Genomic DNA, 228,776 nt, shown 5'->3' with positions numbered 1-228,776 from the left:
CAATTATTATTTTATATATTTTTTGTTTTGAGTCAATCATTGACCATTTTTTTCCCACGTTTTCTAATTTCTCCCGACCATTTTTTCTTGTTTTTATGCAACATAGAAATGTACCCACATACCCATATATATATTTATTATATATATAAGTACTAATATGTATTTATATATATACTGATATATATTTATATACTTACACACGCGCAATACTGATGAATGCATACAACACAGAAGGGAGATATTTATTAATAATTTATGAAAAAGTATTCAAAATAATATATATAAAGCATTTAAAAGATAACAAAAATGAGAACGTTAAGGTACCTTCACTGTTTGTTTTTCGGGAGAGTGGAAAATGTTCAGAGAAGTTGATAAATAAAGATAAAATTCGAAAGAAAAGTAAAAAGTTTGGTAGTACAATAAATGAACTAATTATTGATAACATTATTGGTACGATTGAAATTAAAAATGAACTGTTCTTATTTGTTGTAGAGAAATGGAGATTATTATGTAAATTCTTTTATTTAAATAAGTATAGAAGTATATATAAAATTGAGAAAGTACATTACATACCATATAATATTAATATCACCTCGATGAACACTACAGTAAACAATTCATTAAACATTGATGACAATTCAACAAATTTTTTTATTAATAATTTAAAAAATAATGAAGATATAAATAAAAATTTTGAAATTATTAATAACAATAATATGAAGTTTATATATAAGAGTGATGATGTTTTGCAAATACAGGAGGGGGATGGGAATGATGATGATGACGATGAAATTAGGGTTAGCAAAATTGAAAATAATACACATAACAATAATTCCAAGAAGATGTGTTGTGATATGTATAGCTCGTACAATGAATTGGATAAACCCTACAAAATAGATGAGGACGATTTTTACAATAAACATTTTTCTACCAAATTTAGCAAAAGAGAAAATGATAATAGTACTAATAGAAAAAATAAAGGTTTAAACCATTTCAACATAAGTGGTGATGTAATAGAGCTTAGCACGTATAATAGGAATAGTAATAATTATAGTAATAAGTACAATAATAAGTACAATAATAAGTACAATAATAAGTACAGTAATAATTACACTAATCAAAAAGAGGAAAAGAATAATAAGAAAATTCTAAATTTTAATACAGCCAAAAAATGGCTAACAAATCAATTTACCCATAAAAATATATTAAACATAATTTCAGACATAACGAATTATGATAACAAATATGATAATGAGAATGGAAGAACTACTACTAAAATACACAATGATAATAATTTCCATATTAATAATAGCAAAACAACTTATAATAGTAAGCAAAGGAAAGATCAAGAACAAAATACGAACTCGTCAACTTTGGACGATAATGAACTAATAGCTAATATTCTTAATGATAAGGATGATTGTGAAATGAGTTATAATAACAATACCAGTGGGTGTAATAAAACTGGTTATAATGAAGGAAGCAATAAAAATAGAAGCAACTACAAGGGAAGTAGTATCGACACGAATAGCATTGGAAGTGCCTTCGACAGCATCCCTAGGGGCTGCAGTGGCCAGACGAAAGTCAGCAATAATATTGGCAATGATAAAAGTAGGAATAATAATGAAAATAACAATGGAAATAACAGTGGCAGTAACAATGGGATTAGTAATAGAAATAATAATTATGATGGTAGCACAAAAATAAATGGCGGGAGGAACGAGCAGCAGATGGTAGAGAGTGCAATGTATGGGAAGTGCATGAACAAGTTAGGAGAAAGTAAACAACCCGAGCAGTCAGCAAAAATAAATGTTAATTTAATTGATAAATTATTTTTTAATAAGGAGAACAGGATTGAAGTTATACCAAATGACAAACATGAACAAGAGAAGAAGGAGGAGGAACTGAATAACATATGTTATGATAATAAAATGGAGCAGTACCAAAAGGGGAAGGGCACAAATAACAAGTACATTCAAGGGGATAACAGTAATTTAAATAAAGGTACCACTGATCAACTTAAAAATTGTTACAATGAAAAAGGAGATGCTTATGTGAATGTAAGTAATGATAATAGTTACTACAAGAATATACTGTTAAATTATAATGAAGAAATGAAAATGGTAATTACACCGAACAGAGATAATTGTAATAGTAAAATTTCTCATGAAAATTTGCCGGTGAGTATTAATGGGGGTGCTGCAAAGGGATGTACTGTCAGTGCATGGAATAGCCATTCCAATAGAAATGGTAATAGTAACGGTAACTGCGATGTGATTGGAGCTGCGAATGGTAATGGGTGTGAAGATGCCAACTGCAACAGCAGCAGTAATAACATAAAGGATCTTATTACCAATTCTTACTTCAATGTAAAAAGCAATGTGAAGATTTATGATAAAACAGAACAAAACGAAAAGAGAAATTCATATCCCGTTTCTTTTAAAAGTGGAAATGATGATAATGTTAAAGCTGATGGAAAAAAAATGAACTTGAAAATGGACATACATAAAATATTAAAAATGATTCAGAAAATATTATCAGTTCATATGTATTACTCGTATGACTATGATTTAACACAGGGGATTCAAAAAAAGTGTAGAAAGAATATTGATGAAGTAGAAGGAGAGCCACTATATTCATCATCATCTTCCACTACGTTAAATAAAAAGAAATCATTTTTAAAAGTTAGTGAAAGAAATTTTATGTGGAATTATCAGATGATAAAAAAAATTAAGAATAAGTGTAAAATTGATGATAACTGGTTTTGTTCAATAATACAAGGATATATAGCTTATACATCTATAGAAATAAATAAAAAATGTTTAGAATTACTTCTAATAAGTCGACGTTCCTCTGTATTGGGTGGGACTAGGTTTAATAAAAGGGGTATAAATGATGATGGTTACGTAGCTAACTATGTAGAGACTGAGCAAATTATAAGAATTAATAATAGAAATATGACGTTAATGAATAGATTTGATAATGCAAATATGACTGTTTCGAATGTGAAGGAAGAAATAGACAAATTCAACACAAGAAATAATAATGTACCTAATTCAAATTATGAAAAGAATCAGGTGTTCTACTGTGATGCAACTCCTCTGCCGAGTATTCAAATTGATAAGGGAGAAATTAAATTGGAAAATTCAAGCGATCAAACAAATTTATGTTACGAGATGGATGTATATAACATAAAAAGTAGTGGCACAGGTAGCGACAATGGTAGAGGTAGTGCTATAAATAGCGACAGAAATTTCGAGAACAGGATTATTTCCCTAGTTCAGATAAGGGGGTCCATCCCCCTTTTTTGGAAGCAACATTCGATGTCTTCTCATGTTAATATAGAGAGGTCTTCCTTGTTAAGTATTAAAGCGTTCAAAGAACATAACAAGAAATTAATTAGTAACTATGGTAATAATATATATTATATAAATTTGCTTAGTCAAAATAAAGGGAATGAGAAAAAGTTGACTAAAAAAATGATTGAAATGATAAATTATATAAAAAAGGATAAGCATTATAAGGAGAAGGATTTTATTAATTATATAGAATATGATTTTCACATTTCTGTGAAAAATAAAAGTTTTGAAGATGCTATGAATGATTTTATTAATAAAGTATTACTTAATGAGATTAAAAATGTTTCCTTTTTTATGGAATCGTGTAAGAATACGAATAATAATAAGAAGAATAATAGTAATTATAATAATGTTAGCAGTACAGGAAATGGATATTCAGACGATTCTTGTGTTTATCAGAATGGCGTTTTTAGGACTAATTGCCTTGATTGTTTAGATAGAACGAATGTATTTCAGTATTATTACACATTATTTTTTATTTTCTACGTTTTGCACGTGTCAAAAAATGATATGTTTCTTAAGGCAGTGAAGAAATCGCAATTATGTTTTTATAAAAATGTAAATAGTATGTTCAGTAATAGGAGTGTTACTATTGTGAGTACTTTACAAATGGAAAATTATTTACTCGAGTTGTCGGACAGATATCCGGTAAATAAAAATTGCGAGTACGCTAAGATTAGTAGTACTACGAATGTTGGAAATATTGGCAATGACAGAAATATTAGTAGGATTAATAACAATGTTAGTAATATAAGAAATAATAGTGGTAATAATTACATAAGTAGTAATAATAATGCTAGCAGGAACAATACTAGAAGTAACAACAACTGTAATAACATGTCAGGCGGAGGGTCCAATGTACTCGAGGATTTTTATTATGTTAATAGTAAGACGAAGACGAACGAGAGGAAGAAAGAAGACCATAGTGATATTCCTAATATATTAGAAGAACAAGATAGGAAACATAGAATAAGATATAATTATGAAAAAGAAGATGAAGAAAAAAAAAAATTTAGAAATGAACAACTGGATGAATATATCTATATATTAAAACATCTATTTAAAAAAATGTGGGTGGAAAATGGGGATATTATTAGTACACATTATACTGGGACTGGTAGTGTTTTTTCTTCACAAATTAATGTAGGAAGGTCATCGTTAAGTACAAATATTGATCATGCAATTAAATCCATTGAAAGATTTTATCAAAATAATTTTGAGGATAATTTTAGACAAGAGTGCATTGATATAATTTTGTGCACCGGGAAATATAGTAAAAATAAGAGAAGGCATTTTATCGGAGCGGATTTGAATTATTTTTTAAATTATAGTAATTTTATTACAAAGGATTCTTTTCTTAATTTGAGAAATAAAAATGTTGATTCGCCTATGAATTATGTGCAATCTAGTGGCAATATGGATATAGGTAAACAGCAGAGAAAAGATGGTAAAGAATATTCGAATTATAAACAAGAAGAAACTTTAGGAAAAAACATCAAAATGGAAAAATTATTAAAAAATGGGAATCGATTACTTGAATATAGTACCAATAGCAATGATTCGAATAGTAACGATTTTGCTGATAGCAGCAGTGGCATGAACGAACACACACAAAGGGAGGGATCCAACAGAAACATAGAGAAGAATAGGGGAGAAAAAAAAAGAACCAAAGAGAAACATTTGAGTAAGGTTAAAAAAACAGACAAGGATAAAATTCCAAGCGAGGAAGATGAAGCTGATGAATATGACAAGGAGGAAGAAGAAGAATATGACGAAAATGAGGAGCAGGAGGAGGAAGAGGAAGAAGGGGAAAAGGATAAAGGTAATGATAGAGGTAAACATAAAGATAAACATAATAGCAGAGATATGCATAAAGATAAAGAGAAACTGAAGGAGGGGGAGAAAACTGCGTACAGTGATAATGAAATAAAATGTGTTAAGAAACAAATGAACAGAGATAAGACAGTCTGTAGCAATAAAAACGTGAGTGATCATATTATTGGACGAACAAGTAATAATGACAATATCGTAAATAATACCGTCGAAAGTAGTAGCAGTAGCTTAGATAATGTACAGAAAAAAAAAAAAAAAAAAAAAAAAAAAAAAAATATTAATAAAAAAGGGAAAGATAAAAAAAACAAAGGTGATTTGGTATATATGAAAAGTTTATATAAAAAGAAAAGCTACATTTACAGTATAAGAAATAGAAATAAATATACTGATTACCTAAGTCATGATTTAATTAATCATTATTACATGGATTATGAAGATTCTAAAGTAATACAGAATTACAAAAAAAAGAGAATGACGAATACAGATTATGAAGAGAAAATTGTGAAATTATGGGTAGGTACATGGAATTTATGCGGTAGTGATTTATATGAACTGAATGATATATCCTCGTGGTTAAATGAAATTAATGAATACATTGATATGTATGTATTTTGTTTTCAAGAAGTTGTTGAATTGACCGGATTTAGGATTTTAATGAACATGAAAGATAAATTTAAAGAAAAAAAAATAGAGCAAAAAATTATTCAATCCTTGGCAGAAATCTCGCAGAAGCAGAAAGAAATGTACATTAAAAGTAAGGGACGTAGTAACATATTTTTTAGAAAAAATAACGAAGATAATGGTGCACATAATTATGTCGATAACAATGCCTCATTGAAAAGTAAAAATATTGGAGGAGTAACAAACACCTGTTTTTCATCAGCTCGAATTAATATGCATAAAAATGAGGAAGTTAATGAAAGAATGAATAAGGATGACTACTATGAAAAATACCTGAAATGTTTTAATGAATCATACATGAGTGAGAATGTAGCACATTCCGTAAGGTGTGAAAAGGAAAAAGAAATAGTTAAGGAACGACGAAGAAGTACAGATAATAGTGTATCACTGGATATTTCGAAAAACTGTTTTTTAAATAATTATTTCAATAATTTAAATGAAGGTAACAACTCCTTTTATGATATTCAAAATAATGAAAGAAAATCGTTTAACTTGAATATTTTGAGTAACAACAATTTGAGTAATCAAAAAAAAGATAATGATAATAACGATTTACTTTTTTTAAATGAAAAGTCCGAACAACATAATATTGAGATGGAAAATAACTTTTATTGTAATAATACATATGAGCATATTGGTGAAGGTAATAACAACAACAGCATGTTAAAAGTGCTAAAGGATAAGGAGAATAATTTTTTCAGTGACCATCATATAAAAAGCAATGATACTAATATAAGTTCAAATATAAATGAAATTTTTGAAAATAATAATTCAAGTAATTCAAATAAAAAGGTAAGTGATTCATTAAAAAATAAAAACATTTATAGCTCACATGGAAATATAAGAAACTGGAATGATAGTGCCAATGTGAATATTTCAGATAGCCAAAATGTGCATAATATAGTGAATAATGAGGCGGAGAAGCATAAGGGGGGAGATCTATATTGCAGTGAGAAGGTTAGTAGTAACAATAATGGTGCCAATAATATCGGTAATAAGGATGTTAGTAGAAGCCTGGGCAATTTTAACGTTACCAGTGTACAAAACGTTTTTGATGAAGACGGGGTTGGGATGAGGAAAAGATCCACGAAGAACCTAATTCACTTAAACAATGACGATGATGTTTTCCATAATAATAGGAGCTTCAATAAAGATATAAAAAGAGGATGCAGTATGAATGAAAATGCGTTGGGTTCACATTCACAGGAGGAAGGAAAAAGTACACATAAACGTATTTACGATAGTAATAAAAATAATTTCTTCTTTGATGATGAAAAAAGGCATTTAAAAGATAAGGATGTATTTTTAAAGAATGCATCAAACAAATATTTTTTGAATTTCAAAAAGTTTAAATATGTGAAGTTAAAATCAGTTTCTATGATCGGATTATTTATAATCATTTTTATTGATGAGGGAATGGTTGATCATATAAGAGAAATTGAAGTGTGTAAAGTAAAGGTAGGTTTAAAAGGTAATACTGGTAATAAAGGAAGTGTGTCTATAAAGTTTAGACTAGGTTTTAACTCTTTCTGTTTTAACAACATACATTTGGCATCAGGTCAAACAAACATCTTTGAAAGGAACAGTCAGATGCAAAGTATTTTGAATAATAGTTTCCAAAACCAAGAATTAAATAATTTATTTAATTTTGACTACTTTTTTGCTTGTGGGGATTTTAATTTTAGAATTAATAAAACTCATGAAGAAGTATTTAAATCCATTGCAAATAAGAATGCTCATCAGTTATTAAATTATGACCAATTTATCTATAATAAATTGTATAATATTTTACCCTTTTGTCTTTTTTACGAGCATCCTATTATGTTTAACCCGACATATAAATACAAAAAAAATTCGAACTTGTACGACGTAAGAAGGACCCCCGCATGGTATAACTAAAAAAAAATATTTTACCGTATATAAACAGACATCCACATACACGAGAATGTGAAAATGTTTTACGTTTCAGGGATATTCAGCGTGTGTACACGTATGTGCGTACATATATATATATATATGTATATGTGTGTTTATATGTGCATGTATACACAGTTGGGTGCATTTACGTATACACTGGTTTATTTTACTTCATTACGCAGGTGTGACAGAGTACTGGTGAGCGGAAAATTAATACATTTGTCGGAATTAGAGAAAAAAAGAAAAGAGTTTATTGCACAAGAAATTAAAGAACAGGCGGATGATGTAAAAAATGCGGATAGGAATAGTAGTAGTAATAATAATAATAGTAATAGTAATAGTAATAGTAGTAATAATAATAATAATAATAATAATAATAATAATAGTAATAGTAATAGTAATAATAATAATATAATAATAATAATAATAATAATATTAATAATAATAATAATAATAATAATAATAATAATAATAATAATAATAATAATAATAATAATAATAATAATAATAATAATAATAATAATAATAATAATAATAATAATAATAATAATAATATTAATAATAATAATAATAATAGTAATAGTAATAGTAGTAATAATAATAATAATAGTAATAGTAGTAATAATAATAATAATAATAGTAATAGTAGTAATAATAATAGTAATAATAAGGATGGTATAGAGAATAGCAGAAAGTATGAACGTATCAGAAAAAACATTGACAATGAGGAAATGCATGATTTTTATCATAATGAAAAAATATATTTTAAATATTTAAATTATAAAACTCACAACAATTTTTTTTCAAGTGATCATAAGCCGGTTAGTGCAATTATTGAATTAAAAGTATTTTTTGATAAAAAAGACATTGAGTATAAATTAATTAATTCATATAGTATGAGAACAAATGATGAATTTAATAATATTGCAAAAAATTCAAGTAATACGAGTAATAGTAGTAATAATAAAAACAACAATTTGCTTGATTATTTCCTTCCGAATAATTATGGGATAAGCAAATACACTGCTTATCCAATCTCACAAATTTTAAATTATTCAAACAATTATAACGGGAAACTTAAAAATAACATGAATGAATATTCATTTTATGAAGATTCAATAAAAAACATAGATAAGATAGATGATTATTCGTATTCAAAATGAGAATTACTCCGTTTTGAGAAAAAAAATTATAAGAAGAATTTTTTTTTGAAAATTTTGTTATAGTTAGCTAAAAAAAAAAAAAAATAAAATAAGAGAATATTGAGTGTAAATGAGATCTGGAACGTAAAAAATGGAAGAAGAGCATGTATGTGTCTGTGCGCATACATATATATATATATATATATATATATATATATATATGTTTACATATGTGCATTAAATTAGGGACAAAGACAACAACATTAACAATAGAAGTAATTTCGTTTTCCATATATTTTTCTGTATATATAAGTATATGTATTCACGTATATATGTATATTTATTCATACATATTAACATTTTTTATTATTTTTTTATGTGTATCCTTATTTGTAAAAATCTTATATCTTTTTTTTTTTTTTCTCATTTTTATGAATTTTGTATCTTATATGAAGTTTAACTGTATTACTACAATTACACATGTATTATAAAAAGAATGTTAAATTCAAGTTTAATTTTACATCTTACATGTATTAGTTTTTTATTTTCTGTACTATTTATTGTGTCCATATTTAATTTTATAAAACATATATTTACCGAATTGCTTTTATTTCACCGTTGCCATATATATATATATATGTACGCAGGTGATCTATTTTTTTTTTTTTTTTTTTTTTTTGTTACTTTTGTTTACATGTGGAATAGGAAAAAAAAAAAAAAAAAAAAAAGAAGCAACATATTAATAAATAATTAAAATTTTTGAAGATTCTATATTCGGTTCGTTGTTCTTGCATTTAAATTTTTAATTTATAAGCGTATTTTCAATATTTATAATATTTCTGTTTATTATTTTTTTTTTTTTTTTCCTCACTTTTTATATATTTTTATTTATATTATTTTTTTTTGTTGTTGTTATTCTTGTAAACTTGTATTTTAAAAAAGTTTCAAAAAGAAAATAATAAAAAAAAATTGGCCTTATTTGGATTATTTTGCATGTACAAAATAATTATGGTCTTTTATGAAAAGACAATACTAAAGATTTGAATAAGTGTACTTTTTTATTTCTATTCATTAAAAGAAAAATATTAACATACGCATATCAACATGTGTCAAAATGTGGAATAAATATAGGTATGCTTCAAGTTGACTTAAAATTGATTAAAATATTTTTGGTAGAGAACAGCACGTTGGAATGAGATGAAAAGAATTAAATATAAAGTGCTTCACTTGTTAAGAAAATTAGAATATGTGTAATTAATTATATTTGTAGAAGGATTCATCTCCCTAGTTTTATGTACATATACATGCATACGATATATTAACAATTTTAAGTAATTTCTAAAACATTTTTCCTATTTTCTAAAGATATAGTTTTTTATACCTTTGTAGTAATATTTTTACGTTTGTATATGAAAATTTACGTATGACACATTTAGTTTATCTTAAATTTAATTTTTATATCGTTCAGGAAGAATATGTTGAAGTGAAGAACATAAAAAAACTAAAAGTTCTGAATATTAAAAAATAATTTTAGGGCAACTATGGATTATGAAAACTCTAACATTTTTGTAAAACATACAAATTTATATAAAAAAAGAAAAAGAAATGTAAATGTTTTATCAAAAAATGATCCACATTTTTTAATAGGCATATTCTCCATTTTTGTATAATACTTTTTTTTCATTTTTAATTCTCACATATATGTGCATATATGCATATAATATGGTAACTATTGGGGATGGAAATTTTTTTCATTCTTTGAAATTGCATTAATAATTTTATTTGAGAAAAACCATTTTTATTTTTATTTTTAATTTATAATTTTATATTTTTAATATATAATTTTATATTTTTAATTTATAATTTTATATTTTTAATTTATAATTTTATATTTTTAATTTATAACTTTTTTTTTTTTTTTTTAATCTTTATGTCTATTTTTATGTAAAAATATAATAAACAATAGTATTTTTTCTTTTTATTACTTTTTCGTTTACATGACCTTTTTCAAATAAAAGTTTTTCTTGTTAGGGAATTGTGTTCATATTTTTAAAAACTATTTTCTTTTTATTTAATAATATTGTAATATGGGTTTTGCTTTCTTTTTTTTTATTTTTTGAAATTTATCAAATATCTCGAAAATTTAAAAAAAACAATGCGCTCATGTTTTCCTTGTATATTTGGTTTAAAAGTGTTAATTTAAAACAAGTTTTAAAATGCCCATATGATGTGTATATATTTAAGATGCTCATTTGAAATATATATTTAACGTATTTTTTTTTTTTTTTTTTTTTAAATCTTACTATGAGAATAATAAATTCCTTTAAAATGGAATTAGCAAAAAAATAAGACTATTTAAAATAAGTTTATTAAGTATACATATATCTTTTTCTTTTTCTTTTTTTTATTAATTTTCATTTTTTCCCCTTTTTCTAAGTTTCGAAGTTTAAAAAACTCATTTGGCATTTTATTCCGTGTACGTGTATTATAAACCCATCGCATGAACATGAACTGGGTTAAACTTTATTGGCGGTTTTTGCAAATATAACTGTTCGTATTTTGCGTATTCCAAATTTTTGTCTCGTTCAACATATAAGCAGCATTACATACGTAGTCATAAACATACACGTGTATACACATACATGAAATCAGATTTTCGTTTAACCCCTTTACGATAATTTTAAAAAACCAAGATATAAGTAAAATGGAAATACGAACATACGTGGATGACAATCACACCAAATATTTGGAGGCCGTAAAAAATTACAATTCCCATATAGACGAACTAACAACCTTTTTTGATACTTTTGAAGATCCTTCAATAAATCATGTTAACTGGGGTAAACTTAAATATAAGGGTTACTTACAAAAAATATATAACCACGATACGGAAATACTGCCATTATATTTAGATGATCTGAGAGAACATTTCTGCAAAGAGAATAAAGATGCGGATCATTCGGTTTATAATGGTATAATGACGAACACGCATAGATATATGGAATTACTATATTCAGCTGCTGATAAATGCTTATCTGATGAAAATTTTAAAAGATTTGTAAAAGGTTATGGAGAAGAGGATGAAAATGAGAAAACGAGGAAATGGAATTTAAGAAGAATAAATAATGAAGATCTTAGTGGTTATTCAACAGATGAAAGTGAAAAGGAAGCCTTTAATAATTTATTTCGAGATATGATTAAACCAATTGAACAAATTAGACAAGAACGAATGAAAGAATATAAGTTACCAGCTTATTTAAGAGTCAATTTCGAAATAATTTTAATACCTAGTTCAAGGGATTTGGTAAGAAAAATGAGAATAGTAAATGCAGATTGTATAGGTTCTTTAAGTACATTTGAATGCGAAGTAATAAGAGCAACACAATTAAAACCACGTATTAGAGTAGCTACCTATGAATGTGATAGATGTCATGTTTTTGCTTATAAAGCTGTTGATGGTCCTTTCTTTATGCCTCTCTTTGATTGCCCTGGTTGTACAAATGTACATGGTATTAGAGGATCTTTAAAGTTTCAAGCAAAATTAAGTAAATTTGTGAAATATCAAGAAATTAAAGTACAAGAATTACCAAGTCAATTACCAGAAGGAGATATTCCTCGAAGTATGAATTGTATAATACATGGAGAATGTACAACATCTGTTCAACCTGGAATGTCAGTTACCTTAACAGGGGTCCTAATGCCAGTAACGAAAAGTGGGTTTCAAGCATTAAAAGGAGGTTTGATTGCAGAAAAGGTATTTCATATTTATTATGTACAGAATAATAAAGAAAATTTTAATGAACATATAGATAATTATGATAAAATAATGGAGGAAGTTCAAAATTTAAAAAATAGTCCAAATTTATATGAAAGATTAGCTTATAATATTGGACCGGAAATATATGGACATGATGATGTGAAAAAAGCATTATTATTACAATTAATTGGTGGATGCACAAAAAAAAAAAAAGATGGTGGTATGATAAGAGGAGATATACATATATTACTAATGGGTGATCCTGGGGTTGCTAAAAGTCAGTTGATGAAAAAAGTATGTTTAATAGCATCAAGATCTATTTATACAACTGGAAAAGGAAGTAGTTCCGTAGGTTTGACTGCTGCTGTTTTAAAAGATCCAAATACAGGGGAGACAACATTAGAAGGGGGTGCATTAGTATTAGCTGATAAAGGAATATGTTGTATTGATGAATTTGACAAGATGGATGAATTTGATCGATCAGCCATTTACGAAGTTATGGAACAACAAACAGTGTCAATTGCTAAAGCTGGACATTGTAGTAATATGCCTGCTCGGTCATCTGTGTTAGCAGCTGCCAATCCTATTAATGGTAGGTATGACTGTAAAAAATCAGTCATGCTAAATATGAATTTACCTGCAGCTCTTTTAACAAGGTTTGATTTACAGTTCCTTCTACTTGATATATCTGACAGAGATAAGGACAAAAAACTAGCTGAGCATGTGCTAAATATTTTAAAATGTATAGATTCTAGTGATGATAAAAAGAAAAGATCAGAATTAAGTGAGGATGGGTATGAAGAAATTGATAAAACTGTTTTGAGGGCTTTTATACAACTAGCCAAAAAAAAACAGCCAACCATTTCTCCTGATTTAATACCCAAAATTACGCAATGGTATGTCTCAACTAGGCAGTTAGAATCACAGCAGGAAAGATATAATGACACTCGTATAAATTATACAACGCCAAGAGCACTTCTTGCAATTTTACGTATATCACAAGCATTGGCTAGATTGAGAGACAGTGATGTAATAGAAACAGCTGATTTTGAAGAAGCCATCAGACTAACAGAGCAGTCAAAGGCAAGTGTATCACAACAAACAGAGAAGAGACGAAGAAAGGACTCATCCACAGAAATTATGAATATTATTAAAAGCATTAAAGACAAAATTATGGAGAAGAAAAAAAAATGGAATGGCTGGATACCTATTGAAGAGATTGAAACACAGTCAATAACAAAAGGGTTTACCAAAGCGCACGTTTTTAACACTATTGATAAGTATGTAGAGCTCACTGTATTTACAATTAATGAGAATAACACTGCCATTGCCTTTCCTAACGATGTTTACGATGCAGATGAGGAGGAAGAGGAAGTAGGCGAGGAAGACGCCCTTTGAGCGACTACATGGGGGAAGAGAAGTATAAATAAATATATGAAGTACAAAACATATTACTAGACCTTGTTTTTGCTTTTTTTTTTTTTTTTTTTTCTCTCCCCATTTACCGGCTATTATATATGCAGCACTTTTACTATAACTAGAGAAAAAAATTTTACATTCATGTTTACCTTTTTTTCCTTATTAACAATTGAAGTATATACGGCGTAACTCTTATTTTTAAGGTGTATTTTTAATCTCATAGATATATATGATAGTAATGTACATACATATACAAGTATATGCATTCATAAATTTTTTTTTTTTTTCCCCCATAATTTATGGCATCTCCATCATTCATGATAAACATATTTGTTGGTTCTTTTTAAAAAAAAATATTTACTATCATTGTTTTGACACTAGGAAATCAAGTTATGTAGTAAAATAAGGGCTGAAAAAAGGTTTAAATAAAAGAGCACGAACTAGGAAAATGTGTGCGTATTTTCGCTAAGTGCACGAAAAAATAAGCAGACAAAAGCAGGGTCACACATGCACATAAACAAACGTAAACAAAAACAGATAAATGCATAAATACGTAAGTTCATAAACATAATGATGCATACACTTTTGCTATTTTTCTATTGTTTTTTCCCCATCTGAGCATTCGTCCCTACAGCTGCTCCACTATCCTTTTGAGCTCCCCCTTGTCCGCATTTATTTTGAGGAAGGTGTTTCCCTCTTTAAGCCTTGTCTCAGTTATAACATTATGAGATACGAACTCGACCAGTAAGGAATTTATCCTTATACTGGATGTCCCTACAGTAAACAAGCGCTTGTCTTGTAACAAGGATTCTTTTTCTACACCATATATACCTTTTTCCAAATTTTCTAATTGTATGGAAGCAATAATCTTAAATAACCTTTTATGGTTAATACTTAAAGCATTTAGTATAGTTTCAATGTTATTCTTTACATCTATCTCTTCACACTTTTTATTGAATACCCATTCAGGTAAGAACTTATTCCATTGTCTTAAAATTTCATGTCTATAATCTAACCAAGTGTGACATTTCATATAGTGAAAATTAATGGTACTTATATTTTTAAAATTCATGTTTAGCTCAAAAGAAACATCGTCAATGGAACATATAAAATAAATGTTATCATATTGACTTAAGAAAGAGAAATATTCGTAATACGGGTATAATTTCATATTATCTAAGTTGTGTATAATAAAATAAAGGGGTATATTCGATTCATTAACCTTTTGTACTAATTCATATAATAAATCAAAAGACTTTAAATTTTTTGAGCTTTTATGATTATAATGATATTCTAATATACGCATTAGAATTTCTTCAAAATTAACCTCTTCCTCAAACCCTAATATTATACATTTATTCCCATCATTTAAACAAATATTTGTAAAAAGATTTAATAAATGAAATTTCGAACCTATTCCATATAAACATATATTTATATTATTTAATAAATATACTTTCCATTTAATAAATTGCTTCACATTATAGTGATATAATGATCTTTTTTCTTTTATATGTGTATGAGGTAAATTTTTTATCAAATATTGTAACTTTTGCACATGATCCAATTTATCTAAATTTTCTTCAATTGGTATAAATGATGATAAAGATTTTATTTTATAATTAGGTTTCACTATTTCTTTTATATTTAAACTAGAATAATAATCATATGATATTAATTTCTGTGTAGCTGAATCTACAATATCTTCTATTTTTTCATCATTTCCAAACTGTTCTTCATCAACATTTTTTTTTTTTTTTTTAGTTTTGAAATTATTTGTCACTCCTTGATCTTTTCCTGCTTCTTCCTCCTGTGAATTATCCAATTCACTTTTAAGTCCTTCCGAATAATCACTACTTCCTTCTATTCCATACAATGTTGGATCATTATAAATGTTTATATCCATTTCTTCTTTACCAAGTTCATCAATATACAAATCGTAATTATCATTTTCACTCTCATGCATCTTTTTGTTTTTCCTTTTCTCCTTAACGAGTTTTGAGCCTTGTTCGTTCTTTCGTTTGTTGCTCTTCTGGTGTTCTTTGTCCCACGCCTCATCGCATTCGTCGCTGCATTCGACATCGCCTTTTTCATCTGAACTTGCTACTTCAGCACCATCTTCCCCTTCCCCTGATTCCGCATCTTCCTTCAGTTTATCCCTTTTCAAAATGCTGCCCCGTTCTATGTTATTCCTACTTAATGATTTACTTTTTTTATTGTCTAATTTTAAACTGGACAAGGCTGTTCCTTTGTGCATTTTTTTTTTTTTTTTTTTTTTTTCATTTTCCACCTTATTACTCATCATTTTTTTTTGTTTCTCTAGCGTTAATTTTCTTTTTGCCTCTAATTGTTGTTTCATTTTTTCCCTCTTTTTTTTTTGTTCTATATCAAACATGCTAGTTAGGAAGTACGGGATAATATTTTTTTCATTTAACTTATCATAATCAATATTAATTATATCATTAATTTTCATTTCATCCGAATAATGATACTTTCCACCTCTTTGTAAAAAATGCTCTAATTCGTTCTTTGTGTGTTCTCTTAAAAAGGCAACACTTTCGTTGCTTATACTCGTTTCGTATTTTTCTACATAATTATTTCTAAATGTTTTAATAAGATTTTCATTCATTTCGTCTTCATCCTCCTCATCATCGTCCTCTTCTTCGTCATAGTTTGCATCTAGTGCATTTTCCTTTTGATGTTCTCCTTGACCTTTTAGTTTTTTCTTACTGTAAATGTTGCTATTGTTTGAATCAGATTGATATGTGGCATCTAACTTTATGTCAACACTTGCGTACGTGTTTTCATATGTGTTTGTGGGCGATTTTTCCATTTTAAAGGAACTTAATTTTTTACTTTTTTCATTATTATTCGTTAATTTTATATTTTCATTAAAATCAATTTTGACTTCTTCCTTACTTAAGAATTTATTTACATTATTTGGTATTCTTACGATAAGACTAGGCATATTCTTATTATTTTCTGTAAGATTTGTTATTAAATACTCTTCCTTTTCGTTCTCTTCATCCTTCGCCCCCACTACCATTTTTACCTTCTTCTTAGGGGAGTTCACCTCGATGTTTTTCATCATTTTAGATATGTGCGATTAGGACGGAAAAATGTGAAAGGTGCATTAGATAGAACTGCAACAGGGGTTTAAACAAGAACAAAGCAAAAAAAAAAAAAAAAAAAAAAAAAAAAAACTGACACTCAAAGGAATATTAAATATTTTAAAACGAATTCAATGTTCAAAATGGTTATTGAGAATTAAGCAAAAAGTGAATGTATATTTTTTGGGAAGGCCCCTTCAAAAATATTAAATGAAGAATATTCCCATAATTAAAAGTGAATAAACACTCTAACGCATATATTGTGTGGGTAAATACGTTTCGGAATATTTACTATATTGTTGTGTATTTTCCCTCATGCAAGAAAAGTCAATGATCCGAACAAAATATTCTTACGTGAAATGGCACAAGTACGTACGTATATAAATATATATATGTGTTTATGTACATATATATATATGTGCACATGTGCATACATATGTGTGTACACCTATTCAATTTTGCATTTGCACGAAATTAATTTAAATTCTTCCAAAAGCATCTTATTTAGCAAATTTATTATTTGCACTGTTTAAAATAAAATACAAGTGTAAGCATTTTTAAACTGTAAATTCACGTACCACCTTTTTTAATTTTCTTTTAAAATGTGAAGAGAATATATTTAAGGATTATATTAGTCTTTAAAAATATGAATTATTCTAATTATTTATATTTTTTTTTTATTTGAACAATTTTTTATTGTTTTTTTTAAGCGTATTATTTGCTTTTCTTTTCAGCTCATATTTTATTATAATGCTATATGAAATACACTTACGAATTTTGTCCTTAAACGTATTCTCCTTCAGTTAAAACAAAGTGCTGAAAAAGTATTAAAAGTGCAAAAAAGAGAAGAAAAGTGATGATGAGCTATAACATGCGGTGAAATTATTTACAAAATGATGTATATTTAAGAGTTATTATCCATTTATAGCTTAAAATTAAGTATTTTAAAAAAAATGCTATTTTATTTATTGCGCATACTTTTTCTTTTTGCTTTTGATTTTGTTTCACTTCTGCTTTCCTCTTCGCCCCATTTTTTTTCCCCTTACATGATTAATATATCTTATTCGCAACTTTTCCACTTCCTATTATTTTGCTAACATGGATAAGCTGCTACTATATTTTAACATGGTCAATTTTTTTTAACTTTTATTTTCGTATTTTCTTATATAATATAAGTATTTTCGTTTTTCGCGTAATGTAATAAAACGAAAATATTTGTATTTTCCTATTTTTTTGTACTCTCAGTATTGTTTGCGCCCCTTATTATTATTATTTTTTTTTTCCTCCGCATAATTTTCGTCTATTTTTTTTTAGTGCGAATACAAAACATTTTAAGGAAAAAAAAAAAAAAAAAAAATTAAAGCTATACAAATGTAGTGAACATTTAAAACAAAAAAATTAAATAAATTAAAGGAAGTATAAACGTAAAGAAAGTGTAAACGTAAAGAAAGTGTAAACGTAAAGAAAGTGTAAACGTAAAGAAAGTATTAACGTAAAGAAAGCATTAACGTAAAGAAAGTATTAACGTAAAGAATGTATTAAAGTAAAAATATAACATTGTTACAAAATAAAAAACGTACCAAGGTAAAAAGTATAACAAAACATGGAAATTTAATAGTGTGATAATGTAAATTAAAAAGCTGTATATGCCACAAAGAATAAAGCGCAATAAATGTATTATTATTACTACGTATGTTCTTGTGCAGAGGACATTAAGATTTGGTTTAGCAGCAAAAATAGAACGAATAGCATTATATACTCCTTAAAATTATACAGTTTTTTTCGTATTTTGCCTTTTCATAAGAATAATATCGTAGTTATAATTTTTTAAAAAACATTTCATAACATCAAATAGAACTGTAAATGTGTCTATATTTTCAAAAGCATCAAATAATACTTGGACAGCCACACTTGTATCTTTTGTTTTTATAAGCATAGGTATAATATAATTAAAAAAAGGGACATTTATATATATGTTTTCAATTTCGTTATTACGTAAATCTTGGATAATATGTCCATTGTATATTAAATCATAATTCACTCCTTCATTGTTATAAATATTTATATTGTTCCTTTTTAAATAATTATAAAAAGCATTATTTTTTAATTTTTTCTCCACGCACAAACGATTGAAATATCTGATCACGTCGACATACTCGTTAAAATTTATTACTTCCCTGTAATTGCCTCGGTTGGCAATGCTGCTACTGCTGCTACTGCTGCTACTGCTGCTACTGCTGCTACTGCTACTACTGCTGCTACTGCTACTACTGCTACTACTGCTACTACTGCTACTACTGCTACTACTGCTACTGTTACTGCTACTGTTACTGCTACTGTTACTGCTACTGTTACTGCTACTTTTACTACTGCTACTGCTATCACTACTTCTGTTATTACTACTACTATCAGTTTCACAATCCAACGTAGTGTTCATTTTTATGCAGTTCCTTTTGTTTATATTATATATCACAGAAAATACTAATTTGCGATATATAAATGAATATTTATAATTGTAATAGGAACTTTTAAATTTCTTAACAAATAAATGTTGCAGCATTATGCTCTCTATAAAATTTTTATCTTTAATAATGATACTCAAATCATGATTAAAAATAAATAAAAAATAATTTATTAATAAAACAAAGTTTTTCCTACTCATTATGTTATGTTTATTGTCTATTTGTTCATTTTCCCTCTCAGGGGGGTGGAAATGGGAGGAGCTTTTTTTTTTTGGAATATTTTTTTCTTCCCATTTTTCATGTTTATTATTCTGTTCAAATGATATGTAATCTGTTGACGATGCATAATAATTATTATCATGAAGGGATTGTCTATCATCTGTTAGGCATATGTTTAATATATCTGCGAAATTATTTTTAAGGTGTAATATAATCTTATTAAAATTGCTTAATACATTTCTACAAGTTTTTCCTTCCATTGCATGATAATATTTGAAGTTATCATGAAATAAATTAGAATGAATACCAATATTAATGAAAACAAATCTAAGTATCAGAAATTCATACGAATCATCTTGGTTCATTTTTGTAAAAGAAAAGTAACTGCTATATTTTTTGTTCTCTTCTGGAAGCACTTCATCCATCTCGGTGCTTATTACGTTATAAAGGTTATCACTACTATCTTCATACGACTCATTCTTTTTGTCATTATTTTTATCCTTGTCTTCCCCATGCTCATAACGAATATCACCTTCCTGTAAATATAGTTTCATAAAATGGTAATTTTTATCTTCTTTTAACTCATCTTCATCTAATAAAGACAATAGACCTTTGTTTATATTTTGCTGCGAAATGATATACTTTTTCTTGATATAAATGAGAACAAGGGTTGTAATTATATTTATGTTTAAAGATGTGTTGTTCCCCCTCAAAAGATAATATTGTAACAATAGGAGTATGGAGCTTACGTTCACATGATTTATATTTGCTAGTATCTTTTTTTCAAATATTGCTAGATCAATTACTTTACATAAATTTAATTCTGCAACGGATAGTAATATACTACACAAGGAATCAAAAAGGTAACGTTCTTCATCCAGAAAATGATTATTATTATACATAATATTCTTTTTTACTTTTTCTAATAGATCTAAAATATTTAGAGAAATATCCTCTTTTCTCAGGTTTAACAGACTATATGTAAAAAGTATTTTATCTAGGTCGAATATATGTATGTTGTACTTAAATATATTGTTATGAAATAGGTTTAATAAATATATGTAAAAGTTCCTATCAGAACTATTATTTTTCAGTGATATTAGTAAGTCCAGAACATTCATGTAATAACTCTTATTTTTTTTGACATCTACTTGTTTATTTATACCTTCTGCGTTTAGTGTTATTTCGAGGGCATTTGCTAGTATGTTGCTATGGCTAGAAGTTTCGTCCTCCTGTGTATGCGGTTCTATTTCTGCTACTACGTCTGCTTCTGCTGCCACTTCTGCACCACATGGATAAATCATATTAGCACTTGTATAAGTTGTGTCATTATATGGACGAAATTGATTTGAACTGATGCCCGAATTCTTCGTACCTGCACACTTATTTATCGATTCTATAATTTTAACTGTTTTACTTTTACTCTTTCCTAACAAACAGTATTGCCTGTTTTTTGTATCTTCATAAGAATAAATGCTTTTTAAATTTTCACAAATATAATGAGACAACTGAATGCAGTTGAATAAAATATATCTCCGAGTGTCAATACCACTGTTGTTATTGCGTATGTACACGGATGTGCTTCCTTCAGTATATAGAGGATCTCTCTTATAGTACAACTCGTTTTTAAAATTGCAAAAATATAAAAAATTTAGCAAGATTATATAATCACTACTGTTTGAAGGGGGTATGTAATTATTTATAAGATAAAAAAGAAATAAATAAAATTGTGTATTAAGGTAAAGATTGTTCCGAATAAGGGATAAAGCTAAGGAAAAGGAAGTTAAAAAATGTATATTCAAAATTTCTTCATTCATTTTTCTATTTTCTAAAAATATTTTCATATTCTTCATTAAGTAGGAATACATATTATATATTACTTGTACATATTTCTCATATGTATCATTTGAATACCTTTTTGAATAGTCATAATGTAACAATAACAGGGATAGCAAGCCTATATTTTGTATAATCTCTGAATTAACTCCATAACTAGTAATGCACTTATCAACTAAAATATGGTGAAGCGAGGGTATGTCAAGTATTATGTTATTTTTGATTTGATAAAAGAGTAAGTAGTTTACATCTTTTAATGTTATTTGTCTTTTCATTTCTTTTGTTTTGTTGATAAGTAAAAAAAAAAAATTATCATATTTATTTATTTCAAAATTATTTACATGTAATAATAAACAAATATTCTTACATGATAAACTAAACAAACCATTTTTTAATACGGAAAATAAGTAGTCATACAGCACATTAAAAAAATAACATTTTAAATTCTTCTTTTGTATCACTAGTAAATGTAGAAGCATGTCCAATCCTGCAGAATTCCTTATCTCACATTTGTTAGTATTTTCATGTATGTTGTCAATTTCTCTTTTTAAAAATGAACACAAATATAGAGATATAAAATTAGTACTATCATTCATTTTATAATAACTTAGGCAATACGATAATTTGTAAAAGTCCCATAGCAAGAGATTCGTGTTACTTCTGCTTCTCTTCAACGTGTTCATTAGCCTGATCAGCAACTTACGCACGTAGTCCACTTCCCTTTGCTTAATATGTGTATAGTTGTGCACGTGTGAACATCTCCTAGTGCTCAGCTCCTCTTCCGCTGTTTCTGTTATTTCTGATTCCATCCCTTCTTCATCGTCCATTTCCTGTGCTTCTATTCCTTCTTCCGCCGCTTTCTCTTTGTATTCACCATAATTGGTGTAGTTCATAACGGTATGGTCCTTATTTGTAACACCAGAAAAGCTATTTCTCGATACAGTTTCACTGCAATTTGTATCGTCCTTATGCACACACTTAGTAGTGAATAATGAGGGTGCCCCTTTTTTCAAGTTGCTGTCATTGTAATATTTAAAACCTTTTTCTTCCGCCATGTAATTTACATTTTCTTCCTTTAATTCATTCGTGTAAATTCCAATGTGATCCGAGATATCTTCATAGTTGTCATTATTTAAATTCTTATTTGCTATACTGTTACTTGTATTAAATAAATGATTGTCTTCATCTTTTCTTTTCTGTTCGTTCAATTTATGATATATTTTATTTTTTACAGCCAAGTACAAAATGCTAATAACTTCAGCTATGGACAGGTAATCAATATTTTTATAAAGTATAAAAAAAGACTTGTTCAAAGTTGTTTTTTCATAAATTTTTAATTTCTTAAATATTATTGATAACACTTTTCTTGTTTTTTTTAATTTATTTTTATCCAAACTTTTTTCAAAATATTCGTTTCTTTTTATTTGTTTTGCTTCTATATGTGGCGAAGACTCTACATTAGTCTCTTTTAATTTTTTTAAATTTTCGACATTTTCAAAATTAAAAATAAAGTATTCACTATGCAATTTGCTAGATGTTTTTATGCCTTTCGCTTTAATTAACCTGTTAATTACACACAACCTTTTCGTAACATCCTTAAAAAACATTATTCGAATGATAAGAGTGAATAACACAGATTAAAAGAAAATGCATACATCAACGGAAAAGAGAAAAAAGAGATAGGGGCGAAAAAATAGAAAAAAGGGAAAAAACAGTTAAAATATCTCAAAATGATGAAATCAACAAACAATCGAAGCGAAGAGGGACGAGGTAAAAGAATTGGAGCATATATGCCTACATACGCACGTACATTATCTCTATGTAGGTGTAATTATGAACCTGATATATAAGTAGGCTAACGAAATGGATATCTAACCCTCACATATGACAGCTATGAAAAAACTCTCCAAAAACATTATACTTATCACGAATTGGTCATAATGAAATGAATTCTAAAATATGAAGTTAAAAAAAAGTTATAATAATACAAATTAAAGAAAAGGAGCTTCTTAAAAAAAGGAAAAGGTTAGTTGTTTTTATTATTTCCTGAAATAAAATCGTGGGCAAATGTAAACTAAGTATGTTTAGGCAAGAGAGAAATATTTAATTACTCCCAATTAAGTCTTAACAGGCGGGCTTGTATGTATGTATGCAACAAATAACAAGTGCATGAAAATTTATTCTACATAAAATGAATGTTCATTAAGCAAGTCGCTATTTAAACATTTGAGATTGTTCAAAAAAAAAAAAAAAAAAAAAAAAAATGTTTCTCATATTTTTTAGTATATTAACAGGGAAAAAATAAATAAAATGCATATTTTTACTTTTACTAAAATCACTGCATGAATCGTTGTTCGAACATTATTCTGAGGGCAACAGTTTAGTTGGGGTAATACTAATAAGAAAAGGAAGACTGGAAATTAGGATTTATAAAATGAATCTTAGAATATATACAATCATACGAGTATATAAATATGTACATATTACGAATGTTTGTATGTAAATAATACGAAAGAGAGCAAGCGAAACTGTCAATATAATTGCTTTAAGGGGGGTTGCGGCAAGAAATGTGTACCTTACATAAGCTTATATATCTTTTATATACTTTCGAAGCTGTTTTTTTTTTTTTTTAATTTTAGGAAATTATTTTCAATAATAATTATTAAAATAACCACAGAACTAAGAAATGGTATCAATGCTGTTTTAGAGCAAACACGTTGGCGTATGCGAATGCGCGGGTGTATGAATATACATATACATATATATATATATATATATATACATACGTATATAATAAATACTCAAGAGCGTAACATTTTTTTTTTTTTGCCGAATTTTACGAAAAAAAACAAAAAGTTTTTGTTGATCGGTGAAAATGCAATGCATGAAAAATCACAAAAAAAAAAAAAAGGATAAAATAATAAAATAAAGAAGCAAATTAGTACTCATCAAATAAGCAATAAGTAAATAAGCACGAATCAAATAAGCTATAAGCATATAAGCACATATCATATAAGCAGTAAGCAAATAAATACATAAATAAGTAATTAAATATATAAAAAATAAGACAACAATTTTTTGTTAAAACAAATGTTCACAGATCATTCATGGATGTGATACATGTATGGGAGGATAACAAAATAATGATCCTGCAAAAGAGACTATTTCTCTTTTTTTTTTCTTTTTTTTTTTTTTTTGATAAATTATTTTGGCATATTTATTGCCCGATTAAAAATATTTTTTTGGTCCCGACAATTTGTGCTTCCACTTATTTTCGTAGTATTGTAAAGCAGAAGATATGTTTTTATTGATATAGTTAAAAACTTGATGTTGTTCACTACCTTTTTTTTTTATTTTTTTTTTTGGTGAGTTATTATAGTCGGAAAATGCTGATGATGAAACCTCATCATTACTACTAATATAAGAATTTAAATGTCTACATTGATATAAATGTATGGGTGTTATATCCCTAAGAAGATCTTTCCCATCAGATATTTTTGTTTGCCCATTTTTGCTTTTCTTTTTTACAGAATTACCATTTTTCTTTTTGACTACATTTATCAACTTTTCCTGTGATCCGTTTAAAGATTTAATATGCATCTCTTCTAAATATGCTCCAGATGATGTCTTATTTTGTTGCATATATGCATACAATGCTTTTTTTATGTTACAAATGATATCATCATATGAAGAGAAAATATCCTTTTCATGACAGCTTACATTTTTGTCTTTCAAAACACACTTAATGTAGAGGGAAGTAGTGTTCACACAATTTTCCAAAATCTTGATAATATCACTTTTTATGCTATAATATTGTTCTTGCTTTTGTTGCACTTCTTTCTGTTTGTCATCTTTTGCTTGATCTTCATCTATTTCATTGTTATTGATTTTTTTCAAGCAACTTTGTTTGTTATTCTTTTCAACGACAGTATCTTTTTTTATGAACACATCTTTTGCATATCCATTTTTTAGTTCCTCTATAAAATATTCATTTTTTTTTATTACCTTTTTTTTTAGATGATTAAGAATAAATTGTATCTCCTCTATAAAACTGTCCATATCTTTATTGAGTATACATTTCAGTTTTTGGCATAGCAATAAATCAAAAGGGTTTTCTATATGAGAAGTATACCGTGTGTTGTTCTTCATCTCCTCATCAGCGTCTTCTTCATCCGTGTCTTTCCCATATACATCTCCTTCTTCCTCATCCACGTCCGCGTCTTCCCCATCTGCACCCGCTACTTCCTCATCTGCACCCGTTACTTCCCCATTTACACCCGTTACTTCCCCATTTACACCAGCTACTTCCCCATCTGCACCCATTACTTCCCCATTTACACCCGCTACTTCCTCATTTACACCCGCTACTTCCCCATCTGCACCCGCTACTTCCCCATTTACACCCGCTTCCTCCTCATCCACATACTCATCTTCATCTTTCTTCGTATGTTCCCCATTATTCTCACCTCTGTAGACTTCCCTATTAGTGACAATAGTATCTTTCATTTCGCATATGTCCGAAGGAATTGCATTTTTACTACACGTGTTGCAGGTGATACTAGTATGGTTATCCATCGTCTTATTGCCCATTTCGTTCCTATTTCTTGGGATTATTTTACTACCGTTACTGTTGTTACTACTATTATTGTTTCCGCTGTTATTACTATTATTGTTTCCGCTGTTATTACTATTATTGTTTCCGTTGTTATTACTATTATTGTTTCCGTTGTTATTACTATTATTGTTTCCGTTGTTATTACTATTATCGTTATTGATGTTACTCCTGTTACTTCCGCTGTTACTTCCGCTGTTACTTCCGCTGTTACTTCCGCTGTTACTTCCACAGCTATTTCCACAGATATTTGCACTGTTATTTCTATCGTTATTGCCACTGTTTTGATTACTTTCAAAACGTCTGGGGGAATGCTGCTCTGACAAATTTTCCAAGTCAATGGTTGGAAAGTCATGTACTTTTAAATGGGATAAGAAGTGCATATTATCTTTATTTTTTAAACTATCATATTTAGTTGAAATGTTATATTTTTCTATGTGAATGCTGTCTCTATTCTTCTCGTTTGAATACTTTTCAGAATAACTCTTTCTAATGATATCCTCTCTTCTGTTGTCGTTATGAGTTACAGTTCTCATACGTTGTTCACTCATGGAGACGGTAGCTTTTTTTATATCCCCCAAATGAATTAATGAACTTTTCTCTTTGAAATAGTTTTGATAGATTTGTTTACTTTCGCAATTTTCACTAATCGCGAGTAGTTCATTTCGTTCGTTATCGTGTTTTGTGTCTTCATCCTCTACTCCTTGCCTCATTTCACTCTTTTGATCCCTTCCTTCATCTTTCCCACTTATCCAATCTTCACTCCTAATTTTATATTCGTTTATCACCCTAACTGCATTATTTACCCTACCTTCACTTATTACCCTACCTTCACTTATTACCCTACCTTCACTTATTACCCTACCTTCACTTATTACCCTACCTTCACTTATTACCCTACCTTCACTTATTACCCTACTTCACTTATTACTACCTTCATTTCTTATCCCATCTTCATTTCTTATCCCATCTTCATTTCTTATCCCATCTTCATTTCTTATCCCATCTTCATTTCTTATCCCATCTTCATTTCTTATCCCATCTTCATTTCTTATCCCATCTTCATTTTTTCCTCTATATTCGCTTTTCCCTATATGTCCACTTCTCCCCATGTGTGCAATTTCGTCATCATGATGCTCCCTATTGGACTTCCTCAAACTAAAGGTGCCCGGACAACTCTGCGTGACGCCGAAATGTTTTAGTAAGGCTCTGTTTTGGAATAGCTTGGACTTATTACCCACATTGCTATCACATAATTGCAATAAATTTTTTTCAATTTTTTTACAAATATAAAAAATCTGATGATCATAACAGTTCCTATTAGAAACAAAATAAGACTTCTTTATATATTCATAAGAAATCCTATTATCACATATAGTCCATTTTATTTGGTTTGCTAAAATTAATATAAAATAACCAAAAACATATTTATTATTATTTTTATCATAACATAACATATAACTTTTTTTTCTATAAAAATTTTCAGTAAAGTCAAAAAAATTTAATTCTACGAATCCGAAGGATAATATTTTATACTTATGATCTTTAAAATATTTTATATAAATTTTAATAATTTTCTTCTCATCTTCAATAAAAGGTTCAGTAATTAAAAAACATAAATATAAATTATTTATTTCTGCATTTCGAATTTCTATATTTTTGCTTGTACATGTACTTTCTTTATATTTTAAATATATAACTATATTCTTATTTTTTAATTTTTCAAACAATCTTTTATTTAATTTTAATTTTTTAAAGTATAACACATTGACGTATGAGTTCTGAAAATTACCGTTTCTTTTGGCTACATCACTTCCGTTTATTAAGTTGTTACAACTAAATGAAGGGGATCGAACATTCATTTTAATATGGTTGTAACTTTCGCATTCATCATTACTACCCCTTTTTCTTTCATACTCATTCTTTAAGCAAATATCATCTTTGTCTTCACTGGTTTTATATGTGTTCCACTGTTTTCTCTGCTTACAATTCCATATATTCAAGTTGTAATTATGTATTCCCTTACTTCTATGTAGCTCAACTGTGTCACTACAACTCATTTTATTTTTCTGAACATACCTTTTTAAGCGATTCAACTGAATTTTGATATACCATTTATGTACGTTTCAGTTGTAAGATCACTTGGATATCATTCATTAAGAATATAGAGGGTTACTGATAAGCGGTGTGCTACTATTAGTCGGTGAGTTACTGTTGCGTGGTGGTTACCATTACATATCGTGTTACTACTACGTGGTCTACTATTATACTATAAATTTGGTTAAATGCAAAATTTGCGTAGTAACAATTATTATACGTTTATGTAATATTATAAAGATATTACAAATTGCTATTTACTAGGTTATGCTAATGTATGCTTCAGTGTATGTACGAGGCTTACATTATTGGTGCTTACTTATAGTCGAACAAGAAAAATAAAAACTTAGGAGTTTTATAAAAAAAAAAAAAAAAATAAAAAAAATACGAAAAATATAATTTCCTTTAACTTTATATCCTTTTTATTAATTTACAACTAATTTTGAATTAAACACTATGTAAAAGACAAGAATAAAATAAAAAACAAAATGTATGCATAAATAAGCAATAAAATAAACCAGAAAATATGCTACAAAATACATCAAAAAATATACTATAAAACAAACCAAAAAATATGTACACATGAAAAAAAAAAAAAAAAAAATTTTTAGAAATATATACAAATCAAATTAGTTTTTTCAGAATGTTCCAATGTAATATTTACAACTAATTTTAAAATATTTTTTTTCAAATTCCATTTAAAATAATAAAAATTAAAAAAAAACATTTTTATACAATTATGCTATTTTTTTGTTATTTCTAATTGTTTAGCAGCATTTTAATAACTTAGCGTTTTGGAAATATTAGCTTAATTTAATTTACTACTAATTAGTTCCTTCCTCTCTCTTTTTTATTAATAAAATAAATAATGTTTTCACAATATTTTTTGAACAGAGGGAGTTAACGGTTTAGCTTGAACTGTTCTAATTTCTCGTACATATATACATGTAAATATATATATGTTCTTAAGAGTGCATGCGTTAATAAAATTATATATGTGCTTTTATTTTGGCAAAAAATGAGGAAAAAGAAAATTTCCTTTTCCAAAAAGAAATAACTATTTGATTACACTTCATTTACAGTTTCAATAATTCCATTTTTTTTTTTTTTTTTTTTTAAATTCTACGATGATTATTCGTGGAATATATAAATACATGTAAACACCTAATTAAGCTGCTTATACGTTCTTTTCTCTACAAATATATATAAATATATACCATAACGCATTATTTTAAAAAGTTTAAGAACGGCTTTAGTTCTTCATATTGCCGAGAAACAATATATAAATTGAAGTAATAAGTATTAGTATTTTATTCCCCTTACATATTTTTTACATATTTAAAAACGTTAAAATGTTATGTTTGCGAGAAAATACATGAAGGGTAAAATGTGTTCTGTGCGTTAGGTAAGTTTACATTTATAATGTACTAATATAAATATTGTATGCATATAAATAGGTATAATTAATAATGTACCTTATATTTATTTTTATGCACATGAAAAAATGTTTAGAGCATCGTTATGTGCATTAATTTTTCTCTTGTTTTTTTTTAAAATACAGATATGTCTCACTTGAAGAAATTTCTTTTTTTCTTTTTTTTCTGTTTTTTTTTTTTTTTTTATTTGTAAGAACGATTTTTCTAATTTTTTAATTTTTTTTTTCTTTTCTGAATTTATTAAAATAAAAAGAATTCTATATAACTAGAAGTTAAACTTTTTTGAGAAGAATAGAATGAATTGGAATTAACTGCACGATGTATTTTTTTTCCATAGAAGAATTACAAGGCGGAAAAAAAAAAAAAAAAAAAAAGATAAAGAGCACAAGGAGTGTAAAAAATAATTATACATAAATATTTCTTTTTTGAAAAAATAACTGCTTAAAAAAAAAGACTTATGTATGTATGAATGCATGTATATGTATAACGTGTAAATATTATGAACATATTTAAGCATAATTATATGTATGTAAATATATGTACATAAATAAGTAAATAAATAGATAAATAGATAAATAGATAAATAGATAGATAAATAAATAAATAAATAAATAAATAAATAAATATATATATATATATATATATATATATATATATATATATATATATATATATACATATCCAAATTCATGTACGTGTACTTGTAAAGGTTGACGAATTACTGATGAAGATGTGAAGTTGTGAATAAAGAAAGCTAACAGCGTAAATAAATATGAACCCTGAGAATTGTAAGGAAGAGAAAGAATTATTTTATACAGAAAAATGTGGAAATGAATATAACAGCAGTTTAAATAAAAATAACGATAGTGAGAATATGATGATACTAAATGAGAATAATTTTAATGATATAAGGCATGATGAAAATATAGAGGAGGGTAAAAAAGATAGAGAAATATATAAAGGTCAAAATAATGCGGAAGACGGTGAAGAAGATACAGATTCAATTTTCGGTTTATCATCTCCTCCTCGAATAAAGAAAAAGAAAAATAAAGAAGATGACAACATGTTTATAAAAAAGCAAAAAGATGACAGATATGAAAAACCAGAAAAGAACGATATAGTGCAAAATTATGAGAAGCATGATCGCGAACACAAACACAGACACAGACACAAACACAATCATAATTACAAAGAAGAAGATGAAAGTAAAGATGAAGATGAAGAGAAAAAGATAATCATCGATAAGAACCACCTATTTCACGAAATAAATTCGTTAATAAAAAAAAAATTAAATATAAACGATGTTATTAAAATTGACATTTTTTATAAGGACAACTGCACACAGATAAAACCCTATACCTTATTTGATGATTATAAACATGTAAATATTGAAAATAAAGTAAATATTGAAATAATAAATTTTTTAAAGAACAGTTTAAAGAATAATAGAAAATTTATTAATATACATAGTAGTGTAGTGGAACTCCGAGGGACTTTTAATGACGAACTAATAAATTTACCCATCATTAATCAAATAATATTACAAAAGATAAGTAACAACAATTATAAGTATAAGTTTAATATAGATAACGAGGTGCTCAATTATATTTATGTTGATCTTTTTAAGATTCATAAGAGCAAGTATAAGTTTAAAATACTTGAGAAGAAATTCGAAATAGAGGAGTGGTATTACTACGATACAAAGAAGAAGAAGCGGAAAGGAGACGCAGCATGGGAGAAGCAAAACAAGGGTGTAAATAAGGGAGCGACGGATGAAGAGGTGAATGAAGGGACGAATAAAGGGGCTCATGAAGAGCCATATGAAGCCTCGAATTATGAAAAGGACAAAGAATGTAAGTATAACTTTATGGAAGAGGATGAAGAACACGAGAGTGTGGCATCAAGAGAATGTAACGAAAGTGATGTCCTTCTAAATTTATATAATGAGGAAAAAAAAAAAGAGGAGAAAAATTTAACAAAAACGAAAAAGAAAAAAAAAAAAAAAAAAAAAAATGTTGATAAGGACAAGTTGTATATTGAAAAATTAAAAAAACTTTTAGAAGAAAACAGTGAAAATGAATCAAACATTTCTTCAAATGAGAAAAGTTCTGATGATTCAGATGACACATCGAATGTTAAAAATCAGGTTTTATATAAAAGGAAAATAATATATTCAAAACATAATGACAACACAATAATAAATGTTTTTAAGGAAGTTGAAAATGATACAGTATGTATCTATTACCCCAACAGTTTTTATAATCAATGTTTAAATTTAGTTTCACTGGAGCCCATATCAAACAATGATAAGACCAGGGCGGCATATGCCAGTCGAGCAAATTCGTGTACGTATGACATGTACTTACACAAAAATAAAGTTTGTAATTTACATAACGATGCAGAAGACCATGCATATTTGAATATTCTTAATGAAGAAAATATTAAGATAAAAAAAAGATATGTAAGGGACATATCTATATACAATTTTTGTTGCGATGAGAAATACAAAGGATGCAGTTTGTTTTTACACATAGCAAAAAATAAAAAATTGAAGAATTTGAAAATTGATTATAATATTAATTATTCTGACTTTGTTAATAATTATGATATAATTAAAATGTATGAAATTAAAAAGGAAGACAACTCGAATTACAAATGTGCAGAAGGTAAGAAGATAAATGTGGGGAAATTGTTTGAGCTTGAAAAGGACTGGAAAGTCAACGTAGATATGCACATCGACATTGATAAGCTTGTAAGGGAATTTCAGAAAAAGTATGACATAGGGGATGGGGATAATGCGTGTAAAGCGGATAATGTGTGTAAAGCGGATAATGCGGGATATGCTCAGTTACGCAAAGATTGTGACAAGGGCGGAAAGAAAGATAGCGAAATTGATAGAAGGAAAAGGACGAATAAGCTGGACTACATAATATACAACTTTTACAAAAATTTCGAATGTTTAATTAATTTTATAAATAAATTAAAAAATAGCTGCACGAAGTTTGAATATTTTTACCCCAAAATGATTGGAGATGTAAATGAAGAAATTAGAAAACATTATGACAAGAAAAAAGTTATTCTATTAAAAAAGTCAAATATCAAATATATTCGTATATTTAATAATGAAGTAAAGAGAATAATGATTTTATTTTTTGTATCATATGATTCGAAAATATTAGATCTTGCTTGTGGACATGGGCAAGATATGCTTAAATATAATACAGTAAGAAATAAGGTATATGTAGGTTTAGACATTTCAAAAAAAGAGATAGAACTAGCTAAAGAGCGACTAAATGGAAATGATATGAAGGGATTATGTAATAATGATAATTTTCTTTTCTTGCAAGGGGATATTTTAAATAATAAATTTTATAGAAAATGGAAAAATAAAAACATCACCTTTGATATAATTTCTATCAATTTAGCATTACATTATGTAATATATAATGAAAAATCATCTAAAAAATTTTTTAAAATTATTGAAAATTTTTTAGAAAGTGAGGGAATTTTATTAGCTACGACCATTTCGACTATAACTCTGGCCGATTTTTTAATGAAACGACCTAACATTGAAATAGTTAATGGTTAGTGTGAAATAAAAAGATATACATACCTTTTTTTTTTTTTTTTTTTTTTTCTTGTGAATATAATTGTGTTAATTTGAAGCTTGCACTCGTTAGCCGTACGGCCTTGCATATATATATATACATACATGCATATTCCTGCATACTACCATGTACGCACAGGTACGTACTCACATATATACATGTATGAATTAACACACACACTTCTTTATTTGCCCTTCGACGCAGACACTATTTCGCTCACCTTAGAAAATGACTTGTTTACCATAAAATTTGACCAAGAAAATTTGCTCAAAATTTTCAAAAATAAATTATGTCTTGAAGAATTTATAGAATTTATTAATTCCAACAGTTCAAATTCAAGAATGAAATATGATTACTTTTACAATTTAATAAAAGATTCTCTGGATAATACTATGGGTATTAAATATTACTTTTATCTATATGATACTATAGATGCTAACGAATTTGTTATACCTCAAAAATATTTAAAGAAGAAATTACAAGAATTAAACATGGTTGAATTATTTAATAATACAGCCATTATGTTTCTTCATTATATAACAAATAATTTAGAAACTTATGAAAAATATCAAAATATAAAATATTTTAATTTAATTAATAAAACAATTGATAAACATATCTTTGAAGATATTAAATTAAGAATCAACAAAATTCATGGATATGATAGGGATTCGAAAATATATTATGATATATGTTCTTTGTACCATGTATATGTGTATAAGAAAAATTTTGATGGATCCATCCTTGGAATAATCTAGCCGAACAACGTTGGACCATTATATACGTGCTTTAAAATGGCGCGTTTTTTTGAAAAATTTTTTTGGCGAAATAAAACACTTTTAAATGATTTATTTTTTACGTAGACATCTTTTAATTCTGTTTATAAAAATAGCCGTTAAAATTACTTTTTTTTTTTTTTTTTTTTTTTTCTGCAAGATATAAGGAATTATATTTTTGCATAGCCCTTCATTTTTGCTTTCTTATGGATATTCGAAACGATTTTCCTGTATTTATTTTTAAAGCATACCTTTTTTTTTTTTTTTGAAAAAAATGGAAACTGTATTTCACGTTTATATCGGATGCCATATAAAATTTTTGTTCCTTTTTAGTACACTGTGTTTTTTATTTTATTTAACGCACTATGTTTTTTACACTTATGTTTTTTCTGCTTATGCTTTTGAATTCTTTTGAAACTGCCTTCAACTTTTGTAAGAAATTTTAAATTCTAAATATCGCAGAGAAATAAAAAGAAAAAATGGCTATAAGTTCGAATGGAACATTTTGAGGCACGTACTAATTACTATATAGTGTTCGTTAAAAAAAAAAAATACATATATATATAGCAAGTTGAAAATAAAAGCGAAAGCGCGAAGGTTTACATTGTGTTATATTTTTGCGTTGTATAACACTGTATTTTATTATTTTGTATTATATTATATTGTATAATACTATATTGTATAATACTATATTGTATAATACTATATTGTATAATACTATATTGTATTATAATGTGCTGTATTGCATAATGATGTGCTATACTGTATTATATTATTTTTTTTCTTAATTATTGCCAAGGAACTCACGTTTGACATGTTAATAAAGTGTATGTATAAAATTTTACTATCTATATTTGACAGAAATCTATTTAGCTGCTGAAAAAAACATATTACATTGTATACAACATATATATCTTACATATTATCGTATATTATGGTGTAATTAATTATTTTTGAAAAAACAAACTAAACGGAAAATTTTATGGAAAAGAATAGTGTAAGTCAATCTTCGGTGAAGCTAATCCCTCTTCTAATGTAAAGGGGTAAAAAAAGAACGTTTAAAGAATCGTGGGCAGACTAAGTATAAGGTAAAGGATGAGTGTACATATTAATTGTAATTTATTTAAAGAAGCATGAAAAGGCTATAAGAACCTTTTTAACGAAAATTTGCATTTGTACCAGTCCACTTTTGGAAGGTAAACTTGGGCAAATTAAAATTAGATATGCCCTTTTTCAGTAGAAATAGCATATGTATTATAATGTACGTATGTTTGTAGTTATGTATGCATTCATATAAGTAACAACTTATGTACGTATGTGTGCGAGTACATACGTATGCGCCCATTTATACATCAATTAAACAAGGTGTGTCTTAAAAATTGAACACAAATTTTAAAAATGGTAATATTATGAATTTTATTAAAAATTTGATAATATATATTTTTTTTTTAACTATATCTATTAATTGTAAGAATATAAACATGTTAAGAAATTACTTTTTTTTATGCAAGAGTACAAAAAAAATAAATAAGAAATGTTTAAGTTCATATATAAAAAAGGATGTTGAAAACTATTCCAAGTATTTTAAAAATTCGTGTTCGCTGATTTTATCATCAGGGACAGGTGGAACAGAGGCCTGTGATTTCTGCAGTATGTTATATAATATGTATATAAAATATTTATCAAAAATTAAGAACAAAAAAAATGTAAAATATGAAATCGTTGATTTAAGTAAAAATGAAGTAGGTATTAAAAAAGTAGAAATAAAAATAGATGGAGAATACAGTTTTTATAATTTCGTATCAGAAAAAGGAATACATAGATTAGTAAGGAACTCTCCATTTAATGCTCAGAATAAGAAAATGACATCCTTTGTAAAAGTAGATGTAATACCAACTTTAAGTTTTAATGATGCAAATGTTATGAATTTTTTAAATATTACTGAAAATAATTCTAATACCTTGAAAAAAGGGAATAACAACCAAAATATTAATATGAATGATATTTCTATAAATAAGAGTGATCTGGTTATTCAAACTATGAGGTCGGGTGGAAAGGGGGGTCAAAATGTTAATAAGGTCGAAACTGCAGTTCGAATTTTACATAAACCAACAAATATTTCTGTAAAAGTATCAAGTGAAAGATCTCAAATTTTAAATAAACGAATTGCTTTAAAAACAATATATGAAAAATTATTATATTTACAACTAGAAGCATTAAAAAGTAAACATTATGAATTAGCTAACAAAAGTTTAACACATTTTGGTGAACAAATTAGAAATTATATTTTGTATGGAAATAAAATGATAAAAGATACTAGAACAAGTGTTTTTTCAACTGATGTCGATAAGGTTTTGTCACAAGGTGAAATTGACTTATTTGTAGATGCCTATCAGAAGTATCTCTAAAAGGAGGGACCTTTTTTGGGGGGAAAATGGTGTATATGTCCATGCGCTCGTGATTGTAAGTAGCGTTTATATTCGGTTGTAGGTAGGGTATATACACGTTTGTAGATAACATTTGTATTTACTTATAATTATGCACCACTGTTCAGTTTTTCACATGGGATTTATTTAAAAGCGGAAATTACCTTCTCTCACATGAGCTTTTGGATGTTACTTTTTTTAGTTTTCTTTATTTTCTTTTTTGATTTTTGCCTTGTTTTATTTTATCCCTTTTTTTTTTTTTTTTTTTTCTTTTTTTTTGGTTACTTAAGCGTTATAAAATATATTACATTTACACCTTTGCAATAACACATTAATTAATATGTGTATGCATATACGACGAATGGCTAAATTATAGAGTCCTGTACTGTACGTCTATATATTATATAATTTTTATTTTAAAATAAAAAAAAACAGTTTTTTTTTTTTTTTTCATATGGAATGCAAAAGACATCCTTTTAATTTAAAGATGGAAATGATAAAAGGCATTAAAAAAAATTACAGGTAAAAAAAAAAAAAAAAAAAAAAAAAGATGAAAAATTCCGAAAAGATTATTTATATAATGAACATTTAACGTTATATGTTCTTAAGAGTAAATGTGTGCGTATGAAAATTTACCTGCATGGTGCCATAAAGATGACTATGTAATGGAAACGGTTCCATCTATTCATCGTTTGCGGTGTGTATGTATAGGCATATGTTCAAATATATGCATAACAGCAGATAGTTGTAAATATTAACATGCCCCTCTTAAGTGTATTTTTTTTTTTTTTTTTTTTAACCCTTTTCAACTTTTTTTATATTTTTTGAATGAAGAGTTATAATTATATGGAATTTTATAGTATACTACAAAATAAAGGGAAAAAATGCTCTTTATTTTTCGTGGAGCAACTCATTTTAATTATACTACTTCGCCGAATGCGCACGGCGCATATTATACATACGATTATATTCCCCTTTAGTGCTTTTACTTGACTTCGATGACTAATAATGTTGTTCATTTTTTTTCTTTCGTGTGAACATTTACATTTAGTTTTGAAAAAAGAAAAAAAATCATATTTTAACTGACATAATTTGGGGAAGTTATATACACATATACCAAAGTAGTAATATACCTTTTCTCAAGTTGATAAATAATTTTATACATTTTTATATTTTTTTTTTTTTTTTTTTTTTTAATGAAAGAAGAGCTTGAATTAGTTATTAACGCAAAAAAGGACAAAATGGCTGAAAAAATCGAACAGTAAGATTTCCAAATTGTCAATAAACTTGTACGCCTTTTTTTTTTTTTTTAACACATACGATTTTATTGCCTATATTTTTTAAAAATAAGGAAATTTAAAAATATTAATTACGAAGATGAAAATTTTGAAAGGAAGATAAAAAAAAAAAAAAAAAAAAATATATATCCTTCACTCCTGCATTAATTTCCTCCTTTACCATTCGTCATGATTCTATCTGTTTTTTCCATTAATTTTAATGCGTCGTTAGTGCTAAGAAAATTGCATTATCGTTTTCCTGTCAATTTTTCTTCATTTTTTCGTTTCTTCATTTCATAATTGCTTTATTTCTTTCTTTCTTTCTTTCTAATTTTTTTTTTTGGAAAATAAGAATAATATAATTTAATTTGTTAAAATAAATAGTTAAAACAAAAAGAATGAAAAAAAAAAAAAAAACGAAATGTATAAAAGTACCAATTAAAGTGTTATACACATCCTTGCGGAAAATTTAAACTTGTTAATATTACAATACTGCACATTTTTCAAAAAAAAAAAAAATTAGTGTTTGGTAAAGGACGTTAGTAGATATTTTTTCCAAAGTTTACAGAAAAATCAGTGAAATTTTACTCTTATAGTAGCAATATAGTACAATACGTATATGTGTATATGTATTATGTATAAATATTTATATTATTTGTATGTGTGTACATATTTAAGCGCACATATACGTACTAGTTGAACAGTTTGTTTTTACCCGTCGGAAAACTCTTCAGAAGCGTTACAGCACAAAGGGAAACCTAAGCAAACTTCAGAATCAATTCCTTCTTCAGAGCCTCTTTAGGTAGATTGCCGTTTCTGCGTAATGTTGTCATGTTAACCTATTTTGCACATGGCATAAAAAGGTTCTATAGAGGCTTATTTATTTTATTATATTTTTTGTGTATGAGGTTTTTAATTTTTAATATTTAATTAAAAAGTTTCTTTTGCTTATATATACATACGATAGGATGAAAATACAAAAATGCAACAACTTTTAAATAAATGCTTAAATGTGAATAACTCAGAAAATGTAATAGATGAAGAGGAGAGTCTTTTTCAAACATGTAAATTAATAGTAGGTTTAAGTGATAATATAGGTGAGGTGAATTGTTTAAATAATGATAGTATGGATAACGATTTTTTATGCGGTTTTGATGATTATGCTAAAAAGAATTGCAGAGAGGAAATAAAAATGAGTGTAATGAATGGAATGAAGGAAAGGAAATTAGAACAGGTGAACTTGAATGCATATTGTGAAAATGATTTTAATAGAATATTTAATATAGAATATGTAGACTTACCAGTGAAATTTTACGAAACGATATTTTTAAATTTTTTCAGTTCTTTTATTCAGCTTGAAAAGATGGAAAAAATATTTTGGGAAGACTACATATATGTGATGAAAAAAATATATGACACAATGAAGAATCAAAAATATGTCCTATTGCACAAATTTAATTCCGTTCCGCATCAGCAAAAAAAAAATAATGTAAATTATAAAAACGGTGATGCATTAATATGTAGTGACAATATTATAGCTGTAGCAGATGGAGTATCTTCAATAAAAAATAGTGGTATTAATGTAAGTAATTTTTCAAATGAACTTTTAAAAAAATGTCTAAATTTATATTTATATAGATGTGTTAATAATGAATTATTTGAAGAACAAAATCAGGTTATATTTAAACATTATAATTTGAAGTATAAAATGGATGAAGTATTAAAACCAATTATATGTAGAGGCGCATGCTCCTCTAATTTTTTAGGTGCATCCACCCTTTTATTTTCTTCCATAGAAAAAGAAAAGTTACATATATGTACTATAGGAGATTGTCAAATGTTAATTGTTAGGTTGAAGGAGAATTATTTAAGAGACAAAATTTTCGAAAAAGTGAAAATAAAAATTCAAGCATCTGATGAAGCGTCAAATTTTACGAAACGTGAGAGCAATATTACCACTATCGTGGATTGTGATACGGGTTACGATCTAGTAAAAGACGAAGTCAAGGGGGAAGGGGGGAAAATTGCTCAGAGCAGTGCAAAATTAAATGGTCATTTAAATGATGATTTAAGTGTAAAATTAGACGATAATATAAGTGTAAAATTAGACGATAATATAAGTGTAAAATTAGACGATAATTTAAGTGTAAAATTAAACGATAATTTAAGTGTAAAATTAGATGATAATTTAAGTGTAAAATTAAACGATAATTTAAGTGTAAAATTAAACGATAATTTAAATGTAAAATTAGACGATAATTTAAATGTAAAATTAGACGATAATTTAAATGTTAGTTTTAACAAATGGGAGGACGAATTCAGTAGTAATATGTCTAAATGTCAAGGAGTATATAAAAACGGTGAGAATGATAACAGGCTTCTAAATAATAAGTTTGCATTAAAAGACTTATATTTAAAAAGGAAGGAATTATATCGAGATGATATTAATAGTAGTATAAATAATATAGATGATGTTGGGAAAAAAAATGCAAACATAGTATTATACGTTGAAGAGGTATTAGGGGAAGAGATCTGTGATGATTTTGAAAAGTATGTATCTAGTCAGAATTATAAAATTGGAAATCTGTCATTCACAATAAAAGATGGAGATTTATATCAATACCCCAATATTAGATCAGATACAATCATTTCTCGAAATATTTCCTGTGCAACAGAAAATGACTTTTACGAAAATGAAAAAAACAATCTTTATCTAAAAAGTACTATAGATGAAACCGGGTTTAGGAAGTTGTTAAATTTTTTTAATATTGAAAGAAAAGATATCCTAGTGGATTCGAAGAATTATGTAAGGATGGAAAATACAAATGAGATATTATCACGTGAATGGACGGGGGGTGGGTCTTCAGTTGGAGTACATAAAAAAGAAGGGGATGTAAAAAAGGGAAGTGAAATTGAAAGTAGAATTAACAGGGAAAAAGAAAAGAATAGGAAAAGTCAGAATTATATGAACGTTAATAATTATAGATTTAGATGCTATAAAGAGGAACTAAGCCATTTTTATATAATTTACAAATCAAAAATTCAGCAGCATTATTTTAATTGCCCATATCAGATAACTTTTATGCCTACAAATTTGAGTACCAATATAGGTAAGGATAAATCAAACATTACTTTAAAAAATAATATTAAAATGAACAAATATAATGATATTATTTCAAAATGTTTAAGATATTGTGAATATTCCAGTATTGACATTAGGACAAATGACATTATAGTAAGTGGAAGTGATGGTCTTTTTGATAATATTTATGACGATGACATAATGGAAATTCTATATAATAATTTTTATATCATAAAGGATAACGATTTTATAAATTTAAAGCACTTTGTGAATTTTGTTGATGAATACAAGCGAATATTAAAATACATTGAGCATATGATATGGAACAGTTCATTGAAAGGGAAGAGGACTAAATACATATGTTCAGGTAGTTTGAGGAACTCCTCAGATGGAACTGAAAAGCGTAGTGAAAGAGAAGAGCTTAACACAAAAGGGGGAAGTAATAAAAAGAATGGAATATCAGTTATGAGCTACATATCTAGTGATGATATCTCGGGAAACTTGAACAATAGAAATAAGAACAGAAGTGGTGTTAGAAATGATAATAAAAATGATCATATAAGCGATCATAGAAAAAATCATAGAAACGATCATAGAAACGATCATAGAAACAATCATAGAAGCGATCATAGAAATAGTAGTAACAGTAATAAGAATAGCAGACTTGGGAATTATCAGGATAAGAAGAGAAAGAGTGAAAAATGCACTACAAAAGCGGCAAATGACACAACAGATGAAGAAGGAGAAAACCTCAAGTCATTTACCCTAAAAGGGAATTCCATTAGCTATCTAGGCAAAAAAATCAAAGACAAAAAATTTGGTACTAATAATAACTGTGATGTTAAAAAAAATAGTGATGTTATAAAAAATAGTGATGTTGTAAAAAATAAAGGAAAGGATCAAAATAATTCTCTTGATAAAAAGTACAAGAACGGCTTAAGCTTTGCGATGAACAAACTGCATTTTCCATCTAAAATAAAGGGAATGTTTTCCATTAAATCAAAGAATAAAAATACATATATAGCAAAAAAAAAAGAACGTGTTATGGATAAGGAGAGAACTGAAAATATCCTTTCGAAGGATAAGAAAAATGGTAAAGTGAAAGAAAATGATAAAATAGTATCAAACGAAAATAGTTATAGAAGTAATAATAATTCATATAACAGTTTTATGAAGAATAAGACGTTTGATTATGATGATGATGATGATAACAGGAAATATTCTGCAAATTCTGAACACATAAAAAGTGGAAAACAGGAGAATGTTCAGGAAAATTTAGAAAATGATGGTAGCTCAGCAAGTTATATGGTAAGTGATGCTTTCACAGAGGGTTCCAACTTTGACAAATTCAATAAATCCAATAATGATTATGATGGAGTATGGGTAAAAAATATGCACCCAAATCAACTCCAGAAAGGGGGAAAACAAAATACTGAAATTATTGTAGATGATTATGTAAAGTATCTAAGGAGAAAAGAAACTAATTACACAGAGAAATGGATGACTGAACAAAAAACATTGACAGAATTTTCAAATGTGTGTGATATGAAATATAATATAATGGGAAATTCAGAACGGAATAATTATGACATAAAAGATATGAGAAATATCAGAAGAAAAAAAAAAGTAATTATTGAGAAGAAAATTGATTGTTCTATATTTTTATATGAACCATCTGATTTTATTTTATTTGATAAGAATAATAATATTTATTTAAATGCTAAAAAGGCTTGTGATGAAATTATAGAGCTGGCAACAATTCTAGCTAGCCAACCAGTAAATAATACTTTGTTAAAAAAAAGAAGAAAGGAATACAATGAGGAACAGAAAAATATGAACGGCAATAAAAATAAAAAAAGCATAAAAAAAACAAAAACACATGAACTAGTGAAAAAAAATATACAAATAAATAATAAATGTATTAGCGGAAATTTGGTTTCAAATATTAATGAAAAGGAAACATATTTATTTGATCAGGTTAATTATGATGATATACAATCAAATAAATCAAATGATAAAATTATTTTAACACCTATATCCGAATTTATTTTTGACAAATACGAAAAATATTTTAATATGGGTAAGCCTGACGATACAACTGTTATACTTTCTGTTGTAAAGGAAAATAAATACAATTCTTAAAGAAAAAGACGTAATTCTTTTTATTTAATTATTTTTTTGTTTAAAATTTTATGCCAAATTTTGTTATATTTTCCATAATTTGTCCTATTTTCCATAATTTGTCCTATTTTCCATAATTTGTCCTATTTTCCATAATTTGTCATATTTTCCATATTTCGTCGTATTTTCCATAATTTGTTATATATGCTATATTTTGTCATATATACTATATTTTGTCATATATACTATATTTTTCCATATATGCTATATTTTGCCATATGTGCAATATTTTTTTCTGAATTGCACCTTTTTTTTTGTTGCATTATAATTTGTAATATACTTTTATATTTCTTCCTACAAATAATAAATTTTTTTCTGTACGCTGTACATAACATACAAGTTTTTAATAGAAATATATATAACAAAATTTAGCAAATAGGGAGAAATATACATACATGAATAATATAATCATATACATATAAGAATATACCCGCCAGCCCGTACATACACATGTGTGTAAATGTGCGTCTTAAAAAACAGTAGTAATATTTGTTGTGCATATTCGCCTCTAATATCTACAATTTTCAAAAAAAATTTGTTTTCATAAATTTGTGGATTGTGAAAAGAGACGTAATGAAACAAAACAATGTTAAAAAGACTTAAAAAAAAAAAAAAAAAAAAAAAAAAAAAGTTTAAAATTTTAAGAAACAGATAACCATAAAGGGTGTACATGAAATTTTCTTATAATATGGCATTTTTTAAAAAATCAAAATGAATCTAGGTGCAAGTAATTAAGGGAAGCGAAATAGGGATAATAATAATTTTCATATGTTAAAATATTTTGAAAAATTATGTTGTAAAAGGATAATACATTTAAATCTTTCGCATCCTTGGGACAAGCAATACTTGCCAATTTTATATAAAAAGGGGTATGTGTAAAGTTAGTAGTACTTTTTTTAAGATCATATTTTCTTTCAAAATCGATATTATAATTATTTAAAGGAGATAAATTCATAATTAAGTATCTATGAATTATGGAATATTTTTTTTGATAATGAAGATATGGATCAAAAGGACTGAAATTTTTTTTTTGCTTTAATTCCCATTTTTGTTTAATATAGCTATTTATTATCATTTCCATATGTTTTTCAAAGCTTACCAAAAATAAATACAAAAAGTCCTCTACTTTTGCTTTACGAACAGGTTTATTTTTATTATATTCTCTATTCTTCGAGTAAATTAAAAAGTAAAAGGAAAAAAAAGAAATAAAATATTTGTCTAGAAATTTATAAATTAATATTTTTCTAAAAAAGAATATTTCGTTATTATTATTTATATTTATTCTAATTAATGACATGAATCTTTCGTTGTAACAGTAGTTAGAGCACGTCCTTCCCCTTACATAACTCTGGATATCATTTATACTTACTTTGTTTTTACAATTAAGATTATCTTCTCCCTTCCGAATTTTAATTTCATAGAGGTTATTTATAATCAGCTTTTCCTTTATTTCTGAATGCACAATAAAAGGGCACTGCTCAATATCCTTTCTATTTTGTGTTTCATATTTAAGTTGTTTACATTGTCCGTCGTTAAATACCCTCTTTCCATCATTAATATAATCAACATCACCCGCATGATTAGAAGCAGCCATATTACTATTATCGCTTAATCTCTTTGAACATGTGTTCAAGCAGGTTATTTTATTATTTTTTTTTCCAGGAACATAGTAATTATGACTAAAATTAGAACACCTATTTTTGAATCTGCTCATTAGCGCATAATTGCATAGAGTGTGCGGTGTAACAATATAACTATGCTTGTATAACCCTTTATCTTTGGAATAATTAGAAAAATACAAAGAAAAATTAAATTTTTTTAAAAAAGAATCATAATTTGAATTGTTGTATTCATTTTCTTCTTCTATCTTACTGTTCCCTGTTTTAAGTATTTTTTTTTGAAAGTTGCAAAAATGATCTTTTCTTGCATTAGGTGCAGGGTTGTTTACATTGCCCTGCAAGGTACACTCATTAATTGATTTTGTTTCGCTAGAATTTCTTTGAGATTGTTTTGACATATCTTTTGACTGGTCATATGAATGACCTTGTTCAACTTGTTTCCCTTTGTTACGTCGTACATGCCACTTAAGTTTTCGTTCTTGTTTACATCGTCTATCCGCGTTTTCTTTAGGTAAATTTTTTAAATGAAAAACTTTGCAGAGTATTGATATGGATAATATCACAAGGACAAAAATGAAAACCTGGTTTAGTATTTCCTGCAGGATAGTATCTCCTACATTGTGCATATAAATTCTCAACATATTTTCATCATGTATGTCAAACATATTTATTTTTTTTTCTACGTTTTGGTTAACATTCATTACAATATTTTTATTTACAAATTCCTCCTTTCTTTTGATTATTAACAAGATCATATTATTATAAAAAAAAAAAGAAAGAGTAATGGAAATTTTCATAAAAAGTTGTATTTTATTTTGCGACTGTTGTTCATCAGCAAAATGATTAACAAAAAAGGACAACAAAACAAATAAATGCCTGAAGAAATCATTAATAATATAACTACATTCCTCCTGGCTATTTTTGTTGAATTTATTTTTTTCCTTATGTATTTTTTTTTTACAAAAATAATTTCTAACTTTGTATATATAAAGCTTTTTAAAAGGAGTTCTTACATTTTTATGCATAAAGATATCTGTATACATTTGTATAAGAAAATATTCGATATTGAAAAATAAGCATGCATCAATGAAGTAACTTAAGAATTTTGCAAATTTCCTTCTTTTTAAAAAAGAATTTTGTTTTCTAATTATAGTAGAACTGAACTTTTCACCATCACATAAATCGATTGTATCAAAAATGTTCAAGCAAGTTCTTGCCTTTTCAGCATAGTTTTTTTTATCACTATTGACGCTGTCACATGGTGTGTTTCTATTATTATTACTATTATTATTATTATTACTATTATTATTATTATTATTACTATTATTACTATTATTATTATTATTATTATCCTTCATTTGATTAATCTCATTGCTTGTTGTTTTATCACCATCTGTTTTAACCTTTTTAAATAATAACTTCCTTCTATTTACCACACTATACCCGTTTGCTTCGGACTCCTTTGACATTGTTAAGCAATACAAATCCTTAATATCAACTGCAAAGGAAAAGGGGTCGTGTATTCTTTTAAAAACAATGATTTTTTTTTGCTCCCTTCTATTACTTTTTTTTTTAGAATTTAAATGGAAATTCAAATACTTGGAAATTTTTCTTTTCATTTCATCTGCAATTAAAAGTTGTGTTTTCTTTCTGCAAAATTTGCCTTGATATATTTTGTCTATTTTTGATTTTAACAAGAAAAGATATTTTTTTTTTAGATTGTTATATGTAGGAATAGTGTAATTCTTTTCCTTTTCTTTCTTGTTCTTCCCATTCCTTTTCTTTTTCTTCTTCTTCTTGTTAAAATAATACAAGTTTACAAATTTTTGGTATTTACTTTTGTTGTATTCCATTGATGTTTGAGTCTTTTGGCTTGTTATAATTTCATACAAAATTTTATGAGAATTTTTGATTTTGATAAAAGGCATTATATGTTCAAAGTTATGAAAAAAAAAATGTATGTGATACACATTTTTAATTAAAAATAGGATGTCGGATATATGAAAAATTCTTAATTTTAGATCATCAATTTCTTCAGAATATTTTTTGTTGTATATGTTTTTGTTATTATATAAACCGATGTAGAAAAATTTCTTTGTTAAAAAAATGGAATAAAATAACAATAGCATATGACCAAAGTGTATTTTGTCAAACGTACCTGCAAATAATCCTATGTCACTTTTATGTAAATTTTTGCTTATTGTTCTTTTTATTTTATATTTTTCGACTTTGATACCTTTAAGATTTCTTTCTCTATTTATATAAAAATTAGATTCCTTTTTGTTTATTTCTTTTATCAAACTTATCTTTTGTTTAGGACTCGTGATGTTCTCTGCTTCTGTTTTATTGTTATCCTCTGCGTTTTGTGCATTATCCGGTTTTGCTAAGATATCAGAATTTGGAGTATTTGAAGCATTTGGAGCATTATGAATCATTTCACCCTTTTCTGGGATTTCAATTTTTTGCTTCTTTTTCTTAACATCATTTTCGCAATTCATACCATTTGTGGAATTCATTTTTATTAGACCTAAGCCATAAATTTTCTCATAAGATTGCGTCAAGTTTTTTTTCTTATTATTAAGGATGATAAAAGAGCAATAGTACCTTCTGAGTTGACCTCGACCATACTTTGACAAAACATCCTTATAATAATTCGTAAAGGAAAAATTCTCGTAATATATATACGAGTATAACTTGTGTAAATCAGCTATGGGTAAAACCACACGCACTATCTTATCTAGTTTTCTTTCATAAATTTTCTCAATTATAAACTTTAAATAATAAAATGTAGACATTTTTAATATACATTTTGAACTAATAAATTTGATAAATAAATAAATGTTTCTAACTTTATTTCTTAGCCTTATTATGTATTTAATTAACTGTTTCACATTTTTCTGTACCTTTTTGAAAAGCTTATTTTCCATATATAGTCTTAAGCTTAAGTTATTATTTACTACGCTAAAATTATAGTTCTGACATATTTTACAGAAGTACGGGTTAACATTGTAGTTATTTAAATTTTTGCTTTTTCCATGCCAGCAGATTTTTTTTCCATTCGTTCTTGTGTAAATAACATAGTTGTAATCCTCAAAAACTAAGACCCCCTTTTCACACGATACATTTTTCCTCATTTTGGCAAGGTGCATATTATATACACACACATATATATATATATACATACATATGTACACTCGTATATAAGTATGTATTTTTCAGTTAATTTAAAAATGTATTAATAAATAAAAATAAAATTAAACAGCGACATTTTTATATTGCTCGTTGTTACATGCAACACATATAAACGTAACAAGTTATATGGGGAAGAGTTTTACTTTCGAAAATTCTGAATATCCCTTTTCACAATTTATAAGATTTTCTTTTCCGCTATAATCTCCATTTACTTTGTTTTGGTCATTTGTTTCATTTATTTCGTTCATTAACCTCATTTATTCGTTCTTTAACTTCATTTATTTCATTCGTTAGCTTCAAATATTTCGTGCGTTAGTTTCATTTATTTCGCTCATTTGTTTAACTTATTTATTTGTATGTTTTACTTATTCATTTGTTTCACTGATTTATTCATTTGTTTCAGTTATTTATTCATTTATGTTACCTATATATTAATTTAATTCGCTTAATTTTTTATATATTTATTTATTTCACTAATTTATTTTCATTTTAATACATCCAGAACAAAGCAAAATAAAAAAAAAAAACAAAAAAAAAAGTGTTATATCATGCCTTTAACCAACTGTATAATAAAAGATTTAACAGGACATACACATTCTACAAAAGGTTTTTCAGATATTATACGAAAGTGTAGTGAATTTTTTTGTTATAAGAATATACAGTCGCACAAATGTATTCATATGTATATATACACATGTGCACGCAATCTATTCGTCGCTAACTTGAGATGTTTTTTGCTACTTATCGACATTATCCTTGAGCATAATTCTACAAAAAATAAAAAAAATAAATGTTCGTTAAAATAAAGAGGTAAACTTATATAAAATGAAATGTAAAAGAAAAAAAAAAAAAATTAATTTAGACAAATTTCAAATAAAATAAATGTATCAAAGATGAATTAAATAAAATATGTTTTAAAAGTCTCTTTGATATACATTTACTCATGTAACATACGCTCAGAGATATTCCAAGAGATATGTTTATAAACTTTCATAGAAAAATTTAGAAGAAAACATTTTTTTTTTTTTAATTTTACGTATAAAAATTCTTTTCAAGATAATGATACATAATTTATACAATCCTTTTATTTTATTTTATTTTATTTTTATTTTAATTAGTGCTGAAACCGAATTAAGGTGTGCACGAAATTATACTTTTTAATTATGAAGAGTAAGAACAATTATGTATTTGTACAAACATACATTAAAATATTTGCAAAGCTATTAAGATGTTCGTGATTTTAATTAAATAAATATATTTTCTATGTTTTTTTTTTTTTTTTTTTTTTTTTTTTTTTTGTGTAAATATATAAAACATTCTAATGAACATTCTATTTAGTTAACTAAAAATATGGAAAAAAATATAAAAAACAAGCAGTTTGATTAATGTAACATTGTTAATTTTCCAAATATATTTCTTAAAAAAAAAAAAAACAGTATTACTTATAAGCATTACTGTTAAATGAAAACAAATTTTTAATGAAGTTGGTCATAACATGTGTGTAACGCTGAATGAATTAAAGAGTGCAAGGTTATACGCACTTTTTAGTATAATATATGTATATATGTATACAGGTATATGTGTGTAAATTATGCATATATGTGTATATTATGTATGCGTACGTATATGTGTCCCGTATGTGCCTGTTAATATGCACAGTATTCATTTGCTAGCGCAGCTATGAAACTCAGCTATTTTATATGCTGTTCATAATTACTTGTGAAATGCATAATACAATTGTTCAAATTGAATGTGAAACAATTTGGTAAATTCGAAAAAGGTAATTTTGTCTTTTTGTATTTGCGTTTTGTTATTCGTACATTCCTTTTAATTTTTTTTTTTTTTTTGCATATAAAAGGTCTGTGTAAATGAAATTTGTCCTTATATATATATATATATATATACATATGATGCAAACATTTTGTACGATGTTCGAGTTTTTAAAATTCTCTATTACAAAAGATATACTATTAATATTTCATAAAAATTAACTGCGGAATTTATATATTTTTCATTTGCTGTATTATTGTGTGTATATTCATATATTCAATGCGGTTGCTCTCTCTAAGAGTTTCCTTTGTGAATATAGTAGTTGTGATTCGGGGACTGTCCTGTTTTTTTGTTTTAATGTAACTATCTGTATCCTTAACAACTGTAGACTTCTTAATATACCAGGTTTTTAATATTTCTTACGTAGCTATATATATATATACGTGTATGTGTGCGTTAAAATGTTTTTTCTAAACTAGGCAAGAAAAAATGGTTTAACATTTTTGCTGTGTACATGAGAGGATTATTTTACAATGTTTTTCAAAAATATTAAATAGTCATAGCTCGGTATAAGGAAAACAAAATTGGCATACCTCTCCACATAAACCTTAAAAAAATATTATATAAGAATTATTCTAAAAAAGGGTAGTTAAAACGTTGTTACTAATAACGAAACGTTAACTTAGTTGCAGTTGCTTTCGTAACACCATGCGCACATAAATGTATACGTTACATGTAGATAAATAACATATGCTTTATACTTCGCGTGCATTTCTGTTATATTTAAGGGTGATATATATATAAATATGTATATATAAGATATCATAATAAAAATAACAGTATTATTGAGGAATTAATTTATATTTGAATAAAAAAGCTCAATGAAGGAACTGTATAACTTGTTTTATAATCTAATATTAAATAAAAAAAAAAAAAAAAAAAAGCGGATGTCCCAAAAAAATAGGAAAATTTTTTATAAAAATATGGAATGTTTTGTTATGTATGAAAGAAAATTAAGTATTGATCAAAAACGTTCGCACACTAAGTGTTGCTTTATTTTGTGAGAATTTAATTCGCTTTTTATTGTAAGATGTATACGCATATAAATACCTAAAATATATTTGTTATATGTACATATATATATTTATTCGTATGGGACCCTTGTAAATTTCTTCATGTATATTTCTTATATTATTGAATTATTTTAGAATTATTTTTTCTCTTTTATAACAAAAATTGTTGTCCTTATAGCTAAAGGGGTTTAAAAGTTTTACTTAGGTCAAGCTTAATATATATGTACATAAAACATTCAAATATATGAGCGAATATATTATACGGATACATTTATACCATACATACACGCATATTTACACGGATTATTTTATGCATTTTTATTGCAAATGTATGAATTTATTTATTGTATATTATATATGTTTTTTTTTTTTTTTTCCATACTAATTTTTTTAAACTTCATACGAAGTGCCCGTTAAAGTTTTTGTACACCACAAAACATGCCAAAAAATAATAATCAGAAAAAAAAAAAAAAAAAAAAAAGCACTGTGAAGTTGATATTTATTTTGTATATATAATTTTTTTTTCTGCGTGAAAGAAAAGTAATAATAATAATTGTTTAATTTTACTACTTGAAAAAAAAAAAAAAGATGACATAATAAATATAATATTAACTCTTTTCTTTTATGAAGCTATTATTTTTTATAATAAAAGAAATACGTACAGCAGCAACAGTTATACTTTCATTTTATTTTATATTTTAAAATATTTTACTGTATTATATAATTTCTGCTGCTTTTTTTTTTTTTTTTTTTTTATTTACAGAATTTATTTTACTTTTCCTATTTTACTAAATTCTATTTTATTTTTTTTTCATTTTTGGAATGAATGAAACATACTTATTTTAGCTCTTTTAAAAACAATCCCATACGTACATATATTATATATATATATAATATACACGTATTTATGTATGTATATATGCATACATATACACATGTCCCCAGCAAATATACATAAATATAAATACATTCGCCATATACGAATTTACTTTTATATTTGCACATATTATATATAATGCATTTTCAGATTATATTTGATTACTTTTTTTAAAATAAAAAAGATATTAAGAATATATATATATATGTATATAATTTATTAGCGCTATATCAAGGCATAGGCATATACAGTATATTATATATATACATGTATATATTTTTTTTTTTTCATTATTTTATAATTATTCATTTTATACGAATTACGTATAGTATTATATATACCTTTTTAATTCTTTTTCTACATTAGATATAAGTATGCAATATTGTGATTTAATTAATTATAATGAAAAAATACTTGGTTTTTGAAAATTCTCAGTATTCGTATATCATAAATAGTATAAAAAATGGGGATGAGTCGGAAAAGGTAAAATTTGTATTTTGTTTTGATAAATTGGTGTTTATTTTTGTAAAATCGTGTTGACATTTTGTGTATATACATTTATGTTCGTATGTACTTTCTTTTATGTAATGATCTTCACACCTTTTGCAAAATTTCTTCGCAATTTTTTGCGTTACATCATATTTCTGGGTGTATATATGAATATGCATACTAACACACATACTAAGATACACACTTGTGTATTTGTGCATATACAGTATATCTGTATGTATATCAGAATGTGGGCATATGTACAATGTTATATTATGCAGCTAGTTTCTTGTATCATTAAATAGGACATTGTAACGTTTTATTGATGCCTAGTCTTTTTAGCCCCCCTGTGTTTGCATTTTTAATAATTTCTCCTACTAGATTCATCCATTTTGTTATTCTGTTTATATCTTATATGTTATGTTACATATGTTATTATATGCGTGTATGCGTATGTATACATTATGAATGTATATTCTTTGTGTTATTTTTACAGTTAGCTGCGTTGAACGATTTTTATGAACAACTGAATTTATCAGCAGACGGTGGATTAAGCAATTCGCACCTGGAAGAATATATAAATGTGCTGATTCATGTAATTAATAATCCACACATAAGTTATAATAGTGTATATGAAAGGAATGATAATAATAACAATAGTAGTAGTAACAAGAATACGTCAAAAAGTTGGGGTAATGAGAAAAAATTAAATTCAGATAAAATAAATGACTTAGTTGGTAGTGGTTTAAATAGTTTTTTCAAGATAATACAAGAGCATATTGGAGTTTATACGTCAGATTATGAGGATATTGATAGTGAATTAGACTATAGTGAGAGTAAGGAGGAAAAGAAGAAGAAGAAAAAAAAAAAAAATATAGATAAGAGCAGTAATAGCAATAATGATAAAGATAAGAAAAAGTCAGTCGAAATTTTGGATGTGAAGAATGAGGACGAAGAAGTAGTCAAAGTAGAACAGGAAGATAAGGAGGAAAAGGACGAAAAGGTAGAAAAGAAAGAACTGAAGGAGCTGAAAGATATTAAAGAAGCTAAAGAAACTAAAGAAGCGAAAGAAACTAAAGAAGCGAAAGAGCTGAGTGAGATGAAGGAACCGAAAGAACTGTATAGTGTTAGTAAAAAGGAAATTGTAATAAATTCTGAGGATGATGAAAGCAGCGATTATTTTTCCTACTCAGAAAACTCAAGTAACTCATCGAGTATTACAAGCGAATGTAGTATAGAATCAGAAAATGAAAAAATATTTCTTAACGATGCATGTGCCATAGATGTAAAATATATTAACATTATATATACGGCGACATGTTGTATATATACCATTTTAGATATATACCCCAACTCAATAAAATATGTAATTAATAATAAAGACGGTGTGAATATATTAAATAAAAAACTAAATGATATAGAATATATAGATGTTGCTGAAGTAATCTTAAAAATATTTGAAAAATTAGTAGAAAAGGATCCTATGCTTATATTAAAAAAAAAAAGTATTAAGTATATGTTAATGCATATAGATTTTTACAATGTTAATATTCAAAAAAAAATATTTTTTTGCATCATTCAGATGATTAATAATATAAAGAAATATAAACATATTACAAAGTATATTACACCATATTGTAACATATTTGTTAATTTTTTTCATTTTCATTATATACATATATTAAATATTATATGTACCTTGTGGAGATCCTTACTTGATAAAATGATTTCCTTACGACTGGAAGATGAAAATAATTTACGAAGAAAAGAACAGCGTGAAACATCTGAATCAAATGTTGATGCAAGATGTATATTCAAAAAGAATCACAAAGAAACATCCTATTTAAGCAAGTTAATGGAAAAGGGGAAAAAGAAGAAAAAAAAAAATGATAATAATGGTAATAGTAATCTTAGCACTTATGAGGAGAAGGAAAGAGTGGACATGCTGTCCTCCTTTTATGTATTAAAGGATGAAAAAGAAAAGAACGTAGAAGTAGATCAAGGTGAGGATGAGGAGATTATAGAAATAACAGATGAAGAGCATGGTTGCGATTTTATGAATAAGGAGAATGTGTCATACACTAATATTAAGGATCGTAGTAAAAACGCTAACAAGGAATCAAAGAAAAAAAGGGATACATCGAGTAATAAGAAGATTAAGAAGAAGCCAAAAAGGGGCACCAAAAAAGAAGAGGTGAAAGGAGAGGAAGAGGAGAAGGAGAAAGAGGAAGAAGCAGAACTTGAAGAACAAGAAGAAGCACAAGAATTAGAACAGAAAGAAAAACAGGAAGAAGAACAAGGAGAAAAACAAGAAGAATTAGAAGAAGAATTGGATGAAGAACAAGAAGAAGAACAAAACAGAACGAAAAAGAAAAAAAAAGGAAATAATGATAAAGAAAAAATGGTTGTAACTAAAGACGTGAACACGTCTGATAGTTGTAATTACGAAAAGACGAACAGAAGCAACAGAAAGGAGAACAGCAACTTAAAAGAAAATAAGAGCAATAATAGTGTTATCAAAAAAGGTAGTAAAAAGGGAGTGAAAAAAGAAGAAGACGTATATATTTTAGATGACGAATACTCTGGTTGTGGCACACGTAAAAATATCAATTCGAATAAAAATATTAGTTTTCTTAGCTCCTTTTTGAAAAATATTATGGATGATAGTAAGGTGAAAGAGAATATATCTTCCTCAATCGGTGAAGATTCACTTTGTAAAGAAAAAAATAAAAAAGTTAATACAAAACATGGGAACGTAAATAATATTATTAATAGTAATAATAATAATAATAATAATAGTAATAGTAATAGTAATAGTAATAATGATACCAATTCGGCAAAATTTAGGAACAGCTTAAGAGATGCAAATAAGGATGAAGGAGCGCTTAAAGATGAAATGAAAATAAATAATAATGCGAACCATTCGAATAAGTTGTTACAAAATATGATTCATTTAAACAGTAATGAAAGCACGTATTTAAAGTTAAGTGCAGAAATAGAAAGTATTTACAATATCAACATTCGAAACAATATAATAAAGCTATTAATTGAATGTCAAATAGAGGATAATTTATATGCTTTTATGGAAACGTTTTATATAATATCCATATTAGTGCATTACAGTAATAATATACTAGAAAATTTTTGTAATAGTGACTTTTTAAATAAGTTCAATGAATTTCTGCAAAATAAAAAATTTCAAAATAATAATTTTTTAATAATTTATATTTTGTTTACCTTATATTCTTTTCTTCCTATGTGTACCTTTGATGGTTTACTAATTTACGAATTTGAAAAGAAAAAAAACATAAATGATAAAATGTTTTTTGAAAATATAGAAAATGAGAGGAGTGAAAATGATAGTGTAAATAAAGAAGAACAGGAGGAAAAATCTACCTATTTTGATAAGGAAAAAAAAGGTGGTGAAAATTTTTTTAATTACGACATGTGTAGATATATATTGTATAAATTTCCTGTAGATGTTAAGAAACATAAGTTAATATTTTATAAAAATAATTTTCACTATTTACTAACTTTGATTAGAATAATTATACCAAATATATATTCAATCTATGAAGAAACGTTATATTACGATATTAAGTATTTGTGCATAGTTATTGCTTTATCAGTCTTTATATCAATGTATAAAATTTCGTTTACATATTACAATAATGCACAATTTGTAGAGTGCTTAGAATATATCTTTTCTTTTTATAAAGAAATATATTCTTTTATTAGAAGTATTATTTTAAATAATTTATCCGAATCCTCAGTTATTAGTGGAATTGTTATATGTAGAATAGTTGAGCATTTTATATTTTTAATTTCGAACAATCCAGCTTACTCATTATTGAGAGAAACAATGAATAGGGGAACAAGCGACGTGAACAAAAATATTATGGACAATGTTAGTATCTTACATGGCAGTTATAAACCGAAAACTATTAATCGTAGCACATGTAACAAAGTGGATGATATTTCGAACAATACATACATGCTAAACAGTAGCAGAAGTTGTTTCTACTTAGCTGTTTTAAAAAATATTATAAATAAAATTTTACTAAAGAAAAAGGAGGAAATAGATATGCTGGGAAAAAGTAATTTCATTTGCAGTAATAAAAATATATATAACATTATTTTTTCATATTTTTATGACTTGTATTATAACGGCTCAGATGGTGGTCCAAACAACAACAGTAGTAATTGTGGCAGTAATATTATAAGTGAGAGGAACTTGCTATTTTTTAATAGAGATAGAGAATTGAAAAATGTTGCATTAGAATTTATGACTATATTTTTAAATTATGAAAATATGAAAAGATGTAAAAATGATAACGTTTCACCGCTGGTTATAAGTGAACTAATTGTAGATGAGGTTACGTGCTATAACCAAATGGTTTTGTGTTATTTCTATTTAATTAATTTGTTTTATAATTTATCAAAAATGAATGAAGATGCATCTATATACTTCTATCAATATAACATTGCAAAGCGTTTATATTTTTTTTTATTTCAAAAATTGTTTTACTGTGATGAGCTGAAAAATGTAGAGAAGGAAAACAAACGAGGGAAATTGTTAGTGCAGGATGATGTACTGTTTAGAGAAAAGAACAAAAAGAATGTTTTGAATTTATTAAAAAGTATTGATAGAAATATTAGATTATATATATTTTTATTTGCATTATTGTTTGTTAATAATAAGAAAAAGGAAGAAGTAGTGCATGGTTTATTTTTAAATAGTGTAAAAATGCTGTATTCTATGGTTTATGATTTAGTACAAAGGAATATAGAAGATATTGATGAAAATAAATATAACACAATGAAATTACTAGTAACAAATATTTTTGATTCATATCATTATTATCTGATTATGAATAATCTTTCCTTTACGAGTTGTTCAATACTTATAAATCTAACAAAGGAATGTTTAAACATGTATGATAATTTGCCCATATACTTTTTTAGAGAAAATGCTTATAAGAAGGAATGTGAGGAAGGAGGAGTAGCAGCAAAAGCAGGAGTATTGAGAGAAGGAGAAGGACAAGAAGAGGATTTGGAGAAGAAGCAAAGTAAAAAAGGGGGTAGTGTAATATCATGGAAAGGAAATTACGATGATTTCCCATCCCTAAAAATTGATAACAGTAACTTCACCAATTTAAATTCAAGAAATAGAAGGAGTAATAATGAAACTCTAGTGAAAAGCACAAAACAGAAAAAGAAAAAATGTAAGGATGATCCAAGTAATAATAAAGATTGTTTTATAGAAAATATTGTAGAGAATAAGGTAGATTCATGTGTGCATAATGAAGAAACTGAACTTTTAAAAAATAGAACTTTGAAAAAGGGAAATGAAATAGAAAAACAGAAGGGAAGAAACAAAAATGAACTAAGGAAAGTAAAAGGTGCCGATTTGGATATGAATCATGAGAAAATACAAATAATAAAGAACATACAGAAGGAGATGAAAATGAAGAAGGAGGATAAGGAACAAGAGCGGGAGAAAGAAAAGGATAAGGAGAAGAAGAAGGGCGAACCCAAAGGAACACCTGTTTTAGATTTCATAAAAGAATTAGATAAAGAAGTAGAAATAATAAGAGAAAAGGTAAAAGACAAAGATGTTGACATAGTAACAGATAACTCTATGTTTAACGCACAAATGAGTAGAGAAAAAATAAAAGGAAATAAATTTACTGATAACAAAAAAGAATATAATTTATATGATTATTTTAGTACAAATAATTATAAATATTTGGACTATATACCGAAGGATTCTTTTTACGAATACATATTTAACGATAATAATAATAACCTAACAGTTGATAGGAAAAAAAATAAAAGCATGTATAATAACTATAACTGTCATTTTCCTATGCATTTAAGAAGAAACGGATTATATATTGATAATATTTCTATCTTTAATTCGTTGAACAAAGGAATACCTATTTCTATGCATTTAGAAAAATTGAAAACTGATATGAATGAAGAGGGAGAAGAAAGAGTTAAGGCACAAAGTAGAAGAGAAGGAAATTTTTTAAAAAATGACAGAACTAGCAATTACGTGGAGGAATTCTCCATGAGTTCTAAAACGAACAATGCAGGTTATAAAAAATCGTTAACCGATAATGTTTCAAGTGGAGGTAGGAATATTAGTATTAGCGGAGGAAGTAATGTTAACATTAACATTAATAGCAGCAGTAATAGATTGCAGAGAAGTCAGAAAAATCTTCAATTGGATCGAAATTTATATACCAAGGATATCACACATCGTTTGCTGTACTATGGAAGAAATGCGTTAGAGAAAACAAAAAATATGCAGGGATCATTTAACATATTCGAATCTTTTAATAAGATAGAAAACTATATAAGGAAAAATATTAATAAGAGTAATAAGAACTTTTACCCAAAGTACTACTCAAAAGAGGATGATTTAGTTATCATATCAATTAATGGTGTTGATGTACATAAGGATTCATGCCTCTCTGAGTACTTAATAAAATTAAGTGATTTGTATTACATGAACAGAAATTCTGCTTGTATTAATGAAGAAAATATTTTTTATAATATAGAGAATTTTTATGTTTATAATGATGTTATAGAAAGTTTACCAACAAATTATTACAACGTTAGAAATAAAATAAAATATTTATGGAACAATAATTCTAGTAGTATTAATAGTACTGGTGGAAGCATAGGTAATAGTGCAAATTCTCATAGAATAAATTACAAAATTATTAAGAAAAGAAAAAACAATGAACGATATGAAGAGTTGTTAAATGATGAACTAATTAGTAGTAAAAGTAGCTTGATTGGCACTTCAAAAAAAAAAAGGACTAGTAGTAGTAATAACAATACTGTTGTTGATTTTTATACTGAGGAGAAGAGGAAATTATATGAAAGTCAAGATAAGGAAGATGATATATGTTCCTATGTTGATTCGGTTACTTATAAAAAAATAAAGACAAGCATAGATACACCGTTGTGTTGTAAAATTATTAACGAGAAATATAATTATTACAACATATCTTTCGATTTAGTAAAGCATTTGTATAATTCTAATGAGCTATCTGATATAAATAGGAACTCGGACGAAGTAGAAGAAAGAAACAAAAAAAGGAATTTTTTTGATATGTTGAAAAATGGAATTAAGAGCAATTTTCAGAAAGGAGAAAACAATTATAACGAAATGGAGGAAAGAGTTTGTAGCAGCACTGTACTATACTCAAGTAAAGATAATCATTATGATCATTATAATCATTATGGTGAAGAGGATAATGGAGATGATGATGTTATTATGTGGTGTGACAAGAAATATAATTCCGAGGAGGGAGATGAGAATTCATCTTATTTAATAGATTATATAAAAGATAAATATAAAAACAAAGAAATGAATTTCTTCCTTTCTGAAAGAAAACATGTAGAAAGTGATTCTATGTATTTATCAACCTATTTAAAAATGGAAATGATGAAAGTAACAGAACTTATTTTCCTTGAAGATCATTATATTAACAAGGATGTTATGCTCAGTACCCATTTGCATAACGCAAGTTTTCTAATGAACAAGGAATTTGGAGGTAGAAACAAATATAGTTGTAGAAGTGATATGGAAAATATTGAGAGGCATCGAAATAGGGAAAAAATGCTATTTAAAAAGTATAAGAATAGTAGTAGTTATTCCGAGGTAGGGGCGAATGATGCAGATAGAACTGTGGATAGTACTTCGGAAGAACTGGGCGATTCGTCGAAATGGCATAGTAGCAGTATTTACCATAATGAGAAAGAATTTTATTTGCTATATAATTACATGCCAATGTATAGTGAAATGATTAGAACAAATCATATAAAAAACGATGTAGAAAATGATACGTCAGGAGAAGCAGCATTGGACGAATTTTTCCAAAATCAAGAATCAATAAAACAGAAAGTAGATTCTCGTAGTAGAAACATGCATTACTATATGGGGAAGAGAAATAATGATGATAAAGATATTTTTATAGAGAATATGTACAATTTTTTATTTTATAAATTTTTATTTCTACTGTGTAAACATTTCAAAATGTGTAACATTCCGTCGCTCCTTAGTTTTTACATGAATAACAAACACGAAGAAATGATAATGTGTAGAGAAAGTAATGAGTCAAGCAATATGCTTAATGAAGAAACTATGAACGAAATAAACAATATGAAATATTTATTTTTTGAGAACATCAATGAGAGTGAAGAAAGCATGCCTTCAGTTGGAATAGAAGACATAAAAAAGAAGCACTTCGTTCTGAACAGTTTAAATAACAAGGTAATGTACTATTTAAACAATCCTTTATTTATATTTAGTGAAAAGTTACCATCATGGGTGTATAAAGTGTTTTATCTGTTCAATTTTGTTATCGATATTGATATTAGATTGCTCTTTTTTGAAATAATATATTTTGGGAATTATAGAGGTTTATATAATTATAAACAGAAAATAAAAGAATTAGTAGAAAAGTTTAATGAAAAAGTAAATTTTGGTAATAGAATTTTAACAGAAGAACATTTATTATCTGTATGTGCAAATTATACATATAATTGTGATAAAAAAAAGTTATTTAATTTTTTGTCTGATAATACAACTTTAGCTTTACCGAGAACAAAAATTAAGTTACATCGAAATAAAATGATTGACTCATCTTTTCGCATCTTTAACCATTTACATTTTATTAATTCGAATTATATTACTCCGTCTTATTTAGATATCGAATTTTTTAATGAGGAGGGAACAGGTCTTGGTCCATCTTTAGAATTTTATAATGAAGTAATAGAGGAATTAAAAAAAGAAAAGCTTAAATTATTTAAAATTGAAGATAATTATTTATTTCCCCTCTCCTACAAAATTGATTTGAATAATTTCGATTTCAATTTATTAAAGAAACCCAAAAATTCGGAATTAATGGGTTTGAATAATAATAATAGCAATAATAAATCGTATAATTCGTTAATTTCGCACAATTTGCACAATTCGCACAATTCGTATAATTCATATAATTCCAGTTCATATCAATCCTCATCAGTAAACAAGAGAGTGAATGTGATTAGTGAAGGGACAAATGCAAGCAGTTACAATTCTGTTAATAATTTAATTAATCATTTCCTTTATTCTATGAATTCAAATATATTTCAAAAGGACAGTAAAAGTTTTAATAAGAATTTGAGCAAGTACGATGATATGTCTGAAGTTGAATTCTTAGATACTAAAATCGGAAGTAAAAAGAGTAAGAAGCATATTGAGAATGTTAGGAAAAACAGCAAAAAGGGCGATAATAACACAATCAATGTTGGAAGTAACAACAATGGGAATAACAGCAGTGGTGGTAAAAACAGTGGAGGTAAAAACAATGGAGGTAGCAATAGTAAGAAAAAAAGTACGATGAACGCAGATGCCAGTGAACATATCAACAGTAACAGTAACAGGAAAAAAAAGAAAAAAGGGAAGGATCAAGAAAAAGCTATAGAGAAGAAAAATAATAAAAAAGAGGAATTATCACCCAAGGTAGGAATAAAAAAGACAAAACAAAAAAAGAAAGATAATAACAATAGCAATGATGATTATTATAAAGATAATAGCTATGAGGATGATAATGATGATGACAGCTATGATGAACATTATATGGATGATAACGACGATACACATACACAGAAATCTTCGAATGTAGCTACTAATACGTTGTCATACAAAAAAAGCGGCACTTTTGACATAAAGGAAGAGAAGGTAAATTTGGGTGAAGAGGAATACGTAAATTCAGAAAAAAATAAAAAAAAAAGAATCAGAAGCTATGCAGGACAGGATGAAACATGCGCAGAAGAAAATAAAAAAAAGAGTACATCAACTGATAGAAAAAGTAGTACCAAGGAAAGAGCAACGAGAAAGGAGAGCAAGGAGGGGGAGATGAATGTAGAAGAAGAGGAAGAAGAAGAGGAAGAAGAAAACGAAGAAGAAAACGAAGAAGAAGAAAATGATGGTGGTGAATATGACGAGGAGAGTAATATAGATAGTGATGAAGATGATGATGACTATGAGGAGTGTGAAGAAGACGACGAGGATTACGAGGAAGGGGAAGACTTTGATGCAGATTATGCAGACGAAGGTGAAGAAGAAAATCAATTGGAATCGATGGAAGGAACAGAGAATGAACAAAAAAAGAAAAACACAGTGAAAAAAAAGAAAAATGAAAAAGTAGCAGGAGGTAATAATAATAAAAATACGTCATCAAAATTTAGCGAAATTAAAGATTTTTCAATACATAATTCTTCAAATAACGCATCAGTAGAAAAGTCTACTGAAGCCATTGTTGATACATCGAACAAGGCAAAAAATAAAAATAACACAATTGTGAAAGATGAGATAAATGGAAAACAATGTTGCAAATTATTAGATAAGAATACAAGTAGTACCAAAGGAAAAAATGTGGATGTAGTGAAGAAAACTAAAATCGAGAAATCGAAAAAAGACAAAGGTCAAAAAATAATAAAAAATGAAGGGGAAAAAATTACGCATAATAAAGGTGAGGAAATAGAGGAAGAAAATGAACTGAATGTTGATATAGCAGATGATTACGAGAAAAAAGAAACATATGATAAAGAAAATAAAGTTGTACAAATGAAACAATATAAATTATTTACAAAAGATTTTGAGGATCATTTTTTGAAGGAGGATAACAATATGCAGATAAAAAAAAAAAGTGAACAGCAAAAAAAAATGAATACTGTAAATAATCAGGTAAAGTTAACCCAAACAGTAACACAAAATATAATTAATTCTCTTTTTAATGAAATAGAAAATAAAACACCTGTACAAGAAATACGAGATAAGCCAGAAAATGAAAGTATTGAAAAAATTGAAAGTACAACGACTAACAAAAAAATGAACGAATGTGTTAATAAAAAAAAGGCCAATGAAAGTATAAGTAAAAAATTAAATGAAAAGAATAAAAAAAAAACAGGAAATAATATAGAACAGGATACGTTAGAAAATAGATTATTTAAATATTTCAAGTTGTTGGGTCAACTATGTGCCAAAATTTTAACAGATAACAGAAATGTCAACATTAATTTACATCCCTTATTTTGGTATCTCGCAATGAATAATTCCGAGTATGTGAACATGTCCAAATTACATCACTATCAAGCGGTAATGCAATGAACAGGAAAAAAGACAAAAATATATAACAATAAAATAAAGCAATATAAACAAATGCGTGTTAAGAGGATGTGTATTTGTAAAATATTGACGTGTACATACGTAAATATGCACATATATATATATATATATATATATATATAAATGCATGACAGATTAAAGCAATAGTATTTTAGCTTCTTAATTCGGAAGCATTGTTTGCCATATGTATTTTTATATTTATCTATATTTATTTTTTTGTGAGACCACGTAAGCATATATAGATCTGCACAGTTATGTTTGTATTTTATTTATTTTATTTTTTTTTGTTTTGTATGTATTCCTTTTGCAGGTTGACAAAGTAAATATGAACAGTATAAATAAGTTATTAGAGTATAGAAGAGAAAACAGAAATGTCGAGGATTTATACCTTGATTTTACCTTATTAGGTAATTAAATTTTTTTTTTTTTTTTGCATTTAAATGTTTTAGTTTTATGTTTGTAAGATAGATCAAGTGGGAGTTACATGAATATTTAAGCAAACAGGAATGCAGTCATGTGAAGATATGTACACACTTCTGTAGATACATTTATGTATGTCATTTTTTTACATGGAAAATTTTATTTCAATTTTTATTTTTTTTTCTCCACATAAATTGATAGGAAGCTATCCGCCTATTGAGCTGATTTCGAATGGGTCAAACACTCCAGTGAATAATGAAAATTTAGATTTGTTCATAAATAAAACTATTGAATATTCATTATATGAAGGAATAAAATTTCAGGTAAATAATTTATCACATGCATAAATTTAGCACACTTATGTGTACCTGTTGCATATGTTTATGATATATATATATATATATGTTTAAACAAACGAATGTATACGAAAAATTTACAAGATTCACCTTAACACGAATAAATAAATATACTAATATTAATGTATTTTTCATCGAAGATATGGGCTTTTAGGTTTGGTTTTAGTACTATTGCACCACTAATTTGTACCAATATTTTTGATGAAGACGAAATTTGCGAATTTTTATTTGGAAGTAATATTGAAAATGATGAACACTGGACACAGTTGCATTTATCAACTTACATAAAACCAGATCATGGGTAAAAATAAGAACAAAGATCTTCAAATTAAGGGCAAATATGCTCAAAAATTAGCGTATTTAATGTGTATAATTGTGTATACGTGCATTATGAATTTGTACACGTGTAAATTTGTTATGTATTGGTAAATTTGCATTATATACATTTATGCGTACGTATGTTAATATACATATATATGTATATGCTTATATTTGTACGTATTAATACATATTCACCCCATACGTAGGTACACGAACGATTCTGTAACATTTATTACCTTAATCGAAATATTATCCGAATTTAACAAAGAGGAGAGGAAATTATTTGTAAAATTTTGCACCGGAACGTCAGCTTTACCAAATAATGGATTTGCGGCGTTAAAGTAAATAATAAAACATACCCGTAAAATATTTATTTTATATTTTTAAACTAAAACGAATGAGCATTTTTTTTTTTTTTTTTTTTTTTTTTTGTATTAACGAAATATATTTTATTTTATTTAGTTAATAAATATTCCTTATTTTGATGTTTTATATTGTATATTATGTTAATAATTAAACTAAATGTAGGCCCTTAATGAAAGTTGTCAAAAAGGAAGATAATAACGATTTGCCGAGTGTTATGACTTGTACGAATTACTTGAAAATACCAGATTATAAAAATAAAGAAAAGTTGAGAAACAGATTACTGTATGCTATTAATGAAGGTAAAGGAATATATTACTTTTTTTACGGGTGCATTAAGTTTATATATATATAATATATACACATAAAATATCTTACTATCGTTACATACTTGTATGTACATACGTGTGTGTATTATACAAATGCTTGATGGTAGTAGTTTCAAGTAACGCTTATCTTCTCCAAATCGTTATTATTCATACTGCATACGTGTACATATATATATATATATATATGTATATACATATATGCGCATATATGGAAAATTACCCCATATTTAGCAATATATGTACTTATTTTTGCGTATTTTTTATTTTCTTAGGTCAAAAAAATTTTTCCCTGTCATAGTTGCATACAACCGGGACATTTTTTTTTAAAATATGCGTATTACATAAATCAATGTAACTTCAACATATTACCAAATAGCTTTTTTTTTTTTTATTCTTTTTCTGTTTAGTACTTTCTTTTTTTATGATGTTTTATGAATTGTTGTTTAATGGTAAAAAATGACTACTTTTTTGCAGTATTGTAAAATTTTAAGGGAATATTTAGCACATTTATTTTTGCGTGTACATATGAAAAAATCCTGTGTGTATTTTTTTTTTTTTATTATTATTGCGTGCATAATGATTGTGTAATATATAAAGAAATATATACGTGTATACACCTTCATTTTAGCATTGTTCGTTAAAAAAGAATTATATATATATATATATATATATATATATATATATATACGTATTCGTGAAAATACGTATGTGTGAAGTATTTATCTGTTAACGGCACAAATTTGTTTAAAAAACTATTAAATAAGATTGTATAAAAAAAAATATGGAAATTAGTAAAATGTGTAATATATTTTTTTATTAGCACAAATTTTCTTGATTTGACCTAGGTGCATAATTCTAATTTTCAGATAAGTTGGAGAGTATTATTACGAAGTAATTCATTTAATTAAAATAAATGTGTGTAATAATGAATTGGTATATAAAAAATTTAATATATAAGTATATAATTAATTTTTTTTTTCTTTATATTTATTGTATTTTTATATTTTTATGGTTGTAAATACGATAGACAACTTTTTTTTTTAAACTGTATTTCATAAATGAAATAGGAAATTTACACTTCAGAACATAAAAAAAAAAAAAAAAAAATTAATTGTAAGTAGGAATAAAATTAGAAAAATTCAAAAATTTTAAAGTTGTAAAAAAAAAAAAAAAGGATAAAAAGTATACAACATGGTAACAAAAAAAAAAAAAAAAAAAAAGAAAATAGAACAAAATAAAGAAAAAAGTAAAAAAAAGAAAAGAAAAAATTTTCAGTGACAACTCAATTGAATTTTTTGTTAATTAAGTGTTATCATAAAAAAAAAATTATATATATATAATATATATATATTTATATATATAAGCTAACGTAGGACATTTAATACACATTTTATAATAAAGAATACTAAGTTATTATTATGGTAAAATTCTAAGGAACACTTTTTCCAATTTAAAAAATATCGTATTCCTAATTTAGTTTGCTTTGTAAATGAATGCTACATTTTATTATACCTAACAACTATGTATACCTATGTACACAAATGTAAGAAGAGTCATAAGCCTTTATATATGTATATACAGATATATGCTTATATCATACATACATCACATAGCGCATAACAGATGCCGCATTTTATATAACCTAGACTACAATGAAGAAATACTGAAGAATAGTAAATTTCGTTAATAATATTATCAAGAGTAAATATTAATATTTATTTTTTGTCTTGGTTATGTTTTTATATTCCATTTTTCTTTTGTAACTCTGCTACTATTTATTTCCCTTAACTAAAATAAGGGAGCTTTATTTGTTCTTTTATTTATTGTAGTATTATGAAAAAAAAAAGCTTTTATATCTTAGCTTTTGTCGTTTGAATTATGTATGTCTCCAAAGAAAAGAAAAAAAAAGTATATAACATGAAAATACATAAATGTTTTTTGTGTAACTATTTACTCAAAATACTCAGAAGGAAAAGGAAAAAAAAGAAATGTAAATTGAATATTAAGACTCATATAGAAACGGCAAGAGACAAATATATTATTGAAAAAGAGGACAATTTAAATAGTACAAAAAATGAAAAGTGTTTGAGTGATATAAATTATGGTTTATATGTAACAGATAATACAAATAATGTGCAAAGCAATGAGAAAGGGAGGATGGTTAGAGACACTTCCACTGCTATAGTTTGTATTGATATTGAGAATATTTATTATGCCAATGCTGGTAGTAATAGTAGTAGTAATAACAATAGTAACAGCAATTGTAACAGCAATTGTAACAGCAATTGTAACAGCAACTGTAACAGCAATTGTAACAGCAATTGTAACAGCAATTGTAACAGCAATTGTAACAGCAATTGTAACAGCAATTGTAACAGCAATTGTAACAGCAATTGTAACAGCAATTGTAACAGCAATTGTAACAGCAATTGTAACAGCAATTGTAACAGCAATTGTAACAGCAATTGTAACAGCAATTGTAACAGCAATTGTAACAGCAATAGTAATAATAATAATAGCACCGCGACAACCATAACATCAAACCGAGATAACAATAATGGTAGAAATGCGAGCGTTACGGGGGTTGGTAATTTTTTCTATAGCAATAATCAAATGGAGAGGGGTGATAATCAGTACTCATGTATGCTACTGCAAGTGCGTGATAAAAATGAAAATTCAGCATATTCTGGAAAAAAGTCATTAATAAGAAATATGAACTTAAAGATGAATTATTCTTTGGACAGGTATTATTTTGAACTTATAACATATTACAGAATTCAAAAAGTAAAAAAATATATTGTAAGATTGTTATATGTTATTCATTCATATTTGTCGTTAAAAAAGTACACCACTGCTATTAACTTATTACAATATATCAATAATTTGGAAGATGAGAATGTGATTCATGAAAATTGTAGATTAAAAAGAAAAAAGAAGAAAAAGAAAAAAAAGAAAAAGAAAAAGGAAAAAGGAAAAAAAAAAAAAAATGTATGCTCCTTTTTAAATGTATCTTGTAATTTTACATCTATATGGAATAAATTATATATTTTATTTTTTCTCAAAATATATAAGAAAGAAATTGAAAAAAAATATTTTTACAACAATCCCATTCTTGAAATTCGGAAAAATAGATCTATTTATTTATATAAAGAATTAGTGAGGAAGTGCATAAGAGTTATAAACTTTCTGGAAATCAAGCGAATTAAACATAATAGACTGGAAAAAGAAACAAAAACATTTGGATTGCAGAACTATGGTGATATTACCAAATTTATGAAAAGGAGAATTTTAAAAATAAAGTATTTAAAGAGTGTAATTTCCTTGTACAATAAATTTTTAAAATATATTGATAATACCTTATTTTGTAATATATACAAAATAATTAGATGTTATAATTTTGGAAAATACAGCATAGATACTAATAAAATTAAATATAAGCATTATCATAAGAATAAGAACCCTTGTATTACTTATATATCGGATAAACTATCAAATAAGGCTACAGCTAGAAATATAAAAGACGGGATCCGTATCAATGCAAAATATATGAGGAACATTATGCTTTTTAATAAAAGTAATAAAAAATATATTAATGATGGCAAAATTCAAATGTACGTTAGGGGAAAAAATAGTTTGAACACGAAAGTGTATAAGAATTATAACTTAGGTCATTCTTGTTTATCAGTAGAAAATGGTGCGAGTGCATCTACTATTAGAAATAGTGAAATAGAGAATAAAGGGGATATTACTAATAATGTGTTAAGTTTAAATAATGATAATAGTAATAGGAGCGCTGAATGTTTGTCTATAAAGGTCAAAAAGGAAATTAAAACTATTGAGACTAAAAAAATAAAAGTGCAAGGAAGGACGATGAACCAAAGAAAACATTCAAGCAGTAGAAGTGAGTATTATTACTTAATAAAAGGGAAAAACGATATGACCCAACGTAAGGTAAAACGAATGGAATGTGGAATAAGAAGAGTTACAGGAAGAAGCAATATGCATGTTAAAAAGCGTTATGACAAATATAACAATCATATAAAGGAGAGAAAAAAAAGGAAAAATATATATAAAAATAAATCTTTCAAGAAAATCGACAAAAAGTATATTATTACAAAAATTAAGGTGCACACCGAACGAATAAGAAACGGGTGCGCTGTATATAATGCATCAGTTGTTAACAAGGTACACAATGAATGTTTTGAGAAGAAACTATATGAACATAGTAATGTGGAAAAGGAAATAATTGTTAATACACTAAAGGAAGGTGAAGAACATTCAGCTTTGTGCATTCATTTTGAAAATGCAGTTGCCATTTTAGAAGATAAAGAAAAAATAAATGGGAAAGCAGATAATGCAGAAATTTATGAAAAGGACGAAAAAGATAATATCAGCAGTACAAATAACGAAAAATACAATAACTCTAGTGAAAACAACGAAAATTTTTATATCTTGAACGAAAATGAAGAACACACTGATCAATTTAATGTTAATAATTCAAAGCAATACGAGTGCGATAATTTGTGTCATAACGAGTTAGTTGGAAGTGGAAATGAGAAAAGATTTGTAGAATGCTTAAAAAATTGTGAACATATAAAAAATAATTTTAAAATGGTGAATTTGTTAAAAGACAATTGCTCAAATTTTGTTTATAAATGTTATGATTTAAATAATAAAAGAAATGTTGCTATTAAGAGTGTAAATAAGGAAAAGCAGTTATCAATAATGAGTTATAATACGTACATAAATATATATAAAATTGTACAAAAGATAAACAATGAGAATGTAATAAAAATATATGATGTATTAGAAAATCAATCTCATTTTTTTATTGTAATGGAACTATGTGAAGGTACAGATTTAGTAGAATATGTATCGAAGGAAAATATATCTTTTGAGAAAGCAAAAAATATTATCTGTCAGTTGTTAAATGGGATTAATGCACTACATGCACACTCAATTATTCATCGAGATGTTAAATTAGACAATTTAATGTTTAAAGATAAAAAATTTGAGAAACTTGTTATAATTGATTTTGACATGAGTATTTATATTTATGGTAATGATGAGATTCCCATGTGGAGGGATACTTTCTCTTATGCAGGGGTAACAAAAGACGATTTTTACAAAAATAATATTGAGGTTAAAAGGGTTCCGGTCAATAAATTAGAGGAAAATACCGTTCACACAGATGAAATTTATACGGATGGTGTTAGGGGAAAAGACGTTCAAGCGAGATACGATCAAGAGAGAGATGCTCAAGCGATAGACGTTCAAATGAAAGACGGAAAAACGGGTGTGCTTCATATGAATGATGTTATGGCAAAAGAGATGGGCAGGAGCGAGTATAAGACAAATCATTACAACGCGAAAGTGCCCGGAAATATTCTGTATAAGAATCCGTTTCCAACAAATAATTTCGACTTGAATAATGCATACACAAGTAAAATTCTAGGGAATACTGAAGAAAGAAATAATATCATGATGTACCCCCCTTATTCAGAGAATTACAAAAAGATAAATAAAAACAATAATAAAACTACTTCTCTTAATTACAATAGTATAAATGAAATGGAAAATGGGTTATTATCTTCATGTACAGGAAATACTGAAAAAACATTTATTAATGAAGGAGAGAAGGTTATTTACAATGATTTAATTATAGGAACAAAAGAATATATGTCTCCTTACTGCTTAAAAGGTATATATAGTATAAAAACAGATATATATAGTATAGGTGTAACTATCTTCTTAATTATTTTTAAAAATTTCCCATATATATTTGAAGATAAGGCTACAAATAAATGGCAAAAGGAAGTAATTAATAAAAATAAAGAAATCGTCATACCATTTTCTTTTTTATTTCATAATATTACGTGTTCATATTATATAAAATTAATGGATTTACATTTAATTAATAATAATATATATTTCTGCAAAAATAGTTACCTACTAGACAACAATTTAAAAGAAATTGAAAAAATACAAAATATAAAAATTGACTTTAATCAAATCAAAATAAATCCTAGAAATATTTATTTAATAGAAATTTTGAAAAAAGCATTATCACTAGATATAGAAGATCAATATAGTTGTGTTTCAGAGATTCTGGAAAACAAGTTTTTTAGTTGAACAAGCTTTTTCATGTGTTGTTCATATATAAAACGTTCTTAGCTATCCCTATTTTCTAGTAAATTAGCAGGTGAGTGAAAACGTGCATAAGGGTGTACGTGCATAGGTGTAAACAGGGGTTTAAGTTTGTATGCGCGCATACACATGTGTGCATGTATATACACGATCATATATATAAATAAATAAATGTGTATATATATATATATATATATATATATGTACATATATGTACATATATGTATCCATTTTTTCGCATGTTTACACATAGTTATTCCCAATTTTTTAAGAATGTTTCTTGTTTTTTTAAGTGTTTAAATTCAAAAGTTTTATCCATTTTTCCTTTTCCTTTTTCCTGTTTATTCAACAAATGCAAATTAATGGTTTAAGCACGTTCGATTTTTTTTTGTTAATACTTATTAAGCTCCTTTTTTTTTTTTTTAGTATCTTATGTTTTTGTAATTTTCTTTCATTAAAATTAATTTTACAAAACTTTTGTAAACATATTTAATTTAAAAGAACTGTTTTATTTTATCTGTAAATATTTGCTAATTAAGGTTCCTATGTTTAAAAAAAAAAAAAACTTCACGTGAAGTTCCCATTTCGCGTGCGCACATATATATATATATATATATATATAATGTGTACGTATAAATATATATATATAATAAGCATGAATATACCTGATACTACAATGTAAGACTTTTTTTCATCTTTTTACTCACTTTTTAAATTACTTTATTGTGCGTTGCGATAAAAATAGAGATAATGAAAGATTTCCGTTATTACGCGATAAACAACACATAAATGTTTTCACAAAAAAAAAAAAAAAAAATTGACTATAAAAAAGGTGAGCTAAAAAAATAATAAAATAAAATAATAAAATAAAATAATAATAAAAAATAATTATAAAAAATAAATATAAAAAATAAATATAAAAAAAAATATGGAAATAAAACATACAAAAAAAAAAAAAAGTTATCTAAAAGCTGAAATTAAATCATCGTCTTCATCACTAACATAAACAATATTGTTTTTTGCATTACCAGAGTGATCCTTTTCATTCACATCATTTATGTCATTCATATTATTTATGTCATTCATATTATTTATGTCATTCACATCATATAATTCATTCATATTATTTTTGCCATTCACATGATTTATATCACTAAAATTATTGATGTCATTCATATTATTCATATCACTGATATGATTTACATCATTCATATCGTTAATTTGAAAAGAATTAACCTTATCGACGCGCGAACTGTTGTGCACCTCGTGGGGTGTGGAGTAGTTATTGTTAATCTCATGTGAATCAGTTCCATAAGACATATATGCATTAAGATCCTTTTCATATATGTAGTTTTTATGAATATTGTTACTACAATTATTTATATACACGTTGTTAGATCTATCTTGCGTATAATTCGGTTCATAGCCTTGATTTACATTTTCGGTCGATATATTATTATCCTTCATATTTTTATCTGATATACTTTCACAAAAAATATTTCGGCTGGAATCATAACCGCAATATGGGATATCAGGAGAATTCATCCTTTTATCAAAATCGAGATCTACACTGTACTCATAATTACTAGCTTGTCTTTTCTCATTTTTATTCGAAATAACACAAACGTCTAAATTACTCGTATGTGAGGAAAATTCATGAGGTTCATTCGTTATTACACTTTTATCATAAAAAATATTACTCCTTGAAGATTTGGTACTGGTTACAATTGTTGACTCATTGTAATTAAGAAAATTTTTTTTATATTTCGTGGTATCACAAAATTTATAATTATGTTTTTTATTGGATTCTTCTAATAAATTATCTATGGACATGGATTCACTTTGTACACTACCTTTGCATTCCTGATCGCTGTTGTCACTTTCGTTAAAATTGAAAGTATTTCCATCTGCCATATTATAACTACATTCCCCATCTTTCTTTTTCCCATTCTTCACTTTATAATTATTTTTAATTTTCCATATTTTAAAACTGTCTAAATCATTTTTCCATATCTTTAAATTTCCTCCATTTCCACCTGACAGTAAAAAACCTGAACTGTTCAGAAATTTTAAATAGTGAACTCCATTTGTATGACCATGAAAGGATGAGATAATTAAACCATTTATTATTGACCAAATAACAATAGCATCTTCGTATCCTGCATATAGAATTTTTTTATCCTTATCAACACTCATAGACAACACTGCATTGTCGTAAAATAACGGGGGAACATATTGTGCTGACATATTATTGTCAATAATTAATTTTATTACATTCTCTTGGTTTTCTTTATTCAAGCTTCTTGAGGAAGGCGTATCAGTTCGATCGGTCAACTTGTTAAACATGTTTCGCTTTACTTTATTGTTGTACGTGTCCAATGGATATTCATCTGAATGATCATAAATTGGATAATTATTAAAATTACTACTACTATTTTTGTTATCACATCTGTTCAATGAAACGTTACTTATGTTGGTGGACATAGAATTTTGTATATTATTATTCTTTGCGCTTTTTGCATCATTACTGTAACGATAATTATAGCATGCAATAATATTGTCATATCCAATGAATAAATATTTATCTGTATTAGTAAAGCAACTAATTATTTCCCCATTTTTTAGTTCCTTAGTATCTAAATAAATAGGAGGGTTAGTAGTCATGTTATACACAAAAAATAAGGAACAACTTGTACCAATAACAATATTGTTATATTCTAATAAATGACAAGTAGTAATTTTATCATTATCTAATCTTTTGTTACATCTTCCTCCACTTAAAATTTTATAATCCTCTAAATTTATTAACCTAAATGCATTATCATATCCGCATGTACAAAAAACTTTATCATTTATTAACATCATCTTTAGTATAGTATCATTATGACAGAAGATATATTTTATATAAGTTAATGTTAATAAATGTGTATCTATTTTGTATATATGTATTTTCCCATCATCTCCTGAAATAATAGCTTCATTTTTATTTTCTGAGCATATAATGTTCCTCGCTTTGTAAACTGTTTGTTCTCTATATGTTTCAATAAAAGTAGAGGTAAGATCATTATTATAAGAAAATATTTTAATCTCTCCAACCATATCAGGTTCAATTATAGACCATAATTTTCCTAATTTACTTAGATTACTTTTGTCTTCATACACGCAAATCATAAAATTATGTTCTTCATTAATATATAAATCACTTAACGAAAATCTTTGTGAACCTATACTATTTAACAATTTCGTTCTTACTATTTCCACTGATAAATTAATCTTGTCATAAAACAAAATAAAATTCAAAAATAGTGCACAACATCTAATGTCCGGTCTAACAAATAAATTCTGTATATAAGAATGCAAAACTCTTTTTCTATAGTTTATATACTCGTCATTTTTATAAGACATCAATTTTCTTTTTGGTAAATTTGGTAATGCTGAAAATCCAAAATGTAATAATTCGCAATGTAATTCTTCAAATTCGCTATACCTTCTACTTATTTCATATTTCAGGTCTTTGTATTCAACTAAAATAATGTAATATACTTTTTCATCTTTCACTTCTACTCTTTGTATGCCAATATTAAATTGTTCTAAGTCCATTATGTGGGCACAGGGAATATTGTACAATTTGCTGCTGCGTTGTGGCCGCTGTGTTGTTGCTATTGTATTGCTGCTACTGCGCTTTTACTAATTTATTTTGATTTCCACTTTCAGCGCTTCGTAATAATTAAAACAAAAATAATGACGTTAATGATCTGAAAATTCTTTTTATGGTAACCTTTTAAAAAATAAATTGTACATTAGGCTTGTTTACAAATCCAAAAAAAAAAAAAAAAAAAAAAAAATGGGAATAACTGTAGCTCAAAATGCTTTACAAGGAACATAAGGAAGAAGTAAAAGATATGTAACAAAAGGAAGAAAACAGGATATATATATATATAAATATATATATAATTACGAAAGAAGAGATTATATATAACTAATGGGAGAAAAAGAAGATATTCAACAATACATAGAAAAATTACAATAATTATCAGCTTTACAAATGAAAAACAATTACAGAAAAAAAAAGTGTAACTCTTATTAAAAGTATATTGCAGCAGGAATAATACATTGTCAAATAATTTAGTTCATTTTCAGAGCTTGAATTAAAAATTATATACACATTTTAACGTGTTAGATTAAAAGAAATAAAAATGTACATATATATTTAACATATGTAACGACTAAGTTTTACTGTATCACACAAAAAAAAAGATGATAAAAAAAATTAAATTTCAATGAAGTAGGAAATTTTTTTTTTGTTTTTTATTGCTTTTATTTAACAATACATAATTATTTAAACCTCTTAAGTTATTATAACAAATAAACAAGCAAAAAAAAAAATATAATATAAAAAAAAAAAAATATATATATTACCTCAGTAGGTTTACATAGTATATATGGTCGGGCATATAATTTAAATTTGATCAGTATGCCAATTCAGAATATTACGCAAAAAAACAAAAAAAATAAAAAAGGAATGCGGACAAAATATATTAATAAGAATTGGTTAAAACTATTTGTATAAATATGAAAATGTTTTATTATTTTTCTTTTTCTTTTTTTTTTAAAATAATATATATACAGGTTTAATATATGTACACCGAACATGTAGAAATTTGTATACTTCGTTGATAAAAGATAAATGTTATTGTGTGCAAACATTTTTATGAAATTGATATTTTTTTTCTCTTAGAAATATATTAAACGTGTACCCAAAACAGGCACATTTCATGTGCATATTTGTGTATTACCTATTTTATAAGTACATAAATTTAAAACTAACTGAAAAGAAGAATCGCAGTTTTTTTTGTTCTTTTTTTATTTTTTAGTACCAAATAATGTTATATTTTTTATGCTGATACTGAGGCTTAACAAATAACATACAAAAAAGAGGGCTGTTGATGAACATCAAATTTATTGTAATATTTTTTAATAGACAAATAAAATATTGTTTATAAGTTTTAATTTTATTTCCCTATAATATGTAATACTTTATTACGGAATGAAAATAAAGTATTAGTTACTCATGTAAAGTATGAGGGAAAATAAAAAAAAATAAAATATTTTTATATTAATATACACAACGCAAGCAAAAGTTTCATTGATATGACAAAAAGTGTAGCAAGGAAAATTTTGTGTACAATGAAACATTTTTCTATATTTAAAAAAAAAAATAGGTAAAATTATATAACTATTTCAATGTTACACGTTAAAAGGATAAAATTAAACTCAAGATTAATCCTTTAATCATTCACTCATATATTATTGTTATAAAAATGTATAAAAGGGGTGCATATATATACATATATAATTTTACCAGTATGGTTAAACTTTCGAAGTCGTCTTCACGCATTGTTCGATTTTTATTTTTTAATTTCTATCAATATGCTCTACCACTATTCTTATTACACTATTATGTTTTATATAATGATATTCCATATCATGTAATGCATTACTACTAACATTTTTTTTTTTTTTTTCTCACCTCTTAATTTTTGCTCATCATTTATGCAATCTTTTTTACATATTTATATACACCTATCCTCCCTCATTTTTTTTTATTTCTTTTTTTGTTATTTTTCTTATTTTTGGTTTTTTCATTGTTGAACGTAAATGTATTTTGTTTTTGAAGCTTTTTGATTTTTCCCTCTTTCAAGGAATTTGCTTCGTTAATATTTCCTTCGATATTTATTTCTCTGTCTATTTCGGTGTCTATAAGATCTATCGTATTTTCCTGCATTATGCGACTATTTTCTTCATTATTTGAGGATTCATTTAATAAGGTTAAATTATCAAGGGAAATTTTAGGCATCGGAATATTATTTTGGGTTTGTTTGTTATTTAATGTTGTTGCTTTTCTACATCCACCCATATTTGTATATCTTAATAATGATATTTTTGGGTCATCTAACTTTTCATTATTTTTACTCAATTCACTAGGACCTTCATCACCCTGGAATGTTTTTTTTTCTTCTAAATATTCACTTCCTTTATCTATAGGATATATAGAAAAACTTGATAAATCAGCTCTACTGTTATCAGTTACACTATGAAACTCTTCTTCATCTGTTCCTTTGTTAGAATAAATTTCATTATTTAAATTATTCATTCTACTTATTACATCTTCTGAAAAAACGTCTTCTTTAAAATGATTATTTATTATATTTGTTTTAACCACTTCCGTACTATTAATACCTACATCCGATAAATGTTCATCACTACTGTTAATATTATAAATTTCTTTATTTTTCTCAGTTACGAGGTGGGATGCTTTTCCCATGTGGTCTTTGAAAACGCTATTATGTTCTTCCTTATTTTTATTATCACACTTGTTAGCACTTTCTTCATTTGCTATCTTTTCAGTTTTATCTATTTTTTCCTTATGCTTTTCATTTGTTTCTAACGCTCCTTTTTCCTTGTCAGCAAGATCTACGGTTTCCTCCTTATTTGTTTTTCCCTCGTCTTTGCTTTCTTGTGATAGCTTGATAACCTGTTTTATTTTGTGTTTGTCACCATGTGCTTCCTCACTTCCTTTTAATTCCCTTTTTTTTACCTCTTCACTACCTTTTACTTCCTCACTACCTTTTACTTCCTCACTACCTTTTACTTCCTCACTACCTTTTACTTCCTCACTACCTTTTATTTCCTCACTACCTTTTATTTCCTCACTACCTTTTATTTCCTCACTACCTTTTATTTCCTCACTACCTTTTACTTCCTCACTACCTTTTATTTCCTCACTACCTTTTACTTCCTCACTACCTTTTATTTCCTCACTACCTTTTACTTCCTCACTACCTTTTACTTCCTCACTACCTTTTATTCCTCACTACCTTTACCTCACTACCTTTTACTTCCTCACTACCTTTTACTTCCTCACTACCTTTATTTCCTCACTACCTTTTATTTCCTCACTACCTTTTATTTCCTCACTACCTTTTACTTCCTCACTACCTTTTATTTCCTCACTACCTTTTACTTCCTCACTACCTTTTATTTCCTCACTACCTTTTATTTCCTCACTACCTTTTATTTCCTCACTACCTTTTACTTCCTCACTACTTTTTCTTTGTTCACTTTTTTTTTTCCTTTCACCTTCTACTTCCTTGCTATCTTTTACTTCACTTTTTTTAGTCTGTTCAATTTTTTTTACTTCCTCAGTAGGAACCTGTACTTCCTCCTCCTCTTTCCCCATGGAACTAATTACATTTTTGTCATCATTTTGTATGCCACCACTCTTTCCTTTTACACTTTTTTTTTGTTGACTATTTTTAAATTTTATAAAGTTGACTAAGTCGGTAAAAGGGTTTTTTTCATTATGATAATGCAGATTACTGGAGGGGGCAGGTAAAAACTCGACATCTTTACTAGGGGCGTGCTCACTTACTAAGTCCTTTTTGCTTATATCTTTGAATTTATTACTAGACATTATATTTTCACTCATATTTTTAATATCATTAGAATTAATATCAGAGATAGGATTGTTTGTGGATATAGTTTTTTTTTTAACTTCTGTAAAAGATTTTTTTTTTTCTCTATAATTTTTAATATTATTACTGTCTAATAATATATCCAAGTTATTTTCTTTAACATGTATTGCTTTACCATAATTGTTGTCATTTTGCACTCGATCAGCAACAAAACTATTTACACTATGACTCAAATGGAAATATAAATTATTGTATGTATCATTGTTAATGGAATTTGTTGTAATATCGTTCTCCATTTGAGTAGTTATTTTTGAACTAATCTCAATATCTTTTTTTTGGTTAAAATTTGAGTTATCAGTTAAATGGTTAAGTGTACCTCTTTTCAAGGTTAAACCATCAAAATTTTTTTTTTTGTCAGAGTCGTAGGGTTCATTAGGTTTTACACTGTCCTTAACCATTTCACTAGATGATATATCACCGCGTTCAAATATAACAAAATATTCTGTTGCTTTTTTTTTATTTTCTACGTTCTTATTTTCCTCAACGATTTTTAATTTCTCATTTTCATTAATATTAGTATCACAAAGGTTTGTTGCTGATAAACTGTTCGACAAAAGAAGTTTTTCATTTTTTTCTGGACTTGTTGTTTTGCTATTTTCTTTTGTACTACTTTTCATTTTATCATTTATAATATAATAATTATCCTTTAAATTATGTACTTTTTGTAATTTTGAAAAATTTTCTACCATATATTCAAAATCCTTTTTACTATTAACATCACCATTTAAATAAGATTTATCATTTTTTTTATCAGGTGATGGTAAATTCTCTTTTTTTTGCAGGTTCATAGAAGAATTAAAATTTAATCTTTCATTCACAATTTTGTTGTTTTTTTTTTTTAAAATTTCTTGTTCATTAGTATGTTCCATTTTTACAGAATTGCTATTAAGAGATTTGTCTCTTTTTAGATTTTCAAAAAAGGACTTTCTTTGTTGGAATATGGAATTTGAGTTAGATTCTGGGAATCCTTCGGAGTTATTCCCCCCACCATTGCTACTGTCATTGTTGTTATCAAATTTACTGTTGTTACTATCATTGTTATTACTATCAATAATAACATCCATATTTGTATCATTCATGGTACTGTTTAAACTGCCGACAACATTCATATAATCCATTGGACTTGAAGATTCGTTTATGACATTTGTACCTTTTATGTTTGCACGAGAACTACTTAATAGATTGGTGCCATCATTTATCACATCACCTATTTTAACTGTTATTCCTCCTGTATTATTATTACAGTTGTTGCTATAAACGGCATTAGTGTTATCACTTGTACTAACTAAACTTCTAGGACCTATTGCATCATTGTGATTTATATCCTTGTCTAAACGACCATTATATAAAAGCTCTCCATCAGTTTTGGATTCCATTTTTAAATTATTTTCATAATTTCTATATCCTTCCTTTTCAGTATTTTTTACATCTAAGAGCATGATATTGTTATAGTTGCTTATATTTTTCAAGAAACTGCTTAAGCCTTTTTCATTAGGTTTTTCTGCTTTACTATTTTTACTTTCCTCATTTTCATAACTCTTCGTGTGAATAAAATCCATGATCCCTTGGTAATTTTTCGCTTCATCTTGCACGATATTTTGGTTAAGTTCTTCTATTTTTTTTATCTTTATATTATCCCTATAAGTGTACTTGTCAAATTGATTTATTTTAGAATTGTCATCAATATCACATATTTTAACAGTGTCTAAATTGGGGGGAATACTACTTTTAACACTATTTACGTCAGATGTATCATTTATTTCTAAATTCGTTATTTTTATTTTTTTCTCCATAATTTTTGCATTAGTTGTTTTGTCTTCTTCTTTCCTCTCTTTTGTATCTTCCTTTTGATCTTGTTCTATATTTATATAAGAAGGATTACCATTATTAGAATTAATGGAGTATGAAAATAAATTTTGCTTTATTTCTTTTTCTTTTTTATATTTTATATAATAATCATCAATTGGTATATGTTCAATACTGTTTATATTAACAGACTGCTTCAATATTTCTATATCCTTTTTTTCTAATTTTACCCATTCCTTTTGATACGTTGATGAATCGTTTCTTTTAATTAAATCTTTACTTTCCTTTGTATTAATTACAGTATCACTTCCGTTAAACCTTTGATTAGATTCGCATATCTTAGCTTCCCCTTTTGCATCAATATTGCAGCTTTTTTTGTTTTTATCATCATATTTTTTTTCATCCTTATTATTTTTTGAGCCGAGAATTTGGGGTTCCAAGGAACCTTCGGCTTTTTTGTATTGCTCATTGTTTTGTTCATTCATCGTTTCCTTATTCCGTTCATTCATCGTTTCCTTATTCCGTTCATTCATCGTTTCTTTATTCTGTTCATTTATCGTTTCCTTATTCCGTTCATTCATCATTTCTTTATTCTGTTCATTCATCGTTTCCTTATTCTGTTCATTCATCGTTTCCTTATTCTGTTCATTCATCGTTTCCTTATTCCGTTCATTCATCGTTTCCTTATTCTGTTCATTCATCGTTTCTTTATTCTGTTCATTTATCGTTTCCTTATTCTGTTCATTCATCGTTTCCTTATTCCGTTCATTCATCGTTTCCTTATTCTGTTCATTCATTGCTTCCTTGTGTTGTTCATTTTTCATTTCCGTTTGATGTTCAATCTTCATCATGTTCTGTTCATTCTTCGTCTCTTTTTTTTGTTTATTATTTATGTCCTTTTGCAATTCATTTTTCATTTCCTTGTTCTGTTCGTTCTTCGTCTGCTTATGCTGTTCAATATTCATGTCCTTGTTCTGTTCAGAGTTCACCTCCTTTTTCTGTTCATTCTTTGTGTCCTTCTGTACAATCTTCATGTCCTCATTCTGTTCATTTTTCATATCCTCTTGCTGTACAATCTTCATCTCCTTGTTCTGTTCATACTTTGTCTCTTTCTGTTCATTTTTCATATCCTCTTGCTGTTCATACTTTGTCTCTTTCTGTTCATTTTTCATATCCTCTTGCTGTTCATACTTCATCTCCTTGTTCTGTTCATACTTTGTCTCTTTCTGTTCATTTTTCATATCCTCTTGCTGTACAATCTTCATCTCCTTGTTCTGTTCATACTTTGTCTCTTTCTGTTCATTTTTCATATCCTCTTGCTGTACAATCTTCATCTCCTTCTGTTCAACTTTGTCTCTTTCTGTTCATTTTCATATCCTCTTGCTGTCATCTCCTTGTTCTGTTCATACTTTGTCTCTTTCTGTTCATTTTTCATATCCTCTTGCTGTACAATCTTCATCTCCTTGTTCTGTTCATACTTTGTCTCTTTCTGTTCATTTTTTATATCCTCTTGCTGTACAATCTTCATCTCCTTGTTCTGTTCAAATCTTATCTCCTTCTGCTGCTCTTTTTTCTTTTCCTTGTAATAATCAATTTTCATCACATCCTGTTGTTCATTTTGCATTTCCTTTTGCTCTTTATTTTCCATCTTATTTTTTTCATTCTTCCTATCCTTGTGATATTCATTTTTCATTTCCTTTTGTTGTTCATTCTTCGTCTCCTTCTGTTCATGCTTCATCTCCTTATTCTGATCATTCTTGATCTCTCTGTACTGCTTACTCATTGTTTCCTTGTTCTGTTCATTCTGTCTCTCCTTCTGTTGCTGATTCTTCATCCCCTTGCATTGTACCTTGCTTTCTTTTGTTCCATAATAAAGTACACTTTCGGGCACTTTTATATCCTCAAAACCACTTACATTTTTTGGATCATTACCAGCTCCTTTTGCTCCTTTTGCTCCTTCTCTATCTTCTTTTCTTGGAATGTTGATTGTAGGTGTCTGCTGATTTACAAAATTTATTTCTTTCACTACGTGGGGGATTTCAAAATGTTTATATTCTCTAACTGTTGATCTTTTCTGGTCCATTCTAAGTGTCACATTTTTTCTGTATTCCTTCTTATCAACTAAATTATCACAAATTAAGTTATTACTACCGATATGACCAATATTTTTAAGTATTTCCAGAGAATTGTTTTCATCATATTCTTTACATCCTTCAGAGTTAATCCTTGTTTTGGACTCCTTTTTTTCATACTTCTCTTCCATGAAATTATTAGTAAGGTTAACACTGTATTGATTATCTATGCCTATAATTCGTTCATTACCTTTTTCTTTATTTGAATTTTGCGAATAGCTTACAGTTTTTTTTTTGTTTTTATCTAAAATAAAATTATTTATTTGTTCTTCCACCTTTAATGGGTAAGAAGTAATACAGTTTTTTAGTTTTGAAATCTTTTCATTGTCTTTTTGTTTAAATTCTTCATTTATTTTGGTACTGTTATTCGACAGTAGAAGTATGGTGTTCAATTTTTTTATTTCTCCACCCTCTCTTTGTACGATATTTCTATTCGTATAACTTGATTTTTTCTTAGTTTCATACTGGTTCTTCATCTGTTTTGTAATATTATGTTTATAATAATCATCACTTAGAGTATTTTTATTCTCTTTCAGCAGTTGTTGCTTTGTGGGTTCCTGGATTTCCAAATTGGGTTCTATATTTTGTTTTATTTCTTTTTTGTTTCTTCTTCCTATAAAATTTTCAATAATGCGATTTTCTTCCTCATTAGTTACTACAAGGATTGTGTCTTTTTTCTTTAAATGTGGAGTAACATCATTTTGTGTGTCTTCACTTACTTGAGATACCATTTTCGTTACAGATATATTTGAATTTGCACATAACGAACTGTTCGAATGTTCCTGAGTATGTAAAGAGTATTTACTTGGTGTTAAATAATTCTTGTTATTATTTACATCTGACGAAAGTGTGTCACTTTTGTGTCCTTTTTCATTTTTTGCCAAATAATTGGAAGAATAAATATCAGCGCTTTTATTATTATCGACATTTTCGTACTTATCATCGTTTTCGTACTTATCATCGTTTTCGTATTTATCATCGTTTTCGTACTTATCATCGTTTTCGTACTTATCATCGTTTTCGTACTTATCAACATTTTTGTTCTTATCCATGTTTTTATTCTTATCAATACTTTTTTCTCGTTTGTTGGATTCCTTTTTTCTATTTGCACATTCTGAGTTATTTCTGCTTCCATCACTGGTTTGTACATTTATCCTATTTTGATTGTTTATATTTTCATTCTTCTTACTTTCCTTTTGTATAATGTTACTTGTTGATGAATTACTGTTGCATGGTTGATATTCTTCTTTTTTCTTATTTTTATTACTTTTATCTTTTACTTTACTAAGTTCATTTTTTTTTGTATATTTTTTAATTCCTGCATGAACAAAGCTTAAATCTTCGCTTAATCCATTATAAGATATACAATTGCTTTGTGAGAAGTCTCTGTATTGATTTTTCCCCACATAAATTGTTTTATTTTTTTCAATATCCCTATCTTTAAAATATAAGGAGAAATCGTTCTTCTCATAATAACTATTATTATGATCATTGTTATTATGATGATTATTTTTATGATTACTGCTATTACGAAGCTTGTTACGATGATGTTTGTTATGACGATACTTGTTATGATGATACTTGCTACTATAATTTTGATTACTCCAGTTATTATTCAAATCATCGTCATCACTTGAATAATCCGTTTTTTTTTCTATGCATATGTATTTTTTATTTTTGTAATGAGTTAAATAATATTTATAGCTCCTATCATATGTGTTTAGTTGGTTTTTTTCTAAATCTATTTGTAGGGACAACAGTTTTTCTTCTTTTACTTTGTCATTTTTTCCATCAATAATAATTTTTAGCTCTTGTAACCTCCTCTCTATATACCCTCTTTTTCTTCTTTTTAAACATATATATATTATAGCAACAAGTAATTCTAATACAAACAGAGGAAAAACAGTATACAACACTGACGAAAGAAATACTTCTTTAAAAGCATTGGATATATAATCTACATGTATAATTTCATAATACGACAATAATATAGATGTTAATATAGAAAAATGCACGAGTATATATAAGAGCAACGTCTTAAATGTGTTTACTATAAGTGCGTAAAAAGACACTACTACTGATATAAAAAAAATAAAAAATAGAGGTATATGATTATACAGAAATAACAATATACAAAATACAGTTTTTATTCCAAGTACAAATACTAAAAACGTAAAGTTTATTCTGCTCCAATCCGTTTGTTTTGAAAACAAAAACCTGGTGTTTTCTATTGCTTCTTCATTTTTCGGCATTTTTCCGTAACGTATGGATTAATTCTTACTGTCAAAATTTTGGTTGATTGGGAGAAATACAGTTAGTGAGAAAAAGAGAATGAAATATAAGATAACGCACAAATTGGTGAGCAAAAATAACGCACAAATTGGTGAGAAAAAATAACGCACAAATTGGTGAGCAAAAATAACGCACAAATTGGTAAGCAAAAATAACGCACAAATTGGTAAGCAAAAATAACGCACAAATTGGTGAGAAAAAATAACGCACAAATTGGTGAGAAAAAATAATGCACAAATTGGTAAGCAAAAATAACGCACAAAATAAAGGACAAACGAAAGGGGGAAAATTATATGCTTGCAAACAGGAATATCTTACATTCGCGCGGTATAATTATAAAATTAAAAAGTCACACACATGCAGACATACACAGATGGGGATGAGTAAATGGAGAAAAAAAAGGAGAGAGAAGGCATACAAAATACGATACATTAAGATAACAATATTGTGAAATAGAATAAATATGCAACAATATTCTCAGAAATATGCTCTAATTATAAACATGAATACGTAATAATAATAGAATATAATAGCATTACACCACGAAAACAAAATGAAAAAAAAAAAAATTTTACATTATATATTAAGAGAAACATTATGGTTGTAACACATTTCGTTTCTAGACAAAATTACATGAACTTTTAAAAAATGAAAAAATTCATTTTAAAAGATATGTAAAAGGGCTATTTTAACTTTTTTCTTTTTTTTCAAAGAATTATTAAAACTTAAAAAAAAAAAAAAATGTTAAATTTTTGTTACGCTTCAGCATTTGAATATATGTAACATATATGTATGAACACGGGCATTTGCTGATATTCTTGATAAACTATACACGTGCTGACATATATACATACACACATATATATAAACATACAATATATGACAAGTTCTCAATGTATGCACCTCAGCTGGGTAAAAATTTCATTAGCACATAAACATACATATATGTATGCAAATGTACAATAATTGTTACAGTTTAATTAAAATGAACTGATTGTTTTCCATTAAACTAAAAAAAAAAAAAATGTACATCCCACAAAGTCTTATAAAAGGCTTATTATTAAATAAGTTTCTCTTTTGAACAAAATTTTTATTTTTTCTCATATATTTTTTCTTTTATGCACATGCATATTTCCCTCATTTTTCATAAATAAGTAATAAATATATTTAATATATGTATGTCATATATATAAATATATATTTGTTATACATATAAATATGCATCTTTTATTTATATAGTACATATATATATATATTCATATATAAAAGGAATATTTTTCTTTTCGTTATTAGGTTACATAAATATGCATTTATGTATTCTAGCAAATTTTTTACGTATGAACAGCAAAAAATAGAGTTATATTTTTACTTTTTTTAATAGTTCATACTTTAGCATGGGCGAGATTTAACAATAAAATAAATAAATATATAAATATGCAAATAAATAAACGATATGAATAAGCGAAAAATAAACAGAAAAAATTGCTTAAGAATATAGCGTAATTTTATGCAAAAAAAAATAATTTTACTGAAAAATAAAATTTCAAGACCAATACAAAATAGCTAAGGTAAATTCTAAATCTAAAATGAACAAATCTTTCTAATGTGTTTTTGCTCCTTTTTTTTTTTTTTTTTTTTGTGTGTGTTGTATTAACATTAAAAATTAAATCCATCGATTCATGCGAAAAATACTTCTTTTTTCCTCTCATTCGTATTCATTTGTATAGGCCTTTCAGTTTATAATAAAAATTATTTTTCATGAAAAATATGCAATAATTTGTACTCCTTATATGCAGGTGTTAACATATATATATTCAATATATGTGCACTGTGAACCAAGCTAAAAGAAGTAACACAAAGCATTAATATTTCCATACATAAATACATTGTTTGGATTTGAATGTTGTGCATTTATCTTTACACAATTTAACATTGATGTTACCATTTAGATGTTTAATTAAAAGTTTTCGTAAGCGGATGTAACAACCAATCATTGATAATTTTTTTTTTTTTTTTTTTTTTGTAACCATTTAGTCTTTTAAAACAGTACAACATTATCATACATACCAAAAGACAATAAGCAAATATAACATGAATACATAGAGTATAAAAAAAAAAAAAAAGTAATAAGAAAAGCAGTTTTTTGCAAATGGTGAGTATTATGTAGAATGCCATCTCCTTTACGATTTAAGGCCATTGAGATGTTGAAATGGAGTGCCTTAGAGTATTTGTTATTAAATAAAACATAGAGGATATTACATGTACATCCCCTAATTCTACGAATAATAAAAGTACAATATATAGTCATTTTATAGTATAATATAAATTGTACTTTTTATTTGAAGCATTCGACTGAGTCCTTTTAAGTGCACATTTTCCATAAAATAAGAAAAATACGAAAATAAAATTTCTGTTTTTTACCCTTTTCCTTTGCTACAAAAAATTAGATTAATACTGTCTTTTGAGCATTCATACACAATAGCGACTATATTTTATTATATATATATATGTATGCATATATAAACATGTATGTATATATAAATTTAGATGTATATATAAATACTTAAGTGTGCATATATGCACTAAGAACATTTCGAAAAAGCTCTGACACTACCAGGATGTAAACATTTAAGAAAAGTTTAAGTAATTTTAGGTAGATTTATATATATTAGTATATATATCTGCGAACAGTTTATGTTTTAAAAACGAATAGTAGTACTGTAAATAACAGGTACAATACTATACCGTTATATTAAAAAGAATATAATTTTATATCTAATTATATTATAATACTTCAAAGAAGAGGGGAAAAAAAAAAAACACTATTTCGTATTTGAACAATTCGTGATTTTATTTTACAAAATTTGTTAAAAAGAATTTTTTCATCTTTCAGCATAAAAAGGGGGGTGTGATAACAAAGAGTGTATTCTTTGTTGCATCAAAAAATTAATTAAAGGAATTTGTATCTTTCTTCTATTAAAGAATTTGCCCTTGAAAAACTTTAAAAATTGTGTCGCATGTATTGCAACGTGGCAATACAAGTAAAAAAGAGAAAATAGCCTAAAATGAGCATTCTTTTTTATATATTCGTAAAAAATAAATAAAAAAAGAAAAAAAAACTCATATACACGCTCATTTAACTGTTATTTTTGTTAATTATTTAAAAATATATTTTATTGAAATAAAAAAAAAAAATAAAAGCGAAAGTTCACAAATTTATAAAAATGAACCATGTCATATAAAAAGCAGCCTAAAAGGGGAAATATCGAATGAGGAAATATAAAATTTGAACAAAGAAAGGAATAAACATAGTATCTTCTTTTAAATTAAAGGAGATAAAAATAAATATTAGAACAAACACAATAAAGTGGTTAAATTAAATGCAAACGCTTTCCGTATCAACTGAGAGTTTAATGTTTATCTTTTTCTGCTTCCGTATATATATGTATATGTATATACATTTATATAAGTATATATATTTAAAGATATAAGTACATAAAACGAAGCGCAAAATATTTTCTTTTGTGAATATACGAGCATTTGTACATGAGTATATATATATTTATATATATGTATATATAGACATATTTGCAGCGTGGGAAAAGGCAAAAATGAAAGGGAGCACGAAAGAAATACCGTATTATGATAACAGCGTTGTTTTAGAAAAAAATGAGGGCTTCTTTAATTATTATGTGAATCAAAATATAATAAAAAAGGAAGAAATTGATAACTTTATGGAAATAATAAATAAAGAATTACCCATAACATTTCGTGTTTTAAAGAATAATAAGTATAGTGATTATATTCATGAGAATATAAAAAAGAAATTAGAATGCATCTGTAAGGACAATTATTCCATAATAAAATTAAATGAAGAAGATCATATGTATGAGATATATATAACACGATCACAGATAAAGAAAAATGAAAATTATAAAAATTTATGCAGTTATTTAATAAATTTAAATGAAAGTGGTTATATATTTAGGCAAGAATTAGTTAGTATGTTACCTATATTATTTTTAAAGTTAAAAGAAAATTTTTTTGTTTTAGATATTTGTGCAGCTCCTGGCTCGAAAACAGCTCAAATTGTAGACTATATGCATTTGATAAATAAAAAAAATGTAAAAAATTATTTGATAAAAAAATTTATTCAAAAAAATTGCTCAAGTATTAACAATTTAAGAGAAAATGCGGGTAACCAGGATAGCGATTCATGCTGTTCTGATATACGGGATTCAGAGGGTATTAATAGCATCGAAGGAAGTAATGGCTACAACGATGATGAATATGCGTATATGTGCGGAAATAGAAGCACAAAGTTTAGCGGTAGGACTCCTGTGGAGGGGAATGTGAAAACGAATGAACATAAAAATGTAAAAGAAAATGATGAAGGAGAACGTAATAAAACGGACACAGAAAATATTTATAAAAGTTACTATACCATATTAGATAACAATTTATATGATGAAAAATTGTTTGAGTACATTTTAAATGTAGACAATAATTTGTATAATGACTATAAAAAATTGATATCTAACAATAACCCTACGGGTGTAGTTGTAGCTAATGATGCTAATTTTAAAAGATGTTGTATGTTATTCCATCGCTTGAAAAATATACACAGTAATTGTTTAGTCGTAACAAATAATAATGCTATCAATTTTCCATATATTTATATAAAAAATGGAAAGGAAAATAAAGTTGAAAAAAAGTTCTTCGATTCAGTGTTATGTGACGTCCCATGTAGCGGTGATGGTACTTTGAGAAAAGACAGAAATATATGGTTAAACTGGAATCCTTTAAATGCTTATAATTTATTTCAAGTTCAAGTAAATATTTTAAAAAGATCAATTGAATTAACAAAGGAAAATGGAGTAATTGTTTACAGTACTTGTTCACTAAATCCTATTGAAAATGAAGCAGTTATTTGTGAAATTTTTAACTCAGTAGAGAATTTTAATTGTTTAAAATTAATTAATTTTGAAAATGAACTGATAACGAAATTGAACTTTAAAGAAGGAATAACTCAATGGAGAGTACTAATTGATGATATCTGGTTTGATACATATCAACAGTTTTGTGATTATTTAAAAAATAAAGAATCAAGTAAATATAAAAAAATTTATGATAAAATACAAAATGGAATGTTCACTCCTCCGAAGGAATTCATCGAATTAATTAACTTGAAATATGTGAAGCGCTTTTTTCCACATCATTATAACGCAGGGGGGTTTTTCATAGCTGTTATTAAAAAATGTGGTAAACTCAAATGGAAAGAAAAAGCGAAAAGGGAAAATATGAATAAGTGTATTGTAAATAAAAATGTAATAAGTAATAGAAATAAACTCGAAAAAGGGGAATTGAGGAAAAAGTACAAAAATAGAAAATACAAGAAAAGTAACAAGAAGAAAAAAAATAAAAATGGTGATCTTTCTTTTAATGGCTACAATATAAAGCAAAATTTTTCTCGTGAAATAGAAAATGAACAAAGGAAAATACTTGAAATAAAAAATAATTCACCTGAACAGGTCATACAAAATGGTCTTCGGAAAAGTTGTTCTCCAGTGAATAGTGATGGCTCTGTGATGGACGATGAGCATATTGAGAAAAATTACAACGTGGTAAACCATGACCTTATTATGAAGAATTATAAAGTGATAGACAATATTAATGATACCCGAAATTATCAAGTAATAGGAGATGGAGATATCACAAAAAATTACAACAATGAGGAAAATGGAAATGTTACAAAAAATGACAACTTGGAGGAAAATGATAACTTTGAAAAAAACTACAATGTGATCGATAGTGATTTTATCATAAGTAGTTGTCCAATACGAAGACCTCATGAGACAAGCAAGGGTGATGTAATAATAAACCTAATAAACAGGAAGAGCGAAGAGAAATTAAATAATTATAGCAAAAATGAAATGGATAGTAGTGTAGAATATACAGAACAGTATGATATTTTGAAGGAGAATAACAAAACAGCAAATGGATATGTAAAACCAAAAGGTAGTGTTCAAACAAAATGTAAAGTAGAAGATCAAATATATATGGGAAATGAAAAATTGACAAAGCAACAGGAATATGTAAGTTTAGATTATTATGAAAAGTTATTTTGTATAAATGATACATTAGAAAGAATAAAAAATTATTTTAATTTAAATGAGGAATTCTTGTCTATTAAAAGTAATTTATATATTCATTTAAAGGATGATAGCAATTTTTGTAAATTATCTATTAATGAAAGAATTAATTCGAATATTAAAAAAATTAATTTTGTTAGTAATTATACAAAAGATATTTTAGAATGTTATACCAAAATAAAATTAAAAATTATCAGTGCAGGAATAACAGTAATTCAAATAGATAAAAATAAAAAAAATAAAGTAGAAAATTATTATAGAATTAACTACAGTGGTTGCTTGAATTTTGTTCCTTTTTTTAAGGATGTTGATGCTTTTTTGTTAAATAAAATATATAGAAAGGAAATTATTAAAAATTATTTTTCACCTATATATGAAAATAAAAATAGGGTCTTTCATTTTGAAAGTTATATGAATCAGTTGATCGGAGAGAGAAAAAGCACTTTATCAAAAGGGACTACAAATAATACTAAGGTGGTCAAAAACGTAGGAGAAAATACGCATCCTGCGTCTTATGTAAATAATGAAAAAATCACGAATAGTCTAGGAGGTGAAGAAAATCTTTCAGAAGAAAAAAATAAGCATAATAAATATTCCGATGAGACTGAAAAAAAAAATATGAACACTATATGGGTAAAAAGTGATGTTATTTTAGATTTGATAAAAGTAGATAAATCAAAAATTAATAATATAACTAATGAAACTATTAAACAAACTGAAAAGTTAACAAAATATTCACCTAATATTTTATTAACTTTAAATAAAAATAAACAAATCTTGGCTATCCCATCAAATAAGGGAAATCTGTATGTAGACATTAGCATTGACAAAAATTCTATCATTATGTTGCCATATATATTAAATTAGAATTTTATGCGCAAATAGTATGCATGGGAATTATATGGACATGTAATTTTACTATTACATTACTATTATATTATTATTATGTTATTATATTATTATTATGGTATTATATTATTATTCTGTTATTATATTATTATTCTGTTATTATATTATTATTCTGTTATTATATTATTATTCTGTTATTATATTATTATTCTGTTATTATGATATAATATGGTTATACTATTATTATATTATTATATTGTTATTATGTTATTATGATATAATATGGTTATACTATTATTATATTATTATATTGTTATATTTCCACGTCTCTTAATATTTATTAAACATTTTGTTATTTTTCAGTTAAATTAAGTTGTTCCTCTTTTTACAGTTAAAAACACGTTATCCTTTTTAGCCTCTTTGTTGAACGCTTTAAAATGAAACCATATATTTTGATCGTGCGCATTCGGATATGCCTTTTTTTTTTTTTTTCTTTTTTTTTTCTATGTTTTAACTTATTTGTTTATCTAGGACTTCTATGTGTGTATCACTTTAATTTTTTTTTTTTTTTTTTTTTTTTCGTTTCATTTTTCCGAATTTTTAAATAGTTGCAACGTTGTAATATTCGTGCGGTTCTTATTTAAAATTCAGAATTCACACAAAAAATAAAAAAAATTTTGTTATTTATAATATAGTAAAACTTTTAAATAATTATAAGTTTGTTAATATTTTCAGTTTTTTTCTTTCATAAAAAATTATTAAGGAAAAAAAAAAAAATTACTTTTAGGAATTTATCTCAAATAATTGTGCTTTCGTAAGAAACGTATTTTTTCTTAGTATATTGTTGACAAAACAAAAAAACAAAAAACTTAAATATTTTTATAATCAGAATTGCAAATTAAAAAATACGCTAAATATATTGCAAGGGGTATGTCAATAAAATGTATAACAAAAAAAAAAAAAAAAAAAAAGGATGAGTAAAAGGTTTAAATAAGGAATGACGTGTTGTTAATCTGCACCTCCGCTTCTTGTGTGTATTTTATTTATTTTTTTTTTTAGTTCTGTATATTCAGACACAGGTATACAATATTTTACGCGGACTATTTGGTTTTTTCATTTGCTATTACTCATGAACATATTTTCATCAATATCTTCTTCACTATTAATAACATTGTAAAAGCTATCTACTGAATAAGGAAATATTATAGGTAGAGCCTTATTTGGTGTGTGCGTATTTTTTTTGGGTAGTTTTACCTTATCTGCTTTTACATTGGTTTCACTTATTTTTTTAAAATTTTTAAAATTTTGAATAACATTTGTAAGCTTTTTGGGATCAATATGACTATTTCTTCTTATTATTTTGTTGTTGTTGTTGTTGTTGTGTTGTGTACAACATCGGTAGTATTTATTTCATTTTTGTTTTCTATACCTTTTCTTTGTATCTTCCTTTTTATTTTTTTCGCTGACAATTTTCTTCTCAGTTCTTGTACAAATTTTTTTTTTGGATCATAACTTATACTTCCCGGTAAATTACTATTTGCTTTTTTTATTTTATAAGCTAAAGCATTTTTCTCTTTATTTCGTGGGTTTTTCTTTTCATTTTTCTCCTCTGTATCCAACTTTTTCACATCACTTATAGCGCTGATCTGATGCTTATTACTGTCATTATTATAATTATTATTACGATAATTATTATTGTAGTAGTATTCTAATATTTTTTTTTTAATTCGCTCATCTGGAATATGTATATCTTTGATCGAAATTTTTTTTTTACGTAAATTTTCATTGTACTTAGATTCGAACGAAAAATCCGAATTTAGATGAACAGACTCATAATAGGGCATAATATTTTTCCTAGTTAGATTATTTTTTATAAAATTTTCTTCATCGAAGGAAATGACGAAGGATGCGTTATTTTGTCTTCCTTGTTTTGTTAAATCTCTATCTAATTCATAATTAGAATCAAATGTTATCTTAGAAATACTTTTATGGTTAATTTTTCTATTCGTTTTTGTGTACTTGTGTAGTTCACCATTTTTTTCGTACATTCTGTGTGTATTTATTTTTTTCAAAGAATTTTCACGAATGCTGCTTACTCTTCTTGGGTTGCTATTAACGTTCGTAGTAGACCTTAGCATTTGTTGTGTACTGTTATATAATGGGGAATAGCTGTTATTCTGTTTACGAGCACTATCATTACTGTAAGCCTCATCACTTAAATTTTCATTCTTATATTTGTTATGAATACTACTCTTACGATAATAGTTATTTGAATATCCTTCTAAGGTTTTTAAATTGATAGGATTTGCTCTCTTTGTAGAATTTTTTTTTTTATAATTCGGTTCATTCGTTTTTTGGATAACTTGTTGGTTTACCATTTTATTAATATCTTGATCAATCACTTGATCAATTTCTCGATTAGCTTCTTTATCATTCTCTTGATTAATTTCATTATTCGTTTCTTTCCAATTTTGCATGGTGTATTCATCGTTAAAATCGTCATCTGTGAATATTTTGATATTATGCATACTTATATCATTATCTGATATATTTATAAATTCACTTGCATCATCAATCTCCTTAGATATGTAACTCTGAACGCTACTATTTAATATGTTTTCACATTTATTTGAATAACTTTCATAGTCAATAACTTCTAATTTGTGTGATTCTTGCTTTAAAACATCTCCTACTTCAACGAAAGCATTTTTAGGATTATCTACGTGAACACCATCACTTTTACTACTTTTAATTTTGATGGTGGGGAATATATTACCTTGTTCTATCAATTCGACAAAAGATTCGTGTGTATCTTTTTGTAATTTTTTTATATCTTCTACGGTTTTGTACTTTTGTTGTTCTTTAAATAATTCTGTACGTATTTTTAAAAAAGGATACAAATTGTTTTCTGATTTCCATCTTTTATACTGTTTCGTTTCTATGTTTTCATAATTATTTGATGACATATTTGAATTAGAATTATCTTCTAATGCATCTTTTACAAAATTGGTTATGCTGGATGCATCACTATCTTCGGTACTACCTGTATCTGCACAAAAGCTATTTTTTTTTAAGGAATAATTATTTTTTTCTATATGTAGATTTTCAGGAGACCAAGAATATGTGCTAATAATGCTGTTAAAATGTTTAATGTAACCTGGGTTATAGAAGGGATTATTTCTGCTGCTGTTGTTATTATTGCTATTACCTTGACTATTATTATTGTTGCTATGACTATTTTTATGAATGTTATTATTACTATTGACATTGTTATTACTATCTTTCTCGCAGTGTCTATCTTTTTTTTTTTTTTCCACCTCCTTTTTTTCACTGTCCTCATTTATATTATTATAATTGTTTCGCTTCAAAAGTTCTGATGTAATTTTTGCATTTTTCTTGCGCACATTACAGTGTTTATACTGCGACACTTTTAAATTTTCAGACTTTGCTTTTTTAAGTGTTATTTTTGTGTTACTACCAGATCCGTTTTGTTTTCCCTTTTTTCTTTCTGTTTTCATTTTGTTCTCCTTCTGATTAGCTATTTTTTTTTTTTTTTTTTTTTTCTTTGTTGGTTTATTACTGGAATTTATCATTTCGTCCGTGTCCTGTTTATTTGAATATATATTGCTTTCCGTTTTCATGAGATCATTTTCATATAAATTGTTATTTGCGTTTTTATAATCATTTTTAAATTCATCTGTTTTTACATTATTCGATATTATTGATAAATTACTACTTTTCAAATAATTATCTGACATACACTTTTCTGAATCAACAGAGTTTTTATTTATCAAAGAAGAATTATTCGCAGTAAAGAAAGAATTACTTGAAGTGCTTCTATTATAGCTCGTTGATTTTTCACTATAAATATTTTTATGCGTTAAGTAATGTGGACCATTTGAGGAGGGTATGGGCGTATCTTCAGTGTCTTTTTTTTCACCATTGTTTCCATTATTTTTGCCAATATTCTTACATTCGACATTTACCCAATTATCATTTTCCTTCCCTTTTATAATAATCTTATCCTCTTGATGGTGCGTTACCAATGTCGTAGAATGGTTTTCATTACCTATAACTAAGCTCTTGTTGTATGCATTATTTTCATCCTTTTTTTTCAATCTCATATAGCTCTCACTAAAATTCGCTTCTAAAAAATTGTCAATATTAGTGTGACATGTACTGTTCCTAGTATCATTAGTATTAGTATCACAGTTATTACTGGGATTTGTTTGTTTTGTTTCAGTATGCAACATTTCAACATTCAACGGTATTTTACCATCTTTTTTATCACTTGCGTTGTCCTCTTCTTTATCTTGTAAATAACCACTATTCCTCATGTTATTTTTTATGTTAACGTCTACTTTAATTTTTGAATTTTCACAAATTTCATAATTAACAAAATTTTTTTTTAAAAATGTACTATCCTTTTCTTCACTCTTTTTATCATTGATATTTTTATCTAATTTAATATATTCCATATTACATTTGTTCCTGTATATGTAATCTTCATTTATTTTTATATTCTCCGTATTAACATGTAAATCTTTTATTTTATATGAACTGTTCATAATTTTTTTATCAGAGGAGTTTATTATGTTGTCCATGTCATTTTTTGGAGGAAAAACAGAATAGTTCGAATATAATTCCCTCGTTTTTTTTTTCTTGTCCTTCATTTCTTCTGCAATTTTATTATTCCTTCTGCTTATGTTATTAGTAGTATTTGTTATATCACTATAGTGATCCAATAGTTTGTCATCCTTTTGCTCAAAATGTTTGTACTTATTGCCTGTGTTGAATTTCAGGTCTCGTTTGTTTATTTTATTTTTTTTGGTATTTGAATTATCATCATCTCGTGATCTATCATCTCGCGATTTGTCGTCTCTCGATTTGTCATCTCTCGATTTGTCATGTCCTGATTTGTCATCTCTCGATTTATCATCCCTTGACTTGTCATCTTCCGATTTGTCGTCACCCGACTTATCATCACTTGATTTGCCATCATCTAATATACGATGAACTTTAAAAGACGCTTCCCTTTCATTTACCTCCTTACTTGCATCCGCTGCCATTGCTTTAATACTATATTCGTGTATTTTCCTTTTAAAATCATCAATATTTGCAAAACTATTATATGCAAAAGACTCATAAAATATATCATTGCCAACTAATAACCCCGTTAACTCATTATCAGTTGATGAACTAGCTTCAGATATTTTGTTTTGAAAACCATAAATTCTATTAAATATATTTTTATTAGGTTCATGTATATTTATTTCTTTCTCTTTATTTAATATACCCATATTACGTTCATATTTTTCGTCTTCACAATTTACATAATCATTTTGTTTTGGATTTTCAAAAGAGCTATCATCATTTCGTAAAAATAAATTTAAATCTGCTTTTTTAATAATTTGTTCATCTGTGTAATCGTTATTGCCGTCTTTTATGTTAGAAATATGTTTTCTATATGCTTCATTTATGTTTAAATTATCAAATGAGTTTATTCTATAATAGAAATTATTGTAATTATTTTTTTGTTTCATGTTTACTTTATTATTACTCTTCTTACGTTCAAGGATTCCTATTTCATTCATTTTATTAGACCGTTCTACCTTAGAATTATTAAACTTATCAAAGGAACCATATTTACAATTCAAAGACGGTTTTACGTCTTTCGTGCACTCTTTATTATCATTATATATGTTTCTATCATTTTTATCATACCATTTATTATGATACTTACCATCTGTAGAATTGGAAAACAGCTCATATGTTTTAATTTTAGATAAGTCTCTTCTTAAACATATGCTTTCTTTTTTTTTTAAATGAGTTCCTTTTAAGGGAATATTTGTCATTTTCTTTTTCTTTTCCCCCTCTTTGTCATTATAGTCGTTCGAATCATTTTTCTTTTCATCTTTTTTATGCAAAAGCAGAGGTGACACATCTAATACTCCATTTGATTTACTTTCGTAATGCTTATGGTCTATATTATTATCCTGTTTCACTCTTAAATGAGTATTTTTCATCAATCCACTATTATTTTCTAATATATATGAATTCAGAAAATTTACTATATGTTCATCATAATAATTAGAAGATGGTTGAATATTTACGGTTCTTTTATGATCCTTTAGTGATTTCTTTTCATTAGGGATGTCGTAATATTTTGTTTTTTTCTCTTCCATTTTGTTAATAGTAGATAACTGGCTATCCATTCTGCTGTTTTCTTCATCTTTATTTTGTTTTGTTTTATATTTATATAAAGCTACTTTTGTCAGATCATCTTCCTTTTTATTTCCTTCTACTATTACTTCATTATATATATTTATATTATAAGAATCATTATTTTCTAGGTATTTATTGACTAATTCTTTTAGGAACGTATCATTAAGTTTACTACTGTCGAAATCGGCTTCGTTAGGTGATGAAGATAAATATTTTTTTAAATCTCTTACCAGATCATAAGTGTCTAAATTTAAATTACTACTCGTTAGATAATTATTTGAATATTTTGGAGAAAAATTATTTTTTTCTTCAATTAGTTTGATATGCTCAGAATTATAACCAAGCTCCTTTTCATAATCATCATTTTCATTTTTATTAATTTTAATATCTTCAGCAAAATTTTTTGGGGACGAATTAGGACTGAAATTACAAGTTATGTCGTTGCTATGTATGCAGTATTTTTCAACAGCCGTTCTCCCTTTTGAAATGTTCCTTACACTACTAACATTTGAACTTGTCCTTTCATAAGTCCACTTATTACTTTCCTTGTTATTTTGTTGAACTTTTGTTTTGTTACCCTTTTGTTGTTCGACTTCCCCCCTATCTTCTACTTCTACTTTTGCTTTTGCTTCCATATCTTTATTTTTAAGTTGTTCATTAGAAATAAATTGCATGTTTTCCCCCATTCCATTCGAACTTTCGAGGATACTATTAGATAGAAACTTTTTTTTAATACTGTAATTTATATCTAATTTGATCTCTCTTTTTTGTCTAGGTTCTTCCTCTTTATTTTTAAATATTTTCCCCTCATTTGGTAGTATGGATGAGTGAACATATTCCCTTGAATCGCACAAAGGATAGTGGCTTGTATAATAATCTGTTTTATATTGACATGTCCTACTTTTGCTTGTTGTATCTCGTCTTTTTTTATTTTGGCTTGCTTTATTTTTTCCTGTTGTAAATAGTTCCCCCTTCACTCCAACATTGTATGTTTTGTTTTCTTTCCTATTATGATTCCCTATGTACACCTCCATCTTTTTATTAGGCGTTGACTTGTCTTTATTGTTGTTACAATATAGGGATTTCCTATTTAAATGACGGTCTATTATCAGTTTGTCTTCTTTAAATCCATCTTGGATTTTCTTTATGTGAGAAAATTTCATCTTCTCATTGTCATCCTCCTCCTCTAACTCTTGAATGAGTGTCTTTTTCTCATTGAACAGCACAAATTCCTTGTTCGAATTGGATAGAAAACTGTTTTCCGCAATGTAATGACTAACAAGACTATTCGAGTACTTATTTAAATTTTTGAACTTATTTAACGTTTCTATTTTGTCCAAATCATTATCCGTTTCACTATATGAAAACTTAGCTTGGTTATTTCGTTCATTTTTTTCATCCTTCATTGTTTTGATATGTGCTATATTGTAACTCGGCTTCAGATACATTACCCTATTTTCATTTAATTTTTTTGAAAAAGTGTAATCAGGCCAAGTTAAAAACAATTTGTTATTAATTTTGTTTTTTTCATCTTTTAGATCATTGTTGATGTATTCTTTGAGTGAATTGTAGGAAAATTCATTGAAATCTTCATTGATGTCTTCATTGATGTCTTCATTGATGACTTCATTGATGACTTCATTATATTTTTTTCTTAAACATTCAGTGCTCTCTCTAGATTTACTTTTTAATATGTTAACTTCATCCATGAGTTGTTTTTTCATTATGCAGTTACACATTTCACTTAATTTGCTGCTACTAATACTACTACTATTATTATTATTATTACTATTACTATTACTTTTACTATTACTTTTACTATTACTATTAATTTTACTATTAATTTCACTATTATTATTATTATTATTATTATTAATAATAATAATATTGCTATTATTATTATTATGTTCGTGTTCGTTTTCGTTATTTGCATCCCTATGTTTTACTATTAATTCATCTTTCTTTGTGTTATTCACATTCTCTACCGTATTATTTGGGTCGCATTTTTTTAAATATGTTTTCTTCTTCTTTATGTTCATAATATGTTGTTTAGTTGAACACTCATCATTTCTTTCACTGTCTATACGATTCTTATTGCTTGGTAATAAAATTTTGTTACTATAAGATAAAGTTTTATCTGGCTTTATACTCAAAAGATTTAACTGTTTTTCACTGTATATTGTTTTTTTAATATTTGAATATATTTCCTCTATACTTTTCAACGAGCCCATTTTTTCCCTAAAACTCTCTTCATCTTCTTTAAAATTGGTGCTATCACTCTTACATAAAATTTTTTTTATAAAGTTACTTAAAATTTCTTCAAAGCTGTTTATGCATAGAGAATCTTCTTCAAAATTGTTTGTTATATCGTTGGAAACGTTCTCTATAAGACCTTCCTTAATACCGTCACTTCCGTTGTACTGTATCATTAAAGATTCTGCATAACTCAATAAGCTATTTAAATTAAGATGGTTACTCTTTTCCTTCAATATGTCGTACTCTGCTCCACCATTATAACTCTTACCATATTTTGCCAAGCCACTTTCAAAGTCCCATTTGTTGAGCAAATTTTCCTTTTTCTTATACTTATGATCATTTTGCAAATTTATGTCTGAATATTCATTAAGTGGAATATTTGCATAATCTTTTTTTTTGTCATCCATCATTTTAGTATCCTGTTGAGCCTTATTTTCTGCTATGATTTGATCTAACTCGTGAATTAGACTTTGCATTATTTTAGATGGTGATGTACTCATTTCTTCATCAATAAACTCTAAACTATGTTTACTATATAGTGATGATAAGAAATGTTTTATATTATTATCTTCAAAAAATGACTGTAATATTTTCGAGTTTAAAGAAAAGGAGCTATCTAAGTTTATGTTGACATCTGTTAAGAAATTACTAATAATTTCATTTAAAGAATTACTATTTAATATATCATCGCTTAAAAAATTTGAACACTTCAATGTAGAATAAGAAGTTTTCATTTTATTTAATATGTTCGTATTACTACTTAAAACTTGACTGATATCAAATAATTTGATTTCTTCCTGTTTTTCTATGTTAGTATGATTGCTTTTAAAAAATTCATTTAATTTATTTGAGTTTGCAAATAGATAATAGAAATCATTGTTAAATTTCTTATAATCTAAATTTTTGCATTTAAGCCATTCTTTGTATACCCGTCCAATAATACCAGGGTAGTAATACCAAAAATAATTTTCTTCTTTTTTTGTACTTTCATCAGAGGATATTTTAGTTGTAGTAGAATATATAGGTATATTAAAATAATCACTTGTGTAATTGCTAAATAGCGAGTTACATTTACTAGGTTTTGTAATTGTGTTTGAGTTTAACCAGTACAACGAGCAGATATCATTGGTGTCCTCAAATATGCTGGGAATATTTAGATCAATTAATGTGTTACTTATGATATCGCTTTTATGCGTGTACGAATTTAGAGAGTAATTTCTTTTGCTCTTAGGACTTAAACATTCATTTGTTACACATGCACTGTTCATTTTAAACTTAGAATTTGTTTTTAAATAGTTGAAAATGCTTTCTTCATATGATGTAACAGTGATATCTTTTAATCCGTAAGTATCTGGTCCCATATAGCGTAAAGAATAAAGATCATCCTTATTTCGTACAACTCCTTGTGATGAGGATAGAGGAGTACTTTTTTCCTTATCTAAAGTTGAATTAGCACTGACTACAATGAGTTCTTTCATATCATCCCTTTGTCCATATTTATCATGAGGAATAATTTCCTCACTGTCTTCTGTTGAAGCTTCTAACAATGTTGTTTCGGTTAACTTGGTGATAAATTTCTTCTTATTTAAATAAAACAATAACTCGTCATAGCTATCTAATAACATCTCGATTATGAATGCATATTTACTATAAAATAAGGAGGTGGTGGAATAATTTGCATGTTCGCAATTACTGAGGTAAAATTTTTTACTGTTTAATGGGTACATCTTGGATTTACTTTTATTGCTTCTTTCACTCTGAATATTGGACACGTTTTTAAGCAAAAAACTAGTGCCTGTATTTGCATCGTTTGTAGTGCTTCTATTTTGATGTGCCTTATATCGCGCTAAATTACTATTATTGTTATTATTATAGTTAATATTATTATTATAATTATTATATTTAATACTATTATTATTATTATTATATTTAATACTATTATTATTATTATTATATTTAATACTATTATTATTATTATTATAGTTAATATCATTATTATACTCGCCACTGCTAAAGCAGTCAGATGATGTGTCACTTATGTTTAATACAAAATCTTTTGAGCCCTTGTTACCCTCCTTTGGCATGCTTCCACCTCGTTGTACAGGTTTAAAATTATTTTTTTTTCTACTTCCATTTAAATATACAAGTTTCATGTCGTTTTTTCCTCCATTTAATAATTCCTTCCTCTTGTGAACATTTGACGAATTCTTAAAATCGAGAGCTGTGTTAAGTAATAGATGCTTAAATAAATGGTATTCATTATATATGTACTTGTCTATATCTATATTTATTTCTTTGCTCCTTTTCTTCTCAACATTTAATATTTTATTATTATCATCTAGGCTTAAGACATACTTGTCATATTTAAAATAAACATCCTTATTTTTATCATCCGCATTGTTCTCAATGTAGGGAAATATATTTGAATAATGTGCTCTTCTTTGAGAAAAGCATTTAAACAAAAATTTTTTATATGAAAAAAAAATATAAAATATATATAACAAATGAAGAACCAAAAAGAATATCACGAATATCATATAGAATAAATAAACTTTATTATGCAAAACTTGTAATTCATCAAAAGATGTAGTTTGTAATTTCACTAGTTCTGTTGTATTGCTTGGTAATGAAACACAGGCTATAATCGCATTTGTAATAATTATAATCATTTGAAGAATTAACATTGTAACCATACTATATGTACGGAGGGTATATGTAAGGACACTGCTCAAAAATAAGATGAGAGAACATACAATAAATAAAATATCTCCAAAACAAATAAAGATAAAAAAGAATGCCAATGTACCAAAAGAAAAGAGGGTGCACATATCAAGGTAATTAAAATATGTAACTACATTATAATAAATCCACATGTTTTTCCTCTTATATTTCTTTATATATCGTACTGAAAACATATATACAAAAAGAATAGAAGCATAGATGAGACAAAGAACTGTTTCCAATACTAATAAATTCTTATTCGTGTTTATATTATTTATAGCATTTTGTTTTGTCGTCGTTTCAATGACACTCTCCTTATTAATATTTGAATAGGAAAAAACGGTAGCGATTGATATGAATAATATTCCAGTAATAGAATTCAACAAAGCCATATTAGTTCTACTATATTTTAGCTGTATAGATATTATAAAAAGTAATAGTGATAGCAGAAGCCCCATGTATTCGCTCATTATAGCAAAAATTATTAACAACGACAAAAACATAAAACTAAATATACAATTTATATCTCTCATTTGGAATATTCTTGAAAAGTACTGCTTTTTATTTGATCCTTTATATGCTTTATATACTCTATTCAATATATCATTTATCTGTTGATTTATTTTTTCTAAATATTCCTGATATTTTTCTGTAGACATGTAAGTATTGCATTTATATTTTTTTCTCATTTTTCTTTCCCCCTTTGTTTCTTCCTTTGCATTATGTTCATAAAAATGATTATAAGGGCCACTACAATTAAAATTTTCCTTTTGATTTTCTACTATTTGTAATTTCTTCTTGTTCCCTGAATATCTGTCATTATTTATTTCGTTTACTCCATAAATCTCTTTATTATCATGCATAAATGAATTGTTATAATTTAACCTTCTTTCATTGGTTGTATTTATCCTTTCGTCATTTTTATCGTATACATCTACATTTTGCTCATTCTCTTTATTTTCTTTTCTTTCTTCATTTACTTGTTCTTTGTATATGTCCATGCAATTATTATCCATCTGTCGCTCTTCAGCCATTTTTTCAGTGACATTTGTGTTAAAGCTATCTCTAGCATTTTCTAAAGTCCTTGAATTTGTTCTAATCGAATCACGTGCGTCCTTCATATTTCTATGGGTGTGTTTGTAACCGTTAGGTTTTGTTTCCCTTTGTTCCGTTAAAAATATGCATACATATGTACATATATATATAAATATATATATATTATTATGAGACAGAAAAAGAGCACACCGTATCTACTTCAAAAAATTATATACACAGCACTAAATATACGCTTACAGTCCGTAATAACACGTACCTGTGTCGTGAAATTCTCATAAAATACACAAGTGCAAATCAGCAATGTGAACATGTAATAAATTCATAAACAAAAAGTAGCGATGTAAAAATGTTTTATATTGATAAAAACATTTATACAAAATAATGAACATATGCATGTGAAAAGCTCACTTACAGCTGTTCCTCTTACATAAAACAATTTCTTCACAAGTTGGAGTGCAAATAAATAAGAATATATATATATATATACGCATGCATATGCTATAGATACGTATGAACTCATATATATGTATGTTTCTATGTGATGGCTATGTTCACACAACAATTTTACATTAAGAAGATAAGCTTGCTTTCTTCTTTCTTTTTGATATGTCTCAGCTAATTCACACTAACAGGCCAGCTTTATTTCAGAAGAGAAGCCAGCAACTGAAGAATACAAAAAAATAAGGAGACAGAAATAAGCAAACATGTATACATAAGTACATACATATACGTATATACACATGCGTATATATAAATACGTGTACATATGCACAATAAACAATACTTAAACATGTTTCACAACTCCTATGCTATCTTTAAAAATTAGACAACTTTCATTCCCTTTTAATTTGCAAAAAAAAAAAAAAAAAATTAACAAAAAGACAATGGTTGCTATCATTTTTTTTGAAAAAACATAATGATACTGCCAAAAAATTAATCGAAAAAAAAAAAATAAAATAAAAAGTATGGAAATATTTATACAAATGTTATAAAAAAAATTAAATAAAAAGTTCAATTTTTGTTGTCATATGTTTTGTGAACTTATTTTTGCCTTATTTCCAAGTTTTTAAAAAATTATGAAAAAGAATGTGTACAATAAAATAACAAGAAAAAAAAAAAAAAAAAACAACACAAAAATCTAAACACAGAAGAATTATATATCATTCGTATATATTTTGTGAAAACAAAAATTAATAAAATATTTTTTGCAATTATAAATTCCGTAATGACCTAATAAAAAAATAATACAATTTATATGAATGCTCGGTGCTTTCTTCATTTGCCTATTTGTGCATATGTTTATATAATAATATGCAAAAGAAAGAATTTTTTTTTTTTTTTTTTTATTTTTACACGTTAAGATTAAACATTTTTACAATTAAAAAAAAAAAAAAAAAAGGAAAGAAAAGAAAAGAAAAATAAAAAGAACAATATTAAGGAAACACAATATGTAAAATAAAGAAAATTATTCTATTTACTAAAAGAATAAACAAACATTGACCTGACATTTTTTCTACTATTATGTGCGCGAAACAAAAAAGTGTATTTCTAAAAGTTTTGCATACACATATATATGTACAATGTCAATTTTACTTACACAAAAATGGTGTAAATTCTTTTTACTTTCATTCCATTATTTATTTATTTGGAAAAAAGTATATATGCATATACGTATATTGTATGTATGTATGTATGTATGCATGTATGCATGTATGTTTGTTTTTTTTTTTTTAATTTACACATTTGTGTTCTTTTTGTGCCTAAGCAGAACAGTATTTCTCTTAAGAAAAGTTCTAGTACTTCAAGTGTTTCAAAATTTTGAAAAATAAACCTTTAACTTTTAAAAATATCATTGCACAATAAAAATTCATATTGAGAAAGTATGCATAAGTACATATAAAAAATAAACACCTGAATTTTTTAATTCTATCATTTTTGGAAATATATAAATTATAGCATTGAAAAATAAAAATTATATTAGTTATCTTTCGTAAACGTCCATTTTCTTTTGAATTTTTAAATATAACATTCTTTTAAATAACATAATACAAATTTAATTTATAAAAAATTCGTTTCCACATTTTTTTTTTTTTTTTAAGAAATAAAATTATATCTTATTAAAAAAATGAAGTTCATTATGAATAGTAATTTATAATGTAACACAAAATTGTGTAACGTTTGAATGTTACATAAATGTAAATGGATCTTAGATTCTCCTTAAAACATATAATATTATGCTTAATTACAAACTCTTATAACATGTATACATATCTTACAGATACTCAACAAATTTTATATTATATCTATCTTTGTAACGTAAAAGAAATGTGAGAGGTAATTATCAGATATACTTTTTTCAAAATGTTCGTGTGTTCAGCGTACACGACAAATTTTTTTTGCGGCTCACTATATATATTTGTATATATATCTCGTGTTGCAGAAAAATATAGCACGATAACAATATACAGAAAAAATGACAAAATTAGTAACACAAAATATGTTAAGACATCTTTTTACCACGAATTTGTAAATCTCCTTATACCAATTTCTGAAAACTTATTAACTGATTTAACATAATAACTGAAGATATTATTGAATAAACTGTACACAACAAATAAAAATTCAATAGTTATTAACACATAAAATTGGAAAAAATAATGTAAGTGCGTTAAACTAAATATATAAGTGGTCTTTTTTAACAATCATATAGAAAAGATAACATGTTGCTAATTTTCAGATCTTTAAACAAGTCAAAAAAAAATAAAATAAGGTTTACATATGTACATTTAAATATATATATATATATATATATTTATATATTTATATATATATTTATATATATTTATGGGCCTACAACGCCATATCTAGAAAACCCTTCATATCCACCAACAGGAATTAGTATCACTTTAAGCTAGTATTCAGAAAGAAGTTTCCGTACATATATAAACAGCTTATATGCAATGGTAAAAGTGAGTTTTCAAAATAACAAAAAAAAAAAAAAAAATGAAATAAAATGAAAATATAATAAAAGGAAACAAATTAAATATAAGAAGACCACTCTAATTTGTTTATGCGCAAAAAACTGGAATATTATGAAATAGGCTGCGTAGTGCATAAGAACTAAATACTTTTTCATGCAAAAAAGAAAAAAATAGCACTAGCAAAATGTTTATTATTTGCTTAAAAAATTATGTGTTACAGCACAAAAAAAAAATGAAATTTAAAGTAAAATAAGATAAAAAAAAAAAAAAAAAAAAAAAAAAAAAAAAAAAAAAAAAAAAAAAAAAAGCAAAAAAAAAAAAAAAAAAAAAAAAAAAGTAAAATAAGATAAAATAAAGAAAAATCCAATAGGCAGAAATGAAAAAAAAAAAAAAAACATATAATGGTATAGATACAACTGCCCGCACATAGACGTACAAAATATGCAATTGTTTAATTATAAAATAAGCGCTTTACACTTTAAAAATTGAAGAGTTAAAACAATACTGCGATATACCCCAATTTATTCATATATACGTATTCATTCTGGTATATACATATATACATGTACATACCCTATTGAATAGTCTGTTGGTTATTTCCCCTCATGCTATTTAAGAGTGAGGGAAAAAAGAAATTCTTACCGTCAGAGAGGAGTAGGTTTTTCTTCAGTTTTTATAATTTTTTAGTAAATGAGTTGAAGTTATATATAACAACTCTATACACATTACTTGAAGCAGTATTACACAACATTATACAGTGGTATATTATACAGTATCAACTCAAGAGAGCACCATAGCACAAAGCGCGGTGTAGAGCAAATAAAAGAATAAATAATATGAACGATAAAGAGCAAAAGAAGCATGCGAAGATTATCGAAGGTATAAAATATTTACAAAATGAAAATTTACTCCTTGAAAATTTAAGTGCGATTGATAAAAATTGTAGGAGACAAGATAACCATGTAGCGATAGAACTGATTGACATATTCCTAGATGAGAATAGTTATTGTTGTAATGAAAATTTTCTTTTTAATTATAATATATTAAATAAAAGTAAGGAATTAAATTTAAATGCTGAGAAGAAGAATAAGTCAAGTTTTGCTAAACAGTTTAAAGTACATGTTAAAAATAAAAATATAGAAAAAATAAATGAAGAAGATGCCTATTATTTTTTGTTAAAAAAAAAAAATGTATGTAGTTACAGTAGGGAATTTATAAATTCTAAGAAAATACTGTTTCAGTATATTTGCAATTGTGTTTTAAAAAATTATGTGCATATAAATTATTTGATAGATAAGATATATGTAGATTTTGAGGTTAAAAATAATAGAAATAATAGAAGTAGTAATAATGGAATTAATAGTGCTAGAAATAATAACACCAAACGTGTAATTTGCAATGACGATTTAGTAAACATTTTAATAGAAACAATATTTAAACTTTTTATTACGAGCATTGACCGTCAAAGCGACATAGATGATGAACGAAGTGAAAATAGGGTTTTTCAGTATGCAAAAGATATTCAAAAAAGCTATTTAATGCATTCAAAAGAACAACCACAAGAAGGAGTAGGGGGAAAGTCTGGAAATCAGTCTATTAATTATATTAATAACATTAATTATACTAATTACCTGAGCATTTTAAAAAAATTAATTACCATTGATAAAAGTTTTGTAAAAAATATATTTTATATATTTATAGAGAAAATAGAAAAATTAACCTCAACAAATATAGAAAAAGTATGTAAACACATTTTTAATATATTTAAAGAAATTATTTGCCACTGTGAAGAATTTGAATTAAGTACAGTTTATAATATATTCTTAAATAATGAGGTAATTGATAAAAATGAAGTCTTGTATAATTATGCCATTATTCTTTGTTTAATAAATCTTCGAAATGTGTACAATACGTACAATATGATGTTATGCATGAACGTAATTTTAGGTAAATTATGCTCAACTAATAAATCTAATTTAAGGCATTCCCTTTTTATAAATGATGAGAGATGTTGTAGAAGGGGTAGAAAAATTGAACATGTCAAATATCTTGAATGTGAAAAAAGTGAATCAGGAATATATGATGAAAATGATAGAACAAGCTGCGAGGAGGACGTTACATTGTATGATGGCGATGAAAATGATGGGGATTTTCAAATAATTGGGATAGGTGAAAACGAATCAGAATACAATGAAAACAAAAGGAGTAAACAGCTAAATAATGGTAGGTGTATGCAAATGTATAAAGAACAAATTGAGGAGAGAAAGATCAAACATTTTATTATATTTCTACTAATCTATGCACTAAAGATTTACGATATAAGTTACGTAAATGGATGCTTAAATGAGCTAGTTAAAAATTTTTTTTATTTATTAAAAAAAAAGAGACACTTGTTGAATAAGAAAGTTCATCATATTATAAAAACGATAGTATTCCTGCTAATCTTAATATTCTACAACTTAAATATTGACAACAATAAAACGGTTATATATATTTTAAAATGTTTAGATATTTTGCTGCGAATTTATTACAAAAATGTGGTATTATGCGAAGAACTGGGTGAAAGGTCATTGAACATGAATAATAGTAGCAGAGAGGAAAACAACAATAAGAATGTAGTTAGTTTAGATGATAATGTAAATTCTCCTTTTGATGTGGATAGCAAACCATTTATTGATAAGGCGAAGAGAGACGGGATAAGAAACTCAAAAATGTTTAAGAAAAATGCAGTTGTGAAAAAAAAAAAAAATTATGATATTGATATTACACATAACAGTATTGGATGGGAAGACGAAAAAAGAATTGACCCTTGTAATATTTTGGGGATAAACATTTTTGAATTCAACGTATCTCCTCTTTTATTATTTTTAATAATTCCTATAAATCTTGAATACAACTTGAGGAAAAAAGATGACCTTGTTTTGAATAATGTAAATGACAAAGTTATGAGGCTCTCAACAAAGTTAAAAAATAAATGGATGTTATTCTTTAAAAATTATTATAGGCATTTCCTGGACTTTTTGAGAAAAAAGGAGAGAATGATGCAAAAGGGTAGGGGAAATGCGAACATCAACGTGGAGAGAGGAAGCGAGGGATGCAGCGAGGGAAGCATCAAAAATAATGCCGAGAACAGCAAGCAGAATTGCAGTCAGAACAGCGATGAAAGCAATAACGAAAGCAATGACGAAAGCAATAACGAAAGCAATGACGAAAGCAGTGACGAAAGCAATGACGAAAGCAATGACAAACGCATTAACAAAAGGAATGACGAAAGAAGTGATGGTGATAGTAAAAACAACGATGGAGATGACGTGAATGGACGATGCTTCAGTATAATGGAAAACATAAGGGAAGAGGTGAGGTACTTAATCAGCGAAGTGCATGATTTTTGCGAAGAAGATCTTTTTAACATCCTGTGCTTAAATAATATATTATTTTATTTATATGATATATTTACGCACATTGACTTGATATATTTAATATGTTTTTTTCAATTATGTACGAAATATAATGACTATTTTTGCTGTGTAAATATTAAGAAGATAACTTACCAGCTGAATGCCCTCTTAAATGTGCATACAAAATTGTGCATTAACACATTTGAAAATTTAAAAAATGAGAATATATCAAAATGCACATATATATATATAAATTTGTTGATCTTGTCCTTATTTGAGTACAATTTATTTTTTGTTTTTAAATTTATTTCTTACTACTGTTTAATAAATCCGTCTGAGTTGCTAAAATTGCTTCCTTCCTTATTGTTCATATATAATATGTCATATGAGAATCATTCTATAGATATTAATGGAGATTTTAAAATAAGAAAGTGCTTAAACATTCCAAGTGATCAAAGAAATGTGTATTATATGTTTGTGATAAGAAGTTTAATTCTGCATGTCTTATCGAAAATTGGTTGTAGTGATAATAATATTCCGGTTATTTACAATTGTATTTACATTTTACTGAGTGAGGGAAGTAGTAAAATGAAAAAAGGAGAGCCCTCAACGGATGATTCGAGAAGAGGAAGTGGATACCTAATCGTATGTGGAAATGTAAAAGTAAATGCAAATGTGAGTGCAAATGTACATGTTAAGGACGGTCTTATTAGATCATATAATGTAGACGAAAATAATATCATAGATACCGATTTTTCGTACGACGGTATGTTCAACACGCTTTATCTTTTATATTTCTATGATAAATTAATTGACAGCAATGAGAACATAATGAGTAAATATTTCAAATATGTAGAAAAAAGTACTCTTCACGTACAACAGGGTACAGATGATGATGATCAGTGTAACTACGCAGCATCTTCTAATCGAATGAATAACAACGTAAATGATGATTATAATAAGGACAACATTAATAACACTAAAACGAATTACAATGAAAAACTTGTGAATTGCTTGGAGGAAGATATAAATATATTTTGTGACCTTAAGAACGTTTTGATTTTGCTAAAGATAAGCAGATATTACAACGTTAGTAATTACATAAATAGTATTATTAAATTAATAAACATATATTTCCGTAAATATAAGAACCAAGTTATTTATAATAATTTTTATAATAAGATACAAAATAGTATAATAAAAATAAGCATACTAATTTTAATTGTGTTATCAATGAATAAATATGTAGAATTTGAAATTATTTATAATTTATTGAAAAAAAATTTTCTAAAAAATAAGAATTATAATGAATTTAATACATACAGCACAAACATAATTTCGTCCGTCATTATATTCACAAGATATTATATCAACAATTTGGTGTATAAAAAAGATACGTTGTGTAATGAGCAGTACGATATTTTATATCACTCTAAAATAAAGTATATTTTTAAAGATTTTTCAAAATTATTAAGCCTAAATAATGAAAAAATTTTGGAAGAAGTGATTAATGTTTTGTCATCCATATATTTAATATATTACAAAAATTATCAAGTAGAGGGTCAAGATACTATTGCTTATTATGAAAATAGAAAAAAGGAATGCAATAACACAGGTTTAGACAATAGCACAAACAGAGTGTACAGTGTGAATAATAATTTGATGTTCAATTTAAACATGCATGAAGAAAAAGACTTAATGAACTTATATTTTGATAAACATTTTGTGCATAAGTCTTTTTTAAAATGTAAATCTGAGAATAACATTTACAAAAATTTACAAAAAGTTATTCTTAAAGATGAAATTAGTAATCTTTCTTTGTATCATTTAAAAAACATGAACAGTAACAACAATAATCATTTAATAAGGGTATTGTACAAGCTATTTAATGCAAATATTAAAAATGACAAAAATTCAAATTTTAATTATTACATTAAATTACTTTTTAGTGATAAATTTCAAAACATTCAAGAGATAATTTTAATTTTTAAAAATTTGCACTTTTTTAATGTTCATTATATTTCTTTATTTTTTTACATAGTAGACTGTTTTTTTCAAAAATTAAAGAACAAAATAGAAAATAAGGAAGAATTCATTTTACACCATACCCACAAGACAAGAGGGAAGGATAATTCGATGGATGATGAATCGAACGGAGATGAAAATGTGTTGGGGGGTACCACCAGAATTAACATGGTAAATACAAGCAAAAGTAATGTCGTTAATGTGATAAAGGAAAAGGGGAAGGATAAAAGTATGAACTCAACTTATGAAATTATTTGTAATAATATATATGAAGAAATAAAAAGCATGATTTTTGAAGAGAATATAAATATACATGTATTTTACCCATTACTTAGCATATTATGTAAACATAACAATGATATAAATGAAATTTTAGATTTTTTTTACAAACGAGTCGATATCTATATGAAAGATAATGATACCAAATTAAATGTGAGTAAAAACGAAATGATAATAATTTTTCTTTGTTTAAATTATGTGCATATGAATGTTTCTCAAATACCAAATTTTTATAACTTCTTAACGAATTTGCTTAAAGAAATATCAGATAAGTACATTAAAAACATTCTTTTATTTTGTTTAAGTTCGTGTTGTAATTATACTGATGTAAGTAGTTCTCATATTACTGCTATATTGGAAGTACATAAGGAAAATTTGAAATGTATATTAAATTATGACAATGGAAATACTTCTTCTATTAGGTTAGAGGAAAATATAAGGGAAGATTATAATAATAAAAATAAGTTAAATAATGATCTTTCATACATAGAAAATACGAATTCGAATGATACACACGAGTTGAATAATGATGATAATTTCTACTTTTTTATTTCTTTGAGTAACTTATGCTTTTATTTATATAAACATTATAACAACAGTAAATATGATCACATGGTAAAGGATATTTACCATATTATAATAAATTCGCTGCAAAAGAAAATTAGTAACGTTATAGTTAGTGTAACGAACATCTTAATGTATTTATATATAAAAAAAATAATTAGTATGTACGAAATAACAAGCACTTTGAAACTTCTTATAACACGTATAGGCAGTAATCATGTGTTTAACTCAAAATATGTTGTATACGCCTTATGCACCATTTATCGCTTCGTATCATTTTATTATAAAGAGAATTTTGGTTGTATTACGTATGAGCAAAGTAATTCGAATGATGGTAGTAATATTGGAAGCAGTAACAATACGAGTAACAATACGAGTAACGTCATTAGTAATAACATTAGTGGTGAAAGATATAGTACTAGTAACAACTGCTGCAAGAGTGTGAAAGGAGCGGTAGGGTTTATATTGAATAATTTACAGAAAATTATAGTGAAATATTTCGACGAATTAGAAGACAAATATATCAGCTTGATTTCGTATTGTTCTTTAATAGGATTAAAAATTGTAGGGGAATATATTTCGTCTGACTATTTTAATAATTACGAATGCTGCAATATGGTTATATTATTTATAAACAGATTTATAAAGAAAGATTTTGAAATAAAAAAATGCATAAACACAACAAATAGAATTTTAGCAAATACTAGCGAGTCGGAGGATGAAATTGAAAATGGGGGTGTTTTCGGCGATAAAAATGCTCAATATAATGAAGACAGGAAGGGAGAGCAGCCGGAGCAGGAGCAGATCGAGAAGTTGAAGCCGAAGGGAATTTTGACTAGTGATGAAAACCTTTTTGCGTATAATAATAACAACTACAAGTTGAATACCGATATTATAGTGAATGATCATGATACCAATTTAGTACTTCTGTACATGTTTTGTTATAAATATTATGAAGAATTAAATGACTCTTTAATTAAAATTGAAAATTTAGATAAAAAACATATGTTGTATAACGTATTTTCACACCTGTTAAGTATTGAAAATTATTTGAAAACTTTTTTAAAAACATGCAAACTTTTAGACATAGATACATTTTCATTAAATAGGGACAAAGAATATGAAGATATAAAATTGAATATGTCATTTGATAATAAGGAAAATACTATGAGTTACTTAAACTTTTTTAGCGATGAATTATATGACTATTTAAATAACTTTTTGAAAATAATGAAATTAATAAATTATATAAAATTTGATGTTCAGATAAAGAACAATATTCAGAATTTGTATTCATATATATGCAAATTCATAAAAATTCATTACATAATATTAGATGTGTTAATATTAAAAATTATGGAAAATATAAATGATAATATAAAAAGTTATTATAAAATTTATAAGGAGTGCATAAAAAGGGTTCAATTATTATACGAATGTAGAATTAGTATATTTAATTATTTCACAATTTTTAGTGCATTTAGTAATTCTTATAGTCATATTTTTTGTATCATCAGCAATTATTTTAATACCTTCAGTACATATGAAAAATACATGTTTATTAAAAATATAATTAATATTAAAAAAATTAAGAAGGAAGAAATTAAATTCATTTTTTTGAACATCCTGAAAAATGCAAAGCTGTTTCATCAAGACGCCTCCCTATGGATTTACGCTATTTCAGTTTTAAAAATTTTATTAAAAAGAATATATAAAATTGTAAGAAATGGTGAGGGGGATAAGGAGGATGGAAAGAACTACTATGATTTATTATCTTATATAAAATATTCCTTTATTACTGTTCTTAACGAAACGGTCTTAACTGTATATAGGGAAAATTATTATAATCATTCCACGTTATATGGGTGCGGTGAGATAGTGAAAAGGGAGGAAGTGTTACCAGAGAGGATCCTACAGGAGAAAATGCTTAGTGAAAAGAGTGGAAGAGAATGTAATAAGGTGAAAAAAGAGGAGAAATATAATGCAAAAGATAGGAGGATGTTAAATAATTCCTCAAAAAACAAAGGAGAAATTAATCGGGAAGATACTGTTCCTATAAGAGGCGCACAGACGAAGGACAATATCAATCTATATAAACGCACTTATGTAGATATCCCGCTCAATGTTATGTTATGTATAAGTGACTTTTTATTTTGCTTGTGTAAAATAATAATTAAAGAAAAACTACATGAGGAAATAAACATTGATGAGATGATAAAAGATTTTCCAATTCTAATACAAGGATATGTTATATTAAAATTAAAGGAACCGTTCAAAAAATTAAATATAATTAAAAGCAAAATGTTATTTCATGTATTTAAGTATAATTTTACATTTAAAGAAAATATACAAGACTTTTATTGTGCTGAGGAAAAATACTGTAGTAATAATAACAAGAGCGTGTTAACATTAAAATTTAATTATAACAAGTTAACTGAGTATTTTCAAAATATTTTCTTGATTAAAGAATGTATTTATTTATCATACATATATTCTCATTTTAATGAGAAACAGAAAATATTAGAAAACTTATTATCAATGTGTAATGTTAGCCAGCTTAATAAGGATTATCTCTATATAATAATTTCTTCTTTTGTTTTATTTTCCATGAAAAGTAGTAATAGTTCATTTTTTATTAACAACGTTTTGTACAACTTTTATGTTACAAACGATTTAATTGACAACATTGGTAAATTTTTAGCTAGCGTAGAAATGAATATTTCTTTTTCAATTAAGAGGGAAGAAAAACAGAGCTCAAGAATAAAAAAGGCAAATTGTAATTTAAACCATGAAGGTGTAAGGAGCAGAATTTTTGAATATAATGGGAATAATAACATAAATAATGAGAGCAAAAAACTAGAGGAGCATAGTGATAATGGTATAACAACAACTAAAGGAATGGTAGAGAAACAATGTGTGAGAGAGGAAGACGAAAGTGCAAAAATATTTTTTATCATTGAAGAAGAATTTGTAAGAACAAAAATGAGAAATTCCTTTCGAAGTAAAAAAAATAAGCTACTTAAGGAAAGTAATTTAGTGGACGAAATAATTTTAAAAAAAGAATTTTTTTTTTTAAAAAAATTAGGAATATATTATTTGATTAAAAATAATGAAAGAAGTACAGAGTTGTCAAAAAAATATAACAAATTGCTTTCCCATTTCCGCAAAAGCGAAAAACAAGATTTCTTTATTAAACATTATGATATACATGCTTTAAATTATAAGGATATTAGTAGATATTTATATAATCAGGATATTATCGATGACTCTTATTATAATAATAATTTTTTTAACAAAAATATAGAAGATAATTCTTTTGTTTCATTTGACTATGAAATATTTTCAAAATATCTGACTGTTCCCTTATTTATGAAAGATGTCTTCACATTTTTCGAATTAAATTTAAACAAAAATATTGTCACGCACAGTTTTGGTGAACTATTCCATAAAAATAAAAAATCTGATAAGAAACAGAAGGAGCATGGCAAAAATTTGTATGATTATGATACCCCTATGTCAGATTCGTCAGAGGATGAAAATAGCATGGAAAAATTATTATTTGATCAAAAACAGAAAAAAAAAAAGAAAACATTACTATATGATAACACTCTGCTTAATTATTTAAAAAGTAGGTCCCATTGTTTAAATAATTATGAACTGTATATAGCAAATATAAGTTTTTTAAGTGAAGATATCAAGAATATATTATTCGATAAAAATGCGTTTAACAAAAATTGCGTTCATAAAAATAGTTATAGGAATGATTTCGTTAATCATTTTCACTTGTTACGGATGTTTTTTAAAAATTTAATCTTGTTTTTTATGATTTTTCCCAAAAGCATTATTCTGAATAATTCAGAATATTTTTTTCCCGATAATAAAAATCATTTCCTTTTTAAGGTTATAAATTTCCTATCAGAAGATTTTGTGAATAAGTATTCATGACTATAGTAATAGCACTTTTGGTTATATTATAATAAAATAATTTTGTGCGTGTATTTTATATATATCCTAAGTATTTTGTAGGTAATTTGTTTTTTTGATGCCTTATGTAAAAAAATTTCATTTGTTTTTTGAAGGGGCATATATGATTTTACGCATGCTATATATGGATGTGTATATATTCATGCTTATAAATGGACATATATACTTAAGTATGTATTTTTTTATATTTGTATGTTTACATGGATGCGCATATGTGTATATGTAAGTGCTTTAGAAACAGAAAAAATGAAGTATATACGCCTATGTATTTTTTCGTGTAATAAATCATGTGCAAAAAAATAAGTACAGTAACGTTTTGCAAAAGGGGACATCTTGTACATGAAAGGGGAAAAAAAAAAAATATATATACATATACAAGTGTATATTATTGGTACACGTATGAATAAAACAAGTTTCAAAGGAAACCTTTTATAAGGATCATTTGTCGCATGTAAATATTTGATGTAATATTTTTAAAAGAACGTGACAATTTTTTTGTAACAAATTTTGAACTAATTAAAATTATTGTTCATTTTTATCTCGCTTAAGAAAAATGTAGATATAAATTTATATCACTTCTTCTACATCCTTTTAAAAAATTTTTTTTTTTTTGCATCTGTACTATTTCCGTTTAAATAACATAGATATTTTTGTTGTTACTTTTTAATTTTCATGTTTGCTTTTTTTCATTTTTGAATAATTTTTTTTAAATTTGAATTTTTTGTGTTTTAAAGATATATGTTCATTTATATTTATTATTACATCTATGTATTTATTTTAAATTTTCTCATTTCCAGTTGCTTATTTTTAATTTTTTAATTTTTGTTTTCGCGAATGTTGTTGCATAGAATGTGCTTCTTTTAAATATTTGAGTTTGTTATTTGTTAACAGAGATAATTAAAACGTGAAAGCTTGGCATCGTCACATTAGGTATGTAAATAATCCTAGTATACATATATATATATATATATATATATATATAAGTACATACATACATATACGCAAATACATAACATTCACCTATGTAAACATATGCTAGGAGGCAAAAAAAAAAATTTACTAAAAGCTTGTTTTTTGTTTGTAACAATATTAAATGAAAATAGTTAAAGAGTTTGTTGAATTACAAAACATTTTCACTGAGTACATCAGTATATATCTATTTTTTTTATATATGAGGAGAGTTTAAATACGCTCTATTATGCCTTATGTCATATGTTCTTATATCATTATAAGCCTTATGAACTCTCTATATATGTATAAATAGCACGGCATATATACATACATATTTAGGGAGCTTCCTATTTATGAGTCTATATTACATGTATATATATATATATATATATATATATACTCCTGTGACTGTTAAGAGAACGGAAAAGAAGCAAAATGACAGCTGTCAAAAATAAAATGAAAGATATATGTATTCTATTAAATAGTAAGAATGAGAAAAAGATACAGGATGGAATAAAGAAGTTGTGTTTGTTCATAAAAAATAACTGTGCCCTTTCTGATAATGAATATAACATATGTGTCAACACATTAATAGATAATAATTACTTAGATATAATTATTTATGTATTAACAGCTGAAGTAGAGAAAACAAAGTTGTCGAAAATTATGCGCGATGTTAATTTGAATTATATAGAAATTGTGTTTTATACATTAAGTTGGGTACTTCGGAATAAGTTTCAACAATTTTGTAGATATGAACAAAATAACAAAATGGAAAAAATTGACATTATTGAGAAGCTCGAAAAATCAGAAACTTTGCACCATATGGGTGTATTTTTTTGTGAAATTTTAAACTTTTTAGAAGTCATCATTTTAAATAAGTTTTGCTATAACAGAATATTTATTTTGAATTGTATTTTTTATCTTTTATTATTCCATGAAAGGTTTCATAATTTGTTTTTAACCTCATCATTGTTATTAAATTTGATAAAATTAAAAGAAAAGATTCAAATAATTTCCGATCTGAAGCGTAAAAATGAATTATATAATATAGAGGAAAATATTAAAGAGTTCGATGACTTTATAGATGATGGAATAAATGACGAAAGAAGTGAAATAACAGATGATAAAAGAGAGTCAGAATTTGAAGAAAACACAAACGAAGCAATGAAAGAAGAAGGGTTACTTCCTAACAAACTTTTCATAGAAAAAGAGATCCTCTTTTGCAATTATAGCTTCGAGAAGGACTTAGTTTTTTTATATAAATATTTAGTATATAAAAATAGGAATAGTTTAAGCAGTGTGAGTATTAAGAGTATTATGCAAAATTGTGATTTTTATAGCGAAATATTAATAAGAAAAAAGAATGGAAAAAGTAAAATATTTAAAGAAGACATAATAGATAGAAAAAAAAGAAAGGGGAAAAAAGAGATAACAAAAAATGATTTTGAATTTTTAAGAATATCCATCTTAATTTATTTAACATATTGTTATTTATTTAGTACAAAAGATGATAACTTGCATAAAAACTTTTTTAATATATGTAATGAAATATGTGATATATATTACACATGTTGCAATGAAACGTTGAAATATTACATTCTCCTATGTTTATATGAAATTATGAAGAAAAGTGAAACTTATAAAAATATTAATATTTTTCTTTTTCTAATAAAATTATTAAGCACCTTTTTAAATGATGTTCAGAATAATATCAATTTTACTTTGCTTTTCTTTTTAAATAATTTCTTAAGGGGTAAAAAATTTACTAGCGTTTACAAGAATTCTACGTTTAATAACAAATGCATTTTTCTTTTGAAGGTTTCCTGTGAAGAGGTGAATGAGGGGAAAGCACACGAGACGAAAAAAATAGTGAAAGAGGGTTGGAAAAAGGGGAAGCAAGAAAGGAAGGAAGAAAAAGCGCTGTACTTCTTAGTGTTAAACGGCAAAAATAAAAAAACAACAGAAGGGGTTATTACTAATTATTGTAGCGATATTGTAGAAGAATTGCGAAAAGTGCAAAACATAAATTATGTACAGGTAAAAGACTTTTTCGCTTTGGAAATTAAAAAAAAAGAAATTCGTTCTATTTGTTTAATTTTTAAAATTTTAGAGGAATACATATATTCCTGCCTTAGGGAAACAAAGCATTTATTTATTAATCATCATTTGAATGAAGACAATAACTACACTATGGATGATTCAAAAAACAGAGGTTATAATAATGAAAAATGTATTCCGAATAAAGTGAATGATTCTATTCTCTCCTTTTTAACGAACTTAAAATTAAATTATGTTATTAATCACTATGTCATTGTAAAAACTATAGACAAATATCAGCATCTTATTAATATGTATTATAGCGATGATAAAACACGCACATGCTATTATAAGGGTAGATTCTATCTCTTTTTATTTCTTAACCTTTATATTGAGTTAAATAAAATATTCTTCATATACAATTTTCAGTTAATAGAAACAAAAAAGGAGAAAGCGGCGCTTTGTAATAGAATAGCATCCAGTAGCTTATTTTTATTTAGTGAGAAGGAATCCATAAATGATTCCCCAAACCGAAGAGGAGAATATGAACCTGAACATGATCATGTAAATGAAACAGGGAATGATTGTAAGAAAAATGTTTTTTCAAGAAGTCAGAAAAAGAGAAAAATGAAAAGTGATGAAGAAGATGTAAAAGAAAGGGTGGAATTAAAAAGGAAAAAGACGAAATTAGAAAAAAATAACAAGATAATAGAAAACACGTTACACACGTTAGAAGAAGAAATAATCGTTCCTCTTGATAGTATAAATAGGGATGATGCACAGTGGGAAAATAATTATAATATGCATGAGAAGCATAATAAGTACCATTATAAATATATTTATAAAAGGATTAACAGTGAAGCTATGCGAAATACGGAATTTTTAAATTTGTGGAAAGAGCTGATAAATTATAAAATACTTGTAGAATTATATATAAATGTAAAAAAAGCGAATATATATAGTTATAATAAAAGTGGAATAATAAATGATGATAATGTTTTAATTCAGAATATGAAACAAGCTAATGATTATTTATATCATTTTGAAAATAAGATAAATTATAATCAAAAACTGCAAGAAATTATATATTTTTTTATCCCCATCCATGTTACGAATCATGTGTTAAAATATTTTACCAAGAGAGATAAGCATCATTATTATAATTATTTTATAATTTCTTACTTGTACTATGTGTTTGAAACTTATAAGTGCATTTCTTTGTTTGTATTATCACTTGATGATTTTATAATAATACCTAAAGGAGTTAATAAAACAATTTTATTGAAAAATGTGAAAATAGATTTAGATACCACTTTTTATAATATGGTATATTCGTATTATCTCTTTGATGTTGCATATATAAACAAGTATTTGTTAAATATCAAAACCAGAGATGTTCCAGGTGATGTATTAAACAATAAAAAAGAGAAACAATCGAAAAGGAGAAATCAGGAGTATGAGAAGTTAAATAGAGTTCATGGTGCAAGTAGTGGCACCGAATCAGATGATTATATTTTCAACATAGATGTTAAGAAAAAAACAATTCTGAATACAATACATGACGGAAAGAACGAGGAAGGTGATATTCTCGAAGGGTTGCATTATTTCATAAATAATGTTAAGATAGATAATCATAATTTGTGGGCATTCCATTTTATTTTGCTTAAAAATTTTATTAATTTATTCGACGAATGTGAACTGAAAAAAAAATTATTACACGAATTGTACAATAAAAGGGGAATAATAGAAATTGAGAATTTTACCTTGTTTATTAATATTAACGATAATATATACAAAGTATTTCTTAAACTGTTTATTGAAAAGTGCTATTTTACCATTGAGGGTTATAATTTGTTAGAAAATTTATTTCTGATCTTCATATACTACAAAAAAAGGTTAATCATTGAGAGCGGGAAGGAAGACGGAGAAGTGGAAAAAGTGGAAGAAGAGAAAGAGACAAAAGAAAAAAAGCAATATGGGAAATGCGAAAAATGGGTAAAACACGAAAGATGTGCAAAGTACGAACAACATTACAACTTCATAGAATCATTTTTGTTTCGAATACTAAAAAAAACCAATCATTTCGATGCTAGCCATTTTGATGATTTACTTATATTTTTTAAATTCTTAAGAAGCATAACTTCTTTGCGAGAATTTGTTGTTGCCTTGTCAGTTTTTTATAGATTTTTTAATATATATAAAACAATGTTAACGTACTTAGATAATTTCAACGATGCTGAAAGAACACGAAAAGAAGGACAAAATGCAGTAGCAGCAGAAAAAAGAAGAGGAGGTAGAGGAAAAAAGAGAAGTATGTTTAACTGTGAAAATTCGTTATTTTTCAATTTAATAATCGATTTTTTTTTTTCAAACAATCAAAATTTTGTCCTTAATGGAATCCCAATGCTAAAAATCATTAAGGATAGTAGGGAAGGAAAAATTTCAAAAAATAGTTTGAACAACGTGTTTGACTACACAGTTAAAGATATTGTACGAGTGTACCTAAATTATGTAAATTATATTAAATGTGTATTACTGCATAATCCATATATATATTTGAATTTTAATAAAAAGCTAAGAAATAAGAAGACCGTAGAAGAGTTGTTTTATTCTTTTACAAGAAGGAAAGGATTTACCCAATATGAAGTTAGTAGTAATTTGGAAGCTACTGAAAAGGCGGCAGTTATCAACACCACAGGAAATATTATTTTGAACAAACAGGGAATTAAGCTTAATCCTATGACTAATGCTAATAATGGACATTCTTCGTATAAAAACGAAATAGAGGAGCATGGTGCAGTATATAATAAGTTTTTAAAATTTCAAGAAAACGTAAAATTATTTTTAAAAGAAATTAAAAATGTTCAAAGAAATAGGAAGAGTTCTCATGAATATCTTTCAAAAGTAGAAAAAATATGCAAGAAAAAAAGTAAGAAATTGATGAAAAAAAATTTTATAAAAAATAAAAAAGGTTGTATTTTAATGCATAATGAAGGAGCAGAATATGATAGGCCTTTTGGGAAAATCTTAAATAATTGCAAAAATATGCTAAGCATTTATTTAAATGATCATTTCATTCTTAATGTAGCTAGGGGGAATGCAGAAGAAAGTGAAGTGGCATGGCAGGTATCTCATGAGGAAGATGTATTTTATAATTTGTCCAATTTAACGAACATCTTATTTAATTATTATTTCGTTATTTACACATATGTAAATAAAAATGATAATGTGCATATGGATACCTTACTTCTTTTAATATATAATATTAATGAAATTTTAAAAGTGTACATAAACCGTTGTGAGAATATAAGTACAAATTATTGTTCTTTAATTAAACGTTATAGAAATTATGACGATATAGAACATTTCCTACGATTAAAAAATGAAGAGCAAGATGAAGAGACGTTTTATTCAAATAAATACTTCGTAAAAGTGAACAAGTTAAATAGACGAACGTTTTTACTCTTTATCAAAATTTTTAAAAAAGGGTTATTCAAAAAGTTACTGGAATTGCTACTAAATATATGTGATATGAATGTAGGAGCATTTTACGATTTTGTTAATCTTAATTTGTGTTTTTTGTGTAAAAACGTATATTTTTTTAGATTAAAAAAAGAAAAATATATAAAATTAGTAAGTACAAATTTAACATATTTGATGAATATTATCCTACAACAAGAAGATACTAGTAAAAACAACAAGCATTTTATAAGAAAAACCTGTTTCATGATTTTATTTTTATTAAAAAAAATAGAAAGAAAGGAAAGTTTTATAAATAAGTTAATCAAATGTTATTATTATGATGATAAGGCCGAAATTTTACGCATTGGGGGAAATAGTACTTACAGCCGTGAGAATAATAAAAAGAATTCTCTTTTAGAACACATTTCGAACTTTTTTATACGTTATATGGCTAATGAAAGTATGCAGAAAAGTTTAGGCAGCATCTGCGATAAGAGTACTTGTGATACTATAACTGTGCTAATTAATATAATAATGAAAAATAAATATGTGGATGTCGAAATGAGGAATATTTCAAACGCATTGTGCAAATTGTACCGCAGAACAATTTACAAGGAAGATAGTGTGTCAGTTAATTATGATATTATAAAAAAAATTATGCTTCACGATTTAAGTATGAAAAATGATAAGAAAGGTACATCTTGCATTTTTAAGAGAATTAAGAATGATCGTATATATATGTTAAATTATAAGGACATTGACAGAGAAAGAGATGTATTTATTATGTATAACTATGTAAAAAGTTCTAATATTAACACGTTAAAGAAGAAAAATATACATAGTATAAGCAAAGAAAATTATATTATTATGGCATTTTTATATTTGATGAACGATAAATATAGACCTCCAGGTTTTGATGATCAGTACAATCATTTTATAGATAATGTAACGTATGAAAAGATGTACTATTTACAGAAGAAGAAATATCCAAGCATCATGGCCGAGAAATACATAAACAGAATTATTTATGCTTACGAAAATGTAAAGGAAAAACGTATGATAAGCTTTCTTCTGTTAAATACCAAAAAATTAAAAAATAAAAATTGTTTATTTATAGCTTTATCAATTTTATTCTTCTTGGGCAATGTATTGGGTAAGAAAAAAAAGAGAACATTACTGTTCAAGCAGTATAACAAATATATGGTACGTAGAATGTGCAAGATCATTTTTTTTTATTTTTATGGGTACTTTTTTAAAAATGACATAAAAAGGGATGAGCATATTTTTAAGTCTTACGAAAGAATTGTTTATTTTACTTGTAAAATTTTGTTGAAAGATTTTAAAAAAAGCGAACAAGAAGAAGAAAAAGTAAAAGAAGAAGTAAAAGAAGTGGAAGTAGAAGAAAAATCGCAGTTTAATAACAAGGCATGCAAAAAAAATGAACGCGAAATACTTCCTAATTCTGAAATGGGGAAAGGAAGTTGTGTAAAATTATCTTCATTGTATCGTGAACAAATTAATCAGAATTATAACTTGCAAAATGGGTATGATGAAAAAAATAGATATAGGAGTGCGGATACTGGTAAGAGGGCTTCTACATATGATAAAGTCAGTGAGGAGGTGCATGTGAGTAGCAATCGTTATTTGAAATATAACAAATCTTTTATAAATGGCACTTTAAAAAGAAGAAGTGATTATGACTTTATGTTAGTATTGCTAATTAACTTACTGAACAAGAATAAGGGAAAATTTAATATAGAAAAGTTAATAGACAAATATATTTATTCCTTACTGATTCATATTTCTTTTTTTCCAAAGGAGAAAAGAAAAGTTTTTTATTATGAAAATGTCATGCGAAAATATATATACATGTTTAGTGAGGAGGAAGATAATAGTTTAGAAAAGAGAAAGCGGACGTATATACTATTCTACTCATATTTTTTACTGTTTAAATATATGAAATTAAGAAATTTAGATGTTTTAAATATGATCAATGTTTTTTTTAAAGATGTGTATATAGAGAAACTAATTTTAGCTCAAATAGAAAAATATAAAAAGGTAAAAGAGTCCCCAAAAAAAAAAAAAAAAAGTGAAAAGATGCTAATAATTTTCCTACTAAAATTAATAAAAATGTTTTACGAGGAATGGTATCGCATATGTAAAGATAAAGGTGCAAGCCAAGATATATATTTAAAAACATTAAATAAAAATTTATTCCACGAATTGAAGAACATGTACAATTATACGTTGACATGTACAGATATTCATATAAGGAATATTTTTTTTGTTGATTTGTCTTATTATTTAAAATCAGTTACAATGGACAATATACTAAACAATAATCTAATCGATGAGGTTTTAAAGTTTAAAGAATTTAACTTAAATTATGATAATAATTATAATTGGTTATATATGAACCCAAGAATGTTAAGCAAGACATGTCTCTATTTTTATATGAATGAAGATGTACGTAAGAAATTTGAAAATAGAGAATTTGATTTTTTAAGTTATTTCAATATGAACAGTTCAGGAGAAAAAGAATGTTGTACAGGTGGTAGGATGAAAAAGAGCGTCTATAATTATGAGAATAATGGTTTAAGTAGCGGTTTCAACGAAAGTAGGAATGGATCAAATGACAGGAGTAACTATTATTGTAACAATATTGCACAAGAGAGTTCACACGAATTTTACAATAAAGAAGATGATATGTATGATTATTATGAGAATAAGGTTGAGTTAATGGAAAAGGGAATTTTTTTAAAAGATTGCAGTGGTAAAAATCCGTATTGCATATTAAACCAAAATGAATTTACGAAAAAGGAAACCTTTTATTTGGCACATAAAATAAAATTAAAGGATAATATGTATGATTACATATTTTTGCTATGTATGATTGTTAGTAAATTAATTTTTTGCTTTATATTAATGTCTGAGAAACTGAGAGTTTTTTTTTATCATTTTAGAATTTTATACACGACATACTATCGTGAAAATATCTTTTTGAATTATGATTTATTAAAAATGCAAGAAATTAATAGAAAAATAAAAAATTATATAAAGAGGTATCCAGATATTCACTTTTATATAGATTATGAAAATAATAACAAGGAGGAAGAGGAACAGCAACAGTACAATAAGATGGCTAGTGTGCAGAGTTATTATGACAAATTTTATCATAAGAATGGAAATATAGTAGATGACGGTTATAATAATGTAAATGTAAATGAGTTTTCTGGTACCAGAAATGGTATATTTGGAAATGATAAAAATCTTATATCGTATGATGATGAAAAAGAACATTTTTATCATTTGAAGAAGAATCAAAAAAATAGTGAGAGTTGTAAATTTTGTATAAAATTTAAACAAATTCACAATATTAGTAACTCAGAAAGAGTTTTAAATTTATTCAGTAAGGATGAAAAGGATCACATAAAAAATATGATATATTATGGGAAGACAATTCGAACGTACTTATTTTTACATAGCCCATATGAAGATAACATATATAAAAACTGTAACACCTTTATAAATGTAGAGAACATTTTACATGATAAAGAAAAAACAGACATGAATTGTTCAACTACTGCTCTTGGTCATGTTGCTACTAACGATGAAGTAAATAACAACAATAAGTGTAATAGCAATTCGAAGAGGAACATGAATGTAATGGATTTAATAAATACCTATTGTATTGTGGATAGTAGTGATTTATTATATGGAAGAAAAATGAAAGAAAATCATTTTAAGAAAAATTATAAAAAGGTGTTGAATAAGTATCTTCTAAATGATATTGATTTTTTTGGAAAATGGTTAAAACCGTTTTCTTTGAATGCTTTGAAAATTTTGATATTTTGCTTAAGTAGTAATGATTTAATAGTTAGAATAATTAGTTTAAAAGGATTATCTATTTTTTATCAGTTGTTAGAGAATTCTTTTTTTCTTTATAAAATTAGAAAGAAAATTCTTTCTTTTAAGAAGCGTGGTGTTATTTTGGAAGAAAAGGGAAGTAATATTTTGTGCAAAAACAAAAGGGATAGGAAGCTACTAATTCCGTTCAAAGAGATGTTTTATTTATATTTTTTTATGAAGAAATTAAAACTTTCAGTAGATCCTCATTCGTATTCTATTAATTCATTTGTATCATCGTATTCCTTTTTTTTAATAAACGGTATTTTTCAAAAAATGGATCTTGTAGACACTTTGAAAAGTTTGATTAGGAATAAAACCTTTTCAGTTTATTTTATTCAGGAATATTTAAATAGACAATTTAGAAAGAGTAAATACATATCTTCAAATATCATTAACTTTTTTATTATGTCAAACCAGGCTCTTTACTCTTCAAGATATGATCTGAAGAAAGGAGATATTGAAAAAGAAGAAGATGTAGAAAACGATGGAGGGGGGGAAAGTGAAGGTGCAAGTGGAGCACAAAATAGAATGGAAAACGGAATAGAAAACGTAGAAGAATATCCGAATGATAACATGTATTCCTCAAAAAGCAAGAGTCAGCGATATTATTATGAAAAAAATAATTACCTTAAGGAAGACTCATATAATAATAAAGAAGTTTATGTTGAGCGGAAAAACAAAACGATATATATAGATAGAAGTTTCTATGCAACATCTAATATCAACAGTAGAATAACGATGCGTGATTTTGGAATGGCCGATAATGAGATAGGAGAAAATGTATACCAGGAAAAAACAATAATTAAGAAGAAGGATAGGGATAGGGGTAATAATAATAGTAATAATAATAATAATAATAATAATAAGGAAGTTATGGATAAATTTTATTACATTCAGATAAATCATAAAAATGCCATAAAAAACATGTATAATGTTTTAAATAATAGTTCTATTTTCGAAATTTATTTATCCTTATTTTTTAATAATTACTTAAATTATTATTTGCTAAAGAAGTTTTTAATTTTGCTTATCACCTCTAGTAGTGTACTATGTATTGAATATATGAAGCTTGAGTGTGCTGAAGGTGAGACTCCTCTATTTAGAAGTAATGAAGGAGATGGAAATAATTACAAAAATGGTTTCATTAAGTATGAAAATAATAAAAACCATTGCTCTGATCATGTTAGTACAGAAGAAAAGGGATGGAGAAACACAAATGAGAACAGTAGCGTACAATTGTATCTTTATAAGGAAAAGGACGTAGCTGATTATTATAATAATAGAGGAAATATTAACAAAACAAACAGGTCAAATTGCAACGTGAACTACTACATTAAAAAAAATTTAGTTCTTAAGCTAATTACACAAAACAATATTCTCCTATGGCTAGATTCGATGATGCACCAAAAACTGTTTAAAGAAGAAATAGCATTTCATTTTCCTTCTTCTTTTATGTTTCCCCTCTTAAACTTTTACGATTTAATGAATGAAAATGAAAAGTATTACATGAATATTATTAACAGGGAAATAGTATTATTAGAAGAAAGTGGTGCTCCCATAACTTTTCATATGAAAAGGGATCTAATACCCATTTCTAATTATAGATTTTTTGGGGGGAATGGAGAAGCGGAGTATAAAAAGGAGAATGTTCCTTCTAATATAGAGAACATAAGTACAAAAACTACCTCAAATGACGTTACTGCAAATAGGGTGGAAAAGGTAGGAAATATTTTCATACATGAAAAGAATTGCACAGGAAAGGAAGTTAAAACAAAAAATGGCAAAATCACGGAAAAAGAGAGTAGCACTAGGATAAGAAATATAGATAGCAGAATAATTAGCCGTATGAGTGGTAGTATGGATAATATTACATTTAGAAATAGAGGAAATGATATGAATAGTCGTGATCTTTTGTATTCTTTGTCACATATGGAAAATATGGTGAGAAATCGCTACATCATGGGGTACATTTTTAAAGAAAGTTATGATAAAACGTCAGATGTATTTTTTTGCCTTTCCTTATTTATAAATAATATAGTGTCTAACTTATTTTACCCAAGCATAAGTTACTATCATATTTTTACGAATATGGTACTAAATCAAGAAAAGAAAAGAATTAAAAGATTTATACTAAGTAATGCATATAATATAATTTGTAAGAATAAAAAAGATAATAACAAATTTGATATATGGAATTTCTGGTTTAACAATTTTCACAAATCTATTTCTTGTAAAATTCGAAATATTCTTTTTATTAATAAGGTAGATGGTAGTTTGAGAGGTAATAATTTAAATATATTTTACGATTTAATGAAAATTATAAGGTATTTATGTAGAAGCTTATATTATATTTTTATAAATTTATTTCATAAAGAATATTTCTACCTATTTATTTATTATAATAATAAAAAAAAGTATTTAAATAAAGAAGATATTGCTTGTTTGAAGAACACTAACAAGAACAACGTACATATATGTAAAACATTTCTTAAATATGTCTACTTGTTATTTAATATTGTGTTTAACATATGTACATGTTTATATGATCAAGGAATATCAAAAAATAATTTATTTAATAACCTAATTTCAACAAATGTATCTGTAGACTTACATTTTGTGAATGATGACATAAGTCTGATTATGAATGAAGTGATGATTTTTTTTGAAAATGTGGTAATCCTTTATAATTATTTTAATACTTGCAATTCGAAACGCTTGAAAAGGGATAGAACACAATATGATCGTAATCGGTTAATTAGTGGTGAAGAAGCTCAATATGGCAAAGTGGAAGGAAAGGAACACAAAGGTGTTGACGAAAATGGTGGACAAATTAATGGAGGAGAAAATAATGGTGAAGTAAATGGCGCCGATGACGAAAATTCCAAAAAAATTGAGATGTATTACATGGACATACACAAAAAGCTATTAAAAGAAACGTACAATAAATCTCCACACTTTTCAAATTATTATTTATACAGAAAGATAATATTATGTGTATTATGTTTGATTCATACGAAATGTTATAAGAAAAGCAAATATTTTTATTATATATTTTTAAATAAATTAATTACAATATATCATTTCTTAGAAGAGGGAAGCAGACCAAAGGTTTACTTATATATATATGAACTATTTAGCATTATCAGAAGGAACACTCTTCAATCTTTGCTAAAACAAATTATTTAAAATGTTTATTATGAAGAATATATATACATATATATATATGTATGTATACGTTTTTTTTTTTTTTTTTCGACATTTATTTTCCTGTCACATATTAAATAATTTATTCCTTCAATACCATTGTATCGCTTAAATAGTAAGAAGAATTAAAGGAGTGTTGAATTTTATTTTAAAAAGTGTTAGTGCGCAAAATTTTGTTAGCATTTTTTCATCATATTTTTTACGCAAAAGGGATAGCGGAACGAGTTGGAAGTGTATTTATGTGTACGTGCATATCTGTATGTATCTATCTATGTATATGTGTGTATGTTTTTTATGTGTATTTCTTTTTTTTTTTTTTTTTTTTTTTTTTAATACTCTTTGCTGTTTGTTAATTTTAAGTTTGTTTTATTATGTTTGTACATCTTAATAATTTTAAAGAACATTTAAAGAAAAACTCAAAAATAAATATTATAACACTTTAAAAAACGTTTAATTTTGATATGTGGTGTTTTATAACATATACTGTTAAAAAGAAAAAAAATGCGATGTTTAGTTATCCTCTTACATATAGCAGAAAAGTCTACCTATACTAGGTGAATCTTTGGTTTTCCATTTTTTTTTTTTTTTTTTTTTTTTTATAAACAAAATTGAATGCAAAAAGGGATTTAGATAAATAGAGGTCTGAGTACCCAACAACTTAGACGATTAAATATGTACATGTATGTATTTTCACATGTGTACATTTTAATTTTCCCTTGCGTAATGCCTTAAAGTGCTCTCTTTCTCTCTCTCTCTCTCTGTGGGGAATACGTAAAGAAAAAAAAAAAAATTTTTGTTTCATTCTTCACATAATTTGAAAAAAAAAAAAAAAATTAAATTTACGACATTTATAGCCTTAAAAATGCTAAGAAGTTTTTTGCGAACAAATTAATACAATTTTTAAACATCTTTAAAATTTCAAAAAAAAATAAAAATCATATATATATCATATATAATATTTTATTACACATAATGTGCGCACTAATATAATTGGAACTGTTTCCTTTTATATAGCCGCACATGTGTAGTAGCATATGCATAATTGTACATACGCGTAACAACTCGTCTAATTTGTGGTGGTTGTATTGTTTTTAGAAGAATCGTATTTGCTAATTAAGAGTTCACTTGGAATTTCCTCTTTCAGTTCATCATATTCAATATTGCGAGAGCTGAAATGACTTAACATATAATTCTCATTTCCTTCATTTGTTTTAACACTTTTTTCTTCTTCGCTTTGTGCCTTGCTATCTTCGTTATCAATATGTGCTTTGTCATCTTCGCTATCATTATGTGCTTTATTATCTTCTTTATCGATGTTTGTATTGTCATCTTCTATTTTGCTGTGTAAATTGTTGTCTTCTTTTTCGATTTGCAAATTATCCTCTTTTTTATCATTTTGTAAGATATTATCTTGCTCTATTTCTTTTTGCAAGTTGCTGTTGTTTGTTTTCTCATCTTCTAAGTTATGACCCTCCTCTTGTACGTCTTCCAAATTATGACCCTCCTCTTTTACATCATCCAAATTATTACTCTCCTCTTTTACATTATCCAAATTATTACTCTCCTCTTGTACATCATCCAAATTATGACCCTCCTTTTTTGCATCATCCAAATTGTAACTCTTCTCTTGTACGTCTTCCAAATTATGGATCTCCTCTTTTATATCCTCCAAATTATATTTCTCCTCTTCTATATATACGTTTTGACCCTCCTCTTCTTCATTTACGTTATGATTCTCCTCTTTTACATCTACATTTTGATTTTCCTCTTTTACATCTACGTTATGACTCTCCTCTTTTACATCTAAGTTATGACCCTCTTTCATTCTATGTTCTGAAGTATTCTGCGCCTCTTTGTCTCTTTCCATGTTATGATCATGCTGCTCCTCCTTTTCATTTCCTGATAATACATCATCTTCCCCCCTTTGATTGACCTCATCTAGTTCATTGTCTTCTCCTTTATTCGTAATTTCTCTATTTTCTAAATGTTTATTTAGTTCTTTTGTGTGTTCTACATTTACTGTTTCTTCTTCATCATTGTTGTTAATATTTTTGGTGGAAGAATGCATTGATAAATTATTGCTATTGTCATTATTCATAGCATTTCTATCAGCGGTAATATAACTTTCATTGCTATGTGGAAGCACCATTTCAGTTTTGATGGGTTCATTTTTAATGTTTATATTTTCTGTAGAAATGAATTCGTGCAATTGGTTGGATGCATTGGTTTGGTAATAATCCATAGAATTGAAGGGGATGTTATGAAAATTGGGATTTTCTATAAGAAATTGTTTATAATTAAATGGAGGTGTAGGAAGGTAAAAGTTAAGTGCATAGATATACTTTTCAATAAATATTAAGAAGTCATTTAAATGATTTTCATCAACTAATATTTCTTCATTATACTTATGAATATAACTGAAATGGAAATTTCTTTCTTTATTTATAATTTGGTTTCTTAAATTTAATTTATCGTTATTATTTTCATATTTCTTAATAAATTCATATAAATATTTTAAATAAGTTAAACATTCATGAAAACATTTTTTTTTTAATTTACACGTTTCTTGATTATTAAGTAGAGAAGTTTTAATATAGGTCATTTTATCATTCATTTTGCTAGTAATTTCTTTTTTTAAATTAATAATTTCATCATTATCAACATTTATATTTCTAAATTTTTCCTTCATTTTTTTATTTAATTTTATTAATACGTTTGTCTCATAATTTAATAGATTTATTCTTGATATGAGACTATAATTCTTGTCCTTTGACGCATTTAAGTTTATTATGATATGGTCGAAATCTCCTTTTTTAGATGTTAATAAATTTATAGAGTTAATTGCACTGTTCATATTTTCTATATTTTCTTCTAACTTTTTGATGTTCTGTTTTTGATATTCATTAATGAATAATATCCTTAGACACAATTTTTTTAGGAGCACAATTTTTGCGTTCAATTTTTTCTTCTTTTCGTCTTCATAGTCTTCAATTAGGTAGGCATTATTCATAGCGCTTTCGAAGTTATTGTCATTGTTATTGTTACTGTTATTGTCACTGATATTACCACTGTTACTGTTACTGCCGTAGTGTTTTTCTGTTATTTGTCTCACCGTATCGTCTTCCTCCTCTTCTTCATCGTCCTCTTCTACTTCTCTTTCATGTTCCATAGTTTTATTGCTTTTTTTCCTGCCCTTAATATTGTTTTTCATTTTTATCAATTCGTGTATTTTTTGTTCTGAGGATAAAATTTTTTGCTCTTTTAATTTTTGCTGTAGTGTTTTAAAATCTTCTCTGTGCTTTTTTTCTATAGTATCTTTTTCTTTATTCAGTTCATTTAGCTCGAATTTTAGCTTCTCGTTTTGGGAAGCTTGTTCTTTTTCCTGTAATGTTAAATTGCTGATACTTTTTTTTAATGTGTTATATTCATTAATTAGAATTTTCATGTTATTGTTGTATATAATTCTCTCATTCCTTTCATCATCTATAATACTTTTTAAAATATTTATATCGTTGGTAATATTATTTGTGTACTCTTCAATGTTATTTATATTATTCTGCAATTTCACAGTAATTTTTTGGTAATAGTCAAGGGAATTTTTCTTTTTTTTATCTGTTTGATCAATTAATTGTTTCTTTTCTAACTCTTCCTTGATTATTTTATGATGTAAGTTTATTTTTTTTATTTTACTATTTTCTTCATATATTTTACGAGATATTTTTTCGATTTCATTTTCCTTTTCCTCTAAATATTTTATGTCATAATCGTCTGATTTTTCCACCGTCTTTTTCTGCCCCTTTTCTGAGCTTTTATCAGTCATTCCATTCACTACATTTTTTAATTTTTCTTTTAAATTTGTATCTTTTTTTTTTTTCTTTAGCATTTTGACTCTTTCTCAAAGGAGGATGCAATAATAGGAAGGTTTGAATGTGGGTAACTATGCATCTACACGAGTTCTTTTAGAGGTAAGAGTAGGCCATATATATATAGGCGCAGAGGTATAGATATGGAAGCAGAAATAGGTGTACATATAGATGTAGAATTAGGTGTAGGTGTAGATGTTGATGTAAAGATGTCTAAAATCATTAGGAGTCTTATCCGCATAAACATTGCTGCATTGGCATATTCTATATATCAGATACTTATGTTTATGGAGGTTTGCATAGGAAAATGTATATAAATAGAAGGAAAGGAAATAAATATGATAGACTTTTTTTTTTTTTTTTTTTCTTACCTTTTTTTTTATCTTATTTTTCTTTTTTTTTTCTATATGATTTATTAATGGTATTCCTATATCGACAGAAGTATTCACTATAAAATGTGATTTTCTTTCTTTTTTTTTTTTTTTTTTTCGAATAAGTAGATGTACTTAGTGTGATCAACTTAATTCTAATTATTTTCTCACGCACAATTAAAGAAATAAATACGATAATACAAAGCATGACCAAATATAAAGGTATTATGTGCCCATGCATATATATATGTATGGACATACTCTTTTTATCGCATTTTCGAATAAAGACAGGCTTCCCGCATTGCACGCATCTCAAACAAAAGAAGAGGATACAAAATTAAAGCGAAGGATAAAAAGTAGATTCTTCAAAGTGTATATTCATCCTGTAAGCATTTTTTTTTTTTTTTCTTTTTCTGTCTAACTTTTTTCTTTTAGAGTAAAAAAAAAAAATATAATTGCTTTTACCGTATATTATGGGGATAGTATGACCTTTGTCAGGAACATATTGAAATATATATTTGTAACTTTAATTAATAAGAGGAAGGAAATGTAAAACTTTTAAAAAGAAATTTCTTTTTATTTAATTAAGTGAGAATTGTTAATATTGAAGTAATAATTCGTATAAAAATTTATGACGTATTTTATTTAAAAATATGCATTAAGCGGGTAAATAATAAAAAGTATGGGGAGAAATATTATTAGAGCCTTTTTCCAAGAGTTATGCGCAAAATACTGAAGTGTACATGGGTTTCGGATTTACTGAGTCTTCGTAAACATATATATATATATATATGTATATTTTTAAAAAACCTTGAAATTAAAACTTTTATTTCTGAACAAAATGATAAAAAAGAAAAAGGCAGTTACTGAATGGCGCTAAAGAGTAACATCTTTTTTATAAGCATAGCTTTTTAATATATCTTCTCTTGAATCACTTTTCACCAATATAACAGAATGAATAACATAAAAAGATAATTTTAATAAGGAAAAGGCTCAGAAGTTGTCCTTAACTGTTCCCTCTTATTAAGACGATATATAACGAAAATAACAACTTAATGTTTTAACATAAAAAAAAAAAAAAAAAAAAAAAGAGGAAATAAAAAGGGAAATAAAATATTAAACTTGTTTTGTGATGATAGCAATAATAAAATAAAGGTCTTAAATGTGTATGATTTAAACAAATGTCACAACTTTAGGATATGTTGGAAAGTTATTATATATTATACATTATGTATTATATGACATTTTTCAATTTTTCATCATTTCAGCATATTCTACCATTTAATTGTTTAGAAGAATTTAATTTTAACACTTTTTTTTTTTTTTTTTTTTTTTTTATTTTAATAACTAATGCTAATTTTAATTTACATCCTACTACTTACGTACATACATACATACATACATACATACATACATAAATATATATATATTTAACATTTCTTTATTCGAATATTATATTAATTATTTTATAAAAATAATATTATTCTAACATTAATTTATATTTGTTTTTTCAGCTATAAATTTATTTTTTACAATTTCTTTTTTTTTTTTTTTTTACAATTATTCCAACATAAATGATGCAAAACGGGTATTATATGCAACAACAATCGTACCAATTGAAAAGAAAAATTGTATACTTTATCCTTCTCTTTCTTAACATTATTTTTTATTAAAATTTACCTAATTTAATAAATTTTCATGATTAAAAAAATTATATAAACTAATTTGCGTTTTAATTTTTTTCAATATGCTTATTTTTCATATATTTTTTTTTCATGTTATCTTAGGGTAACGTAAAATTTTGAATAGTTATATATAAATATATTTATAATACAATATATATTATTATATGCATAAATTTAAATAAATGTAACGTGCGTGTTGCTTATATATTTTTTAGGAATTTATTGATCTCATAAATGGTGGTAAAATTAATGCAGTTTTTTTTTTTCTCTCCTAGTTTTTTTTCTAAAAATGATTTTACATATTTTAAGGTAAGTAAAAAGGGAATTTATTGTTTCACGTGATCACATGTAGCTTCTTATTTAAATAATTAAATAAAAAGTGTATATTATATATAAAAAAACACACGCAGCAATTATAATGTTTCTACCGCTATTCTTATCAATTTTCTAATTGCATTAGAACGGAAAATTTTTTTTTTTTTTTTTTCTTTTATAATATGTATATACATATATATAAGTACGTAATAATAATTAGATGCTTCTAATTACTTTTAAGATTAATTTAAAAATATAAAGCACATTATATTTAACAGTATATAAATTATGTAGGTCTAAAGGCTAGTATAGAATCTCTCATTTTTTTTTTGGATATTAGTTTGAGAAAATTCTTTAATTTTTTCTCCTCTTTCTATAAAAATACCCTATGTTTACATAGGTATTAAGTGAGTTCGTAACATAAAAATTAAAGCATAATAATAAAAATATAGTTTTGTACCCCACACTTTTATATTGCAATGTATAACATCTATATATATATTTATGTATAATTGTCAATAGCAAAAATTTTATAGAATTAAGATTTTAAACACATCCTTATGTATTAAAAATAATGTAAAATAATATATATATATGTAGTATAAAATAAAAATAGCTATTTAATTAAAATAAATTACGGAACAAAATTAAATTGTTTTAAAGTAAAATCCATCTTTCTTTTGTAGTAATAATTATACCACGTTGAAATTAATTTTTTTTTTTTTTTTCTATTTTACCTAATTTTTTATTATAACAAGTTAGTACATACAATTTAGAGTTATTTTGCATAAAAGTGAAACAACATAGAATTTATAGATGTATAAATAAAAAAATATATCTTAAAAATAAAATATAATTGGAAATAAAAATAAAACATAACTATTATATAAAATATAATAAAATAAAAAATAACAAAATATATATAACATTTTAAATTTATATTATTATTTTCCTTAAAAAAAATGAAGCCCATATCAAAGTGTTTAGTTTTTTTTGTTCTACTTAATGTAGTATGTAAAGGTGTTGTAAAATGCTCAGATGGAATAACTAACAACGATAATATTTCAAAAAATGAAAACAAAATGAATACTTTAGGCATTTTTTTTAAAAAGGATGATAACAAAGGGTGTACAGGAGCAGTTGAACAAAAGTTAATAAATGGAGAGAAGTTTTTAAAGAATGATTATCATCATCATATGGAAAAAGTTGATGAGGAATTGAACAAAAGTGCAGAAGATTCAATAAGAATAAGAAGCAATCAACCAAAAGAACTTTTAATTCATTTATTTAAAGGAGATAAGAATAATGTAGCATCTAATGATTTTTACAAAGTACTCCTTGATTGTGCAAAAGTGTCATCAGCTAAGCCATATTTAATAGATATTTGTGTAACAAAATATTTAAAAAAATATAACATTGAGTTTTCACCTACATGTTTAAGTTGCTTCTCCACATTCATAGGATGTTCTTTTATATCTTGTAACAAACAATGTGCAAAAGATCAGTGTAATAATGAATGTAAATCCTGTACAGAGAAAAACTGCTTCAGGAGCTTATTAAACTGTACTAAATTGGATGCATTGCCAGATCCCTGCAAATAGAAAACTCGCATACATCACTGTGCTTTTACCAAAAAAATTAAAAACATTTGAATAAATTTGAGTAAATTTGATCAAATTTGACAAATTGATCTATTGGAACAAATTTGAGTGAAATAAAATAAACAGGGATTCTTTTTCATTATGATGTTATAAATATAAAACTTTACAAATACTGTATTTGTTGTTTCGCGTATTTTAGGTTGTATTGTTAATTGTGATTTCTGTTAAATTTTTTTTTTTTTTTTTTTTTTTTTGGAGTGTGTATGGATTTTTATTCATTAAGGTATTTTCTTTTCTTTTTTTTTATTTCCTTTTATTTTCTTTTCTTTTTTTTTATTTTCTTTTATTTTTTTTTATTTCTTTTACTTTTTTACCTTTTTAATTTTTTAATTTTTCAAGTTGGTATTTTTTATTTTGTATTTTGATAAACAAAAATGCAAATTTATTAAAAAAAAAAAAAAAAAAAAAGGAATTTTAAAAAATATATATTAAGTTGTACAAACGGAGACAGCAACGAAAAAAAGAGATAAACGGTTCTAAACATATGTACATATATATGCATATGTGTAAGTATGCCCGTACATATATACGACAACACAATGGAGATGTATCAAAAACAAATAAAACAAATGCAGAAATTGAGAAAAGTTATTCCGGTGAATCATTTAAATGATACAAAATAAAAATTACATACAAGTGTGGAATTTATAATATTATGAATGAGAATTTAAAAAAAAGATTATGGAAATTTTTTTTTTTTTTATATTTTTTATGCAAAAGGTATGCCTATTTTATCCAAAGCTTCTTCCATTAGATGAACTAGGGTTTCTTCCGTATCTTTCCTTTCCAGTCGTTCCTTTGAAAATTGAAAAGATAAGCGAATAGATGAATATATAGTGGTACAAACGAACAAATATAAGTACACGTCTGCACACATATTCTTGTTCTGGATTTTTCTACAAAATATTTTTATTGCATAAATTGTAGAGTAGTATAGTTTTTTTTTTCTTTTTTTTTTTTCCTTTTTTTTTTTCCTTTTTTTTTTTTTTTTTTTTTTTTTTTTAAAAAATTTATACTTTATCTATTTCTTTTTTTATTCTTGAAAAGTATTGCTCAATAAGGGATACTAAATTTTCAGAATAATTTTCTCTAAATAAAAAAGAAAATTTTGGAGCATGTAACATATATATATATATATATATATAATGGGATATGTATGTCATTATTTGTTCCTTATTTGTACAATTTTACTTTTAAAAGTATGAATTACCTTGTAATTTTCTCATTCTTAATAATTTTAATAATTTCGTTTATTTTGTCATCTACATCCCTTAGAATTTCCTTTTCTGTTTTTACCCTTTCGCTTATTTCATTTTGAACAATAGATTTCAGATTGTTAATCTCGCACTGGGGAAGAGGGTTACAAAATATAAACATATATAAATGAATATACATATCGATAAATTGGTTAAAAATTATTTTTGTGTAAGACTAATATACATGCAAAAATATTATGAAAATGTTAATTCTTACGTCATAATATTTTTTTAACGAATCTTCCTTTTCCTCCAGAAGGTCATATTCCTCTGTAATCTCCTCCCTATGGCGGTACACACATAAGCTATATGTATAAATCTTTATATTTATACATAAACGTACAAATAATATATTTTATACATGTGTGATGAAATATTTAAAAAAAAAAAAAAAAAACTTATAATACTTTAATAAGCTAGCTTTATTTTGAAAATCTTTTATCAATTTTATTTTAAGTTTGTTCCACTCTTCCTTTTCTTTGTTTATAAAATCTTCCGCTCTGCTCGAGTAAAGAAAAATGTCATAAAAAAAAAAAAAAAAAAGGGAAGGAAATTAAAGCTATATATCCACGAGCACATATACGTATATATTGATATATATAACTGTGGGCATATGTAGGCAAGAAGCCACATTCTCATTCTTCTTTACTTTTGCTCAAGGGCTTGTAATTTCATTTGGTGGTCATTTTTAAATTCCTCCAACTCAGCTTTATAATTATTAACATCCATTTTAATATCGTTAAGCTGACATTTGCGTATGAATGTATATGGGTTGTGTGGGAAGAACAGAATAAAAAAAAAAAAAAATTAGAAATATTTAGCACATTTTCTAAAAGGGGTAAGAATATGCATATATATGTGAACTAATTAGTAAAAGTTCACAAAGTTCTACCATCTCTCCTTACCTTTTCATTCAATCTTTCGAATGTCCTATTAGAGTTTTCGTTCATTTCCACAAGCTTCTCCTCTAATGCGTTGATCTTTTCATTTAATTTCTTGAGTTTTAAAAAATAAAAATTGCTACATTAGTGTAAGTATATAATATGAAACTATTTCTTAATATTTATTTTAAAAATTGAGAAAAAATAGTAAGTAAATATATACTTTGTAGATTTTTCATTATTTCAAATTATACTTCTATTTTTTCATTTTTCTGCAACTCAATGCTAAAGTGTAACCCACTTAATCTTTTCTCAAGCCTCTGAAGTTTCTCCTGTAGTTTGAAAAAGACACATATATAGGTAATTACGCAATAACGTGTTTATGCAGTTGTGAAGAATTCTAAGCATGGATGCGTAAAAAGTATAGGTTATAACTGTATATATATATTCATATATTTCTTTATATACACTATTGTGCTTGTTCTGGCTTAAGGAAAACTGTTTACTATAAATTCCGCTCTTACTTAAATCTTCTATACATAAGAAAATAGGAGGGAAAAAAAAAAAAAAAATGTATATATATTATATATATGTACAAACATGATGCAGATACTCATAAGCAAATCATTACTACGCCTGTAAAAAAATAAATGCATTTTTTTTTAACATTCTTTTTTTTTTACCCATTTTAAAACATTTTATAGCTGTGAGAAATTACATTACATAATTGGAATAAATCAAAAATTTATTATTATTATTATTATTATTATTATTATTATTATTATTTTTTTTTTTTTTTTGTTCCTTAATTTTGCTTATCTAGACATATGGATAAAACATACAATTGTATTTAAAAAAAATAATAAATAAAAGATTCATTCATTTACTTCATTTCTTTATAATATCCTAATGTAAATGTTTCTTAATTTTAATTATGGTTTTTATGAAAAGTAATTATGTCCAAAATAATAAACGTAATGAAGTATTTCTTTTTTAAAAATGTTATTTTTCAAAATTTCATTTAAATTTTCCTAAGTATATTCGAAAATAAAGAAATGAATAAAAAAAAAAAAAAAGAGAAATAAAATTGCATTTTCAGCTTCATAAACGTATATTAAAAGAAAAGGGAAAATATTTTTCTATTTTTGAAATAATCAGGTGAATATATTAAATTTTGATGTGCTCTGTTTATATTATTGCCTCATTTTTTTTCGATAAAAAAAATATGTACAAAAAAAAAAAAAATATTTTATGTGATAATGCATATATAGTTTCTGGGGATATTGGTGTTTTCTAACGTTATTATGTATATACGTACGTATTATTGTGTACGTGCATGTATACCTATTTATACTTCTATACATTTTGTCTGCTTTAACAGTCTTGGCGTTTATCCGCCTTTAATAGCAGTGAGAGGTTAATCGGTATTTATTATGTATCTACCAGTGGTTCTTTTTCTTTTAACGCTTTTATGAGAAATAAAGAAAGTAAAATAAAAAAAGTTTAATTTCTGCATATAAGGTTAACATTAATTGTTCATGGATAAAAGAAAAAAATAAAAAGAATAAACTTTTTGCCTAAATGACTATTAAATGTATAGGCAAAATAATACTGATAATATATTAGAAAAAATTATATTTTAAGAGCAGCTTAAATATAATACAGATTTTAAAACTGTATGAAAAATTCACCGCAGCATTGTAAATTGAACAAGGAAAAAAGGAAAGAAAAAATAAATACCTAAATTTGTACATATATAAATGCGTATATGTATGAATATGCATAAACATATGTATATATACATTATATTGCGAGATGGTTGAATGGGTAATGCGTGTTAAATAATACAAGCATCGTATGTATTGAATGAATAGCATAATTCCTCTGTATGGAATATACTGCATGCATTTTCCATGTAATTTTGCGTACAATTTTTAACTGTTGTTTCAATTTACGGAAAAATTATGAAAAACTGCAAGAATATTTTACGTAAGCATATATATATATGTATGTGTACATTAAAGCAACTTTAATTAAAGTTGAATTTTTTTTTTTATCTTTGTGCATGAATTTTATTACATCCATATATATAAAAAATACAACAAAATATTTTTAAATGCACACAAAAGGAATAACGGCATACTTTATTGGAATGCCTTTTATATTAATGTGCAGTGTGCACGATAAATTTCTGCACGTGTATATATGTATGTATAAAATATATACATACGAATATATATTTATGTACATACATGCACGCACTGATAATCTATAAAAGACGAACGATATAAACTACTTGCGGAGGTTACTTGTATGTTTGTAAAATGGCACTCATATTAATTGCCATTTTTATTATAATTCTTTCTCATGACCACAATTATACTTGTTCATAAAAATATATATATTTATTGCTTGCCACTATTCATTTGTTCTTATATGTATGGAAAATTTTCATTAAACTGTTCACATATGTGTTTATGCTTGTAGTTATATGCTGTAGTCGTACAGTAATTATTCTCCTACTATAATACATCGGTTCAAGCATTAATTTAGAATAACCTTTTTTCTTTTCTTTTCTTTCTTTCTTTCTTTCTTTTCTTTCTTTTTTTTATTTTTCCTCAACCCATTCTCAATTTACTGTAATTAAAGCAAGTCTTCCCAATTTTCTACAATTTCCTCCACCTGCTCTACTTCCTCCTTGGCATCGTTTAAGCTCGAATTAAAATTATTATCATCTATTTGGTTATAGTTGGGGTCACTATAATCATTTGAGAATCCTGTATCATTTCCATAGAAATAGTAATTATCAGAAACAGTAACATTTTTAAGGTTAACAGCTTTATTTATTTTATTTAGTTTATCTAATAAGGAATAGTCAGCATTTTCTAAATGCTCGTTTAATTTAGTTATATGAACAACAGCTCTTTTAGATGTTATCCACTTAAGCCAAGGTAACCAATTAGCTTCATCATTTGCTAATGTATACTGATCACCAAATAATATAACTCCTCTTTTTGCTCTTGTTAACATAACATTTAATCTTCTAGCATCTCTTAAGAATCCTAATTCGTTATTTGCATTTGATCTAACAGCTGAAAATAAAATTAAATCCTTTTCCTTTCCTTGAAAACCATCAATAGAATCAATTTCTATTCGGTGAGCAGCTTCATATGGAAAGGATTCTTGAACCGCTTTTTTTAATTTCATCTTTTGTGCATCATAAGCAGTTAATATACCTATTTCATCAACTGATACACAACCTTCATTAATAATTGATTTTAGAACCGATATCAAGGGTTCAATTTCATATAAATTAAATTTTGATGTACCATATGCATTTTCAAATTTACTACCTGGTTTTCCTAAAGATACATCTATAAATGCTAATCTACACTTTGGGTTAGGCCATAAAAAACCTTTAATAATAGGTCTATTTTCTTCGGTAACATTTGCAGTTTTTAATTTATTATCATAAAAATGAAAATTTGGAAATGTACAAATACTTAAATGCATACGCCTTTGTGTGGTTAACAAATGAACAGGTGCAATTTTGGCCATAACAAACCTTTCTAGTAGGGATTTATCTAAACCTAATTTAATAGCATCAGGTGAGATAATAGTTGGAGGTAACTGTTTATGATCTCCAATTAGAACTAGATTATTACAATAATGACCTAAAGGTATAAGATTCGAAGGTTCAATTGATTGAGCACATTCATCAATAATAACTCTTTCAAATTTTTCATTATCAAAAATTTCATGTCCTGAACCAACACACGTAGCTATAACTACATTATATTTCTTAACAGCTTCAAGAAATAAAAGAGCTTTCATAACTTTCGCTTCTTTCTGCATATTATTTTTTCTTAATTTTAATAAATCTTTATAACGGTGAAATTCCATAATAGCTTCTTCATGGAAATCGCTATCACTTCCTGCCCCTACTCGAACAGCTTGAATATTTCTTTTTTTTAATCCTTCAACTAAGTTATTTGCTGCAACATTAGAATCTGCGACGGCTAAAATTTTTTTATTGCTATTCTGTCTATGCCAACTGTCTATAATAGCACAAGCAACATGTGTTTTACCTGTACCTGGTGGACCTTGTACAAGGGTAAGTCTCCTTGTTAACGCACTTAGGCAAGCTAATTTTTGAGAATCATTAAGGGGCAAATTTGTTGGTAAGTTAATACTTTCAATTAAATATTGATCAATTTCGTCTACATGTGTATTTCCAATTTGTTTATTTAAAGCTTCATTAAGTAAATCTTCATACGGGTTTTTTGCTTCTCTGCTGTACTCTCTTAATATATCATCATGTGGATTTTTTAAAGATTCATTATTATGAAAATCCATTTTAATTTTTTCATAATCTGCTATTTCTTCATTCAATTTCCCATTTTGTGCAATAAATTTTCCATGTTTATTATATGTATGTAGTATTAAGAAACGTATTTCAGGTGTGAATACATAAGGGGATTGATATTGTGTTGGCACAGAGCCTATAAAAGTAATTGATCTTAAAGCTTGTAACATTCTTTCATGTGTAACTATATTTAATAATAAATATAATTTATATTTAGTATATTTTACATTGGCTTTTTTAGTATTTTCAGCAGAAAAAATTCTTACATTAATATTATAACTTGTATTATCACTTTTTGTGCTTGTAATACTTCCTATTAAGCTATTAGACCATGCATCTTCATCTTTTAATAATTGATCACATGGTTTTAATAAAACAATATCATCTTCTCTCATTTGGGTGGATTTCATCCATTCTTTTTCTTCTGTCGTTAGAGTACATGTGAATGATAATATGGGTAATGTGATACTTTTCATTTTTAACAATAAAGATTTGTTTTCATGTAAATATTCAAAATCCCTTTTTTCTTGAATACTTTGTGCTAAATTGGCTTGTAATTCTAGAGCTAACATAATTCGATATTTTTTATAATAATCATGTGCACTTTTTGATATAAAAATGGAATAATCTAATTCCACTTCTTGTAGTAAAGTAATACAATGGAAACACAGTTTGTCATTCAAAACTACTACACATTCATCTATTAATTTTTCCCATAAATCTATGGAAACTAGTTTATGCACATAATTGCTATTATCACATTTATTTTGAATATACGGATTACAAAAGAACAAGTTACTTGAACTGTTCGTATATACTTCCTCTCCAGCATTATTGTACATACCTTTCGATATTTCTCCGTTATAATTATTTGCATTACACATATTGTTTGTATAATTGTTCATATTATTAGTTGAACTAGAATTCGTGTTATTTAACTTATTAATATTGTCTACTTCAATCCTCCCCTCTTTACTGACCTCTACAAGTGTATTTAACAATCTATTTATATTATCATAATTGCCATCTATTAATAATTCCCTTAATAAAAATATTAGAAATATAGACCATGCACTACTACTATATTGAATAATAAACTGAACTGCTAAGTTCAATGCTTTGGTTAAATCTTTTGATATTAAGTCTCTAATATATTGAGCATTTTTTCTATCAGTTGAAGAAACATATTCTATTAAATTATTTTTTACTAACATGTCATATGCAGCCTCACATTTCGCTAAACTTTTTGTACTTCCATATCCAACACTTTTGGATTTACAAGTTACTTTTCCATTTTTCCATTCCCATTCTAATGTACATTTATATAAATTATATACTTGTTCAAAATTCTCTGTTTGATGAATTTTATATCTAGATGCAATATTATTTCTTAACATCTGTATACTGCTCGCGTCTTGTTTTGTTAAGCTGTACGTGATAAGTTCTGAGGGATCTGAAATTCCTGCTGTTCCGACTCCTGCATTGTTTAAACCATTCATACTATCCCCTGCACCCATTTTATCGTTCATATTTGACATAATGATATTATTATTATTACTACTTCCACTATTAGCAAAGTTCATATTACCTGCATTGTTAATAACGTTACTCATGTCTATGCTATTATTCATGGTTCTTCCGTATAATGTGGCTACTCCCGGTTGTAACATCGGGTTATCAGCATTAAGAGAAGTTTTATCATTCGCACGGTAAATGGCATTATTATAATGGTTACCACTGCCAATACTACTTGAATTTTTATATAACATGTTGTCTCCAAAATTTCTGTTTGCACCTTGACCTTTCAAATGATCATATTTTCCACCCATGTTACCCATCATTTTTTCAAACACGTTATTATTATTATTATTATTATTTTCGTACATTTTATTCGTATTTACATGCATGTTTCCTCCCCCTTTTTTTTCTTCGACCATTTTCATGTATTCTGTTTCCTTTATTAATTGATCTTTTATATCATATAAAAGCATATACAACTTTTGCGTAGCAATAATTTCAGCTATTTTTTCATGAGCATGGACTCCCGTAGATTGATACATTTTATTATTAACTTTCCATTCTATATTACTACAATAAATATTGTTGTTAGTATTTAATTTGTTTTCCATATTTTTATGTTCAACTTTTAAAATAACATTTAAGCTATTTATCATCCATTTTGTCATTTGATCTAACTCTAAAAGGGATATATTTTTTAATTTTAATAAAATTTTTTTCACACACACTTTTTTACTTAACTTTTTTGTATTATGTGTTCCAGAAACAGCTATCTTTTCATCATTTGCAAACGTCCAAATGATTGAGTATTTTATTTTGTCATCTTCATTTACAAACTCTTCGCGTGATTCAGCTTTTAAATAATTCTTTCTTATATAAAAAAGCGTTAATATATTTTCATCCTTATACATATAATTTAAAAAATCGTTAAAATCATAAAAAGAAAATGCATCTGCATCCAAGTTAGGGGACGATGTTCCCGAATTCAAAGAACTTTGTCTGTTTATATTATTTCCGTTATATGAATCATCCATTTTGTTTAGCACCCCACTTGCATTACTTACACTGTTCACGATATTCATATTTTTTAAACTACTCGAAGATGCATAATTCCCGTAGTAGTCATTCTTCTTAGCTTCGTAACTCTTCAATTTGTTCATATCGTTATTGTAATTGTTTGTTTTGTTTTCATAGGAAATGTTTCTTGTATTCTTATTCATTCCACTGTTTGCTCCTTTTTCGTGTTCGCCTATCATTTTATTTCCATAATCCACGCTACTCAAGTTGTTTATACTGTTCACGTTGTTCATGCGACTCCCACTTTTTACTGGACCGAACATGCCGCTCATTGTGTTCATAGCGTTATAATTATTGGATATCATCTTATTTCGATTTCTATTATTATACACAGGCGAGTTATCCATCATGCCTCTTAAATTATTCGTCTTTTCATACATATAGTCTTTGTCATGATGGGCATTCTCAAAATTTTCACTTCTCTTAGATTCTTCATTTTTTATCAAACTATTTAGCTTATGAGTCCTCATACTACTGTTACTTCTGTGAGTGTTGCTACTAGGGTTATTCGTGGTAATTGCTTCACTGTTTGCTTTATCATTATAACCCATGGAATCGTCTGCATTTGCCATATTATTCATGTCAACGTTGTTCATACTGGGATCTCCAAACATTCCAAATTTTTTATTTAAATCGCAGTTATTCATATTATTATTGTTACTACTGCTATTATTGTTATTATTACTACTATTATTCATGATATCTTCTGATATTTCCCCTTTATAATTTTTCTGCATATATTTTACATTTTCCAAGTTTTTGCTATATTGATGGCTTGCAGCATTGTTTAAATTGGTGTTATATGAAGACATATTTTTTTTATTTGAACTAAAAGCATTTTTCATTTTAGATTTCATGTTACTTGGATAATTATCATTCAGATAACTAAATCGCTCATTACCCTTTGTAATATTATTATTATTACTTATTCCTTCCATGTTTAACCTTTTTTCATTTACATTACTTTTGTAATTAAAGTTTTTCATCGAATTTTCTTGATAAATTCCATTAACAGCGTTAGTTGTATTCATATTACTACCACTTCTTGCACTTACATTATTGCTGCACATATTTTTATCCTTTGCATTTTTTAGAAGCATGTGTTCTTTATTAAAATTATTCATTTTGAAATTATTAATATTTACGTCGTTATCATTCATATATGGATTATTATTATTATTATTATTGCTATTGCCATTATGATTATGCTGGATATTCATGGAATAATTTTTACTATCTTTAATGTTGTAATCTGTATAATTTGCACTCGTATTTACATTCAATTTCGTTTCACTAAAGGAGTGACTCTCCTCATTACTTTTTTTTCCACTTTCCCTGCTAAAATAACCCGAATGCTGAGGACTATTATTTGTATATTTTGTACTAATACTTCCACTAACGTTATTGTTATTTACGTAATTGCTGTTACTACTAATGTAACTGCTGGTCATCTTGTTTTTACTTTTGTTACTGCTGATATTATTACTATTACCACTGTTATTATTATTGTTATTGCTGCTATTATTATTGTTATTGCTGCTATTATTATTGTTATTGCTGCTATTGTTATTGTGAGTGTACTGTTTACTAAATACAGAATTTCTAAATTGGCTAAACCCCCTATTATAATTCTTTACATCATTGCTATTTTTGTTAAATTGAGTAACATTGTTTTCATTTAAAATTTTTTCATTTTCATTATTCGCATTCATACTTATCGAATTTGAAAATTTATTACTCATTTTATATTTTTTAGAATATTTACATATAAAAGCATTATAATTCTTCTTGTTAGGCCTGTTACGCAAACTTAATATATTAGCTTTTTTTGTTAAATGTGGTAGAAAAACTGAGTTGTAAAAACACGTACAATAATAGTTGGGTTTAATTATAGCAGTTGCTGCTTTCAATACGTTAATTAATGAAAAAATATACATGTATCGGTTTGATGGTAATATTTTTTGGGGTTTTCTTAAAATCATATCATATATAAATCTTTAAAACTGTTACAGATTGCCTTCCTTTGGGATTATCTTACACAAGTACATATATATATTTATATACTTATACATACATGCACACGTACATTCGCACACACATACATATATATATATTATATATGTACACAAGGGACGAACACGTTTCTTTATTTGATATTTCTAACGTTACAAGATTGAATGGCATACGCCCTCAAATATATGTATTAAGTACAACACGCAAATATATATTATATATATATGTATGTATTATGTAAATATATCCTAAATATGTATGTGTGTAAACGTATGTTATAAATGTATGTACAAAATATATAATTATATATTTGCATTCAAATAAGATGCATATATAAATATACATATAAAAAATACAGATAAAATAAAATTTTACAATATTTGGTAAAAATGAAAAAAATTGACATGAACTTTCGTACAAAAGCAAAGTATGTTAAAACTTTAAAAGAAAAAAAAAAAAAAAAAATATATATATATATATATATATATATATAAAGAAAATGTAGTACAAAGGGTTAAATTGAAAAAGTAGTTAATATGCTTTTAAATACGAACATGTAATGTATATATTTATATATATATATGCATACATATACATTTATTTATACATTTACATAGTTATGTATTTAAATATATGTGAGCATAAGTTGTAAAATAAAAAATGTAAACTGTATCAATATAAAATGAGTAAATATATTAATTCAAAGTTTTTTTTTTTTTTTTTTATCTTGATTAGTAAGTGTACGAATTATATTTTTTTTGTATGTAAATGTTATTAATAAAAATTAATAGGTAAAAATTTTTACTATTATATCATGTTTTTATGTATTTTTACCTTTTTTTTTTTTTTTCTTTTCCAATAACATATATATATTTTGCTTTTTGTTTGCTTTATTTTAGTTTTATTATTATTATTCTTATACTTAATATTTATTCTTATTATATTTAAAAACTTTTTTCTCTTATATTTTTATTTTTTTTTATTGTATATTTTTTTTTTTTTTTTTTTTATAATAAAAAAAATATGGGTGTCAAATATATAATGCTCTTATGCAAACAGTTTAGTAATTACATTCATATATTTATGTACATGTACACGTATAAGTAATACAATATATATACATATGTATAATATAGTTTTACATGTATATATTATTACATATATATAAACATGTATGTAATAATATATTTGCAATTGTACGCGTATGTACATATATGTAAGAATTTATATTGTTAGTATTTATTTAAATTATATTTTTTTTCCAACTGAAAAGTTTTTAAATAATACTATAATAATAAAAGCCCCATACGAACGTTAAAGAAATTTAATGAAATTATATTATATTATATATATATATATATATATAAAACACGGTGTAAAAATTTACAAAAACAATGTATTATGATAAAATACATTTGTTATGTCATAAGAAACTACTATTATATATAAATTAATAGCTTAAAGTATAATAAAATTTGTTATAAAATATTTTTACAAAATTGTTGTTAAGTATTTTTATTTATAAAAAAAAAAAAAAAAAGATTATTTTTATCATTTCTTATATATAATTACTATTCCTATATATTTATATATAAATGTAGTAAAAAAAAAAAAAGGAAAAAATACAAAGGAACATGAATGATTTTTTGCATATAAATTTATATATTTATATATGTATGCAAAGTGTATGAAATTATTCATATGTTAAATTTTGGATATACTAGGTATAAAAAAAAAAATTAAATAACTTAATCATACTCTTATATATGAACTTTTAATGGATAAAAATGTAGAAAAATACAATGGTAGAATTATTCATTTGCACATACACTTTTTTTTTAAGTTTTAATTATTATGTCGATTGAAGTGATATTCCTTTATATTCTTTTGTTTTATAAAATTTGTGCTAGTTTATGTTTCTTTTGTTCAAAGTTTTATATATATTGCAATATCAAAGAGATCTCACACAATTTTTTTTTTTTTTTTCCATTAATATTTGAATGTGCAATATAGATATTTAAAAAAAAAAAAAATGTAATTTTTTTTAAATAAATAAAAAAAAAGCCGTTCAAAGATATGTCATAATAAGAGGAACCCTTATATGACGATTTAATATGCCCTTTTATATATATCTATTTATTTATGTTTATACCTATTTTATTACATTTGTTAGCTCGACATAATTCTTTCCAGTATAGTATTTTTTTCTTAGTTATGTATATGTTATTATAATTATGTGATCCAAATTTTATGTATATCATAACTTTTTTTTTTTTTTTTTAATTTTTAACATTTGGGTAAAGTAATGAAATTATAAAATAATGTTTAGTAAAACGTACAATTTAGAATAGTACAGTGACTCTTTCTTTTTTTTTTTTTTTTATATGTCATATCTTTTTATTTTGAAATGTTATACACAAATTGCATGAAGGTGTATAATATAAAAACTCCCTTTAAATGAGATCAATTTTTTATTAAGTATATACCGATATTGAAAATATAAAGAAAAGAAAAAGAACCCTTGAAATAAATTCTTTTTTTCTTTTCTTCTTGACTAAAGAAACGGTATTTTGAATAACTTTTTATGTGTTATGCATTTACGATTTCATTGTTTAACTCATGTCGCAATATTAGTTCAATTGCGATAAAGCATTTTGTACAAAATGTAATCATCATATATGTAATATTAATTTATTATATACATAATATATATATATATAGTATATTTTTATTCAACATTGTCGGAACTGTGTGATAGTAAGCACATCTTAACAATATATATCTATTTCATGAAGTATTCATATATTTATTAAACCTGTTGGTTTTGCAGTATTCTCATATAGAAATAAAAAAGAATAAACCCACATTTTACTTCCATCTTTTTATAAAATAAATTAAAGAAAATTTCCCCTTCGTAAGAAATCTAAATGAACGAAAAAAAAAAAGAAGTAAAATTAAAATAACTAAATATTAATATATCTACAAAATTATGTTATAATTAACAGTATTGGTAAAATTTTACTTTAAAATTATTAGCGAGTAAAGGAAAGAAATCATTGCTGTTATAGAAAATAAGTATTGTGTGTTATATATGAACCACATATATATATTAAAATACATTAAATGTGTATTACTTATGTACACCTTATATATATAAATGTATTCATATATTATTTTTAGTTGTTCACCTAGCACCTTTACAATTTAATGTGCTTGAAAAATTAAGAAGAGCAAGCACTTTTTATGCTACTCTTAAATAATGTATATACGATATTGTCATTCAAAAAATAATAAAATCGCAAATCAGCGAAATAGCAACTCGTTTGAATTGCTTATGAGCTTGTGTATTATGTAAAAGCTATTTCTTATCTATGCTTTTATTCTTCAAAAATGTATTTGTCACCGTTTGTATTTTTTGCCCTTGAATGTATAAATTATACTTAAAAAATTTTCCATGTATTTCGTTGTTTACTTGATTAATTAACAATAAGTGTAATTGGTTTTCACTTTCATTAAAAATATAATAGAAGTGAAAGCATTAAAAAGAAATTTTTTTTTTTTTTATAATTATCTGTAAAAAAGAATAATGAACTAATTTTTCAAAATCCGTGTAATAATTGAGGTAACATTCGTAGTGTAATATAACGAATATGTTTTTTTTTAAATTGAAGTTATGTTATATATCGAAAGTTTAATAAAGTTCTTTTTTTTTTTCTGAAGGAAAAAGAATTACACTTAACTCAAAAGCAAATCAAATGAATATGTGAATATATGGGTAATGAGTCATAGACTAGCTCTCATATAATAAAGTGTAAATGTATATATATATATATATATGCATGAATACATATGGTGGGAGATATCCCGTTTAATCTGCACAAAATAGAGAAAACGTAATATATTGGAACCTCCATGGCAAAGTGAAAAATGACAACATGGAGGACTCGTGTATCATTTTTGCTTGAAGAGAAAAAAGGAAAATGATTAATTTTTTTAGCTCATCACATAAAAAATGTTCAATAAAGGGGAGTAGTTACATTCGTAATTGTGTTATACAAAAGTACATGTTCAGCTCAAAACAGATACCCATGATATATGTTAAAAGATTAGATGAAATTAAACAAATGGTACGTTATATTGAAAATATCTATTCAGATTGTAAGAATGAAAAAACTGACCTTTTCGTGAAATATTTCGGAAGTTATAAAGTAGCTGCTTTTTTGCATTCAGATAATAACTTTGAAAAAATTTATAACGAATGGAATACATACCATTTTTACCCTAAGCAAAATATAAAAGCGGAAAAGAAGACAACAAACGAGGTAGGTATGCGTACAAACTTTAGTAATAATTATGAATACCTTAATTCTGTTTTTAAGTTGTGTTCTGATGAAGATGGAAACAAGAATATTATGAAAAAGAATATAATAGGCATTTACATTCCTGCACATAGAAGTACACATTCTGTAGATGTAAATTATTTTTATATTTTTAAAAGTTTGAAAGACGTAATGAAGGGTAAATTCTTTTATGAGTTATACTTTATATTACCAAATTGTGTTTTCTTATTTTCTTTTATTGAAATTTTTAAGGAATTAATTTATTATGAAAAAGTTGTAGAATGCATAAAAAAGGAAAAGGAAGAAACAAAAATACAGAAAAAACAAAAAAATAAAAAAAAAGATGTATCAATTTTACGGAAAAAAACTAAAAATAATTTATTAATAAAAATATACAGATATAAAAAAAATGCATTAAAAAAGGAGCTTAAAGGAGAACTGGAAAAAATTTTTTTCCACAAAAAATACACAAAAATAATGTACGAAGATTCCTTCGAATTGTCATCATTTTTATATCATTTTTTAAAAATTAATTCGATAAATTTTATAGATTTACATCATTTGTACCAATATATAATAGCTTTATATGAACTGAAAATTTTAAAACTCAACATATATACGTCAATTCCTATTTTGTTTCCAAGCATTTATAATAGTACATTGGATTATGCATGTATGGAGGTACCAAATAGTGAACATAAATTTAAGGAGGAAAAAGAATCATTATATTTATGTACTGATGGGAAGCGTATAGATCTATGTAGTAAGGAGAGCCGTACAAACGTATGCAAAGATGAGATGCATATAGACTTATGTAGCCATATGAAACAAATTGACTTATTGGAAAAAGACAACGAATGCACTAGTTCAGAAAAGCGAACACTACAGAATGATGACCTTTCAGAGAGAAACCTTTTTAAATCTAAGAAAAGAAAAATTATATCAGTATATAACAGCAGCGATGATAGTAACAATGAGGTTTTAAATTTTGAAAAGCAGTTAATACATATTTTATATATATTTCCGTGTGCACATAAATTATTAATTAAATATAAAGACTTGGAAGGGTATAATATCTGCTATAAAATGAACGAAATAATAAAAAAATACAACTCATTAAATATTTTTAAATATAACCATTCAAATAAGAAGAGTGCAAGAAAATGCTTTAATAATTACACACAAAAAAGAGAGGTAGTTGAATACTCAAATTTTAATGAAAATATGTATAATAACGTTAGTAGTTCGTTTATCAACTCGTTATGTAGCAAAGTAAATATTAATGAAGAAATAATATATAACCATCAATTAATCATAGGGAAAAAAATATATGCATATATTTATGAAAGAAATAAGTGTGCTAAAAATATAGTATTCCGCTTTAATTTAAATTCAAAGAATATAACATTCAGAAATATACTATCTTTTAAAGATAGTTTGACACATAATGAAATTAATAAGAAGAAACATAAATATAAGTATTTATTAAAAGAAATAAATAACAACCTTTTTTCAAACAATTCAAAAGTACTATTTAACAGGAATAAGAAAATATATAATTATAAAAATAATATATTAGTTGGATTGTTATATGATAAGGAAACTAATTTTCATTATTTTGATGATAAAAATATAGGTGATGTAGTTTTATGTACAATATGTGACATTTCGCAGTGCGGAAAATATTTGTATTTACAAAGATTTGACACAAAAAATTTAATTTTTCATTTTCGAAAGGAAAAATATATTAATATAGAAAAAAATTATGATTATGACGATATTACTAAGGTAGACGAGGATATATTGAAAGAAATTGCATAAATTTTATTCTTTTTACAACAGTGGAGTTCCTTTTCCATATGTCCAATAAATATAGACCAATGCAATAACTTTTTTATTGTATGGCTTAGTATATTTTTTTTCTGTTTTTCATATATACTTAATGTTGTTATATTTTTTCGTATAATTTTGTCAAAGTGATATAAACACTTTATTTTATTATTAAATCACATTTTAATAATCTGCTGTCTTAGTATATTTAATAACTATTTTGTCAGAATAATTCATACCTTATTTTATGCCTTTTTTATGTATTATTTTTTTTAAATTACAGTTTGACATTGCTAATCATCATAAAACAACTTTTCAAAATTATGTTAATCGAATTTGTTTCTTGTATAACCTATCAGTGTTAATGCCTTAATATGTCATAAAAATTGCTTACAAAATTAATTGTATGTTATTGTGATGTATACGAAAATAGCAGTCTGTTTTTACAGTTACGTGGGTATAATAGTTAACAATGGTAACAATAAATGTACAAAAAAAAAAAAAAAAACATAATAAATAAAAATATTTATATATACTCAATAAACAAACATATGTGCATAAATGTTGTTAAGTGTACAATTAGAGAATCGAAAACAAAAAATTATATAAGTAATAAAATTAAAAGAATAATATGGAGGTTGGGGGGGGGGGGTTTAAAAAATATAAATTAAACAAGTGTAATAATGAAAAAAAAAAAAAAATTGTCAAATGCGATAGATGAAAAGTCTCTTTCGGACAGAATTTAATTAAACGCGTAATATTTTTCTTCCCTTTTTACGAAATAAATATGCTTACAAGAAATTTTATTTAAACATATTTAAAAAGAATGCAAAAGTAGGGGAATATAAACCTATAAGATAAAGAATTAAGTTCGTTATATACACATCTGGGAATGTTCTATTCTACACGATCAAATATTTTATGGGAACATTTCTATTTAAATAGTTAACTATTAGAAATGGTACCAAAATTAAGAAAAAAAAAAAAGGTGACAACGTATTAAATTCATATGGCTATTGAAGGTCTTTAATTTGTAATTAATGTACATACTAGTATATATATATTCGCATGTGAACACTTAATTTCCTTTTTCATAACTCATTTATTTAATTAATTTTTAGAAATGCTCAAATTTTCATGGCTACATCTCCACCGCTTCCTTATTATCCCTGCAATGACTGCTCGTCACTTCCTTATTTTTTATTTTCCCTTCAGAACTCAAATGTATCATCATCAAGACCTATGTCCTGTTGAAAATCATTATCATTAATTGTTGGGTCACTGTTATTAAGATTTTCATTGGGGTAGCTATTCATATTGTCATTAACATAACTGTTTGCATTTTCATTTGCGTAATTATCCGTATTATTATTAAAGGTATCGTATGAGCGCGGTCCGAATATTTGATCTAATAATCTGTTACTTAAAAAAAATCCACAACCATATATAAAACTTTCATAGAAGGTATTGAGTAACCCACCACCTACTTTTGCTACCTTATTATCATTTTGTTGATTCGCAATGTTGTCATTTGATGTATATTTATTCTGCGTTAAATTTTTATGAAAATTTTTTCTTACGCTTTTTTTTGTTGTATTGTTATTTATAAATCTTGAGAAATTCCTTTTAACAATTAACATTTTCTTCAATAAAATAAAATCTTACATTTACTTTAAATGTGGTAAGGGTTTTTTTTTTTTAAGATGATGCCACATATATATAAATATATATATAAATATTTATGTACTTATAAATATACTTATGTATATATGTAAAAAAAAAAAAATATGATTTCATAATAAAACATTTTTGTGCATATAAAAGAAAAACTGCCTTATTTTTTATTATTATTATTTTTTTTTACTATTCTGGTTAAATTCTTTTTTGATATAAAAATAAAAAAATGGCTCCTTTACTTTTCATTTAAAAAAATAAAGAATTAAAAAGACATTAAAATTTTTTATTTAGTTATGATTTTCAGGAATGTGAATTTAATAAAAAAAAAGGATAATGCAAAAAATGAAAAAATGTTGAAAGCAAATAGAGAAGGTTAAATTGGTTTGAGTTTACCTCTAGTTAATTAAAAAAAATTTGTACAAAAAACAATAAAAACATTATAAATTCTTTATTTCTTTCTTTCATTTTTTTTTTTTTTTAAGTTAAAAGAAAAAAACAAAAAATGTGCACTGTGAAAGTAATATATGAATAAAGTGGCAATATTTTTATGGCGAAAAAAACATATATGTGCTATTCTTATATTTGGGTATTATTATTTAAGCACAAGTGAATACATCTGTGTATATTACATTGCATACGATTTGTGAGTATATTTCTGTATATATATATATGTATATAATTCATAATTTTTGTAGATAATTTGATTCTATTATAACTGCTTTTTGTTTTTTTATTTTGTAAAGAGGTATACACATAAAATAGAAGAAATAAAAAAACAAAATGTAAAAATGTAGTGCTTTTTAAGGTAACACAAATTAGGGTATTTTTATTGAAGTGTAATAATGCAACTGTTCTTTAAAAATTGAAAATTTTTAAATGAGTTATACGCTTTTGAGAGGTAACAACTTTTCAAATTTAACAAGGTGAAAACAAAGAATTGAAAAAAAAAAAAAAAAAATAAATAAAGGAAGGAAGGAAGAAATAAAGAAATAAAGTTCCATTTTGGAAAACACTTCTTTTTATTTTAATTTTAATTTTTCTTAAAATTTTTTTATTCCACCTGGTTAAATATACAAATGTGCATAAATCCATTTGTTGTTTGTTAATTTCAGTGATAATATAGTAACAGTATTCGTAAACTTGTAACACTGAAATTTTTTTTTTTATCGTTTTTTAACATTTTAAATGATACTTAAAGATTAATACACGTAACACTACTGTTTTTATATACTGTAATAATAAAAAGAAAAGGGCGTATTTTTATGTAATAAAAACAAAATAGGAATATACTTATTAAAATATAAATATTTGAGGGGGAAAAAGTCTATATCAAATGAATTATTATATAGGAAAAAGAGGGGAATAAAAACAAAAAAGGAGGAAAAGAAGGAAAGAAAAAAATGGTATCGTAGTTATATGATGGATATTTGTATAAGTCATCTTTATAATAGACAAATAAAAAAAAGTATATTACAGGATGTATTTTACAAATTAGAAAATTATGATAATGAAGGATTTTTATGTTTTGATATAAATTCAAGTGGAAATCTGCTGGTAGCTTCCTCTAAAACATCTCTTTATTTTTTCCACATTTTAACTGGTACTTTGTTAGTACAATATTGCTATTCTAATGAACAAGAAAAATACAAACATCTGAAAAAAGACGTTTTCGAAGAAGTAAATATAAATTCCTTTGACTTAAATGGAATAAATAATGGTTATAGCCAATATAGTAATAAAATTGGGGATGATAAAAATGAAGGAAACTTTAGTGGGAATCAGAATGGCATGAACCATAACGATATTGAATATGATCAAAAAGACGGAAATGATAATAATAACGAAGATGCGAACAGTGGTGAAAATACTAATAATGATGAACATGTGAACTATGATGAAAATGATAATAATGAGGAAGAAGTCAACAATAACGAAGATGCTAACAATGATGGTCATTGGGATGAAAACAAATATGCACAGTATAAGCAAAGCAAAAATTGTGTAGAAGACTTAAAAAATAAAAACGAATATGATAAAAATTGTGCTACTGCAAACATGACAGATAACTTGCAAAACGAATATTCTGAGAAGTTGTTTACAGGAAATATCTCTCCTTTTAATAATGATTTTGAAAGAAGAAATAATAAAAGAAAGCAATTTTCATTAAAAGGACAAAAGATGAAGAAAGTAAAGAAACGTTCTAGACACCCTCAGAAAAGTTTAAACAAAAATCAAGATAATACAAATTGTTCAAAAAGTAAAAATAATGACTGTAGCAATAAGAAAAATTCAGAAGAAAAATTGGAAGATGAAAATATATATATTAAAAAAGTACAGTTTATAAAAAATGATGAGTATTTACTATGTATATCAAAAAGATATTTGCACATATATAAAATATGCAAATACCCTATTACTAGAATAGTGTATATTGATTTATTATATTTGTGTATTGGAATTGAAACAATTATATCGGACAAGTTATTTTTTCCTTGTTTCTTTTCCGAGTATTTTTATTTTTTATATAAAACAAATGAATATAAACGATCAGAAAGGGTCATTAATAATGCTTTAAATAATTATGCTATACATTCAGTGACCCCCAATTCGGATATAGATATGACTAAATGTAAGGAAAAGTCCGATTATTTTGATATGGGCAAAGAAGTGGATATTACGCACCTATGTATTGGGGATGCTGCAGGAGAAAGAGGACATTTACACATTTTAAAAAAATTTTATAAATTGTATGAAAGTTTAAATTTTAAGAAAATTAGAAATTTTGAAATGTGTGAAGTTAAGTGTATAAGTTTAAAAAAAAAAAATTATATAGATAACGATGAAAAAAAAACTGTTTATATAATAGATTTGATTTTATGTTTAAAGGAGCAAATTCCATATGTGTCAAGAATATATATAGAACAAATAGGTGAGCATATAAATGAGTTAAATAAAGAATATATGAATGATTATATTGTTGATATAAATCAAACGTTTCCCCTAATTTCTGTTGAACATATGAATATTACATTTCAAGAAAGCGCAAGAGAAAGGTGTGCGCATGTGAAGAAGGATACGGTATATACAAAGAGTAAAACAAAAATTAAGAAAAAATATTTGAAAGGATTTTTAAAAAACTTAGTCAATAATCAAGGAAGATGTGTAAATCAAAAGGAACGCAAGTATATGATCAGTGGTGTGGGAAACGTTGAGACGATAGAAGATAATATAAAAATTTTAAATACCACAGATGGTCATATCAACCAAAGTAGTTGCTTATTAAGCATTCATTCAGATAACGTTGATGAGAAGGATAGCTCATGCAATGAGGCAAAAGATAAGGATGAAAATATTGGAGAAAGGAAAAACGAAGAAATTTCCGATTTGACGAAATATTACGAAAATTATGAAAAAAATAGAAAATACTTAAAAAAAATAGTGAATGGGTTTTTTCCTATATGTTTTTATAAGAAAGGATGCAAAAGGAGGTTTAAAGAATTACCAACTGCGCTAAATATATACGACAATTTAGATAACCTTTTGAGAGAGAATGCTGAGAAAAAAATATGCATTTTGGAGGGAGAAGAAAAACTAGAAGGAAAAGAAGAAAAACAAAAAGACGTAGCAGAAGAACAAAAAATAGTATATAGGAGAGGACACTTTAAAAAGGAAAATAACCACTACATCTTTGACTATTCTGGAAAGGATAAAAACAACTATTTTAAATTTCCATGTGATTTACTAAGAAATAAAAATACGCTTAAAAATGTGAATAAATATAGGAATGTAGACAAGAACAGTCACTATGTATTTGTGGGTACGTATTCTTATATACTTGCGTTCGAGTTACATTATATAAAAGAAGGTGCTATTATAGAAGAAAATGAAAGTAGTAAGATGAACCTGTTCACAAATAATATCGCATGTGAAAAAATAAAAATTATAAAAGATGAAGTATATAAGGTATATAATAATTTCTTTAGAACTGTCAAAACAAAAAAATTGTTTGAAAAAAAAATAGAATTAAAATTTTTATTTAAAATATATTTGGGAATAGTAGCACCTTTAGAAATTGTTATAAGAGAGAAGGGAAACATTTTATGTGTTAGAACACAAGAGAAAGTTTTTTTGTACAAAATTAATTACAAATATAGTGTTGAAAATTCTTTAATAAATGAGAATGAAAGAGGAAATAGTAGTAAAGGGGTTCCAATCTCTGCCGATACAAATAGTACGTCGAACAAAATGGGAGACAATTCTTCATTAATTGAATCCGAAAAAAAAGAAAACGAGAAAGAGAAAACATTTATTTACAGTCGTATTGATCAAATATGTTTATATCACACAATTCATAATCCTATTCAAAAAGAAATACATGAGTTATGTTGTTTTAGTGAAGACATTTATCACTCCAGCTTATTAGTTGTATCTTTAAAATCAGGAATATACACATTATATATTTATGACTTAAAAATGATGGATTTACAAAATGCCGTTAAGGTGAACATTTCTGCACATAAAGGGTTTAAACAAATAAAATGGGTAAAATGTTATGATATGTTAGTAGCTTTGTCAAATGTAGGGAATTATATATTAATTTTAAAAAATAAACATTTAAATAACTGGAGTTTTTTTATATCTGACTTTGAATTGATAGATTCAAATATTGAAGTAATTGAAGAAGACAATGAATTTGATTTTATTGAAAACATTCAACCGAAGCATAAAAATATAGATGATGATATATGGAAATATTTTATAATTTATTTAAATATATTTGTAAAAAATAAAATATGTATTCAGAATTTAAAGCACCCATCTTGTCTCTTTCCAATGTTATACACGGGATATTATAAAAATTGTCCAAAATATTTTTTTTACGACTCAAATTATGACTTTTCAAAAGAAAATTTCTTGAATTTCAATTTAGATGCATCTGTAGAGAAAAAATGGGAAGATACAGGAAAAAACGGAAAAAAAAAAAGTAATAAATTTTTACAAATAAGAGAAAATTTGTTTCATTACACAAATTTAAAATTTGAAGAAAAAGACGAGACGCAGGAAAATGATTTGTTCATTGTGGACAACTCTAATACTGTGCACTTATTCACAAGTAGCCCAATATATTATTTATATTACAAGAATATAATAAATTTTTCAATTTAAATGTAAATTGTGTCATATTATATTCATTACTTTCTTTCATTCATGCTTTCTTCTTTACTTTTTAAGCTTCACTTTACATGCATCGTGCATTGACGTTAAATAGGAATAAGTTCTTCCACCTGTTTTATGTTATTTCATTTTATTATGCGAAAGGATTGAATAAATAAACCTGTGCGTTGTGCGCAATGTGAGGTATGTATTTATATATAGATATCACATGATCTTTATATTTTACTGTTTTATTGCTTCATTTAATTATTTTATTAAATTGCTTTATTTTACCGCTTCATTTTACCGCTTCATTTTACTGTTTCATTTTATTAGTTTATTTCGCGGCATTATTTTATTGGATTATTTCACTGCACCATATTATAGGTTTATTTCAATGCTCCATTGAGTTCGTTTATTTTTTCTCATTTTTTACATTTTTATCAAGTATGATTTGTTAAGGGTTATTAGAAATTAATGAACCTTCTGACTTTTTGAAATATCCACTTTTTTGAATACATTTTCATAGTTGTCATTAGCATATTTATTTTAATAAATATATGAACTTTTATTTAAAGGATTCACCATACTTTTGCTTTTATTATCATTATTATTATTATTATTATTATTATTATTATTATTATTATTATTATTATTATTATTATTATTATTATTATTATTATTATTATTATTATTATTATTTTATTTCATTATTATTTTTTTAATTTTTCCTAACTTGGGCACGTAAATCATTTTGTGCACAATTTTGCTAAAATTTACTTGTCTTTTTATGGGGGCAAAAATTTAAATAATTTGTATCTCATTAGTAGAGCAGGTAAAGATGATCCATGTTTTGTTTAAGCAAAAAGTAAACAGATTAAAATAAAAATATGTTAACATAAATGATGAAGAAGTTTACTAATGAAATAAAGACAATTTTTTTTTCTTTCTGTAACAAAATAATAGTGCTTCAGTTTATTCAAAATTCGTAAAAATTACTACTTCTTGAATGTTCCTATTTTTAATGTTTTATTTTTTAGGTTTGGAGCTGCAAACTTATAGGGATAAGGGCTGTTATTTATGCTTAATTTATCTTTGTTCCTTTTTCTTATTTCTTCACATACATGATTCTTTTTTTCCCCACAAAGAATACTCAAAAATTAATGACTGGGTAATTGTATGTAATGCTATTCTTTATAACATTAAATAAGTGCGAATTTTCTATTGCCGCTGCTATTCTCTCTTTGTCATTTAGTTGTTTATTTATGGAGTGCTCCGAATTGTGAGAACCTGGGTATATGTAAATATTTGTTTTGAAATTATTCGATAGAGAATATTGTAATTTTATGCTTATCATTAAACCAATGAGTGTAGCTAGTGAACAATTTGGTATTGTTGGAGTAAAATACACAGTAATCATTTTTTCTTCAAGATTTATATAAATATTTTTCTTTTCAATTATTTTCAAATTTTCTAATGTATAAGAATATTCAGGGTCTTTTATATCTCTTAACAAATCAAAAATATCATCTACGTTTATTTTATCTTCTTCATAATTTAAATCACATAAATCGCTTACATTGTATAAGCTCTCTTTTATTGTCTGTTCGTTTAAGAATATATATCTTTCCTCTTCATTTGAGTTGTAGAGAACAGGGTTTTCATTCTCAGGTATGTTATTATTCATTTTACCCTTGGAGAGTGGGAAAGAAAATGTGTTACTCAGTGGGCAAAACTTTGGGGTGGATGTTCTGTAAGTTACATGTTACACGTTATACTTACAATACATGCATACATATATATGTTATGTGTACATGTACGCAAACATATATATACAAACGTATATATATATATATATATGTATATATTCATGTGTCATAAATGTGATGCTTCTTGTATACCACGTGCCAGGTATTATTTATTCCTTTTTCATATATTACAAGGTTCACATAATTTTTGTATCATTTAAATAAGCAAATAAAATTTTCATAATTTTCATATCTTTTCATTCATCATTTCTGGAAAAGTGTCTTTTATTTTAAGCTACTTTTTTACTATACTGCTTCATACTTTGAAGTTAAAATAATGCAGATTATAATAAAAAAAAAAAAAATATATTATATAAATATGCTCAAGGTATCCTTTACTATTAATGTTTTGTAAAAAAACAATAGTTAAAAAAAGTAAGTTTAAAGTGAAAAATATAAAAAGAAAAAAAATAAATTTTCTTTTTAAAAAATATAACGTATAAATTTCAATCAACATAAAAAAAAAAAAACGAAGGTTAATATTTGTGCCAAATGTTAAAAATAAAATAAAATAAAAATATTAAAAAATGATTAAATAATGCGATAATGAATTAACGAAATAACGAAGTAACGAAGTAACGAAGTAACGAAATAACGAAGTAACGAAGTAACGAAGTAACGAAGTAACGAAATAACGAAGTAACGAAGTAACGAAGTAACGAAGTAACGAAGTAACGAAATAACGAAATAACGAAATAACGAAATTTTATATTACAGGGTAAAATATACCGCTTCCATATAAATTTCAGTAAATAGGAAGTGTACATAAAAGAGCTCATTGTTTAAATGCACCTTCGTATATATGAAGAATGGAACATTTTTTGCCCCTATAAATGAATCATAAAAAAAGTAAAACATAAAATAAGGCCTCGTACGGAAGGAAACATGTACAAATTTACATTCTTGTAGAGTGTGCAGAATGCGTTTAGGGAGCATATATTTGCATATTAAGCAGATATGCATAAAAGTAAACGCATATAAGACCATATGAATAAGCACAAAAGTATATGCACATAAGTATAAAAACAACTGTGTACGTACATATGTACAAACACACATGTATAAGCGCATTCGTATACATGTACATGCATGGCCACGTGGAAAATTCATCACTCCCCAGACACGAGGCGCGATTTTATTTTTCCATCCATGCTTCTACAGATGTCTATTTCATAACGGTCAGCGTATCTATTAGGGACCATTTTAAAATGTTCATATTTTAAAATAATAGAATGTATATGTTTAAATTGGAAAAAATCGTAGTTAGAGCTTTTTATTAAACGATCAAGTTCTTCTACGTTACAAAAATGTAAATCTAAATATTGATCATAATACGTAGTTCCTTTTGATAAAAATATATAGTAAAATTCGTACCTTTTGCTATTACAATTTTTTAAATCTTTATAAAAGCTCATATAAATTGTATTTTGTATGTTGTTGTTATTCTTCTCATATTGTTCTATTTCGTTTTCCAAATTTATTATATTTTGAATTATTAAGTTGGAAATTTTTGAAAAATAAAATTTCAATGTATTTATCAAATAGGAACTTGTATCATCATCATCATTTTCTCCGTCATATGAATTCATTTCGTTTGAAATTACTTTGTCATTACTTACAAGGTTAGTTCTTAAACCTTTTGAAATGCTATTAGGCTGTACTAAATTGTTATTGGCTTTTTTTTGGGATATCTCCTTAATTTCTTTCCCCATTGTACCCACATGACAGCTATTTGTAACAAGATTTTTATGTACTTTTTCTGATATATAAGTAGCATAATTTTTTTGCTTCTTATTTTTACAAGTAATTATAGGCATAATTGCACTTTCTATTTTATGTATAATTTCAATATTATTTAAGTTAAAAATGTAGTTTATTAAATTCCATAACAAATAATGAATGACAATTGATGCAACACTTTCACAACAAAAGAGTAATTTCCTTTTGGCATCGTTCAATATATTTATATATAAATCTATGTACTGATTAAGATTTTTTCTGAGGTCATTCTTTTTTATGTTTGAATCGTCGTCGAGTATTAATTCCGTTTTGTCTTTTTTATTACCATAAGCAACATTAATCAGATTTGATATTTCGTTGATATAATTATTACTATCTATAATTTCATATAACGAATCACAGTAGGTCAAAATACGAAGTTCATCAACGATACGTAATTTTTGATCTAAGAACATGAGAAAGATGTCCTCTTCGTTTCCTTGTTTTCCACTACATGTTTTAGTACTAATGCCACTTTGCTGTTTTATATATGCTTTACTGTTAACTGTATTTTTTATTTGTCTGTGCTTAATGGTATCATTTTTCTCATTTTCTTCTTCCATTTTTGAAACATCCCCTGTGTTTATTACATTCTCTTTTAATTTCCATATTAAGGAATACAACGATTCGACTGATATAATTTTTTCTGATAGACCATTGAGTGAAACGGAACTATATATTTTATGAAAATTTCTCAAAAGAAAATGCGGGTTGTTTTTATCTTTAAGATTGTTATTAAAATTTCCTACATTATATTTAGTTTGGGAAGAATTAGGTAGGCTTTTATCTACATATAAAAAATGGTACTTATCAGAATATTTTATAATTTCCTTATTATAGAAAATTAAAAAATTATATAATTGCATATATTTTTCTCGCTTTTTTATGATAAAAAAAGTTTTATTTATTCCAAGTCTACTACTGCATCTACGAAGGTCAATTACAAGCTCTTCAATAGTTTCTCTCTTCAAGAAGTAGAAACATAATATATATATGTAAATATCAATTATTTTGAAAATATAATCGTTTATTTCTTCTTTTATGTTGGGTAATAATTCTTTAATAGTGAAATAGTTGTGTAGTATTGACGTTAACATAATGCTAGAATTTGATACAACAAGGTCAAAGTTAACAATTTCAAAATTTTCGAATCTGTATACCTTATTTTTTGTTTTATTCACATTGGACTTTTTACATATTTCACTGTCACAATGGTTGTACGTGTTTTTTTCCATCTCTTTCATGTCACAACTAGCAATAAGAGTAATAGGGGTGAAGTTACTTTTCTTTATTTTTTTTTTCTTACCTAAATATGAGCTCATGTGTAAATCTTCAGGTTCACTTAAGTCCTTATCTGAATATAATTCTTCCTCTAACTTTTTAAAATTAAAATTGATTAACGGGTTTTGTGAGAAAGGTATATTTAAATAAGCATTAAACTCTTTCTTATAGAAGGATATAATATTGAAAAAATGAAGCCTTTTTTTAAAAAGGCAATGATTTATCTTTACAGGTACACGTGACCAACTGTCCTTGTTGATAATATCATTTAATTTTTTACTATTTTGGTAAAAAAAATTTGAAAAATTATTTTTAACTTTTCTTTCTATTTCTTCATAAATTATGTTATTTTTTAGCAAATTTTGAAAATAATGAATCTTTTCCTCCTTTCCAAATGTTTTAACTTCTTTATATTTTTTGAGAAAATATTCTTTGCATATGTCTTCTACGTTCAATTTGTGTTTATCATTCTGCTGTTGACATTTATCGTCTCGTTCTTTATTGGTAACATATGAATTTATGTGCAATCTTTCTTCGCTTTTTCCGCCATTTATTACATTGTTATTTATTACACCCCCAGGATTAACACCGTTATGTACGATCAATTTGGTTGCACTTTCTTTTTTTACTTTTTCGTTAAAATTTAAATTTACCCTTGGATGAGCTTTCCCTTTTTTTCTCCTTTGAACCATCATAGGATATTCTGCCTCTACTTCCAAAAGTTTTTCCTCCTCTTGATTTACATGCAGACCATGACGGATGTCCAACTTGTCATTCAAATTTTTATTTTCTTTATCATTTACATATTTCTTGTCCTCCATATTTGCAATTTTTTCTTCCTCAAATTGTTCACATCTTTCATTATCGTCTTTTCCTTTTGGCTCTTCTCTTCTTAATTCATCCTTGGTCAAATTGTATATGAGGTTGTTCGAGCAATTATTCTCAAAGAGAAAAGAATTCACACAGAACATAATAGTAATAACTATATATGTAAATAAGTCATTAAAACTAAAATTTTCAAATCGAATATGCTCAATAATTGTTTTAATTACTTTTTCTATATTTTTTATAAACTTACTTTTGGCGTTTATCAGTTTCTTCGCATTTCCCCTGGCAAATTTTATATATTCCTCACATTGTTCATATTTCGAACTTTTATCTCTTAGGTAAGTTTCTACCTTTTCTTTAATATTTAAACAATTTTCTGATGAGGTGAAATTTTCCTCATTCAGATTTTTCATGAAATATGTTATGATGGGCAAATCGTAACACTCTTTTATCTCGTAAAATTTAGAAAAAATGGAGCGGTCCTTTTTGTTCTTACAAATATCGAATAATTTCTGCAAGCTCAAGTTGTCATCATGGTCATCATTTATTGTTTTATCTTCCAACAATCCACCTTCTGACTTTTTATCTTCGGAGTGGACCTCCTCTGCCTTCTTACCTTCCGGGTTATTACCCTCCATTTTACCAGTACCCTTACATTTATTTTTATCAATGTGCATACTTTTTTGTTGGAATTTTTTTTTATTATTACGATCTACACATAATTCGTTAACATGATCAATCAAGAAATCTTTTTTTTTTTTTTGCTTATGTTGTCTTGATTCTTTTGCATCTTCCTTTGAAAGAAACTTCAACACATAGTTTTTATGACAATTTAATAAATAAATGATGATGAAATTATACTTATTCAAAATATCAATTACAATTTCATAAATTTTAAGAAGAGAAATTAAACTATCTTTTTCTTTTAATTTTTGTACTAACTCATTTAGTGGAATAAATAAAAAATTGTCTTCTTGAAGTTGGTTTTCTCTGTTTTCATACGTGCCAGTTGTTTTATTCGTATCTGATAAAGAAGTTTTATCCTTTTTTTTCTCTTTATTTAAATCATATGAATTTTCATAGGTATTTATGAGCATATCATTTATACTAACTTTTGTTGAAAAAAGAGGGCTTTCCAAATTTTCCATATGATGTTGTTCTGTGTCTGTAATTTTCATATTACCTGTGTAATCTACTACGTGTTTATTTAAGTCTGCATTTTTATGAGGAAGCAAGGTTTGTATGTATTCATTATTTTCAATTATTATTCGATTATCGTTAGGAAGAAATAAACTTTCTTCTGTTTGTTTCTCCCCTTTTTGGGAATATTTCACTTCTTCGATATGTTCCTCTTTCAGGGGTTCCCTTTTTTCTTCCCTCTGTTCTGACTTTTCTCGTTTCTTTTTTGTTTCCATCTCTTGTTCTCTGTCCCTCCTTTCACTCACTATTACAAATGAAAAAATGACCTGCTTTGAAATTTTTTGAAAACACTGATAGACATAGGCCAACAAATTCTCAATAAAATTAAAAGGTTTTGATTTAAAAAGTAGGTAATAAATTTTGAACGATTTTTCCAGTTGAGTTTCCAAGTTTTTTTTTGAATTGTCTGCAAATAAAAATTCAACAAAGTTTGCTTGATTTTTTTGTTTTAATCTATTAAAATATTCCGAAAACATTTTTTCCTTTAAATTACATATGCATTTAATGTTGTGTAACAATGTGACATTATTATTTATAAAACTGAACAACTCATAATATATTACAGTTGCATATTCATAATCTCTTTTTAAAATATTTTTAAAAATTAATTTATCATATATAGATATGATATATATAATTAAAATTATTAAATTAATTTTTTGAGACTTTTTTTTTTTTGTAACAAGATCTATAATGTTTAAACTTTCTTTGTATTTCTTGTCTTGTAGCATTTTTAATTCGTTTATATTTTCTACTAATAAATCTTTAATATTACTAATATAATTTTCTATATCTTTAATTTTACTTGTATTGAAAATAAAATCTTTATATTTTTTTTCCATTTTTTTATATATTGCCGTTTCTATTTCTTTTCTTATGGAATTTAAATTATTTATTATTTTCATAATTTCTTCTACATTGTAAACATTATTAACTTTTTCAAATTCATGTTCAAAAACGAATTTTTCTCTTTCTTCATAGGTATATTGTTTATTTGTGTTTTCTGAAATGAAATAATTATTTACATGACCCTGACTTTTTCTCATTAATTTACATAATTTATTCCTTTTAACCTCTCCTTCGTCCCTATTTTGGTTTAATATAATTTTTTTATTTTTATCATTTTCGTTCTTTATGTCTAAAATGGGCGATGTGCTACTACTATCGTTTATATGTTCTTCGTGTAATTGACATAAATTGCCCTCATTGTATGTTGATGCATCATAATTTGAATAAAAATAAATTTCATTCCCTGTAAGGTTATTTATGCTACTAGTGTCAAAAATTAAAATTTGGTCATATGGGGTTTCTTTATTGTCCATCTTTTTTTTTTTTGTTGTTTTTTTTTTTTTTTTTTTTTTTACATATAATTATATTATTGTTGCATTTTGCTTATATTATTCATTTTTTTTTTTTTTACAAAAAAGAAAAGCGAAATAGGAAGACCATAATGTAACACTTAAATTGACATTACATTTGGTAAATAAAACAACACAAGCGAGATAAAAAATAATAAATATATGAATGAATTATAAGAAGCGTTATGTGTACAATTCTTTTTACGTTTAATCTTTCGTTGCTTTACTAAAGGTGGAAAAGCAATTAAAGAAAAAAGGAGAATAAAAAGAAAATTATGTTTCTACTTGGAAGTTCAAATGTTTCTACGATTGTTCATTTGCTTCCCTCAGTTTTGCTCAATTTTACTTAAAATTAGAAAGAAATAATATACTGTACTTCTTATGCGTAAAAGTTATTTTTTTTTAAATTTTGATGTTGATGGAATAATAAATGAAAATACACTCGTTTTGAAAAATTAAAAAAAAAATTTACAAAGAATAAAGATTTTTTTTTTTTTTTTTTTTTTTTTGTATATATTTGTAAGAAATGTATAAGAGAAAACATAAACTAGAAAAGAATATTCTTTTTAAAAATTAAAAAATCTTACACATATACCCAAATATACATGCATATGCATATACAAATTTACATGCTAATGTAAGTAAACATGTATTACATACATTTACTTTCGTATATGAAAAACAAAATAAAATTCTATATATATTTTTTAAAAGATACAATATCTTTTAAATCAGTATTTTTTCTTAATTACTTCATGTGATAATGTCATAATTATTTCTAGTTTAGTTTAGACTTTTTTAAGTTTGTCCGTAGTTCTGTTGGTCCTTGGTGCTATAATGCTGTTTTATTAATTTTGGGTGTTGGGCGCGTGTTACGTATACATATATATATATGTTCATGCCCGCATACACACATAATTCTAATAAGCGCAATGAGACAAAAGGATTATTTTAAGAACATATTTATGGATATTTCTTTTTTTTTTAAGATTTATTGAATATTTTATTTTTTCCCCATGTAAAAACCATCATGTTGCAAAGTCAGGAGTATGGTTACAGTACATATATTTAAGGAAAAATAAAAAGAAAAATTAAGCATACGTTTATTATTATATATACATAGCCTTAGATATTTCCTCCTATTAGGAGAATATATATATATATCACGATAAAATACTTGTAAATACGAATTACAAGTGAATGTGTATATGATTATTTATTTTTTTTTTTTTTTTTTATATTTCAGCATGAACGGTTCGTAGTTTTAAATTGAATTTTTAGAACCAGAATAAAAATAATTATAAAAAGAAACTCAATTGAAAAATAATGTTTATACATATATAACGTGACATTAAAAAGAAATCCCTGTTTTTATTTTTTTAAAAAATATTTTATAAGAATATTATCCATTAATCCCTGATCACGTTTTCTTTACTGATATATATTTTTTTTTTAAATACCATAATTTGCGATATAATATGAGATCACCCTTATGGAAGCTAGTTTTGTTAGTATTCCTGTTTGTAATATTTTGGGATAAATTAAAATCTCATGTAAAAAAAAAATACGTATTTATTTAGTACAAATATATATATTGGGCAGAAACTATGCGCAAAGTTAAATGTATGTATATATGTATATATATATATATACCATTCATAAACATGTTTAAGTCTTAACATTTGATTTTTGTTAAATCAGAAAAGCAGCAAGGGGACGGATGTTGGTAATCAAGCGCCTCCTGATATTTCAGAGGGGGAGAAGGAAGACATTATTAAGGAATTTGCTGAATATGATTTAAATAGAGATGGTATGTTATTTTATATAAATATATAAACTAAATTCACGATTTTTTGGAAATTATTAAATATATACACATATTTGTAAATGCTTATATATATATATATATATATATGTACATATAAACATACTAGCGACTGTTAGAATGTAACCCGTTAAAGCGGAATTAATATTTGTTCTGTAAAATGAGAAAAAGAAAATATGGCAATAAACTTTTAAAAGATATTAAAATGTTTTTATTTCTTTTTAGCATATAATTTACGAAAAAAGAAACCTACAATTATATATAATAAATGTATTACCTTGTTTGTTAAAAATTACGTGCTAAAATATATTATTTTGATTTATGCTATGTATGCATACATGTGTACTGATTTGCTATTATGTATTTCGTTGTTATTTGTTTTATTTTACTTTGTTTTGTCTTATTTTATTTTCCTTATTCTTTATTCTATATTGTGTGCTATGTATTCTGTAATCTTTATTCTATATTCTGTATTCTTTATTCTTTTTTTTTTCTTTTTTTTTTTTTTGCAAGGCTTAATTGACGCAGAAGAAATTTTGAGAGTCTTAAAAAATATGAAAAAATCAGACTTTGTTAATTTCTTTACTGAGGTAGATTCTAATTCTTCGGGAACAAGTAAGGAAGGCGTTTTTTATCCTTTTACATTTATGCGGATATATTATTTTTACTAAAAATTTTTATACATTAGTTAAATGATTTATTATGCTCAAATATTTATTCTTTTCTTATTTTAGTTTCACTTAAAGAATATATGATATTTATAAGCTCAAACTAAAACAGTGTGATCATAATATAAAAGTCCCCCAATAATGAAGCTTAATACATTTTGGAAATGGTATGCATATTAAAACTATCGTTTAAAGGGTATAGTTCTATGTAGAATTGTGTTAGATAACTTAGTGTTTTTTTCAAATTATTAGATCATGCACATATATAAACTTGTTTGTATATATACACAAAATAATTGTGTTTTCATTAAATCTTTACTATATAAATAATAAACTTTTCTTATTTTTGAAAAAGAGTGGGAGAAAAAATTTATTTTTAAAAGGGTTTTGTAATGTGGATATATTATTATTTTATTTTTCTTAATAATTCTTTATATTATAAACTTATATATTTTTTTTTTTTATAAAAAGATGAAGGAAAACTTTTGTACTAAAGTAAAGCAAAAAAATTAAGTTAATTTTTTATGCTTTTAACTAATTGAATGTGGCATAAAAGCAGTAAGCGCACATATTATCATATATAAGCATATGTGTTGTTGTCATTATGTATATATATATGAATACCCACTTTTGCGTTCTAAAAATGAAAACCCACCATAGTTTAATGCACTAAACTTTATTTACTATAAAGAAAGATGTGCTGAAAAAATTTTTATTAATAGGAACTCTCAAAATTCATAACCTTCTCTGTATTAAATATATGAGAATAAAAATAATACGTAAGAGTAAAGTAGTTCGTGAGGGCTTAATACCATGTTCCTGTAACTGTAACATACCAAGGACAGTAGTGCAGATTGTTCTATATATACTAAAAAATATATATTTATTTTATTTAATAAAAAAATATTTGTCCTTTCTTCTGCGAAAAAAATTTTTTTTTTTCTTTATAAAGCATAATTGTAATCTTACTGAGTTAATTACGTATTGTACATTAAAATATTAATTTTTCTAAGTGAAAATTTCGATATTATGAAATTCTGTGAAAAATTTTTAAAATGGGGGGTAAACAGTATACTGATTGTTATGATTCGCTATTACAAAGAAAAAAAAAATGTTTAAACGTAATTTAATGATACTTTTTTCTTTGTTTCAAGTTTTTTATTTAAAAAATTTTTAAATATTAAATGAATTTTAACTTCGTATCTAAATGTAGTAAAATATGGTTTCAAATTTTGTGAGATTTATATGATTATATAGCGGAAAACATGTAAAAGTGTGAAGAATATTAAGATGGTATATTTTAAAAAATAGAAAATAATTTTCATATTGTAATATTATAATATATATATATATAATTTGTATATACTTAAAAAATAATAATAGTGAACAGCAACAGTATTTATTTTTAAGTTTAAAAAATTTTCCGATGAACCGGAATCGAACCGGTGACCAACAGATAACCATTACAACTACAGTCTGCCGCTCTACCAACTGAGCTATCATCGGTATACTTTCTTTTCTATGTAAAAGTATATATATATATTAAAAATAATATTTTTACTCTAGGGAAATTTTTTTTACAAATTGTTATACTTACATATTCCAAATTGATTTAATATTAATTTAAAAAAAAAAAAAAAGTTAATTATTTTTAAGTGTATTTGTCAACACATCAAAATTTAAATAAAAAAAAAATATATAAATGAAAATTTCACCTTTTATTTATATTTTTATTTTTTTTACATGTAAAAATTTGAAGATTAATTTCTTTACAAAAAAAAAATGGTAAAAACACTGTTGTTAATGGAATGTTTTATGATGATAATTCAAGGTTTACAAGGTTTACAAGGTTTACATAAAAAAAGTAAGAAAAATTATAATGAAAGATTGGAATTAATACATATATATTTTAAGACGTTTATTATCTTCATTTTAATTTTTCATTCACTTTTTAATGATTAAGGGCGGCTAGCTCAAGTGGTAGAGCGCTCGCTTAGCATGCGAGAGGTACGGGGATCGATACCCCGGTCGTCCAACATTAAGAAGTAAAATTAAAAATAAGTTTCATTTATAAATATTGAATCACCATTCACCATTATATTTATGTAAACAAACAGTAAATAGTAAATTATTTAATATTAATATATATATCTAAAAGAATATATATAATATGAACAACACATTATAAAATATTTCTATTATTTCTTATATATATTTATCACTAATATTATTTATAAAATAAATACCATAAATATTGTAAAAAAAATTAAAAAATTCTTATTTTTAAAATAAAAGATTAAGCATCATACCTCTTATAAATTATGTTTATAATATTTATATATACATATGAAACTTAAAAGAAAATCCTTTACTCTAAGGATAAGGCACGTTAATAGTTTCCCGTGTTTATATATATACTCTTAGCTAACAGAACATTTTGATTTTTATAAATGTATGTGTAAACAATTTTACATGAAATTAAATTAAAACATTTAAAATTGATGATTAATTCCTTCGATTTTCTTCGCATTAAGATACAAAAAAAAAAAAAAAAACACTTAAGAAAAAATTTGCTGCTGCGCTTTCTATTTTTTTTTCTTTTCATAATATTCTGTATATGCTGCGTTTTATTAAAAATTATCCATACACAATATTTTCAGAATTTTTTTTACGTATGAATTACTTCAGGAGATTAATATATTATTTATTCATCATTTTTGAAATTATGAAACTAAATTAGTATTAACGAATAATAAACAATAAGTCAAGTTGGAAAATGTTTTATTAATTTTTTTTATCTTTTTGAAAAAAGCTCAAAATTCGTTTTAACATATTCTTTCAGAGCTCTCAGCTAATAAAAATAATACTTCAGTAGTACGAACTATAATAAAAAATAATTTAATTTTATGAAGTTCTAAAAAATGATCTTTTTTCTCTACTTTTTTTTTTATAATATGTGTGGAAATTATTTTATTTTTTTTTTTCACTGATGTTAATATGTTACTCCTTTTAAGGTTTTTTGATTATATCTTTGTTTTCCCGCAGTTCACATTTGTTTTCCACTGTAAAATAGTTTCTGTAAAATTGAATGGGAAATAAATTACGATTTCATATTTGTTTTTCCATTTATTTCCTAGCCAATATGTATAATTATAATTTTTCATTTACCTCATAAAAGCAGTATACGCCTCGGATTTGCTATGCGTGTTTATGCAAACATGTATGTACATACATATACATATATTTGGATGAATGTACTAATTGTTACCAAAGATGCCCATGTTACTATTTGTATTGCATATTACACACATTTTCAATTATCATCATTGTTTCAAGTATTTCTAGAAGTAATATATATATACATGTATGATTTTTTGGGTAACGTATGATATTTTATATGCTCCTCAAATGGGTTACTCCATTGTAATGCTTCATCATTCATATGTACTACTTTAGTGTTTTATTTGTATTCCTGTTTTATGATATCATTACAATAATATATATAGATTTGTATCATAAATTTAGGTAGAACAAAAAATGCATAAGCTGCGAAGGAATTTTTTAAATAAATACTTTAAAAAAAATACTTTGTACTAGCATCTTTTATATTTTGAAAATTCAAAAACTTTGAAATTAAAATATATATATATCCATAAATATAATATTTTTAATAATAATTAAAAAAAAAAGGATATTTAAAAAATGATTTATTATAATTACACTTGTAGATGGGGAAAATATTAGACTGAAGCATGTATGCAAAGTCTAAGAGGAATACAAAACATGTTCACCCAAAAAGAAAAGAAAATTAAAAAAAATAAAATGAAAAAATACTTACGTAATACTGTAACTTCAACGTAATTAAATGATTCTAGGGAACAACTTAAAAATATAACCATTTAAATTTTATTGTGTATTTAAAGTTTTTATATAACTTCAAAAAGAATCATGTTTGTGTCCTACGTTTAAATGAATACGTTGTATTATATTATCTGGCTGTGTCTCTTGGTTTCTCGATTTTTTTTTTTTTTTTTTTTGATATTTAATGGTCTTCTTTTACCTGAGACGCAATTCAAAAAAAATTCTCCTTTTATAATAAATGTATTTTTGCTTTTTTTAATGGTCTATCATCCCATTAATTAAAATTACAAGCTGCGAGAAAAGTCATAATAAAAAAGAATTATGTATACAAAAAGTAAAGCACAAGTATGAATAGTTCAGAAGTCAATGATATAACCTTAAATAGTACAGTAAGAATAAAAAATATAATTCAAATAATGTATTAAAAAAAAAAATTTTCCCCCTTTTCATTTCACCCCCTTTAACATATTTATAAAGTTTGAATCCAGAACATGTAAAATCTTTATATAAATGCCACAAAAAAAAAAAAAAAACAAAACAAAACAAAAAGCACTCTATTATGTGTAGAACAGGTAAATTTTTTTATTTTTAATAAGGTATCATTTTATGATATTAAAGAATTCTTATTCGAAAAAGGAAAAAAAATGGAGATACCACATTAATGTGTAAAAATATTTAAACAGAAATAGTCAAACAAATATTAACAATACATTAACGTGGTTACAAAAGGATATATATATATATATATTTTGTTTTCTACTAAAAAAAAATATATTTTATTTTATTATTTTTTTTTTCTGTAAAAATTATAAAAAATATAAAAATTTAAAATAAAATAACATTAAATAGTTTATTAAAGATGCTTAGAACACCATAACAGAAGTAAATTAAAAGATTTAATTGCTGGTTCTTTTATATTTATTTTTAGCTACACTATAATATTTACAAGAGCAGAATTAATAAAAAAATCGCTTAAATGGATTTTTGATTATGTAGTTTTATTTTATTCTTTTTCTCTATTTATATGTATAAAGTATGAAAAAAAAAAATTTTTAATAGAAGAGAATAAAATTTTTAAATAAAAGACAACAATTACAAAAAGATAATAACACAAAACATGTTTAAATTTTTTCTTATTTTTTAATTTATTTATTTTATATGCGTAAAATAAATTAAAATTTTATTAAATTAAGTGTTGTAATAAGGCTTTTTATAATTTTTAAGAATATTTCTTTACTTTTTTTCTTTGCAGATTTATAGAACAATTCTTATTCTTTGGATGGTTGTGCATTTTAAAAAGAATAGTTAAATAATCATAATAATTTTTAAAATAGTTTAGTTGTACCATTTTTTTAAAAGAAATAATGAAAGAGGAAACAAAAAAAAAAAAGAAATATGCGTATTTTTGTGTTTGATATATGATGTATTAGATTCATCAGCATAGTAATACATTCGACATTACGCAATCGTTGAGTGTAAAAAGATCAAATAAATACATATATATTTATTTATATTCTCGAATTTAAAAGATACATACAATTTCTTGAAGTATCTTTTTAGCAATTTAGTCTTGCTCCCATTGGACAACTATATTAGAACGTGCTTGCCAGATCTTAATTATCATTACCATTTTTTTTTTTTTTTATTGAATTATATAAGCATGTTCTCATTAAAAGAGTATATAATATACACAATATTGAAGAAACAAAATAAGAGTAATTATTTATAATTTTATATTTGGATAGTTATAATGGAAAAGATAAATTTAAATACAAATTTATCACCTGTTGCAGAACTTCGTGAATTATTAATAGATAACAAGGACTTACAAAGCATTATAAAATCTTGTCATAATGATACTACATTATCTCCTAATACTAAGGCTAATTACTTATTTTTTATGATCTATATTATATTTATCATGTTACTGTTATTAATGTTAATATTTTTTTTACTTAACATGTTTGGTATACATGTTCAAATGATGGTAATATAAAGATTCCATTTATATGAATATTTTTTCGGATATATATATATATATATATATGTATTTATTTATTTATGTACACATATATACATAATTTTAAAGGAATTATAATAAATTATAAAAAGGGGATTTTTTTATAAAAATGTTACTTTTTATTTCTTCTATAGAATACTATAAAACATAAAAAAAGAAAAAGGACCAAGTTTGGACTCTTGGCTGGTGCGCAAGAATATAACAAAGATAAAAGGCATCGTTGTTTAATATAAATTTAGAAAATATATATTTTGTAAATACCATATTCTACACAGTATAAAAGGACTTGCATTTATTTTTCGTTTCCCATACATATATATATGTATATTTGTTTTTTATTAATAAGAAATATACAAAAATTACAAAGATTTAGAGGTAGAAGAGCAAATTTATGGAATATGTATTATATCTTTTCGATAACACAGAAAAACGTTTGCTTGTACGTATTATTCTATTGTTCATATATTTATTCTTTAATCTATTTTATGCAATGAGAGAGCAGGATATTTTGGATTTATAGTTTCTCCTATTGTTTTAAAGAAATTTGTGTATATCTACGTATAAAAATATAGACGTATACGAATTTACATATAGATATGTATTTTTTTATTGGATGGTTCTGTAATAATGAGTTTATATTATTGTATTATTTTTTTTATTTTACATTTTTTCCTTCAATTTAATACGTACAAAAAAAAAACAAAACAAAACAAAAATGTATAATATAATATGGTGTAATAAAAGGCAAAAAGAAGTAAAATTAGTTAACTTAAAAATTAATACAACAAAAAAAAAAGAAAAGAAAATTACAAATTATTATGGAACATGTTCATTGTTCATATATAGCGTACTCCTGAGAACATTACTCTATTCCTGTTTTTGATTCTTTAAAAGTTGTAGAACTTTTATAGAAACGTATATATATATTCTATGCTAAAATAACTGTAATCACTTTTAATTTTAAGATTCTCATATAGTTTAGTCTTCTTTCTTTTCCTAGGAGTATTCGATAAATTAGTTTGGGATATATATATGTTAATGTATGCACATGTGCATGATGTGGGTATATACTTCTTTCCTGTGCAAATAGCTCATAATTGTTGCAGTTAATTTGCGTTTATATAGATACGTCTTGTTCTTGTTCATATGGGACATCTTCTTCAATTGACTTATGAGGGTATTTTTTGTTCCATTCTTCTAATCCTGGGCATTCAGAAGCATCCATTTTTTCATATGCCTCTAAGGCTGCACCTTCGGGAGGTCCTGATTGCCACCATTTAATAGTGTATGGTTCTCCTTTCCAAATAACAATAGATCCATTATCATAATTCGTGTTATAATAATGAGTTGCTTTACCATTGCATGTTTTTTCATAGCAGGTTTTGACCAAAACCCATTCATATCTATCAACACCAGGTGCATTAGTTGAATAGTATGCAGTTTTCCATATAGCTCCATTGTGTTTGTAATATTCTCCTGCTTTAGGTATAACAAGTCCTGAAATGTATTCATCTATAGTACTACAATCATCTGGATTTTGTGTTATTTCTACATCCTTTGGAGGGTGAACATCAGGATTTAAATGTTTCCAGAAATTTGTAATGAATGTTTCTATGTCATATGTTGCATTTGGTAATTGTTCTTTCAAAAATAAGTGCCATATTCCTGCTCCGTCCGCTCTGTTATGCTTATGATTTTCATCATGTATTCTTTTTGCTACTAATTCTACTAATTCTTTATTATCTGGGCTGAATCCACCTCTATTATGCTCCAAAGAAAAGCCTAATAAAACTGTGATATCGTATTTTAATCCAAAATATAGATGGGATAAATACATATCTAGCATAATACTTGGATTTGTTGTGTCTAAATTATATGTTTGAATAAATACAAGATCGATATTGTCCTTTGCTGTGTTAAAGATATTAACGAAAGTTCCTGAAGATAACATAGTTGCTGCTTTGTATAATTCTTCATTTTTGCCCATTTGCTCAGATAAATATTTAGTATTATATGTTGATCCTTCGTCTTTACAGAATGTTTCACCAACTGATACACATGATAATGCTGCATTTGATGATCCAGATATAGAAAGTAATTTTTCTTTTGGAATATTACTTCTTATTAAGTTAACTAATTTTATATAATAATTGGAATACTCTAACTCATTTAAATTGTTAAAACTACCATGTGGTTCCCAATCAATATCTACACCGTCTAAATCAAAGTCACTTACAAACTTTGCTATACTGTCTACATATTCAATATCTTTTTTAATGTCTATCATATATGTTTCTCCTCCTAATGATAAAAGTAAAATAATATCTGGGCGAGCTTTCCTTATACGTCTCATTTCATTAAGCATCACTGCATAAGTTTCATATTCTAAACCGTGTTTTCTTAATAAGAACTTTTGTTTCCCATTAAATGGCCTATTCACATCATAAAGAATATCTATACGAGCAAAAGCAATGTAAAGTATGGACACCATTGGATTGGAATCAGTCATGTGTTTTGCTCTATCACCTTGACTATTCCATGAGCCGTAATACCCGGCTATTAAACCTTGTTTTCTTTTTTTATATTCCTCTAAAATTTCTCTTGGAGGTTTTCTACCATGGCTTCCACCTGTTGTAGGTCCACCTTCTGTTCCTTGCCCTCCCTCCGTTTCGTTTCCACCTTCTGTTTCGTTTCCACCTTCTGTTTCGTTTCCACCTTCTGTTTCGTTTCCACCTTCTGTTTCGTTTCCACCTTCTGTTTCGTTTCCCCCTTCTGTTTCGTTTCCTCCTGTTTCAATTCCTCCCTCAGGTCCATGTCCATGACATCCTTCGGAGCAGTTTCCTTCGGTGTCATTACTGCATTTACATTTGCATTCACATTCAAACTCTTTAGGATTATGACGGTGTGATTTTATATATGACGAAGATTTACGTCCATTTAATAGGTCTTTTTTATTTTTACCATTCCAAACCGTATTCAATGCATTATTTTTGCTACTGCTACCCTTAAGACCTATAGCATATGTATAATACAGCAACGAAGACAGAATAAAAAATAGTGACAAGTAAAAATTCATCTTTTCAAAAAGTAACAAGTTGATGATAATAAAAGAAATGAAAATGTTAAGATATTAATATAACATACAAAAAAAAAATATTACGGAAAAAATTAACTAAAAATAGGAAAATATAAAAACAGGAAAAAAAAAATTAAAGACATAAAAAAAAAAAAGAAGAAATGAATACTAAATAAGAAATAAAATATAATTAAAATTTAAAAAATAAAATATATAAAAAAATAAAAATAAATTTAAAAATGAGATTAAGAATAGGAATTTAAAAACAATAAGATTGATAAGGATCTGTTTATGCAACCAGCAACAATAAAGAAAAAAATTTTTTTTTTTTATTGCGATGTAATATTTAGCTGTAAAAAATAAAAAAATTGTGTAAGAATGGCTATTTAGGATACAAAATATAGAATAGGTACCAATATATTACAAATAACTATAAATGAAAAAAAAAAAAAAAAAAAAGCTGTATAAATGTGTATATAAAAAATATATAGCTGTTGTCACCTGGCTATATAGCTAAATAAAATTTATACACCTGTCCAAAAAAAAAAAAAAAAAAAAATTGTTTACATTTATGTAAATTTTTATTTAAAAAAACTAAATATGTGATATAATTCTCTCATATATGTTAGTGATCCATTAGAACAATCCTTTTTATACTTACTTTTCTAGTGTACAAATATTTCTCCTTGAGTTCACTTATTATGAAAAAAGCGTTTCAATGTAAATTGTGATTGATCGTTCGAGCAATTTAAAGAAAAGTTGCGTTTAACAAAAAAATAAAATAATATTTTAAGGATACCTTTATGTTTAAATTATAAAAATATTCTTAAGCACATATAGTTATTATTAAATATTGTTTAACAAATAAAATTTCTAACTTTTTTTTTTTTTTTTTTTTTTGAACTAAATAAGTATCACCTCATTCTACAAATCATTTATTTTATATAAAAAATATATAACAATTTAGTAAAAAATTTTACACACTTTAAAAATTAAAAGAACGTTAGAAACCTTTAATAAAAATGTTATTAACCAATGTTTTGTAGTAGCACAATTAGTGTAAATTAATGTTCAGGGTTCCTTTACTCTGCATAATCATAGTAAATCATAATCTATTCATCAAAGGAAAAATGATATATACAAATAAGATTAAATAAATAAATATATATGTATGTAAATATAGAAATGGTATAGGTCAAAAAACAAATAAAAAAACGTGTGAATAAAAGAATGGCATACATATGTATATAGAAGAAAACGTTTATATGTAAAAATAGATACGTGAGTAAGCGAATAAAGAAAAATACTATCTATATGTCTTTATATATAAATATGTGTTATATAAAAAGTTTATAATGAATAAAGTATTTTTATAATCAATTGGCAAAATACATTGTGATTTGTACTTCTGTAATCATATATTATACATATATATTTTTAATTTTTATCCTGTTTAAAATGTTTATATTTGAAAAACCTAGATACACAGTAAAAAATGTTAGCACTTTTTTTTTTTTTTTTTTTTGTTAAAAAACTTTTTACCAAAAGTCTTTCATAAAATGCAACAACTGAAAAAAAAAAAAAATAGTGTAGGAATATTATGAAAGTATTAAATATTAAAGTTTCAAAAAGGAATCCATTAATATTTTCATTATATTTATATAGATAATATTTATCATTTATTAAAATATAAGGGAAGAAGATTATGATAAAATATATAGTAGAAGTAATACTATAAAATACTTTTTAAAGTATTTTTTTAATTTTTTTTGAATATTTTAGTTTATGTTACATGTACCATATGATGTAACATTTTGTTCTAATGTCACTGTTACTTATTATATAGAATTTAAGTTGTTCTCTTAGGAACCATGGGGATGTTGAACCTAAGCAATAATAATAAGACTTTTAAAATTTTGGTTAAAGGGTTGAAATATATACTTTATTTAATAAGAATGTGCAACAATGTACACTTATAAGGACGGAGGTATTAAAAGCTATCAGCAGAGCTCTAAATCTGTGTATGTTCATGAAGAACAAAATATATATCCGATAAATTACAAACAGAACACTTATTACGGTTTTTTACTTTTTAGTATTTTTTTTATAATAGGATACTACATGGAAAAAAGAGTACCATAATTAAGACACAATGTTAAAAAAGTATAATGTTATATTGTTTGGTTGCTACGCTTATGTACATATTTATCTTTACATTTTGTATACTAATAATTTAAATTTTTATTTACTTTTCTTTCTTTTAACTGTAGAAATGTATGTACAAAATTAGGTATTGTGGTCATTTTTAATGTCTATATGAAGAGATCCCATATAACTTATAAACCCAAGATCATAGAAATTAATATGCACCAAAGAGACCATATATATTTTTTGTGTTATAAAAAGTTGGTGTTTGTTGCTTTAAAAAAGTGGTACCTATTATCTATGTGCGTAATTTTTTTTTTTATATTCATATACTCTTATGAAAACTCATAATTGTTTTATTTTCCATATAAACGCAGTATCATTCGATTTGGGGGAATTAACTTGTTTTTTTTATCTGTCTTTTTTTTTTTTTTTTTTTTTTCTTGTTATCTCTGTAATTAATACAAATATATTTTTATTTTCGGTTATCCAAAGGAAATACGTTTTTGTAATAAAAAAGTATATATATATTTACGTCTTTTTTTTTTTATTTTTTTTTTTTTAGACAAATAAAATGCATATTGAATTAAATTTATTTTTTATTTTTATTGTTTTAATTTACATTTTTACATTGAGCTTGTGTATGATGATGCTTTGGGCGTATGAATTACAAACATATTAATATAGTTTTAGTTATAATTAAAACTTTCATTTTTTTTTGCGAACATGAATATAATTTAAAAAAAGAAAAAAATTGATACAAAAAATACTGTAAGTTCTAAATGATTATGTAAGAAAATTAAAAAAAAAGAATTAATTTCTTTTTATATAAAGTTTTCAATTATAATAAAAACTTATTAATTTAGAAGGTAAAATTATGCTTCTATCTGTTATATTTTTATATAACGGATTTTTGTACAATGTAATTAGGAAGCAACAACTTTATTTGTAAAATTGATGAAAATAACAAGAACTTTTTGGTTTAATTAATTTTTTACCAATACTGTGCATATATGAGATTTTGCAAGTATATCAAATAAGTGCATTCATTTTTTTTTTCATTTGTACATATAACATTCCAGTATAACACATATATATATGTATGTACATACCAATTTAAAAATTTGAGGAATTTATTAAATTTGTTATAAAGTTATTAGCCAATTTGATCAATGTATAAACAACTTTTATTTTATGTCAACAACGCCATGCACACAAATTAATTGCCACATGGAAAAGAATTATTAAATAAGGTAGAACAAAAAATAAAGTTTTATATAGTTGTAATGTCATAGAAATATAAACATATATAAATAGAAGAATACATAAAACAGTAATATCTGCACTAATGTAAAAGGAAAAAAATATAAATTCTTAAAGACATTTTTTTGTAAATAATGGAATATATATATTGTTTGGTATAAATGTGAATTTGTTGTTAAGCGTTTTTAAAAAATTATGTAAATGAATTTACTTAAAACGATAATAATAAATATCTAATATTATAATAATGTCCTTTAATTTTCAAAATTATTCAACTTTTATACAAAATTATAATATATAAAAATTTACGGTTATTTTTATACCTCATTTTAACACTTAATACAAAATTGAGTTCTTTTAGTAGCCAATATAAAACTAACATGCTATCTTATGCGTCTTTATTTTAAGTTCTTTTCAAGTAATTTTTTGTTTAAATTTAATATTTGGAAGGAGCGGTTCTTTCGCTGCTTCAATTTATTCGTATAAAATTTAAACAACGATGACGAATGTGCATTTCATAATAAAAGTCATAAAAAACAATAAATTTTATATAAATAAAAAAAACGGTGTTAAAATAAGAAAAAAAGTTAACAGTATCATATAATAACTCCGATAAGAAGTTATTTAATTTATACTATATCCTAAGATAATCCACGATCATAATTACAATCTTGTTTGTTATTAAATAATTATAATAAATAAGATACAAAAATAAAATTTAATTTATATTCTTTTCTTTGCTTAAAAAACTAAACTCCAAGTACACTATTTTTCAAATATTATTACAACATAATAAATTTATACGGAAAGGAATAATAAAATATATGAATTTTGAATTTTGTTTAAAATAAAATTCTTGTTATTTTTTACCCCTTAAGAAAAACAGATTTTTGTTTTTATATTTTTTGGTTTATATTAATAAATAAAAGTTAATGTATTTAATTTAATAAAGAATAAATTATGGCATAAATATTAACAATTTAAAGCTTCGATTAAATTAATATTCCATAATTATTAAGACAATACCATAAATTGAATTAAAAATATATTGTTTTATTTTATATATATCAACTTATTAATAATAAAACAGTAAAAGTTATTATTCTTAGTATTACTAATATTATTATATAATATATATATATTTAGCACCATAAATTTATTTTTTTTAAGCAAAACATATTGGTAAATATAACTAAAAACGAAAATACTTTGGTATTCCCGGTCATTTAAAAAATAAAGTGATTAATTTGAAAACGGGGAAAAAGGATATTATAGCTTAATATATCTAAAATTATATATATATGTATTATTTATGAAAGTATATAAAATTGTTCTTAAAGTGATTTCCTTTAAAATTTTAAAAATAAATTCGGTCAACTAGTATATTTCATTATTCATCGTTAAACATTAGGTTTAAATATATATAATATACATATTTATATTAATATTATTATAATTTACAACGTAACTTTTTTATGTTAAATTAAGAATTCAAAAATTTGAAGCATTTTAAAATTAAATAAAAATATTAGTGTGTTTATTATGCAAAATTTATTCAAACAAAAAAAAATGAATGTTCAAAAATGTGAAAGTAAAAAAAATGGGTAAAATTTTTAAAAATTTACTTTATTAGTACAAAAAGAAAAAAAGAACAAAAAAAAATTTATAATAATATAAACAAATTTATAATAAAAAGAATAACGGAAAACAATTATAAATAGTAATATTTTAAAAAAATTTAAAAATACTTTTTGTAAATTTATTTTGTTTAAAATATTAAGTACAACATACACTAATTCATTTTTTAAAAAAATTAAAAAATTTTACTCTTTTTATTATAATTGAGAAAAAAAAGAAATAACATTTTTATGAAGTTTTCTAATTGTATTTTTACAAGAATTTTTCTCAAAAATTATAGAAATTTTTTGAAGTTAATTTTAGTTATTTTATAAATAATAGTAATATAATTATAGAAGGATTTTTAGAGGTAATTATTATTAAAAATTTATTATTAATTATACATTATTTTTTAACTGCATATATTATATATATATATATATATATGCTTAATAATGCATTTATTTAGAAGTTCTAAAAATTGTTATTAAACATATTAATAAAAATTCATATTTTTAAATTAAACCAAATATATATATTTATTGTAATATTGTTTTAATTTTAATGTGAATAAATTTTGATGAATACATTTTCATTTACATTTTTATAGATTTTTTGAGACATTTGAAATTCGCTTAAATAAAATTTATTTTTGAATTATAAAATTAATTTGTTATCCAATTATTTTTATTCCTGAACCATTTTTTTTTTTATTTTAAATATATATTGGACAAGATTGTACTTATAAAATAATAAGTTTAATTAAATAAACATATATTATGTATATTTAAAGACAAAAACAGTGCTAACGAAATTTTAAAGGAGTTATAGATTATATGTTATACAAAATAAATAGGTATATTACTCATTTTATAATGTATGCATAATATTGTTACTTTACATTGTAAAAGAAAAAAGAAGTTAGAAAGTTTCTAGAACTCTTTGTTTTTCTTGATATAGTGTATATGTTTATATATTATGTGTTACTCATTATATGTTTATGTATTATGTATTTACGTACTAAACGTTTACATATTATATATATACATATGCATGTAACTTATACATTTTTTGTCATATTTTCGTTGAGAAATTTTCCATGTAGTAGTAATATTATAACGTTATCTTCGATTTTTGAATATATAGGAACATAATATATTATTTACCTATTTAAAAATTTTTTACAAAACACTAAACTAAAAATTTAAGAATTATATATATTGTTAAGATGAATGAATTATCTTCGTATCCTCATGTTCATGAAGATCTTCAAGTGATAAAGACGGCTTTTAGTGGATGTCCTCGTAGTACTTGGTTTTTTTTAGACAATAGATTTTTACAGGGTGTGTTGGCTGGTATTATACTGTTTTATGTAGTATTATATTACACTCGCCGTTATAAGAATAGAGTAAGATAAATAGGAATATTTTAAAACAATTTATATAGTCACCATTTAATTATTTATTTTAATTACATATTTATGTACTTCTTTGTGAACTTATGTATACACCCCACGTATTTACCCATATGTGTACCTCATATATATTTGTCAAATTTTATGTACCAATTCAAACTTATTTATTTTATATATATTAGGTAATAATTCCTCCAAATGATAATACATTTACCTATGCTACGTCAAATGCACAAATGTCATTTACGAATGATGGTAGAACGTACTGTTAAGAAGATGGGTGAAAAAAGATGTACCGTTAATATTATAATACCTATTGTGCATACGATAGGTGGATGTACGTAAATTATAATTGGAATCTGTTGTAGGTAGAAAATTTTTGCTAGAAAGGAATGTTAGTAAGTTTATAACATTTATCCGTATATATGTAAATGTATATATTAAGTCTATATTTGTCATGCGTTAAAATATTTGGATCAATGTACGTTTATATATACATATATACGTATTAGCTTTTTTTTTACGTTATTGATTACCATAATTTTTGGAATATCTGTATTATTATAATTTAAATCATGTATAATTGTATACTTAATGTTTAACACTGTCATATATAGATGTATATATATATATTATGTATGTGCTTTTTTTTTTTTTTTTTTTCAATTAAAATTTTAATTGTGAAAAATTATTAAACAAAGTAATATTTTTATAAGATTTATTCCGTTTTTGGAAAATGGCATATAGCTGTAATGTTTCTTAAAATTTTTTTATATTTAATTTTTTTCCAAAAAAAATAATATTTTGTAAATTAAAATTTTGTTTTATTTTTTGTATGATGATGTTAATAATGTTAATGTGTCTATGATAATGGATCAGTTGCGTAGAAAATATTAAATTTGAAATTTTGCTGTATGTATATTTACTTAAATATACATATGTATAATTAAATTTGTTAATTTTTGTTCAATATGAAAACGTAATTTTATTAAAAAAAAGAAAAAACAAATTGAAAAAAAAAAAAGTTTAAAGATATATGCAACAACTGCATTGGTTATATAGAAAAAGAATACAATAAGTACTATTTAATAATAATAGTATGCCTATTTTCTTTGCATTTACAAATAATAACAAAAGTCTGCTCGTTGTATCCCTCTTTTATTAAAGTAAGGAAGGACAACATCCTTATTTTAAGGACTTTAATTTTTTTGTTCCAGTTAAAAAGAGTATGTTTCAAAAATGGAATTTTTTAGTTTTGACGATAAATTATCAAATGAATATGCGCGTATATTTATATATATATATAGTTTTACAATTTAATATTTTTATTAAAGTTTCTTTGTGACATAATATGTTATGGTAATGTGTATAAACACATACTAATAGAGTTTATGGAACGCAGCTCCTTCAATAATAATTTAAAAAGTTAATATAAGAAAGAAAAATCATTATTTTTCAAGAAGAAAAAAAGATTAAAAAAAAAAAATATATATAATACAGTCCTTTATATAATGCGTATATAATAAAAAAAAAAATATAAATAATTTTCAGGAAAAAATACTTCTTAATAATGCATTAAATATAATTACCATAGAGTGTGTCTATCACATTGTATATGTCATAGCATCTATATTAAAATAAATCTTGTGTTAATGCAAATGTTCAAAAAAGAATGTTGTATATATATGTCACTTTTTAAAAATGAATTAATTTTTTTAACCTTGAATGGTAGATGGACTGCGGCTATATTTACATGATCTTTTATGACAAAAGGTGCGCAGAGATAATAGGGTATAGAAAGATAAAAGAAAAATGATTTAATATAAATAAGCTATCGAATTGTTTTTAATAATAAAAATACTTAATTTTATCGTTTTTATTTTTTTTATCGTGTATAAAAGAGAGTAAGTTAAAAAAAAGATATCTAACATTAACCCTAAATATATGTACGGGAAAAAATATATCACTTGATTTAAAGAAATGAACGCAAATCTATGTATGTGGCTCGTGTGCACACCCGGGATTATGCATAAAAGTGTATATCACTTTCAATTTTTAAAAAGGAGAAGTAAATATAATTACAAAGTATGAGAAATTATATAACGAAGTAAAATAAACAAATGCCCACTATGGTGACAACAATAAAACCAATACAAAATTAAATAGCACAATTGTGGCAAAATAATAATGCATATTGTTCTTATTTGTGAACATTTATACCTACATCCAAATTATTAACATAGAAATATATACAGTAGAATAAGGCTTGTTGCACTATGATTTTTCTATATTACATTAATAAGATAAGACTGGTATACAGATTTATACATACACATATATACATATTTATAGAGAAGAATAAAAGTGAGCGGATGTATGATATGCAAAATAGGTTATACAGTGAAAATTATATTAAATATACCCACTCAGTTATTATAAACAAAAATACGTGAAAATAATACAAATAATTTAATTTTAAAAACATAGATATAAGTTTTTCATATAGAATAAATTCTTATATGTTCCATTTTTTATACTACTGCGAGGTTTAATAATTCTGCACGTATGCGGGAAAAGTTAATGAAAAAGAAGCATTTACTACTTTTTCTATACATAAATAAAATGTATAAAAATAAATAAAAATTAAAAAAAATATAAAATTAGTGACATGCAACTATAAGTATATATACAAAATTAATAATCAAATAGGAATATAAACGTAGTCAGGAAGTTTCTCTATATTATATGTTTTAAAATTCAGGTATGATAATTTTAATAAAACAGAGTAAAAAAAATTACCACAAAGTATGTGAGTACATAGAAGCAATAAAAAAAGACAAAAACGTGGAATTTGAGACTCCTGTGCACAAAATAATATGTAAAAATTTCATATATATGTATATTATATATATATATAAGAGTGCACTATGATAATAGTTAAAAAAAAAAATTATTGCAACTGAACACTTTGTATAATTGTAATATGACTGTTATTTTTAACTTTTATTATTTACAGTAAATAGGGAAATAGAATTAATAATTTTATAGCACAGATAGTAAGAAGAAATTTTAAATTTTAAAAAAAGTGCTAATCAGGACATAAATTTAATCGGAAAAAGTAAGTAGATTGTTTTTCTTTAAGGGGTAAAGTTAAAGTTGATTTATTTATAAATACAAAAAATAAAAAAAATAATGTTATTAACTGAACCACTTCTACTGAATGAATGTAATTATTTTATCTATTTTGATGAAATTTCTGTTTTCAATGTTTTTTTTTGAAAAGGTTTATATTTCATACTGTACCAAAATAGCAAATTTAATTATATAGAAAACCAAATTTTATTTTAACATAATTTCATGCATTGATCCCATCATCATCAATAACAAATTAGCATTATCATTGTTAACTTATATAGCAAAAAAAAAAAAAAAATAAACATAAAAACTATTTTTTTTTAGGGAAAAATAAAATAGTTGGAAAATGTTGAAATCATTACAGCACACTTTTTTGTTTAACAAAAAAGGGGTATTTGTTTTAAATAAAAATGCCTATTCACATAAATATATAAACGAATTACACAATAAAATATATATTTTAATTTAAAAAAAAACACAAAAAAAAAAAAAAAATATATGAAAATTGTATTATTTTATACAAAATTAAATGTTTCATATATTATACGAATTGTATATATATAAATTAAATGTACAATTACATATACACAAACATATAAGGAAATAGGTATATTTGGTGTAGGTAAATGCGAATATATATTAAACAAGTATTATATATAAATAACGCATATAATATTCAAAAAATAATACATATAAATAAGAGTGACCTTTTCATCTTCTGTATGGATCGGGATTCTCACCTCGTACTTTCTTCTAACGATACAACTAATATATAAAATATTTACTCTGTTTATTATATTGTAATTATACCATCTTACTATGATTCATATGAGATTGATATCTTACAATTCTTAATAACAAATCTTTGTAATAATCACATTTTTTATAAGTCGTGTAATCATATAGTTTTAAGCTAATATATATGGCTGCAACATATATGAGCACGTTCAAAAAAATTGTATTAACGTCTTTTTGTTTACTTCAAGGTTTTGAATTAAATTTCCAAACTGATCAGAACTATCTGTACGATTCAACAAGGTTGTATTTTGTGGCATTTCTGGTTTAAACCCTTGATTCTTTTCATATGAATCTTCATTTTGCGTCAAATTGGGAATGGTATCCTCGGGGTTTTCAAAATTATTTTCATTAGGAATCATGTTTGTTATTTATTTATATATGTATATATAAAGTTATTTTTGCAAATTTGTTACACTTACTTTTTGTTCTTGATAATTAAATAAGAACATTACACACATTAGTACTACTTACTATGTTATTCTACATGAATGAAATTAAAAAAAAAAAAAAAAAAAAATTGGGTCTTACTGTATTATATGTAAAATATAGCATATATGTAAATAATTAAAATTCGGAAACTAATTTATGTGTATAAAAAATATAAGATATACAAAAGGTACAAAGAAATGTATTCGTTATATAAACAGTATGTCTTAAAAACATTGATTACTAATGTATTTTCATTCTTTAAAAACAACAAAAAACGTTGCATACATTGTGTTGATAAATGAATATATATATATAAAACAAATATTATCGTACCTATTCGAAAATAAATACTAATATGGTGGCTCACCTTTTTACAGAAATTTAATTATCTATTAAGATTAATAATGTTAATAGGTTTTATTATACCTACTATTCACTTTTACGTGTCTGCTTAGTATACTATATTTTAAATACAAAAAACAACTACAAAAATATATTTTTGTAATAACATATAATGTAGTGTTCTGTAATTTTCAAAATAATTTAGGATTTAAGAAGATTTTGTGAAAAGATTTGGTAATCCAAAATTTAAATTGACAAAATGTACTTTCAAATATAATTACATTAAAATAGTTTAAAAAAAAATTAAAAAAATATATTAAAAAATAGAATACTTTTTTTCATATATTATCCTATATATAAAAAATGAATAAATTAATTTTATTTCATTTGTATATTTAAAATAGAAAATATATATAAATTTGTATAATTTTTTTTATGATTTAGAACTCACTAAAAAAAAAATTATATAATGATTTTTATTTTATATTGAAAAATACTTTTTTTTTATTACACCAATAAAAATATAATTATTAACAACTAAAAAATTTTAAAAAAATTATAAATTAATAATAAAATAATTTTATAATTAATTTTAGTTTTACAATTTTTTGATAATCTCTAATTAATATGAAAAATATTTAAAAATATATTTTTTATTTAATTAGTATTTCCGTGATTTTATTAATTTACATAAAATATTTAAGGAAAGGTATGTAAATGAGTTGAATAATATATAACCCCAAAGGGTGTTAATTTGAATACTTATCCATTTATCATTTTATATATCCTTTTTTCCTATTTTCTATGAAAAAAAAAAAATATATATATAAATATTATTCCCATAGAAATATTTCTTAAAGTGTATCATGTTTACTTTCATAATATATAATATATATGTACACATTCTAATGGAGAATATATTTTATTTACATATTCTTATGGATCTATATACATATTTTGTTATTTAATCTTTTTCGGATAAATATAAAAATCCGCCTTTTAAGGAAAATTTTGAATAATATATTTTTTCTACATAATTTTTATTTTATGTAAATTATATATATAATATTTTTTGTTTTCTTTTAATTTTATTTTTTATATTTTTCGTTAATTTATTATTTATCTTTTTTTCTTCTACTATTATTTTACATTGAAATATGCTAGATAATTTCCATTTAAATTTTAATATTTTTAATGAATACATATATATATATATATATACAATAATAAAAAGTTATCCTATTGTGATGTAAAAGGAAAAAACAAAATCTTTTAAAGAAAAAAAAACAAAAATTTTAAGTATATATAATTGAATGCTTTAAAGAAAGTTAAATAGCCTCTTTTTTTATGGCATGCATCTTCTATATGTGTATAATATGCTACAATAATGTTCTTCTATCGTGTGCACCACTACTGTATATTAGGACTATTCAAATTAATTAAAGAATATTTAATTCATTTAACTACAACATAAGTTATTCTGTTAATAATATATGATACCATATATGTATGTCTTAATTATTTGTATTTGTGTATAACATGAAAATTCATTCCCTTTTAAATTTATATGAATATTATTTAGATACTTTTAAAATATTTTAACTGCTGGGTAGACTATTAAAATTTCGTTTTCCGTGGATTTAAAACTTGAATATACACATTTGATTTTGTTTTTTAAAATTAATAATAATTATTATTATATAATATAAAAAGGAATATAAATTGAATGTGCTAATAAACAAATAGAATTTAATTAATGGTGAAAACAGTTTTAAAAAAATAGGTAAATTTATTTTTTTGTTCTGTTGAAATAAATCTTATTTTATTAAATTTTAAAGAATAAACTAACAACATAGATTATACAAGAATCTAAAAAGAATTGTTATTTTTATAATATATTTGATATATTTTCTTTTATGTACGAAATACATTAATGTATAAGTAAACTTTTTACATCTTTTTTAAATATTTGATTACAGGAAACGATTATATAAATTAAAGTTTTTTATAGTTGAATTTTTTTTTTTTTATATATATAACAATATAAACATATTTAGTGTATAATAACCTACTATATAAATTATACTTAATTGATAAGGTAAAGAAAAAAAGAAGAAAATGGAAGCAAAAAAAGTACATGTAAAAATTAATACATTATTCATTTTTTATTTTTTTAAGTTTATTTCTATACCGTTATAATTAATTATTTTATAATTATAGTATAAGGATCCATCTAGAATTATTATTTTGATAAATAATTTTGCTTTTTTTATCTACATTATATTTCAATTCACCACATTCCTAAGGACTCTTTTTTTTTTATAATTTTTTGTCGGTGTTTTCTTTGTTCTTTTAATTTATTTTTATTTTGAAAAAAAGAATGTCTCACTGATGATTGTATTCCTATTATTATTATGTAAAATATTACAATAAAAAATTATTAGATAAAGGTGAGTTATGCTTCTTTTTACCACATTTTTTTCTTTTTTTTTTTAGAAAAAATAACAACTTAAAAATATATTAAGTAGTTTTACCCTTTTATTTTCTACAAAGACGTAAAGGAGTGAAAATAACACCAAAAGTTAAAACTTAATTAAAAAAAGTTTTTTTATATTATAGTTATTATTTGATAAGTAAAAGGATCAAAAAGACAACGTATCGTTCTATATCGTTAGTTTGTTTTAGCCTAATGAATGCAGTTGTATATTATATGTGACAATATATTATACGTTAATGAAGTATAAAATATTCTTAAAAGTTACATCAAATTGGACATAGCAGTTCAATTTATATATTCATCAACGTTATATTATTATTGTTAAGTACATTTTAAATATTAGTAAAGAACTTACTGTAAATTGTTTCCCCATTTTAAAGATATTATATATTATAAGAAAAACAAATACAAATATGTATGCTTCTGTTAAAAAAATGGCCATATATATGGGGGTATATAGAAACAAGCTTTCATATACAACTATATTTTTACATTTATAAGATATTGTTATTTCATGCTTTAAAAAATTTTATATAATAGTTTTACTTTTCCTTGTTAAATGCAGTACACGAAGATTAAAATGGAATAAACTTAAAAAAAAAAAAAAAAGAAAGAATAAAAGAATAAAAGAAAAATTGTATAAGATATATTTGATAAAATAATCTAAGAATAATCTTTAATAATTTCCCGCTGGAATATTACTTCTATTTTTATATTATCTACGATTATTTACAAAGGTATATTCAAATACGATTACAATATAATTTTTCATATGAAAATAAAAAAATATATATATTTTAAAAAAGAGATAAGTAGTTATGTAATATATTATTAACGAATGAAAAGGATATAATATAAAAAGACAAAATATTACAAATCATTGTTAAATTATATTTGCAAAATACAAAATGAAAGATTGTATATAAAAGGAAAAAAAAATATTTTATGTATAATGTATTTTATGAATTAATCAGAATATATATATTTATTTTCTTAATTAAAATAGCACAGTTATTGTGCTTTCAAAATTATTTTAATTTATACATAATAATAATGAAATTATTAAAATATGGTTATAAATATACAAAAAAAAACACGAAAACAAATAAATACACATATCTATATATATCTAACTACATATATATATGTGTGTATATATGTATATATGTATATGTATGTAAGTATACATATAAACTATAACATGGTATAACAAAAAAAAATAATTACAAAATGTTATAATATAACACCTTTTATATATTCTATGTGCATTTTTTATGTTGGATTTTTTCCTTCAAGGAAGACTGTGTGAGTCATATATAACGGAAATGTGAATTGGGTATTTCCAGTAGTTCACAATAAGTATCTATTTCGAATAAATGTATAAACAAGTAAAAGTTATTATGAACAAGGATTTATATCTATATATAACATATATGTACACACATATATATACACAATTCGTCTTCTATGAAACAATCTTTGGGTGCTTAATTTAAGTATTATTTGTTTTATTTCTTAATTTTGCTGAAATATATGTTTTTGTTTCGTTCAAGCAATAAATTCGAATTTTGAATATTATCTATATATCTTTTTGTAAAATATTTCTGCAGTAAACTTTGGTATTTTTAAGGAATTTATTAGCTGTTTTTATACTTTTAAGCAAAAATTCTTTACATTGATCTAATGATACTGATTTGTTATTAATCAAAGAAATAAATTCCTTGTTAAGAGAAGCTTCTTCCGCATTTACAATTTTTTTAAATTTTTTATAACATTTTTTCCAACGACGTTTTGTTAAATGTTCATACTTGCTATAGTTTCTTCTTAATCCATCATATTCACTCATTAGTTCATCTAATATAATAACATATTTATTTCTCTTATTCCAACAAAATAGTTTCCAAATAGGAAATAAATCTTCCTTTGCTGTATCTTTACTTAATGTAATTATCGTTCTACACAATTTTTTGTCGTTTAAATGCATTGGAGATGAAAAATTATTAGAAAAATAAGGATAACTGAACATCTTATTAGTTAGATCATTTATTGCAACAGATCCACCCTTCAAATTATTATCTATAACATAACAACCACCATCATCGGTATCTTGTGAAATATCAGGAACATTATACTTTGATAACATTCTTAGATAATTTCCATTATTTGTTTGTATTTCATTCTTCTCTGTCATTTTGTCATTCATTTTCCCCAATATCTTATCTATTATATCATCTAACTTACTTTCATCTATATTACGAAGGAATTTTCTTAACGAGGTATCCTCTTTATTTTTACTCACTGTTTTTTCCTTTTTTTCAGGTTTTTTCTCCTCTATAGTTTCTTCTTTTTTCTCTTCTACGTTTTCTTCCTTTTTCTCTTTCACGTTTTCTTCCTTTTTCTCTTCCACGTTTTCTTCCTTTTTCTCGTCCACATTTTCTTCCTTTTTCTCTTCCACGTTTTCTTCCTTTTTCTCTTCCGCGTTTTCTTCCTTTCTCTCTTCTACTGTTTCTTCTTTTTTTCCCTCCATTATTTCTTCTTTTTTTTCTTCCATTATTTCTTCTTTTTCTTTCATCGTTTCTTCTTTGTTTTCTTCCATTGTTTCTTCTTTTTTTTTTTTTATTGTTTTTTCTTTTATATCATCCATTTTTATTCCTATTCTTTCCATCACTTCTTCCCACATTACTTCTTGCTCTTTTTCTTCAATTGTTTCTTCCTTTTTTTCAGGAGTCTTTTCCTCGATAGTTTCCTCTTTTCTTTCTCCAATATGTTCTTCCTTTTTCTTCTTCAACGTTTCTTCCATTTTTTCCACAATCTTATCTTCTTTTTTTCCCATTGTTTCCTGCTTATTTACAGTCAAGCAATTCTGCCCTACTTCCTTTTTTTCACGAATTTTATCTTCCATCGTTTCATCATCTTCTTCTTCCTCATCATCTTCCTCTTCCTCATCGTCTTCTTCCTCTTCGTCTTCTTCCTCATCGTCTTCTTCTTCATCGTCTTCTTCCTCTTTTACTTTTCTGGTTTTCATTACATCTTGCTTTTCTTCTTGCATCATTTTTTCTGATTTACCCTCTATTGTTCCTTGCTTTTTTTCTTGCATCGTTTCTCCTTTTTTCCTCTCCATTAATTCTTGATTTTTTCCCTCTATTGTATCTTCTTTTGTTGCCCTTGTAATTTTTTGATTTTTATTACTTATTTCTGTCCTCATTGTTGTATGCTCATTTTCATTCGCTTTTCTTTCCTTATCTGCACGCCAATTTTTTTTCATTTTCTCCTCCATTATTAATTTTTTTTTTTCAAGCATTTCGTGCGCAATAGATGCACGTTTTTTTTTATGCATATTGCACTTTACTATTTCTTTATTTTTTTCATCCTCTTTCACCCTTATACCTTGCCATCCTGTTTGCATTTTTCTACTTTCATCATTGCTTTTGTGGGCTAAATTACGAGAGAATGTCTTACAAGATTGATATCCAAAGACATTGTTACATTTTGACAGGTGTATATCCTAAGTAGTAATTAATTATTTGTTAAAGTTAAAAATATGGGTAAATATAAAATTTTATATGATTTGTGGGTTTAAAATGAATAAAAAAAATATACATATATATATATACATTTATTTTTTTAATTTAAAAAATTTAATTTTATTTCTTACTAATAATAAAAGATACAACACAAAAAAAAGTGTTACAGTATGAAGCTTAGAAAAGACGAACTTCCTAAAGTTCCCATCTTTCAATTTTCTTTTATTCCATAACATGAATAACGTATTGAGGAATATTTAACATTTAATTTACTGTTACTTAAAGTCATTCGTCGTAAAATACTATTTTTTTTTTTTGGCACTAAATTAATATATATATATATATAATTATTATATATAACTCGAAAGAAATAAAAAAGAGACTAAACAAAGGAAATAATAGATTTTATTGAATTAATAAAAAGTTATTAACTTTTTTTTTCTAAAAATTTTTTATAGTAACAAATAATAAATTAGTTTCTATTTAAAGATGTGTCCTTTTATAAAAAGTAGTATAATAAAGAATTTTTACTTATGTAATTAAATCATATATTTTATAATAAACTATAGTGTAACAACAACATGCATTAAAAAAAAAACAAAGGGTTACATAATATTTATATTAACATTTTTTAAAGAACTAAAAAAACTTGGATGTATATATATATAATATCATTAGGAATAATCAAAATAAATAACTGAAAATTTCACAATAGTGCAAAATACAAATAAGCAAATGAGATTTAATATTTTTAAAATTGCATTCTTTATATTCTATAAAAATCTTAAAAAAGTAGCAAACATTAATTTTTTTATATATTAATCTGCATTAAATGTAAATATATATAACAAAATTTATAACCGTAATATTTAGTGTTTTTTTTTTTTATATGGTTAGTTTTTTTCTAAATCTATGTTTCATTTTTGCTCTTAAATATATATATCTTTATATAAATATCTAAACCCCAAGGTGTTAAATATGAGGTAATAAGAATTGATATGAACTTTATATTATATATCAATTGAATTCCAATATAAAGCAATTAACCAAATTATTTTGTGCTATCTGAAATTTCACAACTAATTTTATTATTAAAGAAAAAAAAAAATATATTATATATATATAAAGAAGATAAAAAAATTTTAATAAAATTTTATCGAAAGTGTTTTAGAAAAAGCACAAATAGGAGAGAATTTTTCTAAAAAAAAAAGAAAAAATATATTAATGAATTTTTAAAGGTGACTTAAAGGCTTTTTAAAAAAAAAAAAAAAATAGAAAATATCATTAAGATTTTTTATTTTTTCTTTTCTCTTGCTATTCATTATATTATTTATATATCTATCCCCGTATTATATTTTTTTTATATTTATCTTAGAACATTTCAATTCCCATTATGTGGTTTTTTCTATTGAATACGTTAAAATAATAATAGAAACAAAGGTTAACCATATAAAAATTTTTAATGTTAATAATATATGTCTTTTCAAATATATATAACGATTAAAAAGGAAAGAAAAAGAAATAATATAAAATATATATATTTAAAAATTAAATAAATTATTTAAATTAGGTTTAATGGGATTTTTATTAATATTTTATTATTAATGAGGGCAACCAGCTGATCTAAATAATTTGAACAGCTACGATGAATGAGTGAAAAAATGTAAAGTTCTTGAATTTTATATAATTTTTTAAATATAAATCTGGTAATAACTTAAAAAAAAAAAAAAAATAAAATACTTATACTTGTTAATAAAACATTTATATTAAAACCACACAACAATACGTATGTTAATATTGTAATTACTTCGTTTTTGTGCACGTTTGATATCTTATATTTTATTTTTCTCCAAATGTAATTAATCACGTGGTTGCATTATTTTTTTATTGATAATGCATAAGTCAACGCAGTTATATATTGCTATATAATGAATCATAATGCTTTAATTACATTTACAGAATTAAATACGTTCAAAAGTGCTTACTTTTTTTGGGGAAATTTCAATTTTACTTAAGCAGGAGCAAATATTAATAATTTCATAATTCCATTTTTATAAAACCATAAATTTTGTTACTTCTACAATTGTGTAATATGGTGTAAAAATATTGGCTCATTTTATAAATTGTGTATACAGAGAAAAAATTTTTTTTACGAGAACACACTTTGAACTTTGATATTGCTTATTTCTTTTAGTAAACGTTATTTATCTGTATCAGTTGTACATATATTTTGTACTTTGATGATATATATAATTTTTTCTATTATTATATAAAATCTTTAAATATTCATATTAAGCAAATACTTCTTCATATTTTTTGATGTTATGATTTATTATAACAGTGAATACACTTGGATCAAATGTTGTTCATTCATAGGAATACTTATTTCAGGTGCTTTATTAAGAGAATATTATTTTATTATGTTCACATATATATATTTCTTATATATATATTTACATGTTCAGTTGTTTTGTATAAAATTTAGTATATTTCACTTCGGTTATAATAAAATACTCCTTCACAAAAGATGCGTTACACTATATTCATAAGAAATGGATTAATAATCAAATTATACAATAACGTTTTAATTATATCATTTAATGATTAGAGAACATACATTTCTTATTTTAATTATTTCCTTTAATACGAACTCTTTAATTTTATTGTCGAAATTTGATTTTCTTGTAGATACCATTAATTAATATATTATTGTTATACGTAAATTAATCATGTTCTCATATGTTTTAACATGTTATGATTTCCCCACAAATATAACTATATATATTTTGATATTACTACGATGCTTATATTAAGAAATGTGAGAAATTATACCTTTTTACATATTAATACATATAAATAGTATCTTCTGAACTCTTTATCGAATTTCTGAGCAATATAAGTATTGCAGAAAAAATTACTTTATGTTAACGAACAATTCCATTTCCCTTCGAAACTTATACATATTTTTTTGTGGTTCTATATTTATATTTCACAATTTATCTTGTTCGCACCATCGTCATCATATATATATTTTTTATTTATATCAAGGATTTTAGTGTATTACAGTAGTTCAGTTATATGTCTTGCACAAAATGAGTAATAAAAGTATTTAGATATATTATAAATATATCAAAATTTATACAAAATAATATATATTTAAAAGATATATTTAAATGAAAAGTAATAGGTTTCCTACCATTTAAATTTTTGTTTTTTAATTTTTACATTTAGTGTATATTCATTAACCGTGTGATAATATGATATACCATATTTTAATTCCTTATACTTTTTATACGTTCCTTAAGCATTAGTTGCAACAATTCTCCCTTTATAATTATCCCAAAACAATATTTTGCAGATATTTAGTTCAAATAAACACTTTATTTATTAGGAAACATATAATTTTACTTCCAACTGATTTTTCTTCTATACAAAAAAATAAACGAATTGATAATATATGATGAAAATGATATTTTTTTTATTTTTTCATTCAAAATAATTAAATTAAGGATAATACTTAATTGGATCGAGAATTCCATGATATAATCATTCAGATGGACCATGCATGATAACTTCCCATAGAATGAGGATGAACATTTTAAACTGAGTCATTTCACTTAATTTTCTTTTTGTGTTATCAAAATTTTAATTCATTGTTATACGAATACTAATATTTTTTAATATTCAGTTTGCATAGTATTTATCATGTTCCCCATATTATGAGTACAAGTTTATTTTTTCAAAAGAACACTTTTTTCATAATTTGTTTTTGTTAATTCATTCATTACTACAGTTTTCCAAATTTTACAGTATATACATTTAATGAGTTATAGTTTGTTAGACGTTTTTTATATATATATATATATATATATATATACAGTATTTATGTATTGTCAATGGCTGATCCTGTATTTACTCTGCACAATGAACTTTAATAATAACATACATTGGTCACATGGGGCATTGTGCCCTTTTGATTTTTCTCTATCCATTTTTCATAAGTTATAATTAATGAAAAATGTGTTTTATTTTTCTATGTATTTTTTTTCGCTGTACTTACACAGTCCATAATCATGATGACATAAGTCACTGCTACTATTTCATTTATCCGTTGTATTTAAAATGTCTTTTGCTCATTATTTTTGCAACTTCAAAACAATAATAAGCTGTGTAATTATCGGAAATTACTATTTTTGTTCCTTTTATATCTTAAAGTAAATAAAACTCATCTGATTTTTTTCATCACTTGATATTCACTGAGCAAAGAGGAGTGTTAAGAAAACATATTCGAATTATTAATATTATTTCTCTGAAATCCTATATAATATAACATATCATCCGAATGTGATGAATATTCATGTTCGTCAATACCTGAAAGCAATTGTTTCTCATATTCTTGTTTTATGTTTCTCCATATTCTTCTTTTTTTTCTTCTCAATTTAAGATTTAACAGGTTTCCCAGTGGAGTAAACTAATGTAAGAGAAATATATATATATATGTAAAAAATATATATATATATATATATATAAATTATGTATACATACAAAAATATATACTCATAAAAAGAATATACACGCATAAAAAAAATATATTTTCACTTAATATAATAAAGCTATATAACAGTAGTTTTTTTATTTAAATATGTAATTGAAAATGTTCCAAAAATACATGTATTTTTTATTGGAATATTTATTAACCTTATATACACAAAAAAAAATTAAAAATATTCCAAAAAATGTTAAAAGATTTTTGGCTACACTTCTTAAATTCACAGGCTCACTATTTAACGTATTATAATTAAAGACATGTGATAATTCAATATTATCATTATAAGCAGGTTGTAAATGAGGTATATGAGAATTACAACTCAATGTAGCCTTATATATTTTTTTAAAATTATCTCTAAAAGTTTTCAATTCACTATCATAAATATAATCTGTATAAGAATTAGCATACTTTAAAACAATGTCGTTATAAAAATTAACAGATTCTGCGATGTATGAGCAATAATTCTTAATCACAGAATAATCATTCTCTTTAATTTTATTTTGAATGCCAACAAAATTTTCAGAATAATCATGAAACTTTTTTATTATGTTAAACTCATCCTTATTACATTTATTATAATTTAGATAATTACAATCTTCGCATACTTCTTTGTCTTTAAAAACCTTCATAAATGCATAGTGAACATTATCAAGAGTGGCAGGATCATAAACCAGATTTGTTAATTTGTTATATAACCATATGTTTAAATGATTGCAAATGTTAGATGAAACTTCAGTATGCGTTTGTTTGATATTGTTGAATGATGATAACACTGCAGAAAGATGTTGGCAAAGCTTGGTTAAATCATGTGATTTAAGATATTTGTCTTTAATGAAATTTTTACAAATGCTATTGTCCTTATAACCATTTTTATAACTATCAAATTCCTCGTAAAGCTTATATAAAGGTAAATCCTTCAAACGGGGATAATGTAATAATAAAAGTAAAAATAAATATTAAAATTAAACTATGTAGAGATATAAATCCATAAATTCGTATTTTTAAGAATCAGTTTTAATGATATTTTAAATATATTAGACAACATTTAAATGAAGCTCTGTTATAATTAATGCTTTTAATAGAAATTGCAAATATACTTGTTTTAACACTTCTGGGTTCATTGTAAATTCAGGAATCTTATTATTTATATGTACAATTATATACTAAATATTAAAAAATATTGATATGAAAAGATATATTACATTATTCTTTATTTTATTAACTGCAAACAGTATATAATATATACTAAAATGAATGTTCTACATAATTATGGAATAGGACTAAAAATCTAATAGTATCGCTAAAAATACATTGTTTATAGAATACGTTATCAAAAAAAAAAATAAAAAAATACAAAAAAAAAGGAAGAGAAAAAAATAATATCCAAAAAAAAAGAAAAAAGAAAAGATATATGAGCAAAAAATAATACCCATAAAAAAAAGAAATGATAAATAGAAAAAAAAAATAGTACCCATAAAAAAGTGAAAAAGGATAAAAGAAAAGATGAGAAATAATACCCAAAAAAAAAAATGAAAAAATACAAAAAAAAAGGAAGAGAAAAAAATAATATCCAAAAAAAAAGAAAAAAGAAAAGATATATGAGCAAAAAATAATACCCATAAAAAAAAGAAATGATAAATAGAAAAAAAAATAGTACCCATAAAAAAGTGAAAAAGGATAAAAGAAAAGATGAGAAATAATACCCAAAAAAAAAAATGAAAAAAGAAAAATGAGAAAAACATAATATCCAAAAAGACAATTAAAAAATAATATAAAACAAATTAGAACAATTTTACCTACACCTATTTTATATAATACAATTCTATATAGAACAACACAAAATACACTTGGGGCTAAGTGTTACTTCATCGTTTAACAGGATTTAAGTGTTACATTGTAAAACAAACTATTTTTAATCTATATAGGGGGAAAAAAAAAAATAATAAATTCGATTAAAATAATTTTTCAGCTTATCCATTCTGTTATATTTTAATTATTTTTTATAGATAAAAAAGCATTTAAAGCAAAGAAAATAATACAAAAAAAAAAAATATATATATATATATCTATGCAGATACATTATGTATGTGATGCTAAGTGATGAACAATTTTCATTTAGGTTTTGAATTATAAAATTACAGGTTTTACATTATTTTAATGGCCTTTTCTTTTTTGAGAATTAAAATAATGTATAAGTTTTTTATATCCCTTTCCTAAATTAATTTAAAATAATAAAAATTTAAATAAAGGAGGCAATTATTGTTACTAAAAAAATAAATAGTAATAATAAATAAATCGAAAATTACTTTTAAGATATAAAAAATGTTTGTTATGCAATTCTTTCTTTTTTACCAATAATAACTGTTATCATTTTGTACTTACGTTTTAATGAAATATTTGCTCTACTACTATTTTATTGTATTTTCACTTGTAATTTAAATAAAAACTTTAATTTTGTTTCTTCTTCCACTATGCATTATGTAACGTATTAATATTCTTATATTTGACATGCTGTAACATGTTCATAAACGAGTAATGTTACATTAAAACATTTACATTACAAATTGTGTATATGCATAATATACCTAACATAATAAAAATTTAGTAAATTCTGAACATATTCGAGTTAAATTTTTTTTTTTTTTTTAGCTTCTTATTTAATATCAATTATTTTATTAAGAATAATTATATATAATTCAAATAAGATAATAAAATAATATAGAATAATTCTTATATTTTTTGTAGATTTGTTTTAGAAGTAGAACTTATAAAAAAAGTTGGAACATTTCATATTATTTGTAAAATATAATCGGGTTGTAATTATAATATTTTTTTCACCTGGATATAATTAAATGTGGATAATTATATTTAAAACAATATTTTTAAAATTAAAATATTGAAAAAATTATTGTCAGAAATAAGAGCACTGCATAGTGTTGATTCTCCTCTTCATTACGAATATTTTGTCAGAAGAAATAAAACTTATAATTTTAATGTACATATCATTTTTTGCTTTGTTAGTTCATACACATATCAATATAAATCTGAGTGTATGTATATATATACAAATATATATATTTGTGTATTGAAGCAGAGAACTTCACTTTTTTTTTGTAATAAGAGCATTAAAAGTAAATATTTTTTTCGAGGTCCTAAATAGTCTAATCTATATATTACATATATAAAACTACAGAAATAGTAAACTTGAAAATAAAAATTAAGTAATTTTTCAATTAACTAAAATTTTAAAACAAACATGGTTTTCTTTAAATTATTATATGTTATTAAGCCAACTTTTGGAATAACTACGATTTTGAAGTATGAATATATTATGAAGTTTTTAAAATTTTAGAATTTTTTTTTTTATTTTTTTGCACGCAAGATGTATCAAAACGTTTCTTAACAAAATATATTTTTTATGTGCTTAACTCATTTAAATTTTGCAACTTACAAGAGTTTATATATTTTATCTTGAATGAATAATAAGATAAACAAAAATAAAAAGAAGGGGGATTTTTTTTTTTTTGTAATATGTAACTTTTAATATATTTTATTTTTCCCTAAAAAAAATATATATATATATATGTGTATTAGGTTCTAATCAGAAAAGATGGTATAATATTTATTAATGAAAGCACTTCGATATAAAGAAAAATGTTATAGAAATAATCTGTTTAAATTTTGATTCTACTATAATTTTTATCCTTGCAACTTATATTTATCTGGTTATGTAAATATACGTCAATGCTCATTTTTATTATTTTTTTTCTTATGTATAGCTACTAAAAATTAATAATTTTGAAGTAATTTTTTTGTATTTAATAGTATTATGTGTACTTTATTTATAAAATACAATGAAAACAAAAAAATATATTTTTTTTTTCATAAAATTATATTTGTTGCATTGTATACAATGTAAAATCGAATCATTTATTAATCAAATAAATCATTATAAAGGAAAAGAATCTTTAGATTCATTAAATAAAAAGTTAGAGAGTGTAAATAATTATGAATCAAATAGTTTTTCTCATATATTCATGCAAAAAATGAGTTATTAAAAAAGAAAAATAGTAGTTTCCAAAAAAACAAAAATGAATGCATAGAAGAAGTTAGTAGCACCTCATCTAAGGAACACAACAAAGATGCGAGTGAAAGAGATGTAGGAAATAAAACAAAAAAAGCATTCCATGAAACTAAAGAAACTATAACAGATGACAAAAAAAAAATTAGAAGGAAATATAGGAGAAATAATATCTAATAATGAAAATAATCTTGGAGGAAGTAGTGAAAGTTTGGAGGCATTTGTTGAAGGTAAGGTAAAAGTTGTGGACAAGGGAAATTATATAGATTATGAAGGTGTTGCAAATTTAAATGTACATAAAGGAGGTAGTAGCAGAAAAAATGGTAAAATTAGTGTCTAAAAAGGCTATGATGAAATATTTAATAGCGAATTTTCTTCAAATGCTTCAACTAATACTAATGTAGATGATACTGGATCTAGCATAAGTACCAATATAACTAGCTCTATAGGTCGTTTTACTTCTGGAGTTGATAATCATAAAATGTATATGAATCATACTGTAAAATATTCTTTTTTTGATTGCACTTTAATTATTGGATGTATCTTAAAGAGAAAACATGGAAGATGGATTTGCAATATACAGGACATTAATGATAAAGGGTTATGTGTTCCTGATAGGAGAGTACAATTGTGTATTCATAAAATAAAGGATGTACGGAATGGAAATGATGTAACAGATCTAAAAAAACAGCTTCTTGCTTCACTAAACACAGAAGCATACTTATTATTGCAGAAATGGAAAGAGGATAACCGACTTAACTATAAAGAATTTTGTAATGATTTAAAATATGATTTTGCTGATATTGGAAATGTTATTAAAGGAACCGATATAAAGGGGCATGGTCATTCTATGATAGTAGAGAAAATCTTGTAATAAATATTTGGCAGCGATGAAAATGCAAAAAGGGAGCGCGAGAAATGGTGGAAAGAGAACAAAAATGCTCTTTGGAATGAGTTAATGTCTACAGCTAATAAGAAATTAAGGAATACAGAAAATATGCAATGTTCAAAGGATTTTATTTTTGAGGAAATTCCGCAGTTTCAGCGATGGCTCCTAGAATGGGCTAGGGACTTTGGAGATGAAATATCTAAACACTTTGATAATATAAAATCTGTATGTAAGGAAAAAAATGTTTCTATTGGTAAAGATAGATGCAATGTTGAACCAGAATGTAAAAAAAAATGTTCAGAGTATGAATCATGGATAAGAGAAAAAAAAAAGCAATTGGATATACTAACAGACAAATTCAATAGGGTTAAGTATGTCAAAATTGGACACGGAGGGACTGCTATTGATTTAATAACGAAAGAATACAAAGGATTTGATAGGATATCTTTTGAAAAAGAAATAAATATAGGAGATAATGAATATAATAATCGTTGTAATTGTAAAGCATCTATTATGGCAAAACCTGCTCCAGGAAAGGTAGAAGAAGTAAAACATGAAGGTATAAGACTTGAACCTATAGATACGAGAGGGGTATTGAATACTTCAGATAGTGGAAGAAATGCTCAAGATAATAGTTATAGAAGTCTCCCACGTGACGACCGAGCTAGGATTAGTAGTAGTTCTGATGACGCAAATGACAATATTGGTAATGGTGATACTGAAAGTTTGAACTATTTAAGTGCTTCTTCAAAATCTCTGGACAGTGAAGCTGTTTCTGGGAATACGGGAGATAGAGGTAAACCTGAGAAGAAAATTGATAAAAGTGCCGAAGGCGATAGAGACGTAAGTTCAAACCTTAGCCTTTCATATAATACTCTTGAAAAAAGTGGTAGTGATGGTGAAAGATCCTTATGTAATGATCATAAAAAACCATGTGACAGTGCTAATAGTCATAATAGTGGTATGGATCAACAGAGAGATATCTCTCAGAGTGGAAACAGTAAAGAAGTTGGAGATAATAGTTAAAGTGGTCAAAGTACAGATGATCATAGTAGAAAAGCTAGAAGTGAAAATATTAGAACAGATAACAGTGACATCTCTAATGTTCCTGGAAATTTACAAGAAATTCCAAGTTCTAGAGAAATTACTACGGGTGCATTAAATGGTGTACTGAGCCATGAAGTTATTGGTAGTTTTGATAAGGAACGTAACGAACACGATCTTAGAACTGATAGGGATGGTGTTATAAATGATCAGAGTGACGCTAGTACTGGTAATAGGGACGAAAACAGGGAAGATCTTGAATCTATTGAGGTTCTAGATTCATTGTCTAATATTAAACACAATGATGTGACATCTCTAACTACCGAAACTGGAATTTCAGAAAACATAGATAAATTGAATGATGTATCAAAAGCCGAAACTGCAAGTTCAACAGAGATCAATTCAGATAAAGAAAAAAACGTTCAAATACATGATTTCAACACACTTCATGCTTCTACTGAAGAGGAAAGTTCTTTAAATAATGTACATTCACAATCATTAGAAGGAGAAGCATTGAAAACAGAGAAAAAACAAGGAGATCAAATTGATGGTGAAAATAATGATACGAAAGGTTCAAACAATTATAATTTAGATAGTAAGAATAATATGAATTCTGGAAATTTTTATTTAAAAGAATATGAAAATGCAAACTTTAAAACTGTAAATGATGGAAACTTAAATTTATCAGGAAATGAAATGTGTCTTAAATATTTTTCATCAGATCAGTGTAAATATATTGAGGATAGCTTATCATCAAAATCTAATCTTAATGATGATAAAAGAAAATTTTTTAAATCATTTTCAGATTATTGTTTAAATTTTTATCCTAAACATTCGAGTGAACATTATGCTTGTGTAAAAAGTGCATATTCTATTACATTATTCGAAAATTCAAAAAAATATAATTTTTCAAGTGCGTATATATATGTATATATTAAATGAATAAAAAATAAATATATAAGTTATTACCAATTTTATTTTAAGAACACTATGAATATTTTTATTAATTTACTTTTTTTTTTTTTTTTTTACAGAATTATCTTATTTTGCTGGAGGAGGTGCATTTCTGGTAATTTTATTCGTAGTTTTTGCATTAAAAACTACAGATAATTCGTAAGAAAAAAAGGAATAAATGAAATATTATGTTCATTTATATTTCATTTTAAAAATAAAAATATTTTTGAGTAAAAAGAATTAATGAAATATATGAATAAAGCATTATTTTTATATTTTCTCATCAATGTAGATGTGAAGACGCTACGTTCACCGAATTTATACAAAATGGAGGGACTGATTTTAAGTTACCAGTGATATGTAATAATAAATTAAAAGACAAAAATGCTTTTTAAAAAAAAAAAAAATTATATAAAAAATATTATATTTTTTTATTTATTGTTATCTTCTTTTTTTTATTTCTTTATTAGATAAGGAGCAAAATCAGGATCCAAAAGTTTACAATTAGAGAAAATATCAGTTTACCTGATGGAACTTGTCTTGATTTAATTGTTTGTATAATTTTTAAAAGTTTACATTTTATATTTAATACACATATATTTGAAATGATTTGCGGAAGATAGGCTAATAGGACAAGTACTAAAACTTCATATATAATTTTCCATTACTTTTATATTTTATGTATTTTTGACAATAATTTTATATGTATGTACCCTTTTTTAATTATGTATTAATGAATTCATTCCTTGTTGAGGGGGGAAAGCTTGTTTTCTTAAAATATTTTTATTTGGTTTATTATTTTTTTTATATATGTATATGTATATATTTTTATTTATATTAGTGATGCATATTGCAAAATGAACCTTAAAAAAAAAAAAAACACCCCCCCCCCGATATAAAATTAATTTTACTAAAATATACAACTAAAATTTAAATTTTAATGAAAATATAATTATACTGAAAAAATTAATTCTGAATTGTTTCAAAAAGGAAATATTATTGCCTTTTTATTTTATATTTTAAAAGTTCTTATCTTTAATTCCATTGTTTAGAGTTCACATTATTACGATGTATTTTCCATAGTGTGTTTTATTACTCTTTATGTAGCACGCAATTTTGTTGACGTGTTATATGCAAAAAATAGATGATTCTATAAGATTTACTAAGGCACTATATTTAGATAATTATCTAATTTCAAATTATATAAAACAGCTACGTAATTTTTTGTGGTACAATAATAATCTAATAAAAAAAGGGAAGAATTAGTTTTGATTTTTTTTCCATATTGCTACTAAATGTGTTATTAAGTATAATTATAAAATTAACAAATAAATTAAGGTACGCTGAGAAAATGAAACTAAATTGAACTATAGAGGATAATTTGGACCAAGAATTCATTAAACATTCAAGTAGAATGTATATATATATATATAAGGAAGATAGGACAATGATATTTAGAGATATAGTACAAGAAAGAGTATAGGACCAATTAAATTTTATAATGAAAGCACATGGAAAAAATACAAGATATAAGTAGTTTATTAATGTTAAGAAAAATGAAATATAAAGATATTCTAGTAATTAAGCCCTTTCATAATATTATATTATCCAAATATTAACTGAAACTATGCACTTTTTAGTAATATACATTGATGGGATATTTTACGTTTACGTATTATACATATATATATAAGAAAAAAATTAAAAAAAATTTAATATAAGTATTCATATGTACGAACTAATGTATAATTTAAATATCATTATATCTTCATTAAGATAACGGCTGTGATAAATAATATATATATATGTATATAATATCTTTTATCATAAAGTCTTATCTTTAACTTTTTTTTAAGAAAACAAATAAATAAAATATATGTATTAAAAAAATAAAAAGACAAATGTAATATAATAATTTTTTCAAATCTTTAATATATCATCATTGTTCAAGTTGTGTATTTCCATATTATAATAAGTATGTGAGGTTGCTTGTAAAACATGTCATCATATTTGATAGGAATGAAGATATCGAACAGATTATACAAATATGAAAATATGAAATCCCTTGAGATATGTAAATTTAGAAAAAATCTATTAACTCATAAGATATTCAAAAGAAATATGTTTAATTATATTTTCTTTTCTGCTCCTCACGACTAATAATAATGCAAATATAACTTATTACGGCTGTTATATATATATACATACATACATATATATATATATATATATATATAGCACGTTCAAAAATTATTTATATAATAATAATAATGTATTTCGCTGCAAAAGAATTTATTAAACCCTTATAATTAGTAATTAGTTCTACCCGCAAATTATTTAAACAAGATGATTATATCCGTAGGTTGTGTATTTAATATTTAATTTGAATAATATCAGAGAAGTCCTTTTACAAAAATATATGAACAAGAAATGAAGAAATAATATTGATAAATATATATATATATATATATATATTAACATATTGGTATTTACATGAATTATTATATGTTCGACAAATAATCAACATATAAATGACTTGTATAAAATGCATTAATATGACATAAATTCACTTTTATATATTATTTTAGTATCTAGATTAACAAATTAAATGCTATAATTACATAGCCATCATTTTATGTGTATTATAAAAACTGTTTTAGTTAATATATATTACGATTCACAATTACATTTTTATTATATTAAAATTAAAAAGGTACTTGTATTGCTCATTGTTTGCTTCATTAAAATAATTATTTTTCAGTTTGTGAAAAATAATTTAACATATCTTTTTCACTTGTGTGCATTCTTAATTAGATTTTAACTAAATAATACATATATTATTCCATGTATATAATTGCTAATAATATACAACTTCATGTAATAGTTTTGTAATTTATAATACGCAGAAATATGATAAAGATACACCTTTATAATAAATAAGTCTACATGATTTTTTAAAGAATACATTTATAAATAAAAAAGAAATGTAACATCAAATTTTTGGTATATGTAATAAAAAGGTACCTATTTTAATAATTTTTAAGTTTTTATAATATTTGTATCTTTTATTAGTTTATTTATTTTTAGTTATAAGATATGTTTAGGATTGTATCTAATTATTTAATTTTTTAACTTCATAACGCAAATTAAATAGAGAATAATTTAACATGTATTCATTTAAAAAAATTAATACTTTATAATTATGAAAAATTAAGAATAAAAATTAGATTACTTCGAAATTTTTTTTTTTAAATATAGTCCATTCATGTACAATCACTATTTTAAGGTTACAAAAAGGAGTATATACACAAAATATTTTGTTACAAGATTAGGTTTAAATATATTGTGAATGTTAGAAATAATTTTTATTTTTTCATGTGTAACATAAATTTTTATTTTGTACCATAACGACATCTATAAATTAGTAAGCATATAGAAATGATATTTTATAAAATTAAATTATATTTTACTTGAAATGTCATAGTCCAAATTTTAGTTCTATTTTATTTCATTTTATTTTTATAATTATAAATTCTATATAATATAAAATTATTTTAAAGGCGTTAATTCCTAATATAATCTGAAAGGATCTTTTAGGTAAACAAAATTTTTATTTAAAGATTTTTATTTATTTTTTGTAGTTAATAAAAAATAATACAAAAATCGATGTTAAATAAATCAAATGGTGTTATTACTTTAAAGCGAATATACTATAAAATTGCAAATTATATTATTTCATGTATTATACCTATCCTAAAGCACTATGGATCATTTAAATATGAAAGATTTGGCTAATTTTTCGGTACAGTTTTAAATTTTATTAAAATAATTATTTGTTGCCCTTTATATGTGTATTCCACTTCATATTTAACTTTAATGGGAAATTAATTATACTATAATAATATTTTTTGAACTTTATATATTTTTCCTTTTTTATATTTTTAGCTTTACTTTTTGAAAAATTTTTCTTTATATAAGACATTTGAAGAATTAAGAAATAAATATAACTTAGAAAATGGAAATGAATTAAATGATAATGAAAATAAATATACAGTAATTGCTTTGGAAGAAGGAAATTTTAAGTCGATGATTTCTACATTTAATACAATGTGTAAAGGAAATTTATATAGTTTAATGGGCTATCAAAATGGTATTGCTGGAATTAATGCCAAACATAATGAAATATTCGACTTAATGCAAATGTTATATGATTTTGATGAAAATTTTAATAATATTAAAAATTATGGTGTAAATAATAACAATGATATATACAATAAATATGATTGTACGAATGTTAGGAAAATTTTTGAATTGTATGATCACTTTATAAAAAATTACGATTTCAGTGGTAAATATAGTAAGTACGCTAGTAATATTCAATTTTTTCTTAATGAATATATGAAAAATAAACTATATAATATAAAATGTGTTAATGAAATAGGACAATTAAAAAGCATAGCTAGTCAGTTGCAACATAAAGATTCTCGTTCTAATGCATTGTTTCTTGAAATTAAAAAGAATAATGATATGGTTGTACGTAGTTCTGAACTGGTGCTAGAGGGTTATAGTAGAATAGTACCTACAATTGCGATGGGAGTTTTTGTTTTCATGTTCCGATTATTCCTCCTTTTGTTTACTTTGTATAAGGTTAATACATATATTTTTTTAAAATCCTTTATTCTTGAACAGTTTTTTATTCCATATTTATAAAATTTTATTATTCTAAGGCGTACTATTTTTGTGCGAATAATTTTACATAAACGAAAATCCATACTTATGCACATATATATACGAGCAGAATTTAATTTATACATATACATACATATATATATATATATATATAATTTATTTATTGTTTTGTTTTTTTTCACATTATTTTACTCCTATTGATTCTTGGATAAAAACTGTAATATTTAAAAAAAATATAGGAAAAATATAGTAAATGAAGGAGAACATTTGCATTCAAATAATTGTAGTGAAAATGAGATAAAAGGGGATAACATACCGTAAAATGTAAGCTACAGTCTGCACATTTTCTCTAATTAAAATATCTTTATCTATTAAAAGTTCATTTTATGCAAGTAATACGAAGTTATGGAAAAATAAATGAAGGTACAATCATATAACGAAACAGAAAAAAAAAAAAAAAGAATTAGTAAGAATATATTTTACAGTATAACAACATACTTCACAAATATTAAAGTATGCGTTATTAAAATATAGTGTAAAATCGACATTGTAAATGGATAAAATTTGAATAAAATAATGATCTTTATTCATAAATAGATCTAATAAACTTTAAAAAAAGAAAAATTAAAATAAACAACAAATGAGTTATAGTTGATTAATGAATACATAAGGTAAAACACAAAAATTCTTAAATTTTGTAGACTATGAAATTCAATAGAATAAATTCAGAATATGAAAATTGTAGACATTATCCATTATAAGTCATTATATAAAAATTAAACGTATAAATATGAATAATTTTATAATATGAACAATAGATTTAAAGAGGAAAAATCAGATCAAAATTATTACGAAGGAAATTATTTAGGGTTCATAATTCAGGATTTTACCTTTCAGAGTAGTAGTTAAAGAAATGATGTCACTGTAATTAATATAAGTACTCCAAAATGAAGAGGATTTTTTGTATGTTTTAAGTAACATTTTTTAATAAATCTTAATAATATAAATGAATTTATTAAAAAGTATATAAGAGTTAATTTAATTTTAATCCAATACTATGTAGTAGGTCATATATCCTATTAAAATATATACATATATAATATTTAAGATGTTAAATTGTGATAAGAAAATTAAATGATAATAAAAACATTGAATTAAATTTTTTATTTCATGGTAAAATAATTTAATATTAAAAGAAAGAGGTAATTTTCAGTTATTGATTTTATTTTTTTTAATAAATAATATATTTTAAAATTTACGTTTCAATGAGGTAATAAATATGAAGTAAAAATTAAATTTAATTAAAGATAAAAATGAAAGAATACAAATGAACAGTCCTAGTGGAAAATATATATGGATCAAATGTGCATTAGGACTTAATTATTATATGAATATGAACAGTTCGACAGATATAGTAAAAGATATCAGAAAAATTGTGATTAATAATCTTAAATAATAAAATTATTATAAGTTTTATGAAGTATGATAATAATTTTAGCTTTGAAAAAACTGAAAAATTTCCACGTATTCAATGTAATATATAATCTTTGTACTGTTGTAATATTTTTTAATCTAAATGTATTTACTGAAAGCATTGTTTTCGAGTGTTTTTGTTTTATTACATTCTTAATAAGTAACAAATTTATTTTAATTTTTTTATGTAAATTTTAGAATCTCTAAATGTGTATTTTAAAAAGTACTATTCTAATAATTTTAAGAAAATATTCAAAAAAAAAAAAAAAAATATATATCTTATTTCTTTTCATGTATACGTTCTTTACAATGAAAAAAAATTAAGTATTTATACAATATATATATACATGTAAAGTTTAAAATTTTTTTTATTTTCACGTATAATTTTTTTAGTAAACCATGATAATCACATCATATAGCAATTACAATATTTTTTATGTGTGCACTTTTAAATTTCGTAAAGGATTATATATAGAAAATAATATATTGTTTAAAAATATATTATGGATATTCAAATTATATTATAATTCATTTATGATTAAAAAGAAAAATTATGTAATATATTAAAAAATGGAAAAATTGTTCAACTATATAAAGTTACCTTTCAACGTTATTTCATTATCAATGAAATATTAAATAGACTTTGTAAATATGTTTTCCAAATTTAACATATAGTATGCAGATTATTTAATTCGTTTTCAGTTAAATTTGAAGTACAATTTCTATTATACTGATTAAATAAAAATATTTTTATTCTTTTTTTTTAACACAATTAAAATTTTGATTTTTTCTTAAAAAGTTATAGTAAAAATAACTCGTCCCATTGTTTAAATTATGTAAAAATACACTAATGTATGAAAGAGATTACACTAAGTAACGGTGATAAGAAAAAATAAAATAAAATTTTGATGTATAACTTAAAGTGGGCAATAATATATCTGAAGAATTTATAGTGATGTTAAATAGCATACCGAAAAGATAATAGAACTGTAATAAAAATATAATTTAAGAAATATTTTTTATTATATTTAAATGCTATTATTTATTATATTTCATTTGTACTCTTTTGAAGTAATAATCTTTCATTTATTTTATTATATTTTTTGTAATACGGACTTGATTAATGATGGAAATGTGTGTTTATGTTAGTTTAGTTCCGACGATACAGTAAAAGATTTTGATTTAACGGCATGATGTTATACTTAATGATGGATTCATTGAAAATATATATTGTGTACTGTTCTTTATTTTTAAGAAATCTGTGAATGAAAAAAATTATATAAACCATATTTATTATAACATTAATAACATCACTTAACAGCAGAAATATAAACTATATTATTATAAAAAAATTATTCGGAAGATGTTACTATTATAAGTGACATAATATACCCAGCAATTCAAATAATATTAAGGGGTCAATAAAAATATATATATATATATATGTAATTCAATAAATGTATTTATTTATAATGTGAATATTTCCTCAAGTACAAATTATATATTTCGGGAAAAAATAAAAATTATTTATATTTGATATTCATATTTGGCTGAATATGAATAATTAATTTACACTCATACAAGAATATTTAATAAATATCACATTCTAAACATATTCAATGAAAAGTAAATAAACATAAAAAATTCCAACATTGTTATTCTATAGAGAATTTAAAAAATATTTACAAATTCTGCTCTTTTAAGTTTTTATAATTTGTACCACTATATATTATTCATAAAACATAGTACTGTTTATTAATTTGCGTTATACTTATTTATGTAAATAAACATTTGTAATATTTTTCAATGTAAGAAACTTCCAAATAAAAGAAATATTTATAGGTTTAGAACCGAGAATATTTTAAAATATGTTTATATTAACTATATATATAAATATATATACATATGATGACAAGATTTAAAAAAATAGCTATTTTATGTTTGTGCAATGCTCCGAAGTAATATGATTTATGAAACCGATTAAAATTTTAATAATTTTGTTTATATTTTTCTTTATAATTAATTTTTCGAAATATAATTTTCAGATACGAATTAGTATCAATTTAAATAATATATTGAATATATATAATATTTTTCTAATTGTGTGTGCATTCAATAAGTGCAACAAGCAGCGAGGAATAAATATTTAGAAATATAAATATCTCTGCTTTATAGGTATATTTCATATAAAAATATAATTTAATTCATTTATATTAGTTGTATAAAAGTTATTATTATATACATTATTTTGTGCTAGTATTTACTTATGGATCAATAAAAAATAAATTCGATGTTTCGGAATGTATTATATTTTCAAGAAAAAAACTAATATATTCACAAATTTTCCGAAGTACAATATTTTATATATTCTTTCTTGCAATATCATAAATACATTATTTTATATTGAAAATTATTTTATTTGGTATTATATATTACTGTATTTTTTTTTTTAATTATAATTACTAAAAATGTTTTTTTTTAAATTTACTTTCATATTTTTTTCTTATCTTAAAAATATTATATCTATCGAACTTATAAATTTATATTATATTTAACAAAAAAAAAAAAAAAAGAAATTTAATTATACTCTTATATTTAATAAATTTAAGTAATAATAATATAATTTTTTTTTTTAATTATACAAGAATTACAATATTCTATTTTTAGTAATATGGAGGAATAATAATAAATCCATTAATTTGGAATGTACTTTTTGAAATATATAAATTTTTTTCATTCCTAAAATGAAACTTTAAGAATATTAGTATATAAAAGTTTTACATATTTTGTGTGTATCATTTGTTAAATTATAATTTGTATAATAAAATAAAATTTATTTTATTATTTTTTTTTTTTATCATATTCACTGCTGTTAAATAATACATATTATAGATTATGTTTTTTAATTATTAAATAATGTTTAAAAAGTATAACAAACGAGATTACAGTATTAATGATAAAATGATTATGAAAAAACTAATTACTATATTAGTAATATAAGCTTGATTATCTATTCTGCTTACATATTTTCCTTTAATCCACATATAAAATAAAAACATTAAGAACCAAAGAATCCGTTTTGTTTTATTTTTTTTTTGGAAAAGTATTATTAACAAAAATTTAAAATTGTACAGTTAGACATTTAATATTTATATATATTTTGAGTAATTATAAGTAGAATTATTTGAACCAGATATAATTTTAAAAGATGTTTGTCTTTTTTATAAATAACTTCATCGGATATTTTTACTAAAATATATTTAAAACTGCTCTTTCCAATTTTATGTTTCATATTTGTATTTTACATATAAAAAAAAACACTTTATAGAAAAAAAAATAATAATAAAATAATCAACTAAATAAATGTATCTATTCATGACAGTTTTGAGCACATATAACGATTTTTTTACATATTTAAAGATGTTATGGCATTAAATTATTGCACCTTTGATGGGAAAAAATAATCTTTTACTTTAGTTAGCACTCCTATATTTATGCTTTTTTTTTTGAAAATAGTTTCATTTCAATAACGTGGAATAGTAACATAGAGGAATAGTTTCTTCATATTTTTTTCTACTTCGTGTTTCATACATATATATATATATAATATTAAGGAAAGTTTCTTAATGAATAAATAAATTTATCAAATTATAAAAAAAAAGTTCTTTTTCTGTTTATATACCTTTTATAAATATTCAGATAATAAAATCGTTGCAAATATCACATAATACTAAAGAACTAATATATTATTATCACAAGATGAAAGGGAGACAAAAAATATTATATTAAAATATATGTTATGTGGAATGGATATGATGTTTCAGAGAATGTGGACAATAATGATAATAGATATTTCAATCTTTTAAAAATAATTAATCATATCTTATTCTTATACGTCAAGTAGAATAAATCATTTTTGTTATTATATTTATTATTTTACTTTTTTTTATCTTATTTTATCTATTTTGATTTTATTTTTTATTTAATATTTTATTAACAATGAAAAGTTATATTATTAACAAAGTACTATTATGAATTTTTGGACTGATATATTATCATCTCATACAGATATTCAGTTACTACGTGTTATGTAAGAGTGTCTTATTCCATAAAATTAATTTCATTAATTATACTAGTTTTATGTACGGATCTTATTTATTAAACATAAATCTTTACCATATTTATTCTTAATAAATAGTTTTATTGTATATATATTAATATAAAATATTATAAAAATTCTTCTTTTATGCTTTGGTGTATAGTACTTATTATAAAAATTATTTGCTATAAAGTGATATAAGTGTAGGACTAATTAAATAATTATTAAATGTTAATTTGTAATACATTTGTCAAAAATATTATGCTCCGATATATATATTTTTTTTATGTATGTATTATACATAATGAACAAGGTAATTTCTGTTATTTTAATAAATATGAAATATATATACAAAATTTTTCAATAAAAAATATGTTTATATAGAATGTAATTAAAAAGAAGAATAATAAAGAAAAGAAAAACTTAAGCAGTAATAAAATAAGTAATTTGTAGAAAGAATATAACCAGAAAATCATAGATATATACACTTACTGCAAAATAAGTATCTCCTTCATAACATAATACCTGAGCATTGTTTATGAATCCGATTAGTAAAATGTAAAAAATTTTACTTTGAATTTTTATTATAAGATTTATATCCTTATTTTTTTGAAAATTACAAATAATTGCTGAAATTTTTTACTTCTATGTATTACTATTTTTTTTTATAGTGATTATTTTTCAATAATTTACTACCTATGGAACAAGTTATCTTTTATAAAATAAATTTATTAATTATCTTATTTGGGAATTAAAATATAATGAAGATAATTAAGTTTTGAGAATTTTTTTTTATTGTAAAATAATTTATAAAAATACATTGATTATTTTTTTTATTATATTGTCAAATCTACTAATAAATATATAAATTTGTTTATTTTGATAAAGTGTCCGTATTTATTATAGAAATTAAAATAATATAAAATTAATAACTCAAATAATAATAAATAAAATATAAAAATTTATATTTATATTTGTAAATAAATTTAATATTTTATTTTACATGCTTTTATAACATATGAAATGAATTATGATATAAAAGTGATAATGAAAATCATAAATAAAAATATGTTGAAAAAATAGATATGTTTAACTATACATTTCATATTTTTAAATGATCTCTATTTATTCTAAAGATATTGGGTAATATCAATCTTTTAGATATATCACAATATTATATATATATAGGAAACAAAATGCAATTTCTAATATACGTAACTCATAAAATCAAGAAAAAAAGATTGGACATAAATACAACTACTAATAATGGCATAGAGTAACAATAACAGTAGTATATTATAATTAAAACACACAATTTTCGCTTTAATAAAAACAATATTATAAAATTTATTTGTTTTTTCTCTACTTAATATAAGAAAAAACTAAATGTAATTTGAATGTTATATACTTATTTTCTACTCTTTTAATTATATATAATATAGGATATATTATTTTCAAGCATGGTAAATATTACATATTAATTACACATAATTTTATTATACATATAATAATATGCCTGAGTTTATAGAATATATAGATAATTGTATCTAAATGCACAATAATAAATGAAATTGAAAAAATTAATTTATAAATATATCATTATAGTTATTAATGCATGGCTACAAATAATAATGGATATATATGAAAAGAAAAATAATAAAATAAAAGAGTTTCATTTAATAAAACATGATATTTATTTAGTGAAGTATTAGTGAATTTAACTTTTTGCACTCATGATAAAGAATTTTAGTATATTTTCAAATTTTTTCTATTGCTAATGTAATTATGCCTATAACATGATAAGTAACTGATATTTAATTTTTTATAAAAAGAAAAAATTTTTTTACATGTAAACTTAGGAATTTGTAAATGCAATAATGTATGGTTCTATATAATTATGTATTTCAAATAATAAATACGCTAGTTAATATTATAATTATTAGGAGTGATCATTGAACATGCACAGAATAGTACAGATAAATAAATGAAATATAATTATATATGTTAACAGAGTAGTTACGCAGATACACAAAAATAAATGTATTTCTAGTAATATATTAAATATATTTAATATTAGGAATAATCAGTAATGATAATTATGAAATATGAAAATTGTATTTACTTATTGAATAGTATACATACAAAATAAAATTACATAGTAAAAACTTAAAAAAAAAGAACATATTAATACAAATAATTAATAATATATTTAATTTAATTCTTATTATAATTACAGTTAAAGCAGTTTTCCTCTTTTTGTAAATAGACACAGAAGATAAAGAATTATTTAATAATCTATATTAATAATTTCGAAATTTTATTAATATAAAAAAATAGGAATAGTCTCTTTATTCAAAATGAGATAATAAATTAAAAATATATTATTATTTATATTTAAATAATTTGTCTGTTATATATTTTCTTTTGAAATATACCAAATATGTAAAATCTAGTTTATCCACATTTTGTGTTTACTACTTTTATATCCATCTTTTTAAATGTCATTTAATAAGAAGAAATTAAGAATAATTTAAATAAATATATATTTAAATAATAAATAACACGTAAGCAGATAATATTTTCATGAATATAAAGAAAATTATTATTGTTTTATTATTTCAAGGATTTATCCTATGTTTATCAGAATATTAATAATTAACCTTTAACATAAGTATTCATATTATAGCACATAAATTAACAATATTAATTTAAAAATTTTAATAAGAAATTTAATAAGTGAACATTACAAAATATATAGACACAAAACTATCAAAGGATAAAATAGAGAAATATTGAAGATACATAGGATATATCAGGTAAATGAGTTTTTATTTGTTAAATGTATTAGAGATATTTTGATATTATTATTCTCTAATAATTTATTTCCCATTTTACTATTATATAATATAAAATTATTTTATTATATATGTTTTAATGTATAATATAACAAGAATTTACTTATAATTAATAATTACTTCATTTTTAAATTTATAAAGATATATTATGTAATTAAACGATGTAATTTATTTTATTATGATAATTATATATATATGTACACATAGGAGTGTATTTTAAATAAGAACTTCTTACAATAATAATAATAAAAACATTTTCATCAATAATATATAATTAATAACGATATGTGATAAAAATAAATGTATTTATATATGAAATAACTTATATGAATGAAAATTTAAGGAAATGTTCTATTGATGATATATAATTATATTATCAGATATTGATATAAGTGATCAATTTTTTAAATATTATTATTCCTTCTTATTATATTATCTGTTGTACTTGTCACTTCATAGTTGTAGATGTTACACTTACATGTTAATAATTATGTATTATTATAATTTATTATCCAGGAAAAATTAAGAAGTCGTTCTTTTTAAATATTAATTATTTTTTCTTGCATGTTTTTAATAATATATATAAAAATTATGAATATTTTATATATATTTTTATTTAATATATAAATATATTTTTAATATATTTTTAATATTCTTATTTTGAATAATCTAATGTTTAGGACAGTTTTTAAAATGCCCTGTATTATGCAGGTTCACAATTTCGTAAAATTGTTATTTATACATATTCTTTGTAATACTGTTTTTCTTATAATATGTATTCATAGAAAAATTCTGAAAAGAAATAATTTGCTCACTATATGTAATTTATTATTTTTTTTTTATTAATTATAAGGAAGGTTTTTTAGAATCGTTGCCTTCAAAAATTTATTATAGTACAAAATATAAATCATTCATGAATATTACAATCATTAAGAGGATAAAGCACTTTCAGCAAAATCTCAATTACATAGTTATATTGATATCAAAAGTGTTGAAGATGATATTTTGAAGGCTTTTTGTTTCATTAACTTTTTTAGTAGTGAAGATAATGCTTGTAAGGAGCAGTGTAATTATGTATACTAATGGATAGTAAAAATGTTATTTGATTAGTTAAAAAATGGAAAATCAGTTTCAAGGGTTATTAATATACTAAATGTTTTTTCAAGTAAATTTGGTTCGTCTAAGAATTGCAGGTGTAAATTTTTGGGAGATGTTAAAGAGGAAGAATTTAAAAAAATGAAGATTGTTCATAATTATTGTAAATATTACGAAACCATTAAGCAAAACCTAAGTATGAATGGGAATTTGTGTTATAGTGTATTTGAAAATTACCTTGAAGAAGCTGTTAAAATATATGATAAAATGCTTCATAATTGTAATTTTCGTAACCCTGAAAAATATTGTGCTGAATTTAGAAATCATGTTTCTGATTGTTTTAGTAAAAAGTTACCTACTTTGATGTGTAAAAAAAGGGAAGTGCTATAGAATTCAGGAATATGGATGAAGTACATTCTGTATTGATAAATGGATCAGAAACAACAGAAAATCAGTCTATCTTTAATTTTTCTCAAATTGTCATATCGGTTGCTATTTCCCTGGCAGGAATGTTTTTTATTTGGTTCATTTTATATAAGGTATTTACAAATAAAACTTATAAATATAAATAATTTAATTTAGTAATATTTATTTTTCTTTAAAAAAAAAAAAATAATTACAGAATTATTTATTATACCAACATCTTATATATATCACTTATATAATAGTTTACTACTCTTGCATCTTGGATACGTACTAATTTAGTAACGAAAAAGTTAACTAGTAGTAATTCAGATGATACAGATAGATATGAATTAATAGAAGAATGATCTGAACATGAAAAATCGAATTTGCAGAGAAGAAAACTAAATGTTGCTTATTATCCTGGTTGCAATTCACTTTTCTAAAGAAAAGAGTAGATTAGTATACGTGTTATTACTAATAATAATTATAAGAAAAAAAATTTTACATGTAAGTTTATAATGAAAAGGTAAAAAAAAAAAGAAGCAATTATTCTATATTATTTCATATAAATAAAAACATTAAAGCCTTCTAAAAAGAGAAATAATATAGAGTAATATAAAAAATACTATATTATGATAAATAAGAATGTTTTCGTTAATTTTTAAAAGATATATAGACAAAATAAAAGATAATGAAGAAAAGAAAAAAATTCATTTCATTAATATACCAGTTAATTTTAATATCTAAAAACGGACGTTTTTAAAAAGACTATAAAATGGATGAAAAAAACAGTATAAATATATTATTTAAAAAAAAATAAAATAATAAATGTTATAAATATACAAAAAAATTTCTGTTCGTTATACTTTAATTTTTATAATAGAATTAATTCTTTAATAAATGAAATTAAAAAATTATAATTTGTATTCTAAATAAATTAAAAAAAAAGAAAAATTAAACAGAATAATAACATTGTAAAATATTAATAATTATTGTATAACATAAATAATAAGGTTAAAATACATTATTATATTTTCTTTATTATATTTGTCTTTTATTTACAACATATATGTCGTAGTACTGTTTTTTATGTAACTGTAAACAATATACGTATAAATGGTGGTATAATAAATAAATAAAAAAATAAAAATTAAAATTAATAAATCCAGAATTAAAATATAATGTATAAAAATATATTTGCATTAAGAAAGGTGTAATTTTTATACTTATTATTTTTGATTTTGTTGTTGTAAAACATAGAGAAAAATTCATATTTTTGTATTGTTACTCATTAATGGTTATATAAATTACGAAACAACTAGTATTTTCAAATTGGTGTATAAACATAATTTTAATTATTAATAAATGTTAAATTTTATAAAAATAATAGTTTTTTATATTTTTTTAAAAGAAAAGGTAAGAAAAAAAATAGGGGGAGAAAATAATTACGAAAATAATCACATTAATATATATATATATGTTCTTTTTAATTTAATTTTTTTTATTCTCCATAAGGATATCATTTTCAACAAAACCTTATATATGATCAGATGTATATAAATCTATATATAGCTTCTAACTTTATGAGCTTATTGAGTATTTATTTAAGGTATGATTTTTTTCATTTTTATGAAATAATATTTGGAGTATAAGGTTTTTTCTATATATAAAATATTTAATGGATGGGACGCTAAAATATTAAGAATTAATTTTTATATACGTATAACATATTTCTAAATGTGCATATATGATTCTGAACTGATCATTTTTTCCATTGAAAATTGTGGGAAAATAATTAGAAAAATTATAAAAAAAAAAGTTATAACTTAAACTGTAATATTTCGAATTTGTGAGGGATAATTATTTTTGTAAAAAAAAATAAAGTGGATGCATATAGTATTGTTATATAATAAAAAATATAAGAAACAAATTATGTAGCAGTAATAATTAAAAGTATATAAAAACGAATTTTTTCAGGAGAACTAATAATATCATTAAGTTAACATTACAGTATTTTACCTCTTCATAGAACAAGCTATAATTAAAAAACGAATATAATTTCTGCATGGTTCTTTTTTCTTTAAATCACCAATTCATCATAAACGAATGCAACAATAGAGATGTGGTAGTTCATCTGTATTTTTTTGATATTTAATTGTAGTTCAATGTATAATTTTTTGAAAAAATGATCATTCTAATTAAAAATAAAGAATAAAATAAAACAAATAAACTTCGTTTTAGTTTTACATCTTTTAGATAGTAGCTATTCAGTTACATTTAACGAAAATTATGATTAATAGGATGATGCAATTAAAATAAGATCTTAATTGATTAAGAACATAAACAACAGTTAAAATTTCTTGAGAATAAAATAAATAATTTTATAAACATAAATACACAAAATACAACATCATCAAATAGTAAATAAATATATACATATATTTATATAGTTTACATATATATAGGAACACACATAAATGTAAAGAAAAAAAAAAAAGATCGCTAGAAAAGTTCAATTTTTTTATTACGTAAAAAAATAAAACATTATAACTCCATTAAAACAATAGGTT

General features: G+C 24.7%; 33 protein-coding genes, 2 non-coding genes and 2 pseudogenes across 35 annotated transcripts, besides 2 other annotated features; 19 read left to right on the top strand and 18 right to left on the bottom strand.

Moving 5' to 3' along the window:
* Window positions 1-212: 212 nt before the first annotated feature.
* On the top strand, window positions 213-8,953 carry PmUG01_01017000 (inositol-phosphate phosphatase, putative; the record flags this gene model as incomplete). Its single annotated transcript, XM_029007833.1, has 3 exons — window positions 213-7,762; window positions 7,973-8,187; window positions 8,472-8,953. 3 exons carry the CDS (start codon window positions 213-215, stop codon window positions 8,951-8,953), a joined length of 8,247 nt encoding a protein of 2,748 aa, XP_028859964.1.
* Window positions 8,954-11,636: 2,683 nt separating this feature from the next.
* On the top strand, window positions 11,637-14,087 carry MCM7 (DNA replication licensing factor MCM7, putative; the record flags this gene model as incomplete). Its single annotated transcript, XM_029007822.1, has 1 exon — window positions 11,637-14,087. The coding sequence occupies one exon, from the start codon at window positions 11,637-11,639 to the stop codon at window positions 14,085-14,087; it is 2,451 nt and encodes an 816-aa protein (XP_028859963.1).
* A 649-nt stretch (window positions 14,088-14,736) lies between these two features.
* On the bottom strand, window positions 14,737-17,196 carry ORC2 (origin recognition complex subunit 2, putative; the record flags this gene model as incomplete). Its single annotated transcript, XM_029007811.1, has 1 exon — window positions 14,737-17,196. The coding sequence occupies one exon, from the start codon at window positions 17,194-17,196 to the stop codon at window positions 14,737-14,739; it is 2,460 nt and encodes an 819-aa protein (XP_028859962.1).
* Window positions 17,197-18,986: 1,790 nt separating this feature from the next.
* Window positions 18,987-23,342, bottom strand: PmUG01_01016700 (conserved Plasmodium protein, unknown function; the record flags this gene model as incomplete). The annotated part of the gene is made up of 1 exon (XM_029007800.1): window positions 18,987-23,342. The coding sequence occupies one exon, from the start codon at window positions 23,340-23,342 to the stop codon at window positions 18,987-18,989; it is 4,356 nt and encodes a 1,451-aa protein (XP_028859961.1).
* Window positions 23,343-24,963: 1,621 nt separating this feature from the next.
* Window positions 24,964-28,407, bottom strand: PmUG01_01016600 (conserved Plasmodium protein, unknown function; the record flags this gene model as incomplete). Its single annotated transcript, XM_029007788.1, has 2 exons — window positions 24,964-27,194; window positions 27,282-28,407. 2 exons carry the CDS (start codon window positions 28,405-28,407, stop codon window positions 24,964-24,966), a joined length of 3,357 nt encoding a protein of 1,118 aa, XP_028859960.1.
* A 2,245-nt stretch (window positions 28,408-30,652) lies between these two features.
* Window positions 30,653-34,246, top strand: PmUG01_01016500 (methyltransferase, putative; the record flags this gene model as incomplete). The annotated part of the gene is made up of 2 exons (XM_029007777.1): window positions 30,653-33,464; window positions 33,693-34,246. The coding sequence occupies 2 exons, from the start codon at window positions 30,653-30,655 to the stop codon at window positions 34,244-34,246; spliced, it is 3,366 nt and encodes a 1,121-aa protein (XP_028859959.1).
* Window positions 34,247-35,745: 1,499 nt separating this feature from the next.
* Window positions 35,746-36,672, top strand: RF2 (peptide chain release factor 2, putative; the record flags this gene model as incomplete). Its single annotated transcript, XM_029007766.1, has 1 exon — window positions 35,746-36,672. One exon carries the CDS (start codon window positions 35,746-35,748, stop codon window positions 36,670-36,672), a length of 927 nt encoding a protein of 308 aa, XP_028859958.1.
* Window positions 36,673-38,949: 2,277 nt separating this feature from the next.
* Window positions 38,950-43,191, top strand: PmUG01_01016300 (conserved Plasmodium protein, unknown function; the record flags this gene model as incomplete). Its single annotated transcript, XM_029007755.1, has 1 exon — window positions 38,950-43,191. The coding sequence occupies one exon, from the start codon at window positions 38,950-38,952 to the stop codon at window positions 43,189-43,191; it is 4,242 nt and encodes a 1,413-aa protein (XP_028859957.1).
* A 745-nt stretch (window positions 43,192-43,936) lies between these two features.
* On the bottom strand, window positions 43,937-47,983 carry PPAT (phosphopantetheine adenylyltransferase, putative; the record flags this gene model as incomplete). Its single annotated transcript, XM_029007744.1, has 1 exon — window positions 43,937-47,983. The coding sequence occupies one exon, from the start codon at window positions 47,981-47,983 to the stop codon at window positions 43,937-43,939; it is 4,047 nt and encodes a 1,348-aa protein (XP_028859956.1).
* A 4,180-nt stretch (window positions 47,984-52,163) lies between these two features.
* On the top strand, window positions 52,164-65,528 carry PmUG01_01016100 (E3 ubiquitin-protein ligase, putative; the record flags this gene model as incomplete). Its single annotated transcript, XM_029007733.1, has 8 exons — window positions 52,164-52,244; window positions 52,747-63,411; window positions 63,752-63,848; window positions 64,063-64,184; window positions 64,358-64,518; window positions 64,745-64,879; window positions 65,067-65,203; window positions 65,503-65,528. 8 exons carry the CDS (start codon window positions 52,164-52,166, stop codon window positions 65,526-65,528), a joined length of 11,424 nt encoding a protein of 3,807 aa, XP_028859955.1.
* A 1,619-nt stretch (window positions 65,529-67,147) lies between these two features.
* Window positions 67,148-71,362, top strand: PmUG01_01016000 (serine/threonine protein kinase, putative; the record flags this gene model as incomplete). The annotated part of the gene is made up of 1 exon (XM_029007722.1): window positions 67,148-71,362. The coding sequence occupies one exon, from the start codon at window positions 67,148-67,150 to the stop codon at window positions 71,360-71,362; it is 4,215 nt and encodes a 1,404-aa protein (XP_028859954.1).
* Window positions 71,363-72,337: 975 nt separating this feature from the next.
* PmUG01_01015900 (phosphoinositide-binding protein, putative) lies at window positions 72,338-74,977 on the bottom strand (the record flags this gene model as incomplete). Its single annotated transcript, XM_029007711.1, has 1 exon — window positions 72,338-74,977. The coding sequence occupies one exon, from the start codon at window positions 74,975-74,977 to the stop codon at window positions 72,338-72,340; it is 2,640 nt and encodes an 879-aa protein (XP_028859953.1).
* Window positions 74,978-76,970: 1,993 nt separating this feature from the next.
* Window positions 76,971-85,102, bottom strand: PmUG01_01015800 (conserved Plasmodium protein, unknown function; the record flags this gene model as incomplete). Its single annotated transcript, XM_029007700.1, is given in 3 exon segments — window positions 76,971-78,238; window positions 78,323-82,043; window positions 82,058-85,102. 3 exon segments carry the CDS (start codon window positions 85,100-85,102, stop codon window positions 76,971-76,973), a joined length of 8,034 nt encoding a protein of 2,677 aa, XP_028859952.1.
* A 3,651-nt stretch (window positions 85,103-88,753) lies between these two features.
* Window positions 88,754-92,161, top strand: PmUG01_01015700 (tRNA m5C-methyltransferase, putative; the record flags this gene model as incomplete). The annotated part of the gene is made up of 1 exon (XM_029007689.1): window positions 88,754-92,161. One exon carries the CDS (start codon window positions 88,754-88,756, stop codon window positions 92,159-92,161), a length of 3,408 nt encoding a protein of 1,135 aa, XP_028859951.1.
* Window positions 92,162-93,256: 1,095 nt separating this feature from the next.
* PmUG01_01015600 (conserved Plasmodium protein, unknown function) lies at window positions 93,257-104,466 on the bottom strand (the record flags this gene model as incomplete). Its single annotated transcript, XM_029007677.1, has 2 exons — window positions 93,257-93,402; window positions 93,573-104,466. The coding sequence occupies 2 exons, from the start codon at window positions 104,464-104,466 to the stop codon at window positions 93,257-93,259; spliced, it is 11,040 nt and encodes a 3,679-aa protein (XP_028859950.1).
* Window positions 104,467-108,218: 3,752 nt separating this feature from the next.
* Window positions 108,219-117,593, top strand: PmUG01_01015500 (conserved Plasmodium protein, unknown function; the record flags this gene model as incomplete). The annotated part of the gene is made up of 1 exon (XM_029007666.1): window positions 108,219-117,593. The coding sequence occupies one exon, from the start codon at window positions 108,219-108,221 to the stop codon at window positions 117,591-117,593; it is 9,375 nt and encodes a 3,124-aa protein (XP_028859949.1).
* A 1,425-nt stretch (window positions 117,594-119,018) lies between these two features.
* On the top strand, window positions 119,019-131,180 carry PmUG01_01015400 (conserved Plasmodium protein, unknown function; the record flags this gene model as incomplete). Its single annotated transcript, XM_029007655.1, has 1 exon — window positions 119,019-131,180. One exon carries the CDS (start codon window positions 119,019-119,021, stop codon window positions 131,178-131,180), a length of 12,162 nt encoding a protein of 4,053 aa, XP_028859948.1.
* Window positions 131,181-132,264: 1,084 nt separating this feature from the next.
* PmUG01_01015300 (conserved Plasmodium protein, unknown function) lies at window positions 132,265-135,081 on the bottom strand (the record flags this gene model as incomplete). The annotated part of the gene is made up of 1 exon (XM_029007644.1): window positions 132,265-135,081. The coding sequence occupies one exon, from the start codon at window positions 135,079-135,081 to the stop codon at window positions 132,265-132,267; it is 2,817 nt and encodes a 938-aa protein (XP_028859947.1).
* Window positions 135,082-138,394: 3,313 nt separating this feature from the next.
* On the top strand, window positions 138,395-139,033 carry PmUG01_01015200 (conserved Plasmodium protein, unknown function; the record flags this gene model as incomplete). The annotated part of the gene is made up of 1 exon (XM_029007633.1): window positions 138,395-139,033. The coding sequence occupies one exon, from the start codon at window positions 138,395-138,397 to the stop codon at window positions 139,031-139,033; it is 639 nt and encodes a 212-aa protein (XP_028859946.1).
* A 769-nt stretch (window positions 139,034-139,802) lies between these two features.
* PmUG01_01015100 (conserved Plasmodium protein, unknown function) lies at window positions 139,803-141,847 on the bottom strand (the record flags this gene model as incomplete). Its single annotated transcript, XM_029007622.1, has 10 exons — window positions 139,803-139,889; window positions 140,110-140,182; window positions 140,304-140,440; window positions 140,567-140,633; window positions 140,757-140,849; window positions 140,999-141,093; window positions 141,255-141,344; window positions 141,485-141,550; window positions 141,699-141,763; window positions 141,844-141,847. 10 exons carry the CDS (start codon window positions 141,845-141,847, stop codon window positions 139,803-139,805), a joined length of 777 nt encoding a protein of 258 aa, XP_028859945.1.
* A 2,026-nt stretch (window positions 141,848-143,873) lies between these two features.
* On the bottom strand, window positions 143,874-150,173 carry PmUG01_01015000 (erythrocyte membrane-associated antigen, putative; the record flags this gene model as incomplete). The annotated part of the gene is made up of 1 exon (XM_029007611.1): window positions 143,874-150,173. One exon carries the CDS (start codon window positions 150,171-150,173, stop codon window positions 143,874-143,876), a length of 6,300 nt encoding a protein of 2,099 aa, XP_028859944.1.
* Window positions 150,174-154,184: 4,011 nt separating this feature from the next.
* Window positions 154,185-156,365, top strand: PmUG01_01014900 (conserved Plasmodium protein, unknown function; the record flags this gene model as incomplete). The annotated part of the gene is made up of 1 exon (XM_029007600.1): window positions 154,185-156,365. One exon carries the CDS (start codon window positions 154,185-154,187, stop codon window positions 156,363-156,365), a length of 2,181 nt encoding a protein of 726 aa, XP_028859943.1.
* Window positions 156,366-157,585: 1,220 nt separating this feature from the next.
* On the bottom strand, window positions 157,586-158,014 carry PmUG01_01014800 (conserved Plasmodium protein, unknown function; the record flags this gene model as incomplete). Its single annotated transcript, XM_029007589.1, has 1 exon — window positions 157,586-158,014. One exon carries the CDS (start codon window positions 158,012-158,014, stop codon window positions 157,586-157,588), a length of 429 nt encoding a protein of 142 aa, XP_028859942.1.
* Window positions 158,015-159,470: 1,456 nt separating this feature from the next.
* PmUG01_01014700 (conserved Plasmodium protein, unknown function) lies at window positions 159,471-163,217 on the top strand (the record flags this gene model as incomplete). The annotated part of the gene is made up of 1 exon (XM_029007578.1): window positions 159,471-163,217. The coding sequence occupies one exon, from the start codon at window positions 159,471-159,473 to the stop codon at window positions 163,215-163,217; it is 3,747 nt and encodes a 1,248-aa protein (XP_028859941.1).
* Window positions 163,218-164,358: 1,141 nt separating this feature from the next.
* Window positions 164,359-164,892, bottom strand: PmUG01_01014600 (conserved Plasmodium protein, unknown function; the record flags this gene model as incomplete). The annotated part of the gene is made up of 1 exon (XM_029007566.1): window positions 164,359-164,892. One exon carries the CDS (start codon window positions 164,890-164,892, stop codon window positions 164,359-164,361), a length of 534 nt encoding a protein of 177 aa, XP_028859940.1.
* A 1,230-nt stretch (window positions 164,893-166,122) lies between these two features.
* On the bottom strand, window positions 166,123-171,423 carry PmUG01_01014500 (conserved Plasmodium protein, unknown function; the record flags this gene model as incomplete). The annotated part of the gene is made up of 1 exon (XM_029007555.1): window positions 166,123-171,423. The coding sequence occupies one exon, from the start codon at window positions 171,421-171,423 to the stop codon at window positions 166,123-166,125; it is 5,301 nt and encodes a 1,766-aa protein (XP_028859939.1).
* Window positions 171,424-172,937: 1,514 nt separating this feature from the next.
* PmUG01_01014400 (centrin, putative) lies at window positions 172,938-174,059 on the top strand (the record flags this gene model as incomplete). Its single annotated transcript, XM_029007544.1, has 4 exons — window positions 172,938-173,012; window positions 173,161-173,269; window positions 173,798-173,899; window positions 174,019-174,059. 4 exons carry the CDS (start codon window positions 172,938-172,940, stop codon window positions 174,057-174,059), a joined length of 327 nt encoding a protein of 108 aa, XP_028859938.1.
* A 1,315-nt stretch (window positions 174,060-175,374) lies between these two features.
* On the bottom strand, window positions 175,375-175,458 carry PMUG01_01014300.1. The gene has a single exon. It is a non-coding gene (tRNA).
* Window positions 175,459-175,914: 456 nt separating this feature from the next.
* Window positions 175,915-175,987, top strand: PMUG01_01014200.1. The gene has a single exon. It is a non-coding gene (tRNA).
* Window positions 175,988-180,950: 4,963 nt separating this feature from the next.
* PmUG01_01014100 (chitinase, putative) lies at window positions 180,951-182,909 on the bottom strand (the record flags this gene model as incomplete). The annotated part of the gene is made up of 1 exon (XM_029007533.1): window positions 180,951-182,909. One exon carries the CDS (start codon window positions 182,907-182,909, stop codon window positions 180,951-180,953), a length of 1,959 nt encoding a protein of 652 aa, XP_028859937.1.
* A 6,253-nt stretch (window positions 182,910-189,162) lies between these two features.
* On the top strand, window positions 189,163-189,620 carry PmUG01_01014000 (conserved Plasmodium protein, unknown function; the record flags this gene model as incomplete). The annotated part of the gene is made up of 2 exons (XM_029007522.1): window positions 189,163-189,342; window positions 189,531-189,620. 2 exons carry the CDS (start codon window positions 189,163-189,165, stop codon window positions 189,618-189,620), a joined length of 270 nt encoding a protein of 89 aa, XP_028859936.1.
* A 3,810-nt stretch (window positions 189,621-193,430) lies between these two features.
* On the bottom strand, window positions 193,431-193,640 carry PmUG01_01013900 (uncharacterized protein; the record flags this gene model as incomplete). The annotated part of the gene is made up of 1 exon (XM_029007511.1): window positions 193,431-193,640. The coding sequence occupies one exon, from the start codon at window positions 193,638-193,640 to the stop codon at window positions 193,431-193,433; it is 210 nt and encodes a 69-aa protein (XP_028859935.1).
* A 4,488-nt stretch (window positions 193,641-198,128) lies between these two features.
* Window positions 198,129-200,309, bottom strand: PmUG01_01013800 (Plasmodium exported protein, unknown function; the record flags this gene model as incomplete). Its single annotated transcript, XM_029007500.1, has 2 exons — window positions 198,129-200,054; window positions 200,205-200,309. 2 exons carry the CDS (start codon window positions 200,307-200,309, stop codon window positions 198,129-198,131), a joined length of 2,031 nt encoding a protein of 676 aa, XP_028859934.1.
* A 4,037-nt stretch (window positions 200,310-204,346) lies between these two features.
* On the bottom strand, window positions 204,347-205,743 carry PmUG01_01013700 (PIR protein; the record flags this gene model as incomplete). Its single annotated transcript, XM_029007489.1, has 3 exons — window positions 204,347-204,544; window positions 204,772-205,536; window positions 205,720-205,743. The coding sequence occupies 3 exons, from the start codon at window positions 205,741-205,743 to the stop codon at window positions 204,347-204,349; spliced, it is 987 nt and encodes a 328-aa protein (XP_028859933.1).
* A 3,090-nt stretch (window positions 205,744-208,833) lies between these two features.
* DBP2 lies at window positions 208,834-212,098 on the top strand (annotated as a pseudogene).
* Window positions 208,834-212,098: a sequence feature (duffy binding protein 2, pseudogene).
* Window positions 212,099-215,353: 3,255 nt separating this feature from the next.
* PmUG01_01013500 (uncharacterized protein) lies at window positions 215,354-216,300 on the top strand (the record flags this gene model as incomplete). Its single annotated transcript, XM_029007478.1, has 2 exons — window positions 215,354-215,392; window positions 215,536-216,300. 2 exons carry the CDS (start codon window positions 215,354-215,356, stop codon window positions 216,298-216,300), a joined length of 804 nt encoding a protein of 267 aa, XP_028859932.1.
* A 9,078-nt stretch (window positions 216,301-225,378) lies between these two features.
* Window positions 225,379-226,571, top strand: PmUG01_01013400 (annotated as a pseudogene).
* Window positions 225,379-226,571: a sequence feature (PIR protein, pseudogene).
* Window positions 226,572-228,776: the final 2,205 nt, after the last annotated feature.

This window comes from Plasmodium malariae (genome assembly GCF_900090045.1).
Source record: "Plasmodium malariae genome assembly, chromosome: 1".
NCBI lineage: Eukaryota > Apicomplexa > Aconoidasida > Haemosporida > Plasmodiidae > Plasmodium > Plasmodium malariae.
The sequence above is the reverse complement of the archived record's forward strand: the minus strand, read 5'-3'. Positions and strand labels throughout refer to the sequence as shown.